The sequence below is a fragment of the Rousettus aegyptiacus genome, unplaced genomic scaffold (assembly GCF_014176215.1).
Source record: "Rousettus aegyptiacus isolate mRouAeg1 unplaced genomic scaffold, mRouAeg1.p scaffold_m13_p_1, whole genome shotgun sequence".
In the NCBI taxonomy this organism is placed as follows: Eukaryota; Metazoa; Chordata; class Mammalia; order Chiroptera; family Pteropodidae; genus Rousettus; species Rousettus aegyptiacus.
Window position 1 is genome coordinate 6,261,865 of NW_023416284.1, and position 282,468 is coordinate 6,544,332.

The 282,468-nt window shown below is 49.8% G+C and overlaps 7 protein-coding genes and 2 pseudogenes across 13 annotated transcripts; 4 read left to right on the forward strand and 5 right to left on the reverse strand.

The window, feature by feature from the left end:
- The first annotated feature begins 13,921 nt into the window (after positions 1-13,921).
- Positions 13,922-21,865, forward strand: LOC107513107 (TAR DNA binding protein). The gene is made up of 6 exons (XM_016149387.2): positions 13,922-14,268; positions 15,294-15,542; positions 16,488-16,651; positions 17,231-17,371; positions 17,939-18,109; positions 18,508-21,865. The coding sequence occupies exons 2-6, from the start codon at positions 15,305-15,307 to the stop codon at positions 19,036-19,038; spliced, it is 1,245 nt and encodes a 414-aa protein (XP_016004873.1). The 5' UTR covers positions 13,922-14,268; positions 15,294-15,304; the 3' UTR covers positions 19,039-21,865.
- Positions 21,866-21,988: 123 nt separating this feature from the next.
- MASP2 (mannan binding lectin serine peptidase 2) lies at positions 21,989-35,586 on the reverse strand. 4 transcript variants are annotated; one of them, XM_016149384.2, is made up of 11 exons: positions 35,535-35,586; positions 35,215-35,443; positions 34,892-35,069; positions 34,050-34,181; positions 31,922-32,118; positions 31,699-31,846; positions 28,852-28,970; positions 27,466-27,544; positions 25,652-25,786; positions 25,063-25,137; positions 21,989-23,866 (listed from the first exon to the last, which is right to left on the reverse strand). In XM_016149384.2, the coding sequence occupies exons 1-11, from the start codon at positions 35,537-35,539 to the stop codon at positions 23,103-23,105; spliced, it is 2,061 nt and encodes a 686-aa protein (XP_016004870.2). In that variant the 5' UTR covers positions 35,540-35,586; the 3' UTR covers positions 21,989-23,102. The 4 variants fall into 4 exon arrangements, 3 of the variants coding, with proteins under 3 accessions (XP_016004870.2, XP_016004871.2, XP_016004872.1); XM_016149385.2 differs by lacking the exon at positions 21,989-23,866 and having other exon boundaries at positions 24,098-25,137; XR_001597469.2 differs by lacking the exons at positions 21,989-23,866; positions 27,466-27,544.
- A 344-nt stretch (positions 35,587-35,930) lies between these two features.
- LOC118606863 lies at positions 35,931-36,051 on the forward strand (annotated as a pseudogene).
- A 2,466-nt stretch (positions 36,052-38,517) lies between these two features.
- SRM (spermidine synthase) lies at positions 38,518-44,935 on the reverse strand. Its single transcript, XM_016149389.2, has 8 exons — positions 44,669-44,935; positions 43,982-44,102; positions 43,423-43,515; positions 42,435-42,588; positions 41,759-41,842; positions 41,532-41,677; positions 41,312-41,434; positions 38,518-41,197 (listed from the first exon to the last, which is right to left on the reverse strand). Exons 1-8 carry the CDS (start codon positions 44,833-44,835, stop codon positions 41,177-41,179), a joined length of 909 nt encoding a protein of 302 aa, XP_016004875.1. The 5' UTR covers positions 44,836-44,935; the 3' UTR covers positions 38,518-41,176.
- A 5,156-nt stretch (positions 44,936-50,091) lies between these two features.
- On the reverse strand, positions 50,092-68,987 carry EXOSC10 (exosome component 10). 2 transcript variants are annotated; one of them, XM_016149392.2, is made up of 25 exons: positions 68,834-68,987; positions 67,084-67,220; positions 66,255-66,378; positions 65,189-65,293; positions 64,484-64,649; positions 64,210-64,324; positions 63,117-63,192; positions 62,786-62,896; positions 62,510-62,653; positions 61,821-62,011; positions 60,678-60,834; positions 60,363-60,511; positions 60,136-60,186; positions 59,368-59,479; positions 58,053-58,103; positions 57,809-57,893; positions 57,608-57,720; positions 55,792-55,887; positions 55,472-55,546; positions 54,219-54,306; positions 53,017-53,090; positions 52,324-52,495; positions 51,448-51,506; positions 50,869-50,945; positions 50,092-50,232 (listed from the first exon to the last, which is right to left on the reverse strand). In XM_016149392.2, exons 1-25 carry the CDS (start codon positions 68,942-68,944, stop codon positions 50,202-50,204), a joined length of 2,670 nt encoding a protein of 889 aa, XP_016004878.2. In that variant the 5' UTR covers positions 68,945-68,987; the 3' UTR covers positions 50,092-50,201. The 2 variants fall into 2 exon arrangements, with proteins under 2 accessions (XP_016004878.2, XP_016004879.1); XM_016149393.2 differs by lacking the exons at positions 50,092-50,232; positions 50,869-50,945; positions 51,448-51,506; ... (1 more) ...; positions 53,017-53,090; positions 54,219-54,306 and adding an exon at positions 54,350-55,093.
- A 1,589-nt stretch (positions 68,988-70,576) lies between these two features.
- On the reverse strand, positions 70,577-175,632 carry MTOR (mechanistic target of rapamycin kinase). 2 transcript variants are annotated; one of them, XM_036228649.1, is made up of 58 exons: positions 175,533-175,632; positions 173,452-173,627; positions 172,722-172,830; positions 171,825-172,057; positions 170,387-170,587; positions 169,497-169,631; positions 165,829-166,104; positions 165,637-165,745; positions 162,772-162,958; positions 161,666-161,794; positions 160,697-160,941; positions 159,439-159,654; positions 158,899-159,104; positions 156,324-156,446; positions 155,357-155,446; positions 155,144-155,236; positions 154,329-154,463; positions 153,992-154,121; positions 152,579-152,829; positions 149,036-149,122; positions 146,412-146,579; positions 145,798-145,910; positions 145,312-145,474; positions 144,088-144,180; positions 143,269-143,415; positions 139,223-139,365; positions 136,490-136,652; positions 136,207-136,352; positions 109,698-109,773; positions 106,546-106,685; positions 100,907-101,007; positions 98,989-99,104; positions 97,701-97,778; positions 97,388-97,495; positions 94,662-94,787; positions 94,429-94,560; positions 90,560-90,675; positions 89,595-89,712; positions 86,802-87,053; positions 86,037-86,137; positions 85,284-85,380; positions 84,910-85,008; positions 84,458-84,580; positions 84,079-84,261; positions 83,549-83,683; positions 83,156-83,330; positions 81,724-81,859; positions 80,878-81,025; positions 80,169-80,291; positions 78,945-79,027; positions 77,782-77,854; positions 77,237-77,311; positions 76,728-76,863; positions 76,083-76,148; positions 74,103-74,183; positions 73,745-73,825; positions 72,159-72,264; positions 70,577-71,536 (listed from the first exon to the last, which is right to left on the reverse strand). In XM_036228649.1, the coding sequence occupies exons 2-58, from the start codon at positions 173,611-173,613 to the stop codon at positions 71,521-71,523; spliced, it is 7,653 nt and encodes a 2,550-aa protein (XP_036084542.1). In that variant the 5' UTR covers positions 173,614-173,627; positions 175,533-175,632; the 3' UTR covers positions 70,577-71,520. The 2 variants fall into 2 exon arrangements, with proteins under 2 accessions (XP_036084542.1, XP_016004876.1); XM_016149390.2 differs by lacking the exons at positions 165,829-166,104; positions 169,497-169,631; positions 170,387-170,587; ... (2 more) ...; positions 173,452-173,627; positions 175,533-175,632 and having other exon boundaries at positions 70,578-71,536; positions 162,772-163,027; positions 165,637-165,743.
- Positions 124,911-130,391, forward strand: ANGPTL7 (angiopoietin like 7). The gene is made up of 5 exons (XM_016149394.2): positions 124,911-125,612; positions 127,961-128,061; positions 128,564-128,758; positions 129,729-129,927; positions 130,181-130,391. Exons 1-5 carry the CDS (start codon positions 125,243-125,245, stop codon positions 130,348-130,350), a joined length of 1,035 nt encoding a protein of 344 aa, XP_016004880.2. The 5' UTR covers positions 124,911-125,242; the 3' UTR covers positions 130,351-130,391.
- Positions 175,633-178,629: 2,997 nt separating the features above from the next.
- On the forward strand, positions 178,630-194,027 carry UBIAD1 (UbiA prenyltransferase domain containing 1). 2 transcript variants are annotated; one of them, XM_036228664.1, is made up of 2 exons: positions 178,630-179,524; positions 192,453-194,027. In XM_036228664.1, exons 1-2 carry the CDS (start codon positions 178,996-178,998, stop codon positions 192,530-192,532), a joined length of 609 nt encoding a protein of 202 aa, XP_036084557.1. In that variant the 5' UTR covers positions 178,630-178,995; the 3' UTR covers positions 192,533-194,027. The 2 variants fall into 2 exon arrangements, with proteins under 2 accessions (XP_036084557.1, XP_016004881.2); XM_016149395.2 differs by lacking the exon at positions 192,453-194,027 and adding an exon at positions 186,258-188,470 and having other exon boundaries at positions 178,647-179,524.
- A 74,337-nt stretch (positions 194,028-268,364) lies between these two features.
- On the reverse strand, positions 268,365-268,483 carry LOC118606558 (annotated as a pseudogene).
- Positions 268,484-282,468: the final 13,985 nt, after the last annotated feature.

Here is a 282,468-nt window from a genome sequence, read left to right on the forward strand (position 1 = left end):
TCTCAGGCATTTCGGACCCTCCTCGCAGTGCGGGGAGGGATTCCTGCCTCTGCCCATCACATTAAAGGACCTTGCAAGAGGTGGGGGCGGGGGGGGGACAGCGGATGAGTGGTGGACGCCACCTCTCCTTCCACACCTGCTCCAATACTCCTCCTTGAGCTCCTGAGATCAACAGATTGTTAGGAGAAAGATGTAGGTTTGGGTTTTGTACCCTCACTTCTGCAAGCTAGCTGAGGGGTCCCCTGAATTTAGGAGGAATGACATTTCATCCCCTAAGCTGAGTCCTTCCCTACACACCTACACACCCCACTGCTGCTTCTATGGGAAGAGAGCGGGACCCAGGGGCTGAAGAGGGGGTGGGGTCGGACAGCGCCCAGGCCTCCGCCTCTCCTGCCCTCCCCCACTCAGCTTCCCCTAGCTTTCATTGTCTTCAGACTTACGAACCTCACAAAACTTGCAACAAAAGCCCCGCGGTGACTTGCCAAAAGCCCCGGGGAAGTCGTAACAACCAGCTATTGTCGACATTCAAGCCGGCCCTCAAAGGCTTCACTTCCCACTCCCAGGAGCTTTTCAAAGCGATTCTTAAAAGTGGACCTCAGCTGAGGAAGGAGGTCAGCTCTGTTGCTAAGGAAAGTGAGATTGTTTTCCGTATGCTTACAAGTTCGATAGCTCGTGGCCGGGACCCCTGTCATTGGAAAACTTGAAATCAAACGTCTCTTCGGGAACTTGAACCCTAATTCATTTTAAGGAAAACGAAGTGTTCCATTTTCTCCCAACGGTCTGAAAATCCTTCACAAGTCGGAATGACTCAAATTCTGGGAGCCCCCGAGGAGAGCGGGAGTGACTCTGCCTGGTCATCACCCCAGAAGGCCAACCCCGCCCACAGCAACCCCAGACCTGGCCAAGCCTCACGCATTTAGCTTCCTGTCCACTTAGATGTGAGGTTTCAGGATTCTGATGGAAAATATTTGGTTTCTGCTCCAAGGGATGTGAGGATCCCGCCCCCCCCCCCACAACACACACAAACACACACTACATTGGCCTCTCTCGCAATTTCCACCATGGCCAGGTAAGACCTAATGTATGGCCTGGATAAGGGTCACTCACAAGACAACTGCCAGGGAGCCCCACATCCTCGGGTCCAGCAGCTCTCTCCTGCCCTGGACGAATTTATCTGGAAGCAGATCCAAGGGCGTAAATGAAAAATTAGCCCCTGTCTTTCCCCTCCAGTGCAGGGGTCACTCGGGTACCAGAGAGCACAGGTAGGCTCAGCATCTCTCTACTCCTTCCTGCCCACCTTTGGTGAGATTAACTGCTTTGGTCCTGAAAGGCCCTCATCAGAACAGCGATCACAACAGGGACCAATAGAGTCATTGTGCTGAAGGGAAGCCCAAACCTCAGTCCCAGCGATAAGACTGTAGGGGAGGGGGAAGAAGTCTTCCTAGACCCAGTAAGGTTTCTGGCTGGGTCTGCAAATTAACCTGGTAAAGACAGAAGAAGAACCCACGCATTTCCAAGACACAGGAGCCTTCGCGAGGGAGGGAACGGCGACCTGAAGAAGGGTTAAGGCTGAGTGTGTCTGTGCTGGTTTGATGGACAGCAGCAAGGTATGATGGCGCAAAGGGGTGTGAGGTACGTATCAGAGATAAGTGTGCTCCTTCCTCCAGGTGCTGGGAGGGCACTGCTCACATGATCTGCTTCAGGGGAAGGTCAGAGTCCTTCCTGCTTCTGCCGTTTTTGCAAACTCCTTCAGCTTAAACAGTCCATGTACCCAGGTGCGATATTTTGGGGGTAGCCTGTCCTGAGCCCGGTCAGCTGCCTCTGGGCCAGACGAAGGAAAGAAGCTGAAAAGCTGAGCTGAACTTGAGGAACAGTCATGCTCCCAGAAGCCTCTGTGGGGCCCGTCTGTGCAGTGTCTAAAGGGAGCTGAGAGCAGCCACACCAGCTGCCTGAGGCGCGGAGGGTTTCTGAGACAATGGATGGCAAATTTCTGAATGAACCTGCTGAGGAGAGAGAAATCACGAACAGAGGAGGGAAGTGAACTGACCTGGGATTTTTAAAGGATCACGGTGGCTGCCGGGTTGAGAACAGCCTGGAAGAGAGTGAGGGGAGCGGAAGGGCAGCTGAGAGCCTCAAACCACCATCCACTCAGGAGACAGGTGTCTCAGCACACGCCTGGCCCCTCCCACCTCCCCGCTGCGCCTTTTCCCAGAGTCTGCACCGGGTTCTCCCACCTACCTTGTTCCTACATTCTATAAGACTCTATAAGCCAAGGTATTGTTCTCCAAGCTTCCGGGGACTAACATTGCATGCCCGTTTCCTGATGTTAGATGTTTTTAAAGCACTTGATGTGTGCTTTAGCGCCACCGAGCAAGGCTGCAAGTAAGACCTGAGGTTGGGAGACTCACCCGGCCCCACCTCCGCCGCTCACCAGCTCAGGCAAATCACCTCACTTGCCTGCGCTCGCCTTTCCACGCCCGCTGCTATGGGTGGAGTTGTGTCTTCCCCAAACTCATGTATGGAAGTCCTGACCTGCAGCATCTCAGAATGTGCCCTTATCTGGAGACAGTCTTTACAAAAGAGGTAACGAAGCCCAGATGAGGTCATTAGGGGCGCTCTACCTGAATCTGACTGCTTGACTGCTGTCCTGGGGGGGGGGGGTGGCGGGCAAAGGCCACCGCCTACAAGCCCAGCAGGGAGACCCTGCCACCACCTCGACCTCAGACTTCCGGGCTCCAGAACCGTGAGGAAACAAATTGCTGTCATTTTAGCCGCCGGTCTGTGGTTCTTTGTCGTGCCCGCCCCAGGAGACTGATACACCTGCAGAATGAGAAAACGGGGACCGAAGACCCCGTGGTTCTTAATACCCCTTGCAAGTGAAAAACAGACGACGTGATTCTATCTCTTCTGTTTTACCCGTCTGTGCGCCTCCACCCTGCCCCGCGCAGAGAGCTGCCACAGGTGAAAGTCAAGGAACCTCTAAATCGCAGCAGAGTGCTGGGCACGTAGCACCTGCTTAGTGAACGAAGGAAGAAGAAAGAACAGGACGGAAGGAATAGGAAGTCTTAGTTCTGTGAAATATAGTGCCCAGTCATTCGACAAACGTTCCCTGAGCACCCACTGTGTGCCGGGCCCTGTTCAAGGTGCTGGGGTCACAGCAGTGAGCAGGAACTCTCTCTCCTGCCGCCGTGGAGGTGACATTCCAGCATGGGGGGTGCGAGGCGACACACCATGAACACGTACACAGGTAAAGTATCTCATATTACCAGTCGGTCGGCCCCGACTACTTATCGAACAGCTGCTTTGTGCCAGGAACTGGCCCAGAGGTGAACGAGGCCACCCTGTTTTAGCTGTAGCCCAAATCGGCCACTCTGTCAGTTGCCCAGGTTACCATAACGAAGCACGACAAACCCGGTGACTCAAAACAACAGAGACAGATACTCACAGCTCTGGAGGCCAGAAGCCCAAACCGAGGAGTCCGTAAGGCCCTGCTCTTTCTGAAGGCCCCAGGGAACGATGCTTCCTGCCTTCCGGTTTCCAGTGGTTGCCGGCGGCCCTGGCCTTCCTCGGCTTGTAGATGCATCACTCCAATCCCTACCTGCTCTTCCTGTGCGCCTCTGGTCCAAATTTCCCTCTTCCTGTAAGATTACTAATCATCGGGTTAGTGCCCACCCTAATCCAGAATGACCTCCTTCTACCTTGATTACACCTGCCAAGACCCTATTTTACAAGGTCTCATTCTCGAGTACCAGGGGTTTGAGCATATCTTTTTGAGGGGCACCAGGCAATGCAGAGCAGCCGCCATCTTGCTTTGCCCACTCGGACGGAGCAAGACGGGCAGAATTTAAAGGTCAGGCTTATACTTCTCCACTCTATTCTCGGAATCCAATCAATTCTGTTAATCTTTTCTTCTTTTTAACTGAGCGGGAAGAAAATGATCCCAGCTACGTCAAAATTTGGGGGTCTTGGGAGAACAACAATTTTTGAAATTGGATCTCTCCCTTTGATTAGCATTTCATTATGATAATTTTCAAACATGCAGGAAAGTCAGAAGTGTACGATGAACACTCAGGTACCCACCACCTAGAATCTGCTTGGAGTAGGTCAACCGCTCCATCTGTTTTGGGTTATTTCTCTCTTTAACTCATCCCTCTGTTAACCAATGTTTTCTTTAGTCCCATGATGCTCTGGATGTATCATGAACCACCTGAGAAGACATGGGGTTGAAATTCAGGACCCATGGCCCAAGGAGGCTTGTGGTCACCAGGGCCTATTCACACAGAGATGAAAGGCCCTGGTGACGCCCAACAGAAGCAAAGAAAAACAGAACACACAGCTGGCTAAAGCCTCACAGAGACTCCCGAGGGTGCCGACGGGTCTGGAGGCTGGAGGCCAGGCCCTCTCCAGAAGGCCTCACACAGGAACGCTGAGGCCAAGGCACAGCTCACTCAGCTCAGAGAATCTGCAAGGCCCGCCCCCAAGCTCCTGTTTACACCCGAAAAAGAGAAGAGGAACTGGGAATGGAAAAGCAGGCTTTCTTCCCTGTTTTGGTAACTTAAACCTCATTCCTCCTACACGTTCCCACACACACACCTCCATAAACAGCCTTACAAACGTGCCCTGCACACACAACCTTGCACACAACACACACCGTACACGCAGTAGGGGCACCTGTCTCGGCTAATCTTAGAGAAAGCAGCTTCACTGGCACTTTTCAGTTGAGCTCAAATTTCATTTCTCCACTTGGGAAAAATCGCATTCTCAAAATTGCTTTTATTCAATAGATTGGAAGCCCTGGGAATCGGTCGAATCGCAGCCCCCACGTGATTGCCCTGTGGTTTTATTTATTAACACCCACCGTTTATTGCAAATGAGAAATTGCGAAATCCTTTTTGAACTAAAGGCTCTTCTACCTACTAAGCCAGTTTTTCAAAAGCAGAAGCCACTGACCTACTCAGGGTTTTCCTTTGATAGTTAGAGGTCAAAGATCAATAAAATATGTTAATTCCGCTTGTCAGGCATTTCCAATTCTCCCAGCTCAGAGAGATCTGGCACCATCATTACCACTTTATAGACGAGGAAACAGGTGTTTAACCAAATGATTACCAGGCTTGCTGAAAAGCGACCTGCTTAGTTACAAAACACGCAGAACCCTGGGAACCAGGAAATGAATGATCGATGAGATGTGATATAAAAATATGACTTTATTCTTTGCTCTATTAGAAGGACTGATTTAATCCATGTGAGGGATTAAATCATTTGTTGAGCGCTTTCCGAGTCAGCCGTGGTTCTAAGAAACCGAGCATCCAATTTGGGGAGTCTTACCTGGGGTCCATCCCAAGGGTAGATATATAGAATTTGGGGGTTCTTAAACTTGGGCGGAGAAAATCACATCTTTATTTTCACTAACTAAGCACATTTGACATTTGCCTCTGTTGTGAATGTAGGCAACGAGCCGCAGCACGACTGTGACTCTGTCCCCAGTAGAAATCCCTGATATTTTCGAATCACACGACAATTGCTACACAGATCTCTGAAGATTCGCTAATGCGCATCGCTACTTTTGAATTAGGGAGCAAAGTGACCTAGACCTACTGCCATCTAATTCCTAATGAAGCGCTGCTTCTGTTACTACATCATACATTCGCTTAATATTTTGGTAAACGAGTTTTGATGTAACTTTCTTCTGTAAGTCACCTTTTCTTTTTATTACTGTCACTTGGGGTAAAATAAACAACACAAAATATACTATCTTAACCATGTTAAGTGAACAGTTTAGTGGCGTTAAGTACCTTTGTGCAACCACCGTCCATCTCCAGAACTTTCCATCTTGCAAAATTGAAAATTTGTCCCCCATTAAACAAGAACTCCCCAATCTCACCTCCACCCACCCCCCTGGCATCCACCATTTTGGTATCTAGGCATTTGACTACTCCAGGGACCTCGTATAAGTGGAATCATACAGTATTTATCTTTTTGTCACTGGCTTCTTTCACTTACCATGATGCCCTCACGGTTCATCCATGCTGTAGCATGTATCAGAATCTCCTTTTTTAAGGCTGGATAATAGTCCATTGTATGTATATGCCACATTTTTTTTTTTATTTGTTCATTCACTGATGGACACTTGGGTTGAATATAATTAGTTTTCTTTGTAATCCCATGTGTTTTATTACATACATTAAAAAATGTTATTTTGGGAAGGGGTCCATAGGCCTCAGTGACCACCAGAGGGATCTATGTGAAATACACAAAAGGTGAAGAAGCCCTATAGGACAGACAGTCGGAAATGGGCTCAGAGAGGTTAAGACACTTGCTCGAGGTCACCCAGCTGAGAGTGAAGCCAGCTCCGTCAGACTCCAGAGCCCGCTTGTATAGTATGACTTCCCTTTCGCTGTGAATGACTTAGATCTGGTTTTGATGGTCATCTGGGGTTTCCCGGGCGGGCCCTCCCGGGGCACTATGAAGCCCAGGGTTGTGGGAGGAAGGCCCAGCTCCTTCTCCACTCCCACGCAGCACCGACCACGCCCAAGTTTTCACCCTGCCTCTGTCAGACCCCCTAGTGAGGACTGCAGGACCACTGCGAGACCCACAGTACCCCCGGACACCGTTTAATGCATCTGAACCCCCCAGACCTGAGACTGCGGAGAGTTTACACCCTCTTTATTCCCGAGTCTGTGAACGCACAGCTGGAATACCCTCGCTCTCACCTTCACCGGCTGGAAGAGCGCAACGAGGCCCAAACCCTGTACGAAGCGATGCTGACAAACAATCCCACACTTTGCTCCTGAAATAAACTTTTGGGCCTTGTCATTACTCCACTCCAGTAAGATTTCCCTCTGAAAAAGCTAAGTAGTGGTGTTGTTTATGTCGGCGTCACGGGAGATCCTCCGGAAAATGCTGAACTCTGCCACCGCCACATAACGATTCTTTTCCCCCTTCTTGGGGGCACTAACAGGGTTAATAACCGTAATTACTATTCGTCGGCACCATCTGTGTGCCAGACACTTTAGTTCTCTAGCAAGCCTACGCGGCAGGGGCTGGTGCTGCTCCCATTTTACAGAGGGGCAAATAGAGGTCCAGAGTGGTTAGCGATGTGTAAGAAGGCGCATGGCTGGCAGGTGGCTTGAACTTGGACCCCAGGTGGTCTGCATGAAGTACATCGTGCCAAGATCTGTGGGTCCCCTTGCGAGAACACAAGCCTCAAAGGGGCGACAAGGGAGGAAAGCACGTCCACGTCTGCCAATTTCTTTGTGAAAACTTTCTTTTTTCATCTTGTTTAGAAGGTAGCCCAGTTTGATTTCAAAAAGCACATCAACGGCGAAGAGCCCAGATTCCTGAAATATTCAAATTCACTAGATACCGGAGAAATGCAAATGAAAACGACATCATGAGAGAACATTTTACACTCATCAGAATGGTAAAAAAAAAAAAAAAAAAAATTAGGAGGATGGAAATGAGAGAGGTGGAATGTTGGCAAAACTGTGCAGAGAGGCAGGAGGGCGTGGAGCAAGGAGCCCAGGTGCCAGCTCGGCGTGGCGCTCGTACCCCGCCCTGGCACTGAGCTGGTTCCCTTATCTGGGAAACAGAGACGTCGTTTACACCATAGGAGTGCTGTGAGGGCGCCAGCAGCCGTTGACCCCGCGTGCCGAGGAAGGGCTCCATGAAGGACAGGGACTTTGCTCCTTCGCTGTATTCTCAGGGCCTAGAAGAACTGAGCACTTAGTGAGTGAAGTGCTCAGTTAATAAATGAATGCACTTATGAAGGGTATGGGGAGAAGGGGACCTCTCAGCGCCGTTGATGGAACGTCAAATAATGAAAAATTGAAAAACCTTGGAAATCGTCAGAAGACAGAAGGAAGAAGTAATCTCGCTGAGATGGATCTCAGAGAAGTTTTCCCTCTGGATTCCCGGGTGAGCCAGGGGACAAACCAGGGCCATTCACATGGGAGCAAACAAGCCAATGTGGGAGAGCCACACAGTAGAACACTCTGCAGCAGCCTTCCAGAGTCATCCAGAGCAGGGCTGGCAACCTTTTCTGTAAAAGGCCAGACAGTAAATATTTTAGGCTTTTCGAGCACAGGGTCTCTGTCGCAGCCTTAGATGGTCTGCAAATGAATGGGCGTGGCTGTTTCAACGAAACTATTTATGGAAGCTGAAATTTGAACTTCATGTAATTTTTATGTATTGCAAGATGTCATTCTTCTTTTGATTCCCTCCCTTACTCCCCACGACCATTTACAAACCTTAGCTTACAGGCTGTACAAAAACTGCTGTGGCCCAGAGCTGGCCCCCGGGCTGTAGTTTGCAGATCCCCATTTAGTTGTATACCTACCTACACCTTGGACAATGAAGAAAGCCAGTGATCCCCGGCAGGGTAAGGGTTAAAGAGAGATGACCATACATCGTAGTTTTCCAGGAACAGACTAATTTACCCCAAGTCGTCCCGGTAATAAATAGCCTCGCTTTCAAAAGTTCCAGATCGGGTGATACATTACACGCACCCTCCCCCCAAGTTAAACCATCATTCTCTTTTTATAAATTAAAAATACGTGTTCACTAGTGTGCTCCTGACGTCTACAGCAGGGATCAGCAATGCGATTCCTTTTCCTGTAAGGGCCGGATAGGAAGTATTTTAGGCCTTGTGCCGCAGGACCTGCTGATGCAACCTGAGAGCAGCGGCGGACAGTTCAGAAGTGAGCGCAGCCGAGTGCCCTAACACTGTGACGGACGCGGAAGTGTGCATGCCGTGTAAATGTCACATAGCGCCAAATAGTGTTCTCCTGATTGTTTTCGACTAATGAAATATGTCAAAAACCATTTTTAGTTTGTGAGTTGTACAAAACCTGGCAATGGGCCAGACTTGGTGTGCGGGCTGCCGTTTGTCCATCCCTGGTCTGGAATGACACCCGGACGATGGCAGATGCTGCGTAAACGTCCGGCTGAGTACACGCACGGAACGACTGTGCGTGTTTGCCAAGGACACGCGTAGCTCGAAGGACAGAGAAACGCCCAAGCGAGGGGCTGGCTCGCAGGGAGATGGGAGCCAGTAGGGACTGGGAATAGATGGGGAAAATAATGAGAGAGAAGAGAGACTCCGCCCAGACTCAGGAGGATCAGGAACTGTAAACTGAGGAGGGTAATAAACTCAACTCAGCTCCTGAAACCCAAAAAGGAAAAAGAAAAAAAAGAAAAGAAAAAGAAAAAAAAAAAAGAGGGCTCTGCAGCCGAAGCGCCTGGATTTGAAATCCTGCAGCTGCTCTCGCTGTCTGGTGTCCTCAGACCAGTTCGGCCTCTCGAAAGTTCCTTGTCAAATGGAACTAAATACTGGAGAGCATCCACTTTGCAGGGCTGTTATGAGGATTGAATGAATCCAAAGTGCTTGGAGCGGTGTCCAGCACTTAGCAAATGATCAATGCTATACGTCGTGGTCGTTTTCTATAAAGAATAGAGAGAAACTTGCTCCCCAGGGTTCCAAATAAGGGGACTGATTAGGAGTGATTAAAATGATAAGCTCAGGAGCCAAGAACCCCAGCTTGGCCACGTACTGACTGTGCGACCGTGGCCAAGTTACGTGGCCTCTCCATGCCTCAGTTTCCTCGCCTGGGAAATGCTGATAATAGTAGTACTTGTCTCAAAGCATCAAGGTAAGGATTAAATTACTTAAAACAGAGCCTAGCATATAAGAAAATGCTCATTTAAATGAATCTGTTGTTAGTCTTGACCCAATTTCTGTCCCACATGACGTAATAATAGGAGTCAGAACAACAATTCCCTGTGAAATACTCCAAAAGGTCCCGGGCGTTGGACTGTGGACTTTGAGCAAAGATTCTGTTGCTCAAAGATTCATGAAAGACAAGACCATAACAAACAAACAAACATAAAATAATTATTTTGATGAAATAGACATAACTTTGTGTGCAAGAAAAATATCAAGGAAACGGTCATTAATAGCCTCAAAGACTTAAATAAAAGTGCCACCTCCGTGAAAACAGAACAGCTACTATGATCAAAAAGAAATCAGAGAATGAGCAAGTTCTTTTGGAAAATAAAAACATAGATGCTACAATAAAAATCCAATAGGATTGAAGGTGCAGTTGGAGAAATTTCACAGAAAATAGAACAAAAGGAAAACTTGCACAACAGAAGAAAAAAAAATTTTTTTAAATGTCGGGTCATTGCAAAAGGGTCGAGAGTGAACTAGTAGGATTTTCTGAAGGAGGAAACCAAGAAAAGTGGGAAAGAAATTGTCAAAGTCATAATATAACAAACTTTTCCAGAATTGAAGGACAAGAACATCCAGAATGAAAAGACCACCCTATGCCCAGAACCGTAATGAAAAAAGATCTTCAGGAAAACAAAGTCATCATCTTAAACTTCAGAATATGGGCGATGAAGAGATTAGGAAAGATTCCGGAGAGACCATGCAGATCACGTGAATGACCAAGAATGCAATGGACTTCTCGAAAGCAACATGACAAGCTTAGAGGGCAGTGGAAAAATAACTTCAAAGTGCTGGGGAAAAAAATGACTTTCACCCTAAAATTCTGTATGTGTGAGCTAAAAATCCTCACTGATCACAATAGGAAATCAAAGACAATTTCTAAAATGGATGAGTCAAAATATTGCAGAAAGGACTTAATATTTCAAAATATGTAGATAAATCCATAAGAAACAACTAAAACAGTGGTTACCTCTAAAAGGGTTAAGAAGGGGTTTGGGAGAACGAGGCACTACAGTTTTTTGTTATTAGTGTTTTTGCACTAATTGGCTTTTTACAAAAATAAAATTTTAAATATAAGACCTAGAAAAAATAAGGGAGGTGTATCTTAATTTCTGCAGGTTATAAGATACTTAAATTAAAAGAAAAGTAAATCATAATGAAATAAAAATAGCTAGCCTGGGTATTATATTTTTTATGTTTCAAAAATGCTTGTGACAACCAGTGTAGTAACCAGCCCAGATTCTAGTTTCTACGGCTTTTTTTTTTTTTAAACTGAAAGGAACCGGTCTGGAAGAGGAATGGCTGATTCGAGGTGAGCCTGGAACATCTTGTGCCAGAAAGCAAGAACATATTCAAAGACTAATGGGGACACATCAAAAGGACCCAAAGCCAGTTCCAAGGGTTTCCCCAAGCTGTAATTAGGACAGTTTGATCATTTAAAACACTAATGACTATAACCTATTACAAAACATTGAATATATAAAATCCAAGAGCTCATAGCGATTATCCAAAAGTAAAATAAATTTGTTACCATTGGAAGAGACCATTATGTCAACCTATTCTGAAAACTGATTAAGCTTTTAGGGGAAACCGGAGTTCAATTGCAACTTACTTTGAAACCATCCAGCAAAAGGTAGCGATAGCTATAAGAGATAGATACAAAAACCGAATATGGCAAGATAGTAACAACTGTTGCATCCGGGTAGTGGCTCTGCTGATGCTTGTTATACGGCTGTTCAATTGTCCCATAGTTTGAAATTTTTTTTAAATAAAGTTTAAAAGTTAATTGTTGAAGAAATAACAGAATGAGAAATCACCATTTTGTAAACCATTCTAGAAATAACTAATTAGGCCAGAGTTATCAAAACCACTGGGTGAAAATGCAAAGATAAACAGAAGATTTGGGATAGTCTCAGTGTATCTACTCGTAGATTAGTTCCAAAAGGGGAAAATGGTAATTTACAGGGGTGAATAGCAGCAGACCCCCTACCTCAACTAGGAGATAAAGGGACCCGTTTGCAGATGCTCTGGTTCTCTGGCCAGTACCTTTTCTTTCCAGTTGAGAATCTTCATCTTTATTCTGGAAGAAAGCCTCCCCTGCTCCTCCAGAGAGCTGTTGGGGAATCCCTCAGTCCCTCAGCATCTGCCCAGCACTGGCACCCACGCGCTTCATGCCTCCTGGGACTGTTTTCCAATTGTTTTCTGTTCCCGCTCCCACCTGGATACAGACTTCTCCAGCCAGGTTGTGGCTGGATCTCGATTTCCTCGTCTGTCTTTACACTGTAGTTTTAGCACAACACTGGATATGGCGTAAGAGCTCAGAAAATCCTTTCTGATCCATTATCTTCAGAAAACATTTAATAAATCCTCAGAAGAGAGGAGATGGATGAGAACAGATATTTTTTGGCCCTCTAATAACCTTCAGGCTTAATATGTAAGGAATATGAACAAACAAGCAAACAAACCAAGGGAACTTACAAAACATATTTCAAATGAGTAGAATTTTTACAATCAGCACTGCAAAGCTGAAACCCAGCTAAACTCAGCTAAAACTCAGCTGAACCTCAGCTAAAAGCGGGGTCACTCTTGTCCAGCCTCCTGGCTTTATTGATTCTCTTCCTGAAAAAGTAACTTACCATCATCGAGACTATGTTTGTTGATCTTCTCAACTCCCCTGCAAACTTCTGGGGGAAAGGACAGCCTTTGTGGTTTTGTCCCTGTGTGACCTTTCTCCAGTTTCTGCATACCCAGCTCTGCCCACTTGTAGCAGGCATCTAAGGTCCCATAGAGCTGCCTACACTACATGCCTCGGTCTCACTCAAATTTGTCGCAGAGTGTGGCCCAGGAAAGTAGAGCTTCGGGGTCTGAAAAACCTGGGAGAGCAATTTATGGGCTAGGTGACATTCTTGGGCAAGTGCGTGACCTCAGGCAAGTCACACGGACTCCAAGCCTTGGTTTCTTCTTCTGCAAAATGGAGATAATAAAAAGGACTTCGCCCCCAAAATGACAGGGTGGATGAGATGACACAGACCTCCCTGATTCATCCAGTGTTTTGAAACGTGAGTGACCATCAGGGGCTGTCTGTCCAGCCTGGTCCCCTGTATGCAGGGCTACCCCTGAGGGCAGGTAAGCGTCATTCATCCCATCTGCCTCTACTCCCTCCTCCCTCTCTCTCCAAATTGATTCAGGCATAATCTTGTTAACATGAAAAGCAGACATCAGAGATGGGCTTGCAGGACTTAATATTGATTCCCTAGGAGGGTATAAGAAGCAGGAGGTACTTACTACAGAGCCAGATGGCTGGGTTCAAATCCCAGCTCCACCATTTCCTAGCCCTGTGATTTGGGCAGGGTTACTTAACCTCTGTGCCTCAGTTTCCTCATATATAAAACAGGAATGATGAAACAATGGCACCTATCTTATAGGATTAAATGAACTAATGCATAAATATAGAGCACTTGGGTATTACTGCATTTCATTGAAGCCGATACACCAATACACTACAAAATTAAAATTGCTGCCAGTTAAACCAGGACACATCATCAGTGGAACTGGAACTGAAATCACATGTCGATTTTAGAAATGTGAAACAAGAGGTGTGTCTTAACACAGATGAAGGACACTATTATTATTATTATTATTATTATTATTATTACTGCTGCTGCTGTTGTTATTGTTATTAGAGAGACCTGGAGCTGGACTATGTTAGCCTTAGGGTTAGGTTCCAAATCCCAGGTCCACCACTTACTATCTGGGTGACATTATGTGAGCTACTTAACCTCTCCGTGCCTGTCTCCTCATCTGTAGTGCCGATGGATGGTATCAGTAGTACCTTCCACACGAGACTGTTGGGGCAATTAAAGATGAGTACAGTGCTTAGAATGCACTTAGTACGTGGTAGGCGCTACCACGGCTATTATTTAAAACAAAGTTATTCTCTCCAGGTGTGGAGCATGGCTAGTGGGAGCAGAGGACGCACCCAGCTGGCTTTTTAGACAAAGGGCCCTAGCCTGCCCCGACCTTCCAAGATGCGGGAAGATCTGGAGCGCCTGGGACCCCCCGCGTCCCGCCCCCTCCGGCCCCGCCCCACCCCGCCGGCCCCCGCCCCGCCCCTCTGAGATCCAGCCCCTGCGCTCATCTCGCGCACTTTAAAAGTGCGCGAGCTCCGGCCGAGACCCCAGGCCGGCGGTTGGTTGGACGAAACCACCCGTTACGCTACGTGGGGGGAGTTAAGCGCCTGCGCTTCCAAATTTTCCCTACTTTTAGCTTTTCAGGTCAAGGCGCTGGTCTTATTTTAGCCTTTCAATCCGCCCCGTGTGCTCAGGCTACGAAGAGGGAGTGCGAAGCCTCTGGGGAGAGAGCTGCCGTGTCTCCGTGCGGCGCCCTTCCCCTCCCGACCGGGCGCCGGTGGGAGAGGACGACGGCCGGCGAGGGGAGGAGGCGGCCCTAGCGCCATTTTGTGGAAGCGAAGCGGTAGCTGGGCTGCTCCTGGACCCCTGGCTGCTCGCGTCTCCGTGTCGGGCTTCCTAGCAGCAGCCTAGCGGGTGAGTCGCGGACGCTTCTCCCTGCGGACGCCCTGTGTGCCTCGGCTCCGGCGGTGGGCGGCCTGAGCCGTACGCAGCGGCTTCGGCCCCCGCCCCGGGAAGGGGACCGTGGGACCGGGCCTGCTTCGTCCTGCCCGAGCGGGCTCGCGGGGGAGCGTCGTTGGGGCCTGGCGCGGGGTGGCAGGCGGCGCCGAAGCAGGGACGCTGGGCCCGCGGTGTCGTGCATACCGAGGTGGAGCTTTGGCCCGGCGTCCGGGCCTGGGCCATGCTTCGTGCTTTCGGTACTTTGCACTCTGGGGGACACTGCCAGCCTAGGCCTTGTGCCCCTGCGGCCCCACCCCGGGCTGCGCTTAAAAACTCCTCCCTCGGTCGTCACGCATTGGCTTATGGGAGATGGCGGCCCGCGTCGCGAAGGACCTGTCGCCGCTGTCCTTGAGGCTCAAGTTTGGAGAGCCCCCGGAAGTCCCCAGATGAGAAACAGGAACTTTTTTCATGGTCTCTGACCTGGGTCACTGCTCCTGTTTAGTTCTCAAGACTGACTGTCAGTATCGCCGTTTAGGGAAACCACCTTGACACTGCCCCTCCACACGCACGTCTCGAGCAGCTTAGGTTCTCCCGGGCATTCAGGATTTTTACTTTCTAGTGTGTATCTCACGGTTGTAATAAGATAGTGTACTTGTTTGCTGTCCCTCGCTTACCGCCACCTCTCTCCCAGCCCCTGTAACCACCATGCCACCCCAGATTAATCGGTTTCCCAGTCAGTTACAGCTGCAGCACCAGATGCATAGTAGGCTCTCAGCAAATGTTTATTGAATGAATTGGCAAAGCATCCCATTTTACCAGGAATCACTACCTTTGCCGCCTCCTTTTCCAGGGATAGCTGACACGTGTAAGAATCCAAACAGGCAGAATTTTTCTAGGATTCGTAGGACAGTGGCATGGTAGTGGTATTAATCAGCTGATTGTACGGAAACAATTCCTTTGACACAAGCGTTGGTCATTCATATATCTCTTTTCCATTTAAGAAAAATAAAAGATGTCCGAATATATTCGGGTAACCGAAGACGAAAATGACGAACCCATCGAAATACCATCAGAAGACGATGGGACAGTACTGCTTTCCACAGTTACAGCTCAGTTCCCAGGGGCCTGTGGCCTGCGCTACAGGAATCCAGTGTCTCAGTGTATGAGAGGTGTCCGGCTGGTGGAAGGAATTCTGCATGCCCCCGATGCTGGCTGGGGAAATCTGGTGTATGTTGTCAACTATCCCAAAGGTTTGTTCCCACTTGGTTTTGCAATAACGCTGAAGTGTAGTTGGAGATTGTGGCCTGTTTTCATGATGAAACATCTATAACCCAAGTGTTTTTTTTAAATGTTGCTATTAGACTAGTTCGGAAGACCGGTAGTTTAAGTTAGTGAAAACTGGAAATTACAGGACGTTTTAAGAGAAAAAACTGTTAAAATAGCTGAACAGATGTTGCCACATTGTTTAGATAATGATGTGTCAGTGTAGGTTCATCAGTTTCGATAAATGTATCACCATGATGGGTATTTTGATGATGGGGAAGCTGCATGTGTGGAGGAAGGAGGTGTATAGAGACTCTACCTTCTTTTCAATTTTGCTGTGAACCTAAAACCGCTCTAAAGAAGAAAATCTATTTTAAAAAATGTCATTGAGCTACTTTTTCCTTCCAAGTACTGAATTTTTAAAAATGAACTAAGATTTTTATTACTAAATTAATGCGAGTTGAAAGTTTAGAAAAGAAAAATAAAACTAAAATCACAAATCCACAGCTAGAAAGAAAGTTGCCAATATTTTTGTCATACAGCCTTTAAGTTATAAGCAAATATATATAATAGGCAAAAGGATTGTAATCATACTATTTTTCTAACCTTTTATCTGCCTTCGATAATGTATTTTAAAGTCAAAGTGGAGTTTTTATTTTGATAATGCCTTTCGAGAGGGGAGAATGTACAATTATAATGTTTAGATATTAGGAATCCAGAGGTGAGGATCCCTGGTTTGCACCAGAAAAGCACCTTAGCCACTTCTTCAGTCCCTTATTCTGTCCTTGAGAGTCAATGTCACTCAACCAAAAGTTTTCAGGGTCTTACTGTTCTCAGAGTCTTTCTGCTTTTCATCTTTAGATGTCAGAGGCGGTGTGTTTTAAGTAGTATTAAATGAAGAATTCTAAAAGGTTTCTGCTCATTTTGTTTAGATAACAAAAGAAAAATGGATGAGACAGATGCTTCATCAGCAGTGAAAGTGAAAAGAGCAGTCCAGAAAACTTCTGATTTAATAGTGCTGGGTCTCCCATGGAAAACAACTGAGCAAGATCTAAAAGAATATTTTAGTACCTTCGGAGAAGTTCTTATGGTTCAGGTAAACTTTGATTTCATTTGACAGGGTTTATTTCTTACAAACGAGCATCCAGAGTTCCCGTTGTAGTGGCACTGCTCTTCGTGCTCTTCGTGTTCAGAAAGTATTTAGCATTTGTTATATATACACATAGGGGATGCCGACAAGATACTTGGCTTAACACTGTTTTCCTTTGAGGGTGTGCCCTGTATTTTCGCCTTTGCTATTGTAAAATCGTGTTGCCAGAAGATGAAGGAGGTGACGTTAGCTTTTTTCCTCTTTAGCTTATATTGATGGGAGATTTAAAAACCTTTTCTGCTTTTCCATCTAATTAAAGACTTGTGAACATTAGATTTAGTTTTTCTTTGCATTATAAAACATTTTGTTCAAATTCTATTATGAAGATGAGTTTTGCTCTACTAGTTACGGAATTTAGGTTCAACATTAATCCTCTTACTTTTACCTGAAGCGTGACTTGGTTTAAGTTTTAATCAAGCCACTGTGTCCAATTGAAGCCATTTATGTTGTTAAGGAATTCTCATCTGGTATGTGTGTGGGAGGGGGGTGTGTGTGTGTGAATAAATTTAAATGATTTTTTTCTAGGTCAAGAAAGATATTAAAACTGGTCATTCAAAAGGCTTTGGCTTTGTTCGATTTACGGAATATGAAACCCAGGTGAAAGTAATGTCACAGCGACATATGATAGATGGACGATGGTGTGACTGTAAACTTCCTAATTCTAAGGTACTTTGCTATTTCTTCTGCTTTGGAAACTTGCTGACAAACTTCCTTAGAAGACACTGAAACATTAAATACGATTGGATCTTTTGCCTCCTTAAAGCCTTAGGACCTTAATGCATGCTGAATATTTTATGATCGTTTGAAATATTTAGTGTATCACCCCCTTTAACTAAAACTGTTCGTTTTATTATTTTCTCTTGTTATTTTTAGCAGGTTGACAATTTCTTACATAGTTACGTGTTAAAACATAAGCAGAGTACATTAATCTTGTTACAAAGGTCTAATTTGTTCTGAGCAAGCAAGACCAGCTTATTTGGAACATTACCGTTTTTGCCAGGGCATTGCTTAGTCATCGACTTTTCTAGATCGAAATATACTTTTATGAACTTTTAACTTTAAAACTTTGTTCCTCAACAAAATCTTAACAAGAACTGCTAATGCAAAAAAAAAGCATACCTACTTTTTAATGGACACCCTAATATAAAAGGCCGATCAGGCGTTGTTATATAATGGCCTTGTCATTGCTCATAAAATATTTCTGATGTTTTTTCTTCCTCTGAACTTGACCAGCAAAGCCCAGATGAGCCTTTGAGGAGCAGAAAGGTGTTCGTTGGGCGTTGCACGGAGGACATGACTGCCGACGAGTTGCAGCAGTTCTTCTGCCAGTACGGAGAAGTGGTAGATGTCTTCATTCCCAAACCGTTCAGGGCGTTTGCCTTTGTTACATTTGCAGATGATCAGGTATTTTTCTCTTTAATAATTTTGTCCCAGCTAATTAGGCAAAAAAAATTTTTTTTTTTTTTTTTGTACTTTTCCCATCCAGCCAATTGTCATCCTTAGCTAAGCTTTCTGACTTGGTAAGCTATGGGGTGTATGGGCCCAGATATTTGTGATAAATGCTTTAGTATTTTTCAGTATGTGGTGTTTTACTGGGAGTGTTCTCTACCTTTAGAAAGTAAACTGAAAACCCTTTGCTGCTAATACTAAAGCTAAAGGCTATTTTACGAGTTTTAAATGAGCGTTCATTATTTATTTTTCTTCCAGTTTAGATAATGGCTTGACATCTAAGTTTTATTGCTACTTTGATGTGTGAGTCAGTGGTTTAGTCACCCTTATTGACATCCCTTATTTTCTTGTAGGTTGCCCAGTCTCTTTGTGGAGAGGACTTGATCATTAAAGGAATCAGCGTACATATATCCAATGCTGAACCTAAGCACAATAGCAATAGACAGTTAGAAAGAAGTGGAAGATTCGGTGGTAATCCAGGTGGCTTTGGGAATCAGGGTGGATTTGGTAATAGTAGAGGGGGCGGAGCTGGCTTGGGAAACAATCAAGGTAGTAATATGGGTGGGGGGATGAATTTCGGTGCTTTTAGCATTAATCCAGCAATGATGGCTGCAGCCCAGGCGGCGCTGCAGAGCAGCTGGGGTATGATGGGCATGCTAGCCAGTCAGCAGAATCAGTCAGGCCCATCGGGTAATAACCAAAGCCAAGGCAACATGCAGAGGGAGCCAAACCAGGCCTTTGGTTCTGGAAATAATTCTTATAGCGGTTCTAATTCAGGTGCAGCAATTGGGTGGGGATCAGCATCAAATGCAGGGTCAGGCAGTGGTTTTAATGGAGGCTTTGGCTCAAGCATGGATTCTAAACCTTCTAGCTGGGGAATGTAGACAGTGGGTGATGGTTGTATAGACTGGTGGGAATTCAAATTTTTCTAAGCTCATGGTAAGTATATTGTAAAATACATATGTACTAAGAATTTTCAGAATTGGTTTGTTCAGTGTGGAGTATATTCAGCAGTATTTTTGACATTTTTCTTTAGAAAAAGAAGAGCTAAAGGAATTTTATAAGTTTTGTTACATAAAGGGTTGAAATATTGAGTGTTTGAAAGTGAACTGCTGTTTGCCTGATTGGTAAACCAACACACTACAATTGATATCAAAAGGTTTCTCCTGTAATATTTTATCCCTGGACTTGTCAAGTGAATTCTTTGCATGTTCAAAATGGAAACCATTGATTAGAACTACATTGTTTTCTCCTTGTTTTAATTTGAACCCCACCGTATGGATTTTTTTCCTTAGGAAAAATCTCCGTTTTGGAGATGATGGTGTCACAGTGTTTGGTTCTTTTGTTTGTTTTTTAACACTTGTCTCCCTTCATATACAAAAGTACAATATGAAGCCTTCATTTAATCTCTGCAGTTCATCTCATTTCAAATGTTTATGGAAGAAGCACTTCATTGAAAGGGGTGCTGTAAATGCTCTGCCATAGGAATACTTCCGCCTACATGCTTTCTCATTCAGGAATTCGTCATCACGCTGCACAGGCTGCGTCTTTGACGGTGGGTGTACCATTTTTATCCGCTACTCTTTATTTCATGGAGTCGTATCAACGCTATGAACGCAAGGCTGTGATATGGAACCAGAAGGCTGTTTGAACTTTTGAAACCTTGTGTGGGATTGATGGTGGTGCCGAGGCATGAAAGGCTAGTATGAGCGAGAAAAGGAGAGCGCGTGCAGAGACTTGGTGGTGCATAATGGATATTTTTTAACTTGGCGCGATGTGTCTCTCAATCCTGTGGCTTTGGCGAGAGAGTGTGCAGAGAGCAATGATAGCGAATAATGTACGAATGTTTTTTGCATTCAAAGGACATCCACATCTGTTGGAAGACTTTAAGTGAGTTTTGTTCTTAGATAACCCACGTTAGTTGAATGTGTTAAGTGAAACGATACTTGTATTTCCCCTACCCCTTTGTCAACTGCTGTGAATGCTGTATGGTGTGTGTTCTCTTCTGTTACTGATCTGTAAGTGTGGTAATGTGAACTGAAGCTGATGGGTTGAGAACATGGACTGAGCTTGTGGTGTGCTTTGCAGGAGTACTTGGAAGCAGAGTTCACCAGTGAGCTGGGGGTGTCTCAAAGAAGGGTGGAAGTTCTAATGTCTGTTAGCTACCCATAAGAATGCCGTTTGCTGCAGTTCTGTGTCCTGTGCTTGGATGCTTTTTATAAGAGTTGTCAATGTTGGAAATTCTTAAATAAAACTGATTTAAATAATATGTGTCTTTGTTTTGCAGCCCTGAATGCAAAGAATTCATAGCAGTTAATTCCCCTTTTTGACCCTTTTGAGATGGAACTTTCATAAAGTTTCTTGGCAATAGTTTATTTTGCTTCAAATAAACTTATTTGAAAAGTTGTCTCAAGTCAAATGGATTCATCACCTGTCATGCATTGACACCTGATACCCAGACTTAATTGCTATCTGTTCTTGCATTGTCCAAAGTGAAAAGTTTTTTTTTTTCTTTTTAAATCTAGTTTTTAATAAGTCTGGGTGACCGCACCTAAAATGGTAAGCAGTACCCTCTAGCTTTTTCTTAGTGCCTCTGTGCATTTGGGTGATGTTTTATTTACATGGCTTGTATAAATCTCCATTGGGAAATCATACCTTCTAAAAGGATTCTTCTTTGGGGGAGTGGGCAAACCAGTGTTAATTATTTTTAAATGCTTTGTAGCAAAGCATATCAATTGAAAAGAAGGGGATATCAGCGCCTTTCTAGTTTGGGATTTGAAAAGTGGAATTAATTGCAATAGGGATAAAGTAGAAGAAACCACAAATTATCTTGTGCCCAAAATCCATTAAGAAGCTCCATAGCTTTGAGAACTAGCAGGGTGGGTTGTCTGTCTGGAAGTGTTAAGTGAAATGGGCTTTGTCTTCCAAAGGTGGGGGAAATGCAGTGATGTTGAATAAAATCGTTTACAAAACTCAGATTAGATTCTCGCCATTGTTAAGGATGTAAAAGCAATAATATATTGATTATTGTACTTTTTATGTAACTACGATGAGAGTGGAGCTCTTTTCTAATGGAAGAATGTAACAAATCTTGTGTTTGATGATAGTTTACCTAATGCCCTTATCTAATTAATTATGATAAATAGGTTTTTTGCAAGTTACATGTTTTAAACTTTTATAAGTGAAGTCCTCTTTTAGACTTGTGATCGCCACGTTGTTTCATTATTCAGTTTCCTCTGTAAAAGGATCTTGCATTGTTTTAATTTTTTTTTTTTTCCTGCATCTAAATTGCATGATTTCCAAACCCTGTACCATCTGAATTTTGCATTTTAGCATTTGCACTATTACTCAGCAGCAGTAACATGGTAACACTTAAAATGGTATTCGGGGACCTCCAAAGACTAAACTGACAAGCCTTCAAGGAGCCCAGGGGTAAGTTAATTTGTCAATGGCATGGTTTTAATCCCTTATTTACACTTGTGTAAATCTAGTTACTGGTCTTAGAAGGCTTTCAGTGTTGAGTAGCCTTCTGTTAATATGTTTGTGGTACTATATAGCTATGGGTATTTAATTCTACCCTAAAAATTTTTTTTGAAGTTTAGACGTAAACTCTTTGGCAAAGATTTGTTTTTAAAGTCTATTTGGTCATCTAAATGCATTCATTCTAAAAAATTTTGAACCAGTTGAATAAAAATTTTTGTTGCCACCACAGTTTAGTGTCTGGAGTCTTACTGGAAAACACAATTTCCTTTTTATATGTGACAAAGATGCTGTAAAGTTACCTTTAAAAACTGAGTCTTAAGAAGTTGCACTTTATATGCACAGGAGAAATTAGGCCAAAACTCACAATGAATTTTTTAAGTATAGTGGTAACTCTTTGGTTAGAATGAAAAACTTTGTTAGCTATTAACTATTGAAACATTTTAGGAAAGATTAGCCAGCTAAAATGAAATGAGATTTTTAAGGTTAAGTCAGAGCTTGAATTTTGACCTTAGGAAAAAGGAAAGGTCACTGCTTAATTCAGAAGGTGTATGTGATAATTAGGAGAATATCTCTTAATTGTGTATTTTGAGTTCTATACTCAGCTATTGTATAATCTGTGATCATTGGTTAAGTGTACCCACATAATTACATGTTCATTGTAAGGAAAAAAATACTAGGTTTATCTATAACACCACCATTTATTTCCAATGTTGTGTTTATCATATGGAAATATGCTGCATTTGATTCAGTCATCGTCTTAATTTGAAAAATATCGAGATTATGTCTAAGTGCTGGGCTCATTCTCATGACTAAATTAAATTCTTAGCATTGGAATTAGTAGGTCAGAGTTTGCATGCTTGAAATATATTGCCAAATTGTCCTTTAGAAGATTTATGTTGTCTTTGACAATGTGTTATAGTGCTTTTCCATGTTCTTTTTGTTTGTCAACTTGAGAAATTATATCTCACTGTTTTGTGGTATTGGATTTTAATATGGAAATCAGTACCTGGGCTAAAGTATTGATATTCCCATGTTTCCAGTTCATCTGCAAAAAAACTTGTGATTCAAGGTTATTCCTGAACCAGTACTGCTGTGTTATATAAAACTCTTAAAGATCAATAAGAACAAGTACAAAAATAGTAGAAAAAAGTCAACGTGAACAGGCTATTTGTAGAAATGCTAACAAAAAAGCCAAGTACCAAAAGATACTGGACTTTGTAAATAATTCAATGCACATTTAACCAGTGAGTTACTGTTGCCTTGGCAAAGATGACTATCACTGTAATGGTTTATGTCCAGTTGAATCAAAGAGTAAAGGGTGAAAAATTTGCAAGCTTCTCGCGGGTCATTTGGTTTTAATTTTTGAATGAAGCGACAAACTACAGTGTTAATGTGTCTCAGGTCACATTACTTTTACAGGTATTTTATTTTTTAAAGACTCATTTACTGATTGAAGACATAGAGATTAAAAATTGTTCATTATTTTCTTGATCCAGGGAATATAGTTCATGACTTTTGTGTAGACCCCGTATTGATGTGCTTCCCCACAATTAATGGAGCCCCAGGACACTATTCCTCCCACAAACCACCTCCGTGTCTCATTATCTAAAAACACTAGTGCCCCTCCGCTGTCACCGCTACAGCTGTCTTTGCCCCCGCTTTCTAGCCCAGCACAAATCATGTTGTCAGTTACCCGTCCCCCTTGATAGGGCTTCCTCTCGTATGCAGCAGTACATTTTTGATGGTCAACAATTGGTATGTCAACAAACATTAGACTTCTGGCAAGAAAGCCCCTTTGGGTTAATCCCCATCCGGATGCAGTTCCGATGTCATTTGTCCTCATGAAGGACTCGGCTTCTTTTCTTGGCAAGCAAATAGGCATGACGTTGCTATTGATTGCAACTCTGTTCTTCAGTTTAATCAGTGCTATGTCGTTATCAAAACCAGCATCGTGGGTGTAACCTTCATGTATAAAAATGGCCTCTGCCCAGGCTTGTGTGTAATGAGGTGACAGCCTCTTCAGGGCGCCCATTCTGATGTCTAGGGAGGAGGCATCCTTTTGCCCATAGACAGCGTGAGCAGCTGTCAGGATCCAGTCGTCGCGTAAAAGTGCACCTGCTGCTGTAGTGGCACCTAGTAGTAGCAGGACTTGCCAAGGAAAATCCCCAGGCTTTGCGTTTTGTCCTCCGTGTATGCGCCCTTCTGTCCTACGAGTTGATAGTCCACAAACTGGAGGAAGAAGCAGATATATAGAGCCTTTATGAGAACCCAGTGGTGGTTTTCTCCAGTTATTTCCACTTTGGAGTTGTATATATTTAAGGTCGACCAAAAATTACACCATATGAATTGGTTATCTATACAGGCAAGTGAGGCTACCTAAAAACAGCACGGTTCAAAGACCCGATTGGTAATTTTTAGCTCCTCAGAAAATGAGGTGAGTGAAAATTACCTTTTAGAAACTTTTTTTTTTTTTTTTAATGGTCTATCCAATTGGGGAAATTACTTAATAAGGCAACCAGGAATTGTCTGAGCTGATGCGCTGGGCGATGTGCACAGAAAGCGAAAGAAGAACCTTTTCGTTGCTTCTGTTTTCCTACTTGTAAAATGGGGTGTTTACCGTGTAGTTCTGGGAGAAGCAGGAACTAAGTCCACTATCAGGATTTGCAAAATCATTTCGCCTTTGAACATTTAAATGTTTTAAAAATTAGACTCGCCAAGAACCTTCAGGTTCAGAAATTGTTTTTGGTCTAGTTGAATCTTCCAAACACCAAATTTTACTATTATGTTACTAATGAAATACACTTATTGATGTAGCAAATAATGTTTCCTGTTGTGGCAGAATACTTAGATTCAAACTTAAAAACGTGTAAGCTAAGATAGGTTTAAAAAAAAAAAAAACTACGCCAGATAACACAGGAATAATGAACATAGCATTACCCTTCTGATTTTTTTAAAATCTATATTCTATTATCTTCAAAGCCAATTCTGGTTAAAAAAATTTTTTGTTTAAGCACTATTAAAAGGCAAATTGCATTAATGTTTAAAAACGATGTCATTGAAAACAATTGCTTAGGGAAATAATGAAGTTATTAGCTTTGGATTTTAATAGCATTTTTACAGAGAAGAAAAGTAACTCAAAAGAAGTGCTCATGTTTATAAATGAATGGTTCGAGATAATTTAAAAAATCATTTAATTTTTTATGCTCGCCTGGTTGTAAGGCCAAAATACTCAAATGAGCCAGCACCTCCCAACCTCTCCACGTGGAAGCGGGTGATGAGGACGAGCTGTTTGGAAACAATAGCTCGGCCTCAGAGCCAAGTGCCAGAGTTGCATTTCTGCCTACCACAGCGAAAGCCCTGCTTGTACGTACACCCGGTTCTACTTTCCGTCAATTACAAATCCCTCGTATAGATGCATCCATTACCAGGCTCACAGACTGGGAGTGATTTTCCTCCTTTGGAGCTCGTCCAGAATCCATCAGCCTCACACACATATTTACCTGCAGATCATTGGAAAAGCAAAAATGTTTAACTACATGTGTAGGGTGGTTGTCATTTGCTTGAATACCTCCTTGAAAAATGTTGATTCTTGAGCATCAGTGGGAAATAGAGGTGTCTGAATAACCATTTTACATGATTTCATAAATAGGAGGTCTCTGCATTACCATGTTTGCCTGCAAAGTGGAAACCTTTTAGATGTGTAACTTGAATATGTATCAAGATCTCAAGTGCTTAATGATAAGGTTTTTGCCTTGTTAAATTAAACCATTTGGAATATATTGTGTGTTTGTAGTAGTCATTTACTAGATAAGATCTGTTTTCAGATTCGTGCAAATTGACATTAAAGTCACTTCAGCTATAATATTTCACTTAGCTGGTGGGAGAAGTGCCTTTTAATCTTTCGTCTAGCTTTAGCCAAAAATGTTGGTTAAAGTTCATTTTCAGATCATGAGGACTTAGGTTCCAGATGTCACCCACCCCAGCTTTGAACGATTCGTGTACCGCTTTGTGTACCGTGGTCTGTTGTCATTGTGTAGAAGGTCTCATTACAGCGGTATTGAATCACTGCCTCGTATGTGGTCACTTCGGGACCCGTGATGTACTCCACTTGGCCATTGGGTAGGTCATCAGGGGGGCCACAGTCAACAACTGAAAAATGTGACAGGGAGGACTCAGTTTGGGTGTTCAGTTCTAATGTTAAAGAGATCTGGAGGCTGAGATAGGCACTTGTGCCATGGGGTGCTATCAAAGCCCCATTTTCCCCACGGGGTGGATGCCGTCAGTTTCACCTCCGAATGGCGACAACTAACTGCTTTGGTGTGATCTTAAAGCATCACTCATCCCTGTCCCTGACTAAATGGCTAGGTTGAGGAGAATCCCCTCTGGAAGGAGTGGTATGACACCTTTCCTGAAGGAAGAGGATTTGAAAGCACTTGGACTTCTTAGCGCTCTCGCTTCTGAATAAAGGTTTGCAGCGACACCAGCCCCGGGGACGGAAGAAAAGGCACGGCGCATGCGCTGCAGCCAGGCTCCCTGGAAAGGGGTGCCCGGTTGGCCCTGAGAGTAGAAACGGATACCGAACAGCACGTCGAAGGGCTCAGCGTGTTCTTAGCCTTTTCATAAATTGACTTTAGACCTGGAGTCATATCCTTGAACCTGGGATTAGAATTCACACTCGTTAAGACATTACTAATGTGCAATAACTAAACAATTCGTGAGACAAGTGCTATTGGCCTAAAAGTTCACAGACATTTTTTTTAAATGTGGATGTATTTCTGTGGCTTTTAAAAGACGGCATTGAAATAGTTTTCAGCAACTTAATAGTTATATGCCTGGCTCTGTGCCAAGTACTTTGCCCATAACTACCCAGCAAAAAGTGGCAGAATGAGAGCTCAAACCCAGACCTCTGACTCCCGTCAGTACCAGCACTTCTTGGCTGCTTTTTAAACATAAACATAAAAATATTTACATTTCCCTAGGAATTTTGTAGTGACCCTTGCACAAAATGTGCAAAGATGCATGTGCAGTGTATGTAATGGCAAACTGGAAACAATAGAAATCAGACGGACTAACAGCGGCGTGTGACGGGGTACTGCGCAGTAAGAAGTTCGAGTGGCTCTGTTCATGCGGGGGTTGATGCGGGAGGGGGCCCCGCAGTGTGGAGGGGAAAAGCGCACTGCCCTCGGGTTCGGCATCGCACTTTGGTTAAAAAGCGCGAAATAGTGAAATGTGTTAGTATCCGTAGCATAAGCGATCAAGAAGGCGAAAGAACAGACCCCAGACTCTCAGCGGTAGTTTAGGCAAGAGTGGCTTTCACCGTATACTTCCGTAAATTTACATATTTTTCCGATTAACATTGTTTTATAATTGAAAATAAGATGTGATTCTTAGTTCACAAAATGGCAGCACACACCATGCCCCAGTTTGGTGTGTATATGTACATCTATATATGTACATATGTAGATACATAACCCGACATTACAGAAGAAGCCTGTACATGCTTACATATATGTGAGATGTGTGTAATTGGAGAGGTATACACCCAAATAGTAACTATTTATACTTCTATACAGCGAAATTATGAGTATTAAAATAATCCCTACTTTCCATCTTTATATTTGGTACTTAGAAAAGTATTTTTTTAAGATCGCGCTTTTCTAAAGCAAATACTTTTCCTAGTAGCTGGGTTTCATTTTCACCTCTAAGTGCACTACTGAGAGACTGGGGAAAAGAAGCAAATTTGGATTCAAGCCCTGACAAACGGAAGGAGCGGCAGAAGCAGTAACAGCAGCAGAGGCGTTCTGGGAGTGGTGGTCACGTGACCGTACTGCTGCACTCTGGCATCGGTTGGTCCCAAGATCCATCTTTTTGACAGACCGCAGCAAATGATTTCAGGGGCAAAGAACCCTAAAGAGGAATTCAGAAAATATTAATTTCCTGTTTACATCATAAAATCACTCCCCAAAGCTATGCTCCCACAGTAGTTCCTCTTCTAGTGTTTCATGAGATGCCCCCGAGGGGGTCGAGGCGCCTACAGGGCTGGAAACAGTCCAGCTCTCCCTCGGCGCAAGTGCCCGTGTGCCGCTAACGCCTCTGCTGGTTATGTCCCCTGCACGATGTAGGTCATCCTTCAAGGCGTATCGGCATTTTAGGACTCGAATGTTGACCTCTGCAGCAATTTATGAGGTGTATCTTGGTTTCCACCTTCCCCCGAGAGCATGTCTCGCCAGTTTCGGCTAACGTTCAACTTTATATTAAGTGCCAGGGGCTGGGTGGTGGTCCGCAGTTTGGGAAGGGCCAACCCCAGGAGGCACGGAGCGAACGTGTCTGAATTTTTCTAGCTTGTGGTCATTAGCTGGAGATGCCTTCATAAACTTCACGTGTGTGTTCTCAAATGTGTTGTCATCGCTAATACCGCTTACAGAGGTTTTTGACATCAAAATATTCGTCTAAAGCACACTAAATGAAAAGATAGCTTAGGCAGAAGCTTTATGTTTCAAAGGAGACCTGAGTGATTTTTTTTTAATCCAACAGGTTTACTCCAAGGAGCTGTGAAGAGCCTGCCCAAAAAGTTTGCAAAGTAGAAAGTGGCTCTTTTTTTTGATGTTGCCCCTTCACAGGACTAGATTTCATACATATCTAGTTATCATTTCATTATTATCACTTTTTACCACCGGGATTCAGTGACAATTTTGAAGAGCATAAAGAAGACACGTGAATCTCACGCATTTTTTTAAAATTGGCCTCCCTTTAAGCAGCGGCCACTGTTCGTAACTGACTGTACCATTTCCCTGCATAGTTTAATTGTTTTTGGCCCAGAAGTTGTTTGCCATAAAGGTCATCATTTGATCAGGAGGAAGAGCGTCATCTAACTCATGCTGACAGAACAGAGCACAAGCCGAACAAACTTGTCCTGGTGGTTCAGCCCCTTTACCAAGCGCTGCTGTCATATGTGAACACAGAAAAGTCATCCATTTTAATCACTCTCTTTCCAGAGTAGCTTTATTAAAAAAAAAAAAAAAGTAAAATCCCTAAGAATAAAAAGTCCTCCACAGCTATTCCTCTTCTCAGCAAACATTTCTTTGATTTTTATTATTTAATCACAAGCAAAAGAAACTACCGTGGGGACAACAGCTATTTCCCCACATAGATATGTCACCGTTTAAACCCCGCCAGGACCGCCCTGCAGTATTAACTTTGTCTTATTAACTTACTTGCAGAAGCTCGTAGCCAGTCTCGCAGAACACAGAGAAGCTGTCTTTCAGGATGTACTTGGCTTGCACAGGTGAGATTCGGCCATTAGGTGGTGCCACCGGATCGGGGCACGGCAGGGCTGCGCGGAGGAAATCAGGCTTAGCGGTTTCCATGACGTCTACAGCCCGCGAGTCGGAACTGAGCAGTCGAAGTTCTTGATTTATAAATAAGACATTTAACAGGCAAAGAGGACTCGCACAGGTCCTGCAGAGTTCCTAAGACTTACAGCCAAAGGCAAGACGAGGCTCTCAGTTGCTTGTTGTGCAAATGAGGGTTTGTCGCCTTGCAGGGGCAGAGCCAAAGCTATGCGAGAAAGCCCGGCATGTAGTAAGCTAGGTCGGTCACCACCAATGGGACGTCACACCCGCTGCTGAAAACCAAGGGGCTGTAACTTGGAGGGGAAGGCTAGACTCCGTGGGTTTAAGTCACAGTTCTCCATTCCTGGAGGTGACTGTCAGCCTCTCTGAGCCTCAGTTTCCCCATCTGTAGGGTGACAATGGCTGCTCACCTCCCAGGGCTTTTCTGAGTGTGGACCAGGAAGTTCCTAGGGTAGCGCTTTGCTAAGTGCTCAGAAAGAGGGGGCTGCAATTAACCCTCCCTGACAGCTGGTGCTCAGGAAGCCTTGGGGTCCCCCTCCTGGGCACCCGCCCACAGTGCTCAGGCCTCCAGGGAGAGCCTGTCTTCCACTTTGGTCCTCAAATCCTGGCCTGCTGTCACCTCGAGGCTCCAGTCCATCCCCCACAGCTACCCTTCAGCATGTACTGGTCATTTGTTGAGTCTCCTCTTCCTCTCCCAGCAACTGATGTGTGTCCAGGGTGGCTCTTGATCCCAGCAGGCCCCAACCTACAGGGACAGCCCTGGTGGCCCTGTAGGAGCCCAGGACTTCCCAAAGCCACCTCGTACCCAGGCCAGTGCCCTGCTTGTCCGTCTTTCCCACACACCTTAAGGCTCTGTCCCAGCCCCTTCTTACCCACCAGCCTGGCAAACCTGATTCTCCGTCAACTCCTCTGAAGCCAACACTTCAGTTTTAGGAGTTTTATTAATTTGTGTGCAAAAAAAAGGGGGGGGGCTCTAGAGAAAGTAACCTCACAGGGCCATCGGACCGTAAGTCCTAACAGGGCAGGTTGAGGTGTATAGTCCCACCCCCGGGATACAATTCTTTAGTAAAAGGCGTATCTCTGCCTCAAGCAAGCCCTGTCCCTTCTTTCTGTGCATCTAGGGTGACACGCCTTTGAAACGTCCCCCTTCAGCCCCCTCTTTCTGAAGGGAGACCACCCCCAAGAGAGCCCGAGATCTGAACCGTCCCTTTATCTGATCTCTGCCTTGCTTTCTCCCGCCTCCCTGACATCTTCCTTCTGTTTCCTCCTTAATCTCAGCGGCACAAAAGAAACTGCAAATTTAATCTCCAGAGTATTTGAGATCTTGCTCCTCAGCAAAATCTGTCCTCAGTTTTGGCTCAAATATAAAACTTTTCTACAGGTTTGGACGAGCCGAAGATGATACTTAGCTTGAAAATCTAAGCCACCTTCCGGACTTACTCATTTCCCCCCTGGGTTATCTCCCCTGTGTACGTAAGATATACATATTAATAAACTTCTGTTTGTTTTTCTCTTGTTAATCCGTCTTTTGTTTTCAGCCAAGGACTTAGAAGGGTGGAGGGAAATTTTTTTTCCTCTCTGCACATGGAAGGAGGAGAGGTTGGATGGAGAGTGAGGAAGCAGATGGGTGAGTGTGAGGGGATTCAGGCACCCCAAGGTGTGCCTCTGCCAGGCGAATTGTTTTGAACTAAAGGCAACTTTAGCTTCTGGCTCAGGAGAAACTTCTGCCCCTCCCTTACCTATCTAGATTTTTAATTAGGGGCCTTGCCCATAATAAGAGATTATCAGAGATAACTTCTTTGAGACTATCTATAGGGCTGGGCAAACCACTCCTTACCAAACCTGTGTCCTCCCCGCAGTGACCTTCTGAAGCCCCAAGGTGCCTTACCTCATCCAGGGCCCAGAATGTCATCCGGACCCTTTCTCCCTTTCTGCCTTTGAGTTTCTAATGCGTGTGGGACCTCTGACTCTGTGTACGCGAGGTTCCCATGTATTCGTGTTAAATGTGGTTGTTTTCTAATCTCTCTCATGTCTATTTGATTATTAGAAAGAAACTTGAGCATAGAGGAAAGTTTGTTCCTCCCCCACAGGTGGGTGGGTGCCAAGGGCGCCATTCCCTCACAGACCACCTCCACTCAAACCTGCTCTGTCTTCTGATGGTCGTACTATCTTCAAGACATACTATCTCAAAATATAGCATCTTGGCATGTGGAATATTTTAAGCAGGTGTTTGCAAGGCTACTCTGACCTTCCCCACCTCACCCTTCCCCGAGGGAGTCATACACCCTCATGAGAGGTACCCTCCCCATACCTGGAGGAGAGAGCATCCTTATCTCTGAAGCAGAGGAACTAACAGGTCCTGATGGGTTTCCCCAGGTTGCTACCTTCCCCAGTAGTCTATAACCTCCACTATTCCTCCACGACCAGGCATGAATGTGTATAGGTCTCGCTGTTCCTCTGGGTCTTCATTTCCTTCCAAAGGCTCCGTGCCATGGAAAACTTACATGAAATGAACAGGTATGCCTTCTCTCCTGTTCACCTGTCTTTGTCAGTATCATTTTCAGACCCAGCCAGTGATGCTAAGAGGGTCAAGGACAACTTTTTCCTCCCCTGCATTTCCCAGACCTGGCCAGGAAGAGTTCGGTTCTCCATGGCTGCTGGAAGAGATGGGAGCTCTGAGCTTCCCGCCAGGATCCCACTTGCCCTCACCTGTGCTGGTATAATGGATCTTCCAGCCTGTGTGGTCTCCTGACTGATCAGTAATAAAGGTGATGGTCACAAAGTTGCTCTTGGCTTCAATCCTGCCGGGTAATGTCTTCCCACAAAACGGGCCGTATTCCTTTTTGTCGGTTTGAACCTGAAAGCAGAGAAGTCCCTGTCACCTCAGGACCTGCAGGAGTCAGGATGAGGTGGGGGGTCCTGGGGACCAGACCTTGAGGAGGTCGTAGGGACACTGAATTTCGGGGTGCGTCTCCACGTCGAAGGACTCCACGAAGTCCAAGATGATAGTGAACCCCTCCTCCAGATGGATGCTGTAGGTGCAGCTGGAGAGTCTGGGGTACGGCTCGGGGTATTCAGGGCTGCTGATCACCCCGGACCGCTCGGTGAAGACCTGGCCTGAGCACAGGGCTGGGAAGAGGGGAGAGGACAGGGCGGCGTGAGCCTGGCGCCAGCCGATGACTCTGCCCCACCCGTCCACACTCTGTGGTCCGGGCAGGGCTCTGCACAAGGCCAGCCCCAGAGGCGCCTCTAGAGACCAAGGACCCCACCCCAGTTGCTGAAGGGACAATTTAGGGAAGAGGTTTCTCCAGCTTCCAGGCTTTAGCTGAAACAGATGACTCTTGGGTGTGCATCCTCCAGGGGCCCCCATTCACACTCCCAGGGGGGTGGGAGCCCTAAACTGGAGTTCCTGGTGGTGGGGGTCCTGGGCCAGACTCACGCCCTGAGGGTGAGGGGAGTGAGCTAGGTCAGGCTCTGTTGAGAAGGAAAGAAGCAAGAGAAGAGAAGGGGGCGAGTCTCCTTGGGCTGAGGGCCCCTGACCCTGACCCAGCAACCCCCAAGTTCATCCACCATGGCATTTCCACTGATGCCCAGCCAAGGCCAGTCCAGCCTCCCCTGGGTCTCCACCTGGGCTGGGCAGGAGGTCGGGAAGGGCCGCCTTTGCTTGGTCTGGGCTCTGCCCTGGGGGGCGGTTGATTATAAGCTGGTCTGGGACCCTCCTCACTGGAACAGCTCATTCTGCCCTGCAGAGGAGCAAGGCTCATTCATGGGAGGGGTCTACCCCACCCCCAGGCCTGGGGGGACCCAGGCATTGGAGCTGGGAGGCTTCTAGGGAGTGAGGAGTCCCAACTCTGCCTTCCTCCTTGTGGCTGGTCCCCATGGTGCAGAACGAATCCGCATGGATATGGAGGACCAGCCCGACCCCCAGTGACGACCTCCCCGGGCCTCGCTGCCCTGGGTCAGGGTCCTCCAGCCCTGTGCACGGGGCCTGAGTTGCCTTCTGAACAGGAGGTGGTACAGGATGCTCGGAGCTCAGCTCTGGGTACCTGGTACACGGGAGCAGAGAGAGAGCTCTGTCTGCATGTGAACTCAGGCAACCCTCTGCCCCTCTTCAAAATGGGGGTGTGGGGCTGGCAGAGCCTTCTGAGAAAGTAGCCTGTGGCCCTATGGAGGGGGCCGCCCACCAGCTAGGCTGGTCCAGACTGCGAGGAGGGCAGGGAGAGAGGGGAGGGGGCCAGGGTGCACACCACTGCCCTCCCCCGCTTCCCGCCCAGAGACACACAGCAGCAGGTACAAGTGGAGCCAGGTTTATTGTTAGTTCCGAGGGTGGGTGCATGGGGGGGCTGCGGGCAGCAGAGATCTTGGCCCGACCCAGAACTGCAGCCAGCTGGGCTCGCCCTGGCTTCCACTGCCTTGGCCGGCGGAGCCAAAGGGGAGGCTAGAGGCGCTGCTCTAGGAGAGAGAACAGAGACGGGAAGAGACGCTGGGGAAGAAACTGGGGGAGACGCGCGTGGAGGAGGGTGGCAGAGGCAGGGTCAGTGCCGGGGGGGGGGGGGGGAGGTCCCCACGCCCCGGGGCGCTAGCTGGTTTTCTGTCCAGGCGCCTGGGGGGACGTCCTCCAGGCAGTGGGGTCCACAGGGGCTAGCCTGCTGGGAGCCGGGAACCAGCGGCTCTGAGCAGGCCTTGCCCCGGGCCCTGAAGCTTCGTGGAGGGAAGCTTGTGCAGCCACGGTTAGAGCCCCCCCCCCGCACTGCCCCCCCAACTCCTCCACCCTGGGAGCTGCCCCAGGAGGGCAACACGTCTATATGGGGGGCCCCCGGAGCCCAGATGGGCCTGGTGCACAGTGGGGGCTGAATACATGCTGATCCACAAATGAATGAGCCAGAGGGGAACGGGAGTGAGCCAAGGATGGGGGAGGGGGAGGGTTTAGAGGATGTGGCTGACGCCGCCCCGGAGAAGTGCCCGTGGTGGTCTGTCCGACCCCAGGGCAGACCGGCCGTGACCCTGAGGAGGATGGGGGCTGCGCCAGGCGCAGGGTGCCCCCGGCAGCTGCAGCTCACCTGAGCAGGTGCGTGCGTCCTGGTGGAGAACGTAGCCTGCACGGCAGGAGCAGTAGAAGCCGCCCAGGTAGTTGTGGCAGTAGTGGTCGCAAGTGGGTGCCTCACCTGGGGGCACTTGGCACTCATCAATGTCTGGGGGAGGGGTGGGCCAGGCAGGTGGTCAACAGGGAGGGAGAGGAGACAGCGCCGGGCCTGGGCTCAGGCTCAGGCTGACCTGAGAGGAGCCTCCCTGTGCCCTAAGGTGCCCAGCCAGGTGCTAGAGGCCTAGGGTCATTGCCACCTCCCTGCAACGCTTGGAGGGAGAAGTAAATAACACCTCTTAAAACCAATAACAGGATAAGTGTCCTGCTCAAGGTCCCCGGCTAGGCTACTAGCCTAGCGAAGGGAGCAGCCAGCAACCAACCGAACCCAGTGGAGAGCGGGCGGGGCCACTCCGCAGGTTCCGCGGAACCCTTACAGCGGCCTAGCAGGAGCAGGGAGGTTGGGCCTCTTGCCCAGGCTCACACAGCTGGTCCCCGTAGGAGCCAGAAGCTGAAATTGAGTGTGAGACTCGAAGCGCCAGGCTCTGAGCACTCTCAGCTTAAGTGCCGATCTGTGAATGGGCTCGCTCAGCCCCGGCCCTGCGCAGGGCAGAGAACTGGAGCCCAGTTCTGAGCTGAGGTCATAGCGGTTATTGATATTTGCATTGCAGGGTGTGTCAGAAGACAGAGGATTCTCTCCTGGTTTGGCAGGAGTCCAGCCTCAGGGAGGTGGGGAGTCTCAAAGGAGTGAGGGTGGCCTGGCCCAAGGCAGAGTTGTCCCCGGTGGGTCATCTCAGCCCCGCAGGCCTCCTCCCAGCTCACCCTCTGCTGCGTAGAAGGCCTCGAAGCCCGTGAACGGCCCCTCGTTGGAGTAGTCGGAGCGGAAGGTCACGTCCAGGCTGGGGCCCGGTGAGTAGAAGGTGTCGTTGCCAGGGGCCCGCTCCGTGTCTGTGCTCTCCTGCCCGCATAGCGTGGCCAGCACTTTGCTTCCTGAGCTCAGCTGTGGGGTTAGGGGTCACGGGGAGGGGTGGCGAGACCCAAGCCTGCCCACCCCACCTCCCGCCGGAGCCAGATCCCACTCTGGCCCATTCCTGGGGACCTCCTGGCTGGAGAGAGGGACTGGGCGTTCCCCGCCTGGGCAGCACCTTGACGAAGTCGTACTCGCAGAGGTAGGAGAGCTCCAGGTGGAAGTGGGTGAAGTAGAGGCGCAGGCGGTAGCCGGGGGGTGCACTCAGGGCCCAGCGCTGCTCCTGGTTGTTGGCATACTTCCCTGGGAAGCCGGGAGACGCCAGGCGCCCAAACACGGGCTTGGGCCACTGCGGGCCGGTGGGTGTGGCTACGGAGCCACACAGCAGACCCAAGAGGACCAGCAGCCTGAGGGCGGCACAGGAGCCAGTGAGGCCCTGGGGGCCTGCTCTCGCCCCGCACCCCTGCCGCCAGGGAGGCCCTGGGGGCTGCCACCCACCTCATGGTGCTCCCGTCCCGCTGGCCAGGCCCGATCTGGATTTGCACGCTGTCTCACCTTTGATCTGTTTGTCTAACACCTGGCCCTGACCCCAGCGGTCCTGACCCCGGAATTCTGGGAATCGACCCCATGCCTCCTGCCCGCCCCGGGAACAAATCCCAGCTCTGCCCCCACCTACCCTCTGTGTTTCCTCCTCCTCGGTGTGTGGCCTCCACAGGCACCTGAGTCTCCAGGGCGATAATCTCCACGATGATGCTCTAGGTAGAGATGGAGGAATGTTCGCGTGCACCTCCTTTTGCTCCCTCCTGAAACCCTGCTGTGAGAGAGAAAAGAGAATGTTTTAAAACACATGAGTCCACACGGATGGGACTATGGGCGAGTCGGCAGCATTGATATTTTGGCAGCCGGACGCCACCTTGAACGTGCCCGATCCTGTCTGATCTCGGAAGCTAAGCAGGGTTGGGCCTGGTTAGTACTAGGATGGGAGACCACCTAGGAAGACCAGGTGCTGTAGGCGATAAAAAAATGGTTATGATATTTTGGAAGCTGAAAAAACAGATGGGTAGGTGGAAATGACTCTCTAGAAAGCAAGTCCAAGTTGGCAGTGGGACCTGAATTAGCCTGGGAATTGGCAGCACCACCTCCTTCTGGAAGCATTAAGAAGCCAGCCAGGTCCTATTTGCCATCCCTTGACTCCAGCGGAAATGTGGAGACTGATTCTTAAAGTGAATTGCAAGAGAAGATCCAGCTGAGTGTGAGACAGGGAGGCAGATAACTGCAGCATTAAGCAAGTAGATTGGGTGCCGAGAGCCTCAGTTTCCCTCCTGACCCAGCTCCTAGGGTCTAGCAGCCGTCCAGGCTTCTCCCCCTTCTCCAGGAAGTGTGACCAGCCTAAGAGGAAAGACCTAAAGATGCTGACATTGAAGGTTCGACAAGGGTTCATTGATGAGCCTCAGTCATGTGCTCGGAGCTTCCCGTTACCTTTTAAGTCCCAACACATGAGAGAAAAATCAAGGGCTACTGAGGAAAACCTCAAACTTGAGAGAGGAAGATCAACCAATTGACCAACCAAAAAAATCAACCAATTGACCGAAGAATATAGACACAAAGCAAGGAGAAGTAAAGGTCCCAAACCAAAACAAAACGATCATTAATGTCTTCAGAAGAAAAAGAGAGGCAAGAACAGAATACTATTTAAAAAGAGCATTTGGAGGACAAAAAATAGTTAGGGGGAATAAAAAGTAGGATAGAAATGAAAAACTCAATAAAATGTTTGACAAATAAGATTGAAGAAAGCGTTCAGAGAATAGAATAATAATAATAATAATAATAATAATAATAATGTAAAATACTAAATATAAGAAAATGAGAAGCTCTGTACAGTTTGTCAAAGATCAAGTAACAGGAATTCCAGAAAAAAAAAAGAAAACAGAGGAGAGAAAATTGTAAACAAAATAATGCAAGAAAATTTCCCAGGACCAAAGAGAACACGAGTTTACTGATTGAAAGTGTCCCCTTGACTTGGATGGGAGATCACCTAGGAAGGCCAGGTGCTATAGGAATAAAATATAAAAACAAAAAAAATAAGGGATTGTAAGCTGACAAGGTCCTTGCAATCTGTGAGGTCAGCCAAGGGTTGCCTCGCTTAAAAAAAAGAAAAAGTGTCCCCTTGAATACCCAGGACGAACGATGAAAATAGAACTTTACACATCGTGTTTCAGAACACTGGAGAGAGACATTACATTCTATAAACTCCAAGAGACAGAGAGAGGGGAGGAGAGAGGAAACAGTGAATCACACACAAAGGAGCTCTCTCGAAATGACACTGGAAACTAGCAGCCACCTCCAGGATGGCCCCCAGCGTTTTCCGCCCTGGGGTGGTCATGCCCTTCTGTAGGCTCTTGTCCCATACCGAATGCTAATGGGTAGGATATAGCTGAAATGGTGGTGTATTACCGTGTGGTGAGGCCATACAAGACCTTGTAGCATCTGCCTGGCTCTGTCTTGAATCGCTTGCTCTGGGGAAAGCCAGCTGCCATCTATAAGGACACTCAATGTCCCTGTGGAGAGGTCCACAGTGGACGGCACTGAGGCCTCCTGAACAGAGCTGCCAGTGGAATTTGCTAGTCATGTGAGTGAGCCTTCTTGGAAGCCCCTCCATCTCCAGTTAGGGCTTTGCAACCGTGACCAACAGCTTTACTGCAAACTTATAAATGACTCTAAGCTGAACTGACAGAAGAGACATGCTTATTTGTGTTTCGGTCTGCTCGGTTTGGGCCTCATTTTAGACAGCAATAGATAACTAATAAAAATGGAAAAGAGCAAATCTCATAGAATTCAATACCCATCTGAATTCTATACCCATCAATCAGGAATGAAGCTGGACTAAAGACATTTTCACACGTGTCAGATTTTTAAAAATTTGCACCCATTGTCCCCTTTCTCAGAAAGCTACTATAAAATATGCTCCACCAAAACAAGGGAGTAAGCCAAGAAACAGGAAGACCTAGGGTTCAAGATGTAAGAGTTCTAATAGGAAGCTTATTAAATGTGGTTAGAAGGCTCTGGACAGATTCTTCAGGATGATGAAAATGACTGAACACCTGTAGAGTCCAAGGATCTTTAAAAAAAAAATTTTTTTTAGTAATTGTTTTTTCTTAAATGAAAGTGTTATGTACTTTATAAATCATTTACATAAAGAAATGCATATTGTGTGTATTAATATTTCCTGTTATTGAATATCCCATTAAATATAATCATGAATTAATTATAAATTATAATGGGTCTAAGAAAAATACTACGCTCTCATACTCACAAGTTATTTGATTAACATATCGTTCAGACTTTCAGGAAGTGTGTTGCATTCACAAATCTTAAGAGCTTTAGATAACTGCTAAAAAATTTGAGGCTAAATTAGTGATAAAGTCATTGGAAATTAAACAAACAGAAAAATCCCCCCCAAAAAACAGGGAAAAGGAAGCTGTGCAGGAGATTAAAAGTTATGTTTTACTCTTTGCCTCAATTGTGAACGGTATTGATGCAGCTGCAATATTGAGCTAACCGAGATTGTCATTTAACTGTTGACAGTGTGGGGGGCGGAGGGGCAGGAAAGAAAAAAAAAAGCTAAATCCTCGTCTTCTCTAGTGGAAAATCAACAGATTAAAACTAAAGCATGTTATTTAGAGACATGAAGGCAAATACCAAAATAACCAGCTAAGAAAGGTAAAGTGGCTGCCTCCAGGGAGAAGATGATGCGGGCCCAGGGATCTGTTATTTTCCTTCTAACAACCCACGTGGATTTGGATCCTTAGACCGGGGGTGTGGCTAAATTTGATAAATAACTAAACTTTAAATAGGATTCACTTCATTCTCCATGCGACAAACAGTGGCTGTTGCGGGCCCTCCCCACGATTTCTGGGACTTGGGGGACTGGATCATGTCCTCACCGAACACCCTGCCTCTGCTCCAGTAGGCTAGTCTGTGCCTGGATCATGTCCACCCAGACGCGGGGTTCAGTGATAGCCCTTAACGTACGAGGGGAGTACGACAGTTAAGGGGTGGATGTGTGTGCAGGAACCTTTAGTGAAAGTTGGAGAAGTGCAAGGGATTCACACTGCAGGCCACTTCCAGGTCAGGCATCGTTTCCTAAATTGCCCCGGCTACTTCTGCAGTACGGGCTTTCCTCTCCTTCCTCTGCCCCAAGAGGCCATTCTGATTTTCAGCAGCTCAGTGAGCACCACATGGCACGTGCGTCTTAACGGAGCCTGTGACAGGTGAGGACCGGTGCTCTCATTTTACAGATGGGGTAAGCAAGTCAGAAGCTGTGAGTGGCTTGAGTCAGCGGAGTTGAGATTTGACCCATGTCACGTCCTCTAAGCTGGAATGCTCCCTTCCCTTGTCCACCTTCCCTGCCAGCAGCATTTTCGGGGGGCCCTCAGGCTGAACGTCCTGGAGCTTGGGCAGTAAGATGGCTTGCGGGAAGGAGAGCTGGGCAGATGGCCCTGCTGGGAGCCCAGGGTGCTTGGGCTGAGCTGCAGATGCAGGGAGGGCTAGCAGAGTGGGCTCTTGGGAGTGCCCGGTGAGTCCTCCCTAGCATGTCACGTGATCTTCCTTTGCTTTATAGGGTTTAATGGTATCTTCCGCACAGGCGGTTGTGAAGGCTAAAGAACTAAGCCACGTGGTGAGTCAGCGCTCCACAACTCGCCATTGCTAGTCTTCCTTTGATGCTGACATCGCAGCTCAGACAAGTCCAGACTTCACCTGGCCTCCCTGGGAGGACACTGAATCCTAGGACGGAGTTGAAGATTGTCCTGGGATTGGGGGTGAAATGGGGAGGTCACCTTGTGGTCAGACCTGCCAACCAAGGTACGATGCCAGGTGCTGAGACCGGTGAGTTCATGTGGGTGCATGAAGCCCGGAGGGCGTCAGTGACCTGGAGTCACTCAAGGAGGTGGCTGCACGGCTGCATGCTTGTTCCTCACCCCGCCCCCATGAAGACTCCAGTCCCAGCACCTGCTGAATGGGGTCCAAGGTGGCTGCCCGGGTGAGGGCTGGAGCCACCCGCTTATCCCCCTTCCTGCCCCCAGGTCTCGCAGATTGATGCGTCCTCTGGCAGTACCTCTGCCCAGGCTGTGGATAAAGGGGTTGGTGACGCCAGATTTCCAAGGAGCAGGGGGCTGTTCTGCGGATCCCGAGATGGGAGTCGGTAGAGGCCCCCCCTCTGACCCTCCACCCCATACCCTGCGGTGGGGGCTCCCCTTTCTCCGCCATTCTGCCCCAGGCTTTGGGAGCAGCGAGGGGCCTGGTGCACAGGCTGTTCAGCACCATGGAGAGGGGACGGTCCTGTGCCATGGAGTCCTGGCATGGCCACCCACACCTGCTTTCTCAACTTTCCAACACTTAGGGGGAACTTCTTGGAATTTACCAGAGACAAGATCTGAACCTAGGTCTGAATGCTGAGCCAGTCAGAACGCCTAACAGGCCCAACCAGACCCACACCAAGCTCCCGCCAGGCCCGCAGGCTCACCGCCGGCGTCACCCGCTACAATCCTCAAAAGTTTCTGTGAGCACCGCAGGGCAGCCGGGCCACGGTCTTGTCAACCCCACAGCCCCTGACCTAGGGGTGTCACCCCCGATTGGTGGAGCTTGGTGACATGACTAAGGCAGATTTGGATTAGGACAGATTTGGGTCCAGTTTGATGACTGCTGTGTCTCTTGGTGCCAGAGGACAAGGGGCCAGTCCAAGGTTACGCAGGGAGGGCCCAGACATGGAGCAAACACTTGGAGCTTAGAGCCTGGCATGCCAGAGTGAGTGCCCGAAACTGGCTGAGGCAGTCCCTGCCTGGGCCCATTCAGAGGCTGGGGACACACGATGCGGAACTTTGTTATAAATACACGTGTTTGGGGAGTGAGGGGCACAAGGCGGAGACGGTGCTGTACACAGCTGGTGTAGGCTTAGAGGCCGAATGCCACAGAGAGAGACGCGGACGGGCCGCCCGGCGGGGCAGGCCGGGCGGCATCCGGGGGCCTGTAACACTTGGTTGGTGGGTGTGCCGGCGGGGGTCTGGTCCAGGGCTCCCTGGCCCGAGGTCCTGGGCTCCCTGGCCCGAGGTCCTGGGCGGCGTCAGCGGTGGCACCTGGGCTCAGCTCACATCATTCAGGGCCTGGTGGGAACATGAAGCCTCGTCAGGAGGGCGCCGGGTCGAGCGGGGGTGGCGAGGCGGCCCGTCCGGGAGTCCTGGGTCCCCGGCCCGGCCTGCACCGCCAGGGCGGCTCACCTTACGGGCAAACTCGGGCAGGACGAAGGCGGCGCGGTGCACGTCGGAGTTGTAGTATCTCAGCTGCATCTGCTCGACCTGCTTCTGCGTCAGCTGCTGCACGGGCTCCAGGAAGTTGGTGTTCTGGAGTGGGGGGCGGGGGGCGGGGGCCATCAGGGGCATGCTCTCCTGTGCACCTCTGCCCCCTCCCACCCCCGGGACAGGACAGCTGGAAGCTCACCGGGTTTTTGCTGCACAGCATGAAGCCGATCTGGCCGCTGGGGTAGGTCGGGATGGTGCAGTAGGCGTAGCCCACCACGGGGAAGAGCGACCTGCAGAAGTGCTGCATGTCCTTGATGAGGTCCAGGTGCAGCCACTGGCACTCGCCTGGGGGGGAGGCAGCAACATCACTGGCGTGACAGACCTGCCCCAGCCCGCCTGCCTCTCCCAGCTGCCTGAGGCGCTCACCCTGGCAGCAAAGGATGCCGTCCTCCTTGAGGGCCGTCTTCATGAGCTGGTAATAGGACTCCTTGAAGAGGCTCTCGGCAGGGCCTGTGGGGCGCGAGACGAAGGACACATGCTGGCTCAGACCTCCTGAGCCTGGCCTGGGGGGCCAAGGGCCACCGTCACCCACACAGCGACCCACATAGCTGAGCTGGGACTTGAATCCAGGTCTGTAGGATTCAGAAACCAAACACGAAGAGGGTGCTTGAGGGGTACAGGGATCCACTGCCCTGGTATCTGAGGGCTCCACACTTGAACCCCATTTCCAGGGGATTCTCATTGGTACTGCACTGGGGGGCTTCTGCATCCTGGGACTTGGTTTCAAAGGAGAACCCATCTCCGCCCTGAGGCTGGACTGTCGAAAGCAGAGAGGAGGCTGGAGAGGAAATTGAGGCCTCAGAGTGGGCCAAGGCCAGAGCCCTACTCTCCTCCGCGTCCCCGCCTGTGACCTTCGGGCAGTGGCCTAGTTCCCCTACGCTGCTGAGCCATGTTTGAGGGGGGAGGTGGCAGCAGGGAAGGAAAAAGTGCTGCGCTAGTTCCGGGGGCCCCTCTGTTCTCTACGCGGAAACTCGGGTGCAGCAGGCGAGGCTGGCCCCTGAACTGGCAGCTGCCGGGGGCGCCGGGCCCACCCCTCGCTTACCCATGGGGTCCGAGGAGTCAGTGATGATAACATCGAAGGCATCCCGGTTCTGTTTCATGAACTCAAAACCGTCGCCCACGTGGAGGGTCAGCTTTGAGCTGGAGTAGCCAATGGCCATGCCTGGCAGGAACTTCTTGGAGACTTGAATGACATCCTGGGGAGGGAACAGGCTGGGTCACAGGGGCTGGGGGCCCTGGAGCCAGATGGAGTCAAGTGGGACTCGGGGCCGTCCTTTTCAAAGCCCGGTCACCCTGGGCCAGCCATTCATTTTTGGGGAACTCCAGTTTCCACATCTGTAAAATGGGGAGCACTCCGGGACCTTCCTCAACTTCTCCTGGAGGGCTGGCTCCGGCCTGCTGCTCAGCCGAATGTCCGCCATTCCTGTGCCCTCTCCCAAGACCAAACCACACCAACTTAGTGGCTTTCTCGCTCCTTCAGAGGGCAGCAAGTCCAGTCTCCACCCGGAGAACCAGTCCCTGCCTCCACGTGGCCAGCTGCTTCTCATTCAGGCCTCAGCTCAAACCTACCTCCCGGGGGGCTGCCCTGACCGCTCCCCATTCTTTAGCTCTCGCCTGCCTTTCATGCCTTTATCAGATCACCTTTGATGTCTCTTGCTATCTAAACTATCAGCTCCAACGGGGACTGGATCTGCCTATTCACCACTGTACCCAGCACTTAAGGCAATGGCTGCCGCATAGTAGGTGCTCATTAAAGACATGCTATGTGTCAAGGGCAGATGCCCTAGCAGTTGGAATGTCCCTGGGCCTTGCTTTCAAAACCCGCACTCAGTCTTACTAAGAACTAGCATCAATGGCACACCTACTAGGTGCCAGGCCCGCTCGCTATTGCCCTAATGGATCCTCCCGACATGTTTTTGAGATGAAGAAACAGTCTATAAATACTAAGCGACTCGCCCAAAGGTACACAGACAGCCAATTCGGTGAACGAGTACTTGAACCCAGACCCCATCCCTGACCTGGGCACTCACCTCGTCAATCTCACACTGGACCACAGACTCCACAGAGGAATGCTTCACCACCTCCCGCAGGACACCCCCGTCCCCGCCCCCGATGATCAGCACCTGGGAGGAGGACGGACAGTCAGGAGGGGGGCCCAGCCCCCGCCCCACCAAACAGCCTTGGTCAGGCCTCAGGGGCCCGGGCCTGCACTGGGCGGACGCACTCACAGATCCCGCGGTGAGGGTACGCGTCTCAGCCCCTCTGGTCACTCCATTCTCTACTCTCAGAAATGCTTTCCTGCCTCAGAAACCTGGCTACTAGAGGGGTCCCCCTTTCCCAGAAACTCCTCTTTAAGCTTTGGGCCTCAGCCAGAACTGTTTGCTCCGTAAAGACTGCGTCAGCCCCCACCCCTGCGAAGTGGGCCGCTCCCCCACTGTCCTTGCTGGCACTTTCTCTGACAACCCTTCAGGAAGCACCTAGGCTGAGTAATGGGCACATCCGGGGGCCTCCAGCACTGTCCCGTGGGACGCTGAGGGATGGCTTTCCTATCACTGGGCCTGAGGCTGAATCTTGGTGGGAGCCAGGTACCTTGCGTGGGTTGGGGTGGCTGCAGAGGGGCAGGTTGGCTATCATCTCCTGGTAGGAGAACTCGTCCCTCTCCGTGCACTGGATGACACCGTCCAACACCAGCACATTGCCGTAGCTCTTACTGTGGGGCAAGAGTGACAATCAGGGACCTAGGTCCCCTGGGGTGGAGGCAACGTGCTGCCACTCATCCTGGGTGAGAAGAATCTCCCCCAACCTTAGAAGGGACCCCAGAGGTGAGTACTCGGGGTGACACATGGCAAGCGAGGATCGGAGGTTGGGGTTAGACCCGGGGTCCGACTCTGACGTATCCCTGACTGACACGTGGAGCTCCGCGCGTCGGATCGGGTCGGTGAGGACTCCGGCTCTTTCCCTGTCGAAAAGGACCGCCCGAAACACGGGCCCCCAGCCCAGGGGACGGGATGCAGGGTGGGGAGGGGTCAGAGGAAGCACACGGGCCTAGTTCACGAGAACTTCTGACAGTTCTGCAGGGGAAAGGGCGGGCAGAGATGGCTCGGGGACGTCAGAGGTAAAGGGCGCAAGACAGGGGTCTGGGAGAAAGAGGGTGGGCTGGGCCGAGATCAGGGCAGAAGTCCCGGCTGGTTCGCGTGGGGGTGGGCAGCAGGTGGTCTGGGCTGCGAGCCGTCGCAGGAGTCCGGGGACGCGCGGCGGGCCAGAGGTGGTACCTACCTGCGGAAGACAAGGATATCCTGGTACCGCGAACGCTGATGGTGTAGCAGCTGCTCCACCTGCAGCGACAGGGCCTGGCCCGGCCACAGGCCGCACGTCTCGCGGAACCAGCCCTCGCAGATGGCAGCAGGGCCAGAGGCGGAGGGACCGTCGGGGCCAGGCTCCATGGCGGGCGGGCAGCGCGGGTCGCGGACCCGAGACTGAAGGCCGCGCGGAGCCGCAGCACAACGGGACCAGCTCCGCCAGCCGCCCGCACCGCAACCTAACCCGGCCGGAGGGGCGGGGCCTGTTGGTAGGGGCGGGACCCAAGCTCTCCAATGATGACACGTGGCAAATTGACGGCCCCGCCCCCACAGGCTCTCCGAGCGCGCTGATTGGTCACTGATCCGCAGCTCGGATCCCAGTGGCTGTGGTGGGACGTCTGTAGGTGGCAGCAGGGTAGGGAGGCCAGCTACGAAGGGCCACGTGGGGCCGGGGCCGGGCTGTCGGGGTCGGGCCGCCGGGCGGGGTGGGCCGGCGGAAGGGGTCTGGGGAGCTCATCCGGCCCCGCGCCGGCCGGGGCTGTGCAGCCCCCGGGCCCCTGCCCCCTTCCTGGGGTCCGGGAGGCACCGAGGGCCGTGTCCTGACGCAGACGGCGCGAGAGGGTGCCGGATTTGGGAGGGGAAACTTGAGCTGACATTTCGGTTCCGCGCGGTTTCCCCTGCTGGGACAGCCAGCGTGAGCCCTCGCGCTGGAGAAGTGGGAGCCGGCGGCTACATTGTCAGGCAGAGTTACGTTGTTTCGCAGGAGTAGTAGAGTAGAATGTATCTCTCGCCAGCGTCCCCCAATTTGGCTCCCTTGTGGACTTAAACTGAGTGTGTAGTTTGTCGGGACGCTCGGAAGGTTTTTATTTATTTGAAAAGATCGTCGCGGCCTTGCGACTTGAGCTCGATTTGTGAATTTTCTCTTTGATTCTCTGAGCCATGAGCGTATGGCTGCTGAATAAGAGAATTCTTTTCTAAACGAGTTTCTAAATTTACCAGCTGTGTCCCGGAAGAGGCCAACACATGCATATTCAGCACCAAAAAGACTGGCACGCAGTGTTTTTTTTTTTTTGACTAACCGGGCCTTGCTCCTTGAAGGGTGGGTGGGAATGTGCTTTCTGTTTTTATGAAAATGTCAAGGAACTTCTCAGAATCACATTAAGCATGCTAATTACCAAATATTAAATGCTAATTGCTCTACAAGCTAGTTCTTTGCATGCCAAGGAAGGGAGAGGAAACTGGTGTAAGTTACTGGTGACATAATGACAGAGATTTTTTTGACTTATGTTTTGCAGCCTCCACTTGGATATGGGAAGCATGTTCCCTATTAACCCAAATGAATAACACAATAGTGTTTATATGTTAGTGCAAGCCTCAAGCCTTACAGCGATAATGTGCTGGTTGACTTTAGACTCTTTTTAAAGGGAGGTGAGACAAGGCAGTTAAAGATTGCTAGGACATGGATCCCTTGGAACTGTTACAAGACCTGAGGTCATGCAGAAAGGGATCGCACAGCAGATAAGACAGTCAACCAACATGTCCAGTTACTACAGGCTTCACTGGCTCCAGCCCTGTCCTTGGATCATGGTGTTCACATCACAGACTGTACTTCCTCCATCAAGACATTTACACTTCTGAGTTGTGACTGCTTGTTCACTTCTGTGTACCCTGAGCCAGACTCTAAACTCCTCCATGTGACAAGTGATGGTGTGTGTAGCTGGCAGCATTGGATAAGAGGCTGAGCGAATATAGGAGACCAGGACACTGGTCCACGCACCTTATGGAACCGGCTGTCTTGGCTTTCTTCTGGGTGCTGCACAGCTGAGCCCAGACAGGAGCCCTTGCCTTCCTGGGACACTGCATGGGGGGACCGTGGAGGATCAAGTCCATCCCATCCCTCTTGCAAGTTGAACAAAGAAAGCTGCTCCAGCATGTGTATCCTCAAGTGAGGACCATAAATGACCCCTTTTGCCCTCCTATAGAGGAGGTAAAACTGTCACCTCTGCCTCAAGCACGAATAATAGCAAATGAGACTTCTATGCTTGTGTGTATAGCAATAGTGCAAACCGCCCAAGTTCAATGAAAATAATGGCCTTGAATAAATTTCAGGCAAAAAAAAAAAAAGTTTCCATATGTACAAGGCCATGAGCCCAGAAATGCCGCCTGACTTCAGATCACAAGAAGGAAAAACTGTAGTTTTGCCAGAAATATCCATCATTACACTGCCCAGTTAAACTCAGAACCGATATGGAAAATCAGGCTGGAGAAAACCAGGGTAAAGCATAAATGCTTCACCGAATTCGCATTTAGAATTCAGTTGTACCATACGATCCAGCAATCCCTCTACTGGGTATTTTACCCCAAAGACTGGAAAACATATATCTGAAAAAGTATTTGCACACTGATGTTCATAGCAGCATTATTTACAGTGGCCAGGACATGGAAGCAACCAAAGTATCCTACAATAGATGATTGGATAAAGATGCGGTATATATATATAATGGAATATCACTCAGCTATAAGAAGAGATGAAATACTGCCATTTGTGACAATATGGTAGGATCTCGAGATAATCATGCTAAGCAAAATAAGCCAGACAGAAAAAGGTGAAAGCCACATGATACCACTTATATGTGGATATAAACCTAAAAGTAACAAACAAACAGGACAGAGACTCATGGACATGGACAATAGACTAGTGGTTACCAGAGAGAAGTGGGGAAGTAAATGAGGTAAAAGGGGTCAAATATGCGGTGACAGAAATCTATGGGCGTGAACATCAGTGCAAAATACACATGACTTACTGTTGAATTGTATGCTTGAAACTTACTGGATTTCGTTAACCAATGTCGCCATAATAATAAAAAAAATCAGTTGTAAAGCATTACTGTCTAGTGGGTCAACTTCTCTGATCTCCTATTATTAACCGGGAAGCAGGGAGAGGTAGGCAAAGGGCTATTGTCCAAGGCAACGGGCTGCCATAGGGTATGTGTGTCTGTCCCTGGACAGACTTTTTGCCAGTTAGCACTTGACAGTCATTTTTAAAGCATTGTGTTCAGCTAGGCAGATAGCTGTGGTTATGAGCGGGATGATTTTGGTCAGTTCGTGGTGCTGCTTGGTTGAAAATACTCATGGCAAGCTGCCCAAGGCACCACCGCAAACAGCAGTGTGCCTTCCTGAGCAAAGAGCCTTTCTGCTCATAAATCCTCCCCACCTCCAACCTCGCAGGCCCCACCAGGTCCCTCTCCCCAGAGTGCAGGCCCAGTCACGGCCTCCGTGGTCTAGAATCACTGAGCAGCTCCCCACTGACACCCAGCCCCCACCACGTGCAGCTCCAGTGAAATTCCCCAGACACTCCAAGGCCCTTGTCTCCACCCCACGGCTCAGTCCTCCTGGACTTCAGGGTCCCATGGACCAGGAAAATTTCAAAAACACATCTGGTGACAGACGCCGGGTTGCCAACTTTTTGTTTTGCAAGAGAGGACACTGAAGAAGACCTCAACGCCTACTGTCTGTGGTCCCCATCTTTTTAAAAAAAACGCAAACACTGCCACAAAGACAAAGCTAGCGCGGATAATCTCCAGATAGAGGACAAGGCATCCTGTTAGCTCCACGAGGAACTTAGTACGTTGTCCTGCTTGTTCTCATTTCGCCTCTGGACAGCAGGAAGCCCGGTGCAGCCGGGTGTGGGGCGACAGAAGCGCTTGTTCAGACCAGGTCCTTGGGCACCCGCCCCCCGCCCCCAATCAGGCAAGTTTGGGGTGGAACCTGGGCTTCGGCCTAAGCAGCTCCCCGCTGGTCTCTATCGAGGGCCCACATTTTGAGTAGCACTGAATCTGAGGAGCTCTGGACTTCTTCCCTTACTCTTCAAGGTCCAACCCAATGCAACCTTTCATGAAACCTCCTCAGGCCATCGCACTAGAAAATCATTTCTCACTGAGACTCTGCCATTTTTTGTGCCTCAATGTCTGTGCTTTCCAAACTCTGGAACGGAACTCTGGATTTTTACCTGGGCACGCGGACACTATCACTTTGCTGTGGCCACGTGACCAAGTTCTGGCCGATGGGAAGTAGAAATAGGCAGTATCCTTTTAAAGGGAGACTGGGTGCCGTCTCCTCCCTTCCCTCCCGCTGGCTGGCATGAGAATGCAATGGGTGGAGCTTGGGCAGGTACTTGGGCAGGCCCATGAGGCGGAAGCCCTATGTTCGAGTTGAGGATGGTAGAGAAACAAACAGAAGCCAGAGTCAGGACTGCGAGTTGCCGCACTAGCTCTGGCAGACTATATTTACAGAAGAGAGAGGAAACCTCTGTTTTGTTAAACCATTGACAGTCTGGCTTTTCTGTCAGCTTCAACCGTTCTAGTCCTAGGAATTATGAACCCAGCCCGTTCTGGGGTCAGGCTGCTTGCGGGGCTGCTCCGCAGCTGTGCGCCCACGGGAGTGATGTCTGATTTGGCCTGGACGCCCACAGAGTACGGCACTGTCAGCCCGCTCATCATCTGCGGGAAACATTTCCAAGAAAATAGGTTCCTTGTTTAAGTATTTGTGAAAACACAGAATAATGGCATTATTCTGTGTTTTCTTGATTTAATAGCTCATCTCAGGGTGAAAATCGAATGGAATTTTAAAGAAATAATCAGAGATTGGATTGCAAATTTACATGAGAAATTCAAAGCTGCAGTAAGAAATGTACAAAATTGGAAACCTAAATGGTTAATAATGGAGGTTGATTAAAATCAACCTTTAAAGGTGAAAAACAAGAGAAATATAAATCCAAGTTTGTAAATTAACTATACACACACACATATATACAGTGAAATATGTGATTTAATTCTATTATTTTATACACATATATACACACAATTACATATTACACAGAAATGTTGAAAATTATCTCCATGAGCTAAGATTACAGATGATTTTTCTTTGTGTTTTTCTGTTTTCCTCTTTTTTCTACAATGAACATGTTTTGACTTTCGTAATGGTGAAAAATGAAATTAAAAAACAAGAGGAAGAGGGAGATGGGGGGAGGGGAGGGGGAGGGAGGCACGGGAGACCAGCCCCTCCAGGTGACGGAAGGAGCCCTACCAGCCCTCTCCTGAGGCGCTGCCACTTGGCTCCTCCTCGCCATCTGGAGGCGTGTGAAGGGAGTAAAATGGCCCATGACTCTCCTGACGTGGAGTCAGATGGGCGTCCTGCTCCCTGCCTTGCAGATGCCGCCCTTTTCGGGGTCCCAGGGGTCCTGCCTTCCTCCTGGGGAGTGGCTCTGGATCGCTCCGGAATCACAGTCTCCTCCAAGGGCACACTTACCAGACAGCGGGGTGGGCGACCCGAGCAGAAGGGGATCTGCCCTCTCCCGCCAGCGCCGTGGTGGCAGCGAAAGAAAAGCCAGGAAGCAGCTTTCTTCCAGGAAGAACGACTTTTAATGGTTTAGAAATGAGTCTGTACAAAACCAGCACCACCGTCTGGTGCCTCCATCCACTGGGGGGGCCCAGGGGTCTCCTCCAACACTATCTCTTTGGCCAGTTGTGCCTGAAACCCCTGCAGGGACAGAGTGAAAACAAAAGTTACTTCCGCTTTGGCTGGATGTCTGCTCTTGGCCTGTATATAAAATGCTGCGGAGCTGGATTCGGCAGCACGTACACCAGAATTGTACAGAAAATGCTGTAAACCTTAATAACGCAGAACTGAGGGACAATGCTTTGTTCCTGGTCCTGGAGGCCTGAGCAGAGCAGCAGAGCAGAACCCCCGCCCCGGCAGGCACAGCGTGGGCTGGGGCAGTACCCTGAGGCCCAACAGGTGACAAAGATCTGAAGGCAGGTTGCGTGTCGCACCACACCCTAGGGTGAGTCCTCTGACCTCAGGGCCTGCTGTTACGATTTCTTGCTTTTAACTAAAATATTCTTTAAGAGAGACAACCCATTTGCTTATTGATTTACTTTCTCCTTCCTCAGAAGCAGGCTCCTCTAGGAAGACGGCGCACCTGTTTTCTGTGAGGTGACCCTGGCGACCTGTCTGGTAACAGGTGGAGAGGGCTAAGAAGGACTGGAATGTCGGATGGAGTGACTGCGACTGGTACGTGGCACCCGCAATCGCCCCCCTGCCCCACCTCGGCTGTCCCAGTGTCAGAGGGGGATTTGGTCCTGAGTTTCAGGGGCCACGCCCTCCACCGCATACCTGTCTGACTTCTCCGCTGGAAAAGACATGCTTTTGCTTCCCATGGATTGTTTAAGTTTTTTGGCAGCAAAACATTTCTGGAGAAAAAAAATACACAGCAGATAAGAAACGATAAGATACATAGGAAAATACACCCACACTGGAGCCCGGTGTGGCTTTGGTTGTCTTGCAACTGGACCTTTCTGGGTGTTTCTGAAGGCGAGGCTGCCAGGAGGAGCTACTGTAAGAACTGGAGAGCGCCACGGGCCAGGCTCCCAGCCATGTTTGGAGCTGACTGCACCGGCACCACGTGGGGCGGAGGCAGGCCTGTGCTGGCACAAAAGGAGTGTTTTTGGCCAGTGGCTGTAATTCCCACGGGAGCGAACACAGACAAACTCCCTTTAAAATCACATGCAGCTTTTACAGCCTCCTTAAAAAAATTTTTTTTTTTTTTTATTGATGGGCATTTGTCTGTCCTCGGGAAGAAATGAGGTGACGGAAAAGACGTGCGGACAGAGGACCCAGGGCAGCCCGTCTCCCGGCAATGGACGAGGCAGGACTGTTCGCACCGCGCACACCGCTCTCCCGTGCAGTTCTCACCTTGCCGGGCGGGGTCTGCTTACTCGGGTCAAACTGGGAGGGTCTGGACTTGCCATTTCCTGAAAGGCAAGAGCAGAGACGCCGGCGATCATGAAAATGAGTTAACTTACACCTGGGCTCATTACTGGGCTGGGCCCACAATACCCAGGAAGCGCGGGCTGTCAGTTTGTTACCCTGGTTACGAGGAGCGACTTCTGGCTGCTGTAAATTCGCATGTCGCGTTCCCAGGAGCTAAGGGCAGCCTGAAGACTCGACTCATTTCTCACAGATCTAGTCTCAGGTCGGGCGGGCGCTAAAGCCCTGGGCTCTTTTACATGAAGAAAACGCAGCCTGGTCTGTGCTGGATGACAGCGCTGCCGATAGGCTGGGCTTTGAGGCGACAATACCGCAGAGAAAACTGGGCGGCCCACCCCGCCCTACCTTCTCTCTCTTCAAAGGGACATGCTGGCAAGGAGGCCGATCGGGTCAGGGCTGCCAACCGCAGCCCCTCGAAGTAGATGGCCTCCCACCGGCTAAGAAACCAAAGCTTTATGGGCATCAGGTGTGTTTTCCACAAAGCTCATTAGCGTGCGTGTGCGCGTGCACACGTATGTCTGTGTGAAAACATGTTCGTGGGCACAAGCTACTGTGAGGAAGGATGGAGCCACTGGAAACGGATGCCACCCTGCTAAGCCGCTGCAGCGGCGCAAGGGCAGGCTGGTGGGCAGTGGGCTTCCGTCCGGCCACGGCCGTTTGTCTTTGTCGCTCAGCTAATTCTTGGTCAGCGCCACGTCCTGGGCAGCGCCGTGCCTGTGCCTGAGCCACGCTCCCTTCGCCCTCCAGCCTTCCACCTGACGTGGCCGGACGGTCCTGACAGGGCACTGGACCTGGCCTCACCAGCGAAAGCCTTGAAATCCGACTTGCTGTAGTCATAAGGGGTAAACTCCTTTTCCGGTGGATCTGGGTCTTTCGGCTTCTTGGAGATTTTGAGCCGTTTCTTCTCTTGTTTCTGTTCTGCGGTCCGTGGGTCACTCGCTGTTCGCTCTCTCTTCCTGGCGGTGTTTTCGAGCTGCAGATCCAACACGCCCATAGGAAGGAAGCACAGAGGTACGTGAGTGGCGACGACCCCACGTGCCCCCGGGGCGAGCGCACTGCTAGGGGTCCGGCTGCCTGAGCGGGGCTAGTGCCAGGCGGAACGAGTTCCGAGCTGGAGAGAAGCGTCGGGCCGTTGAGGAAGGCAGGGCGAGAATGTTTACGAGGGCAGAGTGGGACGCGGGACAGCGTCAGTCCTTGTCTACTGCTAGTTGCATGGTACGATACATTTACTAGAAACACAGTGGAAGGAATCATCTGAGAGGATTTACAAGGTCAACCTTCTGGAGAGAAAATAAGGCACTGACCGACAGGCTAAAATGAACCGGAAAGACAACAGCATAATCTGACGCACAGTAAGTCCACGGCCACACCACCCTGAACGCGCCCGACCGCGTCTGAGGCGCGGGCGAGCCCTCCCGACAGCTGAGGAAAATCCTGACAATAACCAGGTGCATCTCGTTTCTTAAAAGGAAGAGCAGAAAAGCCAGCACGTACGGCAGCTTGCTGTCGGACAGACACGGCCTGCTTTGCTGTCGCTTTGTACTCTTCGTTGGCCTGGTCCCGGGCAGCTGCAAGAGAGAGAACTGTCTGTGTGCCGCTGACCGCAGCCGCCAAGGCTCTGTCCTCCCCCGGCCGCCCCGTCTGCCGTGGTAGCCGCTGAGCGCACTGCGGGCTCCTCGGCCTCCTGGGCTGGTTCCGCCTCACCCCCCAGCCTGAAGGGCGGCTGCTCTCAATGGCACCCTCCCCGTACCCGCTCCTCCCCCGAGAACCCAAACCCACACAGCCAATGGCCCATTTGACATCTGAGGATGTTTAACGAAAATCTCAACATGTCAAGGGCCAGAACCAAAGCCTCTTCTGCCTCGAGCCGGCTCCCCCTGTGTAGTCTCAGTCTCGGATGGCAACCCCATCTTTCTAGTTCGTCAGGACAAAACCTTCTTGCACCCACAGGTCCTCCCTTCCTCTCACACACCGCACCTAACATGTCGTCACATGCTGCTGGTGTTACCACAGGGTACATGCAGTCCCGCCTGCTACCACGCTGTGCAAGCCAGCATCGCCTCTCCCCTGATTACCGCGCTGGCTCCTGCCGGGCTCCCGCCCGTGCCCTCTGCACTCCTCCCCACACGGTGGCCAGGGCGGCCCTTCCCAAGTGTCGGTCAGTTCGCATCCCTCTTCTGCTCACAGCCTCCGAGGCTGCCTGTCACTGCAGCAGCCTCCAAAGTCCTTCCCACGGGCCCCGCTGTTCCCCCTCCTCACCTCTGGCCTCGCCTCTACGTCCCCTCGGCTTCGCCACGGTGGCCTCCTTGCCACCCAGGAGCACGCCCTGCGAGCCACCGCCTGGGGGCCTAGGCCTCACCGTGCAGAACACGCCGCCCCCAGGGGTCCCGTTGATCAGAGGCCACCTTCTCTAACCACCAGGTAGAAAGAGCCGCCACACTCCCTCGTGCCGTCCACCCTCGGCACTTCCTACCTCTGTCTGCGCAATGCCCTCTGCCATCTGACAACATACGTTAAGCGGTTTATTGTCCACTGTCCCTCAGTAGAAGGTAAACGCCACAGAGCAGGGCTATGTCTGTTTTGTTCACTGCTGTATCTGGCGGTTTGCTGAACGACTGAACAAGCGGCGCGATGTACCAGGGCTCCTCCCCAACATCCGCACTGACTGGCTGAGGTTGCAAGGAAGTGAATGCTACCTGTTTGCTCAGCTGCCTTCTTCCTGGCACTTTCTTTAGATTCTTTTTGTACCTGTACCTGGCTTGCCAGCTTCCAACGGTTGCTGATCTATAATGAAAACAAACAAAACAAAAAAACTCCAAAACTCAGCCACCTAGGAATGTTTTTTATTTTTTGTTTAATGAGGTGATGCAGGACATGCTAACCTAATAACTGCACACATTCTAAGTCATAATTCCAAATCTGATGACACACAAAAAAATAAAATCTCATGCTGGCTTTATTTATAAAGTACTTATTAGGAAGGACAAAGTACAACTGTGGTCCAAGAGGCACTGGGCCGGATGCTTTCATATCCAACATCTCATTCGATCCCTTCTAAAATCCTAGCACAGAGGTATTATCATCACCCCACTTCAGAGACAGGAGACAGGCTCAGAGAAGCTAAACAGCTCATCCAGGGGGACATGGAGCTGGGATTCAAGGAAGGACTCTGCGAGTCTGATGTGCTTCTTTCTGACGCCACGTTTACCTGTGGCATTAGAACACGTCTAGGTGACAGTCACGTAAGCATGGTAAGGGAGCTCTGGGTGTTGAATGTGGCACAACCAGGAGGGGAAAGAGGACAGGAGGCAAAACCTCCGCCTGCCCCTCCTTTCTCAAAACAAGCCAAACACCAGCGCCAGGGCTGAAGCCCATCAGGGATTGAACTGGATTCCCGTGGCCTAACGCAAGAGCAGTGCTGGTGGGCAGAGGGAGCCAGGCCACCCATCTGATCAGAGCAGACACTTCCTGCAGGGAGGAAGAAGGCTTTTAACAGACAATTAACACGCTGGCTCCCAGGAACATCTCATGGGGATCCAGGGAAGGTGTTTTCTTATTCTTATTCATAATGCTGTTAAAAACAAACCAAACAATACAAAACAGAGTGTTTTAAAATTGACGCTGTCACCTTCAAGAGCTTTAAATATTCATATATAAAAATGCATCAAGCTGTACATTTAATATCTGTACTTTACTGTATTAAATTAAACCTCAATTAAAAAAAAAATCAACCAAAAAAACAAAGACCTGTTTCTTAAAAAAGGTTCCCGAATGTTTTCAAGAATCAGATTAAAGTTCTGGTCCCTCTCTGCAAACAATGCTTATATATAAAGTGTTTTTGCATTCATTCTCAGGGGTGGCCTTGCTTACAACAGAAACCTGGTTCAAAAAATTAAGCAGTCCCCTTTTCTTAGAAAGTCACTCTTAGCAAGGATGACAGTCCACTTACTTCATAGATTTTCGATGATGGATCGAACTTCGCCGCCTGAGAAATGTGAGCATGGTGTTCTACCGAAGGCAGAAACTGGAGAAATGAAAACAGCCATGTTAAATGCGGTAAGAAATGGCATCTGGGCCAGACTTCACTCAAATGAGGCATTCTTGTTGGTTTCATCCTTGACCTCTATCCCCAACCTGGTCACTGGGGGACAACTGACACACACTGCGTTCTCTCTGAGGGCCCCTGGCTTCTTTTCCAGGTAAAAACACATATAGTGGGGGAAATCTCTGCCTGTTCTGTCAGCCTTAACATACACGACGATTACGTACCATCCTAAATGGATTTTCAAAGGACTCCATTATGTTCTGGGCTTTTTTCTGTGCAACCGTTAACAGACCCTGTCCAGTTTCTTCAGCACTAGGTTCCTGCAGAAACAAAAAATGATCACTTAAAACTGTAAACATTTTGTGACATTCAGATGTAAGCAAGAGAATAATGACTTATGTTTTTAAGCCTCTCCCATGTGTGATGTCAGAACAGGCTGTAATAGCGCTCTCCTGGGTGTTTGATACGTGTTTAGTGAATCGATGAGTCTGTGTCCTTACAACCTATGAAGTATGCAGTACTCTTAGCATCTTACGGATGAGGATCCTGAGGCTTGCAGAGGTCGAGGAAGCCTTCTAGGGCTTTATAGCTAACAGGGGCCGAACAAGGATTCGCGCCCAGGTGTCTCTGGCTCTAGAACTTGAGGTCATAACCTGACACTTACCTTAAAGTTATAATTACAAACCTTTCTGGGTAATCAATGTAATTATGCAACAGAAGGTTGCTTCTAACTGGATTTGCAAAACGCGTGCCACCCCTTTGCTCATTCTGAAGTGGGCGACCCCGGCATCCAGCGCAGGGAGCCTGCAGCCTCCTTTAGACCAAGCCGGGCAGCTTGGTGGTCAGGTGGCTGGAAATGCACGTGCGCATTTTAACTGCTTCGCCACCCTGACGGCTCATTACCTCTGGTCAACTAAAGCCCCCAGACTTCTTTCCTCGTGAATCACTGAAGCAACAAGACCCAATCTAATTTCACGTAATTAAGTGAAAAAGAAAGCTGACCCGCAGGTAGTAGACTTCGCGGGCGGCGTTTCAGCGTCCTGGCTCTGGCCCAGCATGCTAGAGTGACGGCACGCTGCGGACTGTCACCTGTAACCTGCCGAAGCACCCAGCCCTTCACCACTGAAACAGCTGCTAAGCTTGATGCTTGTCTCTGTCCACACAGAGAGTAATCTTGCTTCTCTTTCTTAGTTCTTTCTAGAAATTATGATGTTTCCTTTCTACTGTGTCTGTTGTTTGCGGTATTCAGAGTTTTATCTGTACTTTCCTTTCACTCCTGGTCGTCTCAGGATTCATGAATCCTGACCAACAAATGCACCCCGTCTTCCTTTTGCAAAGGACCTGTAGTCTAAGTCACTGGCAGCAACGAGAAGCCTGCGGTGTACGACAGGCTGGGAAAAGCTGTCACAACCAATGTGTATTCCCGCAACACGGCCAGGCCTCGGCTGGCCACACGGGGTCTCCAGACTAAATGGGGTCACTGCTACACTCAGGCTCTTTCTGGAATGGGAAATGAGTTCCCACCCACTTAACTAGCGCCCGCATATCCTGCTCTTCACTTCCTTTAATGAGCTGTAGTGTAGAGAAATACTTTTCAAAGCTTTCTCTCCTTCATCCAAAGCACACGTAGATTGGCTGGTGTTAGCAGGAAGGGACACGCGGCTTGCACTGCAGTTCATTACAGAGCGCTCACTCCATCCCTCCTGGGAACCAGGTGGCTGTGTGGGAAAAGTCCTGCTTGTTACCATGGTAGCCCAGGCCCTCCTCCCTGCCGGGCAGTAATGAGTGCTAAAAGGTCAACTCTTCCTTGAAGGTTTCTTCACAAGGAGCTCCCGAGTGAATCCTCCGCCCACCTCTCACAGACTCTCCTGTCCAGAGCTGCAAACCACCTTGCCAACCTGTCTCCGTGCTGATCCCCACTGCTGCTGGGTTTTACTTTTTTTGGCATGAGCCCCAAGGGTAGATGCAACCCTCCAGGCATGAAAACCCCATAAACCTCTGCAGGTTACATCATTTCACCGACGCTGCCACGTTACTCACATTAAACAATGTGATGACAGCAGTAGCAATAAGGCATTTGGTGTCCAGCAGGGCCTCCTCCTCCTCTCCTCCTCCAGGGAAGAGGCCTGTCTGTTTCTGCGCTGGCGCGGGCCCTAGAGGAATGGAAGTCAGCACGGTCAGAGCCTCCTGGACCAAGTCCCAGGCACCTTCCCAGCCTCGCCAGGATCCCCAGGGCCTCACCGCTGCCATTGGTTGGGATGACAGGACAGCCATCTGAAGGGGCGTGGGAGCAGTCATGAGGTCCAAAGAGAACATTCTCCAATCTCTGCATCAAGAAGAAACCAATAGACCACAGTGAAAAACCTGGAAGCAGGCAGTAGCTTTCCGCCTGCAGCCCTCGGCTGGCCTCCGACAGGGAGGGGGCTTCGTTCCCGCTGGGACTGTTATCTTCCCAAAAGGAGAGACGGCAGATGCCTCGCTCTACCTCGGGACTGGGCAGTGGTCCGCTCTTCTTCACTCCAGCTGCAACTTCTGACTAAAGAAGAAAAACAAAAAGAATTTGAGGAAAGTGGCCTGAACTTAATGACACACACATATTTTTTCCTTCGGCACAGACTATGTCCCTTCACTAGACTGTTTTTCAAGAGCCCAGAGATTTTCTTCATCCCTCCATCCCATTGAGTGCCTGGCACTATAATTACTGAGTGCTCAATAATTATTTGTTGAATTGAAGAATAAAACCCTTTATCGCGCCTCGGCACAATAGAGAAGGATTCCAAAGAGCCTGACAAAGACTTCTCTAGTAACCACTGTTTCTCTTCATTGGACAAACTGTGGAGCTAAGACAAGTTTTAACGTGAAGACTGTACATGTATTTATCCTCACTCTTCTTCATTACTTCAAGGGGGCTGATTTTAAGTCTTCCTGAATCAATAGTCTTTCAAAAAATTACAAACACAATTTACCATAGTGCCACCGCAACTCAGGCGACACCTTAAAAACTCCCAACAAAACAAAGCGACACCTGCAGATCCCCCTGAACGCACACCAACGCGAGCGCGTGCGCGGAGGTGCACCCTGGAGCATCGGGCACGCATCGTATTTTTGGCTGGACTTCCTGCTTTCACCTAAATTTGTCTAAACTTCAGTATCTCCTTCACAGAATTAGCTCTTTCTGAACTCCCCATTTCTCCCCGAGGTTCTCGTATTTTCCTAGTCACCAGGCTTTATATTTGGAGTGAGTCATCTTTGACTCAACTTCCATTAACTCCGAATCCACTTGCCACTCAGAGAAAACACCTCTACGTCCTTAACACAGCGCTCAAAAAAGATATGGTAGCCGTTTTCACCTTCTGTTACTAAGTACCATCAATCTTTTCTTTCGCTTATCCTTCTTGTACCTGTCCTTTCCTTTCCATTTCTGTGACCGCCACACTCATCAGGGCACTATCACTTTGCATCTGGACCCCTGCCAGGCTCCGGGATGAGCTCCCTGCACCGAGATCCCCACTCCATTTTACTGCATCAAGATAATGGCCTCCAGACAACAGCTAACCAGCCTGTCACTAGACATTTCTTGCTGTTGGGTTATCAAAAATAAAGTCATAAAGTAAGGATAAGCTTTAGTTTTTGACTATCATAAAGATGACACACACGCTGGATTTCCTAACACCTATTATTTCCTTGGGGTTTCTTAGAATGAAGACCAGATCACGTACAAATGAGACTACAAGGAGTCAGGGAGTAAGATGCTCACAGGTAGATAGAACAGGCCTGCTTTTGGCAGGAAAGCTTCTTACCTTCAGCAGGGGCATCTCGCGAGCTTGCTGGATTAGAAGGTGCATCTCATTGATCTGCTGCCGTACAAGAGGCGGTACGGGGTTACAGCAGGCTATGATACCCTGAGGTTCCCTGAAGACAAGTAAGAACATATTCAACTCATCAGTCACAAACACGCCCTCAAAGGCTTCCAGATAAGAACAATGAGCAGGTAAAGGCAGAGTGCCTCGGCCAAGGTGAAAACTAAGGAAACACATTCACTCCAGGGCAGCCCGGGGCAGCGGCTTCCACACGTACTCCATGCCACACCAGGCTTTGATGGGCTCCAGCTAACGGGACAAGCTGGAAAGAAGGACCACAGCTCTGCTGATCTGCCATTTTGCAATGTGGTGGTGAACAGAATATTATGAATTTTTATTCTGTGCTTATACTTCAATTAAGATCATAAAACATTTAAAATCAAGAAAGGCCTTAGGTTAGAAGATAGTACAGATGAGAGAATCTGACACATTCTTCTGAAAGTGGAAGCCAATGCCATAGGCTCAGAAACTCACGCGGGAGTCAATAGAGGGCATGACCATTGAAAAGGTGCCAGTTCAGAAATTTAAGCTCTGAAATGGCAGCCCGAGGGCAGAAATTCTGAATTCCTTGGACTTGGACTTCCTTGGAGCGCTCATCTTCTCTGGGTAACGAGCTTTGAGGTAAGAACAATCAAAGAAGCTTGATTTGGAAGGTCAACATTTCCCTACTGAGAAAGTCGGGACATATTAATCAGTGCTCAGACTCACTTCGGGAGTTCTTCCGCTATCTTTAGCATCATGTGGTTTGGCAGTACATATCTGGAATAAAACACACAATGGGATCACATTAAATTTAGCCGGCAAGTCCCATTACATGCTATAACCCAGGGGAAAAACGTAACCGACTTTCATGGCAAAAAGAAAAAAGTCCATTATTTCCCTGTTAGCAGACCTTCTCATTCTAAGAAAAGTGGAAAGAATTGCTGGTCCCTTACCCGTAACTTTCATCTTCCCTCCGAGCGGTTTTATCCCTCCAGGCAAACAGCAGCTGAAAGGCTGTCAGCTGCTGGGTGTTGAGATGCTTTTTCTGTTTCCTGTACAGTTCCAGGTAGGACTCGTCAGTGAAGATAGGTTTGATGAACTTCTGCAAAATGTTACGAAACATTCGAGACTTAGTGTGAATCAAAACTGTGCCCAAAGCGCTTCGAAACATCTGGTTCTTTTGGTAAATGTAAAGAGCAAAGGAAGGAACTGAGATCTAATCAGAAGTGAAGAGCGCGTCCGGGTTTGTGCGGCGGGCGAGGTGTTACCTTGAGGCAGATGTCCCTGCTCCGCTGCCACACCACCTGCAGCTGAACGGGCTGCCCGTTGCCTCGCTCCCACAGCTCCAGCCTCATTTTATCATAGATGTAAAGCAAGTAATGGGTGTCATCCCGGGCGTAGTTGAGCATCTCCTCGGGCAGAGGCCTAGAATAGCAACAGAGGAAATTGTTTCACTGATTTTCCCTAGGAGTGGCAATTTAATTTGTCTGCTCTGTGTGTGCTAAGTCTTGCTTGGCTCCTTTTGAAATCAAAGGTTCTTTCAGAGCCAATGCAATAGCTCCATCGACCTTTCCTGCATTTTAACATGACGAGCCATTGTTTCACAGCTGGGCAGGAAGCGCGGCAGGATGATGGTGTAAAGGAAGAGCTCCCTCATCCCGAGTTGGAATCCTGGCTCCAGATATATCTGTCCTTGGACAGGGCACTTGCGCTTTCTGAGCTCCCTTTCCTTACCCGTAAAGAAATGGAAAAGCGCCTCATGGGCTGTTGTGAGGATCGCACAGGGCAATGTCCCTAAGGCCCTTAGCTTGGTGTGTGGCACATGGCAAAGGTTAAATAACAGGTATTAATTTTTAGATTTTGTAAATTTTCATCTTATATTTGGGCTTTGTTAGATTCTCATTGGAAATTCTGACATGCAGAATTAGAGAAAAGCTTAATGGCTTCTTTGCATAAGGGCCACAACCTGCGGGAGGAAGCTAGCCATATGATCAAGCTGAGCAAGAATTCCAGAAAGTGTGGAGGACTCTGTTACAGTCTTACACTGTAGTTAATGCTTATTATAAGGTTAAATCAACTACGTACCTTAGGATCCTCTCACGCTCACAGGAGATCATCTCATACACATACAGGCAAATATACTAGGGAGATCCGAGATTCAAACAAGAGACTGACACGGACAAATACTAACATGGCACGTCTCTTTCAACCGCTATTCTACGAAACAGAGTGTGACAGAATCAGCCCCACACACTCCACACCATCACACTAAAACTTCCAGTTTCACGTTATGTCACTGAAAACAGCTGGAGAAAAGCCGTTACGGGCTGAATAGAGGTCTCCATGGACGAGGTTAATGAGCACCATGCCTCCTTCTGCCATCCGCACTTCCCTGTCAAGAGCAAACTGACCGTATTCTCCAGTCGGCCAGCTGATACTGCTTGTTCGACTCCACGTTGCAGTAGAGTTTCAGCAGATGATCGAGAGAGTGCCTGCCCAGGTTAAGAAGGCGTGCTGCCTGGTGTGTATCAAACATGTTCACGACGTACAGCCCGAAGTCTTTCTGTAGCCATTCTATGTCTGAGTCGGCACCATGGAAGACCTGAAAACAATACCAGAATCACGCAGTGTAACGCGTGTGAGGCCACTTGTGCTCTCGAAGGAACTCTGCCTCTAGGTTATCAGAACATTGGAATTAGAAGCCAGGAGAAAGATTAAGATGGTCTCAGTCTAAATGCTTCTTATAATTTGGGCCCAGCCTTCTATACTCCTAATTGCACACTCTTAAAGTCTGCTAACAGCCAATCATTCTAAGAAAGCAGCTCTACTAGCTTCCAGGGCAGTCATTAAGTTCAAACAATCTTGATGGCACGGGCTCATTGCAGTAGTCATTAAAATGATTTAAAATTTTTTTTTTCTGGCTGGTAATGAGCTAAGTCTTAGCTGTTCTAACAGCAGTTTAGCGTGTGGTACCCCAGTGTAGGAAATTACAACGATGCCTCGCAACTTTATTGGGTCTATGTTGAAATAATGAAACAGTAAACTGAAACGCAGTTAAATCTTGCACTCGCATGCAAGAGCTGAAAAACGGCTGGCTGACCTTAACAATAGCTGGGTCTGTGAGGCTCTCGTTGAGAATGTACATGTCACTGCGAAGCTCCAGGGTGTCAACGATGAAGTCTTCCGTGCGGGTGGAAATCTGCATCAGGCAGGTCAGTCCCAGGAAGCTCCTGTAGGAGTGGTGCTAACACACGTAAAAGAAGGGAGACGAGGAAACAGATTTTATTAGGCTTTCCTCCTCTGCTGATTTTGAAAAGTCGAGTAGGTGAACTCACAGAAAATGTAAAAATTTCACATGCGGTCATTTGTAAGTTACCTCCAAGTCCACAGCAAATTCTTGGCAATTCAAGAGTTTTTCGTTGAGTTCCACTAGTTCATCCAGAGAGGATACAAAATGGCAGGGTGTTTCTCCTACAGGTCGATATAACTGGATTGCAAAAGTATAGGTAGACAAAGAGAGGAATGTTAAGAATCACCTTTCACTAAAGTACAAAATGAATTATCAGTTCAAAAAATGACCCAAAGTTGCAACCCATTATTTTACAGATATTTAAGGAAAGCCAAAATTACATCGACTAATCTAGTTATTTGACTCTTCCTGGGCTACTCAACACCACCTATAAACTAAGCTGGGTTTGGGTACGAACCTGCGGTTGTGGCTTTTGAAGGACTGAATCCGGTGGAGTGAAGTGATCTAGTTCATACTGATAAGGATGTGCAAACCTGAATGAATAAAACAAAAAGAAAAATCGTTTTGCTTAATTCCGTGATTTGAGGAAAAACTGCTTTAATCCAATTTGTAAAAACGAATGAGAAAAGATTATTGTGAACATATTTTCTCTGTATAAAAAGCATTACTATTTCAACGACAATTCAAGTCCACCAAAAAAAAATCAGGTGATGCTTACCTTTTAAGTACGATAATTAAAAATGTGCTCATTTATAAAGATTTGAGCACTTATTTGCAAAACAATGTTTGGTGTTGTGGATGATACAAAAATATGAATATATAATTCCTTGTGGTCTGGAATAACAGATCTGTAAAGTGAGAGGATGTGACAAATATGGCCACATATCAAATGATGTATTTTTTTCCTGTTCCTCCATCATAGGCTTGTATGAAAATGGCGAGTCTACGGGCTCCTTGAGGGCAGCGTTGCCTCTCGCCACCTTTTTCTCCTTAGCACTCAGCCTGCAGCTCGCAGTGCAGAGCTGGGCTGAAGGAGTCTGACGGACGGGCTGCAGGGGAGGAAAAGACCAACGCTAACGAGGTTTTCATGGCCTCTTCTCTTTATACTGAGGGCAAAGTCCTTTTGTCTATTTTAAGTTAAGTTTTTCCAAAATGCTTATACCGCCAGTGGAAAATGCCTTTCCTTACTGAATTCATTAGTGAGCGTTCCCTTACTGTTTGAGTCCCCACCTAACAAGAAAGGCAGTGTGGTACAGCGGAAGAATAATTTGAAGAAAAGTTGGGGTTAAAGGTCTAGTTCTGTGGGAAGCCAGCAGCTCTAATTCTGTTATCACATCTTCACAATGGGGACAAGGACAACTGCGACCTTTCCGGTCTGCACTGAGGGTCACGGAAGATGATGGTTGTGTAGGCTCTCTGTGAGTACACAGGAGGTTTTATGATAAGATCCATGTTAGGATAAGGAGAAATCACCTCAATTCTTTGTGTGATATGTAAAATATTGTAAAACGTATTTCCCTGGCATACAGTTCAGACTGGCAAACACTTACATGTCCTGCTCCACCTGCTGGGTCCTCTGCTGATGGATGAAATCCGCCAGCGCAGGGGGGACATCCAAGTCCTCAGGACGGTCTTGCGGACGGTCCCGCCTTTCTTTAGACAGTGCTGGAGACCCAAGCAGTGACAAAAACACCATCACAAAAGAGGCAAACACGTTCACATCTTGTGTAGTTATGGAGGCTAACTGGCTCCCTCGAAGAAAGGGAGGTGGGAGGGAGAGCTCCTCCCCAGTTTGTTTCTGTTAGGCAGAGCTGTGGTACTCACCCTGGGGGAGGGGTTTCTGAGCATTGGGCTTGATAAAGATTTTAGGAAGAAACGGCGTGTTGGAATTATCGATCTTCTCCCGAAATTTAAGCTGAGGTCGGATGATGTTTTTTGCATGAAGCAGCCGGAAAGTTTCAGATTTTGATTTCTTGCTATATTCTCCTGCCTATTGATGAACAAATACAAGGAATACTTTATAATATAGCAACTTGATGAATTAGAAAAATAAAATTCCAATTTATGCCTTCCAAGAAGATGAGAACATTCTAAGAGCCATTCATTTAAGAATGTATGTGTGTGAGACTGGGGGGTGCAACATAGAGAAGAAGGTGTAATTAGGTTGTGTTTTTTTATGAGAATGAATTAGGCAGTGGCAAGGTCCGTGTCCAAAAATTTAGAATAGAAATGCAAATTTTAGTATGGGCAAAAGCTGACATTAAAAGCTCTAGTGCAGCGGTCCCGAACCTTTTTGGCACCAGGGACCAGTGCTCCTATGAGAATTTAATGCCTGAGGATCTGAGGCGGAGCTGAGGGGGTGATGCTGGCGCTGGGGAGCAGCTGCAAATACAGATGAAGCTTCCTGCACTGGCCCGCTGTTCACTTCCTGCTGTGTGGCCTGGTTCCTAAGAGGCCATGGACTGGGATTGGTCCATGGCCTGGTGGTTGGGGCCCCCTGGTCTAGTGAATCTAAAAAGGAGCTCTCACCTTACGGTTCCAACTGGATACTATGGTTTTGGGGACCTGCAATCCTGCAGGCAGGACAGGCTGCTGATTCTTATTCACGCCTGATGCTTCGTCCAGTAAAATACCCTAAGAGTGGAAGAGATATTAGTTTAGTATCTTCCTTTCAGGGTTAACAAAGTTAATTACCTACAATTTTAAAGAAATATTTTCAGAGAATTACATGTGAAGATACATAAGTATAATGGTAGCTAATAAAATATAGGGAAGTTATCAGCTACTCCTAAGCTTTATTCAACTCTCTTTATACTTCTTGATTGGGCTGAAAATTCAAAACTGATTTAATAGTGTGATGTTGCTCAACAAAATTAAAAAGACCCTAGACTGCATATATTAAACATAGAAAGATGGCATTTAGAATGAGAACAAAGGGTGTCCTGATCTACTTTGGAATGTAGAAGCAGATGTGGAGTTATCAGTTTGGGCAGCACTAATAGACGTGCACCCAGGTGTCAAACAGCAGCATGGCAGGCCTTGAAATTATAAAATATAAGAAATCACTGAAAGATCTGTGGGCATTCACCCTTGAAAGAGATGACTTCATGGGACAGGAGAGCATGATTTAAACACCTGCAGGACTGACACATGGCTGAGTGTTTGTTCTGGATGATCTCACTGTAAGTCTGTAAATAATGTTCTGCTGTAGAATTAGGCATAAATAGACAGTAAGCTAGAAGGAATGGTCTGCATGAGAGCTGGGTTGTTTAGCAGATTGTGAATAACAGTAACCATTGACTAAATTTTGGTTGGGCTCTATATTCAGAAGCCTCTTCTCTTGCAGGCAGATTTATAATAGGTATTTAAAAAAAATGGGATTCCACTGGGCAGTGATATTTTCAAATGATATAGCTGAAGATAACTGTTATTTGGGGAAAAAGAAGCCAACTATCAGAAAAGAGGAATGTGTTACATGCAAGAAACATAAAATTGCCTTTTCATTTCCTAAGGCACTTGGGTTTCTTTTTCATATTTTAATAGTACCAAAGCTCTTCCTTTGTTAGCTATCTGAAGAGTAAGGCGAAGTACTCACCACTCTTTCCAGAATAACATCATTGGTATCAACTAGTAAATCAAACTTGTCCTCCAGTTCGGTCACTTTTTTTCGATCCTTAATGTTGCTCCGACACCCATGGTATTGCATCACCCTGCTCATGCTAAGGACAGGAAAACCAGCATGAGTTTGTATACTTTTATTCATTGTTTACAATCTGGGAGCAGGCTCAAAAGGCATGGCTAAGACTCTGCATGGGAGAAGGCTCGAAGGGCTTGGCTAAGACTGCAATACTTTATGATCAAACTAATAAAACATGGACCCTTCGCCAAAATCATTGAGTGGCCTTGGGCAATTCACTAAATCTCGCTAAGGCTCATCTGTTAAGCGGAGGAGTGAAAAAAAATTACCTCAACGCTTCCTTCGAGTTCTAAAAAATATATAATACTACATAAATAATGTATTTTGCATTCACTGTTTTAACATGAAATCTAAAACATTCCCTAATTGTCTTGCAACAGCTAAACAAAATCCAAGTTTGTGTACTGTCTGTCCTAACACACTTCTTAGAAAGCTAAGATTTGTGACTCCACAAGCTGTGTGAGAGAATCTTAGACTAGGTTTTCAAGTTCTATATTAACCCAAAAAGATTCATTATCTATAGGTGTAAAAGTCGATATATTTTAAAAGTTAAACTCAAAATTTACCAAGTAATGTCTCCCTAATGAAAATCCATTGTCTCATTTTTATATTCCATAGCTCTTTATAGCACTGAAAATTATGGTAAGAAAAAACAAATTTCAGGAAAAATTATCTACTTCTTTATATTTATTTCTTTCAACATGAGAAAACAATATACAATACTTACCACTGAAGCAACCTATCTCCCTGTGTTTCACAAAATGCCTGGAAGCCAGGAAAACTTCGATAAAAATCATACTCGTCGCCAAACTGTGGCAGGCCCCCAGATGCCTTGGTGACTGCCACCACGGACCCAAGAGCAAACTGTCAAAACCAGAAAATGAGCATGTTTTGAACATGTATTCCCCATTCATCCAGCAACTATTTTTTTCAACGTCTACTATATATAATACATTTTGCTAGATAGTGAAGATATCCAATCTCACGAATATTCATTTAATGCCAATTTTAGCACTGGCTCTGAGGATACAATGGTAAACACGAAACCACGTTCTGGAGCTACTTGGGAGCGTGGGGGGAGGAAGAACAAATACATAGATAAAATGACTAATATTCAAACGGCCTGGGTTTGAATCTTGGCTCTGCTACCTATTAACTGTGATCTTGGGCAAGTTATTTCATTTACTTGGACCTTAGTTTTCTTTTCTGAAAAAACAGCATTACAAAAGTGCCTACCCTACATAGTTGTTGAGAGGATTAAATGAGCTATTAAATCACTTTGAATAGTGCTCGCTACAAGTGCTATCATTATTACTACTCAAATTCAGATCCATCAGTTTTCTACAGGAATTTATTTTGTGTTTTCATTTGGGTAAGCATCACCTAAAAACAATATAAGAATGTTCTAGATCCTTTGGCTGACCCACTGATAATGCCTACCGCCCACAACTGGACTTATGTTTATGGTTCGGTCAGTGTCAAGTAAGTAGCTCTCTAAATAAATTGTTATGTGGTAATTAGAAAAAATCTGAAGTGGCTGTCCTAGATAAAAGATGGTTGGTCACGTGAAAGCCAAATGACTTCACTGTGAGTTGTGTAATAGAAGTTTTCCAAGAACAGAGAAAGAAGGTGGGAATTTGAGTTATGGTGGGGTACATGGTAGCTTATAGCATGAATGCACCCAATCAGGACCATGGCTAGTGGTCAAGAAGCTATTCAGAGATAGATAAATAATAGCATCTGCAAATGATAAATTAGATATATGAGTGGAATTTTGGAAATGTGTAGTGCAAACTTACAAGTTTTTTTAGTTTCATGGTTTTTAAGAGCTACGCATGAGGTGTTTAAACTTAATTTTATGTTTGTATATATTGAACCTACAATACACAAAAAATTTAAATGAACCCTGTGTTCCTTTGACGTGGCATTGATAAACGTTCTATGGTACCTACAGGAAAGAGATTCGGTAGCAGCTTTAACAGGTGGCACTAAAACCCAATTTGGGGGATTATGTAGGACAGACACTACGGGAGAGGGAAGAGGCGCCACCTCGGCCGCGGGAGGGGAGGATGCAGGGAGGGATGGGAAACATAAAGGAACCGAGCGAGCTCCTCTGCACTTGGTTGGGTAGGTCGGGCCTGCGCAGGGGTTGAGGTCGCGAGAGCTGGGGCATCAACGCTACAAAGAAGCCCTTCCCAGTGTGGAGAGGACTCTCCACACTCAGGGCTGCACGGGCTCGACTCGGGGAACACGGGGGGCCCTGGGATGCGGGGCGACCCTCAGTGCCCGCGTGCGAGGCCCCGCCCCTGGAGGATCAAGTGAGACTGTGCCGGGCGCGGGCAGCTGCGCCTCGACCCCAACCCCGGGGCTCCTGAGCGGTGCGCGCGCTGCCGGGCGGACGGCTGCCAAAAGGTCCTGGGCCTGCTTCCGGCCGGTCGCGGGCGGCTCCCGGTGTCTCGGAGGCCCCGGGAACTCACCTTCACGAAGCTGTCTGCGTCCGGAAAGCCCGGCAGCACCATCTCCTCGTCGGACTTGGCTGCGCTCGTCGCCGACGGGGCCTTGGATTCTCGGGGGCTGGGAGGCGCCATATTTTCGGCCTGCACGGCTCTTCTCGCGAGAGCGCCCGAGTCGACGCGACGTGCGCGCACCACGCATGTGCAAAGGCCTTCTTAGGGGCGTGTAAGGTGGGGTGTTAGCCACGAATGCTCCAGCTAGGGAACTACGTTTTTCTTTAACCTCATGTTGCATGATCCCAACCAGTGATTTGGTGTAATACCGGGAGGACCCAATTAATCCTCATATTTAAAGCCAGCTCCTCCCACGCTCCAGATCCGTGCCTCTCTGCGGACTTGATCTTGGCTCCTGTAATTAATCCCCTCTCTGCTTCCTGTTTTCCCTAGCCACAGGTTCATTCCTTACAGCCTAGACATATGTTGGCATCTCCCAACGAAAAAGACAAAACAAAAACACCCCCTACACCTTCCAGCCACCATCACATGTCTCTTGCTTCTTGTAGGCAATGCACTACTGGAAAAGGTATCTACATGCTCCCAGCGTACTTAACCTCCAATGCCTGGCTCCTCCAGTCTCATGTTCCTCTCCACTGACACTGCTGGAACCTCTCTTGTTTAAGCATATCGTGAGAACTCAAAGCATTTGCTAACGGAATGCCTGGAAGAGCTCTTGTTTGGAGGGAGGCACTATTAGGTAGCTCAGGGGAGGGACTTGGTAAGTTCAGTGGGTATATCCCCTCTCCCAAGATCAGGAGCGGCAAACCCTTAATACAATTCATTTGGCCTATTCGTGTTCAATAAATAGTAGCTTTTGTCATTATTCGGAATATCTTAACAGGATACTTGTTCTCCACCGTTATTCCCCATTTGTGTACCTCAGGTACACAGGTATCCTGGCAGAACAAAAGCCTAGCCTAGTTCATTGAAGCTACACTACACAACTAATATTTTTTGAGCACTTATTTCATATGCTTTACCCTCATGCCACGTGTCAGGATGGGTTTCCTCATCTTCAAAACAACTTTATGGGATAGCGCATACTATCATCCATCCACACTTTAAGGGAAGAAAACAAGATTCAGATTGCACCTCTTTTAAAACCTCGTACAGTTCCCTGTTGTCCACAGTATCAGGTTCGAACTCCTTGCTGGTGAACTGTGAGGCTGGCCACAGTCTGGCCCCGCTCTGCTTTCTGGCCTGCTGTAGGTTCCTATTCTTCCTTTTGCACTTTTTATTCCACCATCGACCACTGAGGCAGACATACTAAACTATATATAAAACTGCCATTTTATATATCAAAAATGGCTGAACACCTGCAATCTAATGTGGTCCAAGTTAATACGTGCCATTTCTGCACTACATTGTGCTTTTACACCTCTTTACTGCTGAGAATGTCCTCGCTTGCTTCATCTGCCAAGACCCATGGCAAATGTCCCCCTTTTCATGAGGCTTTCTTGTTTCACGCAGTGGAATCAGTCAGTTCAGAGCCCCACTTGCGGCTCGCACACTGCCCGTGGAGTTATCAGTCCACTCCTGCATGATGCTGTCTCTGTCTTTTCTGGCCTGTGAACATCCCGAGGAAACTGACCAGGTCATGGAGATCCAGTGTCCTTCATCGTCCCTAGTACTAAGCACTTAGTGAATGGCGAAGGAGTAACTGCTTACTGTATAAACTAATACTTATGAATAAAAAGGCACTCACACACATTTTTAAAATTCTGATGTCATTTATTGGCACAAAAATTATTCAGATACGACATGGCATCCAGACATGGCTACACTTGATACTTTGTGCATTTAGTTTAACATTTCTTTTGCCCATAATTCCCAACACGTACTAGGCCCTCCGTGTTCGGCACCTCCATCGCAGCACTTCCGTTTTCCAAGGCCCTGCTCTAAACAGAGCATCCGGACCTCACTGAAAACATCCCAGGACTGTGCTGGGGAGGGCCCGTGTGGGCTGCTCCACTGCACTGTGCTCCCCTCGGTGCATCTGCGCAGCCAAAGCTGCCCGGCAATCTGAAGAAACTCCCCTCCCAGTGGTCTGGGTCTTGGACTGCAGTGTGTATGTCACAGCATCACGGGCGAGGCAGAAGACAGATCTTTTCCCATCCACTTTGGCCCATCCTGTAAATGCTGTCGCTGCTGTCCACAGACCAGTGAGGTAATGGGATGGCTGAAGGTGGTGAAGTCGGCTTCTCCCGCTTCCTTATAGTCTGGAATCCTAAGACGTGTCCTCCACGACCTGAGGCTTCTTGACTGCACTGAGTTTGCTGTATTCATGTTGAGAGGAACGACTAGGCCACTCGGCTATCAGCAAATGCTTATAATGAGTTGTGAGTTAAGTCAAAACCCGTATTTCTAAAGTTATGGATCTTCTGTTCCCCAAAATCAATGGCTTGATTTATGTACTGTTACTGTGTTTACTGTCCTGGGAACCAAATCAAGCCTTGTGTTTCTGACGATATATTCTTTAACAGCAGCTAGAGAGTTGGCTCAAACCAACTTTTAATGTACAGTAGTTCTCTTCATTTACATTTTGAAATATTTAACAAAGCTGAACTTTCTGACCATGGTTTCAGTTTAGTGGAAGCATATACCAAGCTACAAAAGGCTTGAGAGAAATGCTGTGGGCATGTCTGGGCCTCTGGTTACCAGAAAGGGCACCTAAGAAGACAGAAAGAAAAGGAATATTTTAATAATTCAGGCGTCTTCACAGTTTTCCACAGATACACTGACATTGAAGATACCAAGGCCTGACAACCCCCACGACACACCCTGATATCTGCCAAGCGCTGCCTGTGAGGGACACACTCATTTCAAGTCAAGGGCTGATGCCTGCCGTGGTCCCAGGACACTTCCGTGTCTTACTCTCTCTAGTTCCTACCTTCGAGCAAGCCTCAGGCAATCCATCAAAGCAGACCCGGGAGTGATCAAAAACCTGTCTTTTCATCTCCTCTCTGTTACTGCTCTGGCTACTTTTTCTTTGTTCTTCCTATATCTCAAAACTAACAGCAAAATCCAAAAAGACCCCCTGCTTCCCCAAAATGAGGAAGCCCCACTTTTCTGAACCTTCTTTAAATGTAATTTTAACCTATTTTGGTGTTTGCCTTCCGAACATGCATCCATATTTCTCAATTTTGTCCTTTTTAGAGCAATGAGCACACACAGTGAATACAAACTTTTAAAGAAATGTGAAACTAGGACTACCCTTCATGGGCACCCCCAAATCTTTTTCCGTGATGCTGACTGCTTATTTTAACAAAGGTACTTTGAGACACCCGCTCACCAGCCAATGTAGCACTGGCAGAGGTTCTCGTGGGATGTTGCTTGTTTGATGAGCAGTTCGACTTGTGTTGGGACATCCAAAGTTTCATCGTGAGAGAAGTCCCGACCTAGGGCAGGAGAAACGAAACCATTTAATCTGCACCTGCTTACCCAGCCCCCACTTGGCACCGGTTGGCTTTACTGTGCATGCAACCCAAGTCAGTTTAGCCTCATACTAAAGACGGTGAGAGTTGAATTTTACATTCGCCTCCACGTGACTTGAACGAACACCAGTCTCCTTCTTCTAATACAGACTTGGTTCAAAGAAGGTCACGTCCTACAGTCGGCTGACTTCAGGAGTGGCAAAGATGTGGCTGACAGGTTTAGGAAGATTTCTTCTATTCCATAATCACCCTTGAGTTAGGCAAGTGAGCGAGAAACCCTGTTCTGTTTCAATCCTACTAGCCTCCATTTTGAGCCTTTCCTCCCACAGGGCAGTTGCTTCCATTATAAATTCATAATGTCCCACCTCCAACGGGCAGGCACTCTGCACTGCCTGGCCCCCCGTTTACTTACAAACCTTTAGTACTTTCCCACTGCCCTTAGGATATAGGGTAAAAATAAAAGGCCCTGTAGATCCAGCCCTGGGCCGCTCAGAGTCAAAGGTTTTATGCTGAGCTCCTCACACCTCCCTTGCTCTGGGGCAGTGACCGGCCAGCGTGTGGACCTCTTTTCCTGCCCTGCTCCCTCCCTCCTCAGGGCGCTGGCACCCGGTTCCTATACCTAGAACAATCTGCCCCCAATCAACTCTCCTTTCAGATTTCAGCTCATGGGTTGGTTTGCTGGGGAAGCTTTTCCTGACCTTAAATTCCCCTATTATTGGCATCAGAGCCCCAAGTCCCTTTCCCCCATTTAGTACAGTGTTCCCCTTTAGAGTCTGGGCCCCATGAAGGCAGGGAATCTGTCCGTTTTTTACCAACACGGTTTCCTCGGCATCCAATGCTTATAGATGCTCAATAAATAAATACACCTTGACTACAAAACTTTTGTGCCAGTCCCTAATGTTAAGCACTTGGCATCCCATGTCTCACTGAGCCTCACAGCCTACCAAGAAAGGCATTCTCATCTTCAGATGAGGAGACAGAGGCCCAGGGGTCACACGGGAAGCGGTGAAGCTGGGGTCTTCGGCTTCCCCGACTCCCGCCCACCATGGCACACCATCTGTTCAATGTGACATGTCTCCTTTTTGAAAGCATGCACTTCTCCTCTTCCACACTCCCTGCCCACCACGGCTACGAGAGGACGGCTCGGCAATGATCAGAGTGGACACATGCACTCTCCTATCAAGTCATGATGACGGGATTTTTTCCTGAATTTGGACTCAATGTAACTTTACATATCTGTTAACATGAGATCGATGACATTAAATTTATTGGTAATTAGAAAGAGAACCAGAGAAAGTTCTTAATTGGTGGCTTCAGAGACACTCCAGTTAGCAGCGTAGTCAAAATTGAGGTGCCAACGGCACTGGAAAATGGGGCTGACCGCCAACTCGAGGAGAGAAGAGTCTCTCAGATCTTAGGTTTAAGCAAACACAGACACACTCACCAGTGAGCTTATCTCGAACTCTGTTAATAATCTGAATAGCTTTCTTGTTCAGGGCCTCTGGTTTGACCAGACCATCTCCAACTAGAATACACAAAAGTAGAAACAACAGTAAGAACTGCATCATCACATCAGGTTCAACGGACGCCTTGCTTTTCTCAAACATTCACTTTTGCACGTGTTGAGCGACTCTTCCTCTGTGTCTGTCTTTATCCTCAGAACATAATGAGAAGTTCACGGAACCTTTTCTGCTCAAAGGCGGTTTTGTTCCTTCCTCTCATTGACCCTCTCGTGGTAAAACACAGCTGCTATTTTCTTAATGAGCTAGTCACTGGCGCGAGTCCTCAGAGGTTGGACTTACTGAAAGAATGAATCGATTCTGGCACTGTGGTCCCCGTTTTCTTATGGGCTGGTTCCCCAAGTTCCACACCATCCAAAATTTCTAGGAGGAAAACAATCAGAAAATTCAAACACCAAGAAGACATCGTTCCAAGGTATTAGCTCTAATTCTTCGCACACTATATTCCCTTGCACACTTGCCCAACCCACCTCAAAGGGGACAGGAGAAAAGAAGCGTTGTTACCCTTCATGTACTTAAAAGTCGTAAATCTGCAAAGCAAGACTTTTCAGGCAAAGAGCATTAAATAAATGTTCTGATAGGGGACAGGAACATTAATCAAAGACCTGATGATAGAACTTACTTGGTTTGACAAAAACTGGTAATAACATAAAGAAAACTAGCTTTCCGCGGATCAAGCATATGACTAAGTGTTATTCCTTGGAGGAATTTATACATCAGTTCTAGAAAGAAAAATCTCAGGCTCTAGAGTCACCCTCCACTGACTGTGGCCTCAGGACAGAAGAGCCCAGAGTCAGAATGATGAAGTTATTTACACAATGCCATTCTACCTCACAGGCCTTCAAAACAAAGCCAATGATGATACTTTTACTAATAACCCTCTAGAACTTAACTTGTAAGCCATATAGAAACAACCAAGTCTGCTACCGTCTGGTGCCACCAGAACCAGCTGTCCTAGTTGGCCCCTAAATGCTACAGGCAGCACACAGAAGTCACCCAACGACATGCTGATGAGGTGGGCCCCGAGCATTAAACAGGAAGTCTCGTATACTTTGGATGAGACCAGTCATCTGCACAAGGTACTCAGACATCGTGGGTGATCTGGGCACTCACAAATCCCATCGCGGTGTCCACGGTAGAGTCCGCACAAGTTCAGAGATGCCACTATCACCCAGGACCCCAACTTCCTGCCCAGAATACGCTTTTTCTTTCTACCCATCCAGATCCCATGTAGCCAATAAGTCTCAGCTTAAATCCTGCCAAGCTTTACCAATGCGGTTCTGAGCAATAACTCTGTTCTCTAAGTCCCACGGCCCTTCTAGTCCAAAACAAATCACATGGTACTTGATTACACAGTGGAACGTGCTATTCTTTTACTATTTTATATATATTTTGGTCAATACTATAATTCAATTCTGTGCTTCTTTAGGGTGATTTCTGTATGTCACATTCTTATTGCAACCTTAAACATTATTTGGTTTAGCCAAGGAACTAGTTGCAAATGTTCCACAAAGGACTGTAGAGAATATTTACCTTTTTACATACCCCACATTATTTCCCAATATGTGAAGTGTTTAGGATACTGTTAGCTGTTATGAAGAAAAAAGGTGGGCAGGCTGGGGCCGGGGGACGAGGGGACGGCTAAGCGGAGTTAAACAGCTGTACCCTGAGACCTCCCAATGTGTTCACTGCACAGCCCCTGGCCCGGCTCTCGTGGGGCATCCTCTTCTTGGGACCCTGTCCTGAGGCCGGCGCTCTTGGGACCATTGTTTCGCGTGGTTTCCTGGCTCCTCGGGCAGCAGTGTGAGTGCCTTTCTGCTGCTTCCACCTTCCTTTTCATTTCAGAGCTATTAACAATGCTTTAGGAGGAAGGAAACACAGCTAATAATGATCCCAATGCAGATGCTGCTGAAAGGCATGCTAAATGCTGGCTAATACTCAGACACACTTTTAACTGTATTTTTATAGATAGATTGCATAATTTGATCAACATTTCTAAGTTTTAGGTACCCACTCTATCCTGAGAGGCGTTAATAAAAAGCACGTACAGGTGCTTGGTGCTCAGTAAATACATCCAGACCAAGTCTTTGAATGAATGTCTGTCTGTTGATATTTTAGCAGTGAGAGAATCTTCCTTCGTGTTCGGCATCCGTCGCTACTTTAAGTCGTTTCTCCTAAAGGCAGTAACAAAGCTCACCCTGTTCTAGAAACACTCTGGACAGGAGGGGACAGACTCTGCAGTCTCCCATGGGAGGCACCCACCTACTGACTGGCCAGCAGAGTAGGAATCTGTCCTTGTTCGGGATCTCTTGTTGCCTTTGGTATTTGCTGGGGAAAGAAAAAAAGGGAGGATTAAAAAATGCTTCGGACTTTGACTTGACTGATGTGATATTTTCTCACAATCCTAAAAATACAATATTCCCCAAAGCTATAATCCCCCTAAGAGAGAATCAAACATGTTTTACTCAGGAGTAAGTTCCTTTTCTAGAAGGGGTATCCAGTCCTGAGGGACACTCTATAATGTCGAGCTGGATTTAGACGATGTAAACCAGGTGACAGAAGGGGAAAATGCGACTTATTCGCAGTGGGCGGGGTGCCTCGCTGGTAAACCTCTGCCAAGGAGGTGCTGCCGACCCGAACCACCGCTGTGCGCACCTCCTATCAAAACACGAAACCCAAACCACCAAAAACCACTAGGGTACCTAATTTACACTGAAAAGGATTTTAATTAATATCTAAATTGATGATTGGAGTTTTCTGTTCTAGTTAATAAAAATACTTGAAATTCGTTTCCAGCCACGAGAGCTTTGTGAAAACGTAATGCAGTAGCTCAGTGATACGTCTCAGGCTCAAATGTAACGTCAGACAGTCCCAATTTGAGAGCTCTGAGCACCCGCTGATACTCACTGTCCATCAGCCTCCAGTTCAGCAAGGGGTCGTAGACAAAGGCTTCCAACACAGCCATCACGCTATCCTTGTGCTCGCGAAGGACTTCCATCACCGTGTGGCATGTGATTCTGTAGTTGCCGTCCAAGCCAGTAACCTGTAGAAGGGGCAGAGCCACTTACCACAAAAGTCGCTGGCACTGGCCCCCGAAGGCCGCAAGACCGCAAGTCAAACAGTCGAGAGGGTCTGTCACCCTCACTGAGGAGGCAGATCCAGGCCATTACTGATGTATCAGGCTGGGAAGTCTTCAGAGCACAGGGATAAGGTCAGTGATTCATGTGAAACAAAATTCGTATGATGTAAAGAATAGCAATACTTTCAAAGATTTAAAAAGGAAAATACCAAGAAAAGACTATAGAAAGAGTCCGGGTATTTAGGGGACCGATGAGCTCTAACAAGCAAGTCTGTCCTCGGAGAGGGTGGTGACTAGGTTGCCCCACCAAAGCGGCCTGTCACCCACGGCCACTCACCTCCATAGCATTGGTCAACATTCTTGTTAGTCTAAATGGAATCTTCTCTGGGAATTTTTCTCTGGTCATAGCAACCTACAGGGCAGTGAAGGGAAAAACCAAGACCACTGGTCAGATTGTTTTTTTCCTCTAAAGCTAAGTGAAAGCAGGTGGGTTTTCTTTCCACTACCAGCACTGATTTCAATTAGAGCACAGAAATGAAGTCTCTTGAGTTCAGTGAGGGGACTTGTCACAGGGATTTAAGAGAGAACCCGGAAAAAGGACCAGTGTGCGGCACGTCCTGGCCTTTGACACGCAGGCCAGTACGGGATGCAGACTCCTCCACTCACGGAGGGCGTGTGAACAGTGCGGGGCGGGTTTGAGCCCAACTACAGCAAACACTAAAGAGCACGGATTCCATTTCTCAGACTGGCTCTATCGCCACGGTATGAGAGGCCGGGAGAAGATAATGCATTTTGGGCTGAAGTTTGACAAAACGGTCAGAGGAGGATGAATGCTGGTCACCCGGGAAGGCGGACTTTCTGTGGTGATCGGAACATGCTCACCTCAAAGCAGTCCCCAAAGTCAATGTGCAGGATCTTCCCGCTCAGCCGGTCCAGCATCAGGTTGGACGGGTGTCTGAGAAACGGAACAGAGACCAGGGCGGGGGCAAGAGAGCGACACTGATAAACGAATCCACGAGTATGTGATGCCACTCTAGGTCACGGGTGGGCAACCTACAACCCGCGGGCCAAATCCAGCCGTGCCCCGGCTTCCGTGAACGCCTGGTCTGCTGGAACGCAGCCACACGCACCGGTCTGCGTAGTGTGCCAGGCTGCCTCTGTGCTACAACAGCAGACGTGAGTGGTTGTGACAAAAACTGCATGGGCAACAAAACCAAAAATATTTATTATCTGGCCCTTTACAGAAAAAGTGTGCCACCCCCTGCTCTAGGCCAAAACGAGGGTTTATCGGTGTGGACCGCAAGTTGTCCCGTGTTATCACGATAATCTGGTCACAAGAGCAATCATTGCTGGCACCTCAGAGTGACAGGGCTCTATTATTACAACTCAGAACCTGTCACAGGGTCTCGTCTCTCTGAGCCCCCTCAGTCAGTCCAGGGAGGAACACCTGACTTTTGTTATTAGGCACCCCATGTTTTTTTTTCTTTTTTTTTTTTTTAAAAAAACAAGAATTTATTATTTTTGTGGGCTAAAATTAATTTTACTCACATAAAATTGCATGAGACATGAGCCCAGGAGAATATCAGACATCAGAAAACCAGTTCTTTAAAAAAGTTCTAGTGAGTTGATTTCCTGAACTACTTTTTCAGTCAGTTCATTTGGATGCAATTTATTATGTAGAAATATTGGAATGGTTGGTTTCAATTACAGATATAGAATTATTTATCTTAGCATACTGGTGATTGATAAATGTTTATTGAATCAAAAAAACCAATCAGATTTAACATGGTTTTTAGTATGTTAAACCAACCTACGCAGTAAGTAGCGGTGCCCTTGAACTACGGTTTTTTTCTCCTCTTTAGTCTGACTTGTCCTGTTGGCATGGACAATAAATAGGGGACTAAGGCCGTTGCTGTAAAAAAATACCTAAGGCACAAAATACAAGTATTTACCAAATGGTCACAGGTCTCACTGGAAAACAAAATGAAACGATTCAAGAACACTACAATGGAGAAAGAAGACTGAAAGAAACTAAATTCACTCACCTGTCTCCTAGGCCCAAAATATATCCGACCATGGACATGACTGCTAAAGAGCGGGTGTAATTGGTTCTTCGATCAAACCACACCTGGAACACGGGAGCACGAGTGAGCCGGACTCTGGAAACTTAACCACTTTCCACATAATTATTCCCGGCCAGGTGTTTGCTTTTGTTCCAGCAAAACCAGTTCTAACATATACTGGAATAAAGATCCCAAATACAAAAATGACAGACTATGCTGGGAGTGAACTTAACTAGAAATGTTCACAACTTAGATGAATAAATTAAACTTTGCTTAGAGATATTAAGACTTGAGTAAATGAAAATATCCATTTAAGGATATCCAATCAGAATTGTAAAGACGTAATACCCTCCCAAAATATTTGACACATTCAATGCAATTCCAATAAAGATTCAGTGGCACTTTTTTTGGAACCCTGACAAAATGATCCCCCAAATTTATCAATGGGAAAAAAAGTATGAAAATAGCCAGTGAGAAAAGACTTATGCTAATAGAATGGTCCTTGAGGAGAAACAGGCAGAAAGATCAATGAAAATAAAGAGAAGCTCTACAAAGAAATCCACGGGAGGATAAGAACTTAGTATGTAATAAAAATGGAATCTTTTAAACAAGGGAAAGGATAGATTATTTGGTAAATACTGTGGTGTTGGCTGATCATCTGAAAAAAACAATCTATGTCTTAATCGTACACTCCAAATTGGCTTAGTTTTTAAATGTAAAAACAAACCTTATAATTAGTACAAGAAAATATATGCAAAAAGAAACACAATCTTGTGGTGGAGAAGGCTTTTCTAAATATAAAGCCAAAGGCACAAACCTTAAAGAAAAGGATTAAAAACCTGTTAACTTAGGAATGTTTGTATATCAAATATGAAACAAAAATCCCAAACCAAAAAACATGCTACTAACAATATTAAAACACCAAATAAACAGGAAATTCATAACACATGAAAAAGATTTTGCCTTACTTTATAAAGAGCTCAGATTACTGTTAAGTAAGAGGAGAAACACTAGACCACTAATCTGTATCTGCTAAACTGTGCGGCTCACCCATCTAATCTGTGACAAAGGACCGCACATTATCTACAGCTCATCATGACAAAGATGAGCCTGGCAGGTGCGCAGGAACAGGTGGAGAAGCCACCCTGACAAAGGCGGGTGCTCCGGTGGGCAGCGCGTGCACCGGGAACAGAGTGTGCCGTGTACCTCGGAGCTCGGGCTTTTGAGCCACAGCAGCTTGGCCAGGTCATCCCCCGCCGTGTTGTTGACTGCGTGCTCAAACACCTCGACCTTCTGCATCAGGGTCAGGTGATCGTAGTCCGGAGCCATCTGCATCAGAACATAATCGTGCTGAGAGAGCAGCCCAGACCAACGGTCTGAACCCAAGAAGGCACAGGGTGGCTCCTGGTCCAGGCAGAGCTGGGTTCTAATTTCACCAGCACAGCCAAAAGGAGAGAAGAAATAACATTGCAAAAGGAAGAACGGAGTGGCTGCTCTAACCTGATGACCATAGGAGCTGCCAAGGCCTACGGGTGAGACGGGCCTCGCCGCAGGACAAGCCTGCTGGCGTGGATGAGCGCCCTGGAGGGTTCAAGGCTTTGAGTAACAGGCAATTCTCTTTCTTTTCACTCACACATGTACTAAACATTATTTCTCCATACGGCCAGTGCTCTTTAGGCATTAGGTACCGAATAAAACTGTCTAGTCTCACCTAGGATGACGAAAACTTAGTTTCTGGGCGTTAGGGCCCTTCTGTTTCTTAGAGAAGGTCACCCGTGTTAGGACTCACTTCCTTAAACCTTTTTCCATAGCCAATTCCCTCAGGTGGATTTTTCAGTAATGGACATACGTAGAAGCACAAGAAAAGCAGCTCTGAGTAGCTTCTCCAGCTTGTGAGTTTGCCTGCGAGACGTACCCGCAGCATGATGCGATGCTCGATGTTGAGCAGGATTTTCTTCTTCTCTCTGTAGTCCCGGATGAGGGCATGCAGTGTGTCACAGTGGGGGACCCAGCCGATGAGGCCCGAGTTGGTCGATAAAGGAATGACTGCATATCTCTGGATGCTGGCGCCCACAGGAAAGCAGGGTTATTTATTGTACAGAAAACAGTGCAGACCTTTGATCCGCTCACGGTGCATGCAAACTAGTTTTAATGAACCTCCGGCCCAGGGCTGTTGTGAGTTAAGTAATGAAGGGACTTTTGCAAAGGATAAAGTATCAAAAAAAGACAGTGCACCAATGGTATGCAACCACGCTGGTCTCTTGACCTGCCTAACAAACTCAATGCTTTTGGGGAACAATAGTGATTATTTCTGAGCCTAAAATAACCTCCCAACTTACTATTCGTGTTCTTAAGAGAAAAAGGGGAAAGAGTGTACTAAGAATAGGAAAGGTTTGGCCGAGCTAGAATCCATGAGGGGTGAAACACATCGAATTTGTAGAATCTCCAGTCAAACGGCCACACACTGTTCTATTCTGGAATCTTTGGCGGTTGTAAAAAGCATTCCGCATGAGGATACTCTGAAAATATTGAGGGTGTGTGTGTGTGTGTGTGTGTGTGAGAGAGAGAGAGAGAGAGGCAGAGAGAGAGAGAGAGAGAGAGAGAGGGGCAGAGACAGAGACACCCTGGCTGTTGACGACTTCCTGTCAGGTACATCCTTTTACGACTTATCCCGTAAATGCACGTGACTATGTGGGAGGGATGCAGGAAAAAGGGGAAGACGTCTCAAACCCTTGCTGCTCCGCGGCGGTGGCCTGACTACCTGAGGTTCTTGCGCAGAGAGGTGGGGTCGTTGGCCAGCAGCGTGTTGACCAGGCCGAAGAGCTGCATCACGCGTTCGTCCTGCCGCAGGTCCTCATGGCCCTTCAGAAGGAAAACGAACTCATGCCCGTTGCTGCCTGTAAGGACGGTGGGGAAAGTCAGTGCAGATCAGAGGGTCGCAAGGCTGTCAGCTGGCAGACCCCCACTGTATTCAAAAGGTCCTGCAGACTGCATATCCCGTACCCTGCAAACAGGAAAACATTCCCCAGAATCGATGAAAAGAGCGGCCCTGCTTTTGATGGGTCCTCAACGTGATGTTGTTCAAATTAACAATAAATTTTAAAAAGCTCTGTCTCTGAGGACCAGGAATGATTCTGCGTCAAAACGGACATTCTGTATGTTCCCCTGCGCAACCCACTCTCTGCCCTTCTCTGTCCTGCCCTGATCTGAGAGGCTCGACGAATCCAAGCTGTATCAGCTGGGCTCCCAAGTGGGCTCGGTCAATGGGGGCCCTCTCCGGGGTTAGAGGTCAGGGAGAGAAAGAGGCCAGGGTATTTGCCCTAACAACCAGCCTGGCCACAGTTCTAAAAGTAGCTCCGTCCCCCTGCCGGGGCTACGGCTCCTGCCGGTGCGAGCCTTGCTGGGCTCCTCGCCCTTGCCGGTCTGGAGGGTGGGGACAGCAGCTTCCCACAGTCGGTCCCCTCTTCCCCGCCCCCACCTCCAGAAACAGTTCCTTCAGTACACTTCTTAACTTAGATACTGCTGAGACCCTGACTGACACAAGCTTTAAGGTTAGAAGACGCCAGCCCATGGAGACAATCACCTGTGGACCGCAAGGGTTGGGTGCTGGTGAATAATCACCGCAATTAAAATACACGAGCATTATTACTTAAGGCCACAGACCTCGACGTGCCGCCAGAGCGCTCAGGCCTCCCCAAACGATCCCAAACTATCCCAGACGGGTAACGAACCTCAGTGTGAGAATTCATTTCCACTGGCTTGGATTTTACACAATCATTTCCCACAAAGAGAGACTCTGATGGGAAAAAAAAAAAAAGAAAAAACCCCAGAGCCCAGAAGCCCCTCCTTCGCTGTGGCGTGCCACGTCCGGCCTGCTCCAGATGCCTCTCTGTCGTCCTCATCAGTTACCCCGCAGCGGCGCCCCACGGTGCATGCCGTACCATCCCCTTCCGCCTGCGCTGGCGAGGGAGTGCTCAGACGAGCACACCCCTTCCAACAAACTGCGGGTCTCGAGGAGGGTGGAGTCGGGAGAAATCCACGTGTCCTCTGCTCCTCTCTCAACACACACGGGAGAGACGGAGCACGTGAAAGATCAGTCGTGTGAATGGCAAGCGGTGGATTCAGAGGAGGGAGGGGAGAGCAGCCGGCGTGGGAGGGGGACGCAGGAGCCGGAAGCGCACAGTGGTCCTTACCCATCAGCGTCAGCTTCCGAGGCCTCTGCTTGGAGGTGATGACTTGCAAAGATGGTGCTATGGACTGAATGCGAATGATCGGCTGGTTGGGGTCGTATGTTCCTGGCACCGCCAATTCCAGGTCCCGGCACATCAGGAGTTTGGGGGAGACGTACTGCAGCTCTAGGGATGTGAGCTGTGAATAACCACCACAGGGTTTAGTCTTCTGCCTCCAGGGAGGAATTTAAATGCAATCTAAGAACTTTTCTATGAATTGCTCAAAGCAGCGACTTGTCCCAAAGTCTGCAGGTGTAAGCGAAACCAGGTGCCCGGGATTAGTGTCAGAACATTCACAGATAGTGAAACGGAAGGACCACGGTGACAGTTAACCCTGCGGGAACCCGAGGACCCCACCTGTGGCAGCTGCTTCGAGATGCGTCTGAACACGTGGTAATAGAGGTCCCAGGCCTGGGTCAGGTCCTTGACATTCCCTGATTTCATGTACTTCCTGCACCACTCTTGGGCCTCCATTAAATCTCGACCGTATGCCTGAGAGGGAACGCAGGGGAAATTTGCAAGTGGTCACAGGCATCGACCAAGACACAGGCTGAGTCCCCAAGCAGACAGCAGGACCCCCAGGGGCACCCTGTGGCTTGAGGCATCCGCGGCGCTCGGCTTAGCCGGGCAGCCCTGTGGCTCTCTGCTCCTGGAGCTCCCATCCTTAGGACGGCTTGTCAGGTCAAGTAAGGTCTCAAGGGAAATGCTGTGGTTTTCAAGTTCAAATTTTGGGAGGGCTTTGTGACTTGATGACAATTAAATTTCTGGTGTTTTTATAGCCTATGGCCTCCTTCAGAGTACATTTTATTCAAGTCAGCAGCAAGGCCGGAGGGAAAGGCGTCTGACAAAGGCTTCGGGTTGCGTCATTTCAGGCTGTGATCCCGTACCTGGTTAAAGGATGTTTCCTTCAGAGTCTGGGGTCCCCGTTCCATCATGGCGTGCAGGGGCTCCAGCACCTCGAACATGCCTTTCACGTTCCTCTCCCCAAAGTACAAACGAGAAGCTTCCTCTAGGCCTTCGTGCCACATCTCGTGCCAGAGGATGGCCACGCGGATCAGCTCCTCGCTCACCTGAATCACAGAGGGGGCGGGCGGAAGCACCAAGGATGAGCCACACTCGGAAAGGCCTGTCTCGGGGAAACAGGAGGTACTCCTTCCGGTGGCCAGAGGGAGCATGTGGCACAGCCGTGGGAGGAAAGCCACCTCGCTCGAGACGTCTGGCCAGGCACCCCGGGTCGGCGGGCTCCCGCGCTGGCCCCCGACTCACCATCATGGCCTGCTGCACCAGGGTGTTGCTGTGCTCACACATGTTCTTCAGGATCTTGTTGGCTGCGTTGTGACGGGCTGTGGTCGTGGACTTAGAAGCCACGGTCAGGGGGTAGATGAGGGCCTGGGGCGAACACAGAGGCACGTTTGCACATGCGTGAGAGGAGCCTGACGCTAACTTTTAGGAGGATGACAAAGAAACGGTGAGTACGATAGGGACGCGCGTTTGAGGCTACCAGGCGGGGGCGACTCAGTCTAGGGGGAGCACTTTCTTTTCATGAAGGCCCCTGGGACGGCCAGCTGGGCAGACCCCTCCTACCCCCCCGAGAGGCAGGACGGGAGGCGTGGCTCCCCGCTCTGGCACTCCTGTCTCTAGAGCAGCTTTGGGCTGGCCTGAGCACCAAAGCGAAAGGTCAGTTGTTAGGTGAGAACGTGCCCGGGGGTGCCACGTACCTGCGGGTGGTACCGACCGATGTCTGTGAGAAGCTGGTGAATGAGGCGCCCAACCAACGGCCTGGGCGTATCAATTCTCGCAATGAGCTGAGGTATGACCTGGTTTTCAAAAGGGCACGGGACGCAGCAATTAGATCTGGAAACGACCCTAGTTACCCTTCTGGGCAAGGAAGAATAGATGCTGATGGATACGGAAATGGTTTATTCCTCTGAGTTCTCTAGGAGAAACTAAAGAAGATACAGAGTCTTGACCTTGGGACCGATCCCTACTTCCTCTCCTCTGCACAGTGCACGCCGCCCTGCGCTCCGAACACTGCATGACTCCACGAGGGGTGGGAGCAGACCCAGCCCGACCGGTAACCAAGCAGCCTCACCTGTAACCAAGTGTCAATCTGGATCGCTTTCACCCCTTCCACCAAGGCTTCGTTTACATCTGGCCAGTGACCATAATCAAACCATAAGGTGAGGACTCTGGAAAAGAAAGTCGGGGAAACTTAGTGTCCCATCTTTTGCCAGCTTTTCACCTTTCAGGTTCCTGAGAACTGGCAGGGCCTCGATTCAGCGGCTCCTGAGGGTGCGGGGTCTCGGGACCCCTCGGGAGCGGGTGGTGATGGCAGCCGTGTTCGCCTGAACACCGGGAGGGCCACGCCAACTGAACAGCCGTTTCATTCCAGACGACGTAGTGAGGTCAGCGCGGTACGAGCTCAGAAATCTCACAGGTAATCTCTGCACACACAGAGTCGCCTGTGGAACAGCAGCGACCAGGAAACCTGGCACTCGCTGGTGGGAGATTCCCAAACAGAGGAGGCCACCCTCATCGCCTGCAGCCTCGGGACTGGCTGGTCTGTGCCTTTTGTTCAGGGTTCTCAGAGGTGGCTCTAACAGCTAAAGGGATTTCAGCAACAGTGCAGCAAACGTGTGGGTTTCTTCTCACGCCAAACCGCACACGGGGGCGTTGCCAGGCCGCTTCTCGGTCCTCGCAGGTTTCACCCACACGGGTGGGGCCCGGTTGGTTGTTGCTCCGGACGTACTGATCAATGCGGGGAAGGGACAGAGGGCTTTGCGCCTAACTTCTGTGTCCCCCCATTCACACAGCCCACCAGGGTTTCCCCTCCTGTCCCCGATACCTGAGTGTATCCTGGAGGTTGTTGCCTCGTGACAAGGAGATAGAACGGAAGAAGCCCTGGACGGCAGGCACAGTGTACATCAAGAGGGTTTTGGACAAATCCTGCGGGAACACGCGTGTGTTAGTGACACTCTTGCCTCAGCTTTCTCATCTGTACAGTGGGCGTGATGGCAACTAACAGTGCCGACCTCAGAGTGCGATGAGGAGTAAATCAGCTAATGCACAAAGACCTTTGGATGAGCAGCTGGCACAGGGCAAGCACTCGCTCAGTGGCAGCGGAGTCATAACTGTTGCCTCCAGGTCGAACGGTGGCTTCCCGACCAGGGTGGCGGAGGGGGGCGGGCCGAGGCTCTGAACATGCTCTCGCTGGCCTGCCAGCTGCCCTGCTGTTCTCTGAACTGACAGCCCAAGGACAAGTGGAAGGCAGGAAGAAAAGGCAGGGGACAGATCCTGGCAGGCTCTGTCCTCAGAGTGGACGCACAGATGCACACGGCCACCCACACACCGGTGCGGGGCATCGGGGCGATGAGCTCATGCACTGGGGAGCACGAGGAGGAACTCATTCTCTGACGTCAGCTCCCCAAACACAAATATGCACACAAAAGCACTGTCTCACACGCTGCTGGATGGAAAAGAAGCACTGCTTCCCAGTGTCACCCGGCAGCTCGGAGTAGAGCCTCGGGCCCCGACAAGCCTAACAACTGCCCCATCGCTCAGAGCGCCTGGCGCCGGGCCGGTCCTCCCTGGAGGAGGGAGGGACAGGTACCTCGGTGACCTTCTTCTGCAGAGGAGAAGGCGTAGGGCTGTTCTCGCTGCTCTCCGCATCGCTCTCGCTGTTGCTGCCCTCGGTGCTGGTGGCGGTGGCGGTGGCGGTGGCCGCTGTGGTGGCGGCGGTGGCAGCATTGGTGATGTTGGCCCCGCTGGCGTGGCGCAGCTTCTTCTTCTCGTCCCGGGCTTGGTTCTGATGTTTGTAGTGCAGCACAGCTTCGAAGTTCATCACCGCCCACGCGTGCCAGGCCTGGTGGGGCGAGCGTCGGGGACAGACAATGGGGCTGCGACCCGCAGTGGCAGACGGAGGCTCAAGCATCAGGGGCTTAGAGGTGCGTGAGGCCTAAGCTAAGGAAGGGCGCTGACCAGCCCCTCTCCCTGTGGTCAGCCGAGCAACGCTGGGGGAGGGGGCGTTTTACTAAGTGCAACGTGGCTCACTCCTCATGTGGCACACTCACTGTGTCGGGGGGGGACACGCGAAGGGGAGCGAGCTCTGGGCCTCGCCTCAGGACCCCCCTACTCTAGGAGGGGAGCTCACTCACGCAGAACGCGGCTGGGCAGTAAGAGACGGGCCGGGGCCCAGGAAAGCTTCACAGAGAGGGGGAACCTGGGGCAGGTCTGGAAGAGCAGCCTTCAGTGGGCAAGGGGGGAACAAGAGGGGGCGGCGGTCAGGACTTCGAGGCGGGGGAAGAACAGGGACAAAGAAGCAGGCTGGGCAGGCACGGGCGGTTCACAGGAAACCGAGAATCGCACCTGACCGAAGCCCGGGGAATGTGCAGGGGAGCAGTGAGGGGGAAGGCCAGCAAGTGGCAGCAGCAGACTGTGGAGGGCCTGGCACACTAAGCCACGCGGGTCCCACTTCGTCCTGCAGAAAATACAGCTTCACTGGGTTTTCAAGATTCCTTTGGCGGCGGTGTGTAAAACAGGTGATTTAAGAGAGCTGAGGTTCAGAGGGGTGATGGTGAAGGCCTTAACCAGGTCGTACGACAGTGGCCAAACGCACTGAGGACATGGGAACGTCACGGAGAGTGAACCTCGTTCGTCATCGAGCCCAGCGGTCCCCAACCTTTTGGAATAGGGACCGGTGCTCCTATGAGAAATCTAAGGCCTGAAGATCCGAGGTGGAGCTGAGGCGGTGATGCCAGTGCTGGGGAGCGGCTGCGAATACAGAGGAAGCTTCCCCCGCTAGCCCGCCGCTCGCCTCCTGCTGTGCGGCCCTGTTTCTAACAGGCCACGGCCCAGGGGGTTCAGGACCCCTGGTCTGGCCCTCACACCTGGCCCGCGGCCTCTCAGAGAGCCAGTGCTCAATGACTGTTTGCAGAAAGAAGCCTTTGGTGCTTATTTGGATAAAGAAGGAACTGTCCACACCCCTGAGGTTTGGGGCTGCAGTGCCGCCATGGTACAGCGCTGCCTGGTGTGGACGGCATGAGGCACGCCTGGATTTGGGCCTCATAAGCTTGCAGTGACAGGAGGACATGAAATCATCCACTCACAGCTGGGCTTTCTGGACAGCCAAGAAATTCCTTTGTGTTCCTTGCTGAGAACCTTTCTTAAACATAAACGTGTCCATCTCCCCTCCTGGGCAGAGCAGAATGATCACAATTGACCTTTACTTGATGAGTAAGATTCTAAGATGACCTGGGTTCAGTTTTCTCATACTTTCATTTACTCAACAAATGTCTCTTATGTATCTATCACGTACCAGGCACTGAGCATGGGGACACAGTGAACAAGACAGAAACCGTCCCTGCATGCACACAGGACTATGCCTTTGATGGCAGAAGACAGCATAAACCCAAAAGGACCCATACTAGAAAAATCTAAAACTAAAATTCCTGGAAGCAGTTTTTTCTCATGATTTGTTTCTTTCCTAAATGTTGAATGAAGAAAAGTAATCTGGGTAGGAGACAGTTCTAATTAGTAAATTTCCAGCTAATCAAGGGTTTACTGGATTTATTTTTCCAGCCTTGGACTGAAGCTATCCTAGAGAGAGTAATTATTGCTGATATCAAAAAATGGGCATTTTTCAGATCAGAATGAAGCATGATTAAACCAGGGTAAGATTTTTTGTTGTGGATGTTTCTGTGGTCTTCAGATACAGGTTTGGATCCCAAAGGGATTAATTTGCAAATTACTAGCAAGTTAAGGAGATCCTGGGAAGAAGATGATGACATCTGCTATGCCAAGCGGCTGTTACCAGAAGGCCCCTCAGGGAAGACACCAAAGAATGAGGATGTGTGCTCTCAGCAGAGGTGTAGACTTCCAGAATCACTCCTCTACCGGCCCATCCCATCTTTCATACATTTTCTAATTCTGTTTATCTTCTTGAAAAGTTTCCTATGACATAATAGGATGTTACCCAGAGCCTTCCAACAAAAACAGAGAAAGTTAAGTTCTTAGATGAAGAGCAGGCAGGAACGGAAGGCAGAAAGAAGCTGGGAGGCAACAGATGACTCAAGGGAAGATACAGTTCCAGAGACGAACCATGTAGCCAGATGCTCCTAGGAAAATAAGCAGCTAAGGGTCTGTAAGACAGCAGCATCCCCAGCACATAATAATGGTGTAGTTATTCCTTCTCAAATAAAAGACTCTGCCAATCTTTTTGTACCAATTAAACTTAGAGGGGCCTCTGACAGACCGGCTCCCACCACTCAAAGAGGCAAATTCACAGTTCCCAGACCAGCTGTAGCTGTAAACCGGAAGTACACAGGAGCGCCGGCCGGGCTGTCGGGTGCTGGGTGACATTTGGAGAAGGCACAGCTGGGGACCCCCGCTGCGGTGTGGGGGTTACCTTGTACCAGCTGCGGTCGTGCTCCGTGGCGGCACTGTAGTACTGCAGGACTTTGGGGATCGTGCTCTCGTTGATGCCCTGGAGGTTCAGCTGCCACTCCCCGAGTTTCAGGAAACAGCTGAAAACAGAGGGACAAGCCCACTATGTTGCTCCCTCCCCAACGCGGCCCTCCAAAGGAGGACGGCGAGTGGTGGTGGGGAGCATGTGCCTTCCTGATATTTACTCGCTCTCAGGAAGCGACGTGATGGAACCATAGAACCCCCGCCCACATGGACGGAAGGAGAGGGACATTCGGGCCATTTATGTTGTTAGCTCTTCTTGACCTTTGTGTCTCTCTGCTAGCACTGGAGCACAGGTAGGTCTGTATGAACCTATCTCGCCCAAATCCAATTCTTGTGGTGACAGTGGTTGAGAGCAATGTTCTTACTGACTGCTACACGGCTTCTCCCTCGCTTTTCCCTTCTCCTCCGTTCTTTACGGTAATAATATGAACAGGTAACATTCACCGAGTGCTGCTCTATTCCAGGCCCTGCTCTAAATGCCTGACATTGTATTCTTTCTGTTAATCCTCACACCACCTATATCACTCTAGGAAGTAGGAACTCCCACTATCCCCTTTTTATATGATGAGGAACTGGAGGCACAGAGAGCTTAAGTAACTTATCTAAAGTCACATATCGAATCAGCAGCACATCTGGCATTTAAATACGAGGAGTCTCAATCTAACGCCAGACACCAAGAGAAGAAGAGCACGCAGGTGCTCCTGGGCTGCTGAATCCAGGGACAATCAGTGGCAGAGACCTGGGAGCAGCATGATTCGATGGCTGCCTGGGGTCCCTACAGGAAAAGGCGAGAGAGATGCAAGCAACCGGCCGCCCGAGGAGCCCGGAACATGCTCCTTGCTGTCGAGGCTGCCTGCATGGCAGGGCTGGAGGGGCACTGGCCCTGGTCGGTGGGGACCTCACCGGGCCATGAGCTTGTGCAGCTCCTGCTTGTGCTGCTGGTCCTCAGTAGCGATGGCGTGCTGGGCCTGCTGCTGCATGGTCTGAACGAAGTGCTGCATGTGCTGGAAGGCATCGATCTGCAGCAGGACAAAGGCACAGGGCGCCACTTGGCACGTGTCCCAACCTCAGGAAATGAACTGCTGTTCACCTAATAAGGCATGTGAGCCAGGCTTTAAACAGAGCCCCCCAGACGACAGGTGAGGACCCTGTATGACAGAGGACCAGGGCAAGATGCTGAGAGACGACTGAGCTTTTCGAGAAGATTCATATTTTTCAACTCAAGTCTTATCTCTCCTCTGCCAACTTTAATTACTAGTTTAATAAGCTTTGGAAAAGCTATTTGCCTGGCTACTCCAAATAACAACTCATATGAGGTAACTCGAAACAACTGCTTATTTCGCCATCAATACATTGCCTGGGGGAAATTAGGCTTATGGGAAATGCTTTAGGTTGGTAAAACTTTAGTACTTGTTTAAAACACTACAGAACCTTAGACATAGCAACAGACAAAAATTAGTTACAAAAACCTGCTCGAACCCTCACTACCCAAAGAAGAAAACAGAGACGGAGTGAAGCTCCATGTGACCACGTGGATCAGGAGGAAGTCACTGGCTAAGCAGACATCTAGTTGGACAGGCTGGCTTAGCAAACTCTTTAGAGCATCTCTGAGCAGTGAGATCTATTAATGCTCAGGATTTTATACAAAATGAGCAGAAGGCATTTGGGTTAGGGACAGAAGTTCCTGTTAAACAGCAAAACAGATTAGGGACAGACAGCTGAACTGGGGAAGAGCAGACAGAGTCAGACATCTGAGAGTAAGTCACAAGCCATTCGTGTAAGACTGTCACAACTAGACACACCAGCATCTCGATAAATGCGGTCCATACTATTTCTAAAGGGCTTCAGGAGTGGAGACAGAGCATACAAACTTCAAAAGCCCAAACGGAAAGAATGATAAAATTTAATTCCACTAACACAGTGAGGGGACACAGAATGTGAGAAAATGTGAAAGAGAGGTTATGTGTTCTTTGCTTCAGAAGAGCAGGGAAAAAAAATCAACACTTCAAATAAACAAGTCAGAATGCTCCCTTTATAGTAAATCATCTGAGTCTTTTCTTTTTTTAAATAGAAACATGTCAGTTACAACGGCCTTGAAGGAAAATGAAACTCCCTGGCTTGGGGGCCAGGAGCGACTGCAGATACTTTTCAACACAAGGAATAAACATTTTCAATTCCTTGAAAATAAAATAAGTTGCTTCCGTGCCACAGAGTAGGGAGCTACCAGATTGTCCCGTGCGGGAAAAACTCACTGAACTTAAATCTGGGCTTCAAATCCGAACCGATGCCCGGCCTCCTCACTTCGGGTGATCTAGCTTTTGTTCAGCACCTTGGTGAGTCTCTCAAACAGTTGACCCTGTGTCTGGACTGTCAATGACACAGCTTAATGCAGAGCCAGAATGACACGACAAACAGTCTATGAGGCAGCTCCTCTATGCATGAGGACAGGGCAGACAGCTAACAAGACACCTGTCTCCCTCAGACAGCTGCCACTGGCTTCGAAACAGGAACTGCATTAGCACCCCAGACCTGGGAAGTGACGCATGTTCCTTTAGCTTTTATTCTGTAACTATACCGACCAGCCTTAAATCTGTCTAAAAAGAAAAAGAACTGGGAAGCAGTACTGAGAAGATCGACCACTAAAAAGGTGAGAGAGAACTCGTGTGGTTAATGCGCACATCCGGCAGGTAAGAACTTAAACTGGGCGCTCTGATGCCAGACGCTTTCAGAGCCCATAACCTGTGTCACCGACAGTCCAGACACAGAGTCAACTCTTTGGGAGACTCAAAAAGGAAGTAAACAAAAAATAAATTGCCTGAGCTGGGGAGGCCAGGCATCGGTTCGGATTTGAAGCCCAGTATTAAGTTCAGTGAGTTTATCCCGCACGGGACAATCTGGTAGCTCCCCACTCTGTGGCACGGAAGCAACTTATTTTCGAAGAATTGAAAAAGTTCTCTTAAAAATGCCTTTTCGTCATCCTCAGGAAGTGAGGAGTGGGGAAAAATGATTCTTTCTTTTTATAGATGCAGGACTGGTCACTCAGAAGAAGATGCTTCCCTCAGATCCAGGGTTTAAGCATACATAAGCTGGGCATACATAGTATTCCTGGTTCTGGAGCGCCTGGGTGGTTTATGGGCAAGAACGATGTTCCCGGCACAGTGAAAGCTCACGGAAGCACCAGCCCGTCTCCCAGTCCTGGTGGGAAGCGTTTCATCTAGGGAAACGCCATACACACACCTGTTGTCTGATGCCTTCCCGCAGAACAGGGCTGTCCTTCCCCACTTTCCTCTGCCTTAGGCAAGGCAGAGGACAACCCTTGTTCACAGGGGAGGAAAATAAAGCTCAGAGAAGGTGACTTGTTCAAAAGCACAATGATTAGTACTAGTCAGTTAGCTCCTGAACTCTCATGAAGATGTCTAGCTCTTGGCTTGAAGTTCAAGCACCTAACTGTAAATGAGTTTCTAAAGCTTTATCCATGTGGGTTTGTGGTCTCCCATCGGAATCTGGGCTCCTAAGGAGAGGCCATAATCTGTGGAGAAGTTGGGCTGTGGTCCTCTGTTGAAAGAAGCCACTCCTTGGTTGAGACAGGAGCCAAAAGCCTCCTCCTGCCTGCCTTCGGCAAGACACTCAAAGACTTGGAGGCTATGTGTAGGGAGGGACTCGGACCACGTTGGATCCAGCGCCTTCTGCTTTTCTCATTTGCCTGGAGGAAGGTCAGGTTTTGAATCAACTGCTCTGGCTTGAGAGGTTTACAGAGACTAAAGAAACACGAACTACAACAAAACCCCCAAACCAAGAGAAAACAAAATCCCACAACTGCACATTTGGAGACAGAAACCTGGGCCATCACTACAGAAGTCAACTCGGAGACTCGGTGCCCAGGCGCAGGGCTGCTGCCCCGCCCTGGGTGGCATCCCGGTCAGAGCCAACCACGCGGCAGAGACGTCCATTCCTGGACCTAATCCCAGGGTCTCTCGATCCGCCTTCAGCAGAGAGGAACGGCTGTGCTGTCTGTCACATCTTTCCACAGCATGACTCCAGTGGCTGCCTGACATTCCTTTCTCATCTCGGAACCGCTGTGGGACCGACTGGGGAAGGAGGGGAGCCAGGGCTCCCTCCTGTTTGGTGAGGAGGAGGGCGGGGAGCCAAAGGAGATGCTGGCTTTTCATTAATCATTGCTATCGCCCAGGAAGATGGTTTAAAACAAACAAACAAACAAACAAAAACCCAACCAGGAGCCACATCTATCTCCCAAGGACCCGTCTGTAAACAAAGGAAGAGGAATTGTGCTTTGGCTTCGAGATGACTTTCCCTACTGGTTTCAGCATCTCACTCTGGGTGTTGCTGCTTTTGAATCCCAAACTGATGATGGGAACGGAGACGAGAAGTCTGAAAACCAAACTGGTCTTGTGACGGTTCCAGTCGGTACTTTCACAAATATGGTACTTTTTTGGGTACTTAATAGCCCATCTTCTCTGAGGGGGCAGAAACTGTGCTTTTTCTACGTTCCAGCACATTCTGGCTGCTAATAAATATAACAGTGATTACACTCACTGGTTTGATCAATGGTATGTATACATGCACCTCCTTGAGTATGATTTACTTTTTGAAATCAGGCCAAATACCTTCCTAATAGGAGTAAACTCCTGACACGGTGGTTTGGACATGGATCCCCTTCGGGCCTGAGGCAGTGAGAAGATTAGTGAACATTCTGGAGAAACCTGGTCTACTGTTGGATTCGGATACAAACCCTGTTGGATTGGGATACACACCTTGCGAGAACTCTTCCACATGTTTTTCATGTAGGCGTAGGTCACCTGCGGGTGAACTGTGGGCAGAGGATGGTCAAGTTGCCGGGATGGATCGACTCCCAGGAGTAACACTAAGGTTTTATGAGCAAGAGCCTTAAAAACGAGAGAGGTCAGGGTAGAAACAGAACCGGACCAGGAGCGCCAGTCCCTCCTCGGCCCGCCGTCCGCCCCGCAGTGTGCTGGGGGCTACTCACCAGCCTGCCGCTCTTGCCACACAGGCTTGCATACTTGAGCCAGGTCCTCATGTCCTCATGAGGGCTGACCACAAGGGACCGCACCATAAGGATCTTCTGCCAGTCCTCCACGATACGCTGGCAGCCCTGGAATGTTTAGAAGTGAGGATTAGATGCGTCCTCTGCTACATCTTAAACCCCCACAAGCAACGGTGGGGCCCACCCTGAAACGAAAAAAAGAGATTCGTTTGGATAATTTCAACCTTCTCAAGCGAAGTGTCCTGTGAATGAATCACCTCTTAGGGACTTCTTAAAATTCGAGAAGCAGTAGGACATGGATTCTGGACCTTGAATCCTGGCTCTGCGACTTAGTTATCTGAGTGACTTTGGACAAATTACTTAACTTCTCTGTGACCAGTCTGTGAAATGGGATAAAAATAGTAGCAACTTTATAGAGTTAAATGAATTAAGTTATTTAAATTTCTTGTCTGGATTACAAATAATGCGATTTTAAGTATTATTATTATTATTTTTTGCTTCAGTCTCTCTTATCGAAGATGACTGTCACTGGAAAAATTTAAAATGTATTATTCGAAATTCAAAAAATTATGTGTAAAAAAGTTTCAAACGATGTTTGTAAGTTGGTGGCATTTATTAAAGTTATTAAAGCCTACACCCACACTAACGCTTTTGGCTTTTTAAGATTCTTTCCTCTTCATTTTTATTTGTCTCAGATCAAAAACTACATGTAGAATGGGAAGTGTCTATTCATTTACACATATAATTTCGTTTTAATTAAAAAAACAGTGAATTAATCATCATTAAAGGAGCTGATTTTAGCTGATCAAAGACTACTGAGTGTAAAGTGGACTTCTTTTTCACCTTAGCTAATAAGAAGTCAGATTCAGAGACAAACTACCAGGAGCTGGGTTTCTGAGATCTGTTACTTTATTGGTGAATTCTGTGAAACCAGACGAGCTGTCCTCCTTAGAAATAAGTCTAAAAGTCTAGCAGCAGTGATTGTAGGCTTTTTAATGTGACAGGACACAGTCTGAGCTTGAATAAAGAACCCAAGGCAAGAAGAGACCCAATGCCAGCGAGGCTGACCTCTCAAACTGCCCTACGGGAGACGCTGGCTAGGGATTTCAATTTAGATGAGTCTTCCAGCTTAGGCAGTTCGTTGAGTGTTTTGACAACAAGCCATCCATGAGAGCCAAATTTCTACCCAACTTAATGCTTTATTTTCAGGCCTTGAACCATATCTTTCCATCCTATTAAGTGTGACAACGGTGATTTGGAAAGTTAGAAAAACAGAAAATAGAACATTGAGTGATTGTTTTGGTGACTTCCCACCATCTGCTAGTTTCTTCCAGATGCTGGAATAATCTGACCCTGTCGGCCAAAAAGCAGCTTGCTGTCTCGAGACAGGAAAGTCATGAAGGCTTACGATGATGACGGTATCTTGGACACAGTAAAGTCAGATGTGGGTCTCCCCTCCCCAAGACTCATTTAATCCACCCCTCCTCCACGTTACTATTTGGATAATGTCCCACTTGTTAGAACGGGAGAAGACTGATCAGATCTCTGGTTTGGAAACTCTTCGCCCCATTATAGGCACTTAAAAACCGGGTGTGTGCGGGTCAAGTGGGAAATGCTTGCTTCGTGGAACTCTTCTGGTGTCCAGCAGACAATTTTCCATCAAAACATGCACTGGGCATTTCAGAATTGCTAATAAAACATGTGAAAGAACTGCATGTGCTCGCTGCCCAGCAAAGACGACTATATTCAGAGCCATCCTCTGCCTGCGGCTCTTTCCTTTCCAGTGGAATGTGCCCTGAGCTGCAGCCTGGACTCGAAAGCCTTTGTCACAGCCTACTGAAAAGCCGGGAGTGCAAACCTCGATCGGTCTCAAGACAGAACTTGGAATTAGGTATAGACTGGGTCAAGAAAGTTTAAAATTGAGGAGGTTGACTGTGACAAGCAGGGGGACAAGTGGCGTCTGGAGCGCATAAGGCACTCTCTCTTTTGCCGATGAACTTGCCCTCCTCCCGACACAGGGACGGGGAGAGCGGTCCTTCCTAAAAACACTTAGGACCGCCGACTCCCAGACCTGGAACTGACTGCACCTCGTGCTGAAACGATCAGAATGTACAAAGAAAACACCAATGGAGGACTTGGAAGTTTCTCTGTGTGGGAAAATGGCAGTGGAAAAAAGTCGGAATAGGGATCATGGGATGACCCGAGGGACTATAAACGGCCGGCACTGGTCAATGAGCATATCGGGGAACCCTGATCACACAGCCAGCGAGTGGGTTGAGAGCCGTGGTCCTCTGCGTTGGCCACGTACAGGCATCAGGGGAGGCTAAAAGATACTGATCTACTGATCCAGGGTCTACCCCCGGAAATCTTATTTATTTGGGCAGGGAAGTGGCCTGGGCACCCAGATTCCTAAAAGCTCTCCAGGTCATTTTGTCGTGCAGCCGAAGTTGAGAGCCACTGATTTTGAGGTTAAGATTGTCACCTGGCTGGCCATGCGTGTCACCCATCAAAGACACTTTCTTTTATTCCTAGAGAAGGGTAACAAAGGAGGCTGGAAAATTGGTCACCCGCTCACAGCTAAAAGCTTAGGGAAAAAAACCTTTGAGTGCTCTGCTCTGAATGCCAAGTGGCCTCTGAGAAGTCGAAGAGCCCGTGCTGAGAAAAACCGGGAGAAGAGGTGGGACTCTCGGGGCTCCCCGCCGGCTCACCTGCAGCCTCTCCCACCAGATCTGGCGGATGATCTCTCGCCGCTCGGGGACGAGTTTGTACTGGATAACCTCCTCCAGCTCCGAGAGCATGTGGCAGGAAACCATGGCCTGGTGGAAGCAAATCACATTCCAACTTAATACTGGACGAACAGTCCGACAGCCAGGATTCACGGCAATCATTTCTGAGAGCAGAGTGTCTGCGGAGCACACGCGGGCAAGTGCTCAGCAGCCTGTGTGTCCCCAGGAGCCCGCTCTAGAGAAAGAACTGGAAGGGGCCCCTGACACGATAACGTGCGGAATATTCGGCACTCACCCCATACGCCCGACTGTAGCTCTCTCCCGCCATAGCAGTCAACTCGGCATCCAGCAGGTCCCTGGCTTTGTCAATGCACTAAGAGAGAAACAGGAAACCCCTGGACTCGAGCTGTGGACTTGGGGGCTGGGGGTAGTGCTGTTATTTTCAGACTTCCCAATGAGCTACAGAATTTACCTGTCTCACTTAAATTCCAGTGATGAAGAGAAAAATTCACCAAAGAAGGGAAGAAACTCCTCTGCAGTTCTGAATGGCTAAAGAAAACTATCTGATTTCTCAGAAAGGACGGATGTGTATGGTGGCCAAAACCTTAATATCTAGGATAACACCCGAAATCGTGGGGAATAAGGGAGGGTAAATGTATGATTAGAATCACTGTGTCCTGGCATCGCAAGAGGACAATTTGGGAGTCAACCTGCCTTCAACGTTTCCTTGCTGGGCATGTTTGTGAAAATGGAGTGCAAACAGTCAAATGGCTCCAGGTGGTCACCTCTGGCTGAGAAGTGTGTTGTCCTCAAGAGGGAGTGCCTCTGAAACTGGCAGAGGGATGCCCAGTCCTCTCCATGTGAATGGGAGTTCTGGGCCGGTGACATGGATGGCCCAGGTCTCAGTTCTCGTCATGTAAGTCAGAGTCCCGGGGATGGCCACAGGACTGCAGTTTGAGTCTTCTGTTTCATCGATTAAAAGCCCTTCATGTGGAGCTTTTCCTCGTTTGAAAGTTTAAGGTTAATTACTATGTCCCCACCCCGTAGGTGCTCAGGCCATTTACCCAAGTGCCTCATCCAAGACAGCCCGGTGCCTGGCAGGGTGGATGCGATTACTGCGTTATTTCATTCTGCCAGTCGGCACAGGGCTTTCATGTAACGTGCTGGCTTTCCTGGAAGCTCATCGGTGTGACACACCTGCACGGCCGGAAGAAACCTGCGACTGACTTCTGCTGCAGAGGGGGGACGGCTGCTCTCCGAGTCCTCCAGTGATGCGGGCAGTTTCTCTCTACCGCGAGGGATGCTAAGGCAGAAGGGACGACCTGGGAAGCCGGCTCCAAAAGCAATCTAAGCGGTCACGTCCAGAACACATCTGTCCTTCTCAGAGCAGAAAGCAGCCCTGGCTAAGGTGCCGGCAGTTTTCTTAGTATTAAGCTCCAAAGCCATTCTAATGAGCTCACAGAGCCAAACGCCAGAGGTGAAGTACAACAGCCTATCCGCGCAGCGCCATGTGCCTAGGAGCTGGCAGGCAAGGCAGAATCACTTTTCTTTGCTAGCAGGTCTGCGTGCATGTGGGTTTTTACCTGTTGTGCCAGGGAGAAGAGGTCCTGATGTAGTGCCAGCACGGCTCTATAAAACGCCCCGTCGTGGGTGTCCCGAGGGATCATACAGGTGTACTCTTCCATGCTGTCCCACTGACCTGCACACAGAGAGAGAGAGAGAGAGACAGACAGACAGACAGACAGACAGGGAGGGTGGGGGGACGGAGAGAGAGGCATTAGCGTGGTCAACTTGCTGGGCTAAAGGCAGCATCTCAAATAGGCTTTGTCACTGTTATTTGCCTTTAGCTTGGGGCTCAAGCAAGACGAACTTGAGCTTGAAAGATCAACATCCTCAGCCTCTGCGGGGCTGAGCAAGCCAATTTAATAACAAAACAAAGCCACATCGATCTGTCTTCCAAACACAGGACTTCATCGCTGCTCCAGGAGCTCCATAAAAGATGGGAGAAACGACAGGAGCACGAAACCCACATGCCGAAAGCCTTTAATGCGGCGCCTCATTAACCTAGAGAAGGCGTACGGGTTTCTCAGGTGAGATGGAATAGCTTGCTTCCCGACTAGCGAAGCACTTCACAGTTCAACGGTATACCAGAAACTACATTTTCCCCTGAGCAACTGAAAATGGCCAATCCAGGGGACCAGATTAGACAAATAGTTTGCCCGTCTTATCTGGCAGCACCTTTGTCTCAGAAGGGAGGAGATAAATATTTTAAGAGACTGTTATAACAGAAAGATGGGCCGGGTCATAGCTCAGTAGTCTCTGTGTCGTGGCAGACTGCGGAAGTGGCTGCAGCCGGGAACGCAGCTGGGACCGGCTTCCCCTGGTGGGGTTAGCGTGTGTGGCAGGCCGGGATTTCCAAAACCATCTGCAGAAGCTATCAGCTTCATTAACTGCACACTGCAGGGCTGTCTCTTTGACAAGGCATTTTCCTGCCTTTTGCTCCTGACCAGAGGCTCATCCGTTCTTTACGCCTCTGGGCGCAAGCAAAATAGCAAACAATGACTCCTCAGGAAGCAATTTGTTTTTAAAAAATGTTCTGGATCCGGCCCAAGAGTGCATGAAAGCAAAGGATATAAGCTCTATGACTCAAGAGAGATACAATGTAGGTAGGTAGAGGGTTACATAACCTTCTGGTTTCCTTGGGGGAAGCTTTTCTCCCGGGACATCCCATGGACCCTTTCTCCCCTTATCAGGAGCATCTCTGGAACAGACATTGGTTAAGTCTCAGCTGGGGCCTGGTGTCAGAAATTACACTGTTGATGGGGATTAAAAGGAGATCTGTTCTCTAAAATACTCGAGGAGCGGGAGTAAGGTGGGCGAATGCTGAGCAGCAAGGGGGAGAATACAGAAAATAAAATTGTCAAAATGTTTGTAATTGTTGGAGACAGTGAAAGGCACATGGGAGTTCATTACACTATTTTCTTCATGTTTACATATGTTGGGAAACAAAAGGAGACAGCTGTCTCCTCTATTCCTGCTAGGGATAAAGACGTGATGGGTGGAGCTCCAGCAACCATACTGGATCATGAGGTAGACCTGAAAATGGAGGCCCCAGGCAAAGCCGAAATATGGAAAAAGGCTAACGACAACAAAGTCGTAACACTAGTTTGGGAATTCCTACATAGATTTCATTTATAAGAGAAAAAATAAACCAGTAACTTGTATAAAATAACAACAAACAAACCTCGCTAAATATCTTATTTTTGATGCTTATTCGCTGTTTTTCTTGGCTTCCTTGTGAAGAGCTGTTTTTACGCATGTCAAACATGTTAGTCAAAATCGTCAGGTAGACAGAGGGAAGAGACAGAAGTAGATACAGACGGTTTTACACTTCCACAGGCCTGACGTCTCTACCTGCAGCCACGGCGCCTTACTTTGCAGATGTGAGCACCCGGCCTCGCTCTCCCCGCCCTGACTGGGGTGCCTGTGGGGAAGCCTCACCTAAACCCCACGCGGCGGCAGCGGCCATCCGGGCCATCTTGGCTTGGGTCTCGTCGTTCACCAGGGTCCACTTCTCACAGCACTGCTGGTGGAGCTGCCCCCTGAAGGGAGGAATCACGCAGCTGGGTTAACTGAAATCACCTCCATCTCCTGCTGCCCTTTCACCCCGTGGGCTCCGGGGGCCACCGAGGATCTGGATGATAGGGGCCCGCCTCGAACCAGGAGCCTTTAAATAAAAAACACTTTCGACTGGGTCACATAATAGAGACGTGACTGGCAATTTGTTATTCCTATGGCCCGGTATTCACAATTATGTCTGAGAGTGAGTTTGTCAAAGATACACTGTCTAACTCTATGTGATGTAAAATGTCCTGAACATCTGGCCCCCTTCATAAATATTAAATAACTTCTCTCGCATGCCAGTAAACTCCAGCTCTTTCCCTCTGGCAGGCCTACAGAGACGGCAATCTGAAGAGACACATCTGGACATTCATTTTGGGCTCAAAGCTATAGGGAGAACGGGCTCTCAAAAATTATTATCCAAACGGTTGCAGGCTGAAATGAAACTCAAATGAAATCAATCTCCCTTCTTCAGCGGGAAGAAGGCTCTACAATGGTCATAGCTACCAGAAATGCAAACACTGCTTATTCTCAGAATCTCGTGCAATTGTGATGAGTGTGGGTAAGAACTGTGAGATGTCGAGATTATGAATGACGCTCAGCAGACGATAGTACTCAAAGACAGCGGAAGCGCTCTCAAGAATGGAGACATCCCATTGACAGCTGAAACAGCTGCCCTCCCGGGCTCCACTTCTGAATGAAAATAAGAGCCTGCCCCTGAGCAGATACGAGCCCTGCTTCCGTGCGAGCTTCAAGACTTGGCGAAGAGACTCCTCAATCTTCCCCGCTTTCTGAAAGAGATGCTACAGCATGTCTGAACTTGGTACTGGGACTGGAGTCGAGAGAAAAAGGTACAAGTTCCAAGTGGCCCAGCTCAGAAGCCTCGTGGGGCATGAGCGGCACCACACTATAGGGTGACGTGGGGGAGGGGTAGTGATGAAGGTGCTGACGAGGGCCAAGCTGAGCTCACGGAGCTGACGGGTGACCACGTCTAGGAGAACCATTCAGGCCCATTATCCAGAATCATGGCAGGGCAGTCATTCACTTCACCGTTTCTCCAGCACGTGGTCAAGAGAGCCATGGACACAGGTATTCTAACTCAATAGATCAAAAAGGAAGAGGAACTGGGCAGCCACTCTGACGCTCAGTGACAGCAGTAGGATGAACCTCGGTACTGGTTTCGTGCCTTCCAAACCTAGGAGACTTCCCTATGGGGTCCTGCTGGGGGTTACCTTAGGGCAGTAGTTCTCCAATTGTCACGTGCCTCAGAATCCCCTGGAGGGCTCCTTCGTCTAGGCTGCTGGGTGCTACCCTGACTCGGGTCTGCACTGGGGCCTGAGAATGTACATTTCTAACAAGTTTCTAGATGATGTTGATGCCGTGGTCCGGGGGCCACAGTTGAGAACCACTGGCTCAGGGCATAGGAGCAGCTCCTCTGGGCAGCATATTTTGTTGGGGTCCTGCCTGGAGGCAGGAGAGAACGCTACGGGATCTCTGAGAGGTCCTTCTAACCCGAGAATTCAAATTCTTATAGCTCGTGGCCACGGCAGTTCAGCATCCTCCTAGTCTTTTGTCAGGACCGCTTCTCTCTGTGCCACGGGTCTAAGGATTTAGCTTTGCTTTTCATTCAGAGGCAGGGAGCAAGTTCAATGTGAAACACACAAACTATTACCGCAGGGGACAAAGCAGGGGGGCGCAGGGCAGTGTCCTGGAAAGGCCGCGCCCCGACAGGGGACACGGGCACCGCCTGTACACTGTGGCTGTGTCAACGGCTGTCACACCCGGTTGGTATAAATGAGGTGGGGCTCCTCTCCTACAAACATTTGTTACAAATAAGAATGCAGACTATTCAGAGCCCTAACTCTCAAAGGCAGTGGGGGGAGAACACGATCGAACAAATAAAAAACAGGGACCATGGGGCAAACACTAGGATCTGTTTTCTGACCCCTCACTGCAGACCCCGGAGGACAAGGTCGGAGGCCCACTCCACCAGCGCAGCAGCAAAAGCTGAGAAAGTGTCCTTTCGTCGGGAACAGCAAAGTGCTTGGCTCTCCCAAAGAGTCTGTTCTCGAGGACCTAGAGGCCATGTAAGGAAGAGCATGTGGAGGCTCACCTAGGTTCACCCCGGCTGCAGGTATGGCTGTGTGCGCCACCGGGTTGGGGGGCCGACTCTTGCAGTCAGTTTCCTGGAGGCGGGTGAAACTGGAGGGAGGGGCAGGGTCTTAACCCCGTGGTAGCCCCAGATCATTCCTGACGCCACCTCTGGTGAACTCCTGCCTCAGGCATGTTCAAGAGATACACTCAAAGTAAAGGCAATTTAGAAATTGCACTCTAAATAGACTTGATTGAATAAACCATGTAAGAAACCTGCATATGATCAGGAAAATAATTCTGCTTCTTTCATCTCTTTTAAAATCTCTTTTCATCTGCCACACTCTTAAACCTCTTGGTCAGCATCGCTGGCCGCTTATACTTTATAGGTAATTATCAAACTGAAATAAGTCCAAGAGATCAGAGGCAATGGGACCAAGCACTGCAATGTCAGGAGCCCTGGATGCTGCTGCTCCTGGGAGACCTCAGGCCGGCTGTGTTGACGTCCATGGGCCTCGGTTTCCACGTGTCACATGAGGGGACTAGACAAGACTGCATCTAAAATCTCTCCCACTTAACCCGTCTAAGGAAAGTGGTTGTCTTAACCTAGTTCTCGTTTAGGGGAAAAAAGTGCAGCTCACTGTCAGCATTAATTTAACATCACGCGTAGGAGGGCTGTTTTCTAGGAGTTGACGTTTCAGCGGTTAAGAATTACTGTATTTTGTAAATGGAAACAGCCCTTCTAAAAACAGAATGTTATAAACAGAATGATGTCATTCATTTCCAAAGACGGTTGATACACAAGAGTGATGCGAAAATAATAATAACAGCAAGATGGGGGTGGCTCCACGGTGTAGTGGTTAGCACGTCTGCTTGACACACAGAAGATCCTGGCTCCGCGCCCCAGGTGGAGCACAGGTCATACCCCGGGGGTGCAGCCCAAGCCTGTGGGAGGGGACGCCCCCCCTTCAGAGATCCAGTTCTTAAGGGGAAATGGCAACATCCATAGGGCAGGGGTGGAAGTGATGGGGTGTGTGGGGTGGAATCAAAGAGAGGGAAAAAAATAATAAAAGCAAGATATTTCATGGCCAAACGTTGGGGGTGAGGTTAGGGCTGCCATCCGCGAGTTATGTCGGGGTAAACGTGCCGCTGGTGGTCAGTATTCTCGAGGCGCATGGGAAATGGGTCAAGTTAGAAAAGCAGGGGAGGGGAGGGGACCAGGAAAGGTTTCAGAGGAGGACGAGCCAGTTCAGCTGGGAGGATTTCAAAAACTGGAGAAAGGAAAAGAGGAGGTGGGCAATTCAGGAAACTGAATGAACAAATGCAGAGAAAAAAAATTCTGTGGGGTTTGGAGAAGACTGCACAGTTTGGCCAGAGCTCGGATCGCGAGGTCAAGGTCACTGAGAAACAGGCTGAGATAGCGGGCCGGAATCAAAACGTGAAGGACTTCCACGCCTCGCCGTGACATTTACACGTAAGTCAAAGGGCAACTGGGACATACTAAGTCATTTCGGGACTTGTTAGAGTTGAATTTTAAGAATGTTTATATATATTTTTTATCTTCCTCTTAATAACAAGATAACCAATTTGAAAGTTAAAAAAATTGTCTTTGAAATAATGTGGCTAATTCTTAGCATGAATGTCTTCAGCTTCAGATCAGTACCGTCCAACAGAAGAGCCTGCGGTGACGGAAATGTTCTGTACGTATACTGTTCGATACGGTGGCCCCAGCCACACTGGTTACCGAGCGCCTGGAATGTGGCTAGGGAGACTGGATTATCGATTTTATTTAATTAAAAAACACCCACATCTGGTGATGGCCGCCATATTGAACAGTGCAGTTTTAAATGCCCGTTGGGCATAAAAAAAATACCCACCCAGCGTCAGTGGCACAAACTAACGCAGCGGCCTACACAGCACATGCTTCCTCACTGCCCCCTCCGGGGCACCTCTGGCTCCAGCCCCTTCTCCACCCCAGCTTCCCTCGGCCTCTCCTCTTTGCCACCACCATCTCTCCCCTTGGACAGCCTCTGAGCTGGCCTTGCCATCTCCTCTCTGGCCTCCCCCCAATCCCCTTTCCATTTTGCTCCTACGGCGTTCTTTTTATAATGTAAACCCGTCGATCCTGGCCCTCCAAATACTTACATGGCCGCCCAGTCGCCCTTAGGTTAAAGTCCAAACTCCGAACTTGGCCTGTCGGCCCCACACACTCTGGCACCTGCCTGCCTCTCCTGCCTCACCTTTTACCTCCTTCCACATCACACTGACCTTGCAGAACCCTGAACATACCGGGCTCATTCCCCCTCACAGTATACGTCCAAGTTAGATGTCACTCCCTACTGGAAGCCTTCCAGAACCTTCCAAGCCTGGATTAGGGCTCTTATTTCCCGCAGCCCCCTGGGCTTCCCCTTTGTAACTGTATTCAGTCTGTATTACAACAGCCTGATTGTCTGCTCTGTGAACTTGGGGGTAGGCAGGGACCACGTCTGTCTTGTTCATGGCTGTGTCCTCGGGGCCTGGCACAGATATCGGCAATGAATAAGCTCTCTGTAATTACTGGCTGAATGAATGAATGAATGAATGGGGACCAGTCCACATCTAACGAAGTCGGCTAATCTGCTCATGGGAAGGTTGTATGGCATTTTATCTATTTAAAACTGTGGTTAAACAGACCACTGAAATATGGCATCTTGTTTTAACTATTTTAAAACACTGCACTCGATACTGGAAGACGGGATGAAAACCCTTTTACCATTTTTTCTGCGACACACCTCCGAAACGCGCCAAACCGAGACGCAGGCAAGTTCTCAGTTACGCTTTCCTGTGCTTCCCCCCGGAGCACCGTGCTCCTCTCTGCGCTCGCCTTTGCCTGCCTCCCGACCGCGGTCCTTCCTCCGGGGAGAAGCGCGGGATCCTCCCCTCCCTCCCTGTGGTCTTCCCAAGCCCCGTGCATCCCATTGTCGCTGTTCTCTCAGGCTCTGCTAACTACCCGTCACGTGCCCGTCGCATCGACCTCACAGCACAGGCCCTGTGTTCTGCCTTTTTTCCCCTGGAGCCCGGCAGAGTGCTGGGCACGCGGCAAGCATTCACTAAAGGGGGCGCTCCTGAAGAGGGCAGTCATCTGCTCTCCTTTTCTGCATTCGTCAGTAAGAGCCAACGAAGAGGTCTTCACCAGTCAGTCCATGTCAAGAGGCAGACGGGAGGGGTAGGCGCAGACAGACCCCAGGGGCGCACCCAAACCTGCCCTGTCCCAGAGCGTTATAAAGATTAAGCTGTTGTTTTAAGAGCCTTTCTATTTAGCCTGAGACAAGACGGAGAGAGAAAAACACTAAAGCGATGGATGATTCCTGGGAAAATACCAAGTGAAACAAAAGCGAGAGTCTCAGGTGAGAACTCCGCGCGCGGAGGCCTCTGTGGACGCGGCTCACCATTCCCCCAGGGCCTCGAGGCAGCGCATGCGGCCCAGCATCAGCTCTGGGTCATCCTTGTTGGTGTCCATTTTCTTATCATAGGCGACGAGGGCGTCCTCCCACTCATGCAGCTTCTCATACCAGGTCGCCTGGATCTCCTGCCAAGAGGAAGAGGAGGACTGCTGTGAGGCACGGAGAGCGAGAGGGGCGCAGTTTTGAACCCGCGCACGCTCCTTCTTAAGGTGCCGTGCTGAGTGTACGATCCTTCGCCTATCGTAGCATGCCTGGGCTCCGACTGAAAAGAACTCCAGGGTATCTGGAGGCATGTCTGGTGACATGGAATGTTCGTTCCTTGGCGCACCGATGGAATGATTCTGGGATAATCTGAGAGCAGATGTCAGGCCACGTTCCTCCTTCCACCACTTCCTGCCCAGACACAGAGGCCACCAGAATTCTAGCATGTAGGGGCGTGAGGACAGGGGAGACCATTTGGGACGGCGGGAAACCCTGAGCAGAGCTCCTGCAAGGATGCCAAGGCCTGGCTCTGCTGGAGTGCTGTCGGTGGGCCACAGGGCAGGCATGGCAGCTGCTTTCCTCAGGGGGCCAGGGGGACAGGCCGCATCTGCGTGCTTTCTGGAGGAAAACAACTCGCTTTTTAAAAGCTCTTGATTTTCCGTATCTCTTAATGCACTTTTAAACTTCCAGGAAATAGTCATTTGAAATATAACATAACGCTGCCACTTAAAATTCTTTGGAAAACCTCCCCCCTCTTCTACAGTCTCTCATCCAATGTTCCTTCCTGCTCAGGGCTTGGCAGCTTTACCAGTGCCAGGGGCCAAAGGGTGGGTTCCGTTACTGGGCAGATGGCGTGCCACGCTGAAGTGCAGTGTCAGCCACATGAGTAAGAGGTGCTGCAGTCTGGAAGTGGCGCAGTGAGGCGCTCTCGATGGTCAGGGACAGTTTTATGTCCCTGTCTGCCTCCAAGTGCCCTCCATCTCAGTCTGTCTTCTGAGATTCTTCATCGCCAGCTCAGTAAATGACTATTTTTCCTCCAGACCAGGGCAGTGGCTCTCCAGGGATTTCTTTAACAGTATGACTTTGTAGTGGAATCTGGATGATATAATGCAGGGCCCATATTAGTTCCCCCCATTACTCTCCTGTCCTGTTTAAATAAAACTGATATTTGAGTAGAACATACACGAACAGCTGCTGTGCTAAGCTCTCTGAACGGATCTTTTCTTCTCGAACCTCTGCAAGGAGGTCATTTCCATTTCAGTTCATGAACTTGTACTTACTTCTCCTCGTTTGTTTTCAGTATAGCCGATCCCCTCTCCTGCCCCTGCGTTAATGCTGCTGCCGCAACAGCCTTTCCCCCGATGTCAGCGGATAACGGGGTTTGCCAAAGTGGCCACACTTGGCTCCGTGAAAGGTAAAAACTACCCAAGCTTCATTTTCCAAGCCTATCTGGAATACTGCCTTTCTTTTATGACTAAATATGAAAGAGAAAACTTAGAGCAAAAAGCATGACTGTAAAGATGGTGTAAAATTAAAAACTCAAAGTAACTCTGGTAAATTTCCCGTTTTGAATTCCTATACTGGGTTGGAAAGAAACAAGGGGCCAACGTCTAATGTGTGGCGTACACCTTATGAACAGGCAGCAAGAGGGGGCAGCAGGCGGAGCAGGTCAGATAGCGGGCAGGATATTTGGAATTGCAATAGATCGCAGAAACTATAAAGTTTAAGCGATAAATCACACAAAATTCTAATGAGATTGTTGTTACATAAATTGTGCTGAGAAAGCACAGCCTCTGCCAAGAAAAAGCGAACCATTATCAAGTTTAATATGATTCAGCTACCTAAATATAATAGAAAATCCACCTGGGTTTAGCAATAATCTTGAAGCTAATGGCCACCTTTAGAACCTGGAAACAGGGGAACTTTCATTTACGGCTGGCACTCTGAGCCACCGGGGTATAAACTGTCTGTTGGCAGATCACCTGAACACCAGATGACTGGAACTCTGGTTTCAATCATCACTTGCTGCGCCCTAGAGCTGTATGGATATCAAAGGAGAGGACATCTTTGGGTGCATTGCATTAGGGGCCCTCTCTGCTCACTCTCTTCCCTCTGCAAACGAGGACCGTGGCAGGGATGGATGAGCCATAGTCTTTTCTGTTTTGTCATGTGGAGAGATGCTTTCTTTGTCTAGGTACCTGTATGTGCTCAAGATGGCAAAACGTTACCTTAAAAGTTTCGCTCCAATTTACTAGCCCTGGGACGTAGTCACAGTTTTCTTCACTTTAACTCACTGGGCACTTGATTAAGACAAAGCAGACTAAGTGACGTACATGACTAATAAAAGGTTCCTTATCAAATATATGGACCCAGAACTTCTTGACCTTCCAGGAAGTCAATGCTAAGCTGATTAAGTCGATGCTTTATGTTCGGTTAGGTAGTTACCAAAGCGCCCTCCTAGGACCACAGAGAGTCATGGAAACATTTTAATACTGGTAGGGCAAAGATGACAGATGAGAAGCAGCTATGTAAGCAATAATGAAATGGAACAATCCCTCGATAGTGGGTATAAATTATAGTGTATTTTTTTTTTTCTGGAGAACTGGCCACGGTTTCTTCTAAAAAACGTACTGAGGATTAACTGAGGGGCACTGGCAATGCTAGCTGCCAGAGATGACGCGAAGATAACTCAGGTCAGGGTCAACCACCTGGGCTCTGACTGCCAGACTGCCCAGGTTCAAGTCCTGGTTCTGCCATTTTAGTCACTATCTCGGCTCAGGTGAGGCTGTTATCCTGTTGGGGCCATAGTCTTCTCATCTGTAAAACGGGATGGCAACAGTTACCTCCACAGAGGGTTGTTGTGAAGGCTGAATCAGATGAAGTATGTAAAGCACTTAGCAAAGGGCTAGGCACAAGGTAAGAATTGGATAAATACCAGCTATTACTGTTTATTAGACTCCATGATCTGTGTTCAGTTTAAATACAGTCCACATAGCCACTGTCTCCTCCATCCTTAAGACATAGGTGAGCCGGCATCAGACTGTTACCAATTGTGAAAAAACCAGAAAGGGAAAGTAACTTCCTCAAGGTCATGGCTGAGTGCCTTCCAAGCCAGCTTGCTACTTCTTGCTTTTCGAAAAGAACGAGTCACTTACCAGCTCTCCGAAGTGTTTCATGGCATATTCTAACACCCCGGCTGCTGCCTCCGGTTGCTGTAGCTTATTATTAATACTGGGAAAACAAAAGGAAGAGGTGGTCACACTCAACACGTTGGAGCATGGGAGGTGTGGGGTCATTTGTGGGCAGGTGGCTCACCAGCAGGTTGGGGACGATGTCTTGCAGATGCAGAGAGAGCATCAATTATCTATTACCACCCAGAAAGCTCAGCCTGCATGATTTCAATCTGAGGAATGATTTCATCTTGATCCTATACTCCTAATTTTGAGGGGGCAGTATTTGGTGGACAGGAAGTCTTGCCTGCTCTGGGGCCTTCCTCCGGCCAGCACAGACTGGTTTCCTCTCAGATACTGTAAGTCAGGCAGCATGTGTCTGTTTTTCAAAAACTAGAAACCCTGGGTTCGAAACTGTCCCTGTTATAGAGCACAACCAGATGAGGTACGTTTGAATTTCAACTCTTACTTCCTCTCACTAGTTGCCTTTGGTATTAATAATAACCAAAATAAATAGGCTCTGTGGGCAACACAGAAGTGGTACCGAAGCTGGGTCACCCACGTCAATGACAGCCAACCCTAGGGATTGTGGCTCCATCTGGAATGCTCCCCTGACCGGGCCCATCTCCCTCCTTAGTCCTTCAAGGACCACCCCCGACCTGTGCAGCAGGGTGCGAAGGGACCACATCTAGTGTTACTCGCCTGGTCTCTGGCGGAGAGATGCTTTCCACTATTAGCACACTACTTTGCTGATGTCGTCTGCAGACAGTATGTGGCCAGTTGGAACTGGAGGGCTATAACCACATCGGGGCAAGCAGCAGTTAATGCTGGAAGGCCTGGCGCCTGGACTCAGTTAGTCAGAGAGGCGGCAAAGAGGTCCTGAAATCAGGACTTAGACCCCTGCTCCGATAGGAACCTACTTAAAAGACGAAAACAGCAACTTACACAATACTAAGCCTAAGCTTGAGTTACAGGAGGAAGTTAGGAGGGAGGGAGCAGGCTTGAGAAAGTCAAAGGACCACAACAATTACATCTGTTCGCAGGGAGGGAGCAAAATGTGGCAGACTGACTTAGGAGTCTAGACTGGTTTAATGAGCAAGGATCCAGTGTATTGCCCTGGGTACAAACTGTCTATTTGACTAGAATTGATTTTTAAGTGGTTTTGGGAAATTCCAGGGTTTGGTTTCAATGTGGTAATAAGGCAAGAGGTTGCTGTTATAAATATTATCTTTAAAAATTTGAGTTCCACCACATTTCTTCCAATAAAACCAAGAGGGACTGCCCAGAAATCTGATGAACCAGAGAAGTGAACATTTGTGAAAGTAATAATCTAATGCCTCGTATTTACGAAGCACATTTCAAATAATCTTTCCAACCTATTGCTCCCTTGACCTCGTGCATCCTTAGGACAGTGCAGAGGGAAAGGCATTCTCAGCCTTGTTTCACTTCTGGGGAGACTAAGGTCCATGAAGGCAGTGATTTTCCCCAAGGCCTGCAAGGAATGGGGACAGTCCTCAGATGACCTGAAGCGACCTTATGTCTGTTCTTTGTTAAGGCAGGAGGGGAAGCCGCTTTGGATTTGGAGTCAGAAGACCTGTGTTTACATTTCTGGAGGCCCAATCCTGCTACTTACGAGCTATGTGACCATAAGCAAGTCATCGTTTTTGAATTCCAAATTCTTTATCTATAAAATGAGGCTAATACTACCCCTTTCACAGGGTTCTTCAGGGAATTGAATTAAATAATGACCACGAAATTGCTAAGCGGGTCCTTATAAATGCTTCTTCCTTATCTGTCTTTTTTTCCCTCAAGGATAGATGTTGCTAGAAACATAGTTATATGCTTGTGTACAGAAAAAACATACATCTAAGGCTGAGACTTGAGCGGCACTAGCAAATCATCCTGAATGGATTATTCGAGTTGCGTGTCTAAGCCCTGGGCTCCAGGCTCTGCGACCAGAGGCAGACACACCGCACAGATGTTTCTCTCCTTCCTTTACCGGAGCAGACAGGCGACCTCGTGTGGGATCTGTGCGGGGTCCATTAGTGCTTCCATGTAGGTCTTAAGTAAAGCAGTGAGCCAGAATGTTCTCTGTAAGTTCTCTGCTGCAGGATTCAGAAATGTTTTTAATTTCACCGTGAAGCTGCGACATCATGGTTTCTTTTAGGAAGCCCTACAGAATTTTTCTAAGCCGGGAATGAAAAGCCAAGTCCAAAGAGACTAAGCCCACCGCACGTTCACTGTGAAGCAGGTCCCCATCCCTCCCGACCCCGAGGCCGGCTTCTCAACTTCGTTGCTCACTCACATGTGGCTGGGTGAACTGTATTGATCATTAATAACAATATAGATTTGTGATCAAACATAAAGATTTTGAAAGCATAGGGTGACAGGAAAAAAGAAAAACAGTATATATTATAATCAAATACGCAATATATCATATATAAATGTGTGTAACTTTATACTCTATATCTGGTTTTAGCCCTAATGTGGACTACTGGGATGGCCCGGGTAGGAGTATAAACTGCTGTGATGAGGAAGATAAGGCGTTCTCTGTTTGAACCTCTAAGAATCAGACATCAAAATCCAGGCGTTCTGATAACTGTCTTCTAATCCTGTGTTCTGGAACATATTCTGTTTTCAGGAACAAATTATAAACATTACCAAAGCTTGCAACACAAAAACAAAGACAAAAACAAAAACAAGCAAAAGTCTCTTCCCATTCCGCTTTCCCACTCATTATGCATTAAAAAAAGTGATCAAAATCAGAAAGTAGTGACTAGGAACTTCAGAGGAGGAATAAATTTACCTTAATATTGCTAAGGGACAGACCGATGTGGCTTTGCAAATTAAAAAAAGACTCACATGGCCCCAACTGCTTCGAGAAAGTCCAAGTAAGTCATCGGCATCATACTTCTCAGTTGAATGTGTGTGGAGGCAGGAGGCAGGCGAGAATGCAGACAGAGCCCGACGGGAAGGAGCGGGGGCTGGGCTCATTGGGGGGAACTACGGACTAGGCCTTTAGGAACTGCCGTGAACACTGGGGGTGCCCCTCGAGACACATAAGCTCTGTCCCACAGTAAGGGCAATCGCTGAAAAATTACAACGTTGACTAAAGGAACTAAAACACACCCAGGAAGAAAGAGCGGGATCAGTCTGAGAAAGGGTCCTCTCATCTGAAGGAAAGGAGGCTGTACGCGCCCACTCTGGACTGTTCGGAGAGCAGAGATTTTACGTTAACCAGCTGCTACCACCTTGTTTATTTTTCCTTTTTCCTACTTTTATTTTACTTCGGTTTAGAACCTTCTCCCTAAGCTACATTTCTCTATTCTCTCCTTCCACGGGGTCCCCCACGCGTGCCTACGAGACCGCCGGAGCATGCAATTACGATGTGGAGGTTCTCGGAAGGTAAGTGAACAGACTCTCGGCGCTCCGGACAATCTGTCGTCTTGTTTGGGACCTTAACTTTTTCTCCTTCCTCCATGACTTCTGGCACTTTATCGTGGGAGGCAATATTTTAAGACAACAACAGAAAGATGTCTAAATTTATTGAGAGCTCGCGCACCGTGCTGAACGCTTATATGTGGTACATCTCAGCCCTATGAAGCAGACCCTGTAATTTACATTCCCCTTTTAATATGAAGAAACTGTGGCCCAGTAGATCACAGGCTATTGGATGTCATCGCTTCCCTTACACAATGTATCGTTTCAAAGGCTCTTAAATAATAACTTAAGAGTTATATACTGTAACGAGCAAAATGTGACGGACCACGCGACGGTATCTTAGTTTTCCACTCCTGTCATCAGAAGGCGTCCCATGAACACTTGCGAAATGAGTGCATGAAAGCACTGGACGGGGTGTTCTGACCGGCGAGCTCCCTTTCCATAACTCGCCGTGCAGGACAAAGGAACCCCCCTGTGCCTTCGCCTGCGCCGCCTCACCCACACGCGGCTAGCGTTCCCCTCTGACCCCTCAGCTCCCAGCTCCTATTCTTTATTTCCTTTCCAAAGCTACTACTATGCCTTAAAGTCTCCAACACAACCGTCGGCCACGCCGCCACAGTGGGCTTTTCCGAGGCAACTTGTTCGAGGCTGCCAGGCTTACAGGATCCAGATCGCAAAGTGTGGGGTAAGTAAACTCAGCAGCTCCTAGCTACTACGTCTCCAGTCGCCTGTCTACTTGGGTGACACAAGCCTATCTCTTGAAATATCCCCCTTTTAAACTCAGATGTGGTTTTATGAGACTACAGGGAGAAAGGGTATGATGTTTGGCTCATGTGGAAAAAAATCACCTTTGCTCAAAAGTCTCCTTAATGAGGAACTCTGGTTTTATGGGGCAGCTGGGAGTTTTCTATATCCCGTTCTATAAACGCTCCTCAGTCTTTCCCTATTAATGCTGGAGCCTTATAAAGGGCAAACTGTTCAAAGCCCCAGACTGACAGGAGAGGAGTGCTAATGACATAAAGCAGACTCCACTGACATTGGTCTGGTTAAAAGAGATGTGACAACAAACAAGTTAAGCGAGACGGAGGCCTGGGCGGTAACCTGCCCACAGCGACGGTATGCAGAGAGGACAGGTTGACCAGGCTTCCCACCTCCTCTCAACGCGCACTGAGGCTGGAAGGAAAAGAGTCTTGAGAACTTTCTAAGCCGGTGGATACTGATGCCCGCTGCTGTCTTAACGGGGCCAAAGGGGTACATCTGTATTCTACTCCATATTCCAGTGAGAACGCCCAGTGGAGATCTCATACAGTTGTAAATCTATAGTGCGAATGGAAACTGCCTGTCCACATAATAAAACCCAGAGCCCACAAACGAACCTGCTGTTAGACAGCGAAGACAGGAGAGCTCAGTGAGTTAGGACATCAGGAGGGGAGGAGGCATTTCTTCAGATATATCCACTTTCATTCGTTCCCCACGTCAACATTTAATTTTTATTAAAGGAAGCTGAGGTAAAGACCTTGGAACTGAGAAAATTCTTGGCGATTGAGGGAAACACTTTCTAGAGCTGAAAATTAACAAATATAGATAAGAAACTGCCTTAATGTCTTTTATACCAAACAGAGTCTACCAAGCATCTTCTCTCTCTACTTTCTAAAAGCTTGCTTTCAGAAGTAGGAAAAGAGTATAAGCTAAGTAAGCCATGCGGACCCGAAGGAGCTCCTCACCGCCCTGGCAGGTTCCGGCTGAGAAGCCGGTGCTGGGACTTCTCTGCGACTGTCCCCTTGGAGCTTTTCCTCAGGGCTTTTCAAGGGCAGGTGGTGACCAGGTTCACCGAGGATGAATCTGACAGAATGGCTAGGTTGTAAACTAAGGTCTTAGCACTGAGGCAGTGAGAGGGTCCCCAGCTTGGATCTAAAGGCCATTGCTACCACCCGAAGAACTTGTTTCCCAAAGAGTTTTCTAAGTCACTGCTTCACAGGCTTCTGGGCTGACGTCAAGCCCCAAGTAGTCTGGCCAGGTGATTCCTTCCTTATGGCTCCTTTGGTTATGGACCTCGTCTCAGCCCTGGCGCCTTGGTGACCTTCGGCTATTCAGAACAAACTGATGCAGGATTATTCAACGCAAAGCCGGAACCTGTTGGCAAGTCGGTCAGATGGGGAGCATCTGCCATCACATCTGGGGGACTACTTAAGCTTTCCTAGCGCTCCCGTCAGGAATTTACGAGAACGTTACACACTTGCTTCCCAAACGCATCTGAGCCTTCTTTCTCCTGTCTGTTTCCAGTGCAGACCACAGTCTGAATTTTATTTGGGTCCCTGTCAAGTAAGAATTCTTTGAATTCCACTGGTGCGGGGCTGGTGACACATGCAACACAGCTGAGAGGGGACCTCGGTAGGTCTGGCCAAGGCGCTCCTTACCAGCCAAGACGAGGCCACCATGGACACCGCTTCGAACCCTAGCCACTATAGCAAGCAGTCTTTATTTCTCTTACAGAGCAGTAATGTTTTAGATCAGTCCGCCCCTTCCCCCCCAGCACCAAAACTTAGCTCTGTGCCCAGTGGGCGATGAAAAACAAAACAGCCCGATTCCCACACAGAGCCAGGAAGAGCTGGGGTTGCCGGGCCCTGATGTTTTTATCAGACAGTTACCTGGAGACTCTGGAAGCAGCGGAATGGACCGGGCAACTCAGAGACACGTTTTTTTTGACTAGGAGATGAAAACAGTACCCCTGGCAAGGTCAGACCCTCTTTCCTTGCGTCAGGAACCCGGAAATGGCAACTGCACTCCTTCTCAGTGCGTTAAGGAAGAGAAGGCTGGCCTTGTTAGGAGGTTTTAAAGCTGGGATAGTCGATGTCCTCGGAGCTCTCAGGGACCTATGGCGCCAGGATAAAAAGGATCTGGTGCGAGAGAGGTGGCCCACCTTGGATAATCAAAATGGTTTCCTGATGTCTCAGTCAGTTTAAATGGTATGTCTATAACGATATTCAGAGCACATGCTAAGTCATTATGTGAGGAACCGGGGGCCCCTAAGAATAAAAAAAATAGAATGCTAACAGCTATGTAAATCAGGGAACAGGGAGACAAAAAAATTCTATCTTTTCAAGACTGGTGGGGAGAGGTATATAATTCTTTTTTAAGAAAAATTGCGGGGAGGGAAGTTCACCACAATACAATCACCTGTCCAAAATGCTACTTTTACCGATGCATCATGTTTAAATAACTACATGTTTCCTACACCACGGTGACCAGCACATTCACGTAATTTTGTATTCTGCTTGGTCACGTAACACTGGCACGTTATACTTTATCTGGAGCCTTCACGATTACTTTTCATGGCTGCACAGTCATCTCGTCCCGTGTACATAACCCGTCTCGTGGGCCTGGTGGGGAGCAGCACCCGTTAGGACACCAGGCCACCGGGAGAGCCGCTTCTGAGCTCACCTGGTCCGCGCTCTCCACGTTCCTACGTGCTCTGTGCCGTGGCGGTCTGCAGGGTCGCCTCTGGGAGGCGGCGTTCGCCCCCGAGGACGAACACGCTGCTCACCGGTAAGCCGGGTAAGCTGTCCGTTTTACACGCCACCTCCAGACACCTCCTGGCTGGACGCGGGGCCTGGGTGGCCTAGCACGACCCAGCGTGAGGCGCTGGGAGGCTGCACGGCCCTGGAGTGTCACAGCACACGCTTTGTGCCGGCCGGGCAACCCGGGGGCCGTCAAGGCGTGTTGTAAAAATGACGAATGGCTGTCACCTTTCCAAGGCTCTGGCTGATTTAGGGCTACTGGCAGGGGCATCACTCCCAGCATGTCAGCCAGTTAATTACTTCCAACTTTATCTTTCTTGTCAACACTGCCTGACAAATTGGCCATTATCTTTTTATTCTACAACAATGAGCGCTGCTCCTTTTCTGGTGACGCCTGGAGGTTTTCCTCCTCCTTTCCACTTCTTCATATCCAGAGCGAAATGAAGAGCTCAGAGAAACGATTAGAAAGAAGCTGTTAGGAAAAGGAACAAGAGGAGGAGAGCTGGCAGATGGAGCCCAGAGCTAACCGTCAACCACCCTGACTCAAAGGAGGGCCGGTATTTTGGGTAAAATCCTGAATTCTTGGCTTCTCAATGTCCAAGAGCTCTGACTCGGTCTATTATGTGGATGAAGTTGGGCAACCAAAATTAAACGAGCTGGCATCTAGTGACCTGGCAGCTTCAAACTCTCCACACTTAACTGTATAAGCAGATGTGTGCTGGCTTTTTTCATTATTAAGGAGTTGGTCCACATCGTAGAAATACCGATGCCCATTCTGGGATCAGGGAAAAGAAAAAAAATGTGCCTGCATTTTTGGTAGGGCAAAACTGACAGAAGAAGACCATGACACACTATAGCTGGATTCCCGAGATTCAGAGCTGGAGAGGTGTCCAAAAGAATTTGGAGAGACCAGTGGTGTCACCACTGACACCGTCCATTGTCACTGGGACAGACTGTCGGAGGTGGCCACGGGCAGAACCCGGCGCCTACTGCATTTCGTCGGTTCGTAGATGCGCTTTTTTCACACTTCAACATCTCTGAAATCACGATACAGTGCACAGTGCAAGGCTTCAGAGCGCCGTGACACAGTTTAATTGCCAGCAAGCCGTTTGTCCACCCCCCATGGTGGCACATCAAAATCAGAAGCCGCTTCTCCAACTCGCCGCGAGTGGTCCCATTACACCTCAGGCCGTTCTGAGGATGAGCCAGCGGCAGCGGAAGGGCAGAGGTTTACTGCTGAGCTACAGCGAGCTCCTCCCTTTAGGATGGTCGGGGGCTGCGATGGAACCCCGTCCCTCTGGACAGCTCTAGGAGAAACCCCAGGACTCCTCCCTTTGTACGACACACCGATGGCTGGCCAGCTGTCTGCACCGAAGAGCAGCTTTCCTTGGGGTCTGTAAGATGCGCTGGGAAGGCAGGCTATTGAACAGTGAACCTGCGGGAAGTCTTCACAGCAGCCAGAAATCAATTCACGCTCCACTGGCGACCGACAAGAGACCTGACCTCTCGGCTATGGCGGGACATAAAAGGGCATTCAAGAAAAAGAGGGGCCTGGAAAAGAAAGCTCCAATCTGCGCTTGTGCTCTGTACACAGGGGGCTTCCTTCCTCTGCCCAGCCTGCTGCTGGCAGCTTTTCTACAAGGGGTGCATATTCCTAGAGGCACGCTGGCACTTCTGAAGTCAGCATGAGCCCAGAGGTTCGGAATGTATTTTTACTGGGAAGTGAGGAGCTTTGGGCAAATCCTCGCCCCTTGGGATGGAGTGTTTTTAATTCCAGCAGAGGTGCGGGGGGGAAAAAAAACAAGACCATGTACCTTTTCTGGAAGCCAGGAAACAACTGTAAAAGCAGGACTCACACTTCCAAGCAACACAACAGTGACACTTTGGAAACACGTGATCAGGATCAAGACACAGCGTGGGCTTTGTTCCTCCACCTTGCCCCTCGCCTGCGGACCGTAAGACCCGGCCACCCTCGCCATTGACCGGCTGCTCAGGCAGGCCGGCTGGGATTGGCCGCCACCTGCAGCAACCACAGGCCCGCTTTCCCCTTAGCTTGAGTCAGGACAGCAGAGGTGCAGCCCGAAGGGACGCTCTGCAGGCCCGGGGTGGCCGAGTGTGACCTGGTCACCGCGCCCCGCACTCCGCCTTCCCCGCAGACGGTCTGGTCTCTGGTTAACGGTGATTTTCTACCATTACCATGTAATGGGCATTTGAGTCCCATACAATTTTATTATGTTCGTGGATAAATTATGGGGAATACAGCTACCCAGCGATACGGCTGTTTTTCTGAGAATGTGTTATTTTCTTTGCTCTGTCTTCAACATTAGCAGCTGTGTGTGGCCCCTCGGGCTGTGATGGTTAAACGACGCAGGGTGAAGCAATCGGACACGCCATTTACACAGGTCTCCAGAGGGAACAGGAGTGGGACCAAACCCTACCCACTGCTTGGTGGTCCTCTAGCTCATTTCATAGGTAAAGAAAGCGGGGTGAGACCCAAACTGATGGTTTCCAGGGGTACAGAGGGATTATACTGTAAGGATGCCACCTCAAGTTACTGATTAAAAGAAGAAGGTTGAAACAAATGATCTCAACTTTTCCAGTTCTCACTTTCTTTGAGTATCTAACGATGCTCCATAGAAGAAAAAAGGACTTGAAGCAGGAGAGAATGCGATGCCCTACAATGAAGAACTTACATGATAAAATACTGGCACTGCCCATGGGGAGAGACTCTAAGTCTCCACAACGTGTTTATTTAGGGGAAGAGAACCTTCTCTTGGGAATTCATGCTTTAATTTGACAAGTTCAAATTAAATATCTCTTTTGTCTTCAGCTCTGTGCTAAGTGCTAGATATTACAACTACTTTGGTAAACAAGGCCAACAAGGTCTTTGCTTTCAGAGCTCATAGGTCAGTGAAACAGATGTACGAGAAGCAAACTGAAATAAATGCTGTGGAGGGAAGTACCACGAAGAAAACAGTAACGTGGGGGGGGGGGGCAGGCGAGGCTTTTCTGATGAGATGACAACCTCATACCTAAATAATAAGACTTAGTATTTGCTGGACATGGTCTATGTGTCAGACATTAAGTATTTTATGAGTGCTGCCTATTTTTAAAGAAACTTTCTAGTTGACGTATAATACACACATACACAGGAAAGCATACAGAGTGTCTAGCTTGAAAAATTATCAGGAAGTGAAGAGAACGTCCATGTTGTAACTACCACCCAGGCTGAGAAACGGAACACAACGCACTGCCAGCAACCCAGAAGCCCGGCTCCCTTCCTCACCCCCGAGGCAGGGACTCACTGACTTCTGACACAACCGGTTAGTTTCGCCAGGCTCTGAACTTAATACAAACCCTCGACATGATGCATGTGAGATACAGCCATGCTGTGTGGCATGCCACGGCAGTTGCCTCTTTCTACTGTTGAATAACATTCCACTGTATAAACATACCACAACGTATAAGTCTGACTGCTGATGGACAGACACTTAGGTCATTTTTAGTATTTGGCTACCGCGTGTGGTGTGACTGCGCACATTCGTGAATGTGTCTTTGATGCACGTGCACCCACATTTCTGTTGGGAATACACCTAGAAGGAGAACTGCCGGGGTACAGGGTATGTTCAGCTTTAGCAGGTACTGACGAGTTGCTCTCCAAAGTGGTTTCACTAACTTGTTTCCACCGGAAGTGAATGAAAATCCCATTTGCTCTGTGTCTTCATCAACACTTGGTATTTGTGTGTGGTGTTCTCTATTTCAGCCGTTTTGGTTGATATGTCGCGGCATTATATAGTTTTAATCTGAATTTCTATAATGACGAAGGAGGTTGGCCACCTTTTCGCATGTTTATTGGCCTTCCGGGTACCCTCTTTAGTGAAATAAGTTCCAGTTCACATCTCCTGCCAATCTCTTAACTGGCCAGCCACCTTTAAAAAATTGTTTGATAAGAGTCTTATATATGTTCTGAACACAGCACACACAGACGTATATATTGGTGATACCTTTTTGCCTTTTCACTCTCTTCATGGTGTCTTCTAATACACAGAAATGACTACTTTTACTGCATACTTTCCTTTATGGTTAATGTTTTTTCTATCCTATTTAAGAAATCTTTGCTTATCCGAAGATAAAAATCTCCATGTTATCTTCTAGAAGTTTTGCCTTTCGCATTTGGGTTTTAAATCTCCTCTGGACTTAACCCCATTTCCCCCCCCCATAAGGCTATCTAGCTGACCCAGCAGAACTTCATGAAAAGACTGTCATTCCCTCACTATTCTGTGACAGACACTGCCACAGGTCAAGCATTCACATATGCGTGGGTCTGTTTCTGGATGTTTAGTTCTGTTCCATTTATCCATTTGTCTGCCCTTGTACCAATACTATACTGTCCTAATTAGTTATTGTAGCTGTATGATAAATCTTGATTTCTAGTAGTGTGATCCCTCCAAACTTATTTTTCTTATTTGAAAATGCCTTAGCTGTTTTTAATCCTTTGCTTTATTTAACTTAACACTCACAAAAAAATCCTGTGAGATGAAGTAGTTATGGTTTTTATCTCCATTTCACAGATTGGTAAACTCGGAGAAGTAATTTAATGTGCCCAGGGTCATATAACCACCAAGTGATGGGCAGGGATTAGAACCCAGATTTGATTCCAGCCCCAAGTATTTGAAGTCTTTAATCCTCAAGCCAGATGACACTTTTAGGGCTTTTAATAGGAATGTATCACAACTTTAAGAATTTCTAATTTTCTAAGCCACCTATTTCCAGTTAAAAATCTTGTCTGGAAGCTACAAAAAGCCACTTTCCTGATAAGACTCTGGGAAAAAAAAGCAACAAGAAGTAGGAGCTTCTTGGACCGCTTCCACGGACTGTTTCCAGAACAATCGCGGTCCTCACATGGACTCGCACGGCCCCCTGGGCCTGGCTCCCCGCCCTCTCCAGCCTTCCCTGCCCCGACTCCTCTACCTTCGTGACTGAAACCACACTCGGCCACTTACTCGCTCCTAGTGAGCAAAGGTCCTTCACGCCTTTGTGCACAGTGCCCTCTCCCACTCCTGGCTACTTCCTCCTTTTTCCTTAAAACCTGGGTACCACTTCCCTTGGGAGGCCTTCCAGAACCTCATCTAGGTCGGGCACTCCTTCTCCCCTGAGTCCCCTATCCTAGCATGTCACGATGTCCTAGAGCTTGGCTGTCTGCCTCTCCAACCAGACTATGAGCCACTAGAGGCTGGGGTGGCACTGTCACTGTGTCCTTTGACTTGCATGGTGACTAACAGACCAGAAGTCAGCTACAAAGTCTCGAGAGAGATGTGACAGAGACCTTTTTTGCTAGGTGTTATATTTAAATGATAGACTATGAGAGGAGGCCTGAGAAATGATTTCTAAGACACCCAAGACACACTCTTGGGTAGAAGTGGCACATTAGAAGGCTCAGTGAAGAGGTGGAAACAGTTTCCATGACGGACCTGGGCTTTCCGCAAGGTAGAAACTGGACTGAATGGTAGAAGGGTCAGGTATCGAATGGCTACACATAGTGAGGCAAGCTGCGGCTCATTAAAAGTCTTCAGAAGAAGTAAAATACTCCCATGAAGTGCACAAACCAACAAGACAGGTTCTTCTAAGATGTACCCATTCGACAAACTGGGAGTTTGGTTCCAAAGGCAGCTGTTTCTCTCCCTCACCAATTTTGAAAGCAACGGTTAAAGAGTAGGCAGGGGCAGGAATACACTAGGAAAGGCGAACTCTCTCCAACAGGGCCATTTTCAAGAAAATGAGGCATCACACTTCCATTTGGAGAGAGAGAGAGAGAGAGACCTCCTCCAGCTCTTCTTAGCTCTGTGGTCCCCAACTGCTCGAATGCTGCCAGCCCTTGGTGCCAGACCGAGGCCTGCGGCTCACACCGTGAGGTCTTTGAGAACCTCCAGGCTCGGCGAAAGCTCACGGGCTTTCCCATGAAGAATGCAAGCTTTGTTTTCCAAAACATCTTTCACAGGAGCACTAAGCTGCCCCTCTTTCGCCACCAGCAAAATGGAGAAAAGCAAAAACTCTTAAGATAGCCACCCCAGGTCTCCTGCATTTGTCAGTTACCTCCCAGTTTTACGGTCCCTTTGTTGACTGAAGGAGAGAAAAGGGAATGAAAGCCTCTCAGAAAAGAAAACTGCTCTCGGACCCCACATTCTTCTACCCACTTCGCTGGACTCAAAACGAGGGCTTACTTTCCCTTCTTTTAGCAACTAAGAATGAAGGACCTCAAAGGGTTGTGGATATTTAGGAGGATAATCTCCTGGCACGGGAAATACTCTTAATTAGCTATTGCATTCAAAATTTTGGGGGGCTTTACTGACATTTGGGCTGCTTAGGCAATTTAAGAAAATCTTCACCTAAGAAAACTTGTCTCCAATTTATGCCTTATGTTAGAAATAAGTTTCCCGAAAATAAATGTCAGACGATAACCGCTCATGTTAAAAGCTAGATGTTTGTGGTCCACACTCATAAGCCTTGTCCTACCTTTCCTAGAAAGGATTGCTGTATGGCTTGTAAATACGATTAATTCATTTTCTGCCCAGATAGGAAAATCTATTCATACCATTTTCCTGTTTCGGCGGGAGACGCGGCTACTGGGAAGAACAAACAGAAATCTGGCCGGGGATCCAGAAAGCTCCCCTGTTCCGTGATGCTTTCTCTACCGCGTTGCCCACAGGAGGGGAGACAGCAGGGTCACGTGTGATGGTACATGTGACTGTCCGGCGCAGGGGTTAAGCTCGGTGTCATCTGATGGCTAGGAGATTATCTTGAAGCTCCTCATGGAGTTTGGCTGACCCTGTCGGATGCTACAGTTGGGGCCAGGTTCGTGCTAGAGAAATGAACTCCACGGAGCTGAGACTGCAGCGCCCAGCTGAGCTAGATATTTGCAAAAAGAAAGCTGGGACCGGCTTGACAGTGCCAACTTTAAACAGAAGCTTCTGAGCAGAATGACACGTTGCTACAGGGTGCCAGCAACGTCCTCACCCCTTAGCCGGCAAAGGAGCCGAGGTGAGAAAAAAATCCACCTGATCCACTGCTGCTTTTTCATTTAGAGGGAAAAAAAAATTGGGAACCCCAGCTGCCTGAGCAGAAATGGCTTTCTGGGAGGCTAGAGGCCCCGACTGGGAAAGGGCTGGTGGCAGGGAAGGAGCTGTCAGGTGTCAGGCTCACGTGCGAAGGGCCCACACAGGAAAGCATGAGCACCAGAGCTGCCTCAGCAGCTCCAGGACACGGACGGCCCAAGAGCAGGTTCTAAGACAGGGTCACTGTGTAAGGACAGAGGGACCTTTGTACACGTTCTTAGTGAAAAGCTCATTTTAAGGATTTAAAGTTGCTGAAATCCCAGGTGTTTTCCATTTGTTTTCAGAGAAGGAGTGTCCTTCAAATACAGTACACGAGAGATTACAATAGCCCTGTTTTCAGGGATATATAGAGAGAATAATTTCAGATTTATAAACCATATTGCTTAGAAAGAGGGACATGAGATTCTGGGTATGGATTTATTAGGCGATGGGAATTCTTTTCTCTGATTTAATATATTTTCCAAGTTTTGAACCATGGGCCAAGGATGGCCCTGTTCTGTTCTGCCTGATGCCCAATGGAACTGTGGGTGACCAACCCAGAACCATGGCTATCACGCCTGAGTTTTCATCCCTGCCGTTACCGCTAGCACCCCCTTGTCAAATGGCACGTGTGAGAAGCCAATACTGGCCCATTCGTTGTCGAAGGAGAAATTATGTAAAAGGAAAGACAAATGAGCAAATCCTGAGGATACAAACTACAAAGTGTCAAATGAAGGTTTTGCAAAACACTGAACGATGATCAGAGAAAGGAATAACCAGCCTTGGTAAAAGCACATTAAGTAGGATGCCAAAATATACCAGAGCCTCCTATAAACGGCATGGATTACATTCACAGGCCTCCCTGGGTGAGTGGAGAGGCTTATTCCCTACTCTCTCTGCCTACCTTACGCTCACCCCATGGTTATATAACATTTAGAATGGAATCTGGAAATTCTTCTGACCCTGCCCTGCTTGCTGATAGAGCTGAGCCAGTGGCTGGCAGGGGCATAATCTAATAGGCGAAACTGGAAACACAAATTCCCAGTCCTCTTGTGTCAGCCCAGAGACTGTGCAGGCAAGGAAAGGAAGACTCGCCCAGTCTCCCTCCTCCCTTCTCTGGCCTGAGTTTACACTGACTTCACCCAACAGGCACCTGACCCTCCCGGATGAGCTGGGAGGGGCTAAAGCGCCATGCACATGGGGTGGAGGTGCAGGCAGCAAACCATATTTAAGATGCTGACTTGGTAGAGCATTCGGGCTTGGGGAGGAGAGCTATAAGACACCCGACGAAGCTGCACTTTCAGAAACTCATGCTTTGAGGAAGGCCAAAGGGGAGCAAGGAGAGAAAGCACAAGCGAGCGGTGAGCCCATCGGGGGCGGGAGGGCGAGGCTGTAACTGTCGCAGCTTTGCAGACCTCGGCTGGGCACATCCGGAGGCCCCCCTCCGAGGAAGAGCCTTCCCCACCCAGGCTCAAGAAAGATGCCGACGAAGACTCTCTCAGCTGTGATCTGGCTCTGCATTTTCATTTTGGCCTTCGTCAGCCACCCAGTGTGGCCACAGAAGCCCCCTAAGCGCAAGACACCTGCGCAGCTCAAAGCAGCTGCCTGCTGTGAGGAGGTGAAGGAGCTCAAGGCCCAAATTGCCAACCTAAGCAGCCTGCTGGGCGAACTGAGCAGGAAGCAGGAGAAGGACTGGGTCAGCGTGGTCATGCAGGTGATGGAACTGGAGAGCAGCGCCAAGCGCATGGAGTCGCGGCTGACGGACGCCGAGAGCAAGTACTCCGAAATGAACAACCAGATCGACATCATGCAGCTGCAGGCAGCGCAGACCGTCACACAGACCTCGACAGGTAAGGAGGACACGTCCTCAGTTATTCGCCGCCCTGCTCTCAAACAGTCGAGTGTAGCGCTGCTGCTAGGCAACCTGGTGATCAGAGCGACCACTGGGCGTGCCTCGGGGGTCTACTCGCTTGGGTACGTGCCGCCGGCTCTATTTTCTCTTTGGTAAAGGCTCACGGAGAACTTCTGATTTCTGATGCTCTGTAAATTTACCCAGTATCTTCGCAGGGCTCCTTTATTCACACAATGTTTCAGCACACTGAAGGTATGAATTACCATCCTGGAGCACAGAGAGATTATGCGGTTTGCCCAAAACCACAGAGCAAGTCTTAGAAGCAGGGTTCAGGTCTTCCTGATTGGTCCCCGTCCTTACCCAGAGGTGACCGGCTGTACCCTCAGTCCCCAGGAGGCAGGAAGAACACTAACACCATAACATCTGTTGCTTTGGAAGCAAAGTTTTGCCAAAAGCGGTTCTCTTGTGTCTCTTAACATTTAGTGGAGGGGGCGTAACTGGTATTTTGTATCCTCTCTCTGCAAACCTCTTCTCACTGGCTCAGAATGAAGTGAACAGACATTGCCTAAGTCACCTGAAGAATTTGTCTGCGTTTAGGAAGGACGGCCTCCTCAAGGTTCCTCAATTCTGATATTTCTATTTTTCCTCATGATCCCAAATAAAATTCTCCATAAGAAAATGTAATGCTGAAACTTGGATTTTTAGGAGGCCAAAAATAAGACACATTTAATGTTTTCTCTTGCAAAATAACTTTTAGTTTCTGGTTAGCTTGGCTCACGTGGCCCAAGGTGAATTTATTGTTTAGAGAAAAGTAAGTTTTACAAAGTTATCAGGAAATTATTAACCGTAAGGAGCAAATCCTACAGATTATGTCATTTCCTGCTGATCTAAAAACTTTTTGGTCACACTATAAACCAAGTCAAGGACAAAGAACAGAGTAATTCACTGGTTACCAGTCCAAATGAAGAAAAAAGTTTTAACCTGAAATTAAGCTTAAAAATTAGATTTTCTTATATTTAAAGATAAGATTACAAATCTATCTAAAATGATGCGTGTAAATCACTTTCTAAGCATGCACTTCACTTCCTGGCCCTCAGTTTGGGACTAGAGAGGTACTCTCAGGCCATTTTCCACACAAGCGAGTCCGGATTCGGTCTATGGGATGAAACCAGGCATGCGGAAGACCAGGCCAGGCAGAGAAACCCGAGGGGGCCACTTCCTGCTCCTCCAAATGGGATTTTCTCACCTCCAGCAGGGAGGTTCGCACACAGCTCTCCCGCCAGGCCTCCTCCCTCCTTTCCCAGGACATCATTCCTTATTTCTCTTCTCTGTTACCAGGTGCTGGGCACCTCTACGCCCTGTGAGCAGGTCACCCCTCACAGAAAGCAGTAAGTTGATGGTTTTGTCAGTAATAGGAAGTGAAGAACTCTGATGGCAAAGACGAGCCTTGCCCCTTCCCAACGTGCTCTGCCTCGGACAACTCCCCTCGGCGGGTCACAGGGCCAGTGTAATGGTCACAAGGAAAGACTCCCCAGACACGGGGGGCAGGAAGCGCCTCTGGACAGCCAGAGCCCCAGCTCTCTGAATCCTATCAGGAAAGGCTGCCCTTTCCACCACGTCTTCAATATTCAGAACAAGGAGACAAAATCTGACATAAAGCAGCAGCCCCGAGGCAGCCAGGGAAACATGTCAATCAACCCCAGGGTGAAAACCAGCCTGTCCAATGCTCTCATTTCCTTGCATTAATCACTGTGCCAGGGAAAAGCCTCTGAAGGCCCCTCGTAGTGCATTTTCATTTGTCTAGCAGTGTTAGATTAAGGGGGGTGGGGGGAGGAGGAGATAAGATTAGAAATCTCTCTTAATTAGGGCCCTAGTAGTCATTACCTCTGAAAAACAAAACCAGCAACCAACCAAACAAATGACAACAAAACCAGACCTTATGAGATACTCATGACTTATCTGGTGATAGAGGCAGGCTGTCTCAGAAGCTGAGTCTGCTAGAGCATCTGTTATGGGGCTCTCACATACTGTAATATTTTCAGACTTCACAGCCTAGAACTACGGCAGGATAATTTATTTCAGAATAAACCTGAAACCACCTGTTTCATATTCTCCAGGTGAAGGGCTTCTGCATCGTCAGTGAAGAAGCCACAACGTACCCCCTTTTGGCCTTGTACTGCCCACCTTCCCCGCATCCAGACACTGCCTAGAAACGAACACTCATGTGGATTTTGCGGTGGAGATGGAGTCACAGTGCTTAAACTTTCAATTTCGACGCAGCGGGCAGGCCTCCCTGCCGGGGAGCCCGGTGCAGACGCTCACTGCTGTGGCCTGTCCCTTTTGCAGATGCCAGCTATGACTGCTCGTCCCTCTACCAGAAGAACTACCGCATCTCTGGCGTGTACAAGCTTCCTCCTGATGACTTCCTGGGCAGCCCTGAACTGGAGGTGAGGTTATCACCACCCCCTGCCCATGTTCTACCATCCGTCCTCCATGCCTTCAGAAAACTGGGCACAACTCTGACAAAAGGACTAGTCAGAGCCTAATGGAAGGGAAAGTCAAGATGAAGAAAACGGTGCACCAAATGCCAGGGAGCTGTCCAAACATTCAATTTGTGGGGGAGAAAAAAAAATCCAGGCTCTGTTTTGCCCTTTCAAGTAATTATCAACCAAACACCAACCTTCTAACACAGGTTAGGAAATTCTAGAGCCACCACCTAACTAGCTGAAATCTCTTGCCACGACCTAGAGCAGCTACTCTTTGAGGGAGGAGGCTGATGGGCGCCTCCTCACCCCCACACTGGGGCAGAAGCGTGCGCAGTGAGCCTGTGGGAACGTGGAAGCGCGCACGCCCACTGGCTCTGCAGGACAGGGAGACAGGCTGGGAGGTCCACCCCCACGCTCCTGCTCCTGCCCCCGCGGGTCCCTGACCAGAGCACCTCTGCCCCAGGTGTTCTGTGACATGGAGACGGCAGGAGGCGGCTGGACCATCATTCAGAGACGAAAGAGTGGCCTCGTCTCCTTCCACCGGGACTGGAAGCAGTACAGGCAGGGCTTCGGCAGCATCCGCGGGGACTTCTGGCTGGGCAACGAACACATCCACCGGCTCTCCAGACGGCCGACCCGGCTACGTGTGGAGATGGAGGTGAGCGCAAGCCTCGGGCCAGCACGTGTGACCGTGCATGACTCTGGGGGTGCCATTCCTAGTATCACTCACTTCAGGATTACGTATTATGAGTTTTCCTTCGGGTTGCAGTAAGGTTGAGGAAAAACAGGCTCTTTGCTATTTTTCAGAAAAGTGAGGCCGCAGTTACACAAGAAGAGGCCAGGCTCAGGCCAGAGCAAAGTAATCTGACACGAGGTCCCCTAGGTGCAAACCTTGCCAACACTTTGGTGACCCTCGTCAAAGGCCTTGAGGCATCACTAAATTACTCTTGTGACATCTTGAAGTAGAATACTGCAAAAACACTCCTTAGGGACAGGGAAGTGAAAGGACAGAGAAAGAGAGTAATCGAGGCAGTTTGGTGACGCAGAAGGAAAGTCCGGCCTAGGACCCTCGCTTTCTGATTCCCAGGTTTAGAAATAAACAAGTGAAAGCCTTACTAGATTCCCAGCAGAAAGCAGTATGGCTGCCGGCTGGAGAGGGAGAGGCGTGGGGGATGGGGGCATGGTGGGCTGGGGGCATGGTGGGATGGGGGATGGGGAGTGGCATGATGGGGAGTGGCATGATGGGGCATGGCAGGCTGCGGGATGGTGAGATGGGGCATGGCGCGATGGGGGCATGGTGGGATGGGGGCTGGAGCATGGCGGGCTGGAGGCATGGCGGGATGGGGGCATGGCGGGATGGGGGCATGGCGGGATGGGGGCTGGGGCATGGCGGGCTGGGGCATGGCGGGCTGGGGCATGGCGGGCTGGGGGCATGGCGGGCTGGGGCATGGTGGGCTGGGGCATAGCGCAATGAGGCATGGCATGATGGGGGCATGGTGAGATGGGGGATGGCGGGCTGGGGGATAGGGATGGGGGCTGGGGGAATGGCGGGCTCGGGGACGGGGGATGGGGGCTGGGGGCATGGTGCCCGGCTGCCGTTCTCTCAGGCTCCGCCCCCTCCCTCGCAGGACTGGGAGGGCGACCTGCGCTACGCCGAGTACAGCCACTTTGTTCTGGGCAACGAACTGAACAGCTATCGCCTCTTCCTGGGGAACTACAGCGGCAACGTGGGGAACGACGCCCTTGTCTATCATAACAACACAGCCTTCAGCACCAAGGACAAGGACAACGACAACTGCTTAGACAAGTGCGCGCAGCTCCGCAAAGGTGAGATTTGGGGGTGGGGGAAGTTCGGGTACCAGCCCACAGCCCACAATCCCACCTGAGCAGAAGGTGGGACTTACAACTGCACGGCTGGTGTTCAAGCTTTGGTATCTCTTTTCTACATCAGCTCTAATTGCTTAGCTGCGTTTCAGAAAACAAGTTCACAAATCCCTGTGGTCTGGTCTGCCGGCCATTTCCTGGGGGGGGGGGCGGGGGACACACCGCCTCACCAGCACGGGTCCGTTTCTCGTGCCAGGTGGGTACTGGTACAACTGCTGCACAGACTCCAATCTCAACGGAGTCTTCTACCGCCACGGCGAGCACAACCGGCACCTGGACGGCATCACCTGGTATGGCTGGCATGGCTCCACCTACTCCCTGAAACGGGTGGAGATGAAAATCCGCCCGGAAGACTTCCAGCCCTAAAAGGAGGCCTGCTGCGCGCGGGGCTGGTGAACCAGAGACCGTCGGAGGTGGGGCGAGGGCGGCGGAGGAGGGCGAGGGCGGCTGGAGGGCATGTTCGGAAAAGGGCCTGTGAGCTCCGGGGAGAGGGGAGGTCTCTGAGGGACACAATGCAATCGTGTGTAGCGAGGACGGGACGGGAAACGGGCTGACACACACTTCTCAGGGGGCTGGCCTGAGTCAGCTCTACCTGCTGGGATCCCTGAAACAGCACCAGCTTCCTTTCCATAGGATTTTTCTATGAAAGAAAAATAGCTGTGAGATCACATTATCGATTTTTTGTAAGGCCTAAGGTTACATGAGGGCAGAAAACAAGTCCCTTTGCTAAAGAACCATTTATTCTGATTCTGAGGAAGAGGCACTGCGCATGGGAGAAAGGAGTTAAAGATGAGGAGTTTCTGCTTTTAAATTCAATGAGACTACCTTCAGTCTACGCATTTTTTATTTTAAAGACAAGAACCATTCTGCTGGAGGTGAGCTGACGCAAGGGAGCCTTGACCGGAGGGCACTGGGCCTTGCGATCGGCCCGAGCCTCTCCCCTGCTCGGCTTCAATCAGGACACAGCACCGAAAGCAGGCAGTGGGTCTAGCAGCGGCCAGGGGCTCCAACGGGAGGCGGGGAGAAGTCCCCTGTGGATGCTTGCGCAGAACCGCCGTACACCATTCAGTCTACAGATATACCCATCTTTATTTGCCTTTTAAGAAAAGAGCTTGAAGAGCTTTCTCTTTTACCCCATCTATAACACTAAGCTGAAAAATAAAGGTAGATGGCACTATGGTTATTAACTCATGCTGTGTATATAAGCATTTTGCTTTGTAAAAATAAAATACTAGAGATTGTTTTAAACGAAGTTTCTTTTTCCTTCTGCAATAGACTTTTAGAGGTAAAGTAGTCTTAGCCATGACAAATGTCAAATAATTTTGACCTTTAAGAAGTCATTTTTCCTTGCCAAAAAGAACCATTCCCTTGAGCCAGTCAGTGTGAGGTAAGCCATGAGTCTTACTCAGTATTTTTTATCATATCAACTAGTCCTTTGTTGGAAATCTACTTAACCTCAAAAACAAGAATCTTGGGGATTTTCAGAGGAATCATGTGAGTAGAGAAGAATTATGCTGGAGCAGGGCTTCTATGGGACTAACTTTCTAAGGCAGGCAGGGCAATCTGACATGCTCAGCAGCCAGCACTATACTTCCAGGAAAGAGAGGATAAAGAGATCAGGGGGTTAGAAGGAGATGAAGAGAGGAAAGAGCATAAGATGCCTATTAGTCAGAAGTACCTGATGATTCTCTCATCTCCCACATGCCCCACAACTAAACAAAACTGAGGCTCGAGGCAATAAAAACTAAAGTAAACGAGTGGGACTCCTCAAACTAGAAATCTTCTGTTCAGTAAAGGAAATGATAATAAACTGAAAAGGCAAACTACAGTTTGGGAGAAAATACTTGCAACCCATAACCCCTAATAAAGGGTTAATATCCAAAATGTATAAAGAACTCATATAACTCAATAGCAAAAAAGCAAATAATCTGATTAAAAATTGGGCCAAGGACCTGAATAGACGCTTTTCCAAAGCAGACATCCACATGGCCAACAAGCACACGAAGAGGTGCTCGACATCACGAATTGTCAGAGAAATGCAACTCGAAACCACAGTGAGATCATGTCACACCTGGTAGGACAACCATTTAAAAAAAAAAAAAACAACGAGAGATAACCCGTGCTGACGAGGCTGCGGAGAAAGCGGACCCTGAGCAGCGCTGGCGGGGCCGGAAACTGGCACAGCCACTGTGGAGACCAGCGGGAAGGTTCCTCAAGGAACTGAAAAGAGAACTACTACACGACCCAGAGATTCCGCGTCGGGAGACATACCTGAAGGAAACGAAATCACCGTCTCGAAGACACAGCTGCACTGCCATGTTCAGTGCAGCATTTACAATAGTCTGAGTATCTTTTAACGGATGAATGGATTAAAAAAAGTTCACACACACAGGAATATTATTCAGCCTTAAAAGGGAAATTCTGTCAATTGGGACAATACGGGTCAATCTGGAGGGCATTATGCTAAGCAAAATAAGACGGAGAAAGAAAAATAGTTTGGTATCACTTACATGTAATCTTTAAAAAGCTGATTTTGCAGAAGCAGAGAACAGAACAGCGGATGCCGGGCCATAAGGAATGGGGAAATGGGGAGACGCAGGTCAAAGGGGGCAAACTTTCAGGCATCAGACGGATGAGCTCTGAGGATCCAGTCTTACAGCGTGGTGACTATGGTGCTGTATATTGCGCACCTAAAAGTTTCTAAGAGTGAGATTTTAAGCCTTCTCACCACACACACACACACACACACACACACACACTTAGCTTTGTGAGGGGGTGGATATGTTAATTTTCTTGACCTTGGTAATCATTCCGTAATGTATACCGTCACATCATTACTTTGCCCATTTGTCAGTTATTCCCCAATAAAGTTGGGGGAAAAAAAGCACCTATATTTTGCTAATCAAAACCTGTCGTTGCTGAAACTTACTCATATTTTTATATACACACAGTTGAGTAACCAAGTATAAAATTTCTGAACAAAGTTAATATTGAATTAAAAATAGTTACCATAAAAAAAAAAAAAAAAAAAAAACCACGGAGAGGCCCTAAGCCAGTGTCTGTGTTATCCACCCTCCTGGGAAGACTTCCGAGAGCAGGGCGGAGGGAAAAGGGAGCATGGTTGGGAAAGAAGGCGCAGAACACCCCCGCCGCTCGACCCGCAGGACGCAGACTCTGACCCTGACTGCTTCTGAAGTGCCTCCGTGGGCCAGGCCAGTGGACGCCGAGGACGGAGATGAGCGCAGCACAGTCTGCAGTCTCGGACCTCGGAGAGGCCGGAACCCACAGAACCAAAAGAGGGGCTCGGTGTTGCTCCTCAAGGAAAAGACCACTCTGCTCCGAGCACGCCCTCTAAGGCGTGAGGTAAGAAGGTACAAACGGCAGGAAAAAGCACAGACCTCCAACAGTTGTTGGAGCTGCGTGTCCACCTGTAAGCACTGGCTCCTGTTTCTATTTTTAATTTTGCAGATGTGTCGGTCAGAAAATTTTCTGAAAACGGGATGACGTGTCAGAGGCTGGGCAGTGAAAGCATCCAGTTTTGATCAGATCCTCTCTTCTACTAGGAGTGTCCCCACAAAATGTGTACGCTGAAGCCTAAGTGCCAGTGTGATGTCGTCGGGGGGCGGAGCCTTTGGGAGATGGTCAGGCCACGAAGGTAGAGTCCTCATGAATGGGATGGGTGCCCTTCTAAAAGAGACCCCCAGAGAGCATCTTCTCTGCTTTCCACCATCTGAACAGAGAGAAGCTGCCAACCCCAAAGAGGGTCTCACCGGAACCCAACCAACCTGGCACCCTGATCTTGGACTTCCCAGCTTCTAGAACTGTGAGAAATGAATGTCTGTTGTTTAAGTCACCAGTTTATGGTCGCTCGTTACAGCAGCCGAAATGGACTAAGTCAGCAGGCCACCAGACTTTACTCTAATGCTATGGGCTAAGCAAGTGAAAGCCACGTGTGTGTGCGAGAGTATGTGTGTTTCCAAAATTGAATACCCATTCAATCCTCTGTCCCCCTAAGAAATAATTATACTTTCTGATACATATATGAGCTTTGAGGAGACGAGTTTAGTTCACACTGCCTCAACGTTAGCCCTGGTTTGCGGATTACACGTGGATTTAATTTGTCCTGGAGAGGATGGGGAAAATGTCGATAGGCAGAAAACAGACAGATTGGTTGATCCCGCAGCAAGGGAACAACGCTGTCAGCACAGCACAGCTTTTCAAAACAAAAACAAAAACTAAGAATCTGCTGTGCGAAGATGTTTGATTGTTTTCAAAAAAGAACTTAAGGCAGTTGATTCAAATGTATACATGTGACTGAGCATTTTAAAAGTGGACAAATGGTGAAGAGAAAATAAGAGAAGGAAACAAATTAAAGCTGGAGGCAGGGAGGGCAGTTGACAAAACAGGTAAGACGTCTGTGATGTGTCAGAGGTGGGCCAGGAACGTGAGCCACTGGGAGGAAGGAAGCCGATCTACTAACGCACAGCACTGTCCCCGAGACCAGAGCGAGCAGTGGCTCAGCACTGCACAACCACCACTGGACAGACCACCGGGAAACGGTTCCCCGGAGCTCGCCAGAGGTGGGGCGAGTGCTGCCAGGGACATCCCCAACAGCAGCTTTGCCTAAGGCTGTTTCCTAAAACGACCTTTAACGAAAACAATGGCAGAACATCGCAGTATAAAAAGCCACAAATGGAAATAGAAAAGGGCAGACCTTTTGGTCTGGTGACCAACCGAAGGGAGGCGAGCTGAGCAGAATCAGACTGGGAACAAACCCCAGAGCTTCAAGTACTGGCTTTACCTCGGAACAGAGGTGTGTGTCTGTGTGTTGTTTCCTTAAAGCCAACATTAACCTGCAGGGAACTCTGAGGACTTATTTTCAATTACATTGGCTTAATAAGTTAAATAACCTTCTCGAACACTTTTACAGGCCTCTGACTATATCCTTCTACTACAAACATGCATAAATGGTAACGCTTCTATGATTATCTCAAGTATGGGGGAAAAACTGGGGTAGAATGAGGGAGGAATGAGGGAGGTTTCAGGAGATATCAAATAGGAAAAGGTTAGCAAGGAAAGTAATGTTATCTGATGTTCAAGTTGTTGCATTCAGTTACCAGGTTTTCTATTAGCACAGCAGGCTGCATCGCCTAAGCCAGAGATGGGAGGAAGAAATGCAGGTTTTTACATCTGCTGTGCCTCATGTGAAACTAAAGCCTAACTCATTGGATGGCATGTTTACAACTGTTTTGACGTGACGTGGTATTTTTAGAAATCAACATTCTCTCAAAGCCCAATTTATTTGGGCGAAAACATGACTCTATCTTTTCGGTCACTTTTCAGAGTGTCTAAAGGGACACCTTTTAGCATCTACGCAAAAGCAGAGCTAGCAAAGGACTTGGCTATTCGATCATGTTCTCAAATAAGGAAGCATCACACACAGCAGACTGTTTCGCGGCCACAGCAGAGATACTTATTAGCTGGGTGATTTTTTCCTAGATTATCTGTAGTGAAATAATCAACCACGTTCACATTTACATGAAGATAATGAGATCCCGGAGTTAATATTCCCTGATAATCATTAGGAGAAGTGAATAGTTCTCTAGGAGCTGAGTTAACATTTCGGATGCTTATAATTTCCTAATGGCAGAAAATTTATGAAACAACCTATTTTTTCCATACCCAGAAGACTCAAGATCAGCTTATGAGGGTAGAGAACATGACCAAACCGGGGGAAAGGACCACGGAACCTCCGACTTCGCTCTGCCTTTTATAGTCGTGCAACTCCGGAGGAGGGAGACTCAGGCGCCCACATATTAAGTCAATAAAACCCCGGCCTGCCCTCGGTGGCCTCTGAGGCACGGGAACCAGCACGTCCCACTCCCGCCCCGGAGAGCACTATCTAACCCAGGCATAAAATCTCTTTCTCCTAGGCTGCTATGGAAACGGAACTGCTTCTAGACTGATTTCATTGGGACGAGCCAGCAAATAGGTTGGAAAACAACAGGGGCCCAAGTGCTGTGGGTCAACAGAAGTGACAATTATGACTAGAATACTGGGGAGAGCCATCTGCGACCACATGTCATTTAAACGCGCTGGCCGGACCTGATGGCAGATTTCACAGAGCTGATCTCTCCAAGCGACTCTGGTGAGCTGGCAACACAGCGGGAAAGAGAGGGCATTGGAGAGGAAGGCGGCAATTAAACAGGGCTTCCGGCCTACCTGATGAGAGACTCTAGGATGGCCGGGGTGGGACCCTTCTGGAACTCCAGCTCTTTGTAGTGCAGCGCTTTGGCATACGCCCGGCACTTGGCGGCCCTCTCACCCAGCAGAACAATGCCATTGTCGTCTCTCAGTGGCAGGGGGCCCTGGGGGAGAGCAGAAGCCCGTAGCATAGGAAAATGGCAGACGGGGCACAAACGGGAGCGGGCCGCGTGACTGCTTCTCCCCTCCCACCGGCGGGGTCCCTGACGGGCTCCATCTGGACAATGGGACAAAGCCTCACCTTGTCACTGTGTTCCATGAATTCAGCCAGGTTTAAGAGGGTTTGTGTGACTTCGGCGATATCTTGCGAGGTGAGGGCCAACTCGATGCTTCTGATGAGTTCATCCTGTTGGTCTTCGTTCAGTTCAGACCAGCAGGACACAAACGCAGCGTTAAAGAGATCCCTGGAGGCGGAGAAGGGTGGAGAAAGACGTGGAGACGCCTCTGCCTGGTGCACAGTCACACCCTTTGGCCCACTCCTGGCATCACTGACACTGGCTATAACAGACCAGAGCTGGCCAGTGGAACTTGCTGGAAATGATCTGTGTCTTCCCTGTCCGATATGGTCGCCACTGATCACTGAGGCCTTGCACTATGGTGAGTGTGACTGAGGAACTGGATGTGGAGTTTTAATTTTAATTAACTTAAATTAAAATAACTACATGTGGCTAGTGACTATTGTATTTTACAGTGCACGTATAGAAGAGCAGAGAAAAGTAACTGGTCTCCACGGGCACGTTTCGTGGCAGTTTTTGTACCATTTCCCATCACTGGAGGGGGCGAACAGGAAGGGGACTTCTAACACAGAAGTTAGCATTAACAGATTCTGAAAATAATAATCTTCAAATGATTCTTGGGATAGTCCTCAGGCAATGTCCAAATCGCTAAAATTGGAAGTGGCAAAGGCAGCATCGGCTACTGTTTTAAAAAATACAACCGTAAACCTTAGTTAAGCGGCCACAAACAAAATGCCAACAGAACTAGAAGCATTAGCGAATTTAGAATCCAAGTCCGTGAGTCTTCAAAGGCTACAGGAGCCAATCTCCAACAGCTGGGGCACTGCGAGGACCTGGACCCAGAGGTGCCATTTCTAACATCACCAAAAGTATTTTAAATCACGACAGCACCCCATGGGAGGGACATATCTGCTACCCGCTGCCGTAAGAACTTTAATCCAACTCTCTCTTTTTTGGTGGATGTAGGGGGAGGAGTGTTGGAAACTACAGAAAATGCCTATGCTGTATGAGTTTAGCATTTGACGGCTCTGCATCTACTTTTTACTACATATTAAAAAGGTTAAGTCAGAGCAAGGTATATAATTTTGGAATCTGATAGGCCAAACAACATTTGAAATTCAAAGGATAACATAAAGACTGAAAGAAACTGAAAGAAGTCCTGCGCAAATTAAGAAATAAGTTTTCTGATCTTGGTCCAAGGCCACATTGGATCCCAAATGAAAATATCTGGCACTCAGGGGATAAACACATATGTGTGTATTTATCACAAGCCTCTTCTGGGTGACATTGTGTTCAAGTGTCTTGGAACAGAAGAGAGAGATGATAAGTCAGCTAAACACATGAAATCTGCACACGACGGAAACAGAGAAGTCCTAGGATCTATTTTTAAAGCGTTATAAAAAACTTGGAAGAAATGAGATGCACCAGATCATGGCAGCAAAGGCACAGTCTCGGGGACCGTCCCTAAACACTCTGCTGAGCCACGCCTGCTCACTGCACCCCAACGGCAAACCAGCTGTGCTGACAAACGCGAAACGAAACGCCCTTTTTGCTTCTTGCTTCTTGCTAACGAGAAGGGCTATCTGTTAATTAAGTCCCCATTTACGCCACATTGTAAATGATACCTGTCCACTGTAGAAAAATTTGGAAAAAAGGGGATAAAAAAAGAAAATAATCACTCCTTAAACCTCCTTAGAAATAATCATTGTTGTATTACTTTCTCATTTTTTCCCTACGTAAATGTATTTTTAATAGTTGAAATCACACATTTATACTATTTTGTATTCCATTTCATTCACTTGCATTATCCTAAAAACTTTTACGTGCATTAAAACTTTTTATAAACCAAAATTTTCATAGCTGGTTATAATGTACTATTTAAAACAGCATTTTTTATGGCAGATTCTACTTTCTAAAGATGGCTGCAACTCTCTGGTTCCACATGCTCGGCTGGAATCCTGCTACTATCCTATTAAGATGTGGCACCCATGTCTCCTCCCCTAGAAACTGAGGGCCTGTGTGACTACCTTGAACGACAGAGTATGGCAGAGTGACGCTATGTGACTTTCAAGGCTAGGTCACACAAATACCATGTACTTCCTCAGGGACACTCACTCTTGAACCCGGCCCGTATTCTACAAGGAAGCCCGAGCACGTCATCAAGCGATCCAGGTGCAGAGGAACAAAGGCCCCCAGCCAGGGATGGACTTCAAGTCCACAGTCAGCCCCAACTTGCTAGACATATGAATAAGCCAGCTTGAAATTAAATCTTCTAGCCCACGAACATCCCCACTGACTCAGTGTGGAGCGGAGACAAGCTGTCCTTACGAATCCTGCACAAATCGCAGGTTCATGAGCAAAATAAGTGACTGTTATTTTAGACCATTAAGTTTTGGGGTATTTGTAATGCAGCAATAAATAACTGGAATATATATTATTATTGGAAACATGTTAAACTATTACATAGTTATTTTCAGAGTTGTAAGTGACTTTGTCACTTTGTAATTAAAATCCTGGACCTCAATCTACTAAGGAAAGGTCGACCAGCAAGGTTAAGGTGGATGCTTTTCCTGCAACATGAGCTTCTTTAATTTGCCTTTTTATTTCCCGCCCCCCGAAGTTAGCAAAACTAAGGAGACTAGCCCTACTGCTATTGCTAATTCCTGCATGTGGTTTTCTACGCGCTGGTCCGCCTGACCCCAGTCTGAAGCTGGAAGCAGGAGCCGGACATGCCGTACCTGGCCATCGGGTTGTAGGCCTGGGCCAGGGCCCAGCATGAGCGCAGGGAGGGCGACGAGGAGTCCTTCAGCAGCTCCAGGCTCAGCCGCCTCAGCCACTCCAGCCAGTCATCTTTGGAGACCCTTCTGGCAGCTCCCCAGGCCTGTAGCCCCACAGGCGACAATGGAAAACCATCAACTTCAAGGGCCAATTGTCCGGAGCTCTCATCTTTTTAATGATTATTCTGCTTCTTTGATTTATAAAATTATACCTCTTATGACAAAATTCCCCCAGAGTACAAACACCAGAGTAATATTGAATTAAAAGCCATGAGGCAAAAACAGCAACCTCTGGGGTATACATGGCACAGGAAAAGCCAGTTTTACAACTCGTTTGTGCTGGATTCTATCAACAAAGCAGAGAGCACTACGGACCCAGAATGGATAAGAACTGTCACACTCAGACTGCAGTCAACTAATGGCCTCCAGCGGTGAGTGAAGGGGCCTGGGCACCCTCTGCATTAGGACGCTGGCTCATCTGACAGCAGAGTCACACAGGGAGAGGGAAACGCTCAGATTCACACCACTGTAAGTCATGTTATAACCAGGTGAGCGGTGAGCCCAAGGCATACGGCGCTGTGGTGGAATGAGACAGAAGAAATAGCAGGTTTCATGTTTACTTTCTAGTAAGCGCCCTCTAACTCTGCTCAAGACTCTGAGCCCCCCAGGCATCAAGCTACTCCAGGGGCAGCTCAGGGAGGTGGCTGCAAAGACTCGGGCTCTGGAGATGGGCAATACAGTGCAGTGGCCAATGGTCACACTCTGGAGCTCAGTGGCTTGAGTGCAAATCCCAGTTATGCAACTTATTGGCTGTCTGACCTTGGACAAGTTACTTAACTCTTTTGTGCCTCAGTTTCCTCCTCTGTAAAACAGGGATAATAGTCCCTACTTTACAGGGTGTTTCAGGGATTAACTAAGCACATACGTGTAAAGGACTTACAACAGTGCTTAGCCCACAGTCAGTGCTGTGTGTGAGGGCCTATCACTCTCAAGTTAGAAATACCTGGTTAGAACCCTGGCTCTGCCACTCAGTCGCTGTGGCACTGTGGGCTAGTCTCTCATCTGCTGCATCTGAGCCTGTCTTCCTTACCTGGGGATAATGTGTCTAAAGGCCTGGCTGGGACAGAAGAGCAAAAAAAAAAAATGGTTATAATTATTATCAAAATGACATCTCTTTGAACTGGCCTGATCCTAACTGCTAAATCTCAAACTTTTAAAATATATTCTTAAAAGAATATTCAAGCAGAACAGACATGCCGATCATCCATCCCTAAGCTGAGGAAATCACAGTTAGAGAAGAAGCTCTCAAGTGAAGTGGTCCAGGGAGGTAAAGAGACCTCACGTGTGCGGCACCCAACCACTAGTGACTCAAGCCATCGCCTCGCGGGGATAACCTGGAGACTTGCCGCAGCTTTTGATGAGTTACCAATGAGTGATATTACACGAACTATTATTTCGTGTCAAAAACCAAAGTAGAGATAACTACAAGAGACACGTTAAGAACTTACGTGAAAGATTCTCGCTGACCATCACTGAGAACCCCTGAACGAGAAAGAAGAGTGACACTGGATCCCAAAGACTCGCCTTTTAGACCCTGTTCTGCTGAACGAAAGGGGGACATGGGTCCTTTGCTATCCATGTATTTCTGGCTCCCTCGCCACACAGTGGGTCTCTGGATGGCTGCACCGTAGTACACGGCACTTTGAAAGCTGGACACACACAGGAAGTATCCCCAGCGCCTTCTGCCTCTAAGGAGTGAGTGAGTCTGGGCAAAGCAGAAGCAACTCAGCACAGTGGTGAAGAGACAGGGCTCTGGACCCACACCATCTAGGACAGATCCTGGCTCCACCATTGACTAGCTGACATCGGGCATGTTACCTAAACCTTTCAGTACCTCGATGTCCACATCTGTATAATGGGGACAGCAATGACAGCACCTAACTCACAGCGTTACTGTGAAAATTAAATGAATCAACACGTGCAAAGTGCTCACAACAGTGCCTGACAAATGTCGGTAGCTGTTATTGCGATTGTTCTTGCGACCATTTGATAATGGTAGCAAATAGGTCTTTAAAAAAATCTCAGCTTAAAGAGACAACTGCACAATCTTATCAGGCAGGCTGAGTCCCCCACATGGGCCTTTCCCCACTGCTCTTTAATTTAAAACATAAGCAACTCTTAATTCTCTGGGTTCTGTAGCTACTGTTTAAACACCGGCCAGTTTCCTTTTGCCCCTATCTGCCACTGTCTGCCTCACCTGGTAACACTGGTTTAGGCCCGTGGGATGCCAGCTTATTCATTTAGCAGGTAAGCCCAATAGAAGCTGCTGAAAATCCTGGAAGGCATTCTAGAAGTATACATAAATGGTTTTTATATTTCCTGTACCATGTAAATTCTCCAGTAAGTAACACAACCAGTAAAAGGTGACTGAGGTAGTCACCTTTTTTTGAAACCTGGTTAACACTGGTAAATGTACCAATTTCTAATTATCACCACATAAATAAATATGTAGAAACACAATTTACTTTTCGATGAAATGGGGCTGAGAGGCAGCTGTGGAGGATTTTCCTTAGGGTTTTTGAACCTGATCTGTTCTCTCAGGTATAATAAATGACTCTTTTTTTCCGTTTGGCAAAGGTTATGCTTATTTTTTCAAGTCCTGGGTAGAAAGCAAAACTTCCTGGAAGCAAACGAGACTACTGGGGAATTTCCTATAATAAAGACCAAAGCTCTGAAGCGGGGTGGACGGCTGCCTGGTTGGAAGGACACTCTGAACCGAGGCAGGCTGAAAACATCTGGGTGGAAACACGCATCTGGCCTCCCTGCCCGGCCTTCCCTCAAGTGTGAGGTGTCGGCGCGGTGGCCTCAAAACTGCCTGGGAATGCCAGGTGACTGATGACCCTTCTCTTCCTCCCAAGGTCCCAGAGCAGCAGTCACAAAACCCCCAGAGGAAAGCAGCGCCACTCCTGGCCCAGGGATCTCTCCCCATGCCACCCTAAACCATCAAACGTCTCTGGGCAGTGGTCACTTTCGAGCTGTCTGGGCAGGTCAAGACTGACACCACAGTCAGTAATAAACCCCAAGTGTTCCGAAGCTGCGGGTGAACACGGGCACACAGGTCTTGGCCTTGGCCGGAGAGAACGAGTCAGCTGGGACCCAGTTCTGCCCAGTTCTCTACCGCTACCTGCCTCCGCACATGAAGTGCAGCTGCCTTGGGTCGGCTGCTAATGAAGAGGAACACCATGTTGAAATCCAAGCCGGGAGCTGCTTACACTCACCAGAAGCACTAAAAACTAATGTAAAATGGGGGAAATAAGCCACCTGGTATGTTTATTAAAAGTCAGTGATGTAACTATGATTATTGTGCTCAGATCCATCACAGAGGTTTTGAAACTGCCTGTTTTTAAGTGGATGACTGATGGCATACACAGTGAGAAGCTGGTCATAGAGAGTTTAGCATAGAGAGTTTAGCGCTTATCTGCAAAGATTTAAAATGTCGCTACTTAGGAGCATGGGCATCATCTGGGAGCTTGTTAGACATGCAGAACATCAGGCCCGACCTTGAAACGCCTGAATAAGAATAAGCATTCTGCCAAGCTCCCCAGCATTTGGTGAGCCCTGTGAGTCTGAGAGGTTTGAGAAGCTCTGCTTTCAAGAGCCTGCATCAGCCTCAGTGCGCACCAGGGGGTTCGCTGGTTGTGTTCTATTCACGTAAAAAAAAAAAAAAAAAAAAAAAAAAAAGATTGTCATTTGCAGCAAAGTGCTCTACTATCAAAGCTCTACGGGAGCACAAAAGGAGACTGTTCTTTATTTTTCCACTGATAAAAAACATTTTATAATTCAGACACCCTGAGAAAGACAAAATGACCTAAGCTCCTGGCATCTAGATGTTCAGGAAAATGCTTGGGCTGGTTTTTGGTCATTTCACACTGAAAGCAGCAAGAGCTGAAGGTTCTGCAGGAGAGCAGGGCTCTCCTTCCCCGGCGCCCCGGAAACAAAGGACCTGCCTTTTGGAGGTTGATGGTGCTGACGTGCAGCTTCTTCATGGGTCCCGTCTCCACTGGCCCACTAGCTGACGCGTCCCCTTGGCCACTCCTCTGCGTTCGATGCTGGTGAATCAAAGGGTCCTCCTCCTCGTCAGCAAGGGTGTAGCCCTACAACCGGAGAGGGAGAGACAAAGCCTGAGAACCCACGAGCGGCGCCCACTTTAGAGAACGCCCTGAGCCTTGAGAGGGCCGTGCCTTCTGGAAGAGCCAGGACTTAGGTATGGCTCCATGGACGGACAAACCGCGGCACGGGTGGGCTGCACTCCCCACTGTCGATCGGTCTTTGTTGGTCACTCCTGGTCACTGACAAGCACTGACACCAGTATGAGCATGCAACTGGCAGACAGGAAGCAACTGTGAGCAATGTAAAAGTGATGAGGAGCAGGGCCAGCAGAGAGGCCACTTTCTGTGCCGGTGTGGCCTGAGAGCCGAGAATGGTTTTTACATTTTGAGAAAAATTTTTAAAAAAATTAATATTTTGTAACCCATGAAACTGATTAGAGAGTTATATTTTGGTGTCCATAAAATAAAGAAATCACCGTCATGCGGCCAGGCTCACTCATTCACGTGCGCCCGTGGCTGGTTTCAGGCTGCAGCGGCAGAGCTGAGCAGAAGACCACACAGCCTGCAAAGCTGGGAAAATGCGCCGTCTTTACAGAGCAAGTTTGCCAATCGCTAGTTGAGAACTAAAAAGCGAGATATGCCCCATAGCTAAGATTACCAGAACACGGATGGGAAAGACAATGGGGGACTCCGAAACAAAAACAAAGTGCAGTTCACCTTGACAATTCTGCAGATGAGGACATCGTAGCGCTGATGGTTGATTCGGTGTCGCACCAGAACTTTATTCACCATCGGAATGAAAATTTGGTACTATGACGGGAGAGGAAGGAGATGAGAAAGCATGACTTCGGAGAGTGGAAAGCAGAGAAGAGAATTACCATCACTACCTCATAGTTATTTCTTCTGGGTTTTGGGCTAGCTCCGTGGTATTCAGAAGAATCACTTTCTACCCACTCCTGCTACAAATCTCATCCCTTTCATCTTCCGTCTGGGTTTTACTGCAACGGCCTTTGAGCAGTCTCTCTGCTTCCACTCTTGGCTCAGTCTGTCCTTCCACGTGGCACGGACAGTAATCACTTAAAAATGTGAGGTGAGATCACAGTCCTCCTGTGCTCAAAATCCTCCAAAGACCTCTAGTCTTGGCTCAGAGGAAATGCCAAAGTATTTACAATGGCCCGTAACAGTGATGTGGAAATGGCATCAGAGTCACCTGGGAGCTCATAAAACCAGAGTGTGCTGGGCCCCGCAGCCAGAGTTTCTGGCTCAGAGGGCTTGGGGTGGGGCCCGAGACCGCATTTTCTAATATGTCTCAGCTATGTAGATTAGGACACCGCTCACCTGGGATCACATTTTGAGACTCACTGGCCTCAATACCTAGTTTCCTCGCCCCGCCCCCGCCCCGCCCTATCTCTGACCTTTTCCTCGCACTTCCCCTTGTTCCCTCCTCTGAAGTCACACTGCCTCCTGCAATTCCTTGAACCTTCAAGCATGCTGCCAGCTCGCATCCTTGCATTCGCTATTCCTTCTGTCCGCGTCCAACTCCCCGGGCTGAGCCTTTACTTTATGTAGGTCTCTGCTCAGACGTCGGCTTATCAGAGGTCTTCACTGCCTGCCCTGCATGAGCAGCATCTCTCCCACCCCCCACCGTCACCCTTATGAGACAAACTGTGCTCATAAGCTTTGCTGCATCGGAACGTAAGCTCTGTGAAAACAAGGACATCACTCCATTTACTGTGTTATCCCCAGAATGGCACTTACGCCACATATAGATAGGTGACTCAATAAATATTAGCTGAATAAATGAAAGAAAATAAAAGTGCAGATAATTCCTAGTTCTCTGACAGAGGTTGGGGACCTACAGACCTACAAATGGAGAAGTTCACAAAGTCTACTTCCCAAAAGCAGGCGGGGGGGCACGTCTGCCTGGGACCCCGGCCTTACCTTCTTCCCCAGCTGAAAGACGAGTGAAGACAACGTGTCCATGGCTGTGGGACGCAGTTCCGGGCTCTGGTCCAGTGTTCGCACGATCGGGTGAATGATCCGGGAGGCGTAGTCAGTGAAGTCCAGGGACTCGGTCAGGCGGTCCACCGTCTCCAACGCTGCCCTACGACAACCGCTAACATCCAGTAATTGCTAACATACAGTCCCAGCGTAAGACAGGCGGCTGAGGGTTACCTTGACAATGGCACCGAAAGGGAAGGAATGGCTTCTGAGGTATTTCGGGTAACATGGGGCAACAAATATTCTAGTGGGGTGGGGACAGTTAAGATTCCCATAAACCTGGGACATTTATTGGCTAAAATAATGGGAGCTGAAATAACAACAAGAACGACAAATAGAAAAATGCCCTGGGAACTTCAGAAAAGGACATTTTCAACAAAACAGCAGAAGCTTGATGGATGTCAGTCCCAAAAGGCATGTGCTTACTTTCGAGATGGCAGTGGGACCTCAGGGGCATCAAACAACTTCACGATGGGGGGCAGCAACAAATGCAGATAGTCATCCAGGTTGGCCCCAAACAGCTGGATTGCAGCCAGCAACTGCAAACGGGAGCAAAGCATGGTGATGAACAAACGCAGTCAGGTTCCTGGTCTCTAAGTACCCGGAGGAGGCAGTGCTGTGGACGATGTGAACTTAGGTGGGGACTCTGAGAAGCCTTTATTAAGTGGCTTTGAACTACATTCGGTGGGTGGCGTTTCCCCTCATTTTATTTTGCTTATCTATTACTTTGCTTTCTCCGAGCTTATTTCAGTTGAGAAGGATCTGTTGCTGGACCATAGAGAAAACTGGTCTGGGATAAAACATTTACCAAGAATAATCCATTAACGGAAACAGAACATGAGGATAATCGCAAAGGACTGCAAATATTCCGTAACCGTAAACAGTAAGCTGCACACAGCGGCTATTAGCACTCTTTGGAGTCAGTCTTGTGGGTCGAGCACCACCCTGTCACTCAGAACAGGGTCTGGCTTCCTAGCTGACCATCCAGGGACTTGGGCGGATGCTAAAAACCTCTCTAGAGGGTGCCCCGGGTTACTTGCCTTGATGGAGACGATGCGGCCCGGGCTGTTGTCGTGCATGAAGACTCGCAGCATATGCGGGATCAGCTGGGGCAGGTAGAGCTTAAATTCACCTCCAAGAGCGACCACAATTTGCTCAATGAGAAGAATGATCGTGCTCTGGATCGAGGTGTTCATGACCCAGAACTCCTGTAAAGAGGGGAGACACAGGAGCAAAGCCAGGTATCTTTCTGCTGAAATACGAAGCAAGGACTGAGATGGCCAAACAGCAGGAACGGTGTAGCGAGCACAGTCTGGTCTGCCCCAAGATGAACCCCTTCCCTGCCCTGCTCATACCCCGTCACACGCGCAGCGAACAAATTAAACCGCATTTCTCCAAACGCACAAGGCTCCTTCCCTCCTCTGTGCATTGCCTGTGCTGCTCTTTGCCTCGAACCCCAGCTCTTGCTCAGCTAAGTCCCGTCTGTCATTCCAGACCTGGCCCAAGCCTTGCTACTCCTATGAAGGCCTTCCTGTTCTCCTTCCACTATCTATTTTGGGTCCCTCTGCCTTCCTCTTTCCTAGCGCCTGTAATACTTAATCTTCGTTGTTACCCTCCCTCTACTAGACTGTAAGCTAGTGAAGGCCAAGAAACCTCTTTGCTCCCACTATGTCCCCAGAATCGAGCAGAGCGCCTGGCATATTCTAGCCACCCAAACACACATGTACAGAATGAATGAATAAGTCTGCGTCACTCCAGGAGCTTGTAAGTCATTCAGGTGGAGTCTTTAACAAGATTTCTTGCCCTTTCTAGAGTTAGACTTTGCTAGATGGCATCTGGCATATGTCCCCTATAAATGTTGGGCCTGGGCAGTGCCATAAGAGGAGCACTTTTCTATACCCATACAATTACATTCCACATAAGTACTAAAAAAAAAAAAAAAAAAAAAAAAAAAAAAACTTTGTCAGTTGGCCACAGATCCTGCCTCAGAAGTTGTAAGGCAAATTGGTCCAAGTCTCTGACTCCAGAAAAAGCTGCCATTTCAAGTCAACTAAAAAAGACAGTCGCCTGCGGCCTGTTAAAAAACCTCCAGAGGAGGAGACGGTGATAACAGAAACTCTAACGACGGCAACACATGCCATTATTACTCTTGGGCCGCCAAATAATTCAGAGTAGGAGCTGATGAAAAAAGGATAGCCTCTCTGCATAGAGGCTTCATAGGATGAGGTATTTTTATTAAAGAAAAAATAAAGTTTAAAGCATAATAGTTTAGAAAATAAAAACCGCACTAAAAGATGCTGGTAAAACGTTCTTTCTTGGAGACAAATTTTCTCTGAAAAAGTCATTTTCTCTGGGTAAAAAGCTTTTCTAAAGACACACCATGGATTTTATGGCCTCCACAGTTTATAATGTTCATTCCCTTGGACCACACTGTCTTCTCCAGAGAGAGCCCGCCTACCTCCCCACTATGACCGTCAGCTCCTCGGAGGGGTTTTTCTACCTCAGAGGAGCCAGGCGGCCCGCCCAGGGACGTGGAATATTGGCTGGATATCACAGAGCATTCTCCTGCCAGGCTCGGGGGAGCTCATTAAAGAGCCCAGGATCAATAGCCAAAACAAGAGCCTGCCGTACCTTCTCTACCTTGGAAGAAATGAAAGCTGTGTTTGGTAGCTGTGAGGCTCCCTGCCTCAAACCCATTTTGGTCATAAACCCCTTATGGCACAGATTACTTCGGCTTCAAACACCGAGCCCACAGCTCCCCCCACCACCCCACCCCATCCACGGGGCTCTGCAACATTCTGCCTAACTCCTCCTGGTACGGAGGCCTCCGTGGCAGGAGTCAGGGAATGGCAGCTTTATTTATACACGTAGGAGCTTCTCATTTCCAAGACCTAGTTTTGCGGAAGTTCCGTTTCTGAAGCCAGCCACTTTGATTTCAGTCCTGCTGCTTCCTCTGGGCTAACCACAAAGGTCTGGTGGAGAAGAACAAGTCACCAGGAGAAGCGTCTTCTAAATCTTTGAGGACACAGCCATCTCTGCAAAGCAACCTGCTCAGCAGAGACGTTTAAATTATATCGAACCGAAGGAAGCAGGTCTCCCCGTCAAACAGAAAATCGATATTGCCATCAATGGGGGAGTCCTCTGTGCCTGTTTAAAACATGTTATAAAATCTGGGGCATGAGCCTTTCCTCATTCGCAGTGGGCGTCGGAAGGCAGCGTCTACGCTTCTGAAGGCAGCAGGGTACAGCATCGCCTTCTTCCCCAGTGCCTAACGGGAGTCCTTTGCATTTCACAGCCCGAGGAAAACCCAATCCCCAGTGCTCTCTAAGGCCATGGTTTGGGGGCGGTGAGAAAGAGCTTTCGTGGGAACAGCAGAGCACTGTTGTGATGTTAACGTGAAGTCGCTTTGTTGTGCTGAGGTGCAGAACTCAGAGCCTGTTTCCGGCGGAAGCCACCTCCTCAGACCTCGCACCTCGCACCCGCAGCAACAGCCCTGCTCTGCTCCCCCTTTCAACAACCCAGCGGGACACCTTGCTCCACACCTATATTTCGAGTTGTAAGAGCTCTACCACGACCCGTGAAAAATGTCCATGTTATCCAAACATGAATAATATTCCTTGACCCAAACACCGACGAACAGGCCAAAGCGTTCACTTCTACTCACTCTCATGAGGGTGACTATTTCATCCATGTAAGGTCTGATGTGGCTCTTCACAAAAGACACCAACATTCCCAGCTGCTGGAACAGAAACTGAAAGGGAGAAGAGGTGAGCAAGCTGGCGCCACGGAGGATGTCGGAGTCCCAGGTTTACCCATGTCCACGAGAACGCATGAGGACAACTACCGAATCGGTCTCCATACCACCCCATCTGCTGAGAATAAGTCTCAAAGAACCAGACTTAAAACCTTGGGTGGCGATAGTGGTGGGGGCTAAAAAGAATTGTTGACAACAAGCCATTTACTGCATAACGGTGGCTTTGGGGCCAGACTAGCTGTTGTGAACCACTCTGTCACCTACTAGCTTTGTGACCTTCATGTCACCTCTCTGTGCCCAGCCTCTTCCACGGGGAAATGGAGAATATTGGTCACACTGGCTTGTTGTGAGATTTAAGAGAGGTAATACCTGGAAAGCACTAGAACAGGACCAGGAATACGGTTAAGTGCTCGATGTCCACTAGCATCGAACGGTTTCCGGAGCCACTAGTTAATTGTTGACAAGTATGAGAATTGAAGTTGTCTACTTTTGTAATTCAAATACTATATTACAAAATGTTTAATAAAATTAAAGGTAACCAACAGGCAGAAAGCAGAAGATAAGAAAATTAAAACTTGATCAAGCCAAAAAAGACAGAAAAGAAAATAAACATTTAGGACAGGACAAAAATAAAGCCCAAAGTAAGAAGCGGGAAGTAAACCCAAATACATCAGCAATCATGATAAGTGTAATTTAGACTGAATGCACTGCTTAAAAGACAAAAGATTTTCAAACTGGATTAAAAGATAATCTACCTATATGTTGTTACATACATTATTATTACAAGAGATCCATAAAGCAAAAGTCATAAGACAGTTAAAAATGAAAGAATAAGACAAGACATCCTCCCAAAAAATGCTGGTTATATTATCAGGCAAAACAAATTTTAAACTATTGTTAAACACGAAAAGGGTCATCGCAAAATGATAAAAGATTCAATTTTCCGAAAATAAATGATTTAAAGTTTGTACGCACCTAATAACCTAAAATATATAAAACAAAATTGACAATAATAAGAAATGAATAAATCTACCATTGTAAAGGGAGACTTTTTATCTCATTTCTCTCAGTGTCTGGATACACTGAATTACATTATGTTTTAATGTTGAAACATTCTTGAATTGTGTTAAGACCATCTTGGTTATGATTGTTTTTAATATATTGATTTTATACCTAATGTTTATTCTAGAATTTTTATATCTATTTCCTGAGAGGAACTGACCTATAATTTCTTTTTTTAACTGTAGGTTTGAAGATCTGTTTAGCTTTTCTGTTTCTTTTTCAGGCAGTTTTGGTCATATATTTCTAAGAAATTATTCATTTTATCTAACTGATAAAAATCTATTGGCATGAATTTGTTTTAAATGGTTGCCTAGGGTTGTGGTCAGAATTGAAAATGACTGCTAATGGGCAGGAGGTTTCTTTCTGGGGCGATGAAAATCTTCTAAAATTAGACTGTAGTGATGGTTGTACAACTCTGTAAATATACAAAAAAATCATTGAATTACAAACTGAATTGAATTTTACAGTGTGTAAATTTCATCTCAATAAAGTTTTATAGGTTTGGAATGCGGCTAAACAATACTTGGAGTTAAATTTACAGCCTTAACAGATTACATTAGACAAGAAGAAAGACTGACAATTAATGAGCTGATATTCAAATGCAAAATATTCTTTTTAAAAGCAAAAAAGAAAATAGAATGAAAGTAATAATAATGAAATAAAAAAAGATACAAAAGAGAAGATCAACAAAAACAAAAGTTGGTTCTTTGGAAAAGAAAAATATTATGACAAATCTCCAGCAAGAAATTAAAATATAAAAGAATAGTGTGAACAAATTCATGCCAATAGATTTTACCAGTTAGATAAAATGAATAATTTCTTAGAACAGTGTGACCAAAACTTCCTCAAAAAGAAACAGAAAAGCTAAACAGATCTTCAAACCTACAGTTAAAAAAAGAAATTACAAGTCAATTCCACTTAGAATTATAGATGTAAAAATTCTAAAGCAAACATTAGATATAAAATTATTATATTAAAAAATATCATAACCAAGATGGTTTTAACACAATTCAAGAATGTTTCAACATTAGAACATATCGTAATTCAACATATAAAGACATTGAGAGAGAAAACCCATATCATCAATGCATTTCATAAATCCAGTACCCATTTGATAAAAACTCTTTAGCAAATTAAGACCATAAGGGAACATTTATAACCTTTAAAAAGCTACCTACCAAAAATCTAGAGCAAACATACTAATGGTAAAATCTTAACAGCAGTCCCATTAAAATCAGGAACAAGATTAAAAATTGCCACTGTCACTGAGTCTAATCAATACCACAGTCCTAGAATATAGTAAGGAAAAGTAATAACTGGTTTACAGGTTAAAACAAAATCCCCAAACTATCTTTTTCTTTTTGGAGATTATATGATTATCTAGAGTGAAAACCTGAGAAAATTTACAGGTAAATTAGGATTAGTAAGAATTTAATGAAATTGATTACATAAAAGTAGTTAGAAAATACACTTTCTAAAAAGATACTACCTCCTCTAAATGTAGATCAAATTGAGCACATAATCACAGAAGGAAAAACAGTGCGTTCAAGTATCTTTTAAACACAGTACTCTATACAGCCTCGTGGAACACAGCCTGAGAACAGCAGGAACTGCAAGGCCACCCTGAACTCTATCTAGTAGGTTTGCTGTCTGCAGTGGTACAGGTACAGTAATCACAGAATGACTCTGCAAGTTCTGTGGTAAAGAGAAAGAAAAAAGAAAGAACAAGACAGAGAAAAAGAAAATGAAAGGGGAATAGTCTTCACAGAAAAGTGCCAGCTATTAAAAGTAGAAAGGATGAGAGAACTAAAAAGTCATTATTTCACAACCAGTGTGATCAATGATTCAGGCCGGGATCAGTACAAAATCACTGAGTAAAAGGTAAATGGGGATAGGACGCCCCACACACTACTTAACAACTAAGGAAAAATGAGGAGATCTGACAGACACCAACTTAACCATGTGCTCACCCTTAGGACCAACGATAAGAGGACAAACTAACATTATGAGATCTAGTCAGCAGCACGCAACTGCACCTCTGGAGTGGTCTCGCTAAAAATGTTTGACTTAAATCTAATCATGAAGCAGCAGCCAGAAATCCACACTGTGGGCCATCCTCCCAGACGACTGGATGAACTCTAGACTGCTGAGAATAACAATGCCGTCTCTCCCTACAGGCATTCATCTTTCAGCCATGTTGAGGAGATAAACCGAGAAACTGCGCCGGCTGATTAAAGCTGTCCACATAAGTGTTAAAAGTTAAGGAGAGGAGAGGCATCGGGTTCACCTGCCAGCAGAGTGCATTATCAGGAAGCTGAGGTGCACACGGACCTTCCGTGAAGATGCGGCTTGGAGCAGGGAGGAGCAAGGGTTGGGGTTTCAGCTACTTACTTCCCGGATGGCCCCGTCACAGACACGGATGACGTTCAGGAATGTGGGCATGACCTGGGGCAGGAACTGCACACACTTGAGGCCCAGTGACTTGAAGATGAAGGTGATGGCCTGGACAACCATGGTGTGGTGGTGAGAGAGGGACTGGTCTCGGAAGATGCGCATCAGGGCCACCATGGACACGGCTGGGTAAAACTCATCCAGAGGCAGGTTCCCCATGTTGACCAGCATTTCGCTGGTGCTGTAGTCAGCTAGGGCGGAACGACAAACCGAAACACTTCCTGACCATCATCGGCACTCACATCTACCTCCCTGCTGTGTCCTAACGCCATTGGGAATAAAGGACATATTAGGAACCAATAAATAGGCTCTCAGCATCAAGGACTAAAGAGTGTTTGGCTTTTCTATTACTTAAACCACTAAAATAGTACATGATGAGTTTTCTTTAAATTGCTATGTTTAACTCAGCTTCTTACCATTATAGTTCAGAACTTTGCAGCTGAACTGATGTATAAAATAATCACTCTCCCAGATGAAAGTAAAGAGAATTAAATTAGGCAAACATCTGTTCAGCAGCTGCTTGGTCCCCCTAGGCAATTCCGACAAGTGAGTGGCAAATGCCACCTGATCAGGGATCTCAAGGACTCGGGCGGGTGGCTGGTGGGTTAGCAGTGCAACGAGGAGGGGAGACTGGCAGGCTGGTGCTGCTGAGTGCGGAGACCGGCGGGACATGGCTCGGGCTCTGCTCGACAGGACAACAGCACTTCTCTAATACACAGAAGAACAAATTGGAAGCAATATGATCCCATCCATAGAACTCAGGAACAAATTATTTTTATTTTGGGCAAATAACGTTTTGTTGGAATAGTTGGGGGAGCCACTGTCAAACTTTCACACTTTCAAAAATAAGCCTACTTTCAAATGGGTTAAGCCTAAAAAATTCTCCTGAATCCCCACACCCTACTCAATCTCTCGGGCAATATGTCCAAAGACAGAGGGGCTCTAGGGTCAAACCACTGATGATGGACAAAGAGCCCTGGATCCTGACTGTGGAAGCGGTTTTTCTGTGCTGAGCCTTGCCTCAAACTCCCCTGTCAATTAAAACGGGGAGAACAAATTCCACCCTCTTCCTCCTTGGACACCATGGGGATGAAAACAACAGAGAAGCACTAACGAAGAATGAGAGGCGGTGACACGTCACATCGCTCTCGTCAGCCCTAAAGAGTACAGATGCAGCCTGTTGACTCTTGATGAAGAACCTGGATGGACATGAGGCCTCTGGGCCTGTGATTCAACTTTTCATTCAAAGTCGTGAAGTGATTTCAGTTATCCGGCCCAAGACTCTAAGCATGGCCGGCGTGGGCTCTGGGAGGCAGGCACTTGGCAAGTCGCTCATGGTTTTCCCCAACTTACAGGAATCCTGGCTTGACTTGGACTCTGACAGGCTGACAGCAGAAGCGTCCCGGGACTGGTCAATCATGCCGATGTTCACTTTGTGCTTATAGGGATCCAAGGCTCCCAAAAGCCCTAACACACGGATAGCCTGGGTAGGAAAAGGGAGGGAAAAAGAAAATTCACCACTGTATCTCATGCTTCATGATAACCGATTCATACCCAAATGACTGGCTACATGAACAAAGTGGAGAGGGACAGGAAGTCAGAACATGTTAATGCCACAAACTTCTGTCTGTCTGTCTCTCTCCAATCTCCCAGCAAAGTCTTTAAAGACCAAGTGTGCCACGTCCCCTACCTCTCTCCGTGTACCCTGGTTCTGCTCAGTCTTCAGGAAATTCAGCAGTACCTCTAGCAAAGTGGGGTACTTCCTGTAGGGCTCCACCACATAGCCAGTGCTGGCTACCAACTGTCCCAGGGTCCATAGAGCCACCTGGACAGGCAAAAGATCACATGGTTAGTTGAGCTAGTAGGAGCAGTTTGAACCCTTGGTACAATGGTTGAAATAAAGGGTTAGAGGCTACTATAAGAAAAAAGTTTCCAATAAAGATGCTAACCATGATCAGAAATCCTGAGAGCCGGGGCATAAAAATAAGACCACAAAATCAATACAACAATCACTGGCTCAAAGGTAAAGAAGAGTTCTCCTTTTCTCAAAGGAAATACATTGTCCTTCCACAGCGAATGGTTAGTCCAATTTAAAAGGAAGTTAAAACTGTTCTTAATTTCAGTCTGGTCACCTAATGACCTCAATGACCAAGGCGAAGCCAGGGCTGGGGGAGGGTGAGCTGAAGCTCTTTTGGCCTCCATAGCCAGAGGTCAAGGCTTTCTTTCTTGAACTTTTAGGGGTCGGGTCTCTGACAGATGATCTGCGTTTTCTTTTGTCTACAAGAAATGGCACTGGTCAGCCCTGCTACTTACTCAAAATGACTCTGGGGCAGGATAACAGCAAATTTTGGTTCCAAGTCTTTCTTTTTTTTACTCATTCAATGAATATTTCTGAGTACCTCCTGTGTGCCAGGGACTGGCTGGGGACACTGAGGTGACTGAGAGAGACAAGGTCCCCAGCCTCATGAAGCCTGTCCTGCTCTGCCAGGACGCAGAGGCACTCACCTGCCTTTTGGCCAACAGAGAGGAGTCCTGGAGCATGTCCATGATGATGATAAAAAGCTCATCAACCCACTTCCTCATTTCCAGGCCACTAACCTACAAAATGAAAAAGGGAGAGGTAGGTGAGATTAGAAATTATACCATCAAGTATTTTGACTTCCTCAGCGGTTAAACAGTAGTCCCCCCATCCTACAGAAGAAGCAGTTGTCCCCTTACCTGAGCTAACTCTCCTATTGTAGCCAAGACATTATTGATCACACCTGGGTTTGGATCAGGGTCTGGATCTTTCAATTTCAAAATTAAAGCCTATGGGAAGAAGGTATGAGAAAATGAACGCAGGTTAGAGTCTACCAGAAACCTTTCTTTTACGTAAGTTAAATTCCCCCAAGAGACCATCTCAGTCACAGATAAACTGCTTCCAGGCTTTATAAATCCAGGATTTCTCTCAAATGTGGATTCTCAAACTTTTCTCCATACTGCACACAAGTCTGACATATGAGAGGGCTGGGATGTGCCATGATTTAAAAACATTTCCAACGCCTCCTCTAAACTATATCTGTGTGATTGTTTACCCGGATTCATGCAAGTTATGAAAGACTTCATATGACTCTTAAAATATTCATATTCGAAGGTTTAGATTTTATTAATTATTTTTTTAGGCAAGGCAACTCTTGGTTGACCTCGCAGATTGCAAGAACCTTGTCAGTTTACAATCCCTTTTGTTATTTTTTAATTTTTTATACCTACAGCACCTGATCTTCCTAGGTGATCTCCCAACCAAGTACTAACCAGGCCCGACCCTGCTTAGCTTCTGAGATCAGATGGGATCGGGTGGCATGGCTATAGAATGAAGGTTAAGATTTTAAAGCTCATTCTTTTCCTTGATTTAGGTGGAGCTACTTTGTGCCGTTATCTACCCACTTCTCCTTACCTGTAAGAGATAAGATATGAAGCATCATATCTTATCTCTTACAGGAAGAGCCCTTTGCTGCAACTGGTGAGATTTTTAACATTCTTTAACTCAGGGTGCTTGATGTGGCCCTTGTTCCTGAGCCTGGGACCAAAAAAAATAACGTACTTTGCTCAGGATAGAAATGAACACCAAACCACTCCCATTGCCCCAAAAGAGCTGGCATAAGACAAGCCGAAGAAAGCGCCAGTATCTCAGTCTGTTGCCAGTTACCTTCAGAATGGGCTCCATGTAAGGGCGGATGAGTCGGGGGGCATTGGAGACCAGGTGCCCCAGCATGCGGGCACTCTGCTCTTTGATTCTTCCAATACCACTGTGCTCCAGCTCTGTCAAAATCTACAGGGAAGAAAGGATCAGAATGGCAGAGGAAATTCTAGAGAAACTGGGTGTCAAAGGGAGAGTGTGACCAGGAACCAGGGGAAGGACCTAGAACTCCACTGCGGATCCAGTAGCTGCCATATTCTCTATAAGCAAAGGACATCTTTGCAGCTCGCAGAATAGTCCTGGCTGCAGCAATGCCTGGAAGAAAAACTATTTGATCCCAGCCCCTCTCCTCCTGTCACAGCACCACACGGTGCCACTGTCCTCTCCAAACACAGCTTTTAACAGTGCTGCACAAAGAAGGCAGAAAACCGACAGGGACAGCTGTGAGCAGAGTTTTGCAGAAATGAGGAAAGAGGGGCTCTCTGCAAGAAAGACCTTTGTCCAGACAGCAAATCACGAAGACTGCCCGTACATAATGACTAAGTCATCACAGAACAGCCAGACGGCTGTGATGGTGAAAGAACGAGATCCTCGGTAGTGGCTGCAGGCACATCTAGATAAACCCAGATAGTCAGGGAAGATATCAACGGGCTCCCCTTGGGTCCTAATGCACAGAGAGAACATGTTTGCTCTGACATCCTTCCAACACCAGCAAATTGCATGTTACTCCTGGTGACACAAGACATAATTCAGACACACTTCTAAAGAGCTGGAGTTGCCAGATGCAATTTCTGAACAGTGAAAAAAATGAGAAAACAAAGCCCGTGTCAACTCAGCTACTCAGAGGGGGAGTCTACAATTTAATATTATATTTTGTCTTAAATTACTGACTTCAGAATCCTGATTTTCTGTATCTCCTCAGCAGGCTGTCCTTCCCATCACAGCAGACAGCAGTGAGAGGGGATGGAGGGGGTACCACGAACAGACCCATAACAGCAAGAAGAGATGGCTGACTGGGAGGAAACGGATACCAGTGGGGAGAGTATGACTCTCTGGGGCAGCATGGGGCCAAAGCACCCCAAATTCACTTCCAGAGCCAGAGAGCATCGCTGCACCCTAGTAACAATACCCGATGATCAAGACACCGAGAATAGGGCAAAGCACGTTTGGGTAATGCCCCTTATCAAGGCCTGAACATGTGCAATTCGGCTTGGGAAAAATCTGTATCAGAGTTTAAAAACAAGAGAAATTAACATTTTGTAGTTTCAAAGGCTAAGTTTAGTGGGTGGTATGTTCACTCAGGGGAGTTTCACAATCTCCAATATCAGAAAAACGCAACGCCCTGAGAGCTCACTGGAAGCTTCTAGACGAGAGGACACAGGACGTGCTGGCTGATTTGCCAATGACATGCTTCCAGGACCCAGCATGCTTGGAACTTAGGAGGTGCTCGAAACATCTGTTAACTGAATGAACCTTCTGATATTCTAATTAGGAGATATTTCTACATCGAGCTTATTTAGCATGATTTAAGCTGACAGGCTCAGCAATGATTTCTTTTCCTTCCCTAAACCTTAGGTATATTTTAAAAAGACTCTAAATGATAGGCACTCCTAACACAGGCCAGTAGTTAAAGAAATAAACCATTAGGCGAAAAAAAAAAAGTGCCACTATAAATATAATCTTCTAATTTGTTGACTGATGACACATAATTTATAGTCACTTTACTTATGACAGATTGTGAATAAATGATAATTTCCTAGCACGAAAGTTATATATGTTAATAATTTTCTATGTTTAAGTTCTATGTTATAAAAAGTGTTTATTTCAAAAGAAACTGGTGGGGGGAGGATTAGGAAGCAAAGGGGGAGGTGGGGACAGGATGAAGTGGGGGAAGAGGAAGTGACTGGGAGACACACTGAGATCCAGAAAAGGAAGATGGAAATAACTCGAGGCAGGAAGGACTGGACCACGCATCACTCACAAGGAGGCCAGAGAACTTACTTCAGTAGCCAAGGACAGGTTTCAACAGGAACTGAAAATTCTACTAGATTTACCAGCACTGGCAATGTGAATCTACCTTAGGCTCTAGTCCAAGCAGCTTACCTTGGCATCTCGCCTTCTTTAGGAATAAAAGCCAGGGACCACAGACCAAGGGCAATAACTATGAGAAACAATGTTGGAACCATTCTCATACTTGGCCTTTGTGCTTGACCCGGCTGGCATGAGCAAGAAACGCAGGAGCATGGAAGGGTAGAGAGGTGCTGGGAAGACCGTCTGCAGCGAAGTGGGCCAAGAAATGGAACTGCTGGTGACTTGCCAGGAAAAAGAGAGAGCTGCCTGAAAGGTTAGCTTGAGACTGAGAGGCACCCTGGAGTCATACTGACAACAGGCTGGTACAGTGATAAACACTAGAATTGTAATTACAAAGCTGGGAAAACATGTGGACTCTTGGAGCCGAACGTGGCTTTTACCAGGTATCTCAATCTTTCTTCCCCTCCCTCGTCTCCAACTCTCTTTCCCCAAATAGCCGTCCTGATGAAAATCCTTTCCCCACCGCCTCTAGGTCTGACTGTTACATCATTACCTGGATGAGCATCTTGCGTAGGAAAGGCATGACGAAGGCTGGGTTCATGCTACTGAGCCGGCCCACAGTGCAGATGGCCAGCTCCCGGATCTCAAACACCTGGTCGTTCAGGGCTACGAACAGGGCCTGCAAATTCTCTGCCTGGGCCAGATGTGCATCGAAGCGCTCATCCAAGGATGCCAAGACACAGTAGCGGATGTCAGGGTCTGCAAGGGGAATGGGGCCTTTCAGCATCTCTTCAGAGCACTCATCCCTCCGGTCTTCCCAGGATTCGCCTCCACTGCCCTCAGCCTGGAGAGAGGATTCCTGATGCTTTTTCTCACCTAACCTGTCATTCTTTTCTCCAGTCATAGGGGCAAAGATAATAGAATTAAAGACAGATTATCTTACACCGATAGGATGGAGCAGCTAGGCCTAATGCCTCGGCAGAGAGAGCTGAATGTCAGCTGGTTGAGGCTGCAGGTCTCTGGAGAGGCCATGTAATGAAAAGGCCCTAAACCAGTACACTTTCCTAGACTGCTTCTGTCTTACAAACTTTACCGGGATCTGTTATCCCAACCACGAGCAGTTTGCTGAGCACATCTGCCACCACTTGCACTGCAGTCTGGCTAACCACGTGTGCGTGGCCACTGATGAGGTGAACGGAGGGCGTGAGCAGGCGGGAGCAGGTGCGGGCGGCTTCCATGCGGATCTCCTTGTGCTCACTGTTCAGGAAGTGATCCGCACAGTGACGGACGAACTGGGTCAGAGAGTGTCCTGGACGCAAAGGCGGAGAGGAAACAGAATACATCACTGCTGCTTCTGACAGCAGGTCTGCAAAGTGCTAGCTGTATTTTTCATTTTATGGCTACTCATTTCATTTTCAACAAGGTATTGATCAGTAAGATATTGACCCCGAACTCTTCTTAACAAATGAGCTTCCAGTCATTAGAAAGGCGGAAGGGAGGTGGGGAGACAGAAAAAAGGCATTCCCTCCACCCTAATCCTTCCTTTATTCTCTTCAAAGAATAATCATTTGGTTTTACTCTGACCCAACTCCTTATATTCCCAGAGAGTAAAACGATTCTTCATCAAGTTTAACTTGTTTCGTTTAGTTCCCAGGTTTAAATACATAAAAGAGAGCCTGAAGGAGGCTAGGTTTAAATATAGCTACTTTCTATTCATTACAAATAAATTATCTGGAGTGTTAATCAGTGTGAGTGTGGGAACTGCCACTGGGAAACCACGGATGGCTGTACGATTCAGGCAGCACGTTTAGGCTTTTGTACTTGCTTGTTTCCCTATAGTCTTGACTGATAACACCTACACGATCTCAAATTTCGAAAGTATCCACTTTTCTCTCCTGAAATAATCTCTCTCTAGGGCATTAATGGAGGTTTATCTGCAACTTGGAACTCCAAACTGAACTACATAGTATAGCACTCTGGGAAATCACACCACCATAGGAATACGAATGCCCCAAAGCTCGTGCTTATATATTTTAAAGCATTAAATACCATACTGGTTACATGGAGGTGGGGAGTGGGATCTATCTCTGACTTTTCCATCTCTGAAGCATTAGTTCTTTGGACCAATGCATACTTTTCCTGAATACCACCTGCCCCCACACTCAGTATTAGATATAGTAACAAGCAGTAGGAATTAACAATATAAGGAAAGAATCTAGGAAGCATGAGCTGCTACAGAGCCGGCTACTCTGTATCCAGGACCCCTAGCAAGATCCAGAAATCCTAGCCAGCCTCATTCCTTTCTTGAGGACCCCAGCATCACTCACTATCTTCCCACTGCGATTTCTTACCTTCAAATTCAAAGCTGCCAAGAGTCCGGAGGGCAAGGGTGATGCTGCCCACATCACTGGCTTCGGGAAGAGTTGTGAGGCCAGGGGAAGCCAGCTGGTGGGCCAGGCCCTTGGGCATGCCTGGGTGCCGAAGGGGTTTGTGCATAAGGACAAGGGACAGCATCTTCAGGAGCCCGTCCTGGATGTCCTTCTTCAGCTGCGGAATCTGACGGCTCAGGTCGTAGAGCACAGCTGTGAGGGCGGGGCTGAGGGGAAGGAAACCAGTCACGGATGGGGCTAGATATATGACATTCGGTCTGTACTTGAAAAAAAGTCCCACTTGTCCAGCAAGGGGATTGGGCCCCATCGCTGCTTGATCTTTAAAGTAGAAAGGATATTATAAAATAGAATAAATATCCCCAACTCTTGGCCTGGTCACAGATTTCGAAACAACCGATAAGTTTCTGGTTTTTGCCATGGGAGAACTTGCTTAATATAATTTGGCCACTGCAGAAGACCAAGTCTCAATAAATAATCTGGGAAGCAGACTGAGAGCCCTGTCCTTATTTTAATGATGAAGAAAACTAAAATATAGAAAACTTAAGCAATTTGCCTAATAATCATATAAACGAAAGCTATAAACATTAATTGAGCCCTTCTGATATACAAGGCACTATGCTAAGAGTAGTTATTTTCATAAATTCTTTCATTTAATTCTTAAGACAACCCTAGACAATAGGAACTGCCATTGTACCCACTTCTCAGGTGGCAAAACTGAGGCCCAGAGAGGTAAAGTAACTTAGACAAGGTCACACAGCTAGCTATGATGGAACTAGGGTTAGGAACAGCCCCTGGGCTTAGCGTGCGCTATCCTGCCCACCCAATTTAATGTGCGAACAACATTGCCTCACTCGTTCAACACAGCCCCAGGACTGTGGCTCAAGCCTCACACCACCCGCAATGGAGACAGCTCAGGTTCCTGGCACCCACCTCAGTCCCACGGCCAGCATAGGCTCTAGCAGCTCCTTGATGTCCTGCTGGATACCTGGCCCCATCGCCCGCGCCAGCATGCTGATGCAGGTGAACACGGTGGCATCCACCTGCATTGCCTTCTGTCTCCTGCAGAGAACCAAAGAGTGGCTCGTTTACACATAACAGCCTTCCATGATGCCCCACCTCAAAACTGCCTTGGGGCAAGGAGGGCCGGGTACCCAGGCAGGGTCATGCGTGTGGGTGCACAGGTTCTTTACGGCCCAATTCTAGGGGGCCCATCGAACTAGAGTCACTGTCAATGTGCATCCAGTGTTTAAAACACCAATCCAGCAGATGGCAGTAAAGTGTCTTGAGGAAGGGGCCCCTTCTCCCAATTCACACAAAAGGCACCAGATGGGCTTGCGCAGTGCTGGCCAAGGTACCTATTCAGGAAGCAACTGAACAACATGTACATGAGGGACCTGGTACAGGGCACCACCATCACATGCGAAGAAATTCTTCTCCCTATGCTGAGAATGCTGGGCTTTGGAATGGGTGAGGCTTAATTCACCAGCGCAATCCTTGCTACTAAAACAGGAAAATACAGACATGATTCTAATTAACACCGAACCCCTGGCTTAGAGAAGACACCATGATCTCTCCATCTTGCAGGATGCTGAAGGTTTTCCTCATGTTTTATTCATTGGGAAGTTTCAACAAGTGGAATAACGTATCCAACTTCAGTGATAAGGAAAAAGGTGACTGTTAGGTCCCCTAAGTTCCAGTCTAGAAGTCCTCTCTTTAGGTCTTGTATCAAAATAAGGCCTTTGAAGCCAGAGAAAAGAGCAAAACTAGGATATTCCCAGTAAATGATAACACTGAAGCAGCACTGGCATCTAATACGTTCACGGGGTATTCAACAGACTCAAAATATTTACATCTATCTCATTTCATTTGAAAAAGGGTGGAGCCCAACTGAAGAAGGGCTGTTCTTTACAGGACTGGCTATGCCCTGGAGGATAACGAGGCAGAGAATGGGCTTAAGCTCCATGGAAACTGGGATGGAGCATCCTTCCTCTCTAACCAAATGGGGTGGAAGTGAAATCATAAACAGAGATGCTTACTTATGAGCAAAGTCCTTAGGGGGCAGGGCTGCTCGGATGATGTCCAGCACACGTGGTAAATAGACCTTAAATTCAGACCTCACAGCCACAGAAAGTAGCCCCAGAGCTTGAAAGGCTGCTGTACGTTCCTTCTCCTTCTTGACACAGCTCAGGACATGGTTCATGGTATCCTGGAGGTACTGGGTATCTGAGCACAGAAAAGACAGAGTGTATGGCCCAAGGTCAGGGCTGGTCTATCTACCCAAGGTCAGAGTTCCTACAAAACAATTTAAGAATAAATTAAGAAAGCCTGTTGGAAAAATGTTAAGAATTTAGAGGATGTACTAACCAAAATTTTATGCTTGATAATGATTCTTCAGATACATCTTTCGGAAATATTAAAAATGTAAGATTTTTTTTTTCCCATTTAATTAAAAAAAAAACTTAAAGGGTCTCCAAAACCGTATCACATAATTATCCCCATTACTGTTATAATTTGAGTGAAAGATTACATGCTCCTGTTTTAATAAATATATGTTAAATCTTGTTTAAAAACAAAGAGAGGATCACCAACTACTTTATATTATACTGAAATTTAAAGTAATATTGAATACTGTTTGTAATAAACAGGCCATTCCCTTCAGGTTAGGCCTGGAAATCACTGCTATTACCTAGAGATTTCTGTTATAGTTATAGTTAATAGAACAAGATTTAGTCTGTAATTTGGAAAGCCACATGTGTATTTTCATTAAGTTTATATAAACCAATGTGCACGGGTAGGCAATTCTTGGCAATTTAAGCTAAAGTGTTATTACTCCTCTGAAGGCTGAAATTTCTTGATTCTTGCCTCTTCTTCTGTCTCTTCCTGTTCTTCTTGCTGGCCCCAAGTCTATGCACCAGAAGCACGTAATGGCAGAGAAAGAAAGACCACATGCCCACTAGAAAGGGGTGTTTAGGGCTCCCGAACAATGGTTTAGGAGACAGGAAACTAGACTCCCCAAAAGCACAGATATATCACTGCATTCATTCTAGTGAGAAATGTCTTCTCTCATAGCCCTTGTGGTCAAATGACAATGAGGCACGCTGGGGCTTGAACGCAGTCAGAAGACAGGGTGAAACCACCCTAAAATCAAAGTGTGCTGATAAGGGAAACTAGGCCTTTGCATTTCAGCAGAAAGTGAGCTTAAGTCAAGAGGACAATTTCCTTTTCTGGATTTAGCATCCTAAGAGAATAGGAATCTGACACTGTTAGAAATCCCAGCCCCATCGTAGGCTATTTTTGATATTCCTGAAACTTATGTCATCAGGAAATTTGAGGACCGAGTTCTGAACTGCATGCTTTAAACAAATAGCACTTTCCTATTATTGAGGCACACATATACGAAAGCTGTCCAGGCTGAATGTCAATGACATATTTTTGTACATTATTTGATAAAACAACAAAAACCTATATCAAAAGAATAAAGCGCGGGGCCCTCCAAGCCTTTGTATCCTGCTGCTAGGCAGCCTTTTGAACTTACTAGGGTAACTGCTTCCCCAATGTGCCAGACTTTGATCCAATTTAGCCTAGTTATTACTTTTTTTTTTTTGAACCACAGACTTTCAACCCAAGATCATTTAAAGCTCTACTGAACAGGGGCATGTTTGGTCATTAAAAAAGAGAAAAACTGCTGGGTACCAGGTGGGGAGAATGGAAAGCTGAAAAAATACGGGTGATTTTCATTATGTCATTTCTCCCTGGTTCAGTGATTTTATGCGGCTAATTGTCTCCTCCTTAGTTGACACGTTCTAGTCTCACACACAGCACATTTAACAACAGCTATATATTGCTCCTGTTTCACAGGTGGCGTGAAATGAGTCTGTGCTAGGGAATGGCATCCGCTGAGGGTCAGGCTGGCCTTCCACTTACGCTCCTGGCGCTTATTTGGTCCTGAATGCTTATGATTAATCATAGGTGGTGCGCGCCACAGCGAAGAACAAAGAGGCATTGGGGACGGGGGCCTCTCCACTCGGCAACCATGGACATGAAGCAAGGACAATACATGTGAACGAGTGGCTAGAGTAGTCCTGTGCTTCTCACCTTTACCTTATTTCCCAAATGGATTTGAAGTGGTGTGAGGAGGCAATGATGACATAACAGTGGTTCCCCTTTCCCGGGGCTGACCCTGTGCCAGGCACCGAGAGTAGGTGTTTGGCATCTTGTGATGCAGGGATTGTCACTCTAATTTTACAAGTCGGGGAAGGTCAAATAACCTGTCCAGAACCTCAGCTACGGACGGAGGCAGGATTCGTTCACCCCAAGTCTGACGCGCAAGCCTTTCCACAGCTGGGGCTCGGATGGAAGAGAAAAGGGATGCCTCCGGCTGGAGTAACCCAGGAAGGCCTCAGGGAGAAGCCAGTATCTCAACTGGGCCACCTATGGGTGCTGGGAATTCCCATTGCCCAGTGAGAACGGGGCAGGCGCATGGGAACCCACAGTCTGTCAGCCACGACACCTGCCTATGACACATCCAGCCCTTCCTTCCTATAAGTGGTGAGATATCTTGGTGACGTCGGGGGAGAAGTAGGACAGCCACCAAATCCTCCCTGGCCCGCAGAGAGCCGCTGCAGAATCTAAAATGAAGCTGCCCTTCCTTTGGTCTCTTTTCAGTCCATTCATGAACTTTTTAGTTCATTCCTACACGAGGACTCGCTTGCTCTAGGACCGCCTCAGACATCTGCGGAAAACCTGAACGGGACACCACCGACACTGGGCGTGAGGCAAAGAAACCAGAGACTAGCCCCCGGTTGGTGTTGCTTCAAATGAGATGCAGACGTGACTTTGTGCAACCACTTCTGTTTAATTACTCTTAACTGGGTAATGACGTCGTCCACGGACATCCTCACCTGTGAAGGCGGAAGGTCGAAACGCAGCCAAGCGGGGTAACAAATTAAGGATTGTCATTTGGATCAGCGAGTTCTTGCTATTCCTGCATTTCAGCACCCACTGGCACACCTGAGGGAGGAAGGATATGGGGTTGGCAAAGACGAGGGAGGTGTGAAGCTTGGGAGAGAGGGAGCGGGCCTCCTGGAACCTACCTGATCAAATTTCTCCTCCATCAAGTCTCTGCAACACCGACTCTCCACTAGAGTGGACTTAGCTGGGCTGGGGGAAGCCCCAAATGCCATCAGGCCTTGGTGAGAGCTGTACCCCAGCAGTCCCACCAAGGCGTTTGACTGCTGGGGCTGTACGGCCTGGAAACTGGTGAAGGGGGTGATGTGACGAGGTTTCGTTCCGAAGCCCATGAGATCTTTGCAGTACTTGTCATGTACCAACTGCTGCTGTGTGATTTCCTCCATTTCTTCCCTCAGGCGCTACATACGTAGGGGGGAAAAAAATCCACCTTTACTTACAAGTGGCACTTGCCCAGGCACTGGGGAGTCTACAAAGCAACACACTTGCCCGACTCTGAAACACAACTATTTCCAACGCGGAGGAGGGTGGCCTCTAGGCATCTTTGGGATTATGTTTCCCCAGAACCTTGTTGGTGGCCTGATTCTTGGAACTTAAGCAGAAGAGCACCACCTACCGAACGAGAAAGCAGCGGCAGGGGGCTGGCTGCCAAGACCTTGCCGCCTGCCCTGCCAAGTTGGTTTGGGAAAGCAGACTTGCAAACTGCTGTGCCTGCGGACCTAAGATCAAGGCAGTGGAGCCTCTTGCGGAGGTGTGGGGCAGCCCCAGGCCAGCATCCTGTCAACAGTCTGCTCTCCTTCCCTTTGCCAGAAACCCCAGGACAAACACTTTAGGCAAAGAACTTTCTCAGAATCCTAGCAATTCCACAGGAGGTGTGCAATAAGCCGCCTAGGGCAGAACCCGCATCTACCCCCTATTCGAAGGGCTGCTTAACAACTCACCCTCCAACAGTGTGAAAGGGGAAGGATATTAAAACAATTTTCTAAACTCTTAAACGTTTCTCGACATAGATATTTTTATTTTTTGAAAACTCTATTATTCTTGTCAAAGTCACCAACTGACTGATGTTGCTAAATCCGATGGTCAGTTCTCAGTCACCTATCTGCAGCATTTGATCCAACTTAGTAGTTCCCCCTCCTTGAAACTCTTTCTTCATCGGGCTTCTCGGACTCCGAGCTTTCCTGCTGCCCACCCTCCCCTTCTCGCTCTCCCTCCATCGCTCCTCGTCTCCTGCCCCAGGTTCTCAGGCCCTAGCTCTTCTCCAACCACACTAGCTGTTCTCTTCCACCCCGAGACTCTCCTCCAGTCTGATGACTTGAAACAGCATTCACCTGCTGACGACTCCCAAATGCGTCTCTCTCACTCATCTCTCCCGAGAACTACTCAATCTCTCTGCTCGGCTCCCAACAGGCCTGTTCAAAAGCAAACTCCCGCCCTTCCAGCCTGTAGCAGGTCTAAACCTGCTCCTCCCATCTCGCTCTTTCCATCTTAATAGTAGCAACTCCCACCTCTCCAGTTGCTCAGGCCAAAAACCTCGACTCTTCTTTCTCCCCCATCGACTTCCAAATAGCAAAATCAGAATCCAGCTGCTTCTTGCACCTTCACAGGCCTCGCTGTGGTCCAAGCCACAAACCTTCCCTGCTGAGACTGCTACAGATCCCATCTGACTAGACTCCTGGCTTCAGCCCTCGCCCCTCTCATAATCTATTTTCAACACAGTGGCCACAGCAGCCCTTTTGAAACATGAATCAAATATCACTTCACTGCTTAAAACGCACCCGTAGCCTCGCACTTCGCAGACGAAGTCTACATAGTGGCTTCTGAGACCCGACGTGATGTGCCTCCTCCCGGCCCCAGGCATCGCTCCGACCCCATCGCCCATCACCTCCTCCCTCCCACTACGCTGGGCCACAACAATCTGGCTGCTCCCCGAATAGAGCAACGTGCTCCTGCCCGGGGGCCTCTGAGCTCGCGGGACCAGCTGTCTGGAACGCTCTCCCCCCGGGTACTTGTGTAGCTGTTTTCTTAGCTCTTCACGACTGGGCTCAAACGTCACCAGGTTTGAAAATGTAATCCTCAGTCCATGCGAACACCCCCTATTCCCTTTCCCTGCCCCCTTTTCTCCATAGCATTCATCACTGTGTGATCCACTTTGGGTTTTTACTTATGTGTGTGTTATCTGTCTCCCCTTGCTAGAATGTCATGTTTTATTCATGCTGCCTTATTCTAGCTCTTAAGACATAACGTGACTGGCCTACAGTATTATGAAATTACAATACCACGCATCTGGATAATTCTTGATCATTTACAAAGTCACGTCACCAGCATTTCATTCAAGTCTATGAGTTAGGCGATGCCCTGTTTTACTGGGAGGAAACGAAGACCCCAGGGCTGTCTGGGCCGCAGTGCAAAGCAGCACATCATACTTGGGTGGGGATCGCTGAGCGCTCCCATTTACGGGATTCCCACTGCGCATCAGGTGCTGTGCTGGCGCTGCGCACGTATTGAGAAACCTCACAGGAGCTCAACGAGGTAAAGGGTCCCTGTGAAGAGTGAGGGAAACGAGGCTAGAGGAGGTAAAGTCATTTGTCCACATCACATAGGGTAGAGAGGGATTCCAAGCCGGATCTTTCTAGCTCTACACATATGGCAGCGCGTGCTGCCCCACATCTAGGGCACGGCCAGTACCAAACAATCCTTGGGTCTATTGAAGCAGGCCGCCCTGGGGTAAAATTTCATACCAACCAGCTCCCCATAGGGAGACTCACAGATGGAGCTCTACCTCCCGAACCCATCCTGAACCCAGCTATCGCCCAGCGTCTACAGTGCCAGTGCTAGTTAAAGCCACCACCATGGCTCGCCCACGCCACTGTAACAGCCTCCTGTGGCAGCCATGGGAATGCGACCTCCGACCACAAGGACCCCAGTGACTACTCTGAAATCTATCGCCACATCTGTGCCAAGGCCACATCTTCCACGGGTGGCTCCTAGCCAGCAACAGAGCACAGCAGGACTGCTAAGGGGGGCCTCCTCCGACGGCCCGCTTTGGCCTGAGGAGCCCGTGACAGCTTTGCACAGCAGACTAGGAGGCTTCCGTCCTGCTCTGCTTCCCCTCTCGTTCCCTCAGGGTTAGATGTGAACTGAGATCTGACAGTTCTCCGGCTCCTTCCACATTTTCTCTCACAGCCTATTTCCCTAATAAAATCCTTATACTTTTAAACCCATCTTTGCAGCAGCTTCTCGCACTAACCCGTCTCTTAACCGGTCTCCCTGCTTTCATTCCTGCCTCTCTATAAGCTTCTCCTCACAGGAGCCAATCCGCGGTTAAAAATGGATGCCATCGCACCATTTCCCTGCACACACAACTCTAGTGTTTGGCCCTGCAACGAGAAGAAATGCCAGTGTTTACCGAGAACTATGAGGCCTACTGATTTGGCTCCTCCCTCCCTCTCCCTTGCTCAGGATGCAAAGCCACACTTCCTTCTGTCCTTTGAACTTGTCCAACTCTCTCCCAACTCAAAGCCTCTGCCTGGAACATGGTCTTCCTGCCTGCCGCAAGGGGCTGGCTCCCTTATGTCATATGGGTCTCAGCTCCAGTGGTCTTTCCTGACCCCCCGATTACCCTTCATCCCATTTCTTCATAGAACTTGCTGCTATCTAAAAATATCTTGTTATTTAGTTATTGCCTGTTTCCCCTACAAAATGTCAGCTCCACGAGGACAAGGATATCACGTTGTCTCGCTCACAGAATGGCATATGAGACACCTGGACACCCCTCTGAAGCGCTTCTCACCTCTCCCTCCATGCTGCTGATTCTGACCAGCTCATTGAGGATCAGCAAAGCTCCATGGATCCGATCATCCCGATTCATGCCTTTCTCCTTGGCCAAGGTTTCATCAAACCCTTTCTCTGCTTCTTCAAATGTGTGCTATGTAGAAATACAGAATGCCTGTATCAACGTCTGAGTTAGACAGAACATGGACCAACCCCAGCTATTCAAGGGTTCAGAGGTGTTCCCATACCTGCTTGGTGCCTTGTACCCATATCATTAACAACACTAACACATCAAGCTCTCTCGCTTAATTTAACTTCAACTCTCACAATACCATATGACAGATACCATTACCATCCCATTTTAATAGAAAGATAAAAAAAACCCCAGAGGCTCAAAGAAATTACATGTTGCAGGTCACACAGCAAAGCCAAGACTAGATCCCAGGTCTCCAAGCCCATATTCTGGGCTGTTTATAGTACAAAGCTCCTTAGTAAGGTCTCTTGGCAGCAGCAATCACCACAGGACTCAAGATGCAAGAGAAGAGAACTGGCATTTTCTAAATTAGTATCAACCAAATTTCACGGATTCTGAGACACCCATTTTTCCATATTTTAACATCTCTGAAAAGGGATCTCTTATAATTGTTGATAAGAAGGCACCGAGTCACAGTTTAACAGGCATGTTTTCGTTCTTAGGGTATATAAAATAATGGTGTGGCTATCAGTGGATCTTTGCTTTAGTGAAATACAATAAAATAACTGCTGATTTAAACTGAGCTTAAAAAACTGTTTGAGACCAAAGCAAATGACACTTGCTCTGTGGCAAGGGAGCCTGTTACTGCCCAGAGGCCCAGTGATCCTCTATGTAAATGTGCTCTGCTGGTAGTTGGAATGAAACCATCTCCTCACCCGGTACCACTGAGGCTTCTGCATCTCCTTTGGCTCACGCTGGGTAGTGAGAATCAGGCAAGCACGGAGGGCGGCTACAGCTCCCTCACGAATGGCCTGTTTGGGGTCCCACACGGCCACAAAAATGTTGTCGAAGAACGGTTGTACTTGCTGGAAGAAGAAGGTGGGGACGCTGATAGCCAGCTCACGGAGAACCAGAACCTAGGAGAGAAAGGCACATTGAGAACTCTCATCCGTTACTAGCTTTGTTCTCTCGGGAATAGCCTCTGGCTTCCTAGAGCCTATATACATTAGGAAAAGAGCAGATTTGCCATCTCTGCCAGCTAGGAAATTCTGGGGCTCTAGGAAGGAAAGGAAAATTGATCGAACATCTCAGTGTTCATGATCTTAGGCTGTTTACATAGAATGCTACGTCCTATGTCAGGACGTAGACTCTGGAGGGACAGACATGTTTTGCATACTGCTCTACGGACAGCCTAGAACAGTACTTGGAAAATAGCAAGTATTCAGTAAACATGTATTGACTGAATAAAAAATCCTGCTCAATATCTAATCTTGTTATTATTTTCATTTGACAGTGGAAGAAACTAAAAACCAGAGGTTGCCCCCAGTTATGGAGTAAAGAAGTGGCAAAGCCAAGACTTGAACCAGGGTCCAAGTGTGCCCCTCCCCCCATACCACACTCTGTCCTTTTAAAGAGGAAGCTGACTGGAAAGGATCTGACTGACTGCCTGACCCCCACCATGTTCACACTCAAATTCTCTCTTAGAGACAGACTCTCCCCCACCTCAGAGCCTGAAATCCTTGAAAAGCAATGAGGATATGCCACCAGAAGAGTTGGATAAGAAGCTACCACTTTCCCAAATGCAGAATAGCCAATGGGGAAAGAGGAAGTCTGGGCTAGGTACCAACCAATGAACAAATGTCTGAAAGATAAGCAAGAAAGGCTGACCGATTCTCCCACTGGGGGTGGGCAGTGAAGGTACCTACATCCCCTGCTCCTCTCTTACTCCTAGTCCTTCCGTATTCCCATCATATCCCCACTGCACATGCAGAGGCCTTGCCAAAGACATTAAAGGGATCATGCAGATCGAACAGTTGTCTGAGGCTCTGTAAGCCTTTTGGCTGTGGCTTCTTCTCTTGCTGTGGCTGAGGGCTGCCTTCTGCTTAGGAGGCGATTTTGATTCTAGAGAATCAGAGGTCAGGATAAACACTGCACTTCGGGCTGCCTCTCAAGCAACAAGAGAACTTTCACTTTCCCTCTTTGGTTATGAAGCTCGGAGTGAAGAGAGAAAGGAATTCAGGACAGAGCCCTAGGCCCAAGCAGCACAGTGCCTTTGTCTGGAGTGTCCCCTCTCATTCTCTGCCTTTCAGGGACCTGGGCACACTGTGTAAAGGACCCCGACACAGCGCCGTCGCTCCCCTGGCGGCCACTCACAGCTGCGTGTCTCCGGCCCTCATTGCGGTCAGCGCCCAGCCATTCCAGGGCTCGCTTCACCTCGAACTCCACATACTCAGCGGTAAAAGTGTCCCCTGCCATGGCAAGGCGACCGATGGCCTTGGATGCCATTTCCATGACAACTGGGTCATTAGAAGGGAGGAGGTTCCGAAGATAATTTGCAAATCGGCCGATTCGGGTGGCATTCCCACCTTCCACTCCTATGAGGCTGGCTGAAAAGAGAAAGGTGGAAGGTGAGGATGGGCACGTGCTGCCCGGGAAAGCGCGCTGCCTTGAAAGGAGGCCTTTCCTCTCATTCTGAGTACAGGCCGCAACTTCCAGACGGTAGGGTATGGATAATTTGCATTTTAACCAATAGATGTGATAGTTGTGCAAGGACTATTTACATGAAACAAAATGCCCTCATTTCAGTACATGTAATTTGTTTTCCTGAAAAAAAGGAAAACAGGCTGGATGACCAGCTCCTGGAAGATGAGAATTACCTTTTATTCACTGTACCCCAACTCTAAAATTCTATTCAAGTGTCCTGCTATGCCAAACTTCACTCTACAGAGAAACCAGAAACTGCGAAATGCTACGTGGGGTAGAGGAAAGGAAGCTGGCTTCTAGTCTCAGCTCTGGCACACTGTCTGGCACTAGAAAAGTTGATTAATTAAGGTTCTGAGACTCCATATCTGAAAATACCTGCTTTGCTGACATCCCGAGACTACTGCTAGAATAACTGAATAAGTACACTGCAAGCCACGAGGCTCCTTAAAATTCATTAGACAAATGTGAACTAAGTATCTAGGAAGTAGCGGACATGGGGTACAGTGGACCACAGGTGAGCAGTCCTTTATTCCCAGTTGTTATTGTCACCAGAGACACTATTCTTACCTATGGCCAAGATGCCGCCTTTCCTCTCATTGGCATCTGAACTGGAAACCAGTTCAAAAATGTGATGGTTCAGCTGATCATAGAAGCGAGTCGACTCCTCTTGACTCATCTGTAAAGAAGGATGTACTCAGAACAACTTCTAAGGACTCCCTGATGGTGGCGGGTGGGGTGGTTCCAAAGACTAAGACCTGAGAAGTAGCCAGCAGGTATGGTTCAAACCAAACATGACAAAGCTACTGCCCATTTCTAAACTGTAGAGCAACTGAACTCACAAGTCATCTGTTTAACGAATACTTATTGAGTATACTCCATGGCAGGCCACCTCCTGTCCTACTTTCTACCTAGTACCAGGGTATGAGGATGAACAAGATACTGTCCCTAACCTCCAGTCTGGTCTCCATTTAAAAAGCTCCAAGCTACTAACTCTTCAAACCCATCCCAACCACTGTTATCAGGGAGAAAGAACCGAAGGTCTGGAATGGAGTGGGAAAAAGAAAAAAAAAGTTAAAAACAATCGGCCCTACACTGACTCCTAAAATGTCACCACAAAAGAGAAAATGCCACAGAAACGTGTAACTGCTGCAAAGGAACCGGCACGTTCTACGGACGTGTGAAACCGGGTGTCTTTCTAAAACAGAATCTCACTTTGCTGTCTAAAGAAATCTATACCAATGATGGGACGCTTAGCCCAGATACTCCATGAATGGCCCCAAATCGCAAAGGCCCCAACCTCTCTAAGCTCCATGGTGACATAGTGCTGCAGCTCCTTGGCAGCTTTGGCCCTGGTTTCCTCATTCCGGCTCTTCAGGCCACTGGCAAACTGCTGCAGAACGCTCACATTGCTAGACGTGGTGGTGGCCGTGGTGGCGGCAGCAGGTCCGGTTCCAATCATCTTGCCCTGAAGTCCTTTGAAGAAAAGCATCCTTTAATATCCTGGGTATAACAAACTATAGCAATGAATTTATTTATGGCTCCAGTTCCTCAACACAGATCTCTACCCTGTCTGTGTCAGGGAGGGAGACCTCACTGCGGAACGTGTAGAAAGCCTTGACATATTCAATAATGACTGATGTTTAAAAGAGGCAGCGTAGTATGAGGATCTAATTGTGGGCTGTGGAGCCAAACTATCTGGGTTTGAATCCAGCCCAAAATTATATACCCTGAAAGGATACTTAAAATGTCTATTTCCTTAATTGCAACAGGGGAATAATAGGACTTAACTCATAGGGTTGATGTGAGAATTAAGTTAGTCCATGTTAAAAAGTATTTAAAACAGTGCCGAACACACAATGAGTTCTGTTAGTTATTACTATCATTATTCTATTTTATATTACTAGCTGTATGTACATAGCATAGCGCCAAGTACTGGATAGAGGTAGGGAGGTAGAGAATAAAATATGCCTGACTGCCCCTTTCCTCGAATAATTTAAAGAGGAAAATTATTATTCTATAGTAGCATTGTCCAACAGAAATACGAAATGTAATACAAATGTAATTTTAAACTTCCTAGTAGACATATCAAAAAAGGCAAAAAGAAACAGAAGTTAATACATTTTATTTAACCCAATATATCCAAAACACCATTTCGACATGTTATCAACATAAAGCATTACTGATACGTTTTCCATCCTTTTTCGTTCCGAGTCTCCAAAATCTAGTGTGCATTTTACACTTTCGGAAAACTCAATGTGGACTAGTCTCATTTCATTCGCTCTAAGCCATATACGTAGCTGAGTGGTTACTGCATTGGACAGTGCAGTTCTATAGAATGCCAGTACTTCAAACGTAAGCTAAAAGAGACTGATTAGTTCTTGAGATCATTTTTTTTATTCCTCAATTATGTACTGTCCCTTCCCTCAATGAGCTTACAATCTAGGGGAAAATACAAATAACCAGGCAACCATAACAAAGTGGCCATAATAGAGCCGCTATGAGAGTAACATATATATATACTTATCCTACGTATGTCAAGATATTAAAAAATCAACTTTTCAAAATTCTTAATTTTGACTCTGCGATGCCCAGAAAAAAAAAATGGAATAATAGGTTTTGAAAGCTTTTAAATACTTCAGTGCCAAGAAAAAGACAGCAGAAGAATTGTCATCCTTCAGGGGAGAGGAAACTCTAAGATCCCTGATGAGTAAACTGCCATAGAAGTGTGTGACCGAGCCTCTGTGATGAGTGGGAGGGAGACTGGCAAGGAATTTCCATTCTCAGGAGAGACCCAGCCCACCTCTATAAAGTCTAAGGCCCGCGGGCCATCTGCTCCAGGGAGAATTCAATTAAAATAATGGAAGTCAAAATACCCTAAGGCACTTGGCCAAGACTTAACAGAAGTTAAAGTTGGGTGGCTGAAACTAGGAATCGGGGAGTGGAAAGCAGAGAGGATGAAACCCAAGCATGAAACCGAGCTAAGCTCCGGGGGTCCTTGAGAGGTCTCCGGGGGTGGGCAGCAAGGGGCTGACACTGACGTTTGTTCTCTCTGAGGACAATCTGCAGGTGGGGTGACTGGACAGGCAAGGAGATGCGAAGGCGCCCCGACAGTACCGGAGCTAATGGACCGGCCTTAACCGCGCCAGAGACGCACGGCAGGCTCAAGGGTCCGTGGGTCTCCTGGGGGTTCAGGAGGTGGGCAGTGCCTCGCAGGTGGGGATCAAGGGCTCTGGCGGCGCCCAAGTCTGTGGGGCAGGCTCTGAGGGGACCCCACGTCCCGGGACGGCGGTTTCCCGGGATTCCCCCCATAGACCAGGCTGGCTGTGGTTCTGGACATTCCGCTGCCTTGGAGGGGTTGATGCCAAGTTCCAGACTCACCGCGCGGCTTCAGCCAAGGCCTCAGCTGCCGCCACCAACGCCGGTGCCGCCGCTTCAGGCCCCCAGCCCTACCACCCGCCTTCCCCGCTGTCCTCTGAGCAGGGAGGGAGGGAGGGCGTGCTCCTACGCATAAGAACCAATCGAAAGGCGTAAGATGAAGATGGACTGAAAAACAGACCAATAGTAATGAAGGAGAAGTGAAGATTCGGGACCCGGCTTCTCCAGGGGGCGGGGACTGTTCAAATAGACAAACCACGCGGCCAGTGGCAGGCGAAAGGAAGCTTAGGTCTTCTCGGGCGAACCAATCGGTCGTGAGTTGACTTCAGTCACTTCCACGCGCACATCCGGTGCATCGCTACTATAATTCCCCTCTGCATCGGAGCTGCGAACGTCCGTAGTCCGCTCTTTGGTTCCCGTGGTGGGGTCAAGCGACGGTAGGCGGAGGTTCGCGATGTTGACCTGTTTAATTCCGAGTGGAGTGTGTGAGCTTTGTTGGCACCCTGTAATTACTGGAGCAAAAGATGTAAAAGTTTCGGACTAGCTCATTTTCTGGACCTGAGAGTCTTTTCATTGCATCGATTCTTCTGCAAAAATTGTTCCTCTGAATTTCACATTTTCCACTTGTGTTCATATAAATATCTCTATATTTAATCACTAAACATTTTTGAATATGTAATATATTCACCGTTCAAATCTCAGAATAAATAAAAATTACATTTATCACAAAACGTCTTGCTCCGCCCCCGCCCCTTTATTTACTTTCTTCTTATGTATCCCTATACTTTATGTAAATACAAGCAAATATAAACATATTTTCTTTTTTTGTTACACTATATACGCTGTTCTGCACTTCTAGAAATGTTCGTGTCTTTGACATCTTTTAATAAATACCCAGAAATGAGATTATAGGGTCAGAGGGCAAATGCAAGTGTAGTTTGACGGATATTGTCAAATCGATCTCTATGAGGGAGATACCAATTTTCATTTAGACCAGCAATAGAAAATTTTGCCCCCCTAAGACATAATAAGGCTCTGTTTTCTAATTAACAAAGATGGTTTTATAGCAACAGTAACCAGTGCATTTGTAGGTCTCTTTTTCAAATTTACAAAGCATTTTCTTATTATGTTAAAATAAAACTAATATTTATTGAACACTTACAAATTATCCAGCATTTTGGTGGACATTATAGAGTAGTGGTTAAAAGCAGGAGTCAAACTAACTGAATCTAAAACTTAGCTCCAGCACTCAATAACTATATGAGTACTTAATCTCTATGTAGCTATTTGCTTATTTATAGAACTGGAAGGATTATAATATGTGTACCTCGGTAGGCAGTGTCGTGGGGGCTAAACGTTAATACATGTAAAGTACCTCCAACACTATATGACACGCGAACAGTCAAATGCTGTCCCTGTTATTTCTGAGTATTTCTATGAGGTAGATTTTATTGTTCCCACTTTATACTTTAACCATGAGTAAACTGACAGAGGGATTGGGGCTTAGAGTTGGTAAGTGATGGAGCCAGGATTTATAAATATCTGCTTCTTCCTCTTGTCTGATTCGGCAGTATAGGACCCTTGGGATTGAGTGCTAATAACCAACTAGCTGGTAAAGGAGGGGGATATGTATATATACATAGGGCTAGCTTCATGGCTGTGGTGACCTGTGAGGTTGTAATGATCTGTCATGAAATTCTTAATGCTTTTTCAATAAGGGACCCCACATTTTTATTTTGCACTGGGCACCAAAATTACATTGTCAGTCCTGTGTACACATATGTTACAAGCGTATTATAACTTTCACTGATATAAAGGATGTGTAGCATGTAACTTACAAATAGCAACATACAATACTTTTAATTATGAATTCCATATAGCCAATTGATTCTAATAGTATGCTTTTTTTTTTTTTTTTGGATATTGTGTAGCCTCCTTATGGTTGCAATTGATCAAGGAGTATAGTTCCAACATAAATGTTGGTTGATATTTTATGTTAATGCGTAAGAGGAAAGTGAAATAAGAGATATCTTGAAACTTCACTGGTTTGTCAATGACATGAAGCCTTCTTTGTTGAATTGGATAATACTTTTCTAATATTGTAAGAATATTCCCTCAAATTTTTGATGCTATTCACAACTGCTATAGAGTTGATACACTTTTAAGTTTAATTGGCATTATTAACTTTTCCCCATCACTTTCTTACGTCTAGATGCTCAACAAAACAATTATCAAGCATTTGCTGATTTGTGTGGTATAAATACTACCACAATGGCAGATTTTAAGCTATCAACGGATGACATCAAATGAAAAGCTGGGAAGAGATGAGCAGTAGCCCATGGTTTTTTCCACAACGCAGATACAACAAATGTAAACACCCGGAAGAGCACAAATCGTAAGATGTAGTGAATTAGGAAGTAATGAATTTTGAGTATTTGTTAGCTTTGTTTTAAATATAATTTATCTAATTGTAAGTTTGCGAAGTTTAATTTTTAATTATGGAAGTGCTTAATGACTAGCTCACGCAATTCCTAGAAATTTTAACAATTGGCTCTCTCCAGTCAGAAGGAACTAGGAAGCCCTCAGAAGGTGGGCAATAAAGGCTGGCAACAAGACACAGAACTGGCCGTCTGGTAGGTTGAGGAGGGCAGTTATTTGTTTGAATAAACTAAAATATGGATTAAAAGACAGGCAGAGCAGTACACACAATAGACAGCTTCAAGTCAAGTTTTCCATTTAAAAAGGAGGGGATAACTATATACCTTTTTCACCTCCCTCAATGTGCTCCCTTATTTTTGTCCTTATATTCCCACTGCTGCGTACAATTAGTGCTCAATAAATGCTTGTTGTATAGAGTAGGCGCTCAATAAATGCTCGTCGCATGAAAAAATGAATGAGTCCTATTTCGGTGAGTGAAAGCTCTTAGTAAATTCGAAAGCCACACCCTTTCGTGACAGAGCTTGTGCTGCCAAGCGAGGATCTTTCCAGCGAGTCTGCGGCCGCTGCGGGGCGCAGACCCTCGGCCAGAGAAGGCGTAGACCGCGGCGTCACCTCCCCGCCCCGCTCCGCCCCCAGCTCCGGACTCTGCCCCACCCGGCCCAACCGGGCCCACGCGGCCGACTCCTGTTTCCCGCCCGGCCTCCAGAGGCGGGCGCACAAGATGGCGGCCCCGGTAGCTTGGGGGTGGCGACTGCCTCTAGGCTTTGGGCTCTAGCGCCCGACTAGGGTCCGGAGACACGCTTCATCCAGGCGACAAGAGGTCCGAGCGGTGCCACCGGGCCTCGTAGGGTGCCAGGCCCTCTCGTTGTTGCCCCGGGGCCCCGCCGCCCCCTTAGCACCGCCTCGGGGCGCAACCTAAGAAAGGTCAGCTCCTGCTGCTTCACCCTGTCCTTCCTCGTCGCACAGGAGTCGCTGTTCTGTGGGGGTGGCTCACTAGTCACATTGATTTCACCCACGTGCAGCATCCATGGCGGCCTCGCAGGTCCCGGGGGAGAAGATTAGCATCCAGGCGGGAGAGACGGTGCAAGCCGGGGACGGGGACCTGCCAGGGAACGATTGTCCGGAGCGGGACAGGCTCCTCCAGCGCTCCTGGAGGCAGAAATGCGCCTCCTATGTGCTGGCTCTACGGCCCTGGAGCTTCAGTTCCTCACTCGTCCCGGTGTTCCTGGGCAGTGCCCTGGCCTACAGATCTCAGGGCGTCCTGGACCCCAGACTGTTGCTGGGTTGTGCCGTGGCAGTCCTGGCTGTGCACGGGGCTGGCAATTTGGTCAACACTTACTATGACTTTTCTAAGGGCATTGACCACAAAAAGAGTGATGACAGGACCCTGGTGGACCGAATCTTGGAGCCCCAGGATGTTGTTTGGTTTGGAGTCTTCCTCTACACTTTGGGCTGTGTGTGTGCTGCTTGCCTCTACTACCTGTCCCCTCTGAAACTGGAGCATTTGGCTCTCATCTACTTTGGAGGCCTGTCTGGCTCCTTTCTCTACACAGGAGGTAAGAATTGGTGGGTTTCCGGTGCTAGAGGTCTTAGCTGCATGTACTAGAAACCACTGCTTTGTGTAGTAGTTATAGGACTAGAGGAGAGGTGTCCAAAGTTCTTTTCTCAGGCCACTTAAGTGAAATGTGTTGTGTGGGTGTCATGTGGATTATTTCAAAAATAACAGTGGGTTGAGAAGATCCTAGCTTGGCTTACGGATGTTAGAAATGATTCATATATGCATATGGAAATTTTTGTATCTAGTTTTTTTTTTTTTTTGTCATATATCACAATGCCACAGTTTCAAGTTTCAGTGGAATTGACTTTGAAGAGCTCAAAATGATACAGCTAATACTTTCCGCCAGTTTGCTAGGTGCCTTCTTACAGCAGGCTGTTTAGGGTAGTGATCACCAAGGGGCTGAGCCCTATTTATTGAGCACCTATTATGTGCCAGCACTGTTCTGTGTGAACACAGCAGTCACAGATCCCTGCTCTGTGGAAGTGATTTTATGTATCATGAGGAGAGAGAGAAAGTAAAAATAGTAAATTATAGTTAGGTTGACCAACATCCTGATTTGCTCCGGACCAAGAGGGTTCCCAGGATGTGGGACTTTGGGTGCCAAAGCCAGGAAAGTTCTTGGTAAGCCACGATAAGTTGGTACCCTGATTATAGCATATGGAAAGATGATTAATGCTATGGAGGAAAATAGTAAATAGAGCAAGGAAGGAGGACACAGCTGGCTTTTAAGTAGCTTGGTCAGGGAAGACCTCATCAAAAGGTAACACGGGAGCAAAGATTGAAGTAGGTGAGAGGTGAGGGAGTTGGCCAAGCACATATCTGGAGGAAGAGCGTCCCAAATCTTGGAATGGCAGTGGCCAAAGGCCTTAAAATAGGAGTGTCCCTGAAAAATTTGAGGAACAGCACAGGGTCCAGGGTGTGAATGAGGGGAAGAGTGGGAGGAGGTAATGTAAGAGAAGTATGTTTGGGGAGGTCAGAAAGGCACAATGATTATATGTAGGCCTTAATGTTTAAAAGAACCCCTCTGGTTAAGGTATTGAGAATGGATGAAGGAGAATGGGCAAGGGTAGAGCAGGGAGGTGGAGGAGGAAGCTGTTGACTAATCCAGGCAAGCGATGTTTGGTGACTCGGATCAGGGTGATAGTAGTGGAGAGGGAAGTAGTCAGATTCCAAATATATTTTGAAGGTAGTCAGGGTTTGCTGATAGATGGGATGTGAGGCAGGGGAGAAACAGAAGAATTAAGCTAACTCAAATGTGTCGGCCTGAGCAACTGGAATAATGGAGTTGATATCTAGTGAGATAGAAAAGGTTGAAGATAGGTTTTTGGAGACAGATTGACTTTGGACATCTTAATGTATTAGATCTCCAAGCGGACATATCAACTGGATAGTTGGATGTAAGAGTAAGAGTTCAGGGGCGAGGTCTGAGCCGGAGATAGAGATATTTGGGAATCATTGACACATGGATAACATACAATTGAGTGAGACCACCAGAGGAGGGAGGGTTGACAGAGACTTGAAGGGGACCAGGACTGAGCCCCGGGCACGCCCACATTAAGAGGTGGGGAGAAGAGAAGGAACAGGTAAAGGGAACTGTGATGGGGAATCTAGAGGAAGAAAGAAGTAAAGCAAGAGACTGATGCCCTGGCAGCCAGTTGTAAAATGTTCAGTAAACGAAATCCACGGGGTGCTGTGATGGACTCTATACGGTGGTGGTAGAGGGAAGAAGTGCTCTCTGTGAAGATGACACTTAACTAAGACTTGAAGGATAAGGAGCTGGCCATGAGGCAGAATTGGGGTCAACCATGAGGCAGAATTGGGGTCTGATTTGGGTGCTAAATCCTTCAGGGCCGAAGGGACAGCAAATGCACCGGCACTGTGTGTGGGAGAGCTTGGCCTCTAGGGAGCTGCTGAAAGGCCAGTGTGATCAGAGGGAGAACGGAGGCACAGGTGGAGAGGAAGGCATGGCTAGATCATGCTGGTCTTTTAGGGCCTCAGTTTTCCCTGCGGGTTCCTCTTCACGCTCAACCTGCAGGCTCAGCCCTGAACCTCTTTCCTCTGTCTCCATTTCCTCCCTTAGTGATTTGAGTCAGTCTCATGGCTTCAGATGCCATCCATTGAGCTGGCGACTCTCAGATTTGTACACCTGGCCCAGATCGCGCCACTAAACTCCAGACTCATACTCAGCTTCTTACTTAGTAACTTCCCTTAGAGATCTCCAGGCATCTCAAGCAAAGAAAACTGCTCTACCCACGGCTTTCCCCATCTTACTCGATGGCAACGTCATCCTTCTGGTTCCTCAGCCTAGAAACCACAGACATCATCCTGACTCTTCTTTCCCTCATCTCGCTTCTCGTCCATCAGCAAATCCTGTGGACTCTACTTTCAAAATGCATTTGGGATCTGACCACTTCTCACACACTGCCACTCATCTCCCTCGATTATTGCGGCAGCTTCTTTACTGATCTCTGCACCCTCCCTTGTCCCTTTTAGGGTGCTCCCAAATCGGGAGGCAGAGGAATCCTGTTAAAACATAAGGCGGCCACTTCAGTTCTCCGCTCAAAATTCTCCAATGGCTCCCATCTCGTTCAGAGTAAAGGCCAGTGATCTCTGAGGTCATTATCCACCCGTCTCCTCTCCTCTTAACTCTCACCTGCTTTTTCCTCCTGCCAGCCGTGCTCCACCCACAGTCTCCTGCCTCAGGTCCTTCCTGGACTTGGTACACTCTTCTATCTGCGTGATTCCCTTTCTAACCTCCCCCCATTTGCTCTAATGTCAACTGTTTAGTGAGACGTTGCTTTCTACTTTGTTTACATTATGAAACAATGAAGCTTTTTGAAGCAGCTGAAAAAAAAGTGCACAATACCCACCTGTGTTTTCCCCACAGTAACTTCTATTGCCCTGCTTTATTTTTCTTCATGGAATATAATACCTTCTAACATACCCTATAAAGTGCTTTGTTAGTTATCTTTCCCCTTAGATTGTAAACTCACTGGGGTTAGGGATTTTAGTCTCTCCGTTCCCAGAACAGTGCCTGGCATGTAGTCCTTTACATTCATTGAATGGACAAATGGAGACGTTGAAACGTATTGAGCACAGTAATGATATAATCTGATTTTATGGTTTTTTAAAACATTGCCTTTGATATATAATGGCATACTGCGAGATGCACAGATCTTTGTGTTATAGTTGCTGGATTGTAACCAATGCATATAGCTTTATAACCCTCACTGCTATCATGATACAGAACATTTCTGTCACCCCCAGAAGCCTCCTTGTGCTTCTTCCCCGTCAATCCCCACCTTCCCCACCCCTGTCCAGAGGCACCCACTGTTCGGATTTCTTTCACATGGGTTTTGCCTGGTCTGGACCAGCATGTGAGTAGAATCATTCAGTATCAATTCTCCTGCCTGGCTTCTTTCGCTCAGCATGATGGTTTTGAGAGTCGTCAGCAGTTGCTTGGTTTTGGAACCCATCGTATGGACGTACTGCAGTTTGTCCATTTTCGGGATTCGCAACATCTGGCTTGTTTCCCCATTTTGGCTGCTATGCCTGAATGTTCACAGTCAAGGCTTGTCGTAGTTATTTGTTTTCATTTTTCTTGGGTAAATGCCTAGGGATGGAATCGTTGGGTCATAGACGATGTTCACCTATACAAAAAGCTGCTGATGTGTTTTCCGAAGTGGTCGTATGATTTTTACTTTTACACCAGCAATGTACGAGAGTTCCAGTTGCTCCACGTCCTTCCCAAATTTTGATTTCTGTTTTAACAAATTCACTTGGCTGCTGTGTGGAGAACCGCCCAATATTTCACTGTGATGGCACATTTGGAAAATGGCATTGGGAGGGGTGGGAGTGCCTAAAAGGAAACTCCCAGGAGGGCCAGATCTCTGAATCGGGGGACGCATGGGCCACACGTTGGCCACTGAGGACCTTGGGCTTTCTCCTAAGGGCTCTAGTGTTGTCTCGTGTCAGCTAACCTCTGGGAGCTTGCCAGACCTTCTTCATCCCCACAGTGGGTTTGTGGTTGGTTTTGTGTAGGGCCTGTTGAAGGCAGGGGCTTGCTTATCTTTGCAGGCACAGGTTTCTGTTCAACTTTGCTCACTTTAATTTTTTGTCAGGGCATCCGAGGAGGTGTTCTTGCGTAATCTAGCCAGAGGTCAAGGCTTTAGAGTTATGTTTTCTTCTGTAGCTAGAGCCCTTCAGTATGCTCGGAGAGCCGAGAACACAGGCAAGAGAAAAGCAGCTGTTGGAGAACCCGGCTAGGTTGGCGCCGGGAGTATCTCGCCCACCTCTTCCTTGGGCAGGGGTCCAGTCGGCCCCCTTTACCTGCAGTTCCGCTTTCTGTAGTTTCCGTTTTCCAGGGTCAACTGTGGTCCAAAAATATTAAATGGGAAATTCTAGAAATGAACAATTCATACGTTCGGAGTAGTGTTATGACATCTCACATCGTCTGCCCGCCGCACCCTGTGTTTAACTCAGCCCTCTGTCCGGCGTCTCCACGCGGCGCGCACTCCCCATCTCGGTTCTTGGACCGACTGTTGCGGTTTCTCAGTGCTTGTGTTTAAGTCACCTTTATTTTACTTAATAATAAAAGCGCAGGGGTAGCGGTGGTGGCCGTCCAGACACGCCAGAGAGAAACCGTACGGCGCGTCCGTTGGGTGAAAAGCCGTGTACGGTACATATGGAAAATACATAGTACGCGTACGTTTCGGTACTACCTGTGGTGTCAGGCATCCTCCTGGGGTCTTGGATGAGGATAAGGGGGACCGCTGTCGTCCCCTCGACATGTGAGAGATTGCAAGAGACTTCCGTTTACTAATTTAGAATTGGAGCCGATGTCCCACGAGAGAGAGAACTTCCTCCTGGGGGGCGTGTCCTCGGACAGTGAAACCACGGTTTGAAACACCACTTGGGGAGTGTTGGCGGGTACCGGGGCCATGCCTGTGATGGCCTTCTCTGGGGACGTCCCATTCTAAAGGACCAAGGCTGGCACCAGAGAATCCGACTAGACTGAGGTGTAGCCATCCTGCAGTACGCGAGTCAGATGGGCACATCCTGCCCCGTAAACCACACAGTGTTACATGTTCATTATGTCTCGGCAAAGCCCGGGGGAACCCCCACAGTCCGGAACCCCAGCTACGAGTGCGAAGGGCTGAATCTTGTTTTTCAGTTGCCCTGGCCTTAGATCTTCTGCAGACCATCGTCCCTTGTCATTTTAGGCTGGTCGAAATGCAGTCGATGACCAATAGTTTTCTTGCTTTTCTGATCCCCGCGGCCACATCTCGGCAGCTTGGTCAGGTCTGGAGGGTTCCCATGCTTCTGGGGCAGTGGAGGTGAGGTCACTCCCAGCCACCATCCCATGCTGCGTCAGTCCCAAGTTGGACATTTTTCCTGACTGCGGTTCCAGGTGCTTGTTACTGTAGCTCTGTGTTCAGTTCAGCCACCGTGCCAAGCATTGGGGACTGAGCTGTGAACGGCCCAAACACAAGGTCCTGCTCCCACGGACGCTGGGCTTTGCTGGGGAAGGCAGAGTTAAGTAACGAGAAGTGCGACGAGGTGTGTGAGAGTGGAAGTCAGGGTGCCACGGGCACATGCAACGAGGGGCCCGACTGGTATGGGGGTGAAAGAAGACGGCCTCGAAGAAGGAGTTAGCCCCGGAGAGGGGGGGCTCTCAAGGCCCTGAGGAACTGAAGAAGTGTGAGGGGGAGGGGAGGGGAGCTCAAGGAGGGCCGGAGAGAGGGGCCAGGGCCAGGGGATGGCCAAGGGGAAGTTCCGCTTATATCTCCTGGATAAGCGGTCGAGGGAGCATGGTCACATTAGTATCTTTAAAGGATCACTCTGGCTTCAGTGTGGCCTTTAGGTTAGGGATGGGAGGAGGAGGAGGTTCTGAGAATGGAAGCTGGGGAACCAATTAGAGGGGAGCAGATTTCCAGGCACAAAATGGTTATGGCTTGGGTTTGGGGTGGAGTGAGATGGGATGGGATGGAACGTGCCACTGGGGATGGAGAGAACTGGGCGGGTTTGAAGGGAGATTAGACAGGATTTGATGGATAAGGATATTAGCCGTACAGGAGGAGGAGTTAGGGAAGAGTTCCGAGTTTTAACTTAATGGGAACCGGAGAGAGGAAGCAGCATTGTAACTTCATTATCTGAGTGAGCTGTTTTACTCATTACATGGGTGAAAGTCTCTGCGGAGTGTGGGAACCCTGAAATTTCACTGGGATGTGCTGGGGGGTTTCATAACCAGAAGATGCCTCCAGAGGTTGTAGAGGAGGGAGGCAGAAAAGTAAGAGACCGGTCTGGCCCTTCCGTGAGGGGCTGATCTAACGGGGTTGCAGACCGCAGTGTCGCTTAGGGCGTGGTGAAGAGTGACGGAAACGAAGAACGGGATTCCAGGACCTGGATCCTTCCTGGGCTCTCCCTTTGAAGTGCGTGTGTCGTGAGAACCCACTCTGTTTGTTGCAGGATTCTGTTGGGGAACAGTAGGAAGGAAAAATGGGGTGTAGCTCTGAAACCTCACTGGGTGCTCACAGGTTCGTGTTCTCTGTACCTCTGTGTCCTTGGAGGAGAAATCAGGTTTTGGCGGGAAGGGAACTCGGCACCCGCCTACTCTCCCCGCCTGTGAATTCACCGCGCCCGGCCAGGAGTGGCCTGCCTTTGGCAGGCGGACGGCCCCTCAGCTTCCAGCCCTTGATCTCACACCAACTCTTTGGGTTTTCTGGCTGTAGGAATTGGATTCAAGTACGTGGCTCTGGGAGACATCATCATCCTCATCACGTTTGGCCCGCTGGCCGTGATGTTCGCCTACGCCATCCAGGTGGGGTCCCTGGCGGTCTTCCCACTGCTCTACGCCATCCCCCTCGCCCTTAGCACGGAGGCCATTCTCCATTCCAACAACACCAGGGACATGGAGTCCGACCGGGCGGCCGGCATCGTCACCCTCGCCATCCTCATTGGCCCCACCTTCTCCTACATGCTCTACAGCGCGCTGCTCTTCCTGCCCTACCTGGTCTTCAGCATCCTGGCCACACGCTACAGCATCAGCCTGGCGCTCCCCCTGCTCACCATCCCCATGGCCTTTTCCCTGGAGAGACAGTTCCGAAGCCAGACTTTCAGCAAACTGCCCCAGAGGACCGCCAAGCTCAACCTGCTGCTGGGGCTCTTCTATGTCTTCGGCATCCTTCTGGCCCCAGCGGGTAGCCTGCCCAAACTCTAAGGGACCAGGCGCGCCCCCATGCACATGTCCCCCTGTCTGAGGATGTGTTGAAGGCAGAGTATCCGAGGAGAAAAGGTGATCTGGCAGTGAGGGGGCCTAAGGATGGCCTAAGGATGGCTTGTGAACTCATACCTTTTTAAAATTATTATGTTTTTAAAGATAATGGTTTTTTTGTTTGTTTTATTCTGTTTTATGGGGAATCTTGAAACCACTCTGGTATCAGGTGAGTTGGCTGCATGGCCCTTGTTTTACATATAATTTCCACTAGAGGGTGCGGTTAGGCCACTTTAAAGTGGTCTGAAAAGCCCTAACTCTACAGAGCTGCTGGGGTTGGCCTCCAGTCCTGAGATGGTCATAGTAACTGGGCGAAGTGTCCTCCTGTTACCTTGGTCTTGCAGGATGTGGTTGGTAATGACTGGTATCAGGCCCCAGTGACACCAGGAGCACCTGTCTCTTCCTATGAGCATTCGGGTCGCGAAATACACCGCCTGAGAAAGTCCCTCATTAAGAGCCGAACGTGGCTTCCAGCCATTTGTCTAAATTGTCATTCCCAGGCTTTTGTCCTTCATCTCTCCTTTCACTCGTTGCCACCGTTGAGGGAATGTGTCAGATCAGCCTGCAGCAAGACAATCAAGCCAGGACTAGGAAGGGAAAAAAAAAAAACCTCCGCTGGAGGCAGCTCAGGAAATCCCTCTTCTCCGGGATAGAAGTTGGCGGGGCGGCCGTTTTCCCTTTGTAGAACCCACTGGGATGGCAGGAAGGACTCCCAGCCCTTTCGGCAACCGTTAGGAGCCCTGAAGTTGGAGACGCACTGCTGTCCTTGAGGGCTACCTACAGCCCTCGAGGCTTCGTTGTCTCCCAGATGACAAGCCCTGCCAGGGAAGGAGCTGTGTGTTTCTCCTTGAAGATGATGTGGTGTATTGACCCTGCTTCTCCCAACGGCTTCAGCTGCATTGTGCAGAGATAGTTTGTACCCTGAGTAGGGGAATGCCAACTCTGATCAAAGCTGCTTTCCCAGCCGTTGCCTGTGGAGTACGATTCCTGGGCTAGAATTGCTCAGTTGCATTTGGTCCAAGACAAATAGCTGGAAGCCATGAGCATTCCATTTTTCGGTTGTGATGATAGCTATTCTGATAGATGTCTCCAGGGGCTTGGCCTGCAGAAAATGAAGTGAGAACTAGTTCTTAATCCTTAAGATCAGCTACTTATGCGATTCGCCTCCTTGAGTTAGAATTGGTCAGCTGACTCGGAAAAAAACATATTTGGAAATCGCAAAAGTTCCTTTGAACTTAAAGGTGGTTTGTCTGCAGAGCTCCGGAGTCCTCGAATAATGGTGAGAGCCCGGTAACCAGGGGAACGGCCTAGCACCACTCGTCCTTTATGCCTGTGGTATTGTGGTGCTCACAGGGGTCTTGCCTGCAAAGACAAGCTCTTCGGGCCCCTCCTCAGAGCAGGCCGTTTGCACGTGGGGCTCACACCTGAGGCTGTAGGGCCAAGAACTTCCCGCGTCCAGGCCAGACCCACCTTTGTAAGCACTCCTCTCAGGGGTGTCAGCCTCTGCGCTGTGTTCTGGTGCAGAATTTAATGCAAATTTTTATATATAAATGTTTCTAAAAGGCCAAATTTGATGCCAGGTTTTCTATGAAGGTCACCATAATTTGTATTACAGCCCCTGATTCAATGAAGGTTTTCTTTAGGCTTGTTAATAAAAAAAAAAAAAAAATGCTTACCAGTTTCCAGTTTTTCTTTGCTTTCCTCCTGCTTGTCTCATTGTCCGATTGTGAACTCTGATTCATAAATCTCAGACCGTCACAGAGACAAGGGAACATTCGTTGGGGATGAAGGTGGGTACACGATCTTCGGTTAATGAATTCGGGTAGGGTTCAACCAGATTTGATGAGCCCTTAGAAGAGATAGTAGTGACCACTCAGAGCCATCGTGGATTTGCCGAGAACCAGTCAGGCCGGTTAACCTTGTTTCCTTCTGTCCTTTTCTACATTCATTTTTCTTTTCCTTGATAGGGTCACTTGTGTGATAGATTGAGAACACATAGTAGATAGAGTACGTTTGGGTTCCAGCTAGGCATTTGACAATATATCCTTCTGAACAAAGCGGAGATAACGTGGAATGGATAATAGTCTAGTTAGATGAATTTCTGGGGGACTGCGCAAGCCGTGGGGGAGAGCCGTCCGATCGGCACGTTACTGTCTATGGGAGGAAGCCGTTGGCAGCGCGCGGGCACCTGGCCTCCCCGCGTCGCCTGGCCGGGTCCACCACCTGCTGTTACTGACTGGGATTCGGAAGGTTTTGTAAACTTGAGGGAAGAGCTTGTAAAATGACACTGAATCAAAAGGCCGCCGGGCACTGCTCAAAAAGCTGGATGTGTCAAATGAAAAACTTAGCACGCGTCAGTACAAAGTCACATACTTGGGTCCCCAAAAACCAGCCGCGTGACACCCAAAGGGGAGGATTCCTGGAGGGTCGGCCATAGATGCGGCGGGGGCCGAGTTTTATTGATGACGCTGGGGTACAACATTACGTGCCTTTGTTTCTAGGGGTCAGATTTATTCTGCTTCCCCAGAGGGGTGGCTGGAAATTTAACCCTTCACCTCTTGGGCTGGCTCGCGTCCCTGCGGGCCTCTGTGGGGCCAGAAGCCAGGGCTGTTGGCTGGGCCCTTGCTCCAGTACCTCACCATCTATAAGGTCGGTTCTCTGCTGCTTCATTTGGGGTTCAGCCCTGGAATCTACCCCTTGTTTTGTGCACACTGTTCTAGAAGGGTTTAAAATGTCCCCGGACAGCAGCCCTCTTTGTTGACGAGTATCACAGGCCTGCAGGGCACTTGTCCCCGTCACATCATCCCATTTCCGCCTCTCCCAACATGATCTACCTTGTCTGTCTCCTCTCAAAGCATCTCCCTCCTTCCCACCCCTCGTAGTGCCTTTGCACAAGGTCCCGCCCAGGGGGCCTTCGGGAGCCCAATGCTGGCGTCTTGAGTGCGGTGAGGAAAGAAGATGCCAATCACTTATTATCTTGCTAACTCCTCTCTCACTCCTGCATTAAACAAAACTCTGAGCCTGTCACCTGGCCCGAAGCGCAGTTTGAGTCGGTAATGAGCTCCGGCTTCCATGAAGGTCGGTGTGATCTAAGGTGGCATTAACAGGAGATGAGTGTCCAGAGCAAGGAAGGCGCAGGTCCTGGCCACCCCGCGTTGTTGCGCCGTGTGTCGGGGGGCGGGGTCCTTTGCTGGGCACCTTCTACGGTTTTTCTCGATAGAGCAAGTGTGGTCGGTCAAGAGCGTGCGGTTGGTCTGATACACTCGTATTTCAGCAGGGCGTCTGGCAGTATGAAATGCGGAACGGATGAAAATCCAGTTAGAAAGACTCTGTGTTCACGTGCGTGTGTGCTTTCACACTGGTAGCAGCTGCGGCAGAGATTTCGCGTCTCGGTGTGGAAACCACATTTTGAAGGTGTTATTAACAAACTGGCGCTCGTTCAGAAAGCACTAGGCAGACTGGTAGGCACACTTAAAACCTCATCAGCGTGGAAAAGATGCATAAGGGGACCGTCTCGGGGAAAAGAGATTGGGCCTTTTTTTTTTTTTTCCTGTCTGTGTGACTTCAAAGGTGAAACTAGACCAATGAGTAGAAGTTAATTATATGGCCCCAAGTTTAAGCTCTTAGGTCATGAAGAACTTTCTGGCCATTAGAGGCATCGGCAAGTGAGATGTTCAAACTGTCCCAATGGGTGGGGAGTTCCCTGTGACTAGAGGCATTCAAGCAAAAGGGTGATTTCTTGTCAGGAACACTGAAGAGTTGGACATTGGAGAGGCAGGTGGGCGAGAAGACCTTCGGATTCTTCTGTCCCATGTAATGGGGTCGTTCTTTTGTGAGGAGACTGTCGCGGACCTGCCCCTGGGTTGTTGGGAGGTCTCCCGAGTGCACGAAACATGTTGACATCTCTTCGTGGTGTTATATTGTCATCTGTCTGCCCATTTTAACAGGCACGGCTGTGACCTATATTTCTTTCTTTTTTAAGATTATACACACACACACACACACACACACACACACACACACACACACTTGATTTTATCCTCAAAAGCCTTTGAAGTGAGGTAGATGACAGCTTTCCTCTGAGCCCCGCAGACCACTCTGCTGCTAATGGACTGTCAGCCTCTCTCATTACAGGCTCCAGACTGTGCGGGCTGGCGTAAAAACACTGCCCGTAGCAGAAACCTGGCACTTGGGTCTCAGCCAGTTGACATTTGTGATTTGCCCTTCCTCAAATGGGGACAGCGCTCCCACCGTGAGTGACTAAGCCAGAATGCCAAACAGTGGTATAAAGCAAGTCAGGTCCCCTGCCTGGAGAGGTGACAAGGGTCGAGTCTGTTTTCTTCCAGACAGCCTGCAGACAGGTTCCTTGTCCATTTCTCCCCCAGCCTGCCTTAGCATTGCCCCCATTGGGAGAAGGTCACGGCATGGTGTATGTATATTACACATCTTTTAGTTTGTCAACACGTCTACTGTCAACTCCCCCAGTAAATGGTGGGACTCGAGCACAAGGACAATATCCCGCTGGGTGCTGCCCTTGGCCTTGGCACTCATCTGCTGCCCTCTGGTCTTGTTTACTGTCCCAGATCAGCCTGGCACAGTGCTTGGGACAACCGAGCAGGCACTCAGCCATGGCTTACATGGGAGTGGCCAGGCCTCCTAGGACTGACCGACAGGTGTGAGCGCGAGGCGCCGCAGCACATCTGCCGCCCCTGAGCAGTCAGGACAGGTAACTTCCACCTGGGTTTGGGATTATGGTAAAAACTCTTAAGATCTGTTAAGATCCAGCTCGTCTTGCTGGGACATGGACGCCTCTAAATAGATAAGTGTTTGCTGATTGACTGACTGAGAGATGCCAGTAATATAGTAGTAAAGTGCCAGGTACTGCTCCAAAAGCTTAAATTCATTTAGCACTCAGAACGAGCCTCTTAATGGGTGACGAAGCTCTCTTTTTCATGAGAGGAAGTTGCGGTACAGGGAGCTGATTACCTTTGCCCAGGGTCACCCAGCTCGTCATGATTCAGTGCAGGTCCTGCTCCTCACAGTGTCTTTTTGTGTGCCCTGCAGCGCCTCGTAGGTGGGGACTCAGTCAGTTGGTCTGCCCTAGGGAGTGAGCGTGTGGTGCGGAAGGGACGCGAGGCTTATGGCAGCCAGTGGGTGCCTGAGAAAGGGGCTTCGGAAGCATCGAAAGGGGACACAGTCTTCACGATTTCCCTGGGGCCACCGCTCTCGGATGGGAGTTCCTTAGGGGCACTCTCTCTCAAGAGTCTGTGAATGATGGGGCTGGCTGAAGGCCCACAGAGGGGGCCGCTGCTGTGGTGAGGAGAGAGCCTGGGGAGCAGAGAGCCTGAGACCTGGCAAGAGAGACAAGCAGCTGGAGAGAGAGGAGGAAACCTGGGCCCTGCTGGGTGCTGCCCTTGGCCTTGGCACTCATCTGCTGCCCTCTGGTCTTCAAAGTGAGGCCTCTCAGGCTCTCTGCCCTGTGCCCTGTTCTGGCTGGGTGGCTGGGCTAAAGTTTTGGGTCACAATCTGCCCATCCCTGACTAATGGAGAGTGGCCACTGCTTACCCACGATGCAACAGGAAGGTCCATTCTCAGGTGAAATCTCTATTTTGTCCCCTCGTCTGCCTACCTTCATTTTCTCTGTTTCTTGCAGTCCTCACCTGGCCACTGGATCGGATTGCCCATATCAGGACTGTGAGAGCCTGCAAGAGCCCCTTTTCATGTTTAAGCTGAGCAGCATCAGAAGCTCATAGCGACAGGTGTCAACAGGTGTCAACTGACCTGTGTCAACTATAGAATAAACATTGACAAACACAGTGCATTGAGGGTAGAGATGGGGGTGCCGATGGAGCTAATCAGGAAGGCTTCCAGAAAGAGGTGACGGTGGGTGGCAATCGAGCCTTCTAGAAAAAGGTGGTCATGAGAGCGATTATTTTCTTGGAAGCTGGGGTGCTTGTGGACAGTCGTCCCCAATTTCCCCAGCAAGAGAAAGTCCCCTGACTCCTGCCTGAGAGTGTGGAAGTTTTCTGTAATCAATCTCTCTGGTAGCAGAGCCGGACAACTCCAGCACCGAGGCAGGTGTGCTAAGGGCCATCGCACCACTGTCAAGGTCAAAGCCTGAAGAATGAAAAACCCTGATACCTCCTCGCTGAGAAACAAATGGGAGGGATGGTGGGGCATTTAATCAGCCAAGGCCGCCAGCGCCTCATCAAGATGAATGGCTTTGAGAGGTGAGGCCCTGGGCTGCCCTGAGCCAGGAAATGCCAGGCAATGAGCAGTCCAGATTCAGGGGAGGTGCCAAGGGGGTCAGAGGTCACTACTATCACCAACTAGGCCCTTTCACCTGACACTTTCCCTGGCCAAGGACCTCGGCCTACCGAGAGCTTGCTCTGGGCCAGCTCTATCCCAGGACTCAAGGTACACGAGTCACGCCATTGCCCTTCGAGGACTCAGAGGAAGCTGGTGGAGAGATCACACCTACGTAAGTCATTCTGATGCCATCCCAAGTGTCACAGCAGAGGCTCGAAGGTCAGCGGGAGAGCGAGGGTGGCAGAGATTAATTCCTATACGCCCCATTGTTCCAGACCCTGACCAGTTCACTGCGTATGGAAGAGCCTCTTTCACCTGACCTCTGACCCTCGCTGGTGCCATCGCAGACACCTGCAAGGCCAGTCATTCGCAACTAATTGGGCAAGTATTAAGTTACAGCCCTCGCCTAGGCTCTGGGGTATAATGGTGAATAAGACCTGGCCCTGGTCCTCAGGAATCTTACAACCCCAGAGGAAACGCAGACAAGCAGGCAACCACGTCACTGGAGGAGCTTGACTCATGAAACACCCCTGGATTCTGACAGTGCTGGGTTTAAGTCCAGGCTGTATCGTTCGCCCACCGGGCGCACTCAGCCAAGCTGTGACCTACCAGTTCCTTCTCTGCCAAGGAGGAAGATCGTATTTGCCTCGAAGGGTAGTTTTGAGTTCAAATGAAATATCGTTTGTAGGGTACTTAGCGTGGGACCTGGTAGGCAGCAGCAGGCACTTTATAAAGCGAGTCCCTTTACGCCTCTTACTGATGAGTATTTTAGAACGTGGCTGTTTCCGTATGATCTCAGACGTCCCCACGGAAGGACAGGGGACCCCGGTGGGCACGATGGTGTTCTTCGCGGTGCCGGCGCTGCCTGGTACGCTCCCTCTTTCATGCAGCAAACATTTATTGAGCACCTGATAAGTGCCCGGCCCTGTGCTAAAAACTGAAAATGGAAGACGAACAAGACCAGGTCTCTGCCCTCATGGAGCTTATAAATTAGTAAGGGGGACAGAAAAGAAAAGGAACTCCATTGTGAAACTGTGTGTGGGGGGGTCTCTTTGATGATTTCCTGTCGGGCCGAGGGGGGCCCTCTGCTCTGGCACCCACATGGGGTCCTATGAGGAAACTGAGGGACGACCATTTGGAGCTTTTCTCTAAGGGACAGCCAGGCCTGGTTGTGGGAGATTAGAATCCCCGTGGGTGACTGTGAGAAAGTTGTTCCTCTCCCGACCACAGCCCGGTAAGTACCCCTGAGGTTCTGGCCTTGGGGACAGAGGCTGCCCAGGTGACTTCCTGTCTGAATGCCCCACGGCCCAGCCTGGGAGCCCGACATTGACCAGGTACTAAGAAAGTACCTGGTGGAGAGACAGACAGTTTTCTGCACGGTCGTGACTGGCCTGTCATTCGGAGGGCCTTCGAGAATCTCAAGGGTAGGGGGACATTAAGGGTGTCCTATTCCCTGAATATGCCATGGGGAGAGGTAACATCTCTGTGGACTCCCCTCAAGGTTTGACAAGGGAAGGACACCCAGAAAACATCCGAAGTCTGTTTTACCAGCGTTGTCATCATTAAAAGTTTTTTCCCATGTGCGTGTGTTCGCTCATGTGTGCGTGTGCGCTTCGGTACGTGTGGGGACGTGTGTGTACTTGTGTATGTGCAGGGACACTGCCCGCCCCCCCCCCCAGCTCCTCACCAACGGGGCGGTGATTATCCTGGGTATCGGGAAGAGCTGAAAATTGATGGAACTCAATGCGATGAGCGACACCTTGTACAACAATCTCAATTACCAGATAACCAATCTCCGTGCAATTCCAGAGAGGAAGCTGCGGGAACTGTGAGTGAAGGACGTAGCCCAGAGCACGGGGGCAGAGGCGGGGAGATGGAGCTGTTAGTTCTGCCAGGCGGAACCGAGGTTGCTCCCAGGGGCGGGCTGCTCCTTTTTCAAGAAGGACCAGCGAGGGGAGGGTGAAGCACAATGATAACCCAATCTGTCAGGTGGGGGAAGAGAGCGTTGTCGTCTGTGCCCGGGGGCCATCAGGTGGCTGCGGCTGCTCTTGCGCCCCCTGAGAGCCGGGGGAAGACCTGCTTCCCCAGGAAGCTCCCCGTCTCCTGGGAGAGGCCAGGCTCTGCCCTGGAAACCCCACCGCCCGCCCAGGGTGATCCGTCATACTTGTTCTCCAGTGCCTCCCAGGGGATCGGGTGACATGGCCTGGATGGCCGGTACTGCAGGGCTGAGCTACTGTGAGGAGGGCGTCCTTGCGGTCACTCCCTGGGGTCTGTCCGGAGAGTGAGAAGTCGCGGGAGCATGACAGCATCCTCCACACCGCCGAACCTTGATCACCATGGGAGCCTCCGTGCTCTGCGTCTGGGCGCAACCTGGGTTCCCGAGCCCTTCCCCACGCAGCTCTCAGCCCGGCCTCCCCGGCGCCCCAAGAGGCGCACGCCGGGCTCGTTTCACAGGCCAAGTGGCAATGTGACTTGCTCAAGGTCACAGGCCCAAGGAATGGCAGCGCCTGGACCTGAATCATCTCCTCTCTGACCCGAAATGCAGCACTCGTTTGGTTAAGATCTTTTTCATTTTCAACACTTCTCCTTTCTTTCGAAGGGGGAAAAGCATGATTATTTTATTTATTTTTTATAAATCTCATTTTCGATTTCGATCTCTTTTAAAACATCGGAAGGACCACAGCAGCCTGTCTCGTCCTTGTCTTCCGCTCCCATTCTCTTTCCTGTCTCTCCTCTCGCTTTTCGTGGCTCCCCCTGCACACGGGGGCTTCTCCCGATGGCTGCCCTGGGTGTCGGAGGAGAGAGAGGAGGGGTAGTAGGGTTGAGGGGCCTCATGAAAAAGCAGGCCTCGGGCTTCTCCCTGTCTGAGAAGGGAATGGGTGATTCTGTTTGCTCTGTGCAGTCTGACCCCAGAGGTCATCTCGGACATCCCTCCGGTCCGGAGCGGAGGCATGGCTCCTGCAAATTCGGTAGACATCATCTTTAGGCCTCAGCAGCCTCAGACAGAATCACCTGCAGAGTCCACATGACAGCGTCTCGCCAGCCTCGTTCCCAGGTCTGCTCTCTGATCTGAGTTAGGCTCACGGGTGTTACCGCCTTTGCGACTCATAGCAATTCCATGATGTGGTTCAGAGAGTCCTCATAGGTAAGGAGAAGGACTCCCGTAGCAAGATGGAGCTCCTTGCTTTCCACGGCGACCCAAGGTTGCAGAGCCAGCGATCGAGCTGGGATTCGAAGCCAGGCCCTTTGACTCCTAACCCGGGGCTCTTTCCACCACGTTCCAGGGTGTGGGCTAGCATCCCGACCTTGGTCCCAGCCTCGAGAAGCAGGGTCGACGAGATGGGAGGACTTGTGGCTTCCTGGTTTCTTTTAAAACAGGGACCTAACTCGGAGATAAAAAGCAGGCAGAGAGGCGGGTCTGATCCTGCAGAGAGCAAGATGGCTCCCCCGGTAAGGATAAAGCAAACCAGCGAGGAGCCGCTGATTGGGAGATAATCTGAGGAATGATGGAGTGCCTATTGCTTCTGCAGCTGTGGGGCTGCATCTGGGCCCCAGTGCAGGCGTGAGCTCTGCCTTCAGATCCGCGTCATCACCGTCTTGTTGGAAAAACAGATGTTATTGTCCTCCGTTTCCATCCCTTTGTCCCTAATAGGCACTTAAGCACAGGAGGGGAATTGGAGAAACGGAGAGACATGGCGTGTGTCTATTTCAGGCTCTTTCCGGAAGCTTGCACTTCCGTGGGACTTGCGGTTTGGGACAGGATGCAGAGAAGGACGTCCTCATTTCGCCCTGAGTGTCCTGGGCCAGCTGACCTGTCGGGGAGGGGCTGACCTGTTGTCCCCTTGTCCAGGACTCTGCGTGCTGAGGACTGGTTCTGGGTGGGGGTGCCTTTGTTTTCTCCTGCGTCCACCACCTAGGGGACCCTAAGCTGCTGTTAGAGGCATGACCTTTGGCCTTCTGCCTTCTGCCTTGACTTTCAGGATTTGGAAAGTTGGATGAGGTCGAGGGCTGATGAGATCAAGGTCTTGGGTTCCATTCTTGTCTAGGATTCAGTCAGTCCAGTCAGTCCACAGTCTGCTGCTGGCCACATTCTTAAAGGCCGAACCCTGTACCCGACAGCAGCGTGCTGGTTTGCAAGTGAAAACTCGTCATGGGAAGAGCAGTCACCATGGCTGCGATTTGATGGGAGCTCAGATGCCCTCCTGCACCTGGACAGCTCTGCAGCCACCTGCCAGGCACCTGGAATCCCACCATCTGCCAGTGCTTCGAATGAAGGTATTATATTTCCCAAAGGTCCTTGCTAAAACACAAATGTATGACTGAGGAGAGCTCACAGAGGGGAAAAAAAAATCTGCCCGTCACCATGGAGAACAGAGGATGGGGCCCAAAATCACTGCTATGCAAGATGGGCACGTTTCGATGGCAGACAGATGAGAAGAGGAACATCAGCCCGTGGGCCGCTGCTCTGGGAGGGGGGCCGGAGGGGCTGTGTGACGGAGTTAGGACTTTGCGGGGAGTGGTTCTGGGTAGGACCTCGTTCCGCGCATCGCTGTTTCGAGACTGGCTGCGGAGACTGCAGAGCTATTCCCGGTTTTCTGCCCCTGGGCGGAGTCAGGGTGGGAGGCTGTTTGTGCCCTGCTGACCCTCAACCCCTGGAAGCTCAGAGATGGGGCCACTCTGTCCCTGCAGGTGTCTCCTCATATCTCGGCGAGGCATAAGGGGGCAGAGGCGGAGCGCAGACGGAAGTCCCAGCATCTCCTCCATCGCCTACACCCCTGCTTCTTACCTGCACCACACCCTGCTCCACGCCTGTCTCCTTCCCCAGCTGGGGCTGCCGGGCTGTTTGCACGTGAGCTCGGGCCCCCCAGCGAGCATCTTCCCAGGGGCAGAGAGTGCCCTGGTCCACCCGGAGAGCTTTGATGAAAGAAGAGAACCTCGTCATTGAGTGGGGGTGGGAGGTCCCTGCTCTGCCCTCCCCCCTTTACCTGATGGGGATTAGGGAGCTAATTAACTGAGGAGTTACCCACCAGGCAGAGGTGCCCTTTGTAACCTCTTACTACTTAACATTCAGGACCTATTTCACCTCCCTGTAGCAGAACTTCTAAAAAAGTCGCATCATACAGCACATTCATCTGAACCAGTTTCCATGAGGATGGTGACTATGGTCTAGTGATGGTTCTAGGTGGGCTCGGGCTTACCGAATACCAGAGCTGAGCGAGGGCTCGCCCCCTCCCCCTGTGACCCACCGACCTCATCCTGCTCCAGGAAGCACTCAGGAGGGGTTTGCCCAGGGTTTCCCAATGCCCCCCTGCCCTCCCCTCCTCCCTGCACCCCCACCAGCCCTCCTGACTTCCGCACCAGCATCGGCACCCCATCCAACGGCTCGTCCCGCACTCCAAGTGACAAGGGATCGGATGAGGAACACCATCCAGGATCCAGCAGGAAATGGAAGGAAACTGGCCAGGTCCCCCAAAGGCTCGCTTACCTCTGGTGGCTCTTTCTTCCATCCCCTCACTCCCCTGCCCCCATGGAGCGAAGGGCTTTGCCCTAAGGACAACACTCAAGGACTGAGGATGGAGAGGGGTCGGAAGACCATCCCCTTGCCCTCGAGTAGGAACTCCTGATTCAAAAACCCTGACAGCAGTGACGACGGTAGCTTAGTCATCTCCCAAAGCTGGGACCTGGGCAGGGCAGATGGGCCTCCTGAAAGCATGTTCCCTATGAATACACAACCTTTTAAAACTAACTATGGTGTCAGAATTCAGGAGAGTGGTTGTCCTTCATTGGGGGGATGGTGAGAAGGGGGGCTTCGGGGCACAGATTAAACAGGTGTGTTCACTTTAGAAGATTCATGGAACTCCATACACTTACAACCATGGCCTCTCCTGACTACATTACGCCACAATGAAATGTTTACTTCAAAAGCTCTTTGTCAAGTAGAGATTGTTAACGCTTCCACAATGCTGTCATTGAAATTAAATCGTCTTCGTTAGGGTGGGATGGCACGGAGAGGAGAAGGCAGTGGATGATTCACAGTTGTTTTCAACTTGGACTTGGAATGAGGGCATCACACACACGACACATACTTGTTTGCAAAAGGTTGGCTTCTGCAAGCGTATGTGCTCTTGCTCATAAGACAATTGCCGATTTCTGAATACATCCTACTCAGCTTTGGAGGTGGGATGGTCTAGGAACATTCCGGGTGGCAGAGAAGTCAGCTCGAGGCAGGGGTAAGAATTTGACATAGGTCATCTCCCTCCACCTCTTGTCCCTTCGCTCTGCGTGAGGTGTGGCCGCTGCTCAGGGTGGTGGAATGCACATTTTTCTCCTGCTTTGATGGGCACCGAAGTCAGATTTTGAATAAGAGCCACCTCCTCTTGGCATGAACGATCAGGAAGCAACTGCCCATTGCAGGAGGATCCGAGAGCCTGGTCCCGGATTGCTGACTGTGGTACCCTGTTTGCAGCAGGTCCCCCCAACCCCACCCTGTGGCATGCCCCTTTGCAATATGCCTTCACCTTATTCCTCTCATCGAGAGGCAGAGTCTCTTTCTCAACCCCTCGCATCTGGGTTGGTCTTCGACTTACTTTGACCAATAGCACGTTGTGCAGAAGTGATGCTGTGTGACTTCCCAGCCTAGGCCTCGACAGGCCTCGCAGCTTCTGCTTTCCTCCTGGGATAACCCCAAGACCGCCCAGGGGACGGAGCTGGGTCCAGCCCCCTGAAGTCTGAGAAGCCACACAAAGTGGAGACGAGCTGTCCCAGCTGAGATTCCCCCAGACCATGCAGCCGACAGCCGGCACCAACCACCACCAGGCATGTACATGAGGCCGCCGGCTCACTGCACGTGAGTGAGCCCAGGAGAGACCAGCCCAAGTCGTCCACCCCCAGAATCATAAGCAGATAAATAGTTACTGTTGTTCTGAGCCATTGAGCTTGAGGTGGTATGTCATATAGCAATTCGTTAGTGAGAGCGACTAATCCTTGCCTGAGTACCTGCTGACTGATGCCAGCCTCCCAGGGGCACAGGACCGTGCCCTCAAAGGCTCTGTCTAATGTTCCAACTTTTTGCCCAAGATTGGTTTCTCTGCTCATCCCCACCCGTTCCCAGGGCTGGCTCGGCTGAGCCCATTGCTCTTTATTAGTTTAATATATGTTGAAGCCTCCAGATAGATGCCGGGGCCCAGGTGGAGCAGATGAAATGTGACTAAGTTCTGGGGGATGATTGATAATGAGTAGGGACTGGAAAATCAATTGTGTTAATTCCTGGTCTGTCACTGGGACCGGGAATTAATGAGAAAATCTGTCTAACTTAATAGTATTTACACATTATACACAGTGTGATAAAATTGTCTGTAGGTGCTTCCTGGCATTTTAATTATACAAGGCCTGCATGGCCTGAGGGGCGGGCAGGGGGGAGCTGTCCAGGACCCGGGCTGGGCACACAGAGACTTACCGGGATCCCCCACCCACCACGCTGAGCCCTGAGCAGGTCCCTGGCCCCTGCATGGATCTCGTTGGCATGGCCGGTCCGTGTTGAGTGTGGGCCGTCCAACTGGCAGTGTCTCAGGGATTTGCTGGAGGGCATCTGTGTGGGCCAGCTTGGAGGATAACCATTCCGGAAGCCGTGTGGGCAGTTGGGCAATGGACAGGGATGGGTTCGGTCTCATGTGTTGGAAAGATGGCTCTTCTAACCCCCAGGTCCCTTCCCCCGAGGGAAGGTCGGCACCAGCCCTGTCCTACACCACGCCCACCCGACCCACCACCATTGGAAGGCACCTGGAAACGCCTCATGGAAACCAATGAAGAGTCGGCTTCAGAATCTGAGTGTTGGCTTCCCTGAAACTCTGTAGACCAGGGCTTGTCCTCACTAGGGCAACCCATAGAGGCAGTCCCCAGAATCCTCAACACCTGAGAGTCACTCCTTTGTCTGGTCTTCTCTCATACTGAATAGAGCTAACCCGGGGGTCCAAGAAGCTATTGCAGAAACGACTGTCTGTGACCTCTGAGGCCAGTTCATTAAAAGCTGGGGCAGATTCTGCCTGCTTCTCTCTCGTATCACTCACTCTGGGGAAGCCACCCTCACGTGGGAGGCCCACGTGGGAGGGAACCGAGGACCCCTGCCGGCAACCAGCATCTGAGAGTGAGCCACCTGGGAGGTACGTCCTCCAGCCCGGTCGAGCCTTCACACGACCACAGCCCCGGCCAATATCTTCACTGCGACCTCAGGCGCTATCCCGAGTGAGCTCGCCCCCGAATTCCTGACCCACAGGAACCGGGAGAGGTCATAGATGCCGATGTTTATTACTGTTTAAGCGGCTAAACTCGGGGGTAATTTGTTATGCGGCAATGCGTAACTAGTACAGCTGGGAGGGGGTTGGGAGGGTGGGGCCGAGGGAATCTCGCAGCGGGGTGTGGAGCTGATGGAAGACACCCCCGTGGACCTTCTGCACATAATTCAAGTGAAATCACTTCTGTGTTTTGCCGCCTCCCAAATGCACCCTGCCTTCCCATCTCCGTGCCCGAGTATGCTGCTTTCTCTCCCTGGAAATCCCTTTCTGCTCTTCCTCCTCCTCTCCCTCTTCCTCTTTCTCTTTTTCCCCCCAGAGATAAACTCCTACTCAGCCTTGAAGGTCCAGGTCAAACGTGCCTCCCCTGTGAAGGCCTTCCCAGTCATCCTCGAGTAGTGTTTTGTTACCTTCTTTGACAACCCGGCGATGCTCTGTTTCTATGGATACCTGAGGGGTTGAGCCGCAATGATCGCTTCCATCAGCTCTGGAGTTTCGAACTTGAATTTCATTAATCAACTCTGCTCTCCCTCCCTGTTCACTGGCACCCAGAGGATGCTTCATGTCAGGATGTTGAATGAATAAATGAGCGAACGAGGCAGCATCAAAGGCAGCCTGGGCAGGAAGAGGATCCACGCGAAGTCCACAGAGCGGCGGGGAGGGCAGAGCGCGGTCTGGATGTCCGCAAGGGGCGTGGGCTGTTTGTTGGTCGGCATCTGTGAGTCTCCGCTTCGTTCATTCTAACGCCGGCGAGGGGCCTCTTTTCTCCCGCTGCCGCCGGAGTTTTGCTGGGTCAGAGAAGCGGTTCGCGTGTCCCTGTCACCCCTCCTTTCCAGATCCCTGCCCTTTCTGCCCGTCGTATTCTCTACACCTGACAGACGGCCCTCCAGAGTGCCTTCCCTTCGTCCAAACCTGGAGGGCAGGTGAGTGGCAGTCAGACAAGCTCGATCTCTCAAATAGGTTCAAAGGTCTTTTCCCAGAGACCCTGAGCTCATCTTTCCATTCTTTGTCTCTGAAGTGCCAGGGCAGCAATTCGGATCTCGAACAGCCCTAAGCAGGGGTGAAGCCAAGCGCTTTATTGCACAGAATGAATTCGTTCTGTGGGGATTCTTCGTCCTGAAGGATAGCTTACCGTCCTTATGTCACCCGGCGTCCCCAGCCTGGCTTGTGCTCAGAGGCAGGAGAGCTGCCCTGCTCTTGTTTACCGAGAGGAAGGCTAAGGGGGCCCGAGGACAGGCAGGGGCACCTGCAGACTCCAGTCCTCCTGCCGGCCACTCCTATTTACTGAATGCCCAGCCAAATCAAGTCCCCAAATAAATAAGTCAACTATCTGAGGTCCCCTGGCAGCAAGTGGCAGAGCTGAGATTTGCTCCCAGACTCATCTGACTTCAAAGGCAACCTCGCCACAGCCTGGCCCAGCCACATCCAGGGGTAGCACAGGCCCCAGCTCCCAGCCCATCTAGGGACCTCATGGCGCTTGGGCAGGACTGAGCCCATGGCTGCAGGCGGTGACAGCCTGGGGTGGAGTTTCCTGGGTTCCTGACACCCACAGGCTCCTCCAGCTCCCAGAAGCCAGAGATTTCCTGCTTGGCTGAATTCTGCTCCTGATGGAGGTTGAGGTCGGTGGTTTGTCATCTCTGGTTGTGGGTCTTATCTTTTGAAACTCTGCAGTGCATGTGGAAACCTGTGAACTGGAGGAGGCGAAAGCAAGATTAAAGAGGGAAAGGATTAAGATCTACAGGGCTCCCTGTGCTCTGCAGAGGCCCTCCTGCAGGCAGTGCTGCGATCTCTCTATTAGACAGCCCGCCAACCTCCAGTGCTGGTGGTGACCAGGGCTGAGCCCCCAGTCCCAGCCTTGAGTCACTGAGAAGGCAGCATACTCAGGCACGGAGATGGGAAGGGCAGGGTGCGTTTGGGAGACGGCAAAACACAGAAGTGATTTCACTTGAATTATGTGCAGAAGGTCCACGGGGGTGTCTTCCATCAGCTCCACACCCCGCTGCGAGATTCCCTCGGCCCCACCCTCCCAACCCCCTCCCAGCTGTACTAGTTATGCATTGCCGCATAACAAATTACCCCCGAGTTTAGCCGCTTAAACAGTAATAAACATCAGCATCTATGACCTCTCCCGGTTCCTGTGGGTCAGGAATTCGGGGGCGAGCTCACTCGGGATAGCTCCTGAGGTCGCAGTGAAGACGTTGGCAGGGGCCGTGGTCGTGTGAAGGCTCGACCGGGCTGGAGGACGTACCTCCCAGGTGGCTCACTCTCAGATGCTGGTTGCCGGCAGGGGTCCTCGGTTCCCTCCCACGTGGGCCTCCCACGTGAGGGTGGCTTTCCCAGAGTGATATGAGAGAGAAGCAGGCAGAATCTGCCCCGGCTTTTAATGAACTGGCCTCAGAAGTCACAGACAGTCCTAAAAGCTGGCGGTTACTGTCCCGTCTTCCCCTACACTCCAGACTAGTACTGCTGGCTCCCAGGAGTCCCCGGGGTGGCCGTGTCTGCCTTCAGAGTGACCGGTTCCTAAAGGTTGCAAGGTAGATGTCTCCATGATGCTTTTTCAGAAATCGTGGCGTGAGCAACCACATCGGGACCCTCGCCGCACACCCACTTTGAACTCTGCCACTGACCACACTCCCCGCCCGTCTGTCCTCTGCCTGCTGCCCTCCCTGCCCCCACCCAGTGCTACATCCTTGACGTATCAGCAGTGATCGGAGCACAGGGGAAACGGGGAACGATAAGAACCCACCTTTGTGGAGTACCTACTGTGTGTCAGCTTGGTACTGAGCATGGTAAAAGCGCTCACTTCTCACAGCCTCTCTATGGGGTAGGTACCCCCCCCATTTTATAGATGAGAAAACTGAGGTACAGAGAGGGTAAGTAACTTTCCCAAAGTCACACAGTCCTCAAGGGGCAGAGCTAGGGTGTGAACCCCGGCTGGTGTGTGCCGCCAGAGCCCACTCCGACAACTTGTCTTTGTTGTATCCATGATGTGACACTGTATTTCCTTTCCTTGAGGAAGCCACTGTTCATCACACAGAGATGAGGGTTCACCGGGCAGCAAGGAAAGTGGGGGTCAGATACCCAGAAGGTGCCCCAGGGTGCAAGTCGCAAGGCCTCGGCATAGCTTTGTCTCCCCCGAACGTGTTCAGGAAACAGGGGACAGACCAAAGGGCTGTGGCCTTTTCAAAAAAAAAAAAAAAAAAAACGTTAAAAAAATCGCGGTAAAATATACACAGTATAAAATTTGCTGTTTTGACCATTTTTAAAGAGTGGTCCAGTGGCATTAAGTACATTTGCATTATTGTGCCACCATCACCCTTGCCCACCTCCAGAACTTTTTCGTGTGACCTTGAGGTCTCTACCCGCCCCCAGCTCTCCCGCCAGCCGGGCCCTGCCCTCCCTGCGGGCAGGGGCAGGATGGGCTGCTGCGGGCTTTCCTCTTCTTAAAATGATCCACCTTTGAGGTTTGCTCTCTGCTTCAAAGGCCCACAGCGACCGACCGACCGTGCGGGTGACGGGCTGTAACAACAGCATGAAAGGGAGTTTTATCAATAGTACCTGGAGCTCAGGAACTCATAAACCTTTCATTAGTTTTCCATCTATGACTGCTCAAGTCCTAGGAAGTAGATTTAGGCTGGAAGACGGACGTCTCCATAAATCATCATCTCTGAAAATTACGGAAACGGAGGGAGCCTTTTTATAGGATTTCCCAGCAGCTCCCTGGGGGAGTTTCGCTTTCTCGCTCCCTTTCTGAGCCGACGTTGGATTCTGGCCCGGGGTCCTCAAATGGAAAATGCGGTCGGAGGCTCAGAGAAGGGACTAGAGAGGGCACCGGACCGGTCTCTCCTTCCTTTGCGGGGGCACCTCCAAACCTGGAGGCCGCGACCCTGGTCATGGTCGGACTGTGTTGTCATCCACGGAGGGCTCGAGGAAAACGGCTTTCTGGAAGGTGCGTCTGCAACGTAAAGAAACCAAAGCAGCCGAGCAGAAAGAGGCGCTTTAAATTTTGCTCTCCCCAGAAATGACAGAATGAGAGGGGAGCCTTTTGCTCGCCGACAGGAATGAAAGCACCGATAACCGCGCTGAGAGCAACGCCCGCCACAGAGGCGGATTTCTAGTGCGCATTAGCTATTATTATGAACGTTGCTTATGCACCATGTACTTTATCAAGGGTCAATTATCATTACCGTCCCATTTTACAGATGGGAAAACTGAGGCCCGGAGAGGCTAAGTGACTTGCCTGAAGGCCACACAGCTAAAAGCGGCAGGGCTCGGATGCCCTCGCGCCAGGGGCGGCCTCTCCTGCGCTTGCCTTTGACTAAGTCACCTTCTCTCCTCTCGATGTTAGAGTCTTCATCTCTAAATAACCAACTACCTTGCGGTTCCCCAGACACGCAGTGGAAGGCCAGCCAGGGAGCACAAAGCTTGGGGCCCTCGGGGAAGATCTACTTCCTGAAATGCAGAGAGAGCCGTCCTTTTCGGGGAGATGAGCATACCTCTGATTTCACGGAGTCTTCGCGCTGTCTCACGGAGGACTCGGAGGACTCGGCAAATGTCGTTTACTCCCATCTCACCCATGAGGAGATTCAGCGCTGCTCTCTCCCCGCCACCCCCCCCCCCCCCCAGTTTCAGTCATGCAGCCAGTACATGGCCAAGGCAGGCTGGAAACAGGTCCCGGCTTGCACCGTGGTGTCAAAGACCAGCGGACAGCTGAACCAGCACAGATGAGCTCTCTCTGGAAGGCCGAGTCTCCGGACAGGAAGTCAGGGTGATGGTCCCCAATGCTCCCTTTCTCCTGGGCCCTGGGTGGAGGTCCTCTCAGCTGGTTCCCGCTGCTTTGCTCTGCAGCCCCAGGTGTCCCTGCCCCCCTCTCCTCCCTCCCCTGCCCATTTCTCCCCCACCCCCACCCCCGCTGCCATAACTGCTCAGACTCATTATAAGAAATAGCAGAGGAGGGCTGGCAGACAACCGGGCTGGTGATTTGGCGAGCTGGACCTTAGGATTTGGTGATGTTCACCTGCCAACAGGCTCCTGACACATCAAAGGCTTTCAATTTCCTTTTCTCTCCCCTTCCCTTGCCCCTGGAGGATGAGCTGGGGAGTGGGTGAGTGGGTGAGTGGGTGAGTGAGTGAGTGAGCCAAGAGGCGAGTGGCTGCGTCTTTGCTGCTCGCTGGCTGTGGAATGAGAAGGCTCCTAGCAAGAAGTGTCCCAGGAGATCGTTTACTCAGGAATAATATGCATGACGATTTATTTCCTCCTCGCTGGACTTCAGCTGAAGAGTCAGCTCAAAGCTTTCGGCAAAGCCACTGAAGATTAAGATTCAGCCAGCGCTTCCTGAGCGCCTACTGTGTGTGGAACCCTGTGTGCATGGCTTTGCCCGCTTTACCCCACTTAGCCTTCAGAACAGCCTCTGAGTTTGGAAGTCTTATTCCCATTCTACGGAAGGGGAAGGTGGAGTTTTCCAGAGTCCACAGGTGGTAATACTCTACCAGCTGACATCGTTACACTTACTTGCCATCTGCCAGGTATACTCAACGAGGTCTACCCGTATTAACTCATTTAATTCTCCCAACAACCCTATGAAGTAGATACCGCTATTATCCACATTTTGCAGATAAGGAAACCGAGGCCCAGTGAGGTTAAGTAGCTGCCCTAGGTTACAGGGTTGTAAATAATGGAGCTGGGATCCAAATCCAACCCAGCTGGCACCAGGATTATGCATCAGAGCTAGAAATTGGGTCTAGTTCTTTGGGTTCATTCTCGGTTCCTAAAAACCAGTTATTCTCGGCTTGACACCCTTCCTGCCCATGGGAGGGATGGGTTTGGAGGGACCATATGCAGGAACCTAAGGATCTCGGAAACTGTAAGGCCGAGACTTGGCTGGATGTCTCAGTAGCGAGCTATAGAAACCCAACTTACATAGCTTAAGCAAAAAAGAGACGTTATTGGCTCCTATAACAGAGAAGTCCGCGGGTGGATCTAGGGATCGAACGAGGTCATTTCGGGCTCTGTCTGTCTCTCTCTTGGCTTCACTCACCAGCACTTCTCTGTGTCCTTGTGACAGGGAGGGTAGAGGCTACATATGTTGGCAGTTCAAGCACCGCTCCAAGGCTCCAGTCAAGGGGCTGAGTGGGAGCTGAAATACATCCAGCGCTCTGCTTGCCAAGGTCTGTGCCCTGGTACGAGGCAGCGTTGGCCCAGAGGGACGCTTTTCCTAATTCATCTGCCAGGAGGACTCACCTATTTCCAATACACGTAGGATGCTGTGCAGGGGTCCCCAATCCCCAGGCTGTGGACCAGTGCCAGTTTGTGTCCTGTCAGGAATGGAGCCTCACGGGAAGTGAGTGGCAGGCGAGCAAGCTAAGCTCCGTCTGTATTTGCAGCCGCTCCCCAGCGCAAGCCTTACCACCTCAGCTCCACCTCAGATCGTCAGGCATTAGATTCTCAGAGGAGCACTGGTCCCTGGTGCCGGAAAGGCTGGGGTCTGCTGGGCTAGTGGTAACCCTGACCCCTCCTCCTGGTGCCAGAGGCCAGCCTCGTACCAGCAGCCCCAGCCCCACTCATGGTGACGTCATCAGATCCATCCACTCAGCAGATATTTATGGAATCACCACCAAGGGCCAGGTAATGAGCGACACAGCAAACTCCCTGCCCTCCTGCAGCTTACATTCTGGTAGAGGATCCAATTTCTTTGCTTTGGCACTTGGACCAATCGCTATTGCCCGAAGGAGTGAGCGTTTATTGTGATTTGTCCAGCCGGGCCAGAAGCCCACGCCTTTGGAGAGGCAGGGCACTTGATTGACAGCCTCACCAGGACCACCTGAATACGGGTGTGGTTTCTCAGAGGAAATAGGAAGACCAGGCTGCAGAAATGACCGTGGAATCCCAGGAAAATTGCGATCTTTCTCTTCCTCTGCCAATAACCTTCCCCATGGCATTGGAAGGCGCCTGGGCCCCGAAATGCTGAGAAGACTGGGGCAGGGTGTCCCCGAAGGGCTTGGCCACTGGCCCGTCACAGGCGACAACTCACTCTGGTCCTGCTCAGAGAGGAAGATGAGGAGTCAGAACTGTTCACTCACATCAAGGAAGTCACGCCGTTCAGTTGGAGGAAGAAGAAAATGATGGGGAGAAGGGCACAGTGGTACGTGAGGGGGTTCACGTCAGAGCTCAGGGGCTGCATGGGGCTCCTTGGCCCGTGGCTGGTAGGGGCTCAGCGGACGAGATGAGCGTTGAGTACTTGCTACGTGCCAGGAGCTTCGCCTGCTCTGTCTCATTTAAGCCCCACACCTGCCAGGTAGGTGTTATTACCTCATTTCGTTGGTGAAGAAACTGAGGCTCTGGGAGGTTCGATGATAGAAATATGCTCACTCAGAGACACGCTACGAGCAGAGTGCCCTCCGCAGGCCACTTCGTAAACACGCAGTGAGGGTTGTCACACGGACCGAGTTCATCCGATCCCCTGGCCTCCCCTTCTGCAGCTCCCCTACCCCAGTGACCTGGCCAACCCTCCTGCAGCCTCACCTAGTCCCATTTCCCCTGCTCCCTCTTACATCTGGGTGGCATCTTCTACTTTCTTGAGCATGTTCACGTGTTTTCACCATCTAAGGGTGAATATCCCCTGGTCCTGAGGCCACCATATCTTCCCTGTACACACCGGCCCGCGGGCCTGAAGCACAAGGTCAAGCCTGAGCCGAACCTCAGGGCTTGTCTGCCACTAGAGGGAGCCCCCAGCTGTGGCCCTGTGCCTTTCTGGGAGGCTGAGGGGTGGGGCCTGGGTAGAGGGACCAGCTCTGGAGATGCCTTGCCAAGAGACTTCCGGAGATAGGGATGTCCTGACAGGATGACCCCCACCTAGAGCCTGGGAGCCCCTCGTCTGTGAGATCGGCACTTTTGTTATTAAAGCACAGCTCCTGGGAGATGCACGGGGCTGGAAGGGAAGCCCCAGCGTCCAGGGCTGTGGGTTCAGGCCCCACCTTCCCTCCCATGCCCACACCTGCTGCTCAGGCTACACGGAGTAAGGGAAGAGCACGAGTGACTCGGTGCAGCCCGGCAGCCGGTTTCCCGTTCTTTATTTATTGACTCATTCATTCAACGAATATTTACGAAGCACCACCTACTACGTACCAAGCACTGGGCTAAGCCTTAGAGATACCATGGTGACTCAGATAGCCCCGGCTGTCATGGAGCATTTAGTCTGGTGGGGCACAGATAGATGCATAAGCAAGCAATCGTGACATGGTGTGTTAAGTTCTACAACAGGTGTGAACACAGGAGACTCCAGATGCAAAAAGGATGTACATAAGCTTTACCTGCAGGACAAGGAAGCTTTTCAGGGGAGAGACGACATCTAAGCTAAGACCCAAAGGGGCTGAGGAGCCAGCTAGCCAAAGCAAAAAGTGTTCCAAGCAGAGTGACCAGCTCATACAAATGCCCAGAAGGGAGAGGGCATTTATTCACTCATTTGTTCACTCATCTATTCATTCGACAAATACCTTTCCGGCACCTACTACGTGCCAGGCATTCTGTTAGCTGCTGAGGCAGGCCACAGCAGTGAACCAGGCAAACAGCAATCCTATCCCACGGCACTCACATGCTAGCGAGACAGGACCCTTCGGGCAATTCAAAGAAATCTCAGGGCCAGAAGGGACAGGGACAGTGGGCTCCCTCCTGCTCAGAGTATCCCAGGCCTCACTCTCCATCCTCCTCCTGCTGAGCCTGGCAGCAAGCTCCCAAGCCTTCCTGCACTGGTCGGCTTCGGAGAGGTCACCCCCAGTCCATGGTAGAAGCCCCTGCCAATGTATTAATAGCCTGGCCGAAGGACTGCCAAGCAGTTGTGCTAATTACAATGATTAATGGGTTTAATTTACTTAGTAAGAGTAATGTGCTGTCACTCTGTTGTCAGAACTTAGCCCCAATGTCCACTCCCTCCCCTCTCCCCCTCCCCCCACATGTGCCCACCCACCTTCTTGCAGCCTTTCCATTGGTGGTCCGGCTTCCCTTGAGACTAGGCATCTGCCTGCCCATCACTGTGCCTGTCTGCTTCCCCCTTGGTGTGAAGGGAGGAGCGTTCTTATCAGCCTCCACTGTAGAGAGCCGCGAGGCCACGGCTAGTTGGAGAAGTAGGCCTTCCCAACCCTCCAAGCCGCCTCTGCACAGGGCAGAGAGCCCCCCCTGATTCCCTCTGTATCATTCCCATGTAGTATTCAACCCAGCCGATGCCATTATACATGGTTCTCTATTTCAGGATCGTATTCTAGCCGTGGAACATGAGTACCCATGAGGACAGGGACATTCGCAGGTGCTCTGTGTGTCAAATGAAGAAATGAATACATGAGAGCCTCACCTGTCCACCCCAGGTACCTCAGTTCTTGTAACAGAATGACTTCGGATCTCTGCCCAGGTGATACGTATGGGTGACAGGTGGCCCAGTGTCTTCATTCTGTAACCTGAGAAATGCAAGGTCACGCAGCACGGAGGCTGAACGATAGCCGAGGCCCGATGACCTGAATCCATGGTCCACCGGAGCAGAGACGGAAAGGCCAGTGCGTTCTGCCCACAGGCAGCCGGAGAAGCCCAGGCCTCCGTTTCTAGGGGATGGGTCAAGCCTCCAGCTTGACCTTCCTTTGACTGCTGTCACTGTTCTGGTGATGGCAGGGAGGGGCAGGCCTTCCTTGTGACCGGCAGTCCTCTTCTGCTGTCTAACCTGACTCCTTCCATGCATCCAATCCTTCTATTGGTGTAGCTGGTGGGGGCTCGGGCTGTCTTTTTAGGGGCAACCTAGGTGCTCTCCTCCACTTCTCTGGCCAAGCCTGAGACGACCTCCCCTGGTTCTTGGTCCCTCCTGGCACCGGGACCACTCGTTGCTCACACCTGCCCTAGCCTTAGGTTCTGCCATCAGCTGAGTCCCTCCCTTGCCCCCACCTCCCCAGGGCGGCTGCGACAAGCTTGGCTGAGTGGATGGCCACGGTCGGGGTTGTGTTTGTTTTGTTCAGTTCATTGCCACGCTTGCCCGAGTCGGCAGCTGGCTGGCAGGGCGCCCGAGGGAGCCCTTCCCTCCACGGAGCCGGAGCCGGGCATGGCTGGAGCTAGGAGGAGGGCGGGGTTTGGTGGGGACGGGACTGCGCTTCCATTTCCTCTCCCTGCGGGGATAGGAGACCTCTCCTGCCGAGCCTGCAGCCCAGTTGGAGCAGGACAAAGGCAGCAATGCGGCAAGAGGGACCGCAGGCAGGTGGAAAGAGAGAACACGCCTTCGTAGACAGGAAGCGAAGAATGGAGACGTCGCCTTAAGCATGACGGCCCCAGCCTTGCCACTAGTGGTCTAGGACCGAGGCCTGTCGCATCCCGCTTGGCCTCGATTTCTCTATCTGAATGAGCTGAACACTAAGGTCTCTTCTAGTTCTGGGATTCAATGTCTACGATTCCCGGCCCAAGACACCGCCAGGAATGGAGCAGAGGGAATCCCTGACCCCTCGTGGGACGTTCAGCATTTGCCGGAGGTGCCGGTACCAGAGCTGTCACCTAATGACCAGCTCCCTGCAGACGTGAGAATTGCTGGGTCCCAGCAGGCAAGAGGCCAGATTGATAATTGACTCCCACTGTCGGGGAGCCGGCCCGGCCTAATCAGTATGCGGTGGCTGTGCGGAGTGCTCAAGAAAAACTTATTAATTTCCCCTCCACAAAGACTGAGAGTTTGACAGTAATCACAGTATCAAGTCATAATAATAATAATAAAAAAAAATCCCTCCATTGAAAATAGCAGTTGGGGCTCTGGAGAGTTCAACAGGAAAAGATTGTATTAAGATAAAGGAGATTATAGCGGAGCGGACATTAAAGGTTGTCATTGTCTGGTAAATCACATCAGGGAGGCCCCAGGACTGCTGTTCCCTGGCTGGGGAGCGAGGACCCAGTCCCTGACCTGGCCACACGCTGGCCAGCCCGCCACTCGCCTGCTTCCTGCTGCCGAGGCTGGGGCAAACTCAGGGATCTGATAGCTATTTGATCCAGAACCGGCCTGAGGACCCTCATTAGGAGATGAAGTGGGGGTGGGGGAGAGCCCACCGATTCTGGAAGACAGAGCTCTCTGCCCTGGGCACTCTCACAGTCATGCCCGATGTGGGGCTTTGGAACATTTGTCCAGCAGCAGAGGGGCTTTGGGAGGGAACAGGGTGTTTCTGGGTCACCTGTCCTGTTGGCGTCTTCCTGTTAGGAACAGGGTACCAGGGCCTGAACCCCCTGGACACTGCCCTGACCTGCCTCCTAGACATAGGCTGGTTCGGAGAGGGCGCCTCAACTTGCCAACGGGGAGTTTCGATCCTGGTAGAAAAGCCCAGAGAATTCTAGCGAGGAATGAGCAGGACGAAGCCACACAGGCTGAGGTGCCAGATGCCCTCTGGGGCTGTCACCAAGTAGTGGCTGGCGTGGTCGCGTGCAGTGGTAGAGCCAGTGGGTGGGGTCCCTGCTCTCTGACATCTTCACTTGGGCCAAATGAGAAGTTGTACAGTCTCTAAGGATGTAGTCTGACCTGAAAGTTACGCTGGACTCAGGATGAGAGGTTTTCAGCTGTTAATGGTTGGGAGACTATCTGGAAGGATGGAGTACGTGGGGGTTCCCCTGTCATCATCATGGGGGCAATACAATGCGGAGCTTAAGAGGCAGACTCCTCGGCTTTGAGTCTTGGCTCTGCTATGTATGAGCTGTTTGTTCTTGGGCAAGTTACTTACCCTCTCTGTGCATCAACTTTCTCATTTAGAGAATGATGGTAACAATATCGCAGGGTTGTGATGAGGATTAAATGATTATTATACGTGAAGAGCTACAAGTAAAAATCCACTCTTATCTCCTAATTGTCCTTGCCGAAGGTCACAGTTAGTAGGTGGCCCAGCCACATCACTGGAACCACCTCCTGCCCCTCACCTTCTTTCTTCAAGCCCCTTCTTGGGGAGTGCAGTGTGGTGGCCAAGGGCTTGGGCTTCTGAGCTCGGAATGCGCAGGGTTCAAATCTTGGCTTCATCAATGACTTCTCATTCTCAGCGTCTTCCTCCATTAGAAAAGGAAGTCACTTGCCCCAGGTGTAGCTGCTGCTACTATGAGTAGCTCAGAAAGGAGCCACCAAGGCAGGCAGCTCCTTTTAGGGTCTCTGTCTGTCCAGGCCAACAGGGCAGCGTTCCCTCTCCTGGCCCTCCAGGTAGCACCCGGCCCTCTGCAGCTGTGAGCCTTGGGCACCGGGGACGGTCCTGGGGTTGCCCTGAGTTTATGAGACTGAGCCGCGAAGACCAGGTGTGTTAAGCGTGATAGGGCTGTGTGGAGATTAACGTGAGGCTGGGTGAAGTAGCTGAGGCAAGTCATTTCCCCAGCCAACAGGCACGTGTGAGGAATGATTGCAGAGGGTGCAAGCGTTTAAAAGGCACGCTAATTTCAGCAGGAGAGCGATTCTGGGAAGGAGAACTTACAGAGAAGGGTAAGCTGGGGAGGGGCTGGGGTACAAGTGCCAGGCAGCCCTGCTCAGAGTGCAGTCCCATGGGCGGTTCTCTAGAGGCCTCTGTGGCCACCTGTCTCCAGGAGCACAGGACTCGAGGAAGACCCAAAGCAGAAGTGGACCCAGATGGGGTGACCCTGGACCTAGGTTTGGGCTGGAACCTTGTGGAAGTGGGGGCCCTTGTCTGCGTTATTGAGAGTAGGGCATGGAGGTGGGGTGTAACGCAGAGGGACAAAGTTAGGGTGAAGGTTGGGAAAGCTTCATGGAGGAGGTGTTGCTTGAACTGAGGCTTGAAAATGGGTTTGAGGGGGCACCTTCCAGACGTTAAACTTCATCCACGAGATCCAGGTGGGATGGGACGGCCCACACACGAGGCGAGACTCAGGCTTCTTCCGGCCTCTGTCTGGGCTGCAGAAGGTTTTTTATGAGCAAGCTGGGAGAGTAGCCTCTTCTTCCTCAGGGGACCGCTCCCTCTCCTAGAGCCTCTGGATGGCAAATGTCGATTCCCTGCTCCCACTTGCTACAAATGTCACACGCCCCCGCAGCCCCCACGCTAAGACTGGAGGCGGCTACGTTTCCCCCCCCCATGTTCCCGCCCTCCCCCACAGAGCTGGCCCTTCTTTCTAGACTCTCACTTTTAGTGCTAGAGTGTGTCACCCAGAATCTTCCAGGGACTCCCGCGCTCCAAGACCTCAGCTCGTCCCAGCCATTTGTCTAGCTTAAAAGTGGGGTGAGCCCGTCCCCCAGTTTGCTTGTTTCTGTGTCTCCACCAGAGACCTGAGCACCGAGGAGTCGGTACCCACAACGCTGGTTTGACAAACCTTTACAAGTGTGCGGTGTGGTTATTAATAACGTCTCCAGGCTCCCAACGCCTCTTTAATTCCTCTGCTTAAACCACTCTGGGATCCATAACGCTTGCCCCTTAGCCTGTGGTTATTCTGCTCCCTTAATGGCCTTTTACGGAGGGACCTTATTGAAAGCTCTTCCCCAGCCTGAGTAAATCACGTCCTCTGGGCCATCCTTGCCTGCGATTTTATTAACTTCTTACGAGAAGTCAGAGGGACCGGAGGGAGACTGGGTGTTCGGCCCTGCCCAGTCCCAGCACTGCCCTTTGCCTGGCTGGGGTCCTCAGAGGAGGAGGTGGCTGGGGATTCTGGAGATCAAGAATAGTTGGGGTGTCCCAGCCCAATGCCCCTCCTTTCTATGCTCTTATCTGTCAATCCTTCTAGGGGGGGCGGGGCCCGCGAGACTTTCTTCCCACCCACAGGGTTATAAACCATCTTTATGACTGCGGCATGAGAGATGCTGCAGGAGGCAAAGTGGGAGGGGGCCCGAGTCTGCGTACAGCTACACCAGGAAGGCTCTCAAAGGGGTTTCCAGCCGTGGGTGACCAGGAGCAGCGAGGTTTTGCGAATTCTATCTGGAGACTAAAAAGATGGATCCCCTAGTGGACAGCGTGTGAGGTTACTCAGTGGGCGGGTCTCTGGAGGAGGGGCGTAGTAGTCCTACCCAGGAGGCAGAGTGAGCACCAGACCCAGAGTGAGGAGTTGGGCTCTTCCTGCCTCTGCAGAAAAGGGTCCAGGCCTGAGGTCTGACCTGTGCCAGAGGAGAAAGCAAGTCCCCCCTTTGGCCAGCTCGGGGCTTGGAATGGAAGGCTGGTTCCGATGCCCTCACCCTTCCCCGCTGAGTTCCTAGAAATAACGGCTCACGGACACTTACTGTGTGCCGGGCCCTGGGTCGAGGGCTTTTCACACGTGATCTCGTTTCATCATCACAGCCACGCCTTCTCCTAATTATTACCTTCCGCCGCACCCCCATTCTCCATTTACTAGCACCGATCGAAAGTCATGGATGGTATTAATTGTTAACTCGTTGCCTGTCTCCCCTGAGACTCTGAGGCATCCCCCGCATCTGCTTTATGACCTGGCACATAGTAGGTGCTCACTGAATATTTGTTGAATAAATGAAAAACTTAAATCAAGTGAAGAGGCTCAGAGAGGTAAGTCAGGGTCACAAGGTTGGATCTGGTGGAGCTAGACTTCACAGCCAGGTTATGGATGGCACGGTCTGAGTTCCCACCATGCCGCTGGGAGCGGCCGGAGTTCCAGGCCCAGCCCACGCGCCAAGAATAACCTGCAACCTGCTGCCTTCACTCTCCCCTCTGCAAAATGGGTCGAACTTCTTACTGGTTCTGGGAACAGAGCCAGATTCTCCCTGAGCCAGAGGCCTGGCCGCTGGGTACCATTTCTGGTCCGAGTCTCTGCCTTTGTGCCTCCAGGTAACGGAAGACATGGCTCCGTGACCTGGCTGGAAGTGAGAGCAAGCCTCAAGATGGGGAGGCAGAAAGAGGAGAGGACACAGCCGCCAGATGGGTGGCTATGGAAATAAAGTTCACATGCCTCCTTCCTGCTAGAGGAAACTGAAGAGGCCAAGTACACCTGCCAGTGCTGTGGGCTGGACCTGCAAAATATACCCTGAATCTCATGACTCTCTGACCCCCGCCACCCCCATTCACTTCCCTTCACCTCGCACTTGCTCCTGCAACCCAAGCAGCTTCCTCCTCCAGGCCGCTCTCCACCCAGCAGCCGCAGAGAAGGAACTCGCTTAAAACTTTCAATGGCTTCCATTCCACTTAACAAAAGAATCTGAAGTGCTCTTTGTGTCCTGCACCTGATCGCCCCGCCTTCCAGCTCCAGCTTCTCATCCCCGTGACCCCTCTTAGGGCCCCGGCCGCCTCTCTGGCGCTCGCACCCTGCTCCCTTCGCACTGCCAGGGCACCGGCCCCCTCCACGCCTTCGCCCCTGCAGAACGCTCTGCCTTCGCTTTCCTCAGATCTTCTCTGGGCTGACTGCCTCTCATCATTCGGGTTTCGGCACAAATGTCACCTGCAGCCCCAGGCATTCTCTATCTTCGGGGCTGCACCACACTTAGCATTGTGAGTCTAAAATCTAAGATGACTTCACTGATTTGTAGCTTATTCATTTCATGTCTGTTTCCCCCACCAGAATGTCAGCTCCATGAGGGCAGGGACCTGGTCTGTTCACAACTCTGACTCTGGGGCCTAAACCAGTGAGTGCCTCATAGTAGGTGCTCAATAAAAATCTGTTGAATGAATGAATGAATGAACCTTTCATCTACAGAGAGACTGCTCCCTTGGGGCATCCTTGCTAGGCAGCTCAACTCCCTCTTGCCCTAAGGCCTTGATATGCTAATATGGGAGGGGCTGGGATGAGGAGAGAAGTGGGGGTGGGGTGGGAGCTCCCAGCTTGGGTGCTGCCCCCACCCAGTGAGATGGATGCATCTGCAGTGAGTGGCTGCCCTGAGATTAATAATGGCAGCAGCACATGCCAGGAGGTGGTGGGGAGGGAGGCGGCTACCACAGAGATAGAGTAATGTCCTTCCCCCCGCAAGCTGGGCTCGACACGAATGCGGAAATGGCACCATATTTTCTAGAAGATAGGAATGTCACTTTTTATTAGGGCTGGCTTGTAAATGGGTCTGTGGTTAATTCTGGGCTCTCCATGGAGTGGTCTGCCCCAGCTAGGTGCACCCTGCAAGCCAGCGAGGGGCTGAAGGATGTCCCCTTCCATCTCGGGCCTTGGCTGGCACAGCCCGCTCAGAGGCCACAGATGAGAAGGGAACAGTCTGGGCCCTGGGGCTGGAGAGGGTGAACTTTGCCCAAACTCCTCTTGACTTCTTCCTCTGGGGGTGGGACTAGAGGAACAAAAATAAAGCCGAGTATGGGAGGGAGAAGGAGAAGGAGAGACAGGAAGGGTGCAGGCTGCTTGGTGGCAGCTGGGGTGGGGGCAGGAAGGCCGGGTTCAGACCCCACCTGACGCCTGGCTTAATTCCAGCCCTGAAGTAGGCAGGGGGTGAGGGGACTTCAAGGAGCCAGCAGAGCTGCTGACAGAAGCAAAGTTGAGCTGTTGTCTCTGTTGACAAGAAAAGAACCCCTGTCACTGTTATTTTTAGGAAAAACATAGCACTCTGTCACCTCCTGAAACACCTTCTGTCCCAGCAGATAGCAGCTCTCAGTAGCTGCCACGTGTGGGTGCCGCAGACAGCTCCGCCCCCACCTGGAGGCTCCGGCCTCTCGCCCTGACCCAGATGCTTTCACGTGACCCCTCAGTGTCCTGACTCTGTGGCTGTCCTGGTCAGCCACTCCACAGCCTGCCTGGAGGCCCTGTCCACGCCTCTAGCCCCTACCGCGCCCCCTCTTCGCTGAGCTGTGACCCCAGCTTGGTCTCCTTCTTCACGCCCAGCCCCTGCCTCTCACTGGGCCACTGTCGTCCAAGCCTGTCCCCTCTCTGAGACCTGATTTCCCACTCTGAGACCTGTGGCTCTGCACATGTTTACGCTTCCATGACGAAGGGTCTTCGAAAATCCTTCAGGTGACTTCCAGAAGCCCCAGCCTCCTCACACACACAGCCTCTGAGCTCATCCCCTCCGGCCATACTCGCAGCCCAGCCCTGTCCCTGAAACCAGACCCCCCCCACCCCCCAGCACCATGACCTCCCACTCTCAGCCAGCCCGGAGTTAGCTGGGAGGCTCAGAGTCCTGCTCATTCTGCCCTGAGCTGACAGAATGTCATTATCAGGTTTCTAACTAGGCCACACTTCCCCTGCTGTTGGGGCAGCTTGTGCTGTGACAGAGAAACATCACACTTGTGACATCTCACTGCTGGGGTGGCACCTGAGATCCCTGCATGTATCTGTGAAATGTCCGGGCCCTTGGGCTCCTTCCAGCCACCTCCCTCTGCCACCTCTCTCTGCCGGATTGGGGGGTATGCGTCTAGGGGTGTCTTTGCGTGACTTTAAGCATCATTTTTAGCTCTCAGACCCCTCCCATCAGTTGAGATTTCTTCTCTGAACTCCTCTCCTCACTTCCATGCCCCCCCCCAACCACGGGATAATCCTCGTGATCTCACGAGGTGGAAACTACCATTGTCCCCATCGTCAGCCCAGGTCCAGAGATGTCAAGTCACTCGCCTGAGGTCACCTAAGAGCTAAACACTGGCAGAGCTGTGACTGGGATGAAGGTCTGGGTGGCTCCCGCCTGCGGCCCTGGGGCTCACATTGCCCCATTTCTGATTTGGGGATCCCGTGCAGGCATTTCTAGGTGAGAGGCACAGGGAGAGAAGCTGGGTGTGGAGCGGTCTGTGGGGTCAAACACTGGGATCTCCTCCCTCACCGAAGGCCCCACCTCCTGATACCACCACCCTGGGGAGCAGGTGCGACATGAGAATTCTGGGGGGACACATTCGGCCTACAGCACAGAGCGCATGTGCGGTGCACTGTCGTGCCCGTAGACTGTACATAGTGTGCATATAGCGCGTGTGGGTATGTGTCGTACATATCCAGTGAACCTGCAGTGTGCAGATAGGATGAGTGTGTGTGTGTTACATGCAGTGCATGTAGTGCATATATGCTGTAGTGCATACATAGTGCATGTCGTGTGCGCATGTGACTAGCACATACAAACTGCATGCGTAGTGCGTCTACAGCGCAGATATACTGCATGCGGTGTATATGGAGTGCGAATATAGCGCATGCAGTGGGGGTCGATGGTGCCGCTCCCCGGGCCCGGTTTCCTGGGGCAGGTCCTGCCATCTTCACGCTGGCCCATAGGGGGCGCACCACCCATCCTGCCGGAAATGCCCCCAGACCCGGTGGAAGCAGGTGGAAACTTGGTTTTTCATTTAGACTAGTTTGTTACTGAAACAATTCGAATCTGCTTCAAAGTAACTTAAGTGAGAAGACATCGTCTCCCCTAGTCTCGCAAATCAAGGGGATACAGAGAAAGCGGGAAGCAAACGCGGGAGCCTGGAAACGGGCGGGCTCATGCGCCCCGGCTCCTGCCCGCCCGTGTGCTGGGGCGCCGTGCGCTGCGAGCGCATCTTTCCCTTCCTCCACCTTCAGAGCCTGGTCCGGAACGCCAGCCGTCCCCCTGCTTCCCGTCGGGGAGAGAGGCCTGCGTCGCCATGGAGCCACGGAGCGGGCGGAATTAAGTGTGGGGCCCTCGCCCTTCTCCCCACCGCCCCCAGGGCAGCGACACTTCTGCAGACCGCAGGGCTCCTGGGACGATGAGGGACATGGGCACGTCTCTGCGGTGGGAGTCTGCGGTCGGAGCGCGGGGGCGTGGGGCGGGGGGTGGTGGTGTCTCTGGTTCCTGGGCTTGGTGGAGAGATTTTTGGAGTGAATTTGGGAGTCTGGTTGCACGGCCGTCTGAGGCTTCTCAGTGTGTGTCTGTTGTGCCCTGTGCCCCGCGTGTGCATATGTGTGTTTGTGCATGTGTGCGTGCGTGCGTGTGTGCATGCGCGTGTGTGCATGTGCGTGTGTGCGCGCGTGTGTGCGCGTGTGTGTTTGTGCATGTGTGCATGTGCGTGTGTGCATGTGTGTGTTTGTGCATGTGTGTGTGTGCACGTGTGTGTGTGTGCGTGTGTGTGCAAGCGTGGTGGGGCCTGGCCTGGAATATCAAATCCACTCCAGATAAAAGGGAGCTGCTGGCTGCCTGTTTTGTTTTCCCTAACTCCGGGTGCTGCCTCGGGTTTGTGCCAAGCTGCCTGCAGCGAGGAGAGATGTGGGGGTTCCCTCTCCCCACAGCAACTCCTGGCGGAGACCTCACTCTCCCACTCCACAGGCCACCTGGACACACTGCGCAGGGCCGGGTCAGGGGCGCCTCTGATCAGTGGACGTTAGAGACTGAGGCCGCTTGCCAGCTGAAAGGTGAGGGACCCAGGGGGACATGCCAGGAAGGAAAGACGTCTCGAAGGGGTAGAAGGTGCCAGGGCAGGGAGGCAGGCGGGACAAAGGGGCAGGGAGGCCGACCTAGAGCGGCCCCGAGGGAGTGAGAATGCCCGAGAGGCAGAAAGCTCGGGTATCTAGCAAGAAAAATCTGAGGCGAGGGAGGCCAGACATGAATGAGGACGGGACAGACAGAGAGACATAAACCAGGGCAGAGAGAGACAGAGGACAGAGTGCCTGCCGCCCGGGGCTGGGCGGGCCAGGTCAGTCCGATCCCCGCCAGGGCCTCCGACACGCGGGAGCTTGTGAGATGTGCTAATTTGTGATTTCTAGCAGGTCTGCAGAAAAAACAAACCCTGCCGAAAGTCTCTTACTGTCTGTCGTTTTCATTTCGCTTTTGTCTTCAGAATAAAGGGAATCAGAAACTCCTGAGGTGGGTTTCTGCACGGCCGACTTTCCTGTTTTCTCCCTCCCTCCTCCCGTCTTCCTTCACTCCCCTGTGTTCTGCGTCTTTGTCTTCCGCCCACTAGGGCTGGCCCGGGGCAGTGGCCTCTCTGGCCGCATGCTGGGGCCTCTGTCCTGATCTCCGCCACACTGTCTGTCATCTGAAAGGTCTGAATCTCCCGCCTCCCATCCCTTCAGCCCCAGCCCGAAGCCTCTGATGAACTCCCAGCCCGTCTGGGGGCCTCCCCCCTCCCCCGTCCCCGCCTTGGCAGGACAGAGCAGCTGCTTCTGATCCCCGCTTCTTGCAGCTGTCTCCACGCTCAGTCTGCAGATAGACAGGGCCCATAAATCACGGTGGCAAGGCTGGGCGGGAAAGGAGCTCGGGGAGAAGTGCTGACGCAGCACGAGCCTTGGGAGCCGGGGTTCTCGGGCTTGCACGAGCTGCTGGGGCACAGAGCCCGCGGCTTCTCTCCCTCCCCAGTTCAACGAAGCATCTTGGTTACCGGGCCTGTGTCGGCTGCTCTCAAGCTGGCCTCGCCCAGATCCGCGGGAGGTGGGACAAGAAGAAACAGGCTGACTATAAATCGAGGGGGATTTAAGTTAGACTGAAAGAAGAACTTACCGTGGTAAGGATTATCATTGGAAAGGGGAGACGTGGGGAATGGCGAAATCCGTCGGCAAGAAGTTGGTAAAATTAGGATAGATTGTGTCTGGTGAGTCAGACATAATGCCACCTGGAGACAGGAGGATGGACTACATGCTCCACTCAACTCAAAAGCCTTTGCTTTGTTTGAGTGGACTCTGGTCAGAACACTTTGATTCCACATCCTGGCAGGCCAGGCAGCTATGAAGCTACCAGTGGGGGCTTAGGAGACATGCGGCCTGGAGTCAGACCCTCGCTTCCTGACTCACGGTGTGCTCCTGATCAAGCCATTCCACCTGGCTGGTCTTCGTCTGCAGTGGGGGTCAGTCCTACTTCCGCGACCTGCCGTGAGGTGTAAAGGACGGTATATGGGAAGGGCCCTGCCCAGACCTTGGCACAGAGTACTCTCCAGAAAGCACAACTCTTATTATTGGGCGAGTCACTCAACGTTTCTAAGCCTCAGGACCTTCACTGATAAATCGAAGGCCTAACCCTCATTCACCCATTCGACGCACATCCATTGAGCCCCTACTAAGTGCCAGGCCCTGTTCTAGGCACTGGAGACAGAACAATGCACACAACAGACTGCACTCACGGGGCTAACGTTCTAATCAGGGAGGGGGTGACAAGAGACAAATATGGGTATCATGAGAAAATGAGACCAAATAAGGATGATAGAGAGCGATGGGGTGGAGAGGCTGTTTTATATAAGGTTGGTCAGGGCAGGCAGGTCTGATATGGGAACATTGGAAACAGAGACGTGCAGGCAGTGAGAGACTGAGCCACAAGGGTATCTGGCGGAGGAGCAAGCAGGCAGCGGGAACGGCACGTGCAAAGGCCCTGGGGCAGGAGTGTGCCGGGTGAGTTTGAGCAACAGCAAGGAGGTGAGTGTGGTGGGAGTGGAGAGGAGAAGGGGAGAGGGTAGGAGAGCCTTTGAGGAGGAAAGAGAGACAGTTGCCAGGATTTCATCCATCGCCCTGAGGAAATGGGATGCTCTTGCCGAATTTCGGTAACGGAGTTCGCCTGCACCAGGAGGCTGGCCCTTTGGTTCTAATATCCCAGAGGAATTGAACTTCCTGCCACTTCTACCTGTGAGGGACCTGGAGGCCAGCAAGTCTGAGGCTCTATTTTCTGCTTACCACTGTCTGTTTCGGGTCTGTAGAATGTATGGCTTTTTTAACGGTAATTCAAAAAACCCAAATCCTTTGTTGCCATGAGTCAGAGAAGGACTTTAATGCATTCGACCTTGTCTCAGACGACAGCTTCATCTTCACTTTGTAAATGTGGCAGCGAGGTTCTGGAAGGTTCTGTGCTTGCTGGAGGTCATGCAGGCCATATGGTTTGGAAGAAAGGGATTTCATTGATCATTGATTTATGAGCAGCTCTGACATGTATATCTTTTAAAATCGCGTGTGCGCGCACACACACACACACACACACAGAAGCCCTAAGTGCCGAGTGACACATGACAGGGTCCTTTCCCTAAAGGCCATCCACCGCCAACGACACCATAAAATCTGAGAAAGCGAGCACCTGGCCTGCGCACCACCCTCTTCCAGGCTGCAGCCATGACAGACATCACTAATCAATCACAGGGCTCCTTCACGTTGAGCTCAGGAGCAGCCTCAGAATCCTGGAAAGCCCAGGTGGGGTTGGTTCATTTCTGCGGCTGGGGCAGGTTAGCCTGCGGCACGGCTTCATCTCTGGACTAGAGACCCCATTCCTTGGACTCGTGGCGACTTTCTCTGCCTGATTTATAAACTGTCCACAACTCTAGTATGTGAGACAGAATCAGGGCAGCCTCGGAGGGTGCTGCCCTGGGCTTTGGCTTTCCAGATCCTGGGTCCCTTGCCCTGTCCTGCAGGTGTTGAGAGAGACGGGGCTGTTTGAATTTCTCATGGGGTTTGTTCCAGCTGCCAGATACAGATCAGGCTTGTGGCTGGTGGATGCAGACAAGGGCACCTGCTGTGTAATGAGCTGGAGATGGAAGAGGCTCCCGAGAGCAAGTCTTTCCCTTGGCTCAGGTGTGTGGATCAGATATGGAAGCAGGAGCCTCGCCAAGCACGGTACCAGAGGGAAATGAGCATGGTGATCTGACAGAGAGGCATAAAGAAGGGGAGGAGAAGGGGGTGGAAAGGAATGTCGGAGGGGTGGGGAGGGGAATCATAGACCAGCCTCGGGCCAGACCCCAGGGCTCTGCTGCAGGCTCCCCAACCCCTAAGGTCTTTTCATATGGGATTCATTTTAACATGGGCCCCCGGAAGTCCTGAGCTCTTGTTTCTGGGGACTAGAGAACAATAAGCAATGCGGAATCATGGAGTGAAGACAGAAGACCTGGGTTCAAATCCTTGTCCTCCGTTCACTTGCCTCAGTCTCTGCATCTACGAAATGGGCTTCATATTTTCACAAAGTCACACTCCCAGCCTTTCTTGCCCAGTCGCATTCTGCAACTGAGCTCGTGGCAAGTGCTAACCCTGGCGTTGACCTTTAACTGTGGGCTTCCAGTGTCTTTCTCAGATGGGTGAGTTCTTAGCACTCACCCGTGGGCTTGGCATGAGAATGGAAAAGGCGGTGTATTCTATAGTTACCTACATCACCTATATCACCTGTATATCTCTGTCATCTATCTATATCTATCTTCTCCATCACTATCGCTACCCATACCATTTATACCACGTATATACCTTAGAACCCAGCACAGATCGATGCCCAGTCCCATTTCATTTGGTGGGTTCCTTCCCTTACAGGCTCTTCCCCTGGTGCCATTGTGGGGAGAGGTCAAGGAGGGCCTGAGGGCATCCATTCCCTTCCTGGAAGAATGGAGCCACTTCCTAGAGCAGGGACAGGGGTGGTGGCTTCCTGGGTGGCTCCCTGCTCCTCAGCTGTGACCTGGAAGAGTTAAGAGTTAAGGCGTTCTCTATGCTGACAGGCCAGGAGACAGGTTTTAATTAACCCTGCTTCTGCCACAACAGCGACCGATGACGTTGGGGACGTCAGCCAGCTGGGCCTGAGGTTCGGGGCTCGGAGGGGGTGGGTGAGAGGAAACGGTCTCCCAGAAGGTCTAGAAGCAGGGCCAACGTCAGTCGCTATCCCAGCCATCACGCATCACCTGGTATTTGCGGAGGGTTCTGTCCCAGGCACGGTGCTGGGTAAGACAGGCCGGCAGGCGCTGTTACTACACGATTGATAATAAAAACCGTGAGAACGTGGTCAGTGCACAATTCCTCATAGAAACCTTTGGGGCTACATGCATTTCAGATTCTGAAATTTTTCCAGATTTTAGAAACGTAATTTTTATCTATCGCGGAGCACTCCGACGTCTTCATATTCTGGGAGCAAAAAAAAACATATGAATGGTTCCAGCAAATGAGATAAATAAAGACCATAAGTAGCTCCAAGGTCATTTCAGTTCAGGCTTCGCTGCCAAATACGTTTTAAAAAGCTTTTTGGTTTTCCTAACTTTGGGGATGTTGGAACCGCGGAGGAGGGCTGAGGGGCGCTGTCCACTTACTGAGGCCCGTGCAGGCGCGGGGCCAAGCACTTTCACTCAATTAATATGTTAAATCCTTGAACAGTCCTATGAGGTTGGTTCTATTTTTATTATTCCAACTTTACAGAAGAAGAAATTTAGGCACAGAGAGGTTAAATAACCTGGCTAAGGACACACAGCTAATAAGTGGCAGAGCCTGGACCCAAACTCAGGTCCATCTGGCTCCAAAGCCCACAGCTGCATGTAGTTTACAATCCAATGTATGTGTGTGTGTGTGTGGGGGGGACATTAACAAAGAGGTCATTAACACATGATGGGGAGTCCAGGTCCTGAGGCCCGGAGGAGGGGCCTGACCCAGCTCAGGGGGTGGGAGGGATGGCCCAGAGGAGACGGCATCTGCTGGAGACCTGAGGGGGTGAGCAGGCACTAGCCAGGCCTTGGCAGGGAAGGGAAAAGAATTTCAAGCCAAGGGAACAGCAGTTGCGAAGGCTTGGAGGAGAGAGAGTGTTTAAAGTCGGGGGAGAGAAAAGAGCTGTAGCCTGGAATGGAAAACTGAGTAGGGGCCCTAGAGGTCAGGAAAGTCTGGCCTTGGGGACCTGGGGGTGATGCTGTTTCTATCTGGCTCACCCAGCCCCTTCCCCTGTGATCTGGTGACCGGAGAAGGTCAGATCTTCCTGTTCTCTGCACCAGAGGAAACTCAGGGACTGTTTCCCCCATGCACGGGGTTTGAGTCTGCAGCACCAGCCCCTTTAAGGGCTGGGTGGGCCGGAGCCTCAGCTGGCATGTACGGGAGAGGCTGGGGTGAGAAGCGGATCAGACCTCCCCATGTCAGGACTCCCTCAATGCCAGGGCTACCTCCCCCTTACCTAACCGCTTGGATCTGGCCATTACCAGGCAGGCAAACCCTCTGAGTGCTGAGAATGCACGGGCCGCCTCCCTCCGTCCCTGAGACAGGCCCCAGCCTGACAGATGAAATCTTTATTAGGATGATTTGTATTTGGGGGCGTGCATGCGCGTGCACATCTGGAGCCGAGGCGGCAGACGAAATTCCCGCAAACGCGGCTCATGCATAGTCCACACCTGTGCCCGTCACACTTTGCAGTCATCGATTATTTATATGTGAAGCGACAAAAGCCTCGTAAATAATGAAAGGCCTGTGTCCCAGCTGCTCCTTCCACGTCCCTCCTCCTGGCCCAGGTGAGGAGATGGGCTCTGCAAGGCCTTGGCGTGCAAACACTACCCTTGTCACGCCAGAATCCGAAGCCCTTCCTAGGAAGGAGGTGTGTGTGCCACAGGAGTGTGTGTGTGTGTATTCATGTGTGTACTCACTTGCATACCACAGAAAGGGCCTGCACACACAGGCCGGGAAGCTGGGGTCGTCTACACTGCAGACTCTGCAGAAAGGCTCTAATTGACAGAGAGAGGGAAGCCTCATGTTATATTAAACATGAGCTGGGAAAACATCGGACATATCCGAGTTAAATCCAGCTCTAACCTCGCCTCCGGGGCTGTTAATTTGGAGTGTACCAGTGTCTGACGCAGGAAGGGAAACTGTTTTAGGCAGTTCTTCCCTGTGTTAGCCCTTTAGATCCACAGCAGGTCTCAGAGACAGAGAAATCCTCCAGTCAGCCTTGGCCCCTAAACCCTGTGATAGGCAGGCTGCTTCCAGGTGTTTAGAGAGCATGTTTGGGGCTCAGGGAGGTGGAGGCAGGCCGAGTGCACAGGTGTTTTCAGGTGAGGTGAAGGCCCAGGGGTGATGAAAAGAGCTACATACACCCGATTCCTCACCGCCCATTAAATGTATGACGACAGCTGCTACCACCGAGAAACTTCCATCCTCAAGGCTTCTTACCTCCGTATCTCCAACCCACAGCCGCCGTGTAAAGCAGGCATAATCAATGTGCCACTTTGCGGAGACGCTGAGTGGGGTTGAGAAATTTGCACAAAGTTGCAGAGCTAGCGAAGAGAAGAGCCGGGGCCTGTCGAAAGATCCTCTCTGTCTATCGCTTCTCCGTTAGGGGGTTGTCTATCGTCTGGCCAGACGTGGACGTCCATATCCTGAAAGGGTGACCATTTTCTCCTTGACCATTGAAAGGAGGAAGTGCGTGGACTATATACTGAGTGGGACGTTGAATTTAAAAAATGCTCAACATGACATTCGATTGAAAATAATGCTCATCCCTGGTTGAAAAGAGTCACTAGAAGAGCTTTAAAACAATTTTTGTTTTAAATTAAAGCTTTTATTTTGACATAATTGTAGAGACACCGAGTCGTAAGAAATAATACAGAGACGTCCTGTGTTCTTTCTCTCAGATTCTCCCAATTTCTCCCAGTCTTAACATATTTCAAAACCGTAGCATAATGTCACGCCAGGAAATTGGCGTAAAAATAATACACCAATCTTATTCAGACGTCTTCGGTTCTACATGAACTGGTGTGTGTGCGTGTGTGTGTGTGTTCATGCAGTTTTGTCATATGCGTAGGTTTTCGGATCCCCCTCTGGTCATGACACAGGACAGTCCCACGGGCACAAGGATCCTCGTGCTGCTCTTTAGTAACCGCGTCCACCACCGACCTCATCCCGACCCCGTCCCTGACCCCTGGACCCCGCTCATCTGTTCCGTCTCTGTCATTTTGTCATTTGGAGAATGTCGTATCAGTGGAATTGCACAGTGTGTGACCTTTTGGGACTGGCGTTTTCCCTCAGCGCGATTGCCGGGCAAGCCATCCCAGGCGTCGCACATGCCACCAGCTCATTCCTTTCTGTCGCTGGGCACGGTTCCACGGTGTGGATGTACCGCAGTGTGTTCAACCGTTCACCTGGAGAAAGACACCTGGGCGGTTTCCAGTTTGGGGGCCATTACAAATAAAACCGCTATTCGGGGAGCTTGCTAAACACTCAGCTGAACAGACCCCTCCCTTGATGGTCCTGACTCACGCCAAAGTGAGTCTGGGTTGAGATTGTGTAAAAACGTTCGTTTGGTCACTGACCAGGGTGGGTCAGGAAGGTGTCGCTGCCGGAATAGGGTTTGCTTGTCAAGGAATCCTCGCCGCACCTCGAAACTGTAAAACAAAAATATTTCTGTGAAAAATTGAGATATGCACACTGTACGTAAAGTGCCAGATTTCTTCGGCGTTACTTTTGTCTCTTTGAATAGACAGACAATTTGGTTTTGGGGAGAAGGTTCTGACCTGGATTTTGGAGGAAATGTGTCCCACCGCTCTCCCTTCATGATGCACTATTAATCTCATTATTGACTCACTAGGGGCCTCAGTTTCTTCATTTGCAGACTGAGACCATGTTTCACTCCTGTAGCTATTTGAGAGAGAAACGAGCAATCGTAGCTAGGAAATTCTTGGGGTTCCTCCAGCATGAAGACTGGGGGTTCATCTGAAGGGAGGCGACTTAGCCACCTGCAAACTGGAAAGGCCGGAAGTGTCCCTGGAGCAGCCGGTGCCTGCTGCCTTGTCCCGCTGCAGCCCACGGAGCTCGGACTGCTCAGATGTGAGCTTGTCACTCGCAGCTCGTGCGCCAACGTCTGTCCCTGTATCTCAGAGAAAAGACGACTTCGGGATGAACTAATGAGGCCAAATTGCACACCACCTCCTCCCCTCCGCCCCACCTCACGTCACGGCCCCTTGGCCCCTTCCCCTCGCTCCCCTCGGCTTTCCCTTGGGAAGGGCGGTCAGACCCTCTCTCCGCTTCCATACCAAGGCTGGAATTATTTAATGCCAAATCAGTAAAAGTGTCAGCAGCTTTGCAGCTTAGCTGCTAAGAGGAATGATTCATAACCCCATGCCAGGCACCAAATATTCCCTCCCCATCCCCACGGCCCACCCCTCGAGAGAAAGGAGATAAATTACTGTCATTGCTTTTTATGGTACATGTAATCAGGTAGCAACATGGAGACTTGACTCATCCCAAAGTCGTTTACAATGAATTATTCATTTGGCTGAAGAAGTCTTTCCATCGGATGGGGGCAAATAGCCTCCCTATGCTCTGGCTTTGGGCTGCCTTCTCCATAGCTAGTGGGGGAATCCTGGGCCTGGAAGATCCAGTTCCCCTGGGCAACCACTGGACCTCGGAATCCTGGAGTGTGAGTCTGGGGAGGGAGAAGGCGTCTGAGCTGCAGGAACCCATTTACCTACCCCGATTCTGGAGGGTACCCCTGGGGTCTGGAAGAATCTGTTCGGTTCATAGTCCTCCCACTTTCCTTCCTCCCTCCTCCCCTCTTTCCCTGTTCGATTTCTTTTTGTAAACATTTATTAAATCGCTACTAATGTGTGTCACATCAGTCAGGATGTGGTAGGTTATAGTGCAGTAACGAACACTCCCCCCGCCAACCCGCCCCCCCCACACACACAATTTCAGTGGGATCAGATCACAGGGAGTGTTTCTCACTCGAGTTCCTTGTCATCACAGGTCATCTTGGGGGCTCAGCTCTACGTCAGCCTCACCTTGGGAAGCAGATGGTGGAGCGGCCACCACCTAGAACATTGCTGTCACATGTACCTCCTCTTAGAACTTCCGTTCAGACATGGCACAGATCGCTTCTACTCCTGGTTTATGGGCCAAAGCAAGTCACATGCCCCCCCCCCCTCAGGTGGGTAGGAAAATGTCACCTCACCTTGTGCCCTGAAAGGGAGAGAAAAGGAAGACTTGCGAACGCTCCTGAGGACCATCTCACAGGCGCTGGCGGGCCTGGAGGAATGCGACGAGAAAGGGACATGGTCTTGTTTCTCTCGATGAGCTCAGGGTCTCGCGCAAGAGGCGGGTGGAAGAGATGGATGCACAGGGGCCTCAAGGCCAGGAAAGGTCTTCCTGGACCTCACGGGAGGCAGGATGACGTGGGTCTGGCCCCTTGGGGCTCTTCGCCGTGGGCAACGAAACTTCATTTCTCTGAGCCTCAGTTTCTCCTTCCTCCCTTTGGGAGTGATGCCGGGGATATAGTCACACCCTGCACACAGGGTGGCTGTGAGGAAGGCATGAGGTAACGTCTGTAGAAGCCTTTGGGAGGTGGGGCGCCAGCATCGCCTGTTATGAATTCATTTACACGTTTTTTTTATTAGAATAACAACGTCTAGTTGTTTACTGTGGGTACATTCAGTTCCAGAGCACGGCCCTCGTCCTCTGTGTCTCTCAATCAAGGCTCAACCTGGTGGGCTTGGCTTGCTGGGAGCTCTCCAAGGGGCTGCCCCCAGGTCCCCGAAGACAGAGCAGTTACCCAGGAAAGCTTTAGTGTGGCCTGGGGGTGGGGTCTGCCTCCTGCAGGAGGGGCTTTGGGCTGCAAAGCGGCGTGAGGATGGTGAACACGGAGCTCACCTAGTGGGCTCGGCAGCTGGCAAGGCTCCGAGGCCCAGCTGCAGCTTCCTCTGAGCCCCAGACCCTGGGGCTTTCGTTCACTTGATGCAGGGATCGAGTGCCCACAGGTGCGAGCATTGTGGGGGGGCTGAGGAAACAGACAAGACAGACCCGCTTTCTGTTCTCCCGGTGCTTGCATTCCAGCGGTGGGAATGGTTTTGTTAAAACAAGACACAGAAGGCAAATCTGCTTGCCTCACTGGACGCACTGTCTGTGATGGCGGGAACCCTGGTCACCACACTGAGGATGGCCAGCTCGAAGGCGAGAGACGCCAGGGCCCTGGATAACACCAACGAAGCTCAAAATTCACCTGACCTCAGATTGAATGTTCGTGTTCCCTTACTCGGTGAAGCCATTTTGAGTGGGTTCTGCCATTATTTGCAACTCGACTCATCCCAATGGGTATGATTTTAGATGGCGGTAAATCGCCATGCAGGTGGGTCCCTTCCGGATATCTATTTATTCGGTAGGTGGGCGCCATTTTGGTTTTCATCACACAACAGTACATAGCGCAGGCTGAGGAACAGGCTTCACCGAGAAAAGAGAAAACTGGCAAGGCGGGGTCAACAAAGGAAACACGCGAAGGCATGAGGTCAGACGCTAGTGGGCAGGACTTCGGTCGGGCTGGGAGTGTAGCCTCGTGTTACTCTCCCGTATCCAACACTTTTCCTGAACCATCACATCTCACGCCCTTACGGACTGTGTAAATCTTGCTTCCTTCTTTGCTGTGGCCGCCGGGCAGCTCCGAGTTGGATGTATGGTACTCCTCACTTACTCTTAGGGCCTTACATTATGCTTGTGTTTTCCCCTGACATTATCTTATTTTCCCTTTGCTGCAAGTCCCTCAGCCATTGTTTTTATCTGTTGGGCCTCTGTCTATTTCTGTAAATTCCATCAGTGTTTCTTTAGAGTCAAACGACCCTTCTTCATTCTACTTCGATTAACCCATCCATCCCTTGAAGCTTCACTTAGAACTTCCCTGAGGATGGTGGCTGCTGAGTAACTCTTGAGAGTCTCTCCAGGCATCTGGCAGACTGAGGAAGGACCCAAGAAGTCCCCTTCCTCTGCAACTTCAAGGAGGTATTTAGCGGCCACCATTTGGCCGCATTTTAGCTGTCAATCCCAACATTTGTCAATCTTACTCTCCCTTCCTAGGTCTGCGGGAGCAAGCTGTTTCCACTCTAGGGTCCCAAATGCCAGGCCTAGACAAGGGAGTGGAAAATCCTTTGAAATTCGCAATAAATAAATAAAAATAACTTTGAGGCCTTGTCACCATGGAGACCAAAGGCTTGGTTAGTCGTCATGGAGACTCTTGGTTAAGCTCTCTGCCTGAAACGATGGGCATCGCTGAGAGAGAAAGGCCAGGAGATGGAGAGACAGGACCAGAGGGTGAGAGCTGGGCACCAGCGGATTTCTAGCGGAAGGTCAAGTGCAGGGACAGAGCATGTGCGTGTAGGGGGGCAGGTAGGGAGAAGCACAGGGGAGAGCACACTGTTCCCTGGAACTTCCTTTCTTGGCAAGCTGCCAGTCTGACATCTACATTATTCCAAGGGGCTCCAGATCCCTTTGAATCCTATGCCCCGTGCCCCCAGGCTGAGAGGGGAACCAGGCCTCCTGCTTTGGCAAGGCTGCTAGGAAGTCTCCATGACAACCCCAACCCCAACTTGTGGGAGCAGAGCCCTTGGCTAGGTCCTCCAAGGAGTTGCCTGGGCAACCAGGCTCCCTTGCCCCACTTCCCCACCAACCAAACCCACTCGGCCCTTCCCCCAATTAGCAATGGGAGTGTGAGTGGACAGGGTCACCATGGAGACTTGCCTTCCACTCACTGCCCCCTTTCTGGAGCACCTGCCTCAAGAGGGATGTTGGGAGGGGATCTCGGGGTGAGATCCTTGTCTGGCTGGAGATGAGGGGTCTACTCGGTGAGGAGAGAAATGACCATAAAAGAAGGTGGCACTGTGGTGGCCACTCATATCTTGGTTTTTTACGGAGTGTCACTTGGGGTCATTTAGGGGTCTAAGGGAGGAGGAGCTGGCTTGGGTCTCAGCCCAGCCCTCTCCTATCCTACCCTGGTAGATGCTAAATGACCACCCCTTCCAGCACTAACCCCCCTTTCCGCCCTCCCCCCCCCCCGCCCCCCGCCACCTCCGCTGGATGTCCTGGGCTCAGCGATGTGGGGTTTGCATGAGGTCAGGATATTCCACACCCCCAGGCCCGGAGGACCTGTGTCTCAGCAGAAGGGCACTCAGGTGGTTAACGAGTATTTATTTCCCAGCCGAGGAGACAGTTACATGATTAGTTGTTATTTTATCTCGCTAATGAAAATACATAAAAAACAAAATGGCCAATTAGCAAGGCCATCCATTCTTCAGGTCTTGACTGTTTCTTTTTGGAGAGCGCCATTCTCCGGGCGCTGGGCCGGCCCCACAGTCAACTGCGGGCTGCCCTCCGGGGTCCCTTCGCTTCGCCCCTGCCCTCGCGCCCCCTGCCATGCCGGCTTCGATGCCAGGCACGTCTCATCAGCATCGGCACCTTCTCCTCTCCTTCCCTTCCCTTCCCTTCCCTTCCCTTCCCTCCCCTCCCCTCCCCTCCCCTTCCCTTCCCTTCCCTTCCCTTTCCTAACCACCTCCTTCTCTCGCTCTCAACAGAATGCCTCATTTTCCCCACTTCTTCCCCAACCAGACTTCTTCATTTTAATGTTGGTTCTAATACCTCCTCTTCCAAGAAGCCCACCCTGACAGCTCAGAATGATCACTTGCTACCAGTTCGACCAAGATCCCAGGAAGCCACCTCCTCAACCCTTATTGTCTGGAAAAAAATGGAAAGAATCCACCTATCCCCCTAAATGGTCAGAAACGTGGGTTTTGAGCCCCAATGCTGGTGGCTCTGGGGTCTGCCTTGAGCCTGGGTTTCTTAAGGTTCCTGCAGCACCTAGCCCGCTGCGAGTGCACAAGCGGGTTAGTGAATTGATCAGGCTTTTCTGATAGTGAGTGAGATCTGCTGCTTACAAATAAATGAGATTGATATATTCTATGTTTATGGCCTATTGAGTTAAGGGAGATTGGCAGAGAGGAGAGAAAAGGCAGTTGGGGAGGGGGTGCTGAAAGGGACCCCTAACTCTCCTTGGCAAGCGTGGTGACCAGTGAGTAGGACTCAACATTGCAGTTGGACCAGTTCCCTATGAACAAGGATGCTTCTTCCCAGTGAGGGGGGAAGTATGACCTCCCACAGCATGAAAAACAAAATGGGAACCTGGCAGCCACAACGGCCCCAGCTCTAACCCTTACACGTGCAGCCTACGAGGTGGATGCGATGATCGCCATTTTCTAGGTGAATAAACCGAGGCTCAGAGAAAAAGCAGCAGTATATCTACGAGGAGGCTGTAAGCCAGAGTGGCTTAGAGTACGGAAGCTGCTTTAGTCATTCACTCTGCTTAGCTTTGATTTTCTGCTTCGACACTGGCTGTGACACTGACCGTACGGTCTCAGCCTCAGTCTTCTTGTCTTACCATCGATGGGCTTATGATTATTTATCTAACGGGGTTGCTGTGAGACTTAAATGAGGGAAATGCACAACAGAAGGACTCAGCGTGGCACTTTGTACGTAGTGAGAAGCCAAAAAATGGTAGCTATTATTGTGTGTCTCGTGGGAAGATCTCATTCCGTCCCTCTATCTATCCATCAATCAATTAATCCATCAAACTTTGATTGTCAAACACCTGGCACGCAAGTGATTAAGAGATAATTCCTGCGACAACAGGCTTCGCAAGCTAATAAGAGTGACAGACACATACACTCTATGTGAGGACCGTGAGGGAGGTTTGAACAGAGCCTGTGGCTAGGGATGGGGGTGCGCTTGAGGAGCAGACGGTCAATTCTGCTTATGGAGGAGGGTCAGAGGCTGGAGAGCTGATCTCAAAAAGTGAGGGTTGGGAGGTTGCTGTGATCTGGGAAGCCTTTCCATCCGGAAATGTGAGGCCAAGCCCACCTCACCTTCCTGGCCTTCCTACGCCACCTGTTCCAAGAAGCCCCCTTGGGTACCAGAGGTGGCTCCTTAATTACGCAAGCGTCTCATTCCACCTTCCACAGTCCGCAGTGCAGTGTGGCCTTGCCATGGCCTCAGTGGGTGCTACACACCCCACATGCCTCCCGATGTCTTCTCAGTTCAAGCTTGATGAGGAGGGGCAGGGGACCCCAAAGGTCGCCTTCTTTTCTGCATCTCCTACATGACGTCCTGGCTTCCAGAAGGCTTTGAGTGCTTTGGTCCATTGCCATGAGCAAGCTCAATTACCTGCAAATACAAGCGGCGAGTTTATGAACTCCCAACCGGAACACATGGTCTGGTTCGTGATTTGGTAATAAAACAGAATATGAGGATTGCCCGCAAATGGTAAACATGCAGTGTAGTTGAAGGGACTGACGGATGTGGGCCCTCAGTGGCAGCAGCAGCAGCAGCAACAATCCACACACACACACACACACACACACACACACACACACACACACACACACACACCCTACTCCCCGCTTAGCTCCCAACGCCTGGAATTTCACCCTCAGGGACTTCCTACTTTGTTTACCATTTATGCATACTGTCAAGCCACCATGCACACGTGAACGCCTTCAATGAGTGTCTATGAGCTCCTCCCAAGTGCCAGGCCCTGGGCTAGGCACAGAGGACCTGAAAGGAATGAAACCCTGTCCCTGCTCACCCTCGTCTGGAAGAAGAAGCCTCACCAACAGGCAAACAAACACAACAAGGCTTGAAGTGAGGGACATTGCCGAGGAACAGCCTTGAGGAGCCGGGAGGGCAGGGCGGGCTCCCTAGGGGAGGTGGCTCTTGAGCTGGGTGCTGATGCTTGAGCAGGAGCCCACTTAGCAAAGGGGGCGGGGCGACAGAGGGGCTCCTTTCAGTTAAAGGCGAGGCCTGGGTAAAGGTGCAGTAGGAGGTCAACGGCACATGGTACATGGTTCGTTCAGCCGCACCCCTCGCTGTGAGTACCATAGAAACCCTCCTGAGCGCATGCGCAGTGGAGCGAGCGGGGCTTGGTAATGGATGGAAAGAGCCCGAAGCCTTGCATAGCATGACGGTGTGGGGGCCACTTTCCTGGGCTTCAGCAGGAGGGTCAAGGCCAGGAGGAGGGAAAGCAAGGAAATACCACCGCGAAGCACTCACTTTGTACCATGTGCCAGAGTCGACCCTTTATACCTCTCGGCAAAATGCAGCTCTTTCTCTCTGCCCTCTATTCAGGGGTATTTATCCTCAGTTGCCCTCAGCTGGCTGGTTAGCTCCCTATAGGGTTTGGACGTTCTATTTCTTCTATTTTTATTAAAACAGCTATTCAGTCTTCGCATATCGGAAGTACTTAATAAGTGACACCTTTTGTTGCGACATGGGGCTCTGGTAGGGTTTCCGGGAAGTGTGCCTTTGGTATTCACACTTCCCCAAAATGTCCTTGGGACACCCCAGGGGACAGGTGGTCTCATGGGAGTCTGGGGTGAGTCCATAGACCTTTCTGGGCTAAAGAGTCCTCCTCTGTGAGATGGCGGCGGAGCATCTGGTGACTTCCGAGGCTCTTTGAAGTGGGGGCCTCTGCAGCGGCCCCCCTCCATCCTCACATGTCAGCTCATCTGCAATGCCCTGTCCTGTTTTTCCTCCCTGGCCACCAGTGATATCCTGGGAAACCGTTACTTGAGGGGCAACCCCTGGATTGGTAAGCAGTTTCTTTTAATATGTTCATCAGACGGCAGGAAGCCTACTCTGTCTGTGTTAGTGCGTCCAGCCTCGGCCCTCAGTCTCTGTGTATCCTGCAGGTATTCCAGAGACAATTTGCATCAGCCCAAATTGGCCACCCAACACGCCTGTGGGAAGGAGTTTGGGCTTCTACTCTCTGCTGAGTACGGGGGTGGGGGTGGGGAAGGAACAGGGGAGTAAGAGAATGTGTGAGTAAATAAACAAGTGTGCTCGTCAGCAGAGTACGGGTTATGCTGCATAACAAATCCACCCCAAACCTAAGGCTTAACACAGCAAAGGTTTATTTCTCACATGATACGTCCAGTGTGGCTTCGAGAAGATGAAGGATGCTCTTCCCAGCACAGTCACTCAAGGGCCCAGGCCGATGGAGGCTCCATCATCTTGGGGCTGCAACATCTGGAATCGAGGTCCCCATGGAGGCCACAGCAGGGGACGAGAGACGTGAGGGTTGCATACTGGCTCTTGAATGTTTCAGCCTCGAATAGTCATGTTACTTTCACTTACAGCCTTTCGGCCGGAATGAGAGACACAGCCCTTCTTGCCTGCAAGGTGTCTGGAAATGTGCAGAAGGTAGATTTTCGGCAGCCTATACAAACATCTTTGCCATGGCAAAGGAGCGAGTGGAGGGCGGAAAGGAACACCTGAGTGAGGAAGTGAAGGAGGTGAGGAGCGAGGGAACACACGGGCGGAGGGCATGAGGGCTTGGCTCCCAGCCCGAGAGCCCGCTCAGGCCCGGCTCGTGTCCCAAGGCCCTTGGCAGTGCTACAGAGCCGCCCCTCCCCTGGAGGCTGCGCAAGCCGAAGTCTACCTGTCACCTCCAGGAGTGCATTTCAGAAACTCATTTGGAGAGTGAGAGGCAAGCTGGGCCCAAGGGGGCCGTATCTCTGTGTCCTCGTCCTTGGGACGCTGAGAAAGGAGAAGGGGAGGAGAAGAAGGAGGAGCGGCAGGAGGGCCAGGCCAGGCTGCGGAGAGCAATTAGCGAGCATGGGAAATTGCTTTCTCTGTGTGCTGGGCTTTGCAGCTGAGCCGCCCCACTCCCCAGGGCTGAGGTGGGGCTGAGCCGCAGGCCGGGCTGGTATCCCTCCGGGGTGGGGGCTTAGGGATGGGGGACTGAAGGCCCGGGGTGAAGTGCGGAAGGCTGCCGTGTGCCAGGGGGCCTTTCAGCAGGCCGTGACACTTAGAGCGGAAGCGATGCGCCGTTTCGTCCCTGCATGCCCTGGCTGTCGTAGCCGGGGACCACCCCTACCCACGACAGAACCTGAGATAAAGACTCGTGGACAGGTAGTTCAGTTGGGAAGCACGTGCGAGGGGGAGCGGAGAGGGAGTCCGAGAGGGAGGACAAGCCACGTTAGGGTGCCATTCGGAGGCTGCTGCCGTGGACCCCAGGTGTGAGTCCACAGGGACTCCTCGAGGTGGACTGCCTCCTGGACCGCCCCGTCGGAGAAACAGGAAGTCTGAGCAGTGATCCACCGCTCCCTTGTCTGTCATCTGAGGGTCGCCCTGACTTCTGGGCGGGATCTTCCTGAGAAGGTCTTCGATCGATCTGCAGTGCATTCAGGAGGGGGCTGCCAGCCCCAGGCCTCCGAATCCTCCCGAACCATCCTTTACAGCCGCAGCTACCATCAGAGGTGGGTTCTGGGAGGCGGCACTGGGTACAGGAGGCATGTGCCGTACAGGGTGTTGCGCGTGACCTGCGTATCGGGTGGTGCCGGGGGCAGGCAGCTGCGGAGGACCGGGGTCCAGCACTCCCCAGATCGATGCCAGTCCCACCGACGCCGACTCCCGCAGGCCACGAGCCCCTGAGAACAGAGAACATACCTTTATACTCCCAGTTCCCAGTGTCCCGCCCAGAGCCCAGCACGGGGTTCAGGGAATATAGGTCGTGGAGAAAACCAGATCCTTGGGTGGGGCAGCAGGGTCAGGGCGTGTGCAGCTCCTTGGCCCTTGGGTGGTCTCCCTCCTGCTTGCCTGCCCAGAGAGCCCCTTGGGGTTTAGCTCCTGTTCTGCCTCTGGCTCTGGGTCTCTCAAAGGGCTAATGCTCAGTTTACCTTGACACAACCGAGATGCACCGGAAGCTGGTGCTGGGGTGGAAGGGGCCTGGGGGCCTCTGAAAAGGTGCAGGTGTTGTCTGTGATTTTTGTTTTCTGTCCCAGGTCTCCCCTTCTTTGATAATTCCCCCAGCACCCCCCTTTTGGAGAATTGCTTTCCCCCCTCTCTTACCTCACTCCATGTGCTTCTGGAGGGGCTGCCAATCATATTATCCTATGACCATGTGACCCAGCCATAGCCACAGTGATTGACCCAGGAATGGGTACATGACTCAAACTGGGCCAATTGGATTCCTTCCCTGGGACTTTAGACTGGGAGGGAGATTCCTGGGTGAGGCGGCCACTCAAATAGAGGGTAACAGGGGAACAAGCTCCTGGTGGGCAGCCCCAGGTGTCTGGTGGCCCGCCCTGCCTGGACGGACCCAGTCTGGGGCCCCGTTCTCCTGTGGGGAGACCCCACCAGGGCAGCCTCCTGCCCAGGCTGCCCGTGGCTGCCTCAGGACCCTCAGGCCTTTTCAGTATGCCGTTGTGATTGGCTGCCTGTTCTAATTTAGGCAGCCTGGCCATCGTAAACAAAGTCTGACTGCTTTGCAGGTAGAAAGGTTAGATTTGCATGAAGTGGCCTGTGTAAATCCCACTGCTTTTCCGGTACCGTTGCTCGCCTCTGACGTCACAAGTCGAGGCCTGCTTAAAATGCGAACTCCTCACCTTTCGGCCTGAGCCTGACTCCCACCCTGCTGTCCAGAGTCCTCTGGCCCCTTCCGGCATCTCCCTCCCTCTAGACCAGCGCTGTCCAGTCTCAGAGTAATGGGAGCCACATAAGCAATTAAAAATTTTTCTAACAGCCACATCAAAAAATGTAGAAACATGACATTCATTTTAATGTATTTTCTTCAATCCAGTGTATCCAAAATACTATTTCAACATGTAATTGATATAAAAAATTACTAATGAGATACTTAACATTCTATTTTTTTTTTTTTTTACTGTCTTTACAGGACGTGTCACATCTCAAGTGCGCAGCGGGCATGTGCGGCCGGTGGCCACCGCGCTGGACAGGGCAGCTTTAGATTACTGCCTGCTGCAGGGAAAAAGCCTGCTGCCTGCAAAAGTGTCGGTGATTTTGGTCTTTTCATTTCCGCTCAGCCTCTCATTTGCACTAAAATGCTATTATGTGTTTGCTAGTTTGGATCTGGGATTGAATCTTGGCCGTTAGCCCACAGGCCTCAGGATATGCAAGGTCCAAAGCCAGAAACTCCTCACTCCTTTGGTAGGCAGAAGGGAGATGCTGGGGATGGGGTGGGTGGAGCTGGGGTTGCTGTGGGGGTGGGAGGTGTTGTTTGTTTTTAACTTTTTTGGAGGAATAATTTTAGATGTACAGGGAAGTTACAAAGATGATACAGAGAGTTCCCCTGTACCATTCACCCAGCTTCCTCTAATGATAATGTGTTATAGTACATTTATCAAAACCAAGATATTAATGTTGGTACGATTGGTTCACTAAACTTCAAACATTGTTCAGATTTCATCAGTTTTTCTACCGATGTCATTTTTCTGTTTCAGGACCAAATCTGGAATTCCACATTGCATTCAGGAGCATTGATTTTCAGTAAATAAATACATCTATCTATCTATCTATCTATCTATCTATCTATCTATCTATATCATCTATAATTATTATTATCTATCGCCTGTCTATCTACCCATCAATCATTAGCTATATAGTTATAAAACACCTTTATTGAGGTATAATTGATATACAATGAATTGCACATATATAAAATAAACATTTTGACAAGTCTGACATATGTATACAAAGTGAAACTATCGCGATAGGTTATTTTAGCTGAACCCTAAAGTAACATATAGCAACACTGTTTTAAATGCTTTCTAAGAGCACACACATTTAGCCCTTAGAACAACCTACGATCCAGTTATTGCTGCTATTTTTTTCACTCCCGGATACAGAATTGGGCCCCTACACCTTCTGCCCCGTGACTTGGCAGGAGTGCCCTCTAGAGTAAGGGGGGTATATTTTCCACCTGCTGTGAACTGACATCGTCTCCCCTCCCCCACCCTACAAATCCATACGTTGAAACTCTAATCCCCAATGTGACTGTATTTGATGAAAGGGCTTGTAAGGGGGTGACTAAAGTTAAATAAAGGTGGGGTTTGGGGTGAGAGGTGTTGTTTATTCTTAACTTTTTTGGGGGGAATAATTTTAGATGAACAGAAATGTTACAAAGATGGTGCAGAGAGTTCCCGAATGCCATTCACCCAGTTTCCTGGGTGGGGCTCTAATCCAAGGGGACTGTGGTCCTTTTAAGAAGAGGAAGAGATACCAAGGGTACGTGTGCACAGAGGAAGGGCCATGGGTGGACAGAGAGAGAAGGGCACCATCTGCAAACCAACCAGAAACCCATTCTGCTGGCACCTTAATCTTGAACTTCCAGCCTCCGGCTGTGAAAAAATAAGTTTCTGTTGTTTAAACCATCTGATTTAATGGTTTTCTGTTGTGGTGGCCCCAGCAGACTCATGCACCGCCCTGTTGACATAGGGCTTGGCCATGCGACTTGCCTCGGCCAGGGATGTGTTGGTGAGGCGCTGCTTTCGTGTGCTTGTGGTGTGCGTGGTGTATGTTTTGCCCTCCTATGCTCCCGTGACTCTCTGTAGGAGACAGACCCAGAAAGGCGCTGGTCCATGGAGAATGAGGAGACACATGGATCTGACCTGAACCCAACCCATGGCTTGCAGCCAAGACTGGCTAATCCCGACTAAGCCCAGCAGAACCTCAGCTGACCCGCAAAGGAAATGCATTGAGAGGTTGTAAGCCACTGCGACTTTGAGAATATTTGTTATGCAGTCCAAACTGCTGAGTTGAGAGACTGTTGCTAACTCGCCCGGCTACATGTGGGGAACGCAGAAATAAGGCGCGTTACCTGCCCTCCAAGAGTTCTTAGTCAGATGAGGGAGAGAGACCCCGATCGCATACGGGGAGCTGGGGGGCGAGCGAGGTGTAGGCAGCAGTGGCACAAAGGTGGGTCATTCATTCTGCTGTCAGGGGGTGCATCGCGGGAGTGTTCGCAGAGGCAATAAATAATTGGGGCTTGCAGGATGAGTGGAGAAATTCCCTGACGCGCGAGAGAAGGCAGTCCCTGGAGGAGAGAACAGCCAAGGAAAGGTGTCGGGGTGTAAGCGCCCGGGGGGTGCCAGACCCCGTAGGTCATTCGGACTGGCTGGAATGGAGGGTGTGCAGGGGAACTATCTGGGTCTTGCTGGAGGAGTGGGCAAGGGACCAATTCCCAAATGCCAATGCGAAGGAGCTTGGACTCCGCCTGAAGGCCATGGGGAGTTGTCGGTTGCCTGATCCTGGAGGTGTTTGAGCTGACACCACCGGCCCTTTGGTTAGATCGTGGAGAGGGTATTGATGCATCGGAAGAGAGTAAAGGCAAAGATTCTGTCCAGCTATGAGATCTACTGACCGGTCTGACCAGGGTGCCCAGAGCAGGCAGCGGACAGGGGTGGGGAAGCTGCCGGACCGCTGTAGCAGAAGTTAAGTGGGCCGGGTTGGGGCATGGCCATCGCCAGGGGAAGGGACCAGGAGGGCAGGCATTTAAAAGAAAGGTGACAGAGCCTACCAAAAAAACGGAGGAGCGCATGAAGGAGAGGGTGAGCGAGAGGCTGTTCCAAGAGTGAGCGAGGGGTTGAGTATAACCCCCTTGGCACTAAGTCCGGATGGAGCTCAACAAATGGTCATCATTGCTGGGATCGTTGATAATACCAAGGAAGAATGTATCTGGTAAGGTCCGGACATGGGGCTTTGGGAATCGATAGTGACCGATGGTTCTTACGCCTTTCGGACTGGGAAGCAGGTCTAATTGGACCTGCTATCTAATTAGCCCTGCGATCTAATGAATGGTCGAGCAGCAACTACATCCACACTATCTATTTTTAACAATTCGCATCGTTATGTAACCATCGCCACTATCCGTTTCCAGGACTTTTCGTCACCCAACAGAAAGTCCCTACCCATTAAACAGTAGCCGCCCCTTGTCCCCTCCCCTCAGCCCCCGGAAGCAGCTGTTCTGCTTTCTGTCACTATGGATTTGCCTGTTCTAGAGATTTCGAATAAATGGGATTATGCAAAATTTGTTCTTTTGCGCCTACGTGTCTGGCTTATTCCACTGAACATAATGTTTTCAAGGTTTATTCACATCGTAGCACAGATCAGAACTTCATTCCTTTTCATGGCCGAATAATATTCTACCATGTGGCAAAACTACGGTTTGTTTATCCATGCATCTGTTGGCAGACGCTGGGTTATTTCCCTCCTTGGGCCGTCACCAAGAATGCTTCTGTGATCATTCATGTACAAGCGTCTGTTGGAGTCCCTGTGTTTGATTTTTTGAAGTGGAATTGCTGGATAACTATGGTTTGCCACCAATTTTCCGTGTGACTTTGGTTAAGCCGCTTTCACTCTTCGGAGCTACTTATTTCCTCATATCCTTAAAATGTAGAGTTCTTTTGAATGCAGGTGACCCACTGTAAGATAAAAAAGAAAATGTTCATGGAGGGCTGAGGCGGGGAGCCTTGGTGGGGTGCCTCCAATTACAGGGGGAAGATTGGAGACAAAAGAGGAGCTAGCAAAGAAAACAGACGGGGAGCGTTGGTGGAAGGTGGAAGAATGGATTTTCTGGGGTCCGGAGGAAGGCTGGGAGTAAGGACCGGTGGGAGAAGTGATAGACAGCCTGCCCCACGCAGTGCTCGGAACGAGGCGTTCATTTGATTTGATGAGATGGGGTTGGGACTCAGCATAAAACCCAGGGCCAGAGCCAGAGGTCTCATCCTTCGGCAAGCAGGAATTGTGTGGCAGGAATGAGGGTCACAGGCTGCCAATGGGGACAGGTGGGAGGGGCTTGGAAGGGAGGCTGGAACAACTGTTGGGTGTCTCGAGGTCAAGTTGAAGAAATAAAAGGACTGTTAAGTCAGCCTTTCATTATCAAACTCATGGTAAAGAAACAATGATCGCAAGGGAGTCGACGTTCGTGATAGAGGTACATATAACTTTATTCATACGTGCCCCACTCGGTCCACATAAAATCTAAGAAGGACAGCGTCGGACGTCAGATAATCGACACCATATATTTTGGATATGGGAAAAAATCCTAAGTAAGTAGGGTGTGATAAGCCCCCTTTGTTAATGTTACAATGATTACTTATTAAGCCGTACCTGACCCAGTGTTACCTCATTCATCTTCACACCAGCGTAAAAGGGGTTGGTTACCTGTTCTAGATAACCATTTTACAGATTACCCATTTGACAGATGGGGAAACTGAGGCTTGGAAGGCGAAGTCACACCACACTGGAAGAGGAGCAGAGAGAGGGGTCTAAACTCAGCCTGCCTGGTTCTGAAGCACATGCTCAGAACCTCTGCGCTTTGAAATCCTGGCCTTTTGGCTCCTTCTCTTACTTGAAGAAAATTCAAATGATGTGGGAGGCCGGGCTGCCTGCAGGCCGGGGAGCGGACAGGATGGCCCCCGGGCTCCACTCCCGGGGCCTGATGTCTAGAGTCGTCTCCACGGGCCTGTGCGGGGTGCAGGGATGCAAGCAGCACTGGATGGGGGGTCGGCAGGGTGACCCTTTCTGAGCCTCCATGGCCTTGCCGTCATCTGGAGATAATGGCACCTCCTGGCAGTGCCGCTCTGAGGATCAGGCCAGTTGGGTAGTGATGAGTTTCCTGAATAGCCAGGCCTGGGGGCAGAGGAGGGGGCGTCGGCACCGCCTGGCAGGGCTCGATCACGCCATCATCCTGCTCGGTCTCTGCGGGTCCAAAGGGCCCCTCGCGGGCTTTCAGAGACCCCTGAGGGAGGCCGATTAGGGAAGTTTATAAAAAGATTCTGGACAAGTCCTTGGCCAATCAGTACCTCCCGTGTGTGTGTGTGTGTGTGTGTGTGTGTGTGGGCGTGTGTGAGTCAGGGTGTGAGTGTATGAGTGTACGGGTTGTGTGGTGTGTTTGTGGGGGAGAGGTGTACGAGGTGTGTGTGTGTCAGCTTGTACGCGTGTATGCGTGTGTGTGTAATGCAAAGAATGTGTGTGTGTGCTGTGATCGTGGTGTGTGAGTGCGTGATGTATGGATGGATGGTGTGTGGGCTGTGAGGGTGTGTGTGTGTGTGTGTGTGTGTGTGTGTGTGTGTCAGTGTGAGGGATGCGTCTCTGTGTGTGGGGGTGCCTGGCACCCCGACCCCCCTGCTTGCCCAACTCCAGCCCGGGCCTCCCCAGGGAGCACCCTGACCACGGCGAGATGGGCCAACAGCAGCTGGGATGCATCTCGCTCCCCCACCCCGCCCCCGCGCTCTCTGCCTCCTCCCCTACCCCAACCCTTCCCCAGATGGGGAGTCCCTACACTCCTAACTGGTCCATAGGTGGCTGGACCTAACTGCCTCATGGGCCCCTAGGGTCAGGACAGTGGTGATACTTGAAAGAATTCACAAGCAATTTGGCAAGGCACTGACCACTCTGAACGGTGACTGTCCCCCCCCCCCCAAAGACCCATCTATAATCATCTCTAGAAGACGAGATCCAGGAAATTCTGGCACCAGGGCGGCGGGATCCCGCTTCTCTTACTAGGAACAATGATTCTCACTTATTGCATAAGCGAGGGCCGCTGTGCTCTGTGCCAGGCGCCGTGCCAAGGAGTGTGTATGTATCATCTTACAGAATCCCCACACAATCCTTTGAAGTAGCGACTATTATTATCAGTCCCATTATACAGGTGGGAAAGCTGAGTCCAGAGGGATTATGTCCCTTAGCCCAGGTCACACAGTCGGTAAGGTCCAGAGCTCAGATTTAATCCTAGGTGCTCTGGACTCTTCCAGTTCCCTTAATGCTCCCATTTATGCTCTGGGAAAGCCACTGGGTGGGGTGGGGACTGCCTTGGAAGGTGGCGGCTGCAGCCCTCTAGGCTTCCTGCAATAAAGTACTCTGTAATTTGAGTACAAATCATATTTTCAACCAAGCCCCCTCTGAAGGTCGCCAGTAATCAACCTGTCAGCAGGCCATCTTTAGCAGGGACCATAATCAGAGCCCCAAGACAGAAGATCCCATGGAAATCAGGCTTCCTGCCTGCATCACTGGAGGTGGGCGAGAGGCCAGAAACGGGAACAGGTAACAGGGCTTGGGGCTGGGGTTCAAGTGGCAGCTTCAACTCTGAGCTCTGGGTCATTCCTACTCTTGGCAACAGTGGCCGAGTTGAACCTCTTGATCTGGGAAAGGTGGCAGCTGGCAAAGTTCCGACGATGTCACACGGATGTGAGCTGGGGGCTCCGCTGGCTAAGAGGCAGACACTCGTACACACACATCGTCCTGCGTGATGTGCTAAGAAGTTTCTCTTATTGTCCCCATTTCCTGGAGGCTCAGATTGGCAAAGGGGCCATAGCTTGCAAGTATTCACATTGGCATTTGGACTTACATCTAGTTTTTTCTTTTAAATATAACAGTATTTTCCACTTGTTGAAATTTTGAAATAAGACTAGGACATGCTGGTTAAACTGAGAGAAAACAGTTTCTTATTTGCAGGACTTTTCGGAGCCTTTAACAAACTGGATTATGTCTCGTCGTGGGTGGAGGAATGGAAAGCACCCAGGGCCTGGGACCCTGGAGGCTCTGGCCTGAAGAGGATCAGTACCTCATTCCCGCTTTAGCATGAGGACAGCCCTCGGCCCACCAGGGAAATGTGGGCTGGCTTGCTCTCCAAGCCCCTGCTCCCATCTGGATGCAGCTTATGGTGGGGTGAGCTGACACCCAGCTCCACGCACTCCACAGGAACCCCTGGAACAAGGCGGGGCGATGCCAGTGAGTGCGCAGCTGCCTGCGCTGTTTGGGGCTCACTAGCTCACTCAGGTGCCGGTTCACCCCCTGGTCTCACTTCTCACTCCTGCTGCAGCAACAATAGCCTCCCCCTTCCAGATCCCTCTGTGCACCTGTACCCCTGGGTTCCACGTCTGGCTTCCTCTGAGACGGCTGCTCCGTAGATGCCCTGGGCAGGGCTGGTGGAGCGGAACCTTCAGACGCCTCCCAGCTCACTCCCTGTTCCATGGGCACTCCTCAACCCCGCCCCGAGAGCAAACAGGAAATTAATGAGACACATGCGCTCTGTCTGCTGCGGGCTCTCAGCACTGCTCCTTATTCCGAGAGCAGCGACCAGGCTTCCTAACTGTGTTCCAAACTAGCCTAAATTGTTTTCTCCTTTCTCCTGGCACAGAGCTAGACTACACTTTCCAGTCTTCCTTGTAACTAGGTGGTGTGCCATGTGACTGAATAGGCCAGCGGAATGTGGGTAAACGTGATGACCGCCACTCCCAGACCTGGCCGGGGGAACCTCCAATGCACTTCCTGTCTCTCTCTTCTTTCTGCTGGTGAGAGGCAAAAGACCCAACGGAGGAGTCCAAGGTTCTAGGAGGTGATGGAGAACAAGCTGAAAGGACCCATTAGAGTAAGAAAAATCTGGGTAGAAATACCATCTCAGCCATTTAAAGCTGTGTGATCTTGGGCGAGTCACTCACCTCCCAGAGCTCAGTTTCCTCATCTATAAACAGGAGATGATGACAGTACCTTCCTTGTAGGACTGTAGGCCATTCTTTGATTTGAAACAACCCTGCGGGGCCCTCTAACCCCAGAACTCCCGTTAGTATGGCTGGGGCCTCTGTAGTCACTGCCCCACAGTTCAAGTCTTCCTGTTGCCCAGCTCTGTTCTTCCCCTTTACAGAAACCCCTCCCTCTGAGTTCTGATCGAAGATAGTATTTAAAGAGGTGTAAGAAGCTGACTTTAAAATGGGGTTTTCGAGTTGCTTTTCTTGCTGGTCGGCTGGTAAAGAGAACCCCATCGCTGGTGGTGGTTGGGGTACTGATAGTGCCTGTCGTGCTGCAGTAGTGCGGTTGCTAAAACTGTCTTTGCTGGGGAACTGGGATGAGGCTCTGTGGGAGGGAATGCACTGCCGGATACAGCATCTCAGGCATTCCTTGCTGGATGCAGTATCTCAGGCACTCCTTGCTGGATACAGTATCTCAGGCATTCTTTGCCGGATGCAGCATCTCAGGCATTCCTTGCTGGATACAGTATCTTAGGCATTCGAGAGCACTGGAGGAAGTAACGATTGTAAGGACTACAGAGTCAGTTAAGTATTACTGGGGGGCTACCCGTGCATTGGAGAGAGACTCTGAAAGGCTGAGGGTGCTTAATCACAAATTTTTATAGGGTGTGAAATCCAGAGAGCGTCCTTGGCAACGTATATATCAAGAGACTCTCATTTTCTGCAGCTCGAGGACAGCAAGAGCTGAGGATCGGGCCCGGAACTTAATTATAAGTGGAGCTACAGAGAAGGTTGAATTCTCAATTCTGGCAAGCCTGTTATTCCAAGGTCAGAGCCCCGATTGGAAAGAGTGGGATGATGATGCATGACATACGGATGGGGACATCTGGGTTGATGCATTAGAAAACCTCAAATCTCTAAATTCTTCTAAACCCATTAAGCCTGCAGAAGCAGCCCATTCCTCCCTGTCGAGGGCAGGTGCTTCCCTTTGCTCCTCTGGCTTGCAAGGCAATATGTTCCTCCGCCTCCTGTTCTGGCCACTAAACCTCAGTAATTAGAGTCAAGTTACAATATAAGCCAGTTATGCTAAGGGAAGAAAGGAGCTGTATGCCAAGCAGGCTGCAGGATCTAGCCAACACGCGCTGGCAGAAATCAGAAGAATGCCCATGGGATTAGACCGTGAGGGTGCTGGGATCAAAGGCAATGGAACATGGTGTTGGACAGGGAGACTTCATCACTATGGGAACACCCTCCCAGCAAATGGGATTCAGCAGCCTGGCAAGGACCCCGGGACACGGCGCTAGCGTCGAGGTCGGGATGGCTCTTGGGAGCTTAGGAAAAGCGAGGGCTCACGCTCAGTGAACGAGAAACGCCAGCACTGATGTGGCAGATGTCGAAGGAAGACAACAAAGGACTCAGAGAAGGGGACATGCGGAAACGAACATACCAGGTAAATGCCGGAAAATGCTCCTGCTGACTGTGCTCCATGAGAAGGCGCAGAAGACGGCCCCTCTGCCAAAATACTAAGGAAAGCGCCGGTGAGGGGGACATGGCACGGCTGAAAAGCTCACTCACTGGTGGCCGTCCGCCAGGAGCCAGAGCCGACAGCAGAAGACGCTGAGACAGAACCGGGCTCCCCGGTACCAGGAGGGATGATGGGATCTCGAAATAAGGGAGGCATGGTGGTGGAACTTTAACACCGCGAGCGAGGTGGGCGAAATTACTGCAGAGGGTCCCAGTGGCAAGTAGGAAGCCTGGGCCGCAGAAAGCTATAAACGCGGCTAATAATAGAACACAGTGTCCTGGGGCAAGGTCAGTGGGCAGCCGAAGGGCGCTGTGGAATTTATGCAGCTGATGGGATTCAAGGGCAGGTGCCCGGAAGGCTGAAGCAGCTGCCCCGATACGAGGCCATAACCCTCTGCTCGGTTCTCAGACCTGAACCAGTGCTCGGACCCGGCACCGTTCCGGGAAGGAGAGGCTGGATCCCCAAGAAGAAGGAGCCTGGAACACGATGGCACGTGTGTGTGGTAACCATTACCCCGGTCCTTCTGCAAAGGGGCCTATGGCCGTTTACTTAGGTAACTGTATTTTCGGGGAAAAGGAATAACCAGACATTTCTAAGACTGTGGAAAACAGAGTCTAAGATTACATCGATATGTAAAGATCCAAAGTATCATCTTGATCTCTTGTTAGAGTAAAGGGAGATGGGAATCAGAAGATAAATAGACTCCTGGCCCAGGCTTTGGCCATAGTGGATCCACTGAGCCCATGAACCTCGTTCCCTGGCTCCCGCATGTGGAATTCAGATGGACACACATAGCTCACAGGACTTCCACATGGTCCTCGGCCCGAAGGCTAAAAGCTATTGTTGTGGGAGGCCAAATGGAAGCCTCCGAAGAAGCCCCATCCTGGCCAAGTGACACAGTAACTAACTAACTAACTAACTAACTAACTAACTAACTAACTAACTAACTAACTAACAACTAACTAACAAAAAACCCAACATCACACCCCAGGGGGAAGGGTAGACATTAGTGTGATCTTTAAAGACTTAAGATGCCAGACTAGTGACCCTCTTCTTATTCTTGTTAATTTCATTCGCTTGGCCTCCATGAAAAACCAGGTGAACGGCAGAAGGCAGGAGTCGACTCCCAGAAGAGCAACTGAGAAGCAGCCTCCATGGCGGCTGCCGGGCTGTGTGCCGTATCTCTTCTAGGGCAGATCAACGGCCTCGGGTACACGGTACGCAGCCGCCGACCTGGCCAATGCATTCCTTCTCCATTTCTATCAGGAAGGGTGATCAGAAGCAGTTTGCATTCACGCGGGGTGGACGACAGCACATACGGACGGTTAGTTCTGCCTCCTGCTCACTTTGCCACCCTCCGTCCTAATATAGTGTAAAAGAGTGGGTCTCCACTGAGACGTTTGGGCACGCCTGAAGTTATTTTTGGTTGTTACAACCGAGGGCAGGAGAGAGGCTAGGGATGCTGCTGGCATTTGGGGGAGCGGTTAGGGATGCTGATAAACATCCGTAGGATAGCCCCCAAAGCAAAGAATTGTTTAGTACAAAATGGGAATCGTGCTGTGGTTGAGAGAGCCTGGACCACCCCATCACTCCAGAGAATACCACCCTGTCCGTTATGTCGGTGACAACATGCTAATCAGTGTGGACGAGAAAGAAGCGGCAAGGACTTTGGAGGCCTCGATGAGACAGATGTGCTTCAGAAGGTGGGGACTATATATCGGTGAAGCTTTTAGGTGCACCGCGGTTGGGGGCACGCCAGGACGTCCCCTCCAAAGGAGAGGACAACTTTTTACATCTCGTACCTCCCACACGTCAGAAGGAAATACAACATCCGACAGGCCTTTTTAGGTTTTTTAAGCAGCATATTTCACACTCAGCAAATGCTGCTCCGACCCATTTCACCAAGTGACGTGAAAGGCTGCCAGCTTTGGGAGGCGCCCACGGCAGGAAAGAGTCTTCGGCAGTTCCGGGCTGCGGTACAAGGACTCCCACCACTTGGGTCATGTGACTCAGCAGACTCTTTGATAACAGATGCGTCTGTGGTGGGAAAAGACGCGAGTAGTTTATGGCAAGCCCCAACGGGAGAATGACAACAGGGGTCCCTGGAGTTCTGGAACTAGGCCACGCCATCTGCGGTGGAATAGTACACGCTGCTCGAGAAATAGCTTTAGTGTTCCTCTGGGTCTTGATAGAGCCCGGGCACCCGATCAGCCTCGTGGAGACGGCTTAGAGGTGACACCCTGCGAGGATGGAGAGCCATCCTCCGGAACACGGTACAGCCCCCCGATTAGCGACCATGAGATGGTGCTGTGTCCCCAGGAGCTGGATTCTGTGAGTCTGGCGTCTAAGGGGTGTGAGTGTGAGTAGCCTCCCTGACCGTCACTCTCAGTCAGCGACTCACTCAGGAAACTCACGTTTTCTGTCCCTACTGCGTTGAGGTCCATGCGCCATGGTTCCCAGATGGGGGACGCATTCACCACATTACAGAGTAAGAGTTCCATTCACCTTTAGCCCACATCTGCCTCCTGGTCATGCAGGTGCCTCGTACCGGAAGACCAGCAGACAAGGAGAGGAGCAGAAGTCGTTGACCCCGATCCACTGGCGGGACAGGGTAGGACTGCCGTTACACGAGGAGAGCAGAGAGGAGCAAGTTCTGGTACCCGAGTGATCCATCAGGTTGTCCCTTGGTATTCCCTTGTCCGTTTTTGACAGTAAGCAGACAGGTGCAGCAGTCATGAACCGTGAAGGTCGTGGCGGCCAGGGCCCCAGAGCAGTTAGAGAAGAGTCTGGGTCATCCCTGGACCAGCAGAGGCGTTAGCTGAGGGGGATCTGAGACGGGCAGGAGGAGGGGGAGAACATGGGCATCCGGCGTGGCCTCGGGTCCAGCTGCAGCGCAGGCGAGCTGTAATTCTGCCCACTAGCTGTCTTCTTTTAAGATTTTTTTAGGGAAAGAGACCAACCAGAGTCCTAGAAGAACAGTCCCTAGCTGGGCGGACTTACTATTTGGAGCACGTGGGTCCCAGTGGAACAAGGCGCAGGCTGCAGCGGATGCTGTGGTGACTGGCACAGGTGTCCCATTGAGGATCACAGCACTCGTCCCCCAGCTGCTGGCAACGTTGGCTGCCGACGGCCCCACCCTCTGCCAAAGGGAGTTGTCTCCCCCCGGATTATGCTCGCTCCTCAGGGCAGCCTGGATTCAATGACTGGTCAGTGCAAACGTTTGACCCCTCTGCCTTGAATTGGGGCAGCTTGCAAAAGCCGCCCAACTCTAGATGTCCCCGTGGAATCAGCCGAGGCCCGTGTCGCGTGCACCTGCATCTCACTTCACCGCCTCCCTCTGCGTCTTCCCTCACCCCCTCGAATTGCCGTCAACGAGGGTTCTCCCCTGCAAACCTCCCGTCAACGAGGGTTCTCCCCTGCGAACCTCCTGCGCGCAAGTCTCCGCCTCAGAGTTCGTTTCCTGGGGAGGCCGACCTAAGGCACTGTGGATGGTGAGGTCCAGGGAGTGCGTCTTTTTCTGGCCTAGTGGTCTAAGGGGAAGCCGCCCAGGGCTGAGCTAAGTCATGGCGCTGCTCACCCTTCAGTGCCAGGCCCAGGAGAGGTCCGCAGGAATCTCTGGAGCGTCCTGCCTCCTGCGCGGACTTAGAAATAAGCACAGAATTCTGGAGAATGACAGGGAGGAAGTACGAGAGCTAAAGATAAAAAAATACAACACAATAGGCAGGTGGGAAATTTGGGGATGACTACTTAGTATAGCACATAGACACCTCAAATACGAGCTTTTGGGCTCACAAAGCAGATATAGTAGGAGAGTTTGCTTCGTGTATAAAAAGAATCACCCCAAGACTTATTTACAGAAGATGATGCTAGCGCAGTTAATATATCTTTGAATATGTAATAAGATAATAGGAACGGGTTTAGAGATGGTGTGGTTAACGGGCATGATTCTCCTGATGAAGGCTCGCAGGAATCCTGTGAGGATGGAGCTGTCATACTCTCCCTCCTACACAAGGGGAGACTGAGGCTCAGAGAGGTTAAGTGACCGGCCACAATCACACACTAAGCAGCAGATTCGAACAAAAGACAGTACGGTGGTGACGGGGAGCCCTGTACTTTTGGGACCCCACACAGGAGGTCGTGACCTTTCTGCACTACCCTCACACCTGCACGTCCTCTGGGTGTGCGCTGGTCCTGCCCGAAGTCCGGTTTGTGGGGCTAGTGCAAGGGCCACGAAGCAGACTTCCGGCCGAGGTCCCTGTGCCCCCTGCCCCTCCATTCTCGCCACCATGTCTCCCACCCCCTGTGCTCACGCCTGCTCAGACCTGGCTATTAGCCTCAGGATGTGGCCTCAGGGAGTCCCCTGTCTCCCAGTTCACCGACGTTGTGTCGATGCCAAGAGTTTGAAGGGATCCCATTCTCATAATAAGTTCAAAATGGACGTCCCCGTCGGCCTAGCCCAGGGGGGTGGAGTCTATGGCTTTTTCGCTGGGTACCTTTGGCAGACGACCCCTTTGAGCTCAGTTTTCTTACCTGCAAAATGGGCATAACGACATCCTCCTCTGGAAAGTACTGTATTAAATTAGAGGACACATAAAAGACTGTTTAAAAATGTTGGCTCTTCCCAGTCTGTCCTTCTCTCTGTATCCTTGGCTCCCGGGTTCTCCTTGTGTATGCTTCAGATGTCCCCAGACTGAAGCGATCTTCATTTACATTTCAGAAGAAAGGCCAGACTTCAGGTCTACATCTAATATCTCCGCCGTTTCCCAGGAAGGCGGCCTCTGGTCCCTCCATCGCAGTCTGCTCCCACTCAGCGGCTGGAGGCTAAGCGGGGCTCTCCCCGACCTCTCCTCCCCCTCCCCTTTGTCTGTGCCCTTTCCTGCTCTCCCTTGGTCTCCCAGACCTCAGCCCTCTGCCGCTGTTCCGTAATCGCCTGCAACTCAATTGCCTCCTGGTTTCCAGGGCACAGTCCATTGTTGCTACGTTTGATTAAATTTCCAGTCTCTTTTTCAAGTGTATTTCCCCTGGCTCTCCTGGTTTGCTTGGAGCCAGAGGGAGCAGAGGTGGCTGAATCTCTGGGGATGGATGGCGGGAGAGTCGGGAGATGATGAGGGAATTGGAGGAGAATGGCCAACACCACTTGGAGAGGGGTACCCCAGTACGTTCCCGATGCTGTTATCCACTTCGTAGATGGGGCACTGAGCTGACTCATTGTCGTGGATCTTCTTTTTCCAATTTCTGTCCACTCGCATCATTTCAGGCCCTGTCATTCCCTTCCCAACTCCATCCTCTTGTTCTACTCAAGTCCTGGCACCTATAAAGATTCTGGCAGCATAAGGCTCGTCCAGCCCAGGCCAGTCTGCAGTCTCCCTCGCCCGCCCTGAGATCACCGGAGCAGGTGGGTGCTCACCTGTCCGTCTCTGCTCCTGGCTCCCCAGGGTCAGGCCTGTCTCGGCCTCTCTTCCACGTGACGTTCTCTCCAGCCCGTACGTCCAAGAGCGGGCCGTCCGCATTCTGCTGCCATGTGGCTTCTAGGCATGGCCATGTGGGCTCCCTCCATGTGCCGGCCCAGGAGGGTGGCTTCGTGACTGCGAAAGCCAGGGACTGCGCTCAGTGGCCTGTCTCGGCCCCTTTTCATTAGCCTTGTCTTTTGTTGTCCTTGACCAGCAGTCTTCACAGAGACTGGGTTCTCTGGCCAGAGTCTACAGGGTCGCCCAGTCAGTAGGGAGTGTCTGTGTGTGTGTGTGTGTGTGTGTGTGTGTGTGTGTGTGCATGCGCGTGTGGGTTTCTGTGAGTGTGTGTACATGCTGGGTTGGGGAGTGTTTGGGGAGTGGGAACCCAGAAGTAGCATATCTGATATGTGCCTGGGAGCTGCAGGGTGCTGGGCTCCGGCCTCGGTTTCCATGGTAATGGGCAGGCTCCTTCTGCAGTCTGCTTCTCTCTGGACCAGCTGACAATCATGGGGCCAGTGGCATTGGGCCAAAGACAGGATGAGAGGGGTCTCCATCAGACCTTCTACTGATATCTTGGGGGAGAGAACTTTGGGTAACTGCCCCTCTCACTGCGCTATGAACTTTTCCAGGGGTCCCTGGCACCCTCTCCCGCTTGTGGCGGAGTGGACTCTCCCAGCAATAAGGTCTGTGACAGCATCTGGGTGGCAGCAGGGTCCAGGTGGCAGCAGCTTTCTTGTGAATTCAACTCAAGCATTAAGCAGATTCAGATCCTTAATTTCTTGATCTGCTATGTACATGACCTTGATCTTTTATTTATATAAAATTATCTGCCTTGCTCTACAGGCCAGCCATTTGAGGTGATGGTATTGTTAGTCCTGTTTTGTAGGTTTGAGAATCGGGGCTCAGAGGACTTGCTTAGGGTCACCTGGCTAGGAAGCTGGAACCGGAACTCAAGGAAAGTGTGGTATAGTAACTAAGAGCATGATCTGCAAAGACAGGCAGAGTTGGTTTCAAATCTTGACTGTTACACTTACTAGCTGGCTGATTTTGGCAAAGATAGAGGTCCACTGATGGCTGAGACGGGTCCTCGCTGGGGCCTAGGATCTGACGTACAAGTTCAGATGCTTCATGTTCTCAGTTCACTCTCAAGGGAGCTTGTACCAATCAAAGTCCCCAGAGCCGGATATGTCCATGCGACTAAATTCTGGCCGATGAAAAATGAGCAGAAACAATACATTGGATTTTCGGGAAGTGTTTTTAAGAGAGAGGGGGGCTGTCCCTTTTGTCTCTTGTCTCCCTCCCTTTTTCCTGCTGCCAGAATGTAGTTGTGATGGGTGGAGCACCGGCAGCCATCTTGGACTGAGAGGTGACCTTAAAGAAACAGAGAAAGATCCTGGATCCCTGGTGACTTCATGGAAAGACCCTACCAGCCCCGTACTGTCTGCATCTGGACTTTTGTTCACGAGAGTATAAACCCTTGTGTGTTTGAGCCATTAGTTCATAGTGATTGGATACTTGCAGCTGGATGTTATTCTTACCCAATACACCAGGTGACCAATTTACGGTGAGAAAAAACCCTTCCAATGACTCTGACCCCTACTCACCCACCATGTAGGACCCCTGGGCTGTGTATTCCCCTAGAGGTTGTCGCTGAGTGTAGAACTGGCAGAGTCGCCCCTGGGAGGTGTATGAATCTGGGCAGGGATGGACCTGGAGTACACTCCCTACCCCCAGCAGGGCCTGCCTCTCTCCTAAGGGACCAGGATGCTCACACTGCCATACTCAGTGCTCCTCCTTCTCTCCTGGATGGCACAGATAAGCAGATAAGCAGGTCACAGCATGGCTGGTTAGACTTGACACCCCAACACCAGGAGGAACTTTCAGATGTGCCCTGAGAGCCACTCTGCCCTCCATTCAGATGCAGGAGACACTTAGTCTCCTTTTTCTCTGTGACATTGATCCATCATCTTTGAAGATGGTTCATACACCTGTTCTAGGTTGTTTAATATTAATGCTGCTGACTTTGAAGGGTGACATGTCCTGGCCTCAGGCCCAAGGTCTGTGGGTGGCGGTAGGCAGGATTGGCAGCTCTCTTCCAGAACATTCAACTCATTAGACCCTGTCACAGTCGCCGGGCTGGTTTAGACTGCATGGCATGCTCCCTCTCCGACTCCCTGAAGTTCAAGGCTTTGAGTTCTGACTTGCAAATTCCCAGCTCCGAAGTGCCAAACCTTTCCTTTGCCTTTTGGACTCCAGCTTTCTCTGTTGCATGTGGGAAAGAGAAATTCAGGGTCGCATTTTGATAATTTCATCTCAGGAATTTTATAAGCACTGGAAGGAATGCCATCAGCATAAGCCGAAAGTGTGTTTTCCACCCTGCAAAAATACAGAACTTCACCCATCTACCCATCCATCCATCCACCCGAAAACCCATTCACTCACTGAGCCAACATTTATTTAGGCCTCTATGTTCCAGGCACTCTGCCAGGCATCGAAGATAGAGAAATAAATAGGAGATGGTTCTTTTTCTCAAGGAGCCCGCAGGTACACAGATCATTACCACCTGAGGTTGTCTGTGTGAGGAGAGGGGAGACGTTGGGAGTCTGTGGTGACACAGGAGGGGCAGCTACTCCCGCCGAGGGTGACGGGGGTCTTGGGAAACTTCCAACTTAAAGAGATTTTTTTTTTTCAGCCGAGACTGGAAGGATGAGTAGGAGCTGGCGGTGGGAACGTGAGGAGGGGAGGGCTGCCTGGCAGAGGGAGAAACACATGCAAGGGCCTGAGGCCAGAGCCTGGCCTGCTCATTGTGCTGCAGGCATTTGGACCAGACTTCCTGTAGAGGGGAGGGAGCAGGAAGTCAGGGGGGCAAGGTGGGCAGGACGATGGGGCTGTTCTACCTGAGATGCTAATGGCATTTTCCTTCTGAGGTTTCGCATGGTTTGGGTGTGATCTTAAAGGACGAGTAGCCTGACCCCATAGCCATTCTCCTGCGGGTTTCTAACTTCCAGACCGGCTTTGGCTCCGGGCCTAGCTCACCCCTAAACTTCCCAATTGTTGGAGGGCTCCCCTCTCCTTGTCTGTCCCACTGCAGAAAGCAGCAGGGGCCACACGCTCTTTGCTTCTGTGGCTGCTCCAGGCCTGGCCTTTCCTGAGGCCGGCAGGAAGGGCCGCTCAGCTGACCGCAGCCACACTACCAACCCCCTCCCTGTTCATTTTTCCTTCAGCAGAGCGGCTGGTGTTTCCTTTGGGTCTCTGGGGCGTGCTCCAGTCTCGAAGGCCTGGAAGTGGCCTGACCTGGGTCAAGAGGTCCAGGAGGGCTGTAAGTAGTGGGGGGCTCTAAGGGGTGGGTGGCCAGAATCTCCACTTCCTTCCCCTCCTTTTCTGGGCTGGGGAAACTTCCCTGGGAAACTAGTCATCAGAAGGCCTTGGATCCTCTGGATTGGCTTCACCGAATTGGGCATTATGGCCATACTGGCCGACGAGAGGCTCCTGCGGTAACTTATCCACAGCTCAGAACTTATCCAAATACTGGCTCTGACCTTGACCCTGAACAGAGGGGTCCTGGAGACTGGTTTTCCAGCAACTTGAACTAATAAAAGGCCAGAGCATGCATGCTACCTACATGACCAACAAACTACCCAACTCACACAATACACAAACCACACCATAGGCAACACACAATATGCACGTACCCCGTACTGCACACCCACCAACCCGTGCATACCAACTCATGCCGCGTGCACTGTGCAACATACACACAGACACAGTGTGTGACCCAAAGACAATGCGCACGCGTGCACACACACACCATGTATAGTGTACACATCGTGCAATGCATCCATTGTAATACATACAGAACTTTACAATATGAATCATGATAATAGCTAATATTCATTGGGCACTTACAGTGCCAGGCTGTTCTAAGAACTTCACATGAATAAACTAGTTTAATCCTCACGACAACCCCAGGAAGCATGCGCTATCCATCGTCCCTATTTTACAGCTGTCACGCTCCAGGGGAGGGCGATGTCCTATCTCTCCCGTGTGTGTCTCCTGTTGCCTTGACAGGGCACATTCTCCTCTGCTGCAAATGACCTGTCAGCCTCCTCCTCCTCCTCCTCCCTTCGGTCCCCCAGGCCTCTTGCTCAGGAGGGGACAGAGTGACAATGGTCCCTCATCCAGGCCTCCTCTCTCCAACAGGAAGAATGCTGTTGCCACGGCAATGACTCTCTTTGTTCCAGCTCCCCAAGGACACAGCCCACCCGCCCGGACCGTGCTGTCTCCCTGGGCCTCTGTGTCCCTGCAAACCTCCCACGGGAGTCCTCCAGCGGTAGCTCAGCCCGGGGAGGTGGTGCAACCGTCCGAAGCGACAGCAGCCCAGGCCACCGTGCTGGGCTTCGGGACCCCTCAGCACCAGCCCCTCCCGCCCTCCTGGCCCTGCCCCCTGGCTTCTCCCCAGGCCCAGGCACCTGCTCACAGATGCACCCCACACACTAAGGGGTCTGACTCCTTGAAGCTGCTAGCCCGCCCCTCCCCCTCTGCTACCTGCTTCCTGTCTGGGAAAATGCTGGATGCAGGTGTGGGGGCATGTTGGGTCAGGGTCCTGCTGGGGGCACTGGGGCCTCTGGAGACCCCAAGGCAGAGCACTTAGCAGAAGTGATGCTTCAGGGAGGCTGAGGCCTCTGGGCTCCTTTAAGCGGACCCACCCAGATGAGTTAAGGGTGGTAAGGGGGTGAGACCTGGCAGGGTGGGCCGGCCAGGGGCTCCTGGCCTATTGGCTCCCTGTGGGTGTGGGTGTGGCCCCGGGCAGGTCAGCCGGAGTGGCCAGGCATCCATCTGCCTGTGACTGCCAGGCATCCACCTGTGACCTTCGTCTGGGGGAGAGGGAGCTTCTCATTAAACCATTGGTTGGGCATTTGTGCTGTTTCCAGGCAGGAAATGTGAACAATGCTCCATCCACCCCCTCTATCTTGTATACAAATGCAGAATTTTGAGGTTCTTGCCTGTGGTGCTCAGTGCTCGGGGCTTGGTGGCTCTTTGGAATAGTGGAGCGGGGACCCCAAGGGGAGGAACCAGCTGCACAGGTCACACCCCCACCCTCCAATGCTCTAACTTGGTGTTACTATTGGGGGTGGGGATGGTAGACTTGGGGAAGTTGCAAGAACTTGGCAGTGAGCGAGGTCCTCGCGAAGCCTTTTTCTGAGTTGGGGGGGCGGGGAACTCCGCTTAGCTGTCGCTCTCATCTAACCAGGTGGCGAAGAAAATCCATCAGGCTCTGGCCAGTCTGTGACGTAATTTCCATTTTTCTAACTGGCCATGCTATAGGGAGCTAGGATGGGGAGGGGGGGACCCATATGTCTCCCTTGTCCCACAGACCATATTTCTTACCTCTCGGAAAAACCTCTCAGGCCCCCCACGCAGGAACCCCCGGGGACCCCACTGCTGCTCCAGCCCCTTCTCTTCCTCTGAGGGACACGGAGAGCCTCACTTCCCAGGCTGGGGTCTGTTAGGAGAGGCGGGGTTCCTCTCCGTCATCTTTTCCCTTTGCTTTCCCGCCCCCACCCCATCTCTCTGTTGTTGTTTACATCTGGCCACTCCGAAGGGAGGACAGGGGATAAGGAGGGGGGGGAGGACGGGGGATAAGGGTGCAGGCAGGGACAGGGGCTCCCCAGGGAAGGGCAGGGGAGACAGGGGGCAAGGAGGTGAAGGGGTGAAGTTCAGGGGCATCCCCGGGCCTAGGAGTCCCCTCCCATTCTTTGTAACAATATTTGTTCAAATGTCACCTTCTCAAATGGGCCTCCTCTGTCCTCACTATTTAGAATGACAACTGCTCTTCACCCCACGTCCGATCCCTCCCCTAACTCTACTCTGATTTTCTTTCTTTCTTTGTCTCTACCTGGGCCATACCTTCTTATAATACACCATCTAATTTCCTTCCTTATTATTATTTTTTGGTTATTGTCTGTCTCTGTTCCCCCACCCCCCACCACTGGAATATATATGCATTTTCTTTCTTTCTTTCTTTTTTTTTCCGATCGGAATATATTTCGTTGGTTGTGCTCAAAGATGGATCACACCAGGTGCTTACAGTGACTCACTTGGCAGGCAAGAAATACGTGTTGGGGAGCAGGGAGGAGGGAGGTAGATGGGGTAAAAAGGGTCAAATACGTGGTGACAGAAAGCAATCTAACTACGGGAGGTGAACACACAATGTAAATATATATATACCTTACTGTTAAAATGGACAGCTGAAATGTACTGGATTTCGTTAGCCAACGTCTCCATAAAAAATAAATTAATTTAAAAATTTTTAAAAGAAACATGTGCTGATCCAGTGTATCAGTGAATGGCCTTGGGGCCAGGAGCAGATAAGCCACCCTGCGGAGGGGCGGCTCAGGTCTGCGGTGCTGGAAGTTTCCACCCGATACGTCTCCCCATCGCGTCCGTCTCTGCAGGGGCCTCTGCAGGAGCCCAGGCAGGGGCGGCTGCAGGGCAGCGGGTGATGAAGGGGGTGGGGAGCAGGGGCCTCTGCTCCATCTTCCCAGGACTTTCCATTCCTCTCCAGCCGTGGCCGCCTCAGACGCCACGTCTGATTGGACACAGGCTGGGCCGGCCCAGGCCCGAGCAGGCAGCCCCTCGGGACCCTTCTTCTCAGCCCTGGCAGGCTCCAGTCCCAGCTCCAGCGCACCCCAGGGACACGCGTGCTTGGCGCCTCGCTCCCGGTGCCAGCTTCTCAACTCAGAAGCCTTCGCCCACGTTCATCTCCGCCCAGCAGTGGTCTCTGTCCCAGACACGTCGCCTCTGGGGAGCCTCTGGGAAGTCTCTGGGGAGGCCCAGCCTCGGGGGGTCCGTGTGAGGGGCCTCGCTCTGGCCTCCTGCTCTGCTGGCCCTTCCCCTAGTGCGTGGGCACACTGCCTCCTGCCTACGGGGGGAGGGCAGGTGGGCTTCCTGCTTACCGTCGTCCGGTTTTCATCTTTAGGGAGTGCATTGGCTGGGTGGGTCTGGGCCCTCCAGCACCCTGGGAGTGTGGATCGGGGAACCTGAAGCACCCAGCCTGAGGGTTCCCAGCAGGCTTCAAACTTAACAGGTCCAAACATCCCCACCCCGGTCTCGCTGCTGTAGTGAATGGCACCCGCAATTGCCTAGGTCCTCGGCTGTAAAGCCCTGGAGTGGTTCTTAATGCCGCTCTCACACACATGCCATCTCCCAAGAAGCCCTGGGGCTCTTCCTTCAAAGAAGTACCGGAGCCCGGTGACTTCACACCATCACCGCCGCCCTGTCCTGATCGGAGCCCCCATCGAGTCTTCTGGAGTGCAGCCGTGACCTCCTAACCCGTCTCTCTGATGCCACCTTTGCCTGCCCCAATCTGCTGTTTACCCAGCAGCCAAGGGGGTCTTGATAAAGCCTAAGTTTACGAGGTCCCTTCTCTGCTCACGGCCCTGCCGAGCCCCTTACCGCAGCCCACAGTCCCACGCTGTCGGCTCCCCTCCGGATCTCCGACCTCGCCCCACGCCCCTGTGGCCTGTCTCGCCCATTCCTTGGATTTAAGGAGGAGGGCTCCTCCTCAGGGCGTTACGCCCTCAGCCTGGATGCTCTTCCTCTAGGGAGCTGCGTGGCTCACTCCTTCCTTCAGGTCTCTGCTCGAATGTCGCCTCCTTGGACAGGCTTTTCCTGATCACTCTGCATGAACAGTCCCCATCCCATCCCTGTAAACCCTCTCATCTTGGTATATACATCTTTCGTAGCTCCATCCAGCCTTATACTTTATAAAGATACTCATTGACTCTGTCGCAATGTCAGCTCCACGAGAATAGGGAGATTGTTTTGTTGGCGGTTTCATTTCCATTGCTTAGAAATGCACGGGGGTCCAACGTGGTAGCTATTAGCCACAGGTGGCTATTTAAATGTGAATTAATTAAAACAAGCTAAAAATCCAGTTCCTCAGCCACACTAGCCACACCTCAAGTGCTCAGTAGCCACATGCAGCTGGTGGCTGCATATTGGATAGTTCAGATAAAACGTGTCTTTGGTCACAGAAAGTTCTACTGAGCAGTGCTAGCTTCGAACACTGTAGGTGCTCAGTGAACGGTTGTTGAATGAATTCATGAATGAAGGGTGCTTTTGAGAACATCATCCTTACAGGAGAGTGGGGAGTTCCTCCATGGGCTAGACTTTTGGCTGGGAGGTTTGCCAGTACTAACTCGGCTTCGTAACGAGGCAGCTCTGGACAGCACCAGCTTATGGATGAGGAAACCGGGGCTGAGAGAGGCTAACGAGGTTTTAATAGCTTTACTGAGATAAAATTCACACACCTTAAAATCTGCCCATTTAAAGTGTATGAGTCAATGTTTTTTTAGATTCACAGAGCTGTGCAACTCTCACAGCAATTAATTTTAGAATATTTTCATCACCCCGAAAAAGCATCATTTAGCAGTCACTTCCCACGCAACCATCGATCTATTTTCTGTCTGTATAGATTTGCCTATTTTGGACATTTCATGTAAATGGAATTACGCACTGTGTGATTTGTGCGACTGGTTTATTTCATGAGTGCTAGATTTTACAACTTCGTGACCTGTAATTAAGTACCCAGTGGTAAAACTACAAATTCTCAAATGCATTAGAAAGGAATAATGGTAACTATTTGGAAGACAAGGAGGCTGATGATAGGTAAGCAGAACGACCCTGGGTGCTGAAGATGTCTGTGCCCCCATGTTCATAACAGCATCATTCGCAACAGCTAAAACGTGGAAGCGACCTACGGGTCCGTCGACAGATGAATGGGTAAGCAAAACGTGGTCTATATATGCAATGGAATACTATTCAGCCTTGAAAAGGAGGGCATGCCAACACGTGCTATGGTGTGGATGGACCTCGAGGACATTATCACGCTAAGCGAAATGAGCCAGTCGCAAAAAGACAAATACGGTCTGATTCCACTTATACGAGGTACCTCGGGGAGTCAAAGTCATAGAGATAGAAGTAGACTGGTGGCTGCCAGGGGCTGAGAGTGGGGAGAAGGGGGAGTTGGTACTTTGTAGGGACAGAGTTTCAGTTTTACCAGAAGAAGAGTTCTGGAGATGGGTAGCCGTGATGGCTGCACAACATTACGAATGTCTTTAAAAATGGCTAAGATGGTAAATTTTCCGTTAGGGTAAGCTTTATGTTATGTGCATTTTACCACAATAAAAAACTTGGGGGAAAAAAGGTAGGCAGACATCAGGTCGGGAATCATGGGGCCTGAGCTCTAGTCCTGATTCTTTAAGCGTGTGACCCTGTGCAGGACAGCAGCCTCTCTGGGGACACAAACATGTCTGTCCCAGTGACTACAGTGACCACGCAAGACAACGCTCGCAGCCAGCCTTCGGCAGAGGAGGCTGCCCCAGCAGTGGCCCTGGACTCCTGGAGACATTGGCCTGAAAATCTCTCTGGCCTCTCGAGCCAGACTGGAGGGGAAGCCACAGTCAGGAGCAATTGGTTGGGTTCCCCAAAGATCCGTGTTCACCAGCGGCATGTCTAACCTCCGTGAACCTCAGGCCCTCATCTGTAAAGTAATACACACATCTACAGCAGAGGGCTGCTGAAAACTGAACGCGATAAGGCACGTGGCTGGCCCACGGTGCTTGATAAACCATCTGAGTTCTCTCTTGGGGCAAGAAGGCTTTTTCTGCATGAAGATGCAATGGCCGGAGGAGAGGCGAGTAAAGATGCTCAGGCCTTTCTTCTTACCACCTGGCTCTTCCTTTGGGGTCTGGAGCCACAGCCCCTCCCCTATTCCGTGTTTAGCCCGGAGGCTGCCAGGTGGTGTTGGGGACAGGGCACCATGTGGTGCAGCTAAGTGGGCACAACTACTTATTTATCCTCCCCGTCTGGAACGCAGTGGTCTCCTTGCTGGACCGTGTATCTCAGTGGGAAACTTGGCTGAGATTTATCGTCCTATTCTTGCTGGCCGTGGACTGTGGGAAGGTAAAAAAAAAAATGTCCTTTTTGAGGCAATAAAACACAAAATGAACCCAATTTCTCTCCAGAGTAAGAATCATTACGTTTGACAATGGCTGTAAAGTGTGCAGCGGTGAGGGGTGGGCTCGGCTGCCAGGAGTCTGGGTGGGAGTGGGGGGGGGGGAGGTGGTCACCCCTGCAAGACGGAGCGATTGCGCAGTCACCAAGTGGGCCCGGAAGGGGACCGCGGATGCCACCCCACAGCCCATCTAATGCCCGGGTACCCCTGAGGTCTGCATGTGGCTCCCATGCACACCTGCCAAGCGGCTCCACTGGGCAGGGAGAGGCAAGAAGGCCGCCATGCTGGCTGCACCCAGCGCTTTGGAGAGAAAAGAACAAACGTGTGCGCAGTTAAGTTAAACTGAATTGAGTGTTACTGAGTCTGGATCTTATTCAGAGAGCAGCGAGAAACCAAGCTCTACCAGTTGGTGTGTTTAGAGTGTTTTGAGCTATAACTTACGAAGTGCTTGAGTGTACAATTGAATACACATTTCACTTGTACATATCCGTGTACCTACCACCCAGATCAAGGCATAGGACACTCATAGCACTCCAGGAAGTCCCCCTTTTCCAATAGACGCTCCTCAAGGTAACCGTCGTAGATGAGTCTTCTTAAATATCACATAATGGGAGATGCACGGTGTGAACGTTTTTGAGTTTTTGCTTCTTTTCCTCTCTCGGTAGAGTTCATCCATGCCGTTGCATGCAGTAGCTCATTATTTTTCATTGCTGCTTATTATTCCACTTTAGGAATAGATCACAATCTATTTATCTGCGCTGCTATGGATGGACATCATGGCTGCTTCAAGTTTGGGGCTTTGACCGGTACAGCCGCAATGAACATTCTTGAATGTGCCTTTCAGTGGACATAAGAAAGAGTTTTGTGTAGAGGAGCGACGTGATCACATGGGCCTTTTTTTTTTTCCTGTTGTTCCTTATGATAGTTCATTTTATATGTCAACTTGACTGGGCCAAGGGGTGCCCAGATATTTGGTCAAACATTTTTCTCGGTGTGTCTGTGAGAGTGTTTCTGAGATTAACGTTTGGGTCAGTAAACTGCGTAGAGCAGGTCAGCCTCCCCAGTATGGTGGGCCTCATCTAATCAGGCGAAGGCCCAAATGGAAACAAAAGCGTTGACTCTCCAGCGAGGAAGTAGAAACTTCTCCAGTCTGACTGCTTTGAGCTGAGTCATTGGTTGCTTCCTGCCTTCGGATTCGAACTGAAACATTGGCTCTTCCCGGGTCTCGAACCTGCGGCCGTTGGACTGGAGCCACCCCATCGGCTCTCCTGGAGCCCCAGCTTCCTATTTGCAGACCTCAGGACAGCTCAGCCTCTAGAATCACGTGAGCCAATTCCTTATAAAAAATTTCTTTCTATACATACATATTCCGTTAGATCTGGTTCTCTGGAGAATCCTAACACATCCCTCTCACTCTTTATTTGGAAAGATTTCGAATTCGTTGAAAAATTGAGATAGCGACGTGATCGTGGCAAGTTGACTGCATCGATGATATCCCCTGTGTCCGTCTCCTCGGAAGTGTCCTCTCACGCCGACTCTGGGCTTGCTTTGACCAATGGGACGGCAGGACGACTGATGTCAGCAGCCGCTTGGGAGAGTGCGACTTTTCCTCTTCCTCTCTTGGACCTCTGCCGCTGCCCTGAGGGCACTCGCAGGCCAGCCTGCCTGCGGGGTGTGAGAGACTCAGGGAGGAGAGGTCGTGGTCACCACAGACAGGCCCATGACAGACTCATCAATACGCCCATTTGATGACCCGCAGGCTTGCATGAAATTGTAAATAGCTATTGTTTTACGATTGGGGACGGTTTAACACAAACAACTGATACAGCGATAAACGCATTTTAACCTTTACCTAGATTTGCCTATCATTAACATTTTGCCTTAGCGGCTCTATTGCTCTTTTTTTCGTCTTTCTCGGGGACATTTGAAAGTGGCCGACATCCTAACGCGTCTCCCCACTTCCTTTAGCGTCTGTGCCCTAAGGACAAAGCCCTCCCCCTGCATAAACCTACTAGCCCGGTCACACCAAGACACTTAATGTTGCGACAATATCGTCTAACATCGAGCTCATATTCAAATTCCCAGTCACATCGAGCTCATACCCCAGTCACCCCCGAATGCCTCTTACGGCTATCGTATCTATCGTTTTCCCTCTGGGGTCTTATTGGGATCATTTTTGTGCACTGCTCACTTCCGCAGTCCTGTCCCTGTCATGGATGTTTGTAGGCCCGGCTCAGCATCCATCCTCCATGAGGACCGAGGCGGGAAAGCCACACCGTCTGGGTTTAAATCCCTGCGTTGTCACTTCCCAGCTGGGTGACCGGGGAACGCCACATCACGTTTCTGGGCATTATTAGGTGCCTTATGTGCAGAACGAGCATGTGACTATCCTCCACCTCGCTGGGTTATTGTGAGCATCAGATGAATTACACACGGGGCAGGGGCCTATATCGTAAGTCACTAGTGCTTTTTGTCGCAGAGACAATCATCATTACTCTTTGCGTCTATTGATCAAAGCGTTCCCGTCATACACCTCTCCACGAGCTTCCTGAGCAGAAGCTGGGAAAGCAGGGTTGGGACTCCTGCTCCGATAATCCGCTTGTGGACTGAGGGGGGGGGGCATACGGTTTTGGGGAAAGAGCACCTTAGTCCTCGCCTGACCTCTAACTTGCTGCGTGCCCTTGGGCAAGTCCCCTTCTCTCTGGTCCCAATGTTCCCTCTTCCTCCCTCTTCCTCCCTTTCCCCCTTCCCTTCTTTCAACTGAATTGATTGAAGATTCTCCCCCTCCCATTCTATTTTCGTCCCCATTAATTTGGAAACTATAATACATGCTATTTCTATTCACTTGTAATTACCCTAGAAAATTTCACACGCGTATTGAGATTATAATTGTCATCTACGATTTCTGTCTTTGCACTCCGCCCACACAATTTCAAGACCTTAAAATGCTTTAACTCTGTTTGTCCTGTGTTTCGATTCTCTCTTGTTTGTTTTAACCACACGAATTAAACATTTTAAATGGTCAACGTTTGTTTAAATCACTCACGTTCACCTTTTTCTTTTTTTCCTCATCGTTCTTTTTTTTTTTTTTTACATCTTAGACCTTCCTGCTGGGCTCGATTCCCTTTGTTTTTAAAGTTTATTCTTTGGTTGTATACTCTGACAGTTTTTGTTTATTTGAAAATGTCTTTATTTCGTTCTCATTCTTGAAAACTAGTTTCAGAGGTTATAGAATTCTCAGTTGACAGCCTCTCTCTCATCTCCTCTAAGCTTTTTGAAGGTGTTATTCTGCTGTCTCCTGGCTTCTAGAGTTTCTTTGAGAACCCCTGCCATCAGTCCATTTGACATTTTTTTTTTTTTTTAGGTAATCTCTCTTTTATCTCTGGCCGCTGTTAAGATTGCCTCTTTGTCTGTGATATTCTGCGGTTTCACCGTGGCGTGTTTAGGTGGAGGTCTCTTCTTATTTATTCTGCTTGCACTTCACCGAGCTTTCTGAATCTCAAGATGGGAGTCTTTGACGGTTCTGGAAAACTCTTAGTTATTTCCTTTTCGAATGTGACTCTCCATTATTCTGATAGCTCCTTCTGGAGCTCTGATGAGACACAGGTTAGATCTTCTCATTTCATTCCCCATGCTTCTTAATCTCTTACTTTTTTTTTTTTTTATTGTCTCTCTCTGCTGCATTCTGGGAAAGGTCTTCTTATCTTTTGTCTGGTTTACTGATGCTCTTCTCAACTGTGTCTTATATTCTGCTTTACTCATTATTTAAGTTTCTCACAATAAATACATTTTTCATTTTTGGACATTTTAGTTGATTCTTTTTCAAATCGGCCTTGTAATTTTTTGTAATCTCATCTTCTTTTTTTATTCTTTGGTCCCTATTTTTACATTTTAAACCAGTGGTCCCCAACCTTTTTGGCACCAGGGACCAGTGCTCCTATGAGAATCTAATGCCTGATGATCTGAAGTGGAGCCAAGTGGTGATGCTGGCGCTGGGGAGCGGCTGCAGATACAGATGAAGTTTGGCTTGCTTGCCTGTCGCTCATCTCCTGTTGCGCGGCCTGGTTCTTAACAGGCCGTGGACTGATACCGGTCTGCAGCCCAGGGGCTGGGGACCTCTGTTTTAAATAGACTGATATATTTATTTATAGTCTCTCTCTGACGATTCCAACATCTACTATCTTTGCAGGTCTGATTATAGATGTTTCTGCTAACTTGTGCTCATTGTAGTTTGTTTCCTCGTATATTTTGACTTTTTTTTTTTTATTGGGCACCCAGGTTTCTCTCTCTCTCTTTCTCTCTCTTTCTCTTTCTCTCTTTCTCTCTTTCTCTCTCTCTCTCTCTTTTTTTTTTAGGTGAGGCGACCCTTGGTTGACTTCACAGATTGCAAGGAACTTGTCAGCTTACTATCCCTTATTTTTTATTTTTCACACCTACAGCACCTGGGCTTCCTAGATGGTCTCCCATCCAGGTATTAACCAGGCCCGACCCTGCTTAGCTTCCGAGATCAGACAGGATCGGGCTTGTTCAGTGTGGCATGGCTGCAGATGACCCACGTTTCTTAACAGGCATTCTTTGAGGCCTGGGTTTGGAGGGTGTTTCTTCAGAGAAGATTTGTGTATGCTTCCACCGAGTGCCACTGCCAATGGTGGGCCAGACTCCTGCTGTGTGGTCCCTTAGGCCGCGTGAGTGGAGCACATCCCAGCCCCCAACACAAATGCAGGCGGGCTTGTGGTTAGGCATTCTCACACTGCGGGGATTTCTACTCTGTTTTCTCTTTCCCACCAGAGCCAAGGCAGGATTTTCCTGGTCCATGTTGGGAGGGCCCCACTTTCTGCAAGGGTGGCAAATGCGATAGCCCACCTTACTCAGGCTCAGACTTTGTCTCCCTAACACAGCCTAATCGAGTCCGGGCTTCGGGTTGACCAGATGCCCCCAGGAAAGTGCCAGCTTGCTCACGTCCCTGGAATTGCATTTCTTGTCCCTTCTGACCTCGGCAGGTGTTCTTTACTTTCCCGCAAGCCTATGCATGAAAAAAAAAAATAGGTATTTTAAACAGTTCATCCATCAGTTTTAATTATCCTGTGTTGGGAAGATAACTTGAGATTAGGAGTCAGCCATATGGCCCGGTTTTATTTTTTCTTCATTCTGTGCGCTTATTCACGCAGCTAGCAATTCCTGGAGCACCTACGAGGGGCCAAGTTCTGGGTTAGGCAGAGCGGATCCAGAGACGAATCGGACACAGTTGCTGCCCTTGGGAGCTCACCATGACGTAAAACCCCTTACACGGCGACTGGATGGTGTTGGGAGAAATAATTTGAATTACAGAAAAACAACTGCTGCCGTCCGTCGAGCATCTCTTCACGGCACAAAGCACTGCGCCCAGTGGTTAGCCATCATTTCAGCGACTTCCCTGGCCAACCCCACGAGGGAGGTGGTATTATTAACCCCCTGATGGGGAAACAGAGGCTCAGAGAGGTCAAGTAACTTGCCTGAGGTCACATAGTCGCAAAATCGTAGAGCCATAATTGGAAACTAGGCCACTTGGCTTAGGAGCTGGGATCTTAACCTCTGTGCTGCGAGATGGTCCTCCACCTTTCTATCCTTGAAGATAGTTGTTCCCCTTATCCTGAGCTCCTCCCTCAACCCCCTAGCCTGTCAGTGACTTCTTAGCCTTGCCACGATTCTGGGCCAGATGCATGTGTAGGGGCCTGACCCCGTCCCAGACTGTTCTTAGAAAGACCTCCCCGCTGCCAAGAAGAAACTCTAGAAAAAGGATAGTGAGGGCAGCCTCGCTCATACTCTCTCCTCTGTCATTTTGGCAGGGACAGTGAGGTCCTTGGGGAGGAGGATGGTATGCCTGGGAAGAGGAGAGGTCACACGGCATCCTTCATGAGGGTGGGTTTAGCCTAGAAGGGGGGTCAGGCTGGGGTGGGGGGATGCGAGGGGTCTTCGGTAGGGGTCCCCAAAGGATGAAGAGGTGTGGCCTGGAATAGGTAAAGAGTGAGAGGTCTGGGTTCCCACCCACAGGAGGTCAGAGCCAGGGCCACCTTCCAGCTGGGGGTCACTCCTTTGGGCCTATAGGGGTGAGGTAGAGGATGTTCTTTACAACCAGCCTGACCAGTCCTCTGTGTGTGTGTGTGTGTGTGTGTGTGTGTGTGTGCATACGCACATGTGCGCGCACGCACACACACACATCTGTGTACTCCCTAAGGAAGGACTGGATGGTCTGAGTCATCTCTGTCCCCAGCACACTTAGCTGAGAGTCTGGCTCTCAGCGACAGATATCTGTTCAACAGACCATAGCCGTGTGTATTAAAATTTTTTAAATTACATATGTTATATCTGAATATATGCTTACTGTGTCATTCAAGCACAAAGGAAGCATATTATGGAGAAAAGGAGACATTCCCTTCTTTATACCGCCCCCGCCTCACCCCTCACGAAGGTGACCACTGATAGCGATCTGCCGGATGGTCTTCCAGAATGCAAAAAATTTGTACTCATGGAGCAGACCACCTCACACCCACACACACACCAGGGTCCACCATGCACACTTCTACTTTGGCACCCACAGGTCTGGAAGAGCCCCCATTCTCCCCTTCCCCCTGTTGCTAGGTCATTCTGCTCGCCCCCCACCCCCTCTGAGGCCCAGGGCTCACCCAGGACTGAGCTGGAGGGCAGATTTGCTCGCATTCCCAGCATTCCTCCTCTGACAAGAGGAAGTGGGTGGGGCAGAGGAGGCTGGGGAGGGTGGGAGGGGTCCTCAGAATTAGGGGGGGTCACCAGGAGGGGCGTCCCCAAAGGGTAGGGAGAAGAATGAAAAGACCCAAGATTGTCTGCCTTTTCACAGAACCTCCTCCCTGAGCTCTCCCCCCTCCCCTTTCTCCCTCCTTCTCATCAGCACTTCCGCCCCTCACACAAGCGGGGTCCCAGCCTCACATCCTCGTCTCTGATCTGGAACCCTGCACGGAGGTCTCAGTTTGCTCTGAAGGCTTGTCATGTCTGCCTTTAATGAAGTTTAATTATCTTCCAAGATTCGATGAATAATTATAAATCTTTTCAAGATGCAATCACACGGGTTCATGCTTCATTAACGGTGGAAAATCAATTGTAATTCGCGTAATTCCTCTCTTCTGGAGATCATTCTGTTTGTACACGCACTCCCCCTTCTCACCTCGCTTTGTCTCCCCCAAGAAGCATATTGGATGCCGGGCTTTTTCCTTCCAAACTGATGAGCCTTGTGTGTGTGCGTGGTGGGCGGGGGCAAGGCCCAGGTGGAGGAGAGGAGGGGAGAGAGGGAAAGATGGTTCCAGAGGGGTGCAGGACATGGTAGATACTTCTAAGAGGCAGGAGGGAGAGCTGGGAGAGGGGAGGAGAGGGAAGGGGGAGGGGGCGGAGCGTCCTCAGCGGCATTAGCCACATTTCAAGTGCTCAGTCGTCACCCATGGCTAGTGACTGGCGAATCGGACAACGCGTGTATAGGCATTTCCAACGAGCACAGAAAGTTCTGTGGGGCGACGCAGGGCTAGGGTCCCCAGGCATGCTGGCACCCACCAGTTATCATAAGCTGCCCTAACCCTGTGATAGATGTCCCTGCCTTGGCTTTGCCTTAGTCCCGTCTCTGGAGTAACAGACTACCATAAACTTAGTAGCTTCAAACCACACGATTCCTTATCTGACAGTCCTGAAGGTCCAAAGTCTGACATTGATCTCACTGGGCTAAAATCGATGTGTTGGAACACTGTGTCCCTTTCTGGAGGCTCCAGGGGAACATCTGTTTGCTCGCCTTTCCCGGCTTCCAGAGGCCGCCTGCGTTCCTTGGCTCACGGCCACTTCTTCATCTTCAAAGCCAGCAACGCCACCTCTCTCCGCCTGGCTGGGAAAGGTGCTTCCCTTTCAATGACTCGTGTGATTAGATCGGGCCCACCTAGATAACCCAGGATAATCTCCCCATCTCAAGCTCCTTAACTTAATCACATCCGCAAAGACCCTTCCTTCATATAAGGTAAGTTTGGGATCTGATGTCCACGTCCTAATTTCTGGACCCCGTGACCAGAGTATGAGCTGCTGACAGCTCACAGCTGTGCCCCCTGGAGGGCATTGCCCTTGGCCACAGGGAGCCGCCTCAATCAAGTTTACACCCTACCCCCAGCCTCATCCCTGCCAGAGACTTTCCGATGTGGAGATATGGAAGTCTGTCCTTTTGCCTAAGTTTGAAACTTCTCTAAGGGACCAGACCAGGTCCCGAACTCCCCCCAGGATCAGCTCAGGTCTCAGCTGCGACTTCGTCACTGGCCGGCTTCTCCCTCTGTCCAGTCCCGCCGTCCTCACTGTCTTGTAAATGCATCTCCCGAGACACCCCGGTCCATGGCAGAAAGCTCCAGCGCTTCATCGTGGGCCATGGCACCCCTTACGATCTGACCCCGCCAGCTTTAGCAGCTCACATGCCCCTCATGCTCCAGCCCAGATGAGCCACTTTCAATATTCGAAAAGTCTCAGGCCTTTTTTTTCCCTCTCCCTTTAAGTTTGCCCATGCTGACCCTGCTACTTGGAGTGCCCTTCATCTCCTGGCCATCTTCTCATCGCTCTTTAAAACCCGGCTCAAATGTCACCTCTTCCCGGAAGTCTTCTCAGATCTCTCCCCCGACACCACCAGTCTCCAGAAGGAAGCCCTCTTTTGAGCTCCCATGCCTCCCTGGGCCCACTGCTTCCGTAACTCTCAGCAAGGTCTGCAGAGTGCCCTGAGATTGGGGACAGTGTCTTATTTTTTTCTATATCTACAGACACAGTATCTTGCCCTGAGTAGGTTCTCACTGAGTGTTTGTTGATAGACTACTTGTGACCTCAGCTGGCCCTGTTAGGTGTGTTCTATTATCTCCACTGACAGAGGAGGAAAATGAGGTTGAGAAGGGAGCGAGACCCAGGATACAGCCCCATCCTGGAGACTCGTTTTTCCAAGAAAAGACATCCTGGCAGCTTCCCCAACTCCAGCAGCCCAGGAATGCGGGTGAAACAGCTGGCAGCTGTTGAGAGATCTGAGTTAGAAGAGCAGAGCCGCACCTCCTGCCTGATGAATGATCCTCTTCCACACATATGTTTCTGGTAATCAATTGGCGCATCATTAGCCCACGGCAGTAGTTGTCTCAACTCCAAATGAAATGCAAATGTGATTGGTTTCCTTAGGCTGGGTGGGCAGGGCCCTGCTAAGCTCAGGCTCTCCTCCTAAGAGGGGTCCAGTCTCCCTCTCCCAGACTGCGGAGACTCAGAACTACAGGGTCTGCGAGTGCATTGGAGGGAGGCTGGACAGGGGCTGGAAGACGTGAAATAACGCACCCACGTTCATCCGGGGGTGGGGTGGGGTGGGGGTGGCAGGATCCTGACTCCAGGTTGGCAATCTGTGGAGTCAGGAAGCAATGAAGCCAGGGACTCCTATGTGCTGGACAGAGGTGGGGCCATGGGACCGGCGATCCTCGAGGTGCCCGCCCTTCTGCACAGGCTCACCGAGACTTCATGTGCCTCTTGGCGGGGCAGCGTGGGGCCAGTCTGGGGACAGCTCCTCCCCAACTCCACTCATCATTTGCCAGCCGCACCCTCGGAGCCTCACTTTGCTCAATGGAAGTGGCACCACCTGCCTTGCAGGGAGGTTGTAAAAAGGACACGCGATGTGCCCAGGACGCCCCTTCCCGAGCCGGAGCTTAACAGACAGGCGTGGCGATGTGATGATGACATCTCACGTGCATTATGCGCTGACGCATTCTAGTCCTTGCTCTGTTCTGCCTCATTGCATCCCGTCCTTACAAGGATGCTGTAAAGTAGGTGCTATCACCCCCATTTTACACGTGAGAAGGCTGAGGCACAGAGAGATTAAGTGATTTACCCAAGGTTACACAGCTAGGGGGCGGTGGAGCCAGGACGAAGGCCCCGATTGTCTGTCTACACGTCTTTATCGGGCTACACTGTCTCTGACCCCGCATCCTCTCTCTGGCTCTCCCTAAATGTCCCTGCTTTTCACCTTACCCCTGGAGGCCCGCCAAGCTGAAATTCTTCTTAGGTCTGTTATCTGGCCCATGTCAACCAGGTGTGACCTCCCTTCTGGCGTCTTCTGGTGGGCTGGCCCCAGGAGGGCAGCTTATGGAGTGTTGGTGGATCATGTGATCTGAATATCAGTCATCTGATTGGCAGAACCTACTTTACACCCAGAACCCTAGCTGCAACGGAGTCTGAGAAACACAGTTTGGGTTTTGTGGCTTCTGCAGTTCAGGAACCCACACCAGAAAGAAGTAGGACCCCGCTTTTGTCTCCGATCCCTCTGGACTCTTCGGCTCTCCCTGCCCCTTTCTTTCTCCATAGTCCTCGGACTTTGATATTCAATGATCTTTTCACAGTTAGAGTTCAACGCTGGCTGGCTCTGCCTCTCTTTAGCGGTGTGACATTTGGACAAGTCACCTAACCTCTCTGACCTCATTATTCTCATCTGTGAAATGAAAACAATCGCGCCTTCCTGGATGTTGTGGTTTGAGGGATAAAGGAGATCATGTGTTGCAAAGTGCATCCAAGGGAGCCGGTCCAGAGCCCGCACACATGCAGGACCCCCTGCCGGTGGCTGCTGTTGCCACGACTGCCTCTGCCACCTCTTCCATGGTCTTCCCTTCTGTTGGCAGTCACCCCCTGGGTCATCCGGACAGAGCGTTGAGCCATTGCTGAAGCTGAATTATTAAATGTTTCCAAAATGGTAGTTGTGAATCCATCGAATCCTCTCTCTGCCCCAAGCCCCTTCCTCTGGGTAGCTCAATAGGGCAGGAGTCAGTGACAGAGTCTGGTGATGTTTTTTGGGAGGGTGAAGGTCAGAACTCCCTGAAAACCCTGGCAGCATGGGTCTCTGACATGAGCTAGGTCCCCGAGGAGGCAGAAAGTGACTCTGGCTGGCTTAGTACCTGGTCAAACAGGACAAATCCAACCAAATCCATTGCTCAGTTGTTTGCTAAGGAACAAACAATTAGAACCACATGATCCTTTCTCTCTACCTGGCCAAAGCCTTCTTGTCTTTCAGGCTCACCTGAGGGGTTGCCTCCTGCAGGAAGCCCTCCTTGACCGTCCAAGCTCATCTCAGGGTTTTGGTTTGTTTGTTTCGTTTTCCCTAACTAGCACCGCAGTCTGCTTGCCACCCTGGTATGCACTTCAGTTGCAAGTACGCTCAAGCGATGTGTCACTAATAATCATTGAACTACCAACCCCTGTGAGTGATTTGCTTTAAAAAAAAAAAAAAGATCAAATAGAGTAGAGTTAATATTATCTCTCTAATAAGGTCACTGTCACTCATCTCCCGTGCTTCCTTGCAGGGATGAGAGCAGGGGGCATTACTATATCTGGGAACAGCAAGGCCCCCAGGGCTGTCTTATCACTGTGGCAGCCCGAGGGTCATAAACGGTCAGGGTAATTGTGAGTGATCATGGGGCGTGTGCATTGTGATTTTATAGCTACATCTATTTCCTTCTACATGCTGGATTTGATTAAACTATGGATGAGCTCAGATGGAGGAATTATTGAACCGCTTATAATGAGGATAGTTAACCCCTCTGGAGTACTTTCTCATGTCCCAGATACCACCTTTAGCACTCTGCATGCGCTATTATCTTGTTAATCCTCCCACAAGCCTGCGAAGTAGGTTCTATTAGTCTCCTCGTTTTAGAGAGGAAAACCGAAGCTCAGAGAAGTCGAGAAACTTGCTCAAGGTCACACAGCTGCTGGGCGGCAGAACGAGGAGTCGAACCCAGGTTTATCTGAGTCCAGAGCTTGCTTTTGGAAATTCTTTCAAGATACACCTCGAGCCCCCTTGTATCCACTCATTCGCACACCATCTGGGAGCTAGACATTGTCCTGGGTGCCTGGGAACAGCGGATAACAGGCTGAAGAGGCCAAGCGCGGCGGCCCCAGGAGACCCTGCATCTCCCAAAGAAATGATGTTATCTGCCTATCCCCGGTGTCCCATCCTCTCTCCCTGCTCAAGGACAGGGCTCCAGTAATTCTCTCCTCTCATGCTTTCATGCATCAGCTATTTCGCCTCTCCATCGGGTCATTCCCAACGCCATAAAGCACGCGATTATTTTTCCCATCTTGAGAAAAGAATCTTTCCTGCACCATGCTTTTCTCTTCCCTGCTTCCCTAGTTCTCTTTCCCTTTACAGTAAAACTCCTTAAAAGAGTTACCTTGCTGTCTCCAGCTCCTTTCCTCAGGTGCCTCTAAAATCCACCCCATTGGCTCTCACCCCCATCACTTCCTCAACATGCTTCTTGTCGAAGTTACCAACGACTCATTGCTAAGTTCAGACGTCAATTTTTGGTTCTCTTTGTACTTGTCCCATCTGCTCCCTGTGACCCCAGGCATCCCTCCTTCTTGAACCTATTCTTTGGGCTCCCAGGACCCCTCTTCTCCTGGCTCTCCCCCTCTCCATCCCCGGTTGCTCCCTCTCTTCTTCTGTTGCTGGTCCCTCCTCATCAAACTGCCCTGCTCAGCACTCAGTCCTCAGACGTCTGTACACTCACTCCCTAGACGTTCTCGTCCAAGTTCATGGCTTCGAACACCATGTAAATGCCAATGACCCCCAGATGTTTATTTTCAGCCCCGATAGTTCCCCTGAACTCCGGACTCGTATATCCAGACTCGTATATACAACATCTTTGCTTGGAGGACTAAAAGACACCTCCAAAGTCACATACACAAAACTGAGCATCTGATTTTCCCCCGAACCTACTCCACCCCCTCTTCCTCATCCCAGGATGCAGTGTTAACTGCATCCTGCCCAGGCCAAAAGTTTTGGGGTCATTCTCGATGCCTCTGTTTCCCTCACCTTCCATGTCCAATCCATCAGCAAATACTGTCTGCTCTGCTTTCAAAACATAGCCAGGATCCGTCATTTCTTATCTCCATGGTTACAAACCCCCTGAGCACCCATCATCTTTCTCTTAGTTTATTGCAATATCTTCCTGACTGGGCTCTCTGCTTCCGCCCTTACCCCCTTGACTGTATTCTCGGCCCGACAACCAGAGGGATCCTGTTAAAACGTAAATCACATGACTCCTCCTACAATGACTCAAATGGGTTCTTATCTCACTCAGAATAAAAGCTGAAGTGTTATTATGACCTTCGAGTCGTCTCATGATCTGCAACCCCCGCCCCTCCTTTCTCTGCGGCCGCGTCTCCTTCCGCTTGACCCTTGTTTGCACCACACCTGCTTCTTTGCTGTTCCCCGAACACCCTAGGCATGCTCTTGCCCCCGGGCCTTTGCACCTGCTGCTCCTGCTGCCTGCCATTTGCTTTCTCAGAAATCCGCAGGGCTTGTTCCCTCCCTTCCTTCAGTATTTTTTTTTTTTTACTAACTGTTCCTTTTTAGCGAAGCCTCGCCTCGTCTCCTTTTAAAATGTCACCCCCCACCGTGACTCCCAGCCCTTTTCCACGTTCCACTTGACCTCCTTAGCACTCATCACTAACACGATATCCATTTTATTTATTTGTGAGCTGATCGACTGCATCTCTCACCGGAACGTCAGCTCATGAGAGCAGGGAATTTAGTCCTTATTTAAAACTGCCGTGCCCAAGTCGCTGGTGCATGTGCTCAGTAAATATTTGTTTAATGGGTGAGTGAATGAGTTCCTTCTCCCATCCATTATGAACAGATTCAATTATACACAGCACCCATGCCACCCAAGGGTGGGGGGCGGTGCTGAAGAGTGTGTGCCAAGCCAGCAAATGGGCCCCGAATATAAGGTGATTCTTCATCTTCCCGATGAGAACATTGGAAAAGATTGTCAGGTCCATTTGAAATGATATTTTCTTATGCCATTGGAAAAAGTGGTTAAATATCTACGAATAATATTTGGTTAATTAGTCCGATGACATTTATCTACTTAAAAGCACGTTTCTAAAATAAGGCGTGCTAACTTAGAAACGTGGGTTTTGCCACTCGGTGCATCGAGTGACATTATTTTACTCAGGCTCCTCCCCAGGGCCTCCCCCACTTCCAAGTGTCTTCGGAACACAGACTTGGCTTCCATCTGGGGTGTCTGAGACTTGGCGACTTTGGAGTCCTTGTGTGTTGCTGTCATTGGAAATTTCAGCCCAAGCTACAGGTGCACTTGTTCCCTTCAGAACAAAAAAGGCTTCCTCCCCTCACCCCCCACTTACTGGGTGTGTGTTACACTCATCACAACATGGCCAGGTGTCTGTAAATAGAGTGACAGACCGTCTTGGCTTGCCTGGGACTGAAAGCTGCCCAAATTGATCACTCTACCCATAAAGTTCTAGTTCGCAGCCACCTCCTACAGTTCTGAGGTCACACATCCGGGAATAGTGAATACATTTGGGTAGATTGCCCTTCCCGGCTCTTTATAAGCTGACCCACCTGGAGACTCCGTAAGGAGCCCCTGCTAGCTTTGATGGTGGCTGCTGTGTTTTTCCTAAACAGTGCTGCATGGTCCGAGAGTAATAACCGACAGACGACTTCAAAAAGAGGCTTTGTTAAGACCCTAATATAACCCTATAGACTAGCCTTCTTAGGGTTGTCGTGAGGCTTTGATTATGAAAATTTTCCTCATCCCCCACTACCCTCACCCACCCCCAGCCATTTCTCTAATGAGATCTACATCACTCATTGACCCAGACTGCCCCCCCCCACCCACCCAAGGGGCAAGAATAATAGCTACTATGTGCCAGGCTACAGATACAGTTTATAATGACTCATCTCCATTTTAGAGATGGGAAAACTGAGGCCCTAAGAAGGCAGAAGTGACTTGCCCAAGGCCATGCATCTAGCACCCTCCCTGCAATGCGCCTGACCTAGACGGCTTGCTCAGAGGCTCTCCCAACGCCCTGCCTGAGGCCACTGTGTTAGGGATTTAGGCCTTGTCCAGATTTACTCTCCCGCTGGAACAAAGGTAAGGTTCATCCAAACATTTGGCCCCCTATTCCTGGTTCCCCAGTCTATGGCCCAGCCTCAGACCCTTTGCCCTCGGGACCGAGTTCCTGAGGCCCCAGCAATTTTTTTTTTTCCCTACACTTCAGCTTCTGGGTCCTTGGCCCAGACCTGGAGCATTCATTCTGAGTGTAATACAGAGGAGTTCATTAAATTAGCCCCAGTTACCTGAAGTGGCTTCTAAGTCATATCTCAGCTCAGCCCTTTACACCCACAGTTCATTGGCTCCCTTCTACTTGGGAGGGGCTGAGACTGGAGAGCCTGGCCCAGTAACCTGGGGAAGGATGGCTTTGGAACACAGGTGTGCCTGGCTGCCTACCTGTTCACGAGCATTTCTTAAGCACCTAGTATGCACTTCACATGCAGGGTGCTGAGGGTGCAACAGTAAACAAGGCCTGGACCCCCTTCCGCACACTTGCCCCAGGCAGAACGTAAGGCTATGTGAGCTGGGAGGGGCATTAGGACCCTCCACCCCAGGCTTGATCTTGTTTCTGTATTCTCTCCTTGCTTCTCCGTGGACTCATAACATTTCCTGCTTTTCAAATCCCAGCTCTGGAGGCACCTCCTCAGGAAGCCCTCCCTGACTGGCCCAGCTCATACCTCTCCCTCCTGGCATCCCTACCACAGAGTTGTGCAATGAGCCAGGGACAGTGGTGATGGCGGGGGCACACACTCCCGGAGGGTGGGGGCTGGGTCCCTTGTTCTCTTTATGCCCAGAAACAACAGCCCTAAGTCTCTGATTTCAACACATTGGAGAATCAAAGAATGTGGGAAAAAGAATGGAGGGGAAAAACCGAAGATCAGAGAAGGACAGTAACTTGCCTGAGGTCACACAGCAGGTTAGCGGCAGAGCCAGGACTAAAATGCTTCTCTCTAGAGTCTTTCCCCTACAATTTGATAATGCCCAACATTTATGGGGCGTCTTTTTATGTCTGGAAGTGTTCTAAGCACTTAAGGCATGTGAGCTCATCTAGCCTGTCAACAGCGCCTCAAGAAAGGTATTGACATTATTGTCCCCTGCCCCACTTACAGACACAATACCCGAGGCCTGGAGAAGCTACAGAGTTGGCTTTAAGAGGCTTCATGGTCAGTAAACGGTGGACTCAACATTCCAGCACAGGTGCATCACCCCCAAACTCATGCTCCTTCCTACTGCATTGTTTCGGCGATTCAAAATTCACCAGGGGACCTGCACAGGCTTCAGGGGACTGTGACCCTCACGCCGGAATTGCACATGGGCACATTTTTCGAGGGAGAGGATCCATAACTTTTATCAGAGTCTCAAAAGGGTCTGCCTCCAACCCGCCCCCAAGTAAGGCTCATCGTTCTATGTAACATTGACTGGGTGGTTACTTGTGAGGACGGGGGTAGAGGTGAGCTTGGGGAAATAAGGAGATGTGTGTGTGAGCGCGTGTGCGTGTGTGTGCGCGCACACGCACGTGAGAGAGAGAGAGAGAGAACAGGCAGCAGACGGGGGTGACGGTGGGTGGGCCAGGTCCCTGCTCTCTCCGTTTTTCCGTCCTGCCTCCCGACATCCCCCCCACCCCCACGTTAGCAGCCCGTGGGCACCACGGGGTCCGGCCGGCACATGCGTGCGCTCCCACGGACAGCAGGCTGGACTCACAGCCAACTTCCACGCCATGTTCCATTTCTCTTCCGCCCATCAGCCGGGCCTCCCCAGGGCCCGATCTCCACGGCTGTTTTATGGAAGGTGTCAGCTCCCGGCTCCACTCTCTGGCCTGATGTAGTTATTAGGAACAGCTACAAGAAGAGACAAAACACCGGGAGAAAAGGCGGGGGCTCGGGCCCCCGAAGCAGCTGCCGAGAACGTGTAATCCCTGGTTCCTCGTGTCGCCCGAAAGCCGCTCCTCGCTCTTGCCATCACTTTCTGTTTAGAACTGCATAATAATTAAGATGCGTATTTGGAAACAATTAAAAATAAGCTGCCAGCGTGTGGCTAATTTTGTTCAGGCCGCAATGATAATATTAATCCAGAGAAGCGGAGAAGATGGGGAGGCGGAGGCCGTGGAAGCCATCGGGACGCAGGTGGCTCCTGGCTTGGGGGCCGGTCGTTATCTGAGGGCCCCCAGCTTCTCGATGGCCTGGGTAGAGATGGCTTGGGCCAACAGCCAAGACTTCTGGTGGTCAGTTGGCAAGGGGGCTGGACTGGAGGACTCACCTCTTGCACCTGAGTCCACACGCCCAAAGCCGTCTTGCTACCCGAGAGCTGAGTCCCGTGTGCTCACAGGATGCCCTCCGCCTGGCCTTGGCCAGCTCCCCTGCTTCTGAACCCCCACGGTTTCTACTGCTCTGGCAGGAATCTGCTGTTACAGGACATGGTATACACGTGAATAGTGTTTTGTGAACCATGGAGGTCCTGGGTTCGAGTCCTGACTCTGCCTCCCACTGCCTGGGTGACCTTGGCTGAGCTCTGTCCCCCCACTCACCCTCTGCTGAGCAAGAGCTCAGCTCCGGCCTCAGACAGAGCACGTTCGAATTCTTGCTCCGCCCCTCACCAGCTCTATGAGCAAGACGCAGTTTCTTCATCTGCAAAACGGGGATAACGGTACCTACCTTCTACGCACACAGAAAACTCTTCCGAGGATGAAAGGAGAGATGACCGAAAAGCGCTTAGCAAGGCGCCGGGCTCAGGGTGAGAGTTCGCTAACCGTCAGATGCTGTCATTCCACTGCCGAGCTCTCCTCGTAGCGGCAGAGTGAACACCGGTGAGACCCCTCTCCACGCGAACAGCCCCGTCTCCGCGGTTCCCTCCCCATGCCGTGGGCAGCGAGCTCTGGAGAGGGCAGGGACCAGGCCCCCGGGGGCATTTCGTGGCCCCCACAAGTGCCCCCCTAACATTCACTGTGTATTTACCGAACGCCTGCCCGCGTTACCGCCGCGGCCCCCGCCCTCTCTCCCTTTCCCATCTTCGCTCCCATCACCTGTATTTGGGAGAACGGGCCGTGCGCACGTCTCCCCTCCGTTCAAACCCTCCGCCGGTTCCCGGGTCCCGGCGAACGCTGGAGTCTGGAGTCGATGCTCCGGCCTCCGTGTTCGTTTGCTATGTCTACGGTAACAACACTCCACAAATGTGGAGGCTTAAAACAGTCCACGTTTATTCTCGCGCACGTCTGAGGCCAGGCGTCCGGCGTCTGGGTCTTCGCACCGTCTTCTGCCCCGTGCCTGTCTCCTGTCTGTCTCTCCTCCAGGGCCGCTGGTCCCTGGATTTCGGGCCCACCCAGGTAATCCAGGACGATCTCATCTCAAGATCCTTAATTTAATCACAGGCAAAGGTCCCTTTTCCAAATAAGGTCACAGTCACAGGTTCTGGGGAACAGGATGTGAGCATATCTTTTTTTGGGGGGAACACCATTGAGCCCACTACAGCGAAATAGAGGTTCCCGCCCTCCCCGCCCCCTCTCTCCGTCACTCGCTCACGGTCAGCTGGCCCGCCGGGCTCTTCCTTAGCCTTTCCCACCTCGGGGCGCCCTGTGCCTCCGACAACCCCACAACTCGCATTCTCATTTCTTTGCGGTCTTTGCTCCGATGTGGCCCTTTCTGAG

Excerpts from the sequence above, each read along its gene's own strand:
- EXOSC10 (XM_016149392.2), bottom strand. The coding sequence starts at position 68,944 with ATGGCGCCTCCCAGCCCCCGAGAATCCAAGGCCCCGTCGGCGACGAGC. Across the intron at positions 59,480-60,135 it reads ATAGCGGAAGAACTCCCGAA|GGAACCTCAGGGTATCATAG; the intron begins GTGAGTCTGAGC and ends ACTTGTCTTCAG. Across the intron at positions 50,946-51,447 it reads AGCAGACCCCGCCCGGCAAG|AAATGTTTTGCTGCCAAAAA; the intron begins GTGAGAACTGCA and ends TTTTTTCTCCAG.
- SRM (XM_016149389.2), bottom strand. The coding sequence starts at position 44,835 with ATGGAGCCTGGCCCCGACGGTCCCTCCGCCTCTGGCCCTGCTGCCATC. Across the intron at positions 41,843-42,434 it reads TGACTCCTCGGACCCCATGG|GCCCTGCCGAGAGCCTCTTC; the intron begins GTAAGCGAGGGG and ends CGCGCCCCACAG. Across the intron at positions 41,198-41,311 it reads TGCCCGAGTTTGCCCGTAAG|GCCCTGAATGATGTGAGCTG; the intron begins GTGAGCCGCCCT and ends TGTTCCCACCAG.
- ANGPTL7 (XM_016149394.2), top strand. The coding sequence starts at position 125,243 with ATGCCGACGAAGACTCTCTCAGCTGTGATCTGGCTCTGCATTTTCATT. Across the intron at positions 128,759-129,728 it reads GGCTACGTGTGGAGATGGAG|GACTGGGAGGGCGACCTGCG; the intron begins GTGAGCGCAAGC and ends CCTCCCTCGCAG. Across the intron at positions 129,928-130,180 it reads GTGCGCGCAGCTCCGCAAAG|GTGGGTACTGGTACAACTGC; the intron begins GTGAGATTTGGG and ends TTCTCGTGCCAG.
- MTOR (XM_036228649.1), bottom strand. The coding sequence starts at position 173,613 with ATGATTGGAACCGGACCTGCTGCCGCCACCACGGCCACCACCACGTCT. Across the intron at positions 154,464-155,143 it reads CTCTGTTGGCCAAAAGGCAG|GTGGCTCTATGGACCCTGGG; the intron begins GTGAGTGCCTCT and ends TTGCCTGTCCAG. Across the intron at positions 143,416-144,087 it reads TCATCTGCAGAATTGTCAAG|GGCTACACCCTTGCTGACGA; the intron begins GTGAACTGCACT and ends CTCCGGTTGTAG.
- MASP2 (XM_016149384.2), bottom strand. Across the intron at positions 28,971-31,698 it reads GATCCATTATACCAGCACAG|CCCTGCCGTGCCCCGATCCG; the intron begins GTGAGGGCAAGT and ends TCCTCCGCGCAG. Across the intron at positions 23,867-25,062 it reads ACTCCCAGTCTGTGAGCCTG|TTTGTGGACTATCAACTCGT; the intron begins GTAATGGATGCA and ends TTCTTCCTCCAG.
- UBIAD1 (XM_016149395.2), top strand. The coding sequence starts at position 178,996 with ATGGCGGCCTCGCAGGTCCCGGGGGAGAAGATTAGCATCCAGGCGGGA. Across the intron at positions 179,525-186,257 it reads CTCCTTTCTCTACACAGGAG|GAATTGGATTCAAGTACGTG; the intron begins GTAAGAATTGGT and ends TTCTGGCTGTAG.
- LOC107513107 (XM_016149387.2), top strand. The coding sequence starts at position 15,305 with ATGTCCGAATATATTCGGGTAACCGAAGACGAAAATGACGAACCCATC. Across the intron at positions 15,543-16,487 it reads TGTTGTCAACTATCCCAAAG|ATAACAAAAGAAAAATGGAT; the intron begins GTTTGTTCCCAC and ends CATTTTGTTTAG. Across the intron at positions 16,652-17,230 it reads GAGAAGTTCTTATGGTTCAG|GTCAAGAAAGATATTAAAAC; the intron begins GTAAACTTTGAT and ends ATTTTTTTCTAG.